Below are 286,079 nucleotides of genomic sequence, written 5' to 3' on the forward strand. Positions count from 1 at the left end.
CTTAAAGGGTCCAATATAGTCTACCTGCCACGCGTCCCATAAGCCTTTACCCTTTCTGAAATGCAGAGGGTCATCTTCCAAAGGATGTCTCTCCAGTCTCCAGTCTGCGATTGCTCACAGGCTGATACGCATGTTTTACACCTTTCCTTGGTGACAGGCCAACGCTGGGCCAGAGCTTCCTTGTACAAATCTTTCACACCTGTGTGCTGTCTTTTTACATGCAGCTATTCTAATAGTTTGTGAGAACTCAGCACATCGCTCCCGATGTCCAGAGATGCCAGGAGAACCCTTGGGGGGGGTCTCGGAAATCCTGGAATGTTGCCAAGAGTGCTTGGTGGCTTGATTTTGATCCATCCACAGAAGTGACAGCAGTTTGAGGACATGAGAATCACTTTAGAGTGAAGGGTGTAAAAGGGACACATTTATAGGGTGAAATATAAACTTTAAGGTTTTTGGTACAGGGGGGTTATGGAGACAAGATGGGGGGATCAGGGCGTGTCTCGTCCTTCTTCTTTCTTCTTCTTGTCTTCCATCTCCTGTGGTGATGTTGGCACTTGGGGATTGGTTTATGGTGAAGGTGTACTTGCTAATATGGGTGAAAAGTATTGGAAAATAAAAGTAAATATCATGTACATAGATTTTAGTATAAAAAGACATGACTGCCCCGTGGGTGGTCATGAGTGCCCTTGGCTGCCTTGCAGATCAGACCTCTGTTGGGCAGACAGAAAATTTTGTAGATAAGAAACAATAAACAATCTGAAGATCGAAAAGCTGAAGAGTCCAGGCTCATCCTTTGAAGTGTGTGCCACCCAAGAACCACCCTACCCGTGTCCGGGCAGAGACAGACAGCTGGACCCGACATTTGGCGTCCCTGGGTGGGCACCCGGTGGGCGATCCGGGGGGCTACCCGGCGGCGACCGGCGATCCAGCAGCATCCGGCGGGCACTCGCTGAGCCACGGTGAGCTCTGGTGTGCACCTCTTGCACAGGGGCAGCCTTGAAGTGCCGAGTGGGCAGCTCCCGAGCTGGACTCATTCCCAGGAGAGCACTGATAACTCCTTGGGAAAGCAGCCAGAAAGCAGCCAGGAGAGTCTGAAGACGCAGCAGCCACTGAGAACATTGCACTCCACTTCGGCCGAAGAAAGTTCGTAGCAGAACAGCCCGGATTGGAATTGGAAAGGCGCCTCCGAATCCATCTCCTGTAATCTGCGGGCAGTGACCGGGAGCCTTTGGACTGCTCTGACGACAAATTCGGTAAGAAGGTCAAGAATTAAGAACATGGGCATACACTTTCCCAGGAACAAATAGAGATTCTGTCCGACCTACAGGGCGTGGCAGACACACACACTAAGGGGATCCCAAAGAAAAAACTTAGAGAGTTATTGTTGTGGGTGCAGTGTAATTACCCGTACTCAGAGACACATTTGTTATTTGAAGTAGGTTTTTGGCAAGAAGTTAATAGACACCTATATTTTTTAGCCACCAATGATGATAAGACAGCCTTGAAATTGCGGTCTTCAGCAAGAATTATGTTAGAGGCGACCTCGACTCAATTTAGGGGGTCAGCCAGGCAACAACTTGTTGGAGGCCCACAGGGGCAGAGGGAGGAGAGCAAGGTTTGAAACGGAGATTGGCTCTGATCCCGATTGGCCCGGGGGAAAAAGTGACCGAGAAAGGGGGAAGAGGAAAAAGTCATTGCCTTCAGTCCCACCATCCCGAAGACCCAAGGGAACCCCAAAGCGTCCTGAGACCCCGGAGAGTGCAGGGGCTTCAGGCTCCGACTGAGGCACAGATGATACCATTCCACTCCCTGATGAAATGAAGTTTTCTCCTAGCGATATCAAGGAGACAGGTCGCTCTTTAGGAGCATACCGCCCCGATTTGCAGGAGTCAGAGGGAGAGGAGGTGGCAAAAGTGGCGGAGTCGGGGAGGGGGGGTTCAAAGGGAACAAGAGGGAAGGGGGGATGCGCTCTCTCGCGGCAGGCGCGGCGGCGCGGTGGCGGCGGCTGGCGGGAGGGGCACGGAAGCGATGGGGGACACGGGTTCTGGTGTGGCTTTTGCGAGCGCAGTGTCGAGGGCGGCGGCAGTCTCGACTGGCGCGGTGCCAAAAGTGCGTGCGACGAGCAAGGCTCGCGGGGGAGCTGGGGAGGGCTCTCAAACCGACGCAGCAGCGTCAGACACGGGTAGAAAGGGCGGGGCGGCTGCAGGGCTCCAGCAGGCTACTGTGGGGGGACGCAGGGGACGTGTGGTGGTGACGTCAGACCCGGAAATCTGGACGCGGAGATCGGCTCGAAACGCGGCGCGAAAGGGGATCCCGGCAGGGGGAGGGCCGCGCGCTTCGGCGGGGGGTGTGGATACAGCGTCACAGGAGGAGGAGAGAGGGACAGGAACAGACAATAGGGAGGAGACTTCGGAGGTGGAGCGGGACGGAGACAGTGACGTCAGTACAGGGGAGGCAGGGAGCGTTCCCGAAGGCGCGCGTGCGCGGGAGGTGCGTGCGGAGCGAGGACGGGGGCAGGTCCGATCCCCTGTCACCTCTCGGGCAAAGAGGAGGGGCCACGCTCGGGGTTCGACATCCCAGGGCTCCACCCCCTCTCCGGTCCCAATGCCTTTAGCCTCAATCCCTATGGTTCAAACCTCTTCCACTCAAAAGAAACATTCAAGTATTCAACCCTCAATGCCAGCTCAGTCAACAGCCATGCAAACTCGGTCTCAAACATGATTGCAAGCGTTGCAGTCTGACAAGCAGGAACCGATCGAGTTTGTGTCGTCATCACGGTCGTCCAGGCAGGCGACAGCGCCACCTCGTGGAGGGATGACCACACTGCAGGACATGTCGGACCTGCTCGACAGCGCCACCACATCACCTGCTGGCCAAACTGCGACAATGCAACAATTTTTTCCAACGATCTATAAAAAGAAAACCACATTAAAGAAAACAAAAACAACAACAACAACAAAAGGATAATATTCCATCAACTTCAGGATCATATGAAGTTGAAGACAGCTCAGATGAAGCACAGCCTCAAGGAGAAGAAATGATACACATTACAGCAAGAGAGGGAATTCCAGCATGGATGCTTTCAGCAGCGGAAGCAGCAAGAAATCTTCTGCAGTCTTTTGATGCAGCAAAAAGAACGCGTTCAAGAGAACCTCAAGTTTCTTTTTCAGATTTAGGAGCAAGACCAAAAACCTCAAGTCAAAGAACATGGAGCGAAGGATCACCAAGAGCCTCCATGATTCCATTGTGCAGGCAATGGCCAATGGAGTTTCCAGAGGAGGAAGAAGAACGACCGATAGAACCAATAGACTGGAAGGAAATTAGAAATGAATTATCAAAAGGAAAGGGTCTGATCAGAGGATCAGGAGACATAATAATGCCAGTGACATATGATGCACAAGGTCAAAATCCAAGGTGGGAAAGGTTGGGTCATGAAGTGATCAAAGACTTATCAAAGGCCATTCAGAACAACGGTCTGAATTCACAATTCTTCAAACAGCTCCTGAAGGGGACATTCAATACGTGTGATTTCATGCCATTTGACATTCGATGTTTTGTGTCTATGATTCTTAAAGGGTCCTTTCAAACTAATCACTTGGGGCAAGGGTTTCGCTTGTGTTTCCACAGGGCGAGGTCTGAAGTGGGTGTCAGTGCGACACGTGAAGCCATTTCGGACAAGAGAGCAAGAGAGCACTGATCCCAGAAGCAGAGAAACGAGCACGCAGACGGAGGAAGAAACTCAAGTTGTGAACAATGACTCAGAAGAGGGACAAAAAGAATAAAAACTTTGGGGGTTTTTCCTTTGTGGCTTTGAGTGAGAGCATGACAATGATTTTTCATAAGGATGAAGTCATGAGCTTCATGATGCTCATGCTTTCATCTGTTGCTTTAAGCAATGGAGCAAATTTACCCATCAATCAACCAAAACAAAATGTTTGGGAAACTTTAGCCCAGGCAGCGAACTTAGAAAGTATCTGCCTGACACATTCGAAACCAGGGAAACCATTCACAGCATGCATGGTTGGGTTGCCAGTGGCCAAATGGCCAATTCCAGGACACTCTCCAATGGAGATTTCGCGGGTCATCAAAGATCCTGTGAATGAATGGTGTGCTTGGACACATCTTTTACCTGTGGCTTCTACCGAACCACAGGAATTGGAAATTTTCGGGTCCACAACAATGAGACTATGCATGAAATTCGAAATTTCGGATGTGTCAAGGACTAACAAAAGCGTTGATGTCACTCCAAATCGCAAGTTTTATAGAAACGCGTCAGCTTGGTGCAATCACACCGAGACGACAGCCAAAGGATCAATCCAGGTCCCAGTGCAATTGCCACGTGGGTTGTTTTTAATTTGTGGGGACAGAATTTGGCACGGCATTCCTGCAAATGCCAAGGGAGGTCCATGCAGCATTGGGAGGATTTCAATGTTATCACCAGATTTGAAAGTATTGAGAGAGCAAAAACATAAAGAGAAAAGGTCCTTGAAACATTACAGTGCAAACTGTGATGATGAAGTATACACCTGGGACAAGGCAAGGAGAATTGCGGCAGCAATTTTCTCACCTCAGACAGCGTCGGGGGTGGCCTTGACTCAACTGGACCACATGGGTTGTTGGCTGAGCAAGCATGCTCAATCAGTCTCTCTCGCTTTGAGTGATATGTTAAAAGACATAAGTAGTGTGAGAGGGGCAACTCTTCAAAATAGAGCAGCAATCGATTATCTATTGCTTGCTCATGGACATGGATGTGAAGAGTTTGAGGGAATGTGCTGCATGAATCTCTTGGATCATTCAAGATCAATTCATGAAAGTATTCAAAGAATGAAAGACAGTATAAAGAAACTCGGCGAAATCACTGGGTCATGGATTGATGATGTGGCGGGATTTTTTGATCTTTCTCCCTTATGGAGAGGGTTTTTAAAAATGGGATTTTATATTCTAATAATACTCTTAGTCCTCATGCTCATCGTCGCATGCATCTTTTTATGTGTGCGACGTGTCATGAGTCGAGTTGCCAAAGAAATCTTCTTGGTGCAAAGAGAAGGGGGAGATGTGGGAACTCAGCACATCGCTCCCAATGTCCAGAGATGCCAGGAGAACCCTTGGGGGTCTCGGAAATCCTGGAATGTTGCCAAGAGTGCTTGGTGGCTTGATTTTGATCCATCCACAGAAGTGACAGCAGTTTGAGGACATGAGAATCACTTTAGAGTGAAGGGTGTAAAAGGGACACATTTATAGGGTGAAATATAAACTTTAAGGTTTTTGGTACAGGGGGGTTATGGAGACAAGATGGAGGGATCAGGGCGTGTCTCGTCCTTCTTCTTTCTTCTTCTTGTCTTCCATCTCCTGTGGTGATGTTGGCACTTGGGGATTGGTTTATGGTGAAGGTGTACTTGCCAATATGGGTGAAAAGTATTGGAAAATAAAAGTAAATATCATGTACGTAGATTTTAGTATAAAAAGACATGACCGCCCCGTGGGTGGTCACGAGTGCCCTTGGCTGCCTTGCAGATCAGACCTCTGTTGGGCAGACAGAAAATTTTGTAGATAAGAAACAATAAACAATCTGAAGATCGAAAAGCTGAAGAGTCCAGACTCGTCCTTTGAAGTGCGTGCCACCCAAGAACCACCCTACCCATGTCGGGGCAGAGACAGAGAGCCGGACCCGACAATAGTTGATCCCAGTCCTCTGTAATTTGTTCCTTTTCAGGGGACTTAGTCTTGCTAAATCATCAGCTTTATTGTTCCACTCTCCTGCTGGATTTCCATCTGTCTGGTGAAAGGCTGCCCACCCCAACAAAGTTCCCTTGGCTTGTGATGTTTAAAATTTCTTGCCACTTTTCCTTTTGCCATACTGGAATTCTGTTAACTTCCCAATCATTTTGCTGCCAAAAAGGAAGCCACTCAGTACATCCTTTATACACAGCATAGGAGTCCGTGTAGATGCAGACAGGAGAGGTATTCTGTACCTCATGTTGGAAAGCACTCCAAACAGCTCTCAGCTCCCCAACCTGAGCACTGCCTTCTCCCTCGGTAATGATTCGTTCACCAGAGGAAATGTGGAGGGCTGCTGCCCTGTATCTCCACACCTTCCCCTCCTGTTTAGCAGAGGCATCAGGGAACCAAGAATTTGCTGATCATTTGGTGGAGAAAGGAGGGGATGTTTTAATTACAGAGGCAGGTTTGTCATGGCTGCTGCCCAAATTCTCAGTTTCTTGTAGCGCTAAATTTTTTACAGCTCCTTCTGTTATTGAGAAAATGTTACAGTAATGTTCAATCTGAGCATACCAGTTTGCAGCTGAGGCCCTTTGGGCCACCCTGTCGGCGGGGGTGGGGTGGGGGGCCCCAGTAGTGACTGTCTTAATAACTTTGAAAGGGCCTCTCAAGACAACTGGTTGTTGTTGTGCAATTTTTCCCACTTCTATGAGAGCTAAGCTAACCACAAACAATCCTTTTTCCCAGGTAGTGTATCTTTTCTCAGCATCTTTGAAACCACAGGAATAGAAACCAACAGGCCTCCTCGGTGTTGCCACCACTTGGGGCGTGGCGTCCCGGGTCAAGGACGGCTCGGTGGCAGCACCTTTGCCACACAGACCATGTACACGCACTCACCAATGTGGTGGATGGTGAAATGGTAACTATTTCTAACTGGTTTTTAATAAACAATGCTAACTTCTTTGAAATATAAGGTCCAAGATCAATAATAGGGCCTAATAAGGTAGAACCAAGGGCAATCAGTCATAAGGGCTGACTGAACCATGACTTAGGATATCATTGCAGGACTTCCTCAGTTTTTTGGCTAATAATTGTTAACACAGTTGACGATTTGAAATCACACATTTACCACAGCACTGAACTATCCGCCCAGAGTCTGCGACAGCTGACCTTAAAAGAAGAGTGATGTTGAAAACTCATGTCCGGATTCACGTTTCTCCAAAACTCCCTTTGAACCTTTTGACGCAGAAAAACTCTGGGCTGATTGGCGATCATTCCATTCAAGTAGAGCCAGAACCTGGCCAGAGTTGGAACTCTACTTGATGGATACCACTTAAAACAAGACTTTCAAAAACATTTATGTGAACCATGACTGATAACATTTTTGTTGAGCTTTTTTCCCCCAGTCCTTCTCTGCGCCGGCCTCTCCTTTAGTTTGGTCACTGAGTTTTTCACGACCCCGGTATGGTCTGCCATTGGGCTGCTTGATGATTCGTCACAGCCTTTAGGAAGCGGGGTATACGGGCCATGGGGGCGTCTGAGGATTCAGTCCTGCAAAACAAGCTTTACAAATTTCATTAGTTTTTGCCCTGAAGGTCCAGTTTTATCGACTTAAGCGGGCACCATTTAATTTTACTGTTTTTCTTGACGGCTGTGTACCCTCGCCCTGTGAGTACCAGCCTCCAACCCGTTTCCCATTCTCCTAACTAATTTTTAATCATGACTTGTGGGCCTTCCTCTAGTGCCCGGGTGGCCCAGTGCCTCTGGGCAGGACTTTTTGTTTTGTCTCCCCTGGGGAACTGATTTAAAGCCAGCAGGGCGGTTGCTAGGATGCACGCTTGATCTTTTGGCCGGATGGAATTGGTAAAACCCTCTGTCAGGCTTTGACCTCGCCCCTTTGTCTTAGCATTGGGCCGCTCCCTCCCTCTAGGCTTGCCCCGCCTCCTGCTCGGGGAGGCCAGTGCCTTGTAATGAGATTTCCACCCCATGCTTCAAGCGGCGTCAGCTCCCCCTCCGTGTCTTTTCCTTCCTTTTTGCCTGCGCGTGTCTGCGCTGTCCTGCAGACCTTCTCCGTCTCTGCCGATCACGCCCGTGTCCGCATCCCCCCCTTCTGGCGCCCACCACCCCGTGGCGCGTAAGGCGGAGGCCCCGCCCAGGCTCCCTCGGACTCTGAGTCAATGGCAGCGCCCCGCGCCTCCGAGTTAATGGCAGCGCCCCATGTCTCTAAGTTAACAGCTGCACTTTGCGCTTCCTCTAGCAGCCCGTCCCAAATGACCACTTTTTCCCCTCAGCCAGCGTGCCTGAGCTTGGGAGCTGTGAAGAGCGTCCCCGCGGCTGTAAATCCCCACACTCGGCAGACTCACGATCACCCGCAGTCTGTGCGGCCGCCCCCACACCCTGCCGGGGCCCTGCCTGCAAACAGTCCTGTGTGGTTTTCCACATTTCCTGCTCCTGCTGAACTTTTTGCAGAGCCTGCGTGACTCTGCCCCATAATTTAAGATTTCGCCCCGAGCCTGAGGACAAAGCCTCCTCTGCTAGGGCCCCGGTACAACTATCCCACACTTCGAGGTGGAAAATATCCACCAGCTGCCCAATAACCCCAATCCGCAGGAGCCTCGACACTATGAGGATAAAATCTCCTGGCTCGCAGTCTACGCCCCACTGCCTATGAATTTTAAAAATGACCTTTGGGAGGTACTCCATTTTCTCCTTCGCCGGTCCTCGGCGCCAGACTTCCTCCTTTGCCGGTCCTAAGCGCGAGACTTTCCCCTCTCGCCGGTCCTCTGGGAGCGTCCTCTCTGCCGGGGACAGTCCTGCCGCTCCGGCTGCCGTTCACTCGCCCAGGCGGTTCCCACTTCCCAGATTGTCCCGGGTTTTGGCACCACTTGTTGCCGACACTTGGGGCGTGGGGTCCTGGGTCAAGAACGGCTCGGTGGCAGCACCTTTGCCACACGGACCAAGTACACGCACACACCAATGTGGTGGACGGTAAAATGGCCTTGATTAACAGTTGAACCAGGTCATTTATAACAGGGGTTAACGGTAAAAGGTAACAGTAAAAGGGGAGGGGTTCTGCCTGATCGTAACATCGCAATATCTTAACCTCCCACACATCGGACCCTCAGGACCCTGCTGCCAAATGTGTACTGACAGCCCTGAGGAGCCAAATCCCCATTCCAGATGAAAGGGATCTGTGGGATGGACAGGGTCCAGTGCTTGGTGAGCTGTTGCTTCAAAAAACAGCAATTGCAATGCTTCCTCCTGAGAAGGAGTCCAATCCCATTTCACCCCGTTTGCTCAGCAAGTCATGAAGGGGCCTAGCAATTATTGAAAGATCTGGAATGTGTTTTCTCCAGAACACGAATAATCCTAGAGCTTGCAGGAGATCTTTCCTGGATTCAGGCATTTTGATCTGATCTAAAGAGGTTAGGATATCAGGTGGAATACATGTCATACCTCCTTTCCAGCAAATTCCCAAAAACTTCACTTCCTGAGAAGACTTCTGAATTTTCTCTGGGGGCATCTGCAAATCAAGACTTTCTAAGTGAGAGATTATTTTCTGCTGATGTTTCCCTACTACCTCTATTTCACACACACACACACCCCCCCCCCCCAGCCCAGAATGTCATCAATGTATTGATAAACAGCTATGTTGTCAGGTTTGGGTATTTTTTCTAATTCCTGGGCTAAAGTAGGGTGGGCCAAAGTGGGGGAGTGTTTGTAGCCTTGGGGAAGCCTAGTGAAAGTGTATTGCTGTCCTTTCCGTGTGAAGGAAAAACGGTCCATATCTTCTGGCTGTATGGGTATCATAAAAAACATGTCTTTGACATCTATAGTTGCCATGATTGAGTGAGCTTTTTCTTGAATTGATGTCATTAATTCAGCCAAATTTGGGACCGCTGCTGTAAGAGGGTCTGTGTTGGCATTAAGCCTGCAGAAGTCTACTGTCAGCCTCCACTTCTCATTGGGTTTCCAAACTGGCCACACTGGCAAGTTGAAAAGAGAATGGGTATTGACTATTACTCCTTGGTCTCACAAGTCCTGTATAACCAGTTGATGCCCTCTTTGGCACCAGAAGGTAGAGGGTATTTTTTTACATGAGTAATTTTGCTAGACAGTGAGGAGGATGCAGCTTGGAGCAGTCTAATGTTAAGACATGGCACGCCAAATGACCACAGGAATCCCTCAGAATCTTCCCACTGCCTCCCAGCAATAACATCCATCCCTAATAAATTGTTTGGAATATCCCCAATTTTGACAACTAATTGATTCTCCTCTCCATGGAGCATGAGTTTTACTAAGGCCACATTCATAGATTCTGTAGTTCCTAGGGTATTTAAAGCACAACATTGTTTCTTTGTTGGAACAATTCTACACTTCTGGGCATCCTTTTTGTTAGTGCAGAGATTTGTGCCCCAGTGTCAATCAGAAAGGTTACAAGTGCCTGTTTGAGGCCTGTGATAGCTGTGATCAATATATCTCCTGATTTATGTTTAGTGAGCATTCTCAGATACATCCATGCTCCAGCCCTTTGCTCACCTATAAGGGATGGAGAGCCTAGTTTCTCTGGTTCTGTGTTTGCTTTGGCTCACATCCTAAATTCTGAGGGAGAGGCTGGGAGAGGGTTTCTTTTGGCTCACTGGCTGGATTCTGAGAAGGGAGGGGTGCACTGGGTTGAACTGATAAATTCGGTTTCTGATAGTGCCAATTAGTTATTATTTTCTGTAATTTATCAAGGGGCAAACCATCCATCACCTCTCTGGGGACCCCCCTTTTAACTTCCAACAACCACCAACGTTGGCAGTTAGAGATCTGTTTTCCCTTCCCTAAATTTTCACCGTGAGGAGCCGTGATAAACCAAACAGTGTTTGTTTTTTCTGATTTCTCCTCCAGGGTTTTTACAGGTCCATATCATCTACTGTAATTAATCAAATCTACTGCAACCTCGCTCCATGTCCAAACTTTACGGCTACTGGCAGGTGAATCAGATTGAGAAGCTGGGGGCTGTGAGGGGATGGAGTATGGAGTGAAACCAGGATCAGTAGATCCAGTTTGGTCAGTGGGGTTACCAAGGAATCTATCTAGTCTCTCTATGGGACCCAAGGCCATTATGGTTTTCTGTAAAGTAATTGCTGTAGGTTTAGGAAGCCCTCAAATTAAAGGAGTCATAATTTCAGGCTTTACAGGTAATTGCATTGGTGACAGAAAACCAGGAATCAACCTTTTTCATGAATCATTTGCAGGCAGGTGGCTTTGTGGGCGCCTTCCAAAAGCTGGTCGGGGGCACTGACTATAGCTAAAGGGTCTCCCCTTTCCAAAGGATTAATTCCCCCGGCCCAGAAAGGCACACATTGTGTCAGGGACCACATGTCATGCTTATCTCCTGTTGTTAGGAAAACTCCATGTCCCCAGTACCCACTGGCCTCCTGTTCAGTTAATTTAATTTGATCTCCACCAGTGAGGGACACTTGGAAGACATATTCTATCTCCGATTCTTGTGGAAGGCACCCAAATTCTTTCTTCAGCTTAGTCAATTTGGTAGTGCTGAATGGTATTTGTTTAGTTGTGATATGTGGTTCAAAATCTTCATTATTAATATAATTATATTCTGTTTTAACCAAGGGTCTCAAATGAGGGCAGCAGTTTTCTCCACAGTTTTTTTACTGCCTCTAGTTCCTTATGGGGATAAATCTGTTTAATGTGAGGAGTTTCTTTTCCTCTGCCTGTGTTGAGGAATCAGCATTCAGTGAATTCTTAACATGTTCCTCTCTAAGGGCAGCTTGTAACAGATGGATCTCATTCCTTTCTTCATTTAATTTTTTTTCCAAATTTCAACTAGGTTTTGAAGGGAGTCCATTATAGCTTTTTCCTCACTTCTTCACTTTAAGAGAGTTTTTATAGCTGCTGTGAGACAAGCTCCCACAACTGAGCAGAGAATAGTTTTATTTTTGCCCAGTTTAAATTTTATTTCATGTTGTAAGGAACATACTCCATCAATAACATTTTCTAAATTAAATCAGTTACTTTGTGCCCATTCTTTTCCTCCGGGAGAAGGTTTGGCATTGTGTTTGGCTAGTAGAGCATAAAATTCAGCTTCAACTTTTGCGCTGAGGTTTTCCGTCATTTTGTGAAGGGACCAAAACCATGACAGGGAGGTGTAGACTTAAGGTACACAACCACACAGCCTCTGCTGTGTTTCCCTTGCTTCCCTGGGTGGGTGAAGAGACTAAATGTGCCTGGGAGGTTCTACTCAGTTACTTCAAGTAGTCCCTTCACTTCCCAGACAGTCCAGATTCACACATACACAAAAACAGTTTCCCTTTTTGCACTAAGAGATCTTTTGTGAAATTCTGAAGGCAGAGCCCTCAATTGAGTATGGGGGTGCTTTTCACCTAGGCGTGTGCAGTTTGTCGGAAATTTGAGTCACTCCCTTTCCTTTTTAGACAACCGCTCACCCCTTTCAGGGTATCAGGCTCGGTGCGGCTGGAGAGAAACATCCTTCCCCTGTTACAGACTACACACAACCCTGCAAACCCCTCTGTCTGTCAGAATCCTGTTCATGATGGCAATTTAATGTCACGATCCGCTCGTACAAGTGGGGTTGTGATGGTTCATTAACTGATCTCAGAGTGAAAAAACAACAGAGAGGGGATTTCAGTCTTGATCAAAACAAATGCACCTTTTATTGAGTGCCCACGCAGAAGCAATAGAAGGATTAGAAAGGAGATAAAGGATAGAGGGAGAGAGAAGAAGACAGGGGTGGGAATAGCTACCAACGGAGAGACAAAATCCTCATGGTCCAGCCAATAGATCCATCTTGTCACGTGGGGGAGAATCTCAAATTCTTTGCATAACTCAGGGGTTTTTTATAGTCATCCACCAAGGGGAGAACAGATAAAAGACAATGGAGAATAAGTCTATTGAAAATGAGTAAGACAGTCCATGTTCCAAAACAGGACAAATCAATCTCAGCGGTGAGCGAGACCCATTGTTTTCAGGATTGGTGTCTATGAGAAACCAGTCTTGGTGCAGCAAACACACCTGCAGGCAACACTTGGCAAACATCCCACTTCAGTCAGGCCCGCGCCCCTGTGTTAGAATTTTAAGGGACTCAGTCTCAGTCCGTGGGAGGGGGCTTCCCTTACAGTGCTTGTGAGGCATATGAGGGATCTTCTATGGGGGGATCACCAGAGTTACCCCAGAAAGTTCATCTGGCCAAGAGGTGGGGAAATTCATGGGCCATTGTGATGAGCAGGGATCGTGAAGCAGGTGTAAGTGTACAGAACAAGCCGCTCCCTGTCAGCCCCTGCTCAAAGCAGTTGTAACGTGGGGGCACAGCAAGCACAGCTGCAAACAATCACTTGGCGAGCATCCACCCCAACCAGGCCAGAACTCCAGCCAGGGTCTTCAGGGTCTTCCTCTCTGTCCTTGTGACGGTCGTGAGGCAAATGAGGGAAACTTCAGACCATCTCTTACAGCAGTTTACTTTATCTCTTCCTCAACAATCCCCCCTCTGGGAGATATCTTCTGTTATTGGGCCCTTGAGTGTCACTGCATGACTGATGAAAAATTCATCATCCCATTGTGAGATGCTCCGGCCAGAGGGAGGAGCCAAGCATTCCTACCTGGATATAATTTGACATTTGGAAGAAGAGAGACAGCCTTTTCCCACTGGATTCCCAGAGGAGCAGCTTTCTTTTCCACTGCATTCCCAGAGGAAGTCCAGGCCCATCTACGCCACCACTGGACCTTCAGAGGAAAACTCCACCCTTCTACAGGATCACTGCTTCAACAGAACCCCACCTGTCACTGCAGGAGCACTGCAGCCACCATTTAATAGGACTGCTACCACCACTGTGACCCACAGGGTGTCAGGTCATATTCTGACTCTGCCAGTGGGGTTTTTTGTTTGTACTATTGCATTTGTATTTTTAGTTTTCCTCGTAAATAACTGTTATTCTTATTCCCATATCTTTGCTCGAGAGCTTTTTAATTTCAAAATTATAATAATTCAGAGGGAGGGGGTTTACATTTTCCATTTCACAGGAAGCTCCTGCCTTCCTTAGCAGACACCTGTCTTCAAACCAAGACAGAATGCCATCCATATAATGTAGGATAATGGCATCTGGGAGAGTCCTTTGGATGGGAGATAGGACAAGGGCCATGTACCACTGGCATATATAGGGGAGTTTTTCTCACTTTGGGGGAGGACTCACCGGTGGTACCGCTTCAGAGGTGCCTGTCTGTTCAGGGAGGGGATGGAAAAGGTGAATCTGGGAGCATCTTGAGGATGGAGGGGGATGTTGAAAAAGCAGTCTTTGATATCAACGACCACCAGTCTCGAGTCACAAGGAAGCAAGGACGGAGAAGGAAGGCTGCAAGGGACCCATGTCCTCAATGACCTTGTTAATTTTACAAAGGTCATGGAGGAGCATCCACCTGTCCTTGCCAGGTGTTTTGAGAACAAAGACAGGGGAGTTCCAAAGGCTGTTGGAAGGTACAATGTGGCCCTTGGAGAGCTGCTCCTCCACTAGAAGCTCGAGGGTATGTAATTTCTCTGTTGAGAGGGGCCACTGATCCACCCACGGTGGGGTGTCAGTCTTCCAGGTGATTGTGGGGTGGTGCACTCTGCAGTGGCCCCAAATAGAAATCCCGGGACAGAGGTGGAATATCAAGTCAAGCTCCCCACTGGGACAACAGGTCCCTGGCCCACAGGGTGGTGAGTGCCCTGACTACAAATGGCCTGATGGTGGCAGTTTGGCCCTCCAGTCCCTCTGTTGTGATAATACGCTCGCTCCTCATGGAGATGGCGGCTCCTCCAATCACTGAGGTGACTCCAGTGACAGGAGTCAGCTCCGGGTTCAGGGGCCATTGAGGTTGTGTAATGATAGTAACGTTGGCCCCTGTGTCCACCATCCCTTGTAGGTGGATGTCATTACCTTTATTCAACTGACTGCACTTTATAAGGGGCTTGTCTTGGCCCATGATTTCAACCCAGAATGCCATTGGGTGCTCTGGGATATTGTCTATGCTTAATGGCAATAAAAAGGCTTGGGCGATCACAGTCTCTCTGTGCAGGAAGTGTGGTGGTTTTGTGCAGCAGAAAGTGACTGTGATTTCGTCAGTTGGCCCAACAGTTTGTACTTCCACTATAATATGTATTTCATTTGGTCCATGAATACAATTACCTATTACCAGCACATCCCTCAGGCCCTCTAGGGGTCCATATTTTCTGGTGGGAATACGATAGAAAGCAGAGTCATCAAATTGTATAGACAAAGCACTCACCAGTTGGTGTCACGTCCTGACCTGAACTTGCTGGAAAGCCTTGGTCACTCTGGTCTGTTGTTCGGAGTATGAAGAGCTCCGCGGGAATTTCCCACGTATTGGACCTCCAGAATAGTGGGGAGGGTACAGTGAAACAGCTTTCATTTGCTGTCTTCACACGGGGCCACCTTGCAGTCTGTTGGAAGTTTTTTGGCTGATAATGCTGCTGGTGGTGGTGAGGTTACTGGTGATAACAAAACTGAGAACAGTTGTTAGAATGTCTGTTGCAATCCATACAGTGTGATGAATGGCACCTCTTTGGTGGCTGCTGGTCTTTAGGCATTTTGTATTCTGGACAGTCCTTCAAAAAAAGGCCCAGTTCCCCACAATTAAAACATTTTGCAGTGTCTTGGGATGTTAAAAAGGCCCTCTCCCTTAGAGATTGCCCTTGCCACGGTGTGTTCAGTGGAAGATAATTTGGTGCAGGACTTGTCCATCTGGTTGATTGTAGGTTCTGGGTCTTAATATTGTTTTGCACTCATTGTTTGCCTTTGCCAAGGCCATTTTATTTAGCACTTCCTTCTTGGCCTCTGGGCTTTCTATTTGTCACTCAAGTGCAACTTTAAGTCTGTCTACAAATTTCATGAAAATTTCACTTGCCCTTGTTTAATGTTAGTGAAGCTCTGTGTATGTAGGGTGTCGTCGAGAGTGAGGAGCAGGGATGTCTTTGCAGCAGTGGTGATGTCACCAAGTGCAGCTTCTTGTAAGTCCTTTGCTTGGTCTTGTGGCTTCTGGAAGTCACCTTCTCCTGCCATTTATTCAAGGGTTAAATTTGGTTTGTTGGCATCTTTTGAATATGTGTCCGCCAGTGATTTGAGATGCCTTTTTTACTGCCTCTCCCACAGCATGTACTCGACCGGGGTGTGAGACTCTGTCCAAAGTTTCTCTCATCTGCCTCACGATCGTCATTGGGGACCACTGAAGAAAAGACCCTTGTCTGAAGTTTCTGGCCCTGTTGGAGAAAGTTACGTGCCAACGGCTCCGAGACCTGAGCACAGTGCTAAGCTATTGTTCACAGGTGTTGTTTGCTGTATGCTACACTGAGCCCAATGAAAGAAGAAGTGGGCATCTTGCCTTTTTGCAGCAATAGCCTTGGAAGCTGTCCCACCTCTCAGCCTGGCTGGACTTCTTCTGAGTCTTGGGTGGTCCCCCACAGAAGACCCTCACCTGTTTTACAACCACCGTGAGAGACAGACTGAGATGTAAGGAGCCTCTCCATCAAGGAGTGAGACATGAAACCCCCATGTGAAAAGGCCCCTCTGCTCCTTCCAAGGACTGGGACTGAAACCCCCAGCCCGGGGCAGGTGTGTGGGGGAGGCAAGCTGACCAAAGCAAGATGTTTGCCTGCAGGTTGTGACTGCTGGACCAAGAACACAATGACTCTCGTTTGCTGCTGAGAACATGGACTACCTGTTACATCTATTCTTTATTGTATCTGTTTTCCCCCCTCCCTCACAATTTTCAATAGAGTTATCTTAATAAAAACCTCTGAGTTAGCGAGAGATTTCAAGATCTCCCCAGACGTGACCTGGTGAACTCCATCGGCTGGACATCAAAGGACTTGGCTGTTCTATGTTTGGTAGCTATATACCTTCCTTTCTCTTCCTCCCTCTTTTCCTTATTTTTCCTTTTTTTCCCCAATTCCTCCCCAATGCATTTGGTTATTCAATAAAGATGCATTTGTTTTGATTATCACTGCAAACCCCCCTGTGCCGTGTCGGTTTTTTGCACCCTGAGATCAAATCCACGAACAATCACAAAACCTGTTCGTAAGGAATGGATTGTGACACGGGGAGAGTAGGCAATTCATGATATTTTTATTTTCATGCACGACCAAGACACGGTCAGAGAAGGTGGCTTCCAGAAATTTTTTTAAGAAATGCAACCCCCAACCATATTCCTTAGCCACTTTGCAGAGCTCCTTCAATTCCCTATAGGGGATCGGCTCCCAGGAATTGATTGCAGTCACTCTTCTGCTGTGTTTACATATAATTGGCAAGCCCACAATCTTTTTGGTGAGCTCTGAGCCCTCCCAGTGGCTTCCCTCTGCAGCTTGGCCCAGTGATCCTCAGACTCAGGACTGGAATCCGGGTCTGCAGAATCCCTATTTTCATCCTCCGAGGAGGATGGAGGGCACTTGATGACTGCATGGGGCCTCTTGGGGCAGCCAGAATCTGCCTGTTTGTGGGCAGCTGTGGAAGCCAATATGGGCTCCTTCTGGTCGCTGTCATCACCACTTCTGGCTCCAGTGTTGTGGGAATGGGAATGGGAGGGACCATCAGGAGAGGAGTCAAGAGAGGAAGGGGTAGGGTTGGTGTGCACAATGGGGAGGGGATTCCCGATAGAGAGGGGAAGTCCCAAAATGGACACACTTCCTGACACAGAAGGGAGGGGCAGGGCGCCATTACAGGAATAGAGAAAGTGGGAGGAGGGTCAGAGGTGTCGTTTTTGGCAGAACAGGGAGGTGACAAAATGGCCATCGCCTTTGTGGGGTCAGCACCATTTTGTGGAGAAAGGGCAGAAAAACTTGGAGAGGGAGAAGACAAGATGGCGGGGCTGGCCACATTCCTGGCACCATCTGGGAGAACAGCTGGGGGTGGTAGAACTGGGTACATGGGCATTGGTAAGAGGGTTAGGAGAGAGCCCAAGGCAGCATGGCCAGTGCTGCCCTGGAGAGGGGACAGAGGACACTGGGAGATGTCAGGGTGATGGTAGCAACCCTGTGCCTGCTGGCAGGATCCATCTCCCGATCCTCCCTGAGGCAGGGAAGAGAGTTTAGGGATGTGAGGGGAGGAACAGGGAGAAGGGGTGTTAAACTGGGGTCCCGAATGTTTCCCAACGTATTCTACAGACTTATCAATAAGGCCAAAGGATAAAATTTCCCCACTGAAAGATCCCCTTTAACTCAAAGAACATAGAACCTTTATCCTATATGGTCCCAGAACTCATTAGAATGAATTCCCTCATAACATCGGGAAAATACTTGAACAATCAATGAATAAAAGATTTTAAATCTCCCTTTGAAAAATGAAAATTTTCTCCAACAAGGATTCCTCTAACTTGGGTATAAACTTCCCTGTGTGGGTGGATCAGTTTGGCTCCCATCCCCACACTTCCTCCCAACATCCAAGAGGAAAAGAAGGCAAAGGAAAGACAAAAAAGGATGACCCCCAAATATAGTACTCACATGACAGTGGGTCAACAAAACCTCTCCAGGTTGTCTGTCAGCTTCAACCAATCTTCTCGCCTCAAGAAGGTTGCCGGTCGCCTGTGCAATTCCCCCAATAAAACTTAGGAGTCTCCTCTGGGAATTGGCTGCTCCGAACATGGCTTAACTTCAGTAGCAAAAAAGCTACTGAAGACGCCCCTAGGAATGCTCCGAACAGGTCCCTGTTCAGGCTGCCAGCTGTCACAAGCCACAAACCCATTGGTGGTGGAGAGAGAGGCAGCGGAGCCGTGACCTTCCAGAAGTGTCTCCAGTAATGAAGCCGCTCGGTGGCACAGGCACACACACACACACACAAACACACAATCACTGCAGCACACACTTCTCTTGTAGAATCAACAATGACAAAGAAACGGGAAGGGTCTTTGTACGGATGCCAGAGAAGGAGGTTTATTCCAGCCACGCACAAAGGGGTTCAGGGACAAAGACAAAAAGAACAGTGGAAGGTCTGGGTTTAAATACAGGGGACATGGGGGGGCGGAACAAAGCATCAGGGCCAATGGGCTGAGGGCTCAGGGCAGTAAAGAGGGGAGATGAGGGGTGGCAACCAATAGGGTAAAGAGGGTGGGACACTGAGGCAATATGGGGCCAATGGATAAGCAGGGAAGGGAGAACATTCAAGGACATAAATATAAGGAAAAAGGGAGGGAGAGGCCAACAGTCCAACCAGGGAAGTAGAACTGGGTACATTTGCATATACAACAAAGCATCCTGGAAGAGGGTCTGCTCAATTGCCCTGAACAGGGGAGATTTCTCCAACTTGGGGTCTGTCTGTCTGTCCAAAGGTCTATAATGGCCTTTGTTCTGTAGGCCCACTGGCCTCTACAGACACTCAGTAGAAAAAGGGGTTAGAAGCTTTGCTTGTGAAATTTGTGAGACATGCAAACCAGAATATTGCAGCCCTCATGACTGACCACCTGGCCAGAGAAGGAAGCCACTCAGACCCTGTTGGGCAAACCCACATTTCTAGTGAGGCCCTTGAGGGTATTACTGAAGCTGCGCATAGCACATTTTTAAAGGTTCCTGATGCTGTGAGCCCCCCAAAAAGTATTTACTTATGTAAAGCAGGGACTGGCAGAGCCTTATATGCAATTCAATGGCTGCTTGAAACAAGCTCTTAAAAGACAAATTGAGAATGACATTGCCAGAGAGGTGTTGCTTTCAAAATTAGCTGCTGAAAATGCTAATGAGAATTGTAAAAAACTTCTGAAGTCCTTGTCTAAGGAGGAGCCCACCCTGCTGTAAATGATAGAGGCATGTAACCACCTGTGTGCCTTCAGCATAGGGCAACCGTTACTAATGAACCTTACTGTGGGGGCTGGTATAGCAAATGCCTTTGTGTGGAAGGGGCCAACAGCGGGCCTGTTAGCTAAAGGAGTGAGAAGAAAGGTAAGAAGCAAGAAGTTGATAAGGATTCTCTCCAAGGCTGTAACTAAGGAGACCAAGAGAAGTGAGGAATTGAAGAAAGATAAGAAGAGAACTTTGCAGCTGGATGAAGTATTTTTAGAAAGTCAGTTGAAGTCACTGTAACTTATTACCAATGATGTTATGTTGATTTATGGTGGCCAATAGTTAGGGTAGAAGAAGTATAAACAATTAGAAAGTGTATAAAAGGTCAGCCATGTTCGATAATAAAGAGTTGCCATCTGAGACTGCTTGTGGTCTCTGCCTTGTGTCATGACTGCCTTGAAAGCGACATCTGGTAACCCCAACGTGATTCAACACCCTTAAGAACATACTTGATCTGGACCCATACGGGCTCCTAGAGACTGGCAGCCATGACTCACTGGGACGTAGTGGGGGAGGCGGCGTTGGTGCAGCTGAGAATGGCGGGTGGAAGCCACAGGGAAGCCCAGACCTGATTTTCTCCTATCAAGACACCTGGAAGTAGGTGAGCCACCAACTAGTAATAATGGGAAATAATTTATCTAATGAAGAAGAGACTGTTTTGGCTACATGGAAAGTTTTGTTAAGAAATAAGGGAATTAATACTTCAGACTATGCCCTTCGTAGTATATTGCTGTGGGCTAAATCACAGGATTTTGGCACTGATCCTGACACAGCATTTAGTGTGAAAGCATGGGAAAAAGTCGGGGACAGACTGTGGGAAGTCATCTGAGTGGGAGATAAAACTGTTGTTGATCTAGCTGTTACCTGGGGATTGCTTTTTGAGGCATTAAAGGAATGGAAAACCGAGCGAGAACAAACTGAGCACGACATGGATGAAGAATCGGGGTTGATAACAGAAACTGATGAAGGGGATGAGGCAGAGGGGGCCTCTGATGGGGAACTTGGTGAATCTATCCTTGAAGAAGGTGCAGGTGCCATGCAAGTTACCAGGCAGGCTACCAAAGCTTCCAGGAAAGCTGCCAGAGCTTCTGGGCTGGATGCCAAAGCTTCTGGGAAAGCTGCCAAAGCTTCTGGGAAAACTGCCATAGTATCTCCTTCTCAGACTCCTAAACCTCTTTATGTCACAGCTGCGCAGCAGCTCCTGATGGTGCCTGTATACACCACACCACTGCACCAGGTAGCTGAAATGTCTTTAGCAGAGAGAGAAACCCAGTCTTCTGCCCCCCTGCTTCCCTCTGCTCTAGCCCAGCCATCTGCCCCCTCGCTCCCCTCTGAGCTGCATGAACAATCTCCAAGGTCGTATCCTCCATTACCTGACAGTGACAGCGACAGCGAATCAAGTGATGAGTCGCCCGCAGTAACATCGGAGTTGGGGCAGGGAACTGTTGACAGTTCACCTTCTAATAGCTGTAGCCCTACTGCCCCATGGACTTTGCCCCCACGTCAAGTAACTGGGCTTCCTTGAGAGCCTCAGTGTCCTGGGTTGACTATATGATGCTTTTATCCCCAATTATGTCATGTTGAATAATAAGTTTTGCACCTTATATTATGTTGAATAATAAGTTTTGCACCTTTAAGAGTGTTCCAGAGAGTGAAGCAGCGGGAGAGAAGAAGCAGCAGGTTTTTTTCAGACACCGTACTCACTCCTCCACATTTCTGCCCCTGGACTGTTGTTGTCTGCGGATGGACAGACAGTGGGACAGAGCTCTCTTTTGCTTTTAGTTAGTTTTAGCTAGCTGAGGCAAAGAAGTTCCCTACTGTGGGGACTTTTGTTTTTTTCCCTTTTCCTTGGAGCTCTTGAAACCTGCTCTGGACTGAACACCCAGGGGAGCACGGGCAGCTGCATCTGTGGCCCACCAGGCCAGGCCTGGCCTGCAACATTTCCAGCACCGGAGGGACTGATCAGAGACAGAGTGAGCTGAGCCGCAACCCGGGGAGGGACTTTCTCAGTTTGTCATTTCTTTTGGAGTGGCAAGAGATTTTATTGTTTGATATTGTTAAGGTTTTGTTGTTTAATAGACAGGTTTTTTCCACCTTTCTCCAAGGAGGTATTTTCTCCCAGACCAGTTGGGGGGAGAAGAGCAGATTGGATCTGCTTTCCTACTGGAGCTCCTTTGGGGGATTCTCTCCCAAATTTGCTCTAAACCTGGACACTCAGGAGTTTTGGGAATTTGTTAGGAAGAAAGCAGCTGAAGAAAAGAATTGGGACATGATAGAAAGATTAGGTGCTCCAAGAGTACCTCAGGAGAACAGTGCTAATGCAAATGTTGCCTGTGATAACCCTATCTATGGCTTTTCCAGGTTTTAAAGCAGCTCCTGGAACAGGGCAGGATGACAGTCATCACGTCTTTGCCTGGAAGGTTGTGCAAGATCTCCAATCGAAAGTGGCTCAGTATGGCATTAATTCCTCAGACGTAATGCAATTAATATGTGTAATTAATGCAGATATGCTTGCACCTTATGACATCATGCATATTGCTACTATTTCATTCCAGCCAGTACAATACGGTGTATTTCAAGAAACTTGGAGGCGAGTGGCTGAGCGGACAGCTGTAACAAATATGCAGTTGCCTCAACACGACCCTCATCATGCTGTGGGTGTTGATGCCCTACTGGGCACTGGGCCTTTTGCTAACCCAGATTCACAGGCAAGGTGGGATCCTTCAATTTTGGCACAAGCTCAGCAAATTGGCACGAGTGCTTTAATTAAATCAATGGAAATGGCAGCTCCAAAACAGAGATATGATACTATACAACAAGGGATGAGAAAACCATTTTTGCAATTTGTGGAAGAGCTTGCTGCAGCCATTGAAAAACAGGCAGATGATGAATCTTTGCGACACAAATTCTGTATACATTTGGCTAAAGAAAATGCAAACTCAGGCTGCAGAAAGATTATTGACACTTTACCTGGAGAACCCACATTGCCTCAAATGATTACTGCTTGCTCAAAAGTTGGTTCAGTAGACCATAAAATAGCAGCTCTTGCTGCAGTTCTAAGACCTTCATCAAAATGCTATAATTGTGGACAGCAAGGGCACGTAAGGGCACAGTGTAATACCCAGAAAATAACATCTAAATCAAATGCAAGCAGCAACGTTATGTGCAACCATTCTGCTAAATTTGGGCACTATGCTCAACAATGCAGGAGTAAATATCATGCAAATGGTCAGCTGTTGCAGGGAAACAGGAAGAAGAGCGCGAATGGGCATGTGTGAAAACAAATACCTCAAGAACCACAGCAGCAAATGCGGGCCTCCCCAGCACTGCAAAGCTAAACATTTGTGAACAATACTCAGGGGCAACAAGTGGGTCTGCAGGGATTGATATACCCACCGCTGACACAGTAACCATTCTGACAAAAGAAATGTGCAAAGTGCCCCTCGATGCCTATGGTTGAATAGGACAGGGATTGAGTGCATTTTTGATGGGAAGATCAAGTACTACACTTAGAGGTATTCATGTGCATCTAGGACCTTTTGATGCTAATTATTTAGGACAGATTCATGCTATGGTACCCATTTATGACCCTCCTGTCACTATTCAGAAAGGAACTTGCATTGCTCAAATTGTACCTTTTGTGAGTTCTGTTCTGAATACAGTGGACCAAAGTCATGGCACAGGAAGTTTTGGATCAACAAGGATACCTCAAGTGTTCTGGGCTGAGAAAGTTACGGAGAACCATCCAGAAAAGACATGTATCCTCACCACCAGCGGATGTCATCCAGGAACCATATCATTAACAGCCTTGATTGACACTGGAGCGGATGTCACAATACTCTTGTGACTTTGCTGGCCTCAATTGTGGCCTCTCACTCATGCAAGTTTTGGACTTCTGGGGTTGGGTGGTGCTACAACAGGTGGTTTGTCAGCCATTGTAATTAATGTGAAACATCCTGATGGCCAACAAGCTAACAGCAGACCCTATGTTGCCGATGCTCCTCAAAGTTTGTGGGGACGACATTGTTTATCTCAATGGGGTGTCAAAATTACTACGGATTTTTAATGGGGGCCACTGTGATGCAGGGCAATGAACGTCCAGTTGTAGCCTTGATATGCTTGACAGATAAACCTGCCTGGGTTGACCACTGGCCCCTTACTAGCGAAAAGCTTACTGCCCTGCAAGAATTAGTCACAGAACAATTTCAAGCAGGAAATATTGAAATATTCCTGGAATACCCCTGTTTTTGTAATAAAAAAGAAATCAGGAAAATGGAGACTTTTACATGATTTACGGCAGATAAATGCTGTAATGGCAACAATGGGAGCTTTACAACCAGGCCTTCCTACGCCTACAATGATTCCACAGGAATGGCAAATAGTTGTCATTGGTTTGAAAGATTGTTTCTTCACTATTCCATTGGCTGGGCAAGACAAAGAAAAATGTGCTTTTACTGTGCCTTCCATAATCATGCTGAACCCTGAACCCAATAAAAGATATCAATGGAGGGTACTTCCCCAAGACATGAAAAATTCGCCAACTATTTGTTAATGGTTTGTGGCACAGGTCTTGTCAAAAGTGCAGGAGCAATTTAATAACTGCTACTGTTATCATTACATGGATGATATCTTGTTGGCATCTGATAACAAACAACAGTTATCAGCTCTTAAACAATGTGCTGTGACAAATTTGAAAGCTTTTGGTCTGATCATTGCCCCAGAGAAAGTGCAGGAACACATGCCTTGGAAATACTGGTATGTTAGTGACTAACACTCAAGTTATGCCTCAACCTGTGAAGTTAGACATTGATGTTAAAACTGCTACTGATGTACAGAAATTGGTTGGTTTAATAGGTTGGATTAGATCATATTTAGGCATAACTAATCATCAGATGCAACTATTGCATGATTTGCTGTCAGGCACCACCTCCTCTACTGATGAGAGGCAACTGACCCCAGCAGCAAAGACCCTAGAAGAAATTGAATTAGCCTTAGCACACACATTTGTTAACAGATTAGATACCTATGTTGGTGTTCAAGTGTTTATTTTGAAGGACCATTAAATACCGTGTGGAATACCGTGTCAATGAAGTGATAACTGGGAAGATCAACTGCATATTCTGGAATGGATATTTTTATCTTTCAATAAAGATAACAAAACAGTAAAACCTCTTGCTGCTCTAAAAGAAAGACAAACTCACCAAGTCCCTCTGTGGGCTGTAGCTCAGCTCACTCAGTCCCTTATCAGTCCCTCTGGTGCTGGAAATGCCACAGCCCAGGCCCGGCCCGGTGGGCCACAGGTGTGAGCTGCCCGTGCTCTTCTGGTGTTCAAGCCAGAGCAGGTTTAAACAGGTCCAAAGAAAAGGGAAAAAAACACCACAGTTCAGGAACTTGTTTGGTTCAGCTAGCTAAAACTAACTAAAAGCAAAGGAGAGCTCTGTCCCGCTGTCTGTCCATCCACAGACAACACAGTCCCAGAGCAGGAATGTGGAGGAGCAAGTGCAGTTTCTGAAAACAAACTGCATGCTGCTTCTCTACCCCTTCACTCTCAGGACAGGTCTTGAAGGTGTAAAACTTATTATTCAGCATAAACAGAACAGACTGGGGATACAAGCACCAAATAGTCAACCCAGAATATACCTCAGGGACCATTCAGTACTCCTTGATGTCACCAGAAGATAGGATTGAATGCAAAAGATTTTATGGGATTGAAATTTGACAAATCTGCTCTTCCCAAGGAATTCCCATTGTAGGCCTGCGTCCTGATGGAGGTTCCTGCCTCTGGGTTTATCTAGGTACCCTCAGAGAACCAGGAAGATGTGGAGCCCCCCAGCCAGATGCCTTCCAACTTGGATCACCAGGACCACGGATCATCAGGGCTCTGCCCAATGGGGGTCACTGGGGATCATCCAATGCAGATCCTCTCATGGGGGATGGAGCTGGAGCAGCGCACAAAGCTCTTCCCACATTTGGGGCACTCACAGGGCTTCCCTTAGTGGCGCCTCCGTTGGTGTCGGGTGAAAGTTGAGCTCAATGAGAATCTCATCCCACACTCCCCACACTCGTAGGGCCTCTCCCCGGTGTGGATGCGCCGGTGCAGGGTGAGGGTGGAGTTTTGCTTGAAGCCCTTCCCACAGTTGGGGCAGCGGAAGGGCCTCTCCTTGGTGTGACTCCACTGATGTTTGAGAAGATCGGAGCTCCTGTGAAACCTCTTCCCACATTGGGGACACTTGTAGGGCCTCTCCCCAGTGTGGGTGCCCTGGTGTTTTCTCAGGTCAAAGTGCCACCCATAGCTCTTCCCACATTCCAAGCAGGTGTAGGGCCGTTCCCCCGTGTGGATGACCTGGTGCCGAATCAATGCTGAGCTTCCTCTGAAGCTCCTCCCACATTCCCCACACTCAAAGGGCTTTTCCCCAGTGTGGATCTTCTGATGTTCCGTCAGCTGGCACTTGATGCTGAAGCTCTTCCCACACTCCCCACACTCATGGGGTTGTTCCCCAGTGTGGATCCTCTCATGTTTCCTCAGGCCAGAGCTGTATCTAAAGCTCTTCCCACATTCCACACACTCACAGGGCTTTCCCCCAGTGTGGATCCTGTGGTGTTGCATCAGGCTCCCCTTCTGGCAGAAGCTCATCCCACATTCCCCACATTCATAAGGCTGGTCTCCAGTGTGGATCATCTTGTATTGCATCAGGTGGCCCCTCTGCCTGAAGCTCTTCCCACATTCCTCACACTCAAAGGGCCTCGCCCCAGTGTGGATCACCTGGTGCCGCCTCAGGCTGGAGCTCCAGCTGAAACGCTTCCCACATTCCTCACACTCATAGGGCTGCTCCTCAGTGTGGATCACCTGGTGCTGGATCAGATCTAAGCTCCGACTAAAACCCTTCCCACATTCCAAGCACTTGTGGGGCTTCTCCCTGCCATGAGGCTTCTCCACCAGCTCTGAGCTCTGGCTGGATCTCTGGCCGCCTTCCTGGCTCAAGGGGGCTCTTTCCTCCCTGCAGCTCCCTGGGCTGGATTTGCAGCCCCTCCTCGTGTGCTATTTCCAGGGCTTTTCCTCCTCCTCCATCCAGACACGCCCTAGGAATGAAAAATCCTGGTTTGGAGAAAAAAACAAGATGAGAGTGCCTTGGACTGGGAGTTCCTCCTTGCCCAAGTTCATCTCATTAGGTCATTGGGCATCTTGTGTCTCTAAGAACCCCCAAAACACCACAATTCAGCACAAAAGTCCTCCAAACATCAAGACACAGATCAATAACTTCCAAAACATCAACATTCAGCAAAAGCCCCCTCCAAATATAAAGATTCAGCCCCCACAAAAAAACAAAGCACCAACAATTAGCCCAAGAAAGCTCAGAAACACCAAGATTCACCCCCGGGAAAATTGTGGATCCCAATCCCCGGTCCCCTGCTGCATGTGGGGGGGGCAACGCTCCTGGGGCTGGGGTCAGAGGCTGCAGATACAGGGAGAGGTGGAACCTTGTGCTGCTTCCTCTTCCTGTTCCTCCTCTGCTGTCCCCACTCTTCCTCACACTCCTCTTCCTCCTGCTATTCCTCCTTCTCCTGCACAATCCCACCTTCTCCTCCCACGTGCATCGTTTGACCCTTTTGTTCCTCAACCCTGCTTCTCCTTCCCTTCTCCTCCTGCCCCAGGCCCAGCACCCGCTGCCGGCTCCCTCTTGCCCCCAAACCCACAGCATCCCACGGCAGGGGCAGGGATGGAGCTGGGGCAGGTCGGGCTGGGGCAGCGCTGGGCTCTCGGCCGCTCCCGCCCGCACTCGGTCCCCACTGCAGCCGCTCCCGCCAGGACAGCGCGAGGGGGCCCGGCCTTGGCGCTGCCCCACTCCCACCTCCCCAAATTCCCCTCGGTTTTGGAGAACAGGGCATGGATGGTGTTGGTGTGCTGCAAAGGGACTGGGTGAGGGGGAGTGTGCAGCAATATGCTTAAGGCAAAAAGCTGCAGAAGGAATCTTTGTGGGAAGGAAAAGGATGATGGAAAAGCAGAGGAAGAGAAAAATACTGAGGACTGGGATGTTTTTCAGCAGGGTCTTATCCTCAACATTTGCCAGCTGATCATTTGTATCCCCGGTTTCCAGGAGAGGAAAACAAGGAGGTCAGGGTTTCAGGGGGTTTCTCTGTGGGGGGCAGCGGCAGCACCGGGCGCAGAGGTGCGGGACCGGGAGCACGGGCTGGGGGCCTGGGGGGAGCTGCGGGGCCGGGCCGGGGCTGTGGGGCAGCCGGGGCTCAGCGCCGGGCGCTGCCTGACCCCACCAGCCCCGGGCAGGGCCGGCAGTGGCCCCCGGCCCCCAGGAGGCTGCGGGACGCCCCGGCCGCTGCCCGGCCCCGTGGAGCTGCCGGCCCTGCCCGCCGGGGGGCGCCTTTGGACACTGCGGCAGGACAGGGACCGGCTCTGGGATACGGGCTGGGGAGGGCACCCTGAGCACAGGGACGAGGAGCAAGGAACACCTGGGAAATACAGATTGTACCTGGAAGGATCCAGATTTTCTTCTAAGGATTGGGTTTGGGTCCTTGGAGAAATGAATGATTTTGCAGAAAACTTAGCAGCTGTCAGAAGGTTAGGGTTAGGGTTGAGTTGCTGATGAGAGCTGATTGCTGGGTGCTTGGGACCTCTGTTTTTTTGGGAGTTTTCCCAGGAGCGGGGGAGGGGGGGGACGGGGGAAGGGTGCAGAGATGCCGGAGGATTCAGGCTGGGGGTAGGGGCTGGGCGCAGTTGCTGGCCCTCTCAGTTTTCTGTCCCTCTCTCACGTTTTTGGAGGAAGGCAATTGGAGCCGCTGCTCTTAGGCTGCTCTTTCCACTGCTGCTGACAGAGCCCGTGTGAAAAATGTCTATGATTGGCTTTTCACAAACATTAAAATGAGTATTATACATGTTATGTTAGGAAGTTATGCTGTAACAATCTTTTTAAGTAGTGTGTTAAATGTAGTTTTAGGTTGTAACATAATGTTAAAATAGAAACTATGTATGTGGGATAGTTTTTTAAAAAAGGAATGAGGACTCACACCAGATAGCAGCCAGAGGACACCTAAATCTTTCAGAGAAGAATATTTTATTGCTCAATTATCAGAAGAAATGAACTTGTTCCTGCCTTGCTCAGCCCTGATGATGCCATCAGGATGAAGAGGAAGAAGCTGACACTGACCAGACAGAATCCTTTGTTGGAATGGAATTTATGTATCACGGATGAGATGTACAAATATGCAATGGGCTATGGTTTTTCACAGTTAATCCTCTATTAACGTGTGTCCTTTTTTGGGCTTACTTTGCCCAGGAAAAGGTACCCGAGCCGTTTGTAACTCTTTGTTTCCATTGTCTTGTATTGTCCTAAATCCTAATTGTCCAAATTTTTATTACTCTAATTGGATTACTATTTTTATAACCATTTTATTGCTATTAAACCTTAAAAAGTTTAAAAACAAGTGATTGGCGTTTTTCACAATTATGGTAGCAGAGGATGGTTACCAACACCTCACTTCCGGTGCTTCAGGAGAGTCAGAGTGGGGAAGGTGCCCCCTGCCCTCTTCAGCAGCCTCGCTCTGTTTGCCCTGGGGTGACCGACAGACGCAGGTTATGGTGGACAAAAGGAGACAATAAAACAAAGACAAGGGAAAAAGGCTCCCTACAACCATGGCAATTGGCCCCCTAAGTGTAGTAATGTACACGAAGAACATGGGAAGGAAAAGGGATTGGTAAGTATTTCTCAGGGGGGATGAATGTGAGTGAATGAGAGGCGGGCTGGTTGTGCCAGACCTGCCAAGTGAGTGCTGGAGTCTCCCATGCTGCGTTTCTGACTTTCCGCGGTAAGTGGCCAGTAAAGAGACAAAGTGAATGTTAAAAGGAGTGAGAGAATCCCCCGGGGTAACTGGGACTGGGTCTCAGAGAGGGGCTGGACCCCTCGGAGGAAGGGAGCAGAGGAGTTTCCTAGCCCAATCCACTAGGAAATGGGACAAAAGGGGCTCCTAAAAACCTGCTGGGTTGAGGGATAAGAGTGCCCAAGAGCATCCAGAATTAAAAACTGCTGGGTTGAGGGATTAATATTCCAAGAGCATTCAGGGTTAAGCAAAATTCTGCCGGATTGAGAATATGCTCAAGAGCATCTGGGATTGGACAACACAGGTGGATTGAGAAATAAAAAAATGCCCAAGTGTTGGGGAAGATGAAACAGGAAAGCCTTATAAATATGATTGTCTGGCAAAAGATTTTGACAATATAGAAACTATAAGCAAGATTGAAATCAAAGCAAGCTTTGAGATACCTCAGTTAGTGAACAACTGGAAAACAATGGTGTGGCCCAACTGAAGGTAATCCCCTTTTAATGAAACAATACCCTCTGCTTGCAGACAGATCCAAGGGTCAGAGCAGATCCTGCCAGCTTGGCAGAAGGGGTCCAAAGAGGAGTTTTTACGGTTTAAAATGTAACACAGTGTGGTAATGTAATGATTCTTATAGGCTGTATGTAAATGCTATAGGACGTGCATCTTGTACTAGATTGGCTAGTGAGAAATAGAATATTCGACACAAAAGAAGATTTATTGTGTTGTAATGGGAACCTCACTCTCTTACACTTTTACCCTCTTACTCTCTTACCCTCTCATCCTCTCTACCCCTCTCTTCCCTCGGGCCTGCTCCAGCTGTGCCTGGCAGCTCCAAGCAGGGCCCTGCACCCGGGCCCTTTGCAATAAACCGCAAGTTCCAGGGCCTGGCTGCAGAGATCTCTCGTCTCCGTCCGTCCCGACCGTCCTACCCCCTGACACTCAAGAGCACCCAAGAGAACCTGGGGTTGGCCAACACAGCTGGGTTGAGGGATATCCAAGAGCACCGGGACTGGCCAGAAACACCTAAACTTGTAATAGGTGATGTGAAAGTAAAAGGTACCTTATTGTTGTCTTGTTTGTGTGTGAGAGAGAGTCACACACAAAATCAGCCTCAGCTTCCCGGGCAGGTGGGAAGGAGGGGCTGTGGAAAGAGGTGTGTGTGACCCACAAATAAGCCATTGTCCCTTGGGTGGGTGGGGGCTGCGACAGAGCATGTGTGTGACTGCAAACGGGCCATTGTCCCCCCGGGCCTGTGAGGGGGCCGTAGCTGAAGAGTGTGAGTGACACAAATCAGCCTCACAGGTGAATGGGCACCGGAGGCAGCAGAGTCAGGGCCCTCCCAGGAGGCCGGGAGATACTGAGACCCAGAGGCCAACGCCAAGGGGAGGGGGCCACAGGGAGCCGCGATTCTCTGTCAACAGGGATCCACTTTGTGTCCTGAGCGTGTGAAAGAATGTGTGGAAGTGAATGAGAAATAGAAGCGAGTGAATGTGGATAAAAAGGTGATGAGAAAAACAACATTAGGAGGTCGTGAGTTAGCTCGTCAACCATTTCAAAGCATCCAAGCAGAAGTTTAGATTTGTTAGGCTCTGGATTTATTTGTAAAAAAACCCGTTTAATCTAGAAGAAAGAGAATATGCCATAAGTTAGATAGTAGATTTTAGGAGAATAAAAATCTTTAAAGTATCTGAAGGCCCCTAGACAAAACAAGAAAAGAAAAAGAGGGAATGAAAGGGAGGGGAACAAGAGGAAAAGTCAGAAAGAGAGTGGGATCCTCTGCAGCTCTTGCCCCCTCCGTTCGCGGCCGAGGCGCCTGTCCCGGGTCCCGGCTCGCTGCCCGCCTCAGCTCCGCCTGCCCCGGTTTCCATCCCAGGTGCGGGCTCACTGCCCAGGGCAGCTCCACCTGCCCCGGCGCTGGCGGTGAATTTGTGTGCCCTGCTCCCACTGCCCGGCCCGCGGCCGCTCTGCCGGCCATGCTGGGGAAGATGGGGGTTGCTCTGTCCTGCCGCGTGGGCCGAGGTCACCGCGCCAACCGCACCGAGGCCGGGTCCCAGCCATCCCATCCCCGGCTGCCCTGCCCGTGCCAGCTGCGCTGGGCACCGCCGCCGCTGCTGCCGGGGTCTCCCACCTGCCTTTTCTCTGCCGGGAGCTGCCGGATCAGCCGCCATAAGCCATGTGGGGGCTGCCCACGCTCCGGCTCAGTCTCCACGGGAAGATCCCCCTCTGGCGATTCCGGTAGCAGACCCTGCCCACACTCCCACCGAGCCTCGGCAGGATATCCTCCCCTGACCCCGGCCTGCTCTGAGTGACATCCCCTTGGTAATCACAGCTCCACCTGTTCAGGAAAACTCTCTCTCTACAGGAAGTGCCTTATCTAAACACTAGGAGCTCAGTTAAAAGGCAGCCCTCTCCAAATTCTTTCTCAAAACACGGGAGAAAGGCTATAGAAGGTAAAAAAGTGAAAGAGTTAGATGAAGGGATTGCTCTATTTCCGTTAAGAGAGGTTCCCATGGCAGGGATGCGCTGCCCTGCCCCGCGGGAGCCACCAGCGCCCCTGCCGGCCGTGCCCGGAACTGCACCCAACGGGAAAGCGCCGCAGCCGAAAGGCCGGGACTGGCTCCGGGCTCTGTTTGTTGTCACTGCCGGAGCTGGTGTTGTTTGTTTGCTTTATTTACACACTAGTAAAGAACTGGTATTCCTATTCCCATAGCTTTGCCTGAGAGACCCTTGATTTCACTATTGTAAAAATTAAGAGGGAGGGGGTTTGCATTCTCCATTCCAATAGAGGCTTTTTCTGCCTTCCCAAGCAGACACCTGTCTTGTAAAGCAAGACAAACACCCACAGGCACTGAGGGGGGCTGCAGGAGGGGAAGAAGAAGGCCCTGCAGCACTTGGGCACAAAGGCCCAGCAGGTGAATGCAAGAAGGGAGCAGCAAAAGGCCAAGCTGAAGGCAAAGGCCAGGGCAGAGTTCCTACAGCCCCTGAGGGATCAGCCCCAGGGCCCAAGGGGGCCCCAGCACCCAGGGCACGGGCTCGGCCACAAGCACCCGGCAGAGGCATTGCCCTCCTCGGCAGGGGACAGCCCACCCAAACAGCCCCTGGCAAGGAATCAGGGCTCTAGCTGCAGGGCACAAGGACACTGCAAGCACAGACAGCAGCACCCTCAGGACCAGCAAGTCCACCCCTTGATGGACATGGATTGGCAGGGCTGTCACAGCTCCCATCACACCAGGGACCCTCCACACTGGAGCCCTTGAGAACATTCAGGGTGGGTCTGCATTGAGAGGAGGCATTTTCAGATGGACACAGGGGTCTCTCAATCCACTCTGAATCTTAGACCTAAGGGAGGGAGAAATGCCAAAAATGTCTTTGATTATTCATGGCATAAGTGGGAAAGCTGTATGGTTTTATTCAACCACTATTAGTAGATCTGGGAGATGGATTTGAAATGCATGAAGTTTTATTTGCTCCTAATTGCTATCATGATTTACTGGGAAGGGATTTGATCGCTAAATTTGGAACGCAAATTAATATTATAAAAGGTGATACAGAGGCCAGTTCTGTTGTACCTCTGTGTCAAATGTCTGGCCAGGCCTATGCTGAAGTGAACCCTGAAGTGTGGGCAGCCCCAGGGAAATAGGGAAGATCAGATTTGGAGCCTCTCCAAAGTACTCTGAAGCAACCAGGACAAGTGGTGTCTAAAAGCAACAGCCTGTTCCAGGGGAGGGAAGGAAGGGGAATCAGACAAAGCGCAGGTCACCGCCCCATGCTCAGCTCAACCCAAGGAGCTGTGGGTGCTTGTAAGAGCCTGGCACTGAAATGCCCTGAGCAGGAAGGCTTCAATATCTTCTGCTGACACCATGGCACCTAACAGGGGGGCAAAAGCAATTCTGACTGCTTCAGCAAGCACTGGATCAGAGATCAAGGTATATTCTCCCCCAGGAAGCTGGGCTGGCACAGAGCCTGCCCTGGCACTTTGCTGTTGCCAACACCCAGCCAGGACATCGGCTCCTGCCTAAGGAGTGCAAAGCAGCACCACTGGTGGCCAAGGGGCCCATGCCAAGTGTCCCTGAGGCCAGAAACAGCCGCCAGCACAGCTGAACACGGGGGGACCCCTCAGCCTGGCCTCAGGGGCTCTGAAGCCCCGGAGATTTGCACTTCCCGCCTGCAGCAGGACCATGGCAGCCGCCACTGAGCCTGCCCTGAAGGCAACGCAGCAGCAGCCAGGGCTCCACAGCGGGCCAAGCCCCTGGGCCTGCCCACAGATCCTCTGCTCAAACCCTCGGAAATCCTGGCCACCCTCCTCTGGCACCTCCAGCCACTGCGGCCAAGCCTTGCTGCCACTGCTGCAGCTTCAGCGCTGGCTGGGCCTGCACTGCCACAGCTGCTGGGGAGCACCACGGCACAATTCCACTCTGGGGCTCACTCACACCCACACTCTGGGCTGCCTAGAATAAGATTACACCATGAGAATGTTTTTTCTAAATAATCCTACTTTCATATTGTCAGTTAGGTTTGGGGGTGAGAATCAGTTTTTATTCTCGGCAGAAGAAGTAGAAAATATCTTTATTGCTTTGGATTCTTTTTCAGTGTGTGTTTGCCTGGCTGGTGGAGATGGCAAAATTTTGGTCCGCGTTTTCTGGTGTTTACCTCCAGGCTGCGTTTAGAAGAGCTTTAAAGGTGACCCTTTAACTCACAAACCGTTAATAGAACACTCTTCAAAAAAACCCCCAAAAATTAAAAATACCCCAAACCCTGGCTTTTGGGGTGGGGCGCATGAGAGTCATGCTCTGGAAGAGAAGCTTCATTCCAGGCAGCCTGCAGAGGAGCTTTAGAAATGCAAATGAACACTGCTGGGCAAAGCCTGGACAATGTACCTGGGTCTCTTGCCTGGGGCAGGAATTGGGCTCATTCCCTCTGCCCCTCACCCCAAGCTCTGCCTGCTTGCACTGATGGAATTTGCACAGCTCAAGGCAGAGCCCAGGGTGAGGATATCTGACCCTGCAACAGAAACGGGTGAAGCTGCAAAGGGAAACAGCAAATGAAGACTGTTGGGAAAACTTCACTATAAATAAATGGGGGGGAATCATCCCTCTGCCCACTCCAACATGTGCTGTCACTGTCAGTGTTATATAGGGTGTATTAGAGCACTGAAATGTTCTTGCTACCACAAGTTCAGGGAAATCAGTTGGGAATCCAAGTATTTGATGATTTAAGTAGAGAAAAGCATCAATTGATGCAGTCCTTGCTGGAGAGCGCAGCCAAAAATGGAGAAAAGATGAACGGCCAGCAGAACAAATCCTATAACACCATGGACCAGCCCCTGGGAACCCAAACCAATTCATGTCAGGAGCCACAGAGCCTATTTCTCATTTCAATGGCATCATTAGATTACAAGCTGCCCTGGGAATAACCAACCAGACAGCTCCAGCTCCTGACCTTCCTGCTGAGCAATCCCTGAAATGAGGAACATTTCAGTGGATTGGTCAGCCGTCCGCGACTGACGGCACCGTCGCCCAATCGCAGCCAGGGGCGGGCTCTGCACACGGCACAGCCTCGCCCCGCGCTCTCAGGGCCCCCCGGGCTGCGTGAGGGCAGAGCCGGAGATGAGGAACAGCCCTGGAACGGGCCCGGGCCCGAGGGGGATTGAGCTGGAAACACAAACAAACTTCTACGCACCTCCCGCCACGGCTTTCCCGAAGCACTGCGGCTTCTGGGGCTCCGGTCAGCGAGAAGCCCCGGAGCCTCACTACTGCTACCTCTAATTAGGAGCATCAAGGAATCGCTTTGATTTCCCCCAAAAAGGGAAAACTGCCCCAACCCTGTGGATGAGTGGGCGAGGGGAGAGATTTCTGACAGAAAACTCCAAAAACTCAGAGCAGGATAATGAGAAGTAAGTGAAGAGCCTTAAATGCAGCCTTCCCCCACGCCTCCCTCCTTCCAGCTGCACCTCCTACCCCGGCAGTGCCGGAGACAGGGAATGGGGCCGTGCTCACTTCATGCCCCGGGGCTTCTCCCTCTGCTCGGGGATAGGAGTCGTTCCCCTGCTGCACCCTGGGCTCTCTCCCACCGGAGACTTCTCCAGGAACTTCTCCAAGCTGAGTCCATCCCACGGGGCACAGCCCCCCTCCAAGTGCTGCAGCGTGGGTCACTGTGCCCCGGGGTCAGTCCTGCCAGGACAGGCTGCTCCAGCGGGGCCCCTCTGGCCACGGGGGCACAGCCTCCTCTCAGGCATCCCCGTGCTCCAGCGTGGCTGCTCCGGGACCTGCAGGGGGATCTCTGCATCCCCATGGATCTGCAGGGGGATCTCTGCATCCCCATGGATCTCTGCATCTGGCACCGCCGTTTTTGGAGGCACCAGGAATAGGCTGAGCTCTGCCTGAAGCTCTTCTCACATTCCCCACACCCTTCCCGGCACAGGGAAGCTTTTACCTCCTCACAGCTCCCCAGGCTGGGTTGGCAGCCCCTCCTCATGTGGCATCTCTGGGGCTTTTCCTCCCCATTGGATTCCTGCGCCGTGGAGCCGTTCCAAATGGCCTCTTCCACGAGGTTCTGTGGCAGGGATTTGTTCTCCCTGGTCTCTGTCCGCAGCTCAGTGCGTGAGGGAGGAAGGACAAGGAGAGGAAGAGACAGGGAGAAGGGAAAAGGAAAAGGCAGGAGGAGAGGAAGGAACAAGAAGGAACAAGGGAGGAAGGAGATGGGAAAGGAACATAGATGGATGTAGGACAGAATGAGGAGAAGAAGGAGGGTGGACAAGGAGAAGATGGGATTTGCCTCCATGCCAGAGGGAAGGGGAAGGAGATCCCCCCAGTCCATCCCTGGCAGGATGGCGTTGGCAGTGAGGCTGTCCTGCAGCGATGCTGGGCTGGGAGATGGAGCAGCAGGGAGGGGAAAGGGGCAGTGATTCCTCCTGCCCTGCCTGGCTGTCCCAGTCTGGAGCGTCCTGGCGCTGCCGAGGCCCTTGGAGCGTCCGGCACTCAGGAGCCCGGAGCTCACGGCTGCTTTATAAAGCTGACAAAGTCGGCAGGATGAGTCTGTGTATGCTCTGCAGCAAACTGGGTTTATTGGTACAGGAGCAGGGGACAGGTAAGGTTCATCTACAACCGGCAACTGTTCATGCACTTCGACAATGACGTGGGTCAGTACAAGGACCGGGAGAGATCCCTCAGCAAATCCGGCACGGGCACAACAGACCCGGCCTGGACACAGGGAGGGAATTTATTACCAACCAAATCACAGCAGCACAAGGAGAAGGGAAAGAAATCTCTCCAGCACCTTCCCCCTACCCAACGGGGATCACCCAGAACAGGGGTCACCAGGGCTCTGCCCAACGGGGGTCACTGGGGATCATCCAGCACAGATCCTCCCATGGGGGATGGAGCTGGAGCAGCACACGAAGCTCTTCCCACTCTCGGGACACTCACAGGGCTCTCCCTGGTGTGCAAGTGCTGGTGAGTGACGATCTCTGAATCCCATTTGAAGCTCTTCTGACATTCCAAGCACTCCTAGGGCCATTCCCCAGTGTGGATCTTGTGGTGCTTGCTGAGGTCGGAGGTCCCACTGAAGCTCTTCCCACATTCCCCACACTCCCAGGGCCTCTCCCCAGGGTGGATGTTCAGGTGTTCCATCAGGGTGGAGCTGTAGCTGAAACCCTTCCCACATTCCAAGCATTTGTGGGGCTTCTCCCTGCCATGAGGCTTCTCCACCAGCTCTGAGCTCTGGCTGGATCTCAGGCCGCCTTCCTGGCTCAGGGGGGCTCTTTCCTCCCTGCAGCTCCCTGGGCTGGGTTTGCAGCCCCTCCTCGTGCGGAATGTCTGGGCCTTTTCCTCTTCCTCCCTCTGGCCACAGCTTGGGAATGACAGATCCTGGTTTGGGGAAACCAAGGTGGGAGCGCCTTGGAGTAGAGGCTCCTCCTGGCCAGGTCCATCTCTAGAACTCAGCAGGAGTCTTGTGTCCATGAAAATCCCCACAATGTCAAGATTCAGCCCCAAAAAACTCTCCCAGCAGTTCCCTATTGCTGATCTCTCCACTTTTGGGGTTCTAGAGGTTTCCTTTCCTTAGGATCATGGGGGTCCAATGGTTCCAGGGCTTCTCCATTCTCTGGCGTCCTGCTCAGGGATGATCCAGGGCCTTTTGGGGGTCCATGGGGGCCCTTCTCCCCTGATGCTCTACTCTGAGATCCCAGGGGTCCCATGGGTCTCTCCTCTCCAGGCTCCCCCCCTTTCCAGTCTGCCGGGGTCCCCCAGCTCTGGGATTGCCCCTCTCTGCTCTCCCCACTCTGGGGGTCCCAGGGGTTCCCCTCCTCTGCTCTCCCGGCGGTCCCCAGGACCAATGTCCTCCCCTGCCCATACTGGGCAATGGCCACGTGGGCCCCCAAAGATCCCCCCAAGGGGCTCAGCTTTGGGCTCCTGCAAGATCCAAACCTACACACACAGAGAGAAAACAAAACCTCCCAGAGACACCAGATGATATTTGGGGTCAATTCCACAATCTGCGAGCTCCAAACACACCCCAATAAAAAACCCTCTCAGGGACCCCCCAACAGATTTGGGACGACCACCCCCTCCCCGCTCACCTGCAAGACGAGCTGGGGGCGATGGTCCCGTGGCTGCGGCCACAGGGGGCACTGGAACCTCCTGTTCCTCCTGTTCCTGCTCCTGCTCCTCCTCTTCCTGCTCCTCCTTTTCCTCTCTCCCTCCTCCTCCTCCTCCTTCCTAATCCCACCTCCTCCCCAGTTCCTGCCTTCTGTGTATTTAGAGTGGAGGACCTTGCTTGTTTTTAGAACTAGAACAAAGATCCCAGATGGAGCAAGGCTTGCTGCTTTTAGTCAGAACTATCAGTGACTAAAGGTCACGTTTCCTTTGCTTTGGTCCTGTCCTTGTTCTCCTCAGTGTTCAGGCTGGGCTATGGGGTGTCCTTGTTTGCTGCATTTTCCGAGTTCCTCTTGCATCCTTTGGGCCATGGGCTGTGCCCTGGGAGGGTTCTTTGTGCTCCTTTGTGACACAGGAGAACCTTCCAGGCGGTTTCTGCGTGAGCTGCTGCTGGGATGTCACAGGAACAGCGCCACGTCCCCGTGGTGTTCCCGTTGCTGTGGGACACGGAGGCCTCAGTGCCCAGAGTGGCTCTGGGCTCGCTGCCGGAGGATCTTCCTGCCCGAGGCATTCTCAGCAGCCAGCCCAGCCCTGTCCTTCTGTGCTTGCAGGGCTACAGGCTGCAGGCGTGTGCAGCGCAGCCAAAATGATCCAGCACGTGGCTGCTGCAGTTTGCACTCTGTACTCTGTGGCTTATTCGGGGTATTTTTTAACCCACTTGGCACGTAAGTTGAGGTTTTCCCTCGGTGCAGCATCTGTGGCTTTGGGCTTGCTGTGTGCTTTCTGTTCTTCCTCTGGAGCTGAGTTGACTTTGGAACCAAATGGCCATGAAGACACCATTGCTTGGGGAGAGCTCCTGCCAGCAGCTGCAGCTGAAAAAGGGGGTGTCTGCAGCCAGCGGGGCGTGCACAGCATCTGCAATGAGCCCTGGGGGGTTCTGTTCCCTCAAGCAGGGAGTCTGTGCCAGCAGAGCCTGGAACTGCCTCCGTTTGCTGCTCAGGCCAAGAACTGACCCAGCCCAGTGTTTTGTGCTTGTTCTCTTGCTTGCTGTGGGAAGGGACTGTGGCTCCTGGAGGGATGCAGTGAAAGCAAAATGCTCTCTTGGGGTTGCCTTGCTCCGTGGCATTTCCCAGCATTGGCAGTTTTTCTCCTAACAGCATCTGGTTCATGTTCCCTCTCCCATTGCAGGGCACCTCATGTCTGCATTCCGAGCAGCTCCTCCTTCGGTGAGTGGGAAAGGAACCTTTGGTGTTTGGAATTGTGCAGCAAGTTGTGAGCTCGGCATGTGGCAGTCGAGGGCCAGCCTGGGAGGCTGAAGGAAAGGTCCTGTCAGTGTCTTTGCAGCAGCAGCAGCAGCAAAGGAATTCCCATCAGTTTTCTCCTTTTCTGCTGAAGAGCTTTTGAAGAGCTGCAGGTCTGGTTTTGCAGGCAGAGGATTGCTTGCTGGCTTTAGCCATGGTGGAATATCGAATTCCCAACAATAAGTGGCAATGTCAACTTTAGCCCATTGTTAGCTGGAACAGCTCCAAACCAAATTTCTGCGTAGTGCAGCTGGATGTGCAGCTGAGGATAAATAAGGTGATAACTGAGATAGAACTTCCCGTCCCTCACGCTGCCATCTGTCCACAGGGCACAGAAGCAGCACCAGCACCTCCTGGGACTCCCTCTGCTTCCAAAGAGGAGGCCCAAGAGGAGGAAGACAGCAGTGAGCTTCCCGCTGCTCTGGGGGACGATGTTGAACTTCCCTCAGTGCCGGGAGATGACAGTGAACTCCCCGCTGCTCTGGGAGACGAGGGCGAACATCCCGCGGGGTGGGAATGCAACGGCGAGGCTCCCGCGGGGTGGGACAAGGACAGGGGACATCTCCCGGCCTGGGACGAGAACGGTGGATGTCCCCTGGTGTGGGACCAGAGTGGCCAAGCTCCCACGGAGTGGGATGAGGACAATGGACATCTCCCAGTGTGGGATGAGGATGGAGGACATCCTGTGGCTTGGGAAGAGGAGAGTGAACATCTCCCAGCATGGGAAGTGGACAGCAAACATCCCCTGGCTTGGAAAGAGGATGGCGAACCTCCAGCATTTTGGGAAGAGGATGGAGAAGCTGCAGCATTTTGGGAAGAGGATGGAGAAGCTCCCTCTGCTTGGGAAGAGGACAATGATCCTCCCTCCGCTGTGGGATCCTGGGCTGAACATTCTGACAGCAGCACAGCCGGGCAGCCAGAGGGGAGAGGGGAGTGGTGCCTGATGCAGCTGAGTACGTCTGCTCTGTTCCTGGGTGCCCGAGCAGGTGCTGTGTGTGTGTCTCAGCATCAGCTGCACCCAGTGTTGCTCTGCAGCTGAATGTCACCGAGCCATTTATTGTCCTTCCCCAGCTGACACCAAGGGGCTCACGGCCCCAGGGAGTGGGGCTGCTTCTGGCTCTGCTGCAAGGCGGGGTCTCACTCTGGGAGGGAGCATCTTCCACGTAGTTTCTTTCAGGGAACACCGTGAGCGAGGCGGAGCCTGCCAAGAAATACCTGGAAGTGGAGCAGATTGGCCAAGGGTAAGTGCACGGCAGCTGCTGTTGCACAAGCAGGGCTGGGTGTTGTGCTGGTGCAGGATCAAGTGAGAAGTCAGGAGAGCTCCAAGCACCTTCAGACACTGGGCTACCATCCTGGTGTCTCTCAGTCCTGATCAGAATTGATAACTGTGGTCAGAAGGTGCCGTCAAAGGCCCCTGAGGCTGGCAGTGTCCTGCCTGCATCAAGGAGCAGGACCTGGAAGATCTTCTGTCCTTGGAACTGGATTGCCTAAAAGAGCAACTCACCATGTGGTGACTGTCAGAAAACAGTTCTCAAGAAGATTTCTTTCAAATATTTTCCTTCAAAAAATATCCACTGGTCAGGATTATCAACCTAATGGTTTAGAAACAGAAACCAGAGATGAACTAATAAGTGCTCTATTCTAGCACAGGTAGCAGACCCCATCCATTCAGTAACAGACACAGAGCTGATGCACTCTGGGGGAAAAAGCATCACCTGCCTGATGGCAGGGCCCTTGTGGAACCTGCAGATCTTAGGCAGGAAATGGAAAAGGATGAAATGCATTCTTTTCCAGTTCTTTAGACAGCCATCTCTCACCTCAGGTTTTGAACTAAAGCAATTCAGGGTGGACATTGGGATTCGCTCCAGCCCAATTCCTTCATGTTGGGTTTCAGTTTTCTCCTGCACACCTTGCATGGCAGAGGGCTGGTGGCTGCTGTGCTGTTGTTGGAAGGGTCGATGCACCCAGGTGTTTGTGAATGCTGCAGGCAGCAGAGATCTCCTGTCTGGGCTGGCTTTCACTGCCAGGCCTAAAGCGCTGCTTCTTTCTTCTCTGCTGTTTTGTCTCCAGGGCTTTTGGAACCGTTTATAAAGGACTCGACAGGGCCACTGGAGGAGAGGTCAGTGCCAACACGCCCAGCACGCCTGGCAGCTCTCCAGGGCTTTCCCCTCTGCTGGGAGCTGTGGCTGCAGCTTTGGGGGCCAGCAGAGCTTTCCTGCCCAGGCTGCTCCTCTGAAGGCAGAGCAGTGTCAGCCTGCAGAGCACAGCTGGGACAGACTTGGTCCTTCTGAAGCACCAAAGGAATGCAAGGAGGGCAGCGGTGTCTGTCAGAGCAGGACACGCTGGCTTGGCCTTCATATCTAAAAGTGTGAATGCATCAGCTGCTGGAGACTGAGGCCCAATTGATCTTCATCCCAACCTCAGACAGGAACATTATTTAGCTATTCTTAGCTAAACTATAACATTATTATTATTTCCATCCTGCCTTTCATCTTCAAAGGATACCTCAAGGCCTAATTATGGAGAGATCCTGCTTGGGCTCAGTTTGGGGTTTTAGTCCTACTTCAGCTGTTCACAGAGAGAGAGGGAGAGAAATGAGGAGATGGATATCCAGAGCAAAGCTCTCTCCTAAACCCTGAAGTTGTGTTTGGGTCTGGTGTCAGTGACAGCCTGTGACAGGGATCACCTGAGCAATGGGTGTGCGTGTCTACTTTGTTCTGCAATCCCAAACAGAGCAGCTGGATCTGAAATCATGACCAAATCCCATAGAATTGCTAAGGGGTTCCTGGCTGTTTTGCTCTGTTTTCACAGAACCAGAATTACCTCCTGCTTGCAAAATGGGTTTGAATAATAATAGTAGGAGTGTTGTTAGAGCTTTGAGACTGACAGCTGAGGGACCATTTCTGCAGAGCTTGCAAGGCCAAATGTCTCTGGCCATGTGTCCTGTAAGCAGCCCCCAGCTGGCAGAGCAATGGGCTGTGGGAATGGCCCTTGCTGAGCTCTGGTGTCCCATCCCAAGGCAGTTTGGCACAGCCCGGCTCCGTCGCTCCACAAAGACTCGCTCCGTGTTTGCTGTGGCCTCCTGCCACAGACTCCTCTAGTTCAAGGCTGCAATGTCCCTTCAGGTGGCCATCAAGAAAATGAGTCTCAGAGGGCAGAACAGGGAACGAGCTATGAATGAGATCCTGCTCCTGAAGGACAAGAAGAACCCCAACATTGTCAACTCTTTGGACAGGTGAGTGCTTCAGCTCTGATCCCGAGCCCGGGCCCTGCGTTAACCTTTCCTGGCATCCGGAGTCTGTAGCCTGTTTTGAAAATGCCTGACCCAGCCACATCTTCCCAAACCAACAGCCTGGCAGTTCACTCCCTCCATGTGCTTTGGTTGCTTTGCTTTGGTTTTTCCTTCAAGTTGACCCCGTTTGCTGTGTCTCCCAGCAAGTGCTGATAAACCACAGCAGAAATTATTTACCTTGGCTTCTTCTTCCCAGCCCTTTTCCATTGCTACAGATGCCAGGAAGATCGGGTTCTTGTTTCCAGAAATGCCTCATTTGCCCATTTTTCACTGGCCTTGCCTGTTTCTGAAGGGACTTTCTGAAAGGTTTTCTGACTGCTTTTGTCCCAAGTGCTGCACGGCCTCCTCCCCTGGATAACCCTGGCAGTTGTGTTGCCTTGTTCTGGAGGGAATGGTGGAACTGATGAGTTCAGAAGCTGAACCAGCTGGGGCCAAGGGTTGTGGTTCCACATTGATCTGGGCTGTTGCTAAACTGCATTTTTCACCTGCTTGCCATCTAAGGCCTCTCCTTTCTCACAGGTGTCTCCTTCCCCTTTAGACTGTGCAGATTCCAAGGACTGTGCAGCCTGGCAGGAATGTCTCTCCATCTGATTCTGTCCTCACTGACAAGTGACCTGGAAACAAAACTCCCCTCCAGGATTTTTCATGGGAATTGAGCTCTGCACTTTCATCTCCATGCCATTGCTTTCCTCTTCCAGCTTCCTTGTGGATGGAGATCTCTGGCTGGTGATGGAATACATGGATGGAGGAACTTTGCGGGACGTTGTCAGACAGACACGCATGGCTGAAGGAGAGATGGCAGCTGTCAGTCGGGAGGTGAGGGATCCTGCTGTTCACTCCCATGGCTGGGACATGATGGTCCTTCCAAACAGGGTGTGAGAACAGGAGTGGCTCCATGCTCAGGGCTTTGTTTCTGAGTTGTTTTCATGAGCTGGAGAAGAAAGAGCCTCTGCAGTGAACGGCCTGCCAGCATCACTGCACTTCTACTCTGTCCTTGTTCTCTCTCCTGCTGTTGTGGTACTCTCTTTCTGGTTTGGATTTGATTTGCTGTTCTCAGCTTTGCCTTGAGCCGTTTGCCTGGAGCTTGTGTGCACTGCACTCCTGGCCTGTCACAGCAAAGCTGCTGCTGGCAGAATTCTGAGCTGTCCTTTCTGGTGTGATATATTCCAGCCATTGGTTTTTGCCGTTGTGTTTCTTGTTCTCTCTCAGTGTCTGCAGGGCCTGGATTTCCTCCATTCCAACCAGGTGATCCACAGGGATCTGAAGAGCTCCAACATCCTCCTGGGCATGGACGGCTCTGTCAGGCTGGGTGGGTGTTCCTGGCCAGGCACGGCGCTCCCGGGCTGCGGGGCTGGGGCTGCTTCCCAGGGAGGGCCAGAGCCCCACAAGGGCTGCTGGGGGCACTGCCCGGCCCCTGCTGCCAGCTGAGAGCGGCTGCCCCTGCAGAGAGCTCAGGAGAGGAGCAGGGGGCCAGCAGTGCCTTTGCTCTGGCCATGGCCCTTCCAGAGGGGCAGCAGTGGGAATCTAAAGCTCCAAGGGAATCAGTAAAAGCCACTGCAGGAAAGCTGAGGGTTTCTTGAAGGGCCCAGTTCCATCTTTCCTTGGCTACAGCCCTGAGGGCTTTCCAGCTGACTTCACTACTACACTCTCAGACTGAGAGGGGGGAATCTTTGTGCTTGGTTTCCTCATTGCAGCTGCCTTTGACAGGGTTTCTTTCTGTCCTCAGCTGATTTTGGCCTCTGCGCTCAGCTCAGCCCTGAGCAGGACCAGCGCAGCTCCATGGTGGGCACTGCTCACTGGATGGCCCCAGAAGTTGTGACCAGATCTCCTTATGGCCCCAAGGTGGACATCTGGTCCTTCGGCATTGTGACCATCGAGATGGTGGAAGGAGAACCTCCTTACTTCAGGGAAACCGCGGCCATGGTAAGAGGCAAATTCTGCAGTGGCTGCAGAGGCTGCGAGCACAGGGGGACCCTGCACTGGGAGCAGCAGCTGGAGGTTTCTGCACATGGGAAGGGAATTCCCAGAGGACTTGTGCCTCCACACAGACGAATGTTCTGCAGTCTCCAGCAACAATTTGCTTTGGGCTTTTCGTTGTTGCAGCTCTTCTAGCTGAGAGGATGACCTGGAAATATGAAGCAAGTGCATCAGCTCTAATGTTATCTTGCAAGAAAACCCCACACCATCCCCAAATCCCAGCCCCAAACCCAACAAGATTTCTGCAGGAGTTTCTAAAAGAGGTTTTGCAAGATGATCTCCCCTGATTCTTCTCACTGGGAAACTTGTTGAAAACATGAAGATGATGGTTTAACATCCCCATAGTCTAACATATTTCTTTCCTAGTCCAAGCTACTTTTTCTGTGTCACCAAGCCTGAGCTTTCAGCATCACAAACCTCCTGTTTCTTGCCTGGCAGTTTCTGGGATGGGGCATCAGGAATGCATTTACTTGAGTGTCAGTGGCACTGCAGAGATGCGCTTGATGGAAGAGTCCTCTGAAATAACACAGGCAGACCACAGTGACTCTGGAAAATGGCCTGTAAAGCTGGTGTCCATATTTGGAGAAGCAAAATGGGCTATTTCTGATGGAGGTTCCTACTAACAAAGCCGGCCAATGAAACTGGCTCTCAAGGCGAGATCATTTGGATGTTGCAGTGGCTGTGGCAGCCCCAGGGTTTGGGTTTTTTGGTTTGCATAGCAAAATGAGCTCTGAGCATCATTTCTGGCAGGGAGGAAAGTGGCCCTGGCGCTGGGGCTGAGGCCCCGGGGTGGATGTGAGCCCGTGTGGGTGTGAAGGGAGCTGGCAGAGCGCTGAGTTTGCTTTCCCTGCAGGCTCGCGCTCTGATCCGGCAGAACGGGACCCCGCAGCTGCAGGAGCCCCGGCGCCTGTCGGCTCTGCTGCGGGACTTCCTCGAGTGCAGCCTGGAGCCGGACGAGGAGCGGCGCTGGGCTGCCCAGGAGCTGCTGCAGGTGAGAGCCAAGGGCTGCAGGGGAAGCAGCAGCGCCAGGGAGGGGTTTTCTTGTGGGGCCCCCTCCGATAGTCTCCAGTCTCGCTGCGTTCCACGTGCAGAGCGAGCAGAATCCTCGCCTGCTGTGGCCTGGCAGGCTCCTTCCGAGCTCATCTGGACCTGGTGCCCCACAGCGAGCAGGGACATCTTCAAGCAGCTCAGGGGCCTCAGAGCCCTGCCTGACCTGAGCTTGGATGTTTCCAGGCAGGAGGCACCTCCCACATCTCTGGGCACCTCCTGTCAGTGTTTCCCCACTCTCCCGGTTAAAAAATTCTTCCTTAGATCTAATCTGAGCCTGCTTCCCTCGATTTTCAAACCATTTCCCTTTGTCCTGTTGCAACAGAGCCTGTGAGGAACTTGACTCTGGAAAGTAACAGTTCATTTCATTATTTTTTATCCTTTGGGCAGCACCCATTTTTATCATCAGCCAAGCCTCTCTCCAGCCTGACCCCTCTGATCACTGCAGCAAAGAACCTGAGGGAGCAGCAGAGCAGATGAAGCACTTGAGGACAGCTTCTTCTTACAGTAGTTAGGACAATTAGTTAGTCATGGTAGTTAGCACTGGTAGTTAGTTAGGGTAGTTAGCATTGCTAGTTAGTTGTGGTAGTTAGAGCAGCCTGATTGTTATGAAAGTTTTATGAATAAAAACGCTCTTAAACCTCAACTCCCTCGACGTGTCCCTTCCTTCTCCCGCCGTGACTCAGCTGCCCGGAGCAATGTGAGGGGAGGGCGGGCCCAGCCTGGCCCAGAGCTGAGCCCCAGCAGAGCCCTGGCAGAGCCCAGAGCAGCCTCGGCACCTGCAGAGTCAGCCTGGAAGGAGGCGCTTGGAGCCTTCTCGGCTGCACCCGGCTCTTGGTTACAAACTGTGTGTGCTGGAAAATGCCACCGGCTCTGCAGGAGGGCAGAAGGGGCCCAGGGAAGGCCCAGGTGCTCCATGCAAGGGAAAAACCTGCCCTGGGTTTGTTATAAATAACTAGGTAGTGCTGGCTTTTGCTATTAGGTATTGACTTCTGCAAAATATTCTTAATCACAATGAGTTTGATATAGTACAGTTTGTAATCACTTTTCACTGCTTTTGCTATAGTATAATTTGTCAGCTCTTTGTGGCCAATGCATGGCCCGTGTGTAGCTCATATCCTCAGAACATCATTTATGGATGATATTTTAGTTAGTGGACAGTGTGAAAAACATACATTATAGTTTTGGCTTTTGCAAAATATTAAAGTGGATGCCATGTGTTGTGCATTAGAATGTTAACTTTTACAGAAGTAGCCGTAGTTGTGAAATAAGAACTAATGCTTTTATTTTTGTAACTAACTGACAATAACAACTCAGAGATATTTGTGAAATAGCTAATGTTCATTTAAAGTACTTGTGGAATTAGCTAAAAGCGTCTGCATGGTCAGATAACATCTAAGGAAGGGATGTGATGAGGCCCCTGCCACTGACCCTTCCACTGTCAATAACTGTCACCTGCTGAAACCACAGAACAGGGTCCCTTTTGAGGCAGTGACACACAACCCTCAAAACAGCAATCCACGATTCCTGCACGTGCTCTAAAAAGGCAAGTTGGGGGTCAAACCAACCTAAAGAATTCCTGGAACATGTAAATGAGTTCCAGGAAATGTTTGAATATGTATAATCATTATGAATATGTATTTGAACAATACAATGGAGAAACTAGACAAGAAGAGTTGCTGTGGTTAACCGGTGTGCCTCTGGCCATTGCCAACACCCAGCGCTGTTACTGATTTGTCCCTTATTATTCCTTATTAAACTTTCAAAAATTCTAAAGAGTGAGGCTCATTTCTCACAAAACCCAAGGTGCTCACCCCTTGTTCTTCCCCAAAAGCCAGGATTTGTCAACCCTAAACTTTGTCTGGATGGAGGAGAAGGAGGCTGCGAGGAAAAGGAAGATGCACTGGTGTGGAGGCCCATGGGAGTCTCAATCTCCCACCCGTGGAGGACTGGTCCCTAATAAGAAGAATAGATTTCAAGGTTATGGTGAAAAGCTTGCTTCTCCTATAGATCTTTGCCGGCACATGCTGATTTTTGGAAAGTTATGTTACCCCATTGGCCTGTTGGCCTAATTACCCTAGTTCACCCCTATTACCCATCTTTGATTAGTCCCTAGCTCTCTGTCCCTCCATTGGCCCCAGTTTACTGCATTCCTCTGCCCCTGTTTCCCTATTAGCTGGCCCGACCCTTAACCCCTCCTTTGCACATTTTCCCCCATATCCATTGGACCCTGACCCTCAGCTCCACCCTCACTACCCCATATAAAAACCCCCTGTGCCCTCAGCTTGCACCCTGTCTTTGTGCCCGGACCCTGTTCAGCTCTGTCCCCTGCTCCTGTACCAATAAACCCAGTTTGCTGAGATCATACCCAGACCCATGCTGCCGACTTTGTCAGCTTTATAAAGCAGCCGTGAGCTCCGGGCTCCTGAGTGCCGGATGCTGCAAGGGCTTCGGCAGCGCCAGGACGCTCCAGACTGGGACAGCCAGGCAGGGCAGGAGGAATCCCTGCCCCTTTCCCCTCCCTGCTGCTCCATCTCCCAGCCCAGCATCGCTGCAGGACAGCCTCACTGCCAACGCCATCCTGCCAGGGATGGACTGGGGGGATCTCCTTCCCCTTCCCTCTGGCATGGAGGCAAATCCCATCTTCTCCTTGTCCACCCTCCTTCTTCTCCTCATTCTGTCCTACATCCATCTATGTTCCTTTCCCATCTCCTTCCTCCCTTGTTCCTTCTTGTTCCTTCCTCTCCTCCTGCCTTTTCCTTTTCCCTTCTCCCTGTCTCTTCCTCTCCTTGTCCTTCCTCCCTCACGCACTGAGCTACGGACAGAGACCAGGGAGAACAAATCCCTGCCACAGAACCTCGTGGAAGAGGCCATTTGGAACAGCTCCACGGCGCAGGAATCCAATGGGGAGGAAAAGCCCCAGAGATGCCACATGAGGAGGGGCTGCCAACCCAGCCTGGGGAGCTGTGAGGAGGTAAAACCCTCCCTGTGCCGGGAAGGGTGTGGGGATTGTGAGAAGAGCTTCAGGCAGAGCTCAGCCTATTCCTGGTGCCTCCAAAAACGGCGGTGCCAGATGCAGAGATCCATGGGGATGCAGAGATCCCCCTGCAGATCCATGGGGATGCAGACATCCCCCTGCAGCCCCCAGAGCAGCCACGCTGGAGCACAGAGGATATCCCGCCGAGGCTCGGTCGGAGTGTGGGCAGGGTCTGCTGCCGGAATCGGCAGAGGAGGATCTTCCCGTGGAGACCGAGCCGGAGCGTGGGCAGCCCCCACATGGCTTATGGCGGCTGATCCGGCAGCTCCCGGCAGAGAAAAGGCAGGTGGGAGACCCCGGCAGCAGCGGCGGCGGTGCCCAGCGCAGCTGGCACGGGCAGGGCAGCCGGGGATGGGATGGCTGGGACCCGCCCTCGGTGCGGTCGGCGCGGTGACCTCGGCCCACGCGGCAGGACAGAGCAACCCCCATCTTCCCCAGCATGGCCGGCAGAGCGGCCGCGGGCCGGGCAGTGGGAGCAGGGCACACAAATTCACCGCCAGCGCCGGGGCAGGTGGAGCTGCCCTGGGCAGTGAGCCCGCACCTGGGATGGAAACCGGGGCAGGCGGAGCTGAGGCGGGCAGCGAGCCGGGACCCGGGACAGGCGCCTCGGCCGCGAACGGAGGGGGCAAGAGCTGCAGAGGATCCCACTCTCTTTCTGACTTTTCCTCTTGTTCCCCTCCCTTTCATTTCCCCTTGTTCTCTTCCTGTTTTGTCTCGGGTGTTTCTCATGCTTTAAAGATTTTTATTCTCCTAAAATCTCCTGTCTAACCTATGGCATATTCTCTTTCTTCTAGATTAAACGGGTTTTTTTACAAATAAATCCAGAGCCTAACAAATCTAAACTTCTGCTTAGATACTTTGATATGGTCGACGAGCTAACTCACGACCTCCTAATGTTGTTTTTCTCATCACCTTTTTATTTATCCTTTGGCAAATTAAGCATCTTTCAGTTTCTTGCTTTGCTACTCCAAAAATCCCAGTGCACCCATAGTTCCTTAAAAAATGATCACACAAAGCTTGAGTACCCCAGTGGGTTTTCTGATGCATGTCTTCTAATATTTTCCTAGTAAGCATATTTTACTAAGTAATTGTCTTCCATCAAGAAGTTTCCATTTCCCTGATTTATCTTGTTCACTTCCTGTCTTGTTTAATTCTTTTTTCTCGGCTTCCCTAAACTTTGGAATTTCCAGTTTTTCCTCGTTTGGAGTTAATATTAACATAACTCACTCAGCTCCACTTTCTGCTGCATCCTTGGCTTCGTCATCTGCCAAATTATTTCCTCTTATTTCTGGGGTCTTTCCCTTTTGGGGTTCCTTAATATGTACTATAGCTATGTCTTTTAGGTAATTTTAATGCCTCTAAAACCTCTGAAATAAGTTCCTCATGTACTAAACCTTTTCCTCTTGAATTAAGTAATCTTTTTCCTTTCCAAATTTTTAAAGGTATGTACTACGCTAAAGGCATACCTTCAATCAGTAGATATGGTTCCTTTATTTTGTGTTAAATATTCTAGTGCTCTTTTTAAAGTATATAATTCACGAGTTTTGTCGTAGCGGCGGGAGAGATGCGACACACCATATGCGATGAATAGCAAATCCCGAAGTTTATTGAAACTCCACACATATTTATATTAGTGTTAATGAAGCTTATACATATTGCAAAAGCCGAGCTCATTATTGGTTAAAGCACACTTAGATCAAACACACCTACTTCTATCTTCTAACAATTATTTTGCTTCTATATTTGCATTCTTCTAACTTTTCTACCTAAGATAACTACATTTTCTGGCAAGCGATTTTCTCCCCCGTCTTCCCGTTTCGGAGAAGGTCACTGTGACCTTCGTCAGTAATTGGGCACTGGTTGCTCAGTTCCCAGCTTGTTTCCCCTATCCTTATCCATTGGTATCACATCGAAATGTCCTTTCTCAGCTAACCAATTATCCAAAAAGCTCTCTACATCTCCCCTGTTTTTCTGTTGAACAAGCATGGTTTGATTAAATGCGGTAGTTATCATCTTTCGCACCATATTCTGTAAGCATATACAAAAACAAGGCAAAACTAATATTAACAGCAAAGCTACAATAGCTACTACAATGCTAATCTTGACAATAAAACGTAACCATAATCCTAAGTTTAAAGATTTGAGCCATCCATCAATACCAAGGCCTGATTCCACCTGTAAGTTTTCAGTTAACCTTCGTAACTCGGAGAGCTGTGAGTGTACAGATTGTGCATGATCAGAAAGATTCATGCAACACATGCCCTCAAATTCATCACAACCATGGCCTTGTGCAAGTAAGAGAAAATCAATTGCAGCTCTATTTTAAAGCGTCGCATGGCGAATAGAATCTACATCAAGCAAAAGACTGGAAATTGCTAAAGAAGTTGCATTTGTTTGTTTAACAAGCTAACACTCTAACCTATTTAAAATAGCATGAGCACCTGCAGCTGATAACCCTGGAGTTAAGAAAGATGCTGCAACTATGGCCGCTGGGGACCAAAACTTTACATCGTCCCGGCAATCAGCTGCAAATGCATGAGCCATTCATTTGCCTCTACGATGGCGGCGGCTCATGTTCAGTATCATGGACATGTTAGGTGTAAGTAGAGACAGCCGTCCAAGTGTACATGGTCCCCCGCGCAGCATTGATGGGATACCAGCCCAAGCACGGTCTCCACATATCAGGAAATATCCTGCTGGCAATTGAATAGGGTCATTTGATGAGACTGACACTCTCTTTGTTGTATAACTGCACCAGGCCGATGCATTACGGTAGACAGCCATGCTGGAAGTTACAACATTAGAATGGTTCTTGGTTGACAGCAGGCTTCTATGGTTAAAGTGAATGCATGCATCTGCCATCACTGACCCTAACAACTCTAACTCTTGGGGCTCCTGTGGTGCTAGAGGAAAGCGGGAAATCCATTGATCCCAATTGTCCACACTCACCCTAGCATTGCTGACCTTACAAGTTGGCACATGTAAAGGGCACGGCCAGGGATCTGCTGGCAATCCAACCAAGCAAGTTGTGAAAGGATTGCCAGGAGAAGACAACGACAGGCAAATAGTCTCCTGTTTAGTTAGGTTTGCCAGGTCTCATTTGTGCTCAGCCCTCTTGGGTTAACTCCCAGACCTAGTCCACAGCCTCCATTATGATGACTGCATATAGGACAGGCTTTGACTATTGCCCGTGCCTCCTCCATAGATATTTGAAATTCTCTATGAAGGCCTTTTGCATTCTGGTGGAACATGGAGTGTGCCTCTCTGGCTATGGTCTGTTTGGGAATCGGAGTTGCTTGTGTGACTGAGACTAACTTATCTGCTCGCATGTTACCTTCTCCCAGACCAATATCCCATTTGTGACTTCTGATATGGATAACACAAAAGGAATGCTTTCTTAGCCTAATTGCTCTCTGCAGTTGCATAAACAGCTCGTGTAACCTCCTGTTTTGAACCTCTTTTATGGAGGCATTCTCTATTCTCTCACACACTCCTGCAACATACAAAGAATCTGTTACAATGTTAAGAGGTCCAGAGAAATGCATCATGGCCCATACAACAGCCAAAAGCTCCATCGTTTGTAAAGTGTCCACCTCAGTAGCTCGGAGTATGTGATGATGCCATTGTCCCTTTTCTCGCCAGGTCACTGCAGCAGTTTTAGATTTTCTTCCTGCATCAGTGTAGGCAGTTGTAGCATCCGATAAGGGCTTCAGTGATTTTTTGGGCATTGAATCCAACCCCATTGTCCTACCCACTTCAATGGTACATTGGGAATATCATCAGTGGCAGTCACGCTACTGGCTCCCAGCAGGGCCTCTTGTAACTCCATACTGTTTGCCAGATACCAGGTCAATGTATCCTTTTTCATTGGTATCTGTATCTGATCAGGTTCCTTTCCCATAATCTGTATTGTCCGTTCACGACCCTTTTTAAGCAGATCAGCTAGACTTTCAATTTTCTGAAGAAGGGTTTTCTGTTGTTGAAGTGGAGGAGATATCCATTCCAAGGCCCATGTCTCCCCCGTTGTTCTGTTATGCTGAGTAAGTGCACCCAGTAAAAATTTTGGCCCGCACCAAACCGTCAGCTGTATAGGAAGGTCGAGATCACGTCTCCGAACACTGCCTTGTGTAACACAGTCCAATATCTGCTGCAGTGTCTCAGCCTGTTCAGGGGCTATACGAACAGGCTGTGCCGGATCAGTCCCCTTCAGTAAAGGTCGAAGCTCGTCCAAGAGGTCATTAGGGATACCAACAATGGGGCGTAGCCACTGTAGATCCCCCAGTAATTTCTGAACATCATGCAATGTATGTAATTTGATGTTTAATTGCAATTTCTGAGGGGTAACAATTTGATCAGTAAGTGTCCACCCCAAATATTTCCACAGTGCAGACAACTGAATTTTTTCAGGAGCTACAGTCAGTCCATGGAGCTTCAGAGCATCATGTATTGCCTGAATTTGTTGATGCGCAAAAGGTTCTGGTTGTGCAAATAGAATGTCATCCATATAACGATAAATAATTGTGTCAGGCCAGGCATGTCGCAAGGGCTGTAGAGCCGCAGCGACATAAAGTTGACACAAGGTGGCGCTGTTCCGCATTCCCTGGGGAAGAGAAACCCATTCGAATCTCGTGTCCGGCTCCGCTCTGTTTAAAGACGGCAAAGTGAATGCAAACCTCCGAGTATCTCGAGGATGCAGAGCAATAGTAAAAAAGCAGTCCTTCAGATCAATAATCAAAAGTGGCCAGTCCCTTGGTAGCATGGCCAGGTTAGGTAAACCAGGTTGTAGGGCTCCCATTGGCTCCATCTGTTCATTCACAGCTCGCAAATCATGTATTAAGCGATACTTTCCCGACTTCTTCTTAATTACAAAGATGGGCGTGTTCCATGGACTTGTTGACAGCTGTAAATGTCCTTGTTTATATTGTTCGTATACCAGCATGTGAACCTGCTCGAGACTTTCCCTTTTTAAAGGCCACTGCTTAACCCATACCGGAGTGTTCGTGGTCCAGGTCAATGGGATTGGGAAAGTCCATGCAATGGCCCTTAGCCTAAAGGGTGCTCATTTGTCAAAACCACACCCATCTGAGCCAGAATGTCCTGACCGATAAGGCACTGCACCGTAGGAGGCAAAGGTACAACTGACAAAACACCTCGTACCGTTTTATCCTCAACCGTCACAGATAGCATGGGTGTCTTCCTTGCAAGTGTCAGGCCTCCAACTCCGGTTACTGGCATAGTAGTTGACTGCAATGGCCAATTGTGGGGCCAAAAATCTGGACTCACAATGCTGGAGTCTGCGCCAGTGTCTAACAGTCCTTCCAAGGTTTGCCTTTTGCCCTGATAGTCCAAAATGATAGTGCGCTTTGGCCGTTCATTTAAGTTCATCGTCAAAAGGGCAAGGCCCCCCCCGTGGATCCGAATCCATGCTCTCCTCTGGACTGTGCCTGACGAGGGGGTACAGTCTTAGCCAACTGCTGCAGAGGAATCAATTGAGCTATCCTTTGTCCCTTTTCTATCCGCATCGGTGGAAAAAGAGTATGCACCATAATAGAAATCTCTCCTGTGTAATCAGCATCTATTACTCCAGCTAAAACAAATAATCCCATCATCGTAGCCGAGGAACGCCCTAAAAGCAGAGCCCCCATAGGTAAGCCGTCAATAATGAGTGGCCCTTTTACCCCAGTTGGAATCTTTTCCGGGCGAGTAGTCATCAAAGTCACGGCTGCTGCTGCTTCGAGGTCTAGTCCAAGGCTCCCGGCAGTTGCGGGCTGGGGGCAGGTTGAGTCGAAGTTGTGACAGCTGCTATTTGTGTCTGGGCGCGGCGGCTGGCGGGCGCGCTGGCTCTGCCGTTTCCCGAGCGGCGTCTGCAGATTCCGGTATTGTGGGTGTCCAGGCGGCAACGGCTACACCAAACACTGACGGTGGGACAGTCCCGTCACGCATGTCCCGTTCCTCCACATCGGTAGCACCTGCATCGGCTAGTGGATGGAGCTCGTGGAGCATTTATTGCAGCTGCTTGGAGCGGGGCGAGGGCTGCCAGTACTTGGTTTTGAGAGGACTCTGCCTGCTTCTGCAACCCGGCCCCTAGCTCTTTAATAGCATCTACTAACATTGCCTGTGATCCCAGCGGGACATTAGCTAATCGCTCTAAAGCTTTCTCTATAGACCAATTAGCCCCCAGGGTATTTATCACATTCTTGGTAAGCTGATTGCCGTTTTGAAGTGCGCATTGTTTGAGCATGGACCCTTTCATGAATTCAGGGACTCCTGCTCGTTCAATAGCACTGGCTACCCTGTCTATAAAAGCTCCGAAAGACTCTTCCGTACCTTGCTTCATTCCCATGTAAGAAGGAATTCCTCCCGGGTCCTTAATTCTGTCGATAGCTAAACGTGCTAACCGCATAGCCTCCCTGCACTTTTCGGGCCCAGTCAATGCTTGTGCCTCCGTTCTAAGAAACGGCCCGAACCCCATTAACTCCTCCAGGGTCACCCCATATAACGGGTCTCCTGGCTGCCGTACCACTGCGACACATTGCTGACAAATCGCCTGCCAATGGGCATTAAATAAAAGCTGTTGGTGTTGAGTAAAAATGAGCCGCGCTACCGTCCTGCAATCTGCCGGCAGCAAAACCTGAGTGCCCCAGATGTAATCCAGCATTTGTTTTGTTGGTTCACTAGTTACTCCAAATTGACTAACTGTGGATCGTAACTGCGATAACAGTTTCCAGTCCAGGGCAGTTATTGTGGCTTGAAACCCTCCCCCCGGCTGGGGAGAATAGATCACCGGGCAGGCCATTTCCATAGCAGCCGATCTTGCCTCCTCATCCCCCGTGTCCATAAATTCTTTAGCTACCGCCGCCCATGCCTCCCTTCGCTGCTGAGCAACGGCCCTTGCAAGGTCACCGTCCGACCCGGGGACGGTCGAACCGCTAAGCGGAGGAGGTGTAGGGCTTAACACCGGGACAGGCGGCGCGGACGGCACGGCTGGAGGACACGCGGGGGGGGGCTGCTGCCCAAAAGAGGAACTGGTAGCGGCGGGGAGCCGTTGTCTGGAGCGGGGGCTGGGGTTGGCGGGGAGCCGCCGCTTATTGCAGATGCCGGTGCCGGCAGCAGACCGCCACCCGAGGCAGGAACCGAAATCGGTGAGGGGGTGCCCGTCAAAACAGGCGCCGAAGCTGGCGGGGCCGTGCTGCTTAAAGCAGGCACCGATGGGGGTGGGGAACTGCCGTTTAAGGTAGAAGGCAATGCCGGCGGCAGATTGACTGTGGACGTAACAGGAGGCAGCGGGGAACCAAACCAGTCCCCATAACTCCTGTTCCTTTCATGAGCTGCACTGGCCTGCCGGGCAGCTCTTTCCTCTGCCTGGTATTTTAGCAATTCATCATGAACGACTCGCCATAACTTCCCCCACTTTTTCGCGGTCTTATCGTCATCTATGACTGCGTGCCACAGCTTATCCCCGAATATACGCCACTCCGACAATTCATGCACTGTATGTGGATTACGAAAAAGCCCCTGTGCACACCCATAAGCTAACAACCCAGGAAGTTCTTTCTGTAAATCTATTCCTCTAATCTGACGCCCTCGTAAAAAGTCAGTAAATAAATCATATGCTGCTTGCCTGTCTTTATCCATTTTAACGACGATAGCGCACTTCTTGCGGCTCTATTCAGGTCCGGCAGCACGTAGCAGCCGGGCACTCCTCTGAGCTCACCCGGGGCACTTGACACCTTCTTTTTTCAGCAGTGTTTTTTGCCGTCCCCAGCCGCGAAAGGACCTGCACTTGACTTTTACGCCTCTGACCGTGGCTAGTCCCGAAGGAACGCGTCCGGGGTCACCATTTGTCGTAGCGGCAGGAGAGATGCGACACACCATATGCGATGAATAGCAAATCCCGAAGTTTATTGAAACTCCACACATATTTATATTAGTGTTAATGAAGCTTATACATATTGCAAAAGCCAAGCTCATTATTGGTTAAAGCACACTTAGATCAAACACACCTACTTCTATCTTCTAACAATTATTTTGCTTCTATATTTGCATTCTTCTAACTTTTCTACCTAAGATAACTACATTTTCTGGCAAGCGATTTTCTCCCCCGTCTTCCCGTTTCGGAGAAGGTCACTGTGACCTTCGTCAGTAATTGGGCACTGGTTGCTCAGTTCCCAGCTTGTTTCCCCTATCCTTATCCATTGGTATCACATCGAAATGTCCTTTCTCAGCTAACCAATTATCCAAAAAGCTCTCTACAGAGTTTGAGCTTACTAGTTTAAGGTTAATTTCCCTTTTTCCATAGTTTGCATGTTTTTCAAATCAACTACTACATACCCTGTACTTTCTCCTTTTGCAAGGAGTTGTATCTCTGTTACCTAACATAACTCCCAAAGGGCTATTTTTTTTTTCTTTTTTTTTCCCTGTAATCCAACTTACTGGTTTTCTGTCTCATTTTTCAAGATCTTATCTATTCATCATCTGCCTCTGTTTTTCACTTTCACTAACAACCTAAATATCACTTTTCTTTCAACTACACACTTAAAAATAAAAAACCTTTTTCTCACACTACTTTCAGTGCAATCCACCTCTCTCCAAGGAGATATAGTGAAGCTTAAAATGCACAATCTACATTACATATACTTTCATTTGTCTACATTCACTCGCTTCTATTTCTCATTCACTTCTACACATTCTTTCACACGCTCAGGACACAAAGTGGATCCCTGTTGACAGAGAATCGCGGGTCCCTGTGGCCCCCTCCCCTTGGCGTTGGCCTCTGGGTCTCAGTATCTCCCGGCCTCCTGGGAGGGCCCTGACTCTGCTGCCTCCGGTGCCCGTTCACCTGTGAGGCTGATTTGTGTCACTCACACTCGTCAGCTACGGCCCCCTCACAGGCCCGGGGGGACAATGGCCCGTTTGCAGTCACACACATGCTCTGTCACAGCCCCCACCCACCCAAGGGACAATGGCTTATTTGTGGGTCACACACACACCTCTTTCCACAGCCCCCCCTTCCCACCTGCCCAGGAAGCTGAGGCTGATTTTGTGTGTGACTCACTCTCACACACACAACAACAATAAGGTACCTTTTACTTTCACATCACCTATTACAATTTTAGGTATTTCTGGCCAGTCCTGGTGCTATTGGATTTTCCTCAACCCAGCTGTGTTGGCCAACCCCAGATGCTCTTGGGTGTAGGAGCGTCGGGGGGTAGGACGGTCGGGACGGACGGAGACGAGAGATCTCTGCAGCCAGGCCCTGGAACTTGCGGTTTATTGCAAAGGGCCCAGGTGCAGGGCCCTGCTTGGAGCTGCCAGGCAAAGCTCGGAGCAGGCCCGAGAGAAGAGAGGGGTAGAGAGGATGAGAGGGTAAGAGAGTAAGAGGGTAAAAGTGTAAGAGAGTGAGGTTCCCATTGCAATTCAATAAATCTTCTGTGTTGAATATTCTATTTCTCACTAGCCAATCTAGTACAAGATGCACGTCCTATAGCATTTACATACAGCCTCTAAGAATCATTACATTACCACACTGTGTTACATTTTAAACCGTAAAAACTCCTCTTTGGACCCCTTCTGCCAAGCTGGCAGGATCTGCTCTGACCCTTGGATCTGTCTGCAAGCAGAGGGAATTGTTCCATCAAAAGGGGATTACCTTCAGCCAGCCATACCATTGTTTTCCAGTTGTTCACTAACTGAGGTATCTCAAAGCTTGCTTTGATTTCAATCTTGCTTATAGTTTCTATATTGTCAAAATCTTTTGCCAGACAATCATATTTATAAGGCTTTCCTGTTTCATCTTCCCCAACACTTGGGCATTTTTTTATTTCTCAATCCACCTGTGTTGTCCAATCCCAAATGCTCTTGAGCATATCCTCAATCCAGCAGAATTTTGCTTTACCCTGAATGCTCTTGGAATATTAATCCCTCAACCCAGCAGGTTTTTAGGAGCCTCTTTTGTCCCATTTCCTAGTGGATTGGGCTAGGAAACTCCTCTGCTCCCTTCCTCCGAGGGGTCCAGCCCCTCTCTGAGACCCAGTCCCAGTTACCCCGGGGGATTCTCTCACTCCTTTTAACATTCACTTTGTCTCTTTACTGGCCACTTACCGCGGAAAGTCAGAAACGCAGCATGGGAGAGTCCAGCACTCGGCAGGTCTGGCACAACCAGCCCGCCTCTCATTCACTCACATTCATCCCCCCTGAGAAATACTTACCAATCCCTTTTCCTTCCCATGTTCTTCGTGCACATTACTACTCTTAGGGGGCCAATTGCCATGGTTGTAGGGAGCCTTTTTCCACTGTCTTTGTTTTATTGTCTCCTTTTGTCCACCATAACCTGCGTCTGTCGGTCACCCCAGGGCAAACAGAGCGAGGCTGCTGAAGAGGGCAGGGGGCACCTTCCCCACTCTGACTCTCCTGAAGCACCGGAAGTGAGGTGTTGGTAACCATCCTCTGCTACCAAATTGTGAAAAACGCCAATCACTTGTTTTTAAAATTTTAAAAGTTTAATAGTAATAAAATAATTATCATAATAGTAATACAATTAGAGTAATAAAAATTTGGACAATTTGAATTAGGACAATATGAGACAACAAATACAAAGTGTTATGGAGTCCGGGTACCTTTTTCTGGGCAGCACAAGCCCTAAAAAGGACACCTGTTAACAAAGGATTAACCCTTAAAAACAATAGCCTGTTGCATATTCGTACACTTCATACATGATGCATAAATTCCATTCAAACATGGGATTCTGGTCAGTGCCACCTTCTTCCTCTGAATCCTAACAGCGCCTTCGAGGAGGGAAGAAGTTCATTTCTTCTGATAAGAGGGCAGTAAATTCTTTTTCTCTGAATGATTTAGGTGTCCCGGGGCTGCTATCTCGCTGCAAGTCCTTTCTTTAAAGAAAGTCTCTTACCAAGCATAGTTTCTATTTTAATATTTTGTAATAACCTAAAACTGTATTTAACCCACTTCTTAAGAGAATTAATACAGCATTAGTTTCTAACACAAGATGTATAATATTCATTTTCATATTTGCGAAAACCCAATCACAAAATATGCACTTTTCACAATTATAATCCCACTTACTTCCAGTCTCTCCCAGCATGGTCCCAGCTGCTGCCAACATGGTTCCAGTTGCTTCCTCAATCAACTCAGTGAGTCCCAGTATGATGCCATTTGCTCCCAGTGGCTCCCAGTCAGGCCCAGTATGGGGGATGCTGTGCAGGGTGTGCTCACTGTGACACTCAGTCACTCCCAGTAGTAGTCCAGTCACTCCCAGTATGATCCAGATATGAGCCCAGTGTGCTCCCAGTCTCTGCCAGAATAAACCAGTTTTGCGCTACATGGTTCCAGCTGCTCTCTTTCACCCTCACTTTCCTTCCAGTTGCTCCCAGTATATCCCAGTGTACCCCAGTTATCTCTAGCATCTTTCCAGTTCCTTCCAGTATGATCCCATTTGCTCACAAGCACTCGCAGTCAGCCTCAGTGTAGTGGCACTCACTGCCAGTATGATCCCAGTCACCTCCAGCCATGATCCCAGTTCATCCCCGTGTAAGCCCAGCAGTTTCCAATCACCCCCAGTATGCACCCAGTTCCTTTCAGTTGGTCCTAGTATGTTCCCAGTTGCTCACAGGGACTCCCAGTCACTCCCAGTATATCCCATTTGCCCCTAACATGGTCTCAGTTGCCCCCTGCAGGCTCCTACTCACTCCCAGTACAATCCCAGTATGATCCCAGTATGATCCCACTCTCCATTAGTGCAATCACAGTGTGCCCTGGCATGGCAGTATGATCCCAGTATGATGTCAGTACAAGCCCAGTACAGCCCCAGTCACTCCCAGTATGGTCCCAGTGCAGCCCAGTCCCTGGCACTGCTGACACTGCTGGGATCCCCCAGCCCTGTGTGCGTTCCCCCCTGGCGGATGTGCCGGGAGGAGCCCCAAGGGCTGGCAGTGGCCAGGCAGGGTCCCCAGCAAGGCCCAGTTTGGATGTGCAGCCCCCAGTTTGCCCAGTTTGCCTCTCCTTTGGCCCGGGCCGGGTTCCCCCCGCCCGCAGTGGCTGGGAGCAGCCGAGAGCCCCGCGCTGCCCATCCCGACCTGTCCTGGCTCCATCCCCGCTCCTGCCGTGGGCTGCGAGGGCTGCGGGAACGGGCACCGAGGGTGTGGCTGCTGCTGGGGGAGGAGGAGGAGGGAAGGGCAGGGATGAAGGGGGAAAAGGAGGTGGGGCTAGGGGGGAGGAGCAGGGGGAGGAGGGATGGAAGAGGAGGGACAAAAGCGGATCAAGGCTGAACTGAGGGAACCACGCCTTCGATCCCTGCCTGAATTCGCAGCCCCCACCTGTGGGATCATCACCTCCCCCATGGCTCCGGTGAGCGGGGAGGGGGAGCTCGGCCCAGATATCCAGAGGGTCCCTGGGTTGGGTTTTTGGGGGGATTTTGGAGAATGAAGAAGTCCAAGGCTGAGTGGAAAAGGCCCCTTGGGGGGACATCGGGGGGTGGCGGTGGCGGCTGCCGGCAGAGGCAGCCTGGAGGAGCAGAGCCCTGTGTGGCCCAGGAGCCCAAAGTGGGGAGCCCAGAGAGGGGGGAGCGCCACCATTGGCGGGAGCCTCAAGAGCCTGGAGAGGGGCAGGGGGGACTCCTTGGAGCCGCTGCAGCCCAGAGCAGAGAATGAGGGGAGAAGGGAGCCTGGGAGCCCAAAAAGCCCCGGCATCCCGAAATGGGGAGAGCGAAGCGGGGGGAGCTTTTGGGATTGCTGGGACTGCCAGCAGCCTGGGCAGGGCAGGCACCGAGGAGAAGGGGGATCCCCAATCCAAGCGTGACCCCCAGCAGCTCGGACAGGGTGGAACCCCCGAACACCAGAGGGGAGGGACCAGGGACAGGGAACTCCTGGGTGGCTTTTTCAGGGCTGAATCTTGGTGTTTGGGAGGTTTTTCTGGAGCCCAGATGGCCTCTGCCTTGTAGAGATGGACTCGGGCAGAGGAACCTTCAAACTCAACGTGCTCATCCCTTGTTTTCCCCAAACCAGGATTTCCCATTGCCAACACTTGGGAGGCTGCGAGGAAGACGAAGATGCCCTGGGTCACTGAGGCAGGTGAGGGGGAAATCAGTGTCTGTTGAATGCTTAAAATCACAGGGTTTTGGAAAAGCTTCAAAAGACAGCCCTCAGAGACAGTAGAACTGATTAGAGCTTTGCAGTAACCGTAAGATTGGTCAGCAGAAAAGTTATATAAGAAGTAGAAAGTAGGGAGAAATAGAACAATGGTCTGTGCATTAACACTTATCTAGAATAACTCCCTAACCTGCAGAAAAGTGTATCTAGAAAGATATTAGGAAGTTCCAAGCTTAATAATGGAGCTCTGTGCATTGTGTTTTAAGGCTTACAAGCAGGTATTGTATTTGAAATAAGGGAGCATTGTTTTAACCGTCAATGTGCTTATAGTGCTTGGATAGAACTTCTGTCAGTATGCCTTTGCTTTGCGTGATTGGTCAAAAACCTTTTAAAGTAAGTTTGAACATGAAGTTCTTCGTCTGCTACCTGTGATGTGAGCTAGTGGCAACTTACCATTGTCATAACCAAGTAATGAGACAAATGCTGGGAAATAAAACAGCTCAAGACACGTTCCTAGCAGTCCAGTCCTGTTTGTGATTTGTGCACAGCCCCGAGCTGGCGATGAGTGCCCCTTTCCCCTCTGTGCTGCTCCATCTCCCAGCCCAGCAGGGCCCCCGGCTGCAGCTCAGCCCTGGGGGGATCTCCTTGCCCTTGCCTGTGGCACGGAGGCAAATCCCATCCTTTCCTTGTCCTTCCTCCCCCAGAGCAGGAGCTGAGCATGGAGAGCAGGGAGGACAAATGCCCGCGGCAGAACCTGGTGGCAGAGGCCGTTTTGAGCGGCTCCACGGCGCAGGAAGCCAACGGGGAGGAAAAGCCCCGGAGCTGCCGCACGAGGAGGGGCTGCAAACGCAGATGGCGGGGATGGGAGGGGGAAAGAGCCAGCCTGGGCTGGGAAGGCGGCCGGAGATGGAACCAGAGCTCAGAGCTGGTGCTCCATGAGCAGCTCCATGATGGGGAGAAGCCTCACACATGCGTGGAGATTGGGAAGAGCTTCAGGTGGAACTGCGACCTGATTGTGCACCAGAGGATCCACAATGGGGAACGGCCCTACGAGTGTGGGGAGTGTGGGAAGAGATTCAGACCAGCTCCTGTCTCCTCCAGCACTATTGGATTCACTCAGAGGAGAGGCCCTTCCAGTGCCCTGACTGTGGGAAGGGATTCAAGCACAACTCCACCCTCATCACCCACCAGCACATCCACACAGGGGAGAGGCCCTACGAGTGTCCCCAGTGTGGGAAGAGCTTCTCCAGCAGCTCTAACTTGACCCAACACCAAGGGAGGCACCGGTAAGGGAAGCCCTGGGAGTGACCCGAGTGCGGGCAGAGCTTCGTGCGCTGCTCCAGCTCCATCCCCCACTGGAGGAGGCACTTTGGGCACAGCCCTGGTCACGCACATTCCCTGTGATCCATGTTGGGAACACACCTGGCTGCTTAGCCCTTTGGTTTGGCCTTAATTTTCCTCTGCTTCACCTTCATCCTTGAAAAACTCTCCAAACTGGGTTAGATGAAGGAAATTGATCGAATATATCTGCAGTTCCATAATTTCTCAGTTGTTTTAGAGGAAATTTAGGATTTAGGGACACGTTCTGTGTGGAATGCTGCTGTTGCTAAGAGGCAGGAATTTGATCTCATCCTTCTTGTGTTGCTAAGAACTCCTCCCCTGACCCAAACCCCAACTCCACCCTTGGGATACCCTATAAAAACCCCACCGCCCTGCCTTTGCCCTGTCTTTGGGGGGTAAGAAATGGATTCCCAGAGGATCAGCCATTTTCCCACTGGATTCCCAAAATTTCAGCTTTTCTTCTCCTTCTCCTTCTCCTTCTCCTTCTCCCTCTTCTTCTTCTTCTTCTTTTCTTCTTCTTCTTCTTTGTCTTCTAAGGGAGGAGGTTTACATTTTCCATTTCAGTGGAGGCTCCTGAAATGGGGAGACACTCCCAAAGACGGGACATGTAAAATAGGTCCTGAAATATGTAAATGAGTTTGTCGATATGCATGAGGGTCTATGAATATGCAACAGACTGATGGAATTAAAACCAGATTAATTAAGGGGTGTCCCCGGAAATAACTCGGAGGTCTCAGTGGCCATAAAAACCTTTGCTGGATGGTCCTTGTCTCCCATGACATCAGCCTGTTGCATATTCATAGACTTTTTGCATATCCATAAACTACTTTACAACTTCCAGGAGCAAAATTGGCTTCATCCTGTTTGGGGGTCCTACCCCCCTTCCAGCTCAATTTGGGGTGTCCCATCCCCTTCTCAGCTCAATTTGGGGGTCCCACCCCCCTCTTTTCCCCTCTCTCCTTCCCCTTTCCAATCGTTCCCCCAGTCCCCTCCCCTGTGTTTGGTTTTGGGGGCTCCAGGCCCCTCCTGCTCCGTTTTGGGGTCCCGACCCCGTTTTGGATTAATTTGGGGCCCCCAGCCCATCCTCAGGGTCACCTTCCCCCGGTCCCCAAATTCCGCTCCTGGCAACTGATGAGTCATCAGCGAGACACGCTCTGATTGGCTGGAAATTACCCCGCGCAGTCTCTGATTATTGAACGCAGTGAGAGGCCTTGACTGTGCCTGGCAACTGATGAGTCAGAGTCGGGCCGGGCGCGGATTGGCTGAAAATCGCTGAGCGCGGCCAGTGCTCTGGGTTTCTGCCCAGCAACTGGATCGTCATCAGTACTGCGCGTTCTGATTGGTCGGGATCTGTTATGGCGTGGGGAGGGGAGGAACTGGGCTTACTTGGGGTTTCTTTGGGTTTATTTAGGGTTTGTTTGGGGTTTATTTATGGTTATTTATGGACTATTTGGGGTTTATCTTGGGTTTTACTTGCTTTATTTCTATTTATTTGGGGTTCTTTGGAATTATTTTGGGTTATTTGGGTTAATTTGGGCTTATTTGGAATTATTTGGGTTCTTGGGGTTTATGTTGGTGTATATGTTTGGTTTTTTTTAGGTGTACTTGAAATCATTTGGGGGTTTTTATGTTTAATTTGAGGGGCTTTTTTTTGTTTTATGGGGTTATTTGGATTTGTTTGGGGTTATTTGGCAGACTTTTAGGTATTGTTTGGGTTTTTTTAGGGTTATTTGGGGTTTATTTCGAGTGTTTCGGGGTTCTTTGGGTTATTTGGGGTCATGTGGCGTCAAAAAATCAGGGAATGTTTCTCCTTCAAAAAATGGGAATTTTTCCTTAATAATCTGAGAGGTTTTCCCCAGAAAACCGGGAATGTTCTCTTAAAAATCCCGGACTTTTCCCAGCCAATAGCGGACGCCCCGCCCCAAACCATCCAATCACCTCCCCTCAGGAACACAGGCCTCCCCATGCGCCAATCCAACCAATCACCGCACACCTCCCGTCAGATACGCCCGCCTCTGATGTGCCGAACCAACCAATCACCGCAGGTCTCCCCTCAGCAATGCCCGCCTCTCTCGAGCTGAACTAACCAATCACCGCGCACCTCCCCTCAGCAAAGCCCGCCTCTCCCGCCCCTCTCCTGTCAATCACCATGCCCTCGACGAAAACAACCAATCACCGGGCGTCTTTCCATTGAAACTCCTGCCCTCCCCGCGCCGCTCCAGCCAATCAGAGCCGAGCCTGAAGCGGCGCCCCCTGACCCCGGGGCCGGGCATGGAGTGGGCGCCCCCCTTCCACCTCCTCCGCCCCCCGGGACCCCCTCGGGGACCCCCAGGAGCCGCCCCGGGCTCGGGCGAGTCCTGCGGGAGGCGCTGGAGAGAGCAGGGGAGGCGCTGGGAGAGGACGGGGGGCTCCGGGAGCTGCTGAGGAGGCGCAGGAACAGGTGAGGGGTCCTGGAGGAGTCGTAAGGGGAATTTGGGGAGGGGTCTTGAGGACGTTTGGGGGGATTTGGGGAGGGTCTGGGGGGAACTTGAGGGGGTTTTAGCGGGGTCTGGAGGTGCTGGGGGGGCTTTGGGGGGGAATTTGGGGAGGGTTCTTCGGGGGGTGTCACGATCCGTCCTAACAGACGGGTTTCGTGATGGTTCATGGATTTGATCTCAGGGTGCAAAAAGAACCAACACGGTACAAGGGGGTTTGCAATGATAATTGAAACAAATGCACCTTTATTGAATGACCACTGCAAAATGTGAGAGAGGGATTAAGGGAGAGAAAAAGATAGAGGAAGAGAGAGACAAAAGAGAGAGAGAGAGAAAGAGGGGGATAGAGCTACCAAACATAGAGACGAAGTCCTTTGGTCCAGTCCAGTCGAGGATCCGCCTGTTATGTCGGGGAGATCTTGAAATCTCTCGCTAACTCAGAGGTTTTATTATGATAACTCTCTTGGAAATTGTGAGGGAGGGGGGGAAACAGATACAATAAAGAATAGATGTAACAGGTAGTCCATGTTCTCAGCAGTAAATGAGAGCCATTGTCTTCTTGGTCCAGCGGTCACAACCTGCAGGCAAACATCTCGCTTTGGTCAGCTTGCCTCCCCCACACACCTGCCCCGGGCTGGGGGTTTCAGTCCCAGTCCTTGGAAGGAGCAGAGGGGCCTTTTCACATGGGGGTTTCATGTCTCACTCCTTGATGGAGAGGCTCCTTACATCTCAGTCTGTCTGTCACGGTGGTTGTAAAACAGGTGAGGGTCTTCTGTGGGGGGACCACCTAGAACTCAGGAGAATCCAGCCAGGCCGAGAGGTGGGACAGCTCCCAAGGCTGTTGTTGCAAAAAGGGCACGGTGCTTCCTTCTTCTTCTCATTGGGCTCAGTGTAGCATACAGCAAACAACACCTGTGAAAACAATAACCTAACATTGTGCTCTCAGGTCTCGAAGCCTTTGGCTTGTGTAACTTTCTCCTACAAAGCCCGAGATTTTCAGTGGTCCCCAATGACGACCGTGAGGCAGATGAGGGATATTTCAGACAGACTCTCACACGACCCTGTGACTCACAATTGTCTTGAAGGGATCGTCATCAGCAGGGCTCTGGAGTGTCGCTGATAGGTCTTCATGACTCGCTGTACGTTGGTAGTAGAACCCGGAAAAATAGGGACAGCATGACAGAGAGAGAGAGAGAGAGAAAGGAGGAAAAGAAAGGATAGGAAGAAGAGGGAAAAAAAAAAGAGAGACAATAAACAAACATAATTAATATTGATCACAACAGTATCAATTTTATAACTATTTTCAAATGGTGAATTAATTAAAATAGTATTATTTTTATAACCATTCTCAAATGGTCAAAACAAATCACAAATATCAAAAGCAAAAGCAATAAACAAATCATAATATAAGCACTAACTTTAAAATGATTTTCTAAACCAATTCACTAAAAATCAAAAGTAATTCCCACAAAATCATAAATGGAAATTAGGATTATTCCAAAACACATATGCTTCATTCATAATTGCCTTGTGTCAAAGTCTTGGGGATGTTCACAGTGCACAGGACATCAGCCAAGTTGTGTGCATGAACTATAGACGTCAATCTTGTCAGCTGTTTCCTGCTCCAATTCATAACGAATGGGACTGCTGATAAAATAAAACCAAACAGATTTGGTATCAAAAGGATAACAATGGGATGACACAGACTGCTCAGGACACCCGTGGCAGTAGGAGACCACCTAAAAGAGTATCCCACCACCTGTGCTGGGCATCTTTCTCCACCCTTTCCATGACACGGGGTATCTGTCTCACATTGTGATGAACAGTCACCAGGGCTTTCTGTGCGTTTTTCTCAATCTTCTCAAGGATTTCAACTAAGTCTCGATGGAGCAGCAGTTGTCTTACCAAAGTGAGATCCATCCCAATAGGAGTAGGCATCAGTTTGTGAATCAGTGTGTAGTTGGATTGCAATGGGTAGTGAGAGGTAACTGGAGCTTCATAAAAGAAATCACATCCTGTAATCTTGGTAAAGTTACAAGCACAAAAATTTGAATAATTTTTAGTATCTACTACAACATTCTCTACAAATACAAAATCACAAGCAGGTCTGAAGCATGCACATCTATTGCCTATATATATAAGGACTGTTTCAGAAGTCTCATTAGGATGAATTTCAAAATGACAGATATTTTGCTCTGTGTCTAAACAAATGTCTTGAGCTATTGTATTGATTGCATTGCTTTCACAGATGAACCCTTGTTGTTCTCGGACAAGACAAGATTCTAAATTAACATTTTGCCATTTCTCACCAATTTGACGGGCCCATTCCCAATGCTCATAAGGATAGAGAACAGCTCCATCATGATTCAGCCCTAATGCAATCATAGGAAATATCAAATGCACTGAGGCATTACGTATGGTTAACACAAAAGCCATGGCTATGTTTGTAATGGGATTGTAAGTAAAATTCACCAGGTTCCACCAGGATTGGAATTCTCTTTCAAAATCAGTGGCACTGTCCCTAATTATTTTCCCAATTTCAGTAGGAAAAGTGCCTTCTTCACCTTCTCTTATCATTGAGGCAGCAACTGACTGCATCCACAATTGTGCCTGGATACAGCTGAGAGCCAAAGAAATGTTGTTTTGTGTAGCACCGAGTGCATCATTTACCAATTTGTGGTCATTTACATTTACCTTTTCCCAATTTGTCAAAATGTTTGATAGCAGCCACTGGTGTGTTCCTAAAGCCAATGACTGCAGTAGTTGTTGTAACTTGGTCAAATCTCTAGTTGTAGCAGCCAATTCTATTCATTAATACTTCTGAATCAATACTCTTTAGAATTCCCAATCCTGTTCCCACAACACCGGTTATGTCTCTTAGCGTCCGTCTTTTAAAAGAGTTCCGCTTTTGCAACCAGGTCATCCAACCCTCAAAGGAAGTTTGCAAAAAAGGCGAACAGGCCGGCTGAATTTCTGAGACATTACTTTGCATCAGCAATTTGACTTGTTTAAGAGAACCATGCTGGATTGAACAGTATTTGTTGTTGTCCTGTTTTCCTAATTATATCTGGTCCATTTTCAAAAATTCTTGGGCTAAGCATAACCAGTGGTTGGGCTGGAGTGGTGGTGGTGTAAATTGTAACAAGTTGGGCTATAGCATTTACTATAAACTTAAAATGTAGGCCCTACAGGCCTACATTTTTTGGACCAAAGACAAACCACTTCTATGGTTTGTGCTAATGTAAAATTGTGCCAACAATCCTGTAAGCTTGGGTGCGTACAAACCTTTTCATGCTTATTTGTTTGATCTGTCAAAACACCGATTGAGGTTGCGTTTCTATGGGTAGTTCCGTTAATCATTTGGATCCCATACTAATTTTTTTCCCCACTATCCCTTGAAGCTGCCAGGCTTTTTGGTTTTCCCATCCCTGCCTAGTGTATATCTGATTTTCATGCATAATGACAGTTGATAGGTTTAAATCCCTCACGTTTCCTGTGGATCTGGAAAAATGAACAAAAGCCTGGGACCAAGGCCATTCAGTATCAAGCTGACTAAGGGTGCTCTCAGTCCTTTCTACCCACTGGGGTGTGACTACTGTACTCAGTGTGGACTTTGTTATAGCATTTATCTTAAGTTTGTAAACTAGGCCTTTTAAAATTAATGGATTTGTCAAGTTATTTTGCCAACAGCGTGTCACATAAGTTGGTTTGGCTAAAGTAAAATTATGCCAGCAGTCAGTTGAATAATTTCTACAATCCTTTGTAATTGCATTGTTGGTTCTGGGGCCTAAAGTGTAGTTACCAACATACTCCTGCCAGCAGCACAGAGTGAGGGGAATTTGTTTGGTACACTCCCACTTTGTCGTAGGACACAGTTCTGTTGTAGGGATGTGCAAATAGTTTTTTCCATCTGGTGCTAAAAAATTTCCAGCACCTGCAATGGAGGTGGCTTTCTCATAGAGAGATCCTTCCACTTTTCTGCACGCTACCACAATCGACTCACCAATTGTTCCAGTTAGGGCTCTAGTCCAGTCCTTCTGATCCCATCCCCACTCACTTGGGCGATATATCTCAGAGTCATGCAGCACTATAGGCTCTAGGTTCAGGTGGTGACCCTTGGGATATGATCCTAGAACATTAGTGTGATGGATGGTAGCTTCAGACCACGACCACTCAGCAGGATTCTGTCCACGGAATTGTGGTAGGATGCAGAAAAGTATCACCAGTGTTATATCATGGTTCAGATGATCCTCATGTCCCTCAGGGTTCTTCTGTAAAAGTAAACACAACAGAATCCTGCCACTAAGGGACAGAAAAAGTTAGAAGGATGGAATTATCCAGTGTGTATTTATCCGATGCTCTCTCCCTAGAGCATCAGAGGCTACCCATGCATGTTTATTCAGAGGGGTTTTTAGCACTAGTGGTAGTTCCCCTACAGTAGGGAGGTCCACCAGAACAGGTTGTCCAGGGTAATATGCTGGAATCTTGAAATCATCTGGTCTCCCTAGAGAGGATATTATGCTTGGAGCTATGGGGCAAAAAACAGTGATTTTGGGACACCCATTTACCCCCCCATCTGTCATTCACACTTTTCACAGCTTCCCATAACTGAACATCCCAATTTCCCTCCTCTGGTTTCAAAAGTCATTCCAAAAGACCATTGGTCCTTTCCACGATCCCGTTAGCCTGAGGGTAGTAAGGGGTGTGAAAAGTCCATTTAATTCCTTCATTTTTTGCCTAATCCTGTACAATTCTAGCAGTGAATTGGGACCCATTATCAGATTGAATTTCCTGTGGTTTTGGGAAAATTCCAAACCATCCCTGCAATGCTTTAACAGTATTATCACCTGTAGGTCTTTTAAAAGCATTGGCCTGGACCATCCCAGATACAATTTCTACTCCTACTAGCACAAAGTGTTTAACTCCTGACTTCTTAAAGGGTCCAATATAGTCTACCTGCCACGCGTCCCATAAGCCTTTACCCTTTCTGAAATGCAGAGGGTCATCTTCCAAAGGATGTCTCTCCAGTCTCCAGTCTGCGATTGCTCACAGGCTGATACGCATGTTTTACACCTTTCCTTGGTGACAGGCCAACGCTGGGCAAGAGCTTCCTTGTACAAATCTTTCACACCTGTGTGCTGTCTTTTTTCATGCAGCTATTCTAATAGTTTGTGGGAACTCAGCACATCGCTCCCGATGTCCAGAGATGCCAGGAGAACCCTTGGGGGTCTCGGAAATCCTGGAATGTTGCCAAGAGTGTTTGGTGGCTTGATTTTGATCCATCCACAGAAGTGACAGCAGTTTGAGGACATGAGAATCACTTTAGAGTGAAGGGTGTAAAAGGGACACATTTATAGGGTGAAATATAAACTTTAAGGTTTTTGGTACAGGGGGGTTATGGAGACAAGATGGAGGGATCAGGGCGTGTCTCGTCCTTCTTCTTTCTTCTTCTTGTCTTCCATCTCCTGTGGTGATGTTGGCACTTGGGGATTGGTTTATGGTGAAGGTGTACTTGCTAATATGGGTGAAAAGTATTGGAAAATAAAAGTAAATATCATGTACGTAGATTTTAGTATAAAAAGACATGACCGCCCCGTGGGTGGTCACGAGTGCCCTTGGCTGCCTTGCAGATCAGACCTCTGTTGGGCAGACAGAAAATTTTGTAGATAAGAAACAATAAACAATCGGAAGATCGAAAAGCTGAAGAGTCCAGACTCGTCCTTTGAAGTGCGTGCCACCCAAGAACCACCCTACCCGTGTCCGGGCAGAGACAGACAGCCGGACCCGACATTTGGCATCCCTGGGTGGGCACCCGGTGGGCAATCCGGGGGGCTACCCGGCGGCGACCCAGCAGCATCCGGCAAGCACTCGCTGAGCCACGGTGAGCTCTGGTGTGCACCTCTTGCACAGGGGCAGCCTTGAAGTGCTGAGTGGGCAGCTCCCGAGCTGGACTCATTCCCAGGAGAGCACTGATAACTCCTTGGGAAAACAGCCAGAAAGCAGCCAGGAGAGTCTGAAGACACAGCAGCCACTGAGAACATTGCACTCCACTTCGGCTGAAGAAAGTTCGTAGCAGAACAGCTCGGATTGGAATCGGAAAGGCGCCTCCGAATCCATCTCCCTGTAATCTGCGGGCAGTGACCAGGAGCCTTCGGACTGCTCTGATGACAAATTCGGTAAGAAGGTCAAGAATTAAGAACATGGGGATACACTTTCCCAGGAACAAATAGAGATTCTGTCCGACCTACAGGGCGTGGCAGACACACACACTAAGGGGATCCCAAAGAAAAAACTTAGAGAGTTATTGTTGTGGGTGCAGTGTAATTACCTGTACTCAGAGACACGTTTGTTATTTGAAGTAGGTTTTTGGCAAGAAGTTAATAGACACCTATATTTTTTAGCCACCAATGATGATAAGACAGCCTTGAAATTGCGGTCTTCAGCAAGAATTCTGTTAGAGGCGACCTCGACTCAATTTAGAGGGTCAGCCAGGCAACAACTTGTTGCGAGTCCCACAGGGGCAGAGGGAGGAGAGCAAGGTTTGAAACGGAGATTGGCTCTGATCCCGATTGGCCCAGGGGAAAAAGTGCCCGAGAAAGGGGGACAAGGAAAAAGTCATTGCCTTCAGTCCCACCATCCCGAAGACCCAAGGGAACCCCAAAGCGTCCTGAGACCCCGGAGAGTGCAGGGGCTTCAGGCTCCGACTGAGGCACAGATGATACCATTCCACTCCCTGATGAAATGAGGTTTTCTCCCAGCGATATCAAGGAGACAGGTTGCTCTTTAGGAGCATACCGCCCCGATTTGCAGGAGTCAGAGGGAGAGGAGGTGGCAAAAGTGGCGGAGTTGGGGAGGGGGGTTCAAAGGGAACAAGAGGGAAGGGGGGATGTGCTCTCTCGCGGCAGGCGCGGCGGCGCGGTGGCGGCAGCTGGCGGGAGGGGCATGGAAGCGATGGGGGACACAGGTTCTGGTGTGGCTTTTGCGAGCACAGCGTCAAGGGCGGCGGCAGCCTCAGCTGGCGCGGTGCCAAAAGTGCGCGTGATGAGCAAGGCTCGCGGGAGAGCTGGGGAGGGCTATCAAACCGACGCGGCAGCGTCAGACACGGGTAGAAAGGGCGGGGCGGCTGCAGGGCTCCAGCAGGCTACTGTGGGGGGACGCAGGGGACGTGTGGTGGTGACGTCAGACCCGGAAATCTGGACGCGGAGATCGGCTCAAAACGCGGCGCGAAAGGGGATACCGGCAGGGGGAGGGCCGCGCGCTTTGGCGGGGGGTGTGGCTACAGCGTCAGAGGAGGAGGAGAGAGGGACAGGGACAGACAATAGGGAGGAGACTTCGGAGGTGGAGCGGGACGGAGACAGTGACGTCAGTACAGGGGAGGCAGGGAGCGTTCCCGAAGGCACGCGTGCGAGGGAGGTGCGTGCGGAGCGAGGACGGGGGCAGGTCCGATCCCCTGTGACGTCTCGGGCAAAGAGGAGGGGCCACGCTTGGGGTTCGACATCCCAGGGCTCCACCCCCTCTCCGGTCCCAATGCCTTTAGCCTCAATCCCTATGGTTCAAACCTCTTCCACTCAAAAGAAACATTCAAGTATTCAACCCTCAATGCCAGCTCAGTCAACAGCCATGCAAACTCGGTCTCAAACATGATTGCAAGCGTTGCAGTCTGACAAGCAGGAACCGATCGAGTTCGTGTCGTCATCACGGTCGTCCAGGCAGGCGACAGCGCCACCTCGTGGAGGGATGACCACACTGCAGGGCATGTCAGACCTGCTCGACATCGCCACCACATCACCTGCTGGCCAAACTGCGACAATGCAACAATTTTTTCCAACGATATATAAAAGGAAAACCACATTAAAGAAAACAAAAACAACAACAGCAACACAACAAAAGGATAATTTTCCATCAACTTCAGGATCATATGAAGTTGAAGACAGCTCAGATGAAGCACAGCCTCAAGGAGAAGAAATGATACACATTACAGCAAGAGAGGGAATTCCAGCATGGATGCTTTCAGCAGCGGAAGCAGCAAGAAATCTTCTGCAGTCTTTTGATGCAGCAAAAAGAACACGTTCAAGAGAACCTCAAGTTTCTTTTTCAGATTTAGGAGCAAGACCGAAAACCTCAAGTCAAAGAACATGGAGCGAAGGATCACCAAGAGCCTCCACGATTCCATTGTGCAGGCAATGGCCAATGGAGTTTCCAAAGGAGGAAGAAGAACGACCGATAGAAGCAATAGACTGGAAGGAAATTAGAAATGAATTATCAAAAGGAAAGGGTCTGATCAGAGGATCAGGAGACATAATAATGCCAGTGACATATGATGCACAAGGTCAAAATCCAAGGTGGGAAAGGTTGGGTCATGAAGTGATCAAAGACTTATCAAAGGCCATTCAGAACAACGGTCTGAATTCACAATTCTTCAAACAGCTCCTGAAGGGGACATTCAATACATGTGATTTCATGCCATTTGACATTCAATGTTTTGTGTCAATGATTCTTAAAGGGTCCTTTCAAACTAATCACTTGGGGCAAGGGTTTCGCTTGTGTTTCCACAGGGCGAGGTCTGAAGTGGGTGTCAGCGCGACACGTGAAGCCATTTCGGACAAGAGAGCAAGAGAGCACTGATCCCAGAAGCAGAGAAACGAGCACGCAGACGGAGGAAGAAACTCAAGTTGTGAACAATGACTCAGAAGAGGGACAAAAAGAATAAAAACTTTGGGGGTTTTTCCTTTGTGGCTTTGAGTGAGAGCATGACAATGATTTTTCATAAGGATGAAGTCATGAGCTTCATGATGCTCATGCTTTCATCTGTTGCTTTAAGCAATGGAGCAAATTTACCCATCAATCAACCAAAACAAAATGTTTGGGAAACTTTAGCCCAGGCAGCGAACTTAGAAAGTATCTGCCTGACACATTCGAAACCAGGGAAACCATTCACAGCATGCATGGTTGGGTTGCCAGTGGCCAAATGGCCAATTCCAGGACACTCTCCAATGGAGATTTCGCAGGTCATCAAAGATCCTGTGAATGAATGGTGTGCTTGGACACATCTTTTACCTGTGGCTTCTACCGAACCACAGGAATTGGAAATTTTCGGGTCCACAACAATGAGACTATGCATGAAATTCGAAATTTCGGATGTGTCAAGGACTAACAAAAGCGTTGATGTCACTCCAAATCGCAAGTTTTATAGAAACGCGTCAGCTTGGTGCAATCACACCGAGATGACAGCCAAAGGATCAATCCAGGTCCCAGTGCAATTGCCACGTGGGTTGTTTTTAATTTGTGGGGACAGAATTTGGCACGGCATTCCTGCAAATGCCAAGGGAGGTCCATGCAGCATTGGGAGGATTTCAATGTTATCACCAGATTTGAAAGTACTGAAAAAGCAAAAACATAAAGAGAAAAGGTCCTTGAAACATTACAGTGCAAACTGTGATGATGAAGTATACACCAGGGACAAGGCAAGGAGAATTGCGGCAGCAATTTTCTCACCTCAGACAGCGTCGGGGGTGGCCTTGACTCAACTGGACCACATGAGTTGTTGGTTGAGCAAGCATGCTCAATCAGTCTCTCTCGCTTTGAGTGATATGTTAAAAGACATAAGTAGTGTGAGAGAGGCAACTCTTCAAAATAGGGCAGCAATCGATTATCTATTGCTTGCTCATGGACATGGATGTGAAGAGTTTGAGGGAATGTGCTGCATGAATCTCTTGGATCATTCAAGATCAATTCATGAAAGTATTCAAAAAATGAAAGACAGTATAAAGAAACTCAGCGAAATCACTGGGTCATGGATTGATGATGTGGCGGGATTTTTTGATCTTTCTCCCTTATGGAGAGGGTTTTTAAAAATGGGATTTTATATTCTAATAATACTCTTAGTCCTCATGCTCATCGTCGCATGCATCTTTTTATGTGTGCGACGTGTCATGAGTCAAGTTGCCAAAGAAGTATTCTTGGTGCAAAGAGAAGGGGGAGATGTGGGAACTCAGCACATCGCTCCCAATGTCCAGAGATGCCAGGAGAACCCTTGGGGGTCTCGGAAATCCTGGAATGTTGCCAAGAGTGTTTGGTGGCTTGATTTTGATCCATCCACAGAAGTGACAGCAGTTTGAGGACATGAGAATCACTTTAGAGTGAAGGGTGTAAAAGGGACACATTTATAGGGTGAAATATAAACTTTAAGGTTTTTGGTACAGGGGGGTTATGGAGACAAGATGGAGGGATCAGGGCGTGTCTCGTCCTTCTTCTTTCTTCTTCTTGTCTTCCATCTCCTGTGGTGATGTTGGCACTTGGGGATTGGTTTATGGTGAAGGTGTACTTGCTAATATGGGTGAAAAGTATTGGAAAATAAAAGTAAATATCATGTACGTAGATTTTAGTATAAAAAGACATGACCGCCCCGTGGGTGGTCACGAGTGCCCTTGGCTGCCTTGCAGATCAGACCTCTGTTGGGCAGACAGAAAATTTTGTAGATAAGAAACAATAAACAATCTGAAGATCGAAAAGCTGAAGAGTCCAGACTCGTCCTTTGAAGTGCGTGCCACCCAAGAACCACCCTACCCATGTCGGGGCAGAGACAGAGAGCCGGACCCGACAATAGTTGATCCCAGTCCTCTGTAATTTGTTCTTTTTCAGGGGACTTAGTCTTGCTAAATCATCAGCTTTATTGTTCCACTCTCCTGCTGGATTTCCATCTGTCTGGTGAAAGGCTGCCCACCCCAACAAAGTTCCCTTGGCTTGTGATGTTGAAAATTTCTTGCCACTTTTCCTTTTGCCATACTGGAATTCTGTTAACTTCCCAATCATTTTGCTGCCAAAAAGGAAGCCACTCAGTACATCCTTTATACACAGCATAGGAGTCCGTGTAGATGCAGACAGGAGAGGTATTCTGTACCTCATGTTGGAAAGCACTCCAAACAGCTCTCAGCTCCCCAACCTGGGCACTGCCTTCTCCCTCGGTAATGATTCGTTCACCAGAGGAAATGTGGAGGGCTGCTGCCCTGTATCTCCACACCTTCCCCTCCTGTTTAGCAGAGGCATCAGGGAACCAAGAATTTGCTGATCGTTTGGTGGAGAAAGGAGGGGATGTTTTAATTACAGAGGAAGGTTTGTCATGGCTGCTGCCCAAGTTCTCAGTTTCTTGTAGCGCTAAATTTTTTACAGCTCCTTCTGTTATTGAGAAAATGTTACAGTAATGTTCAATCTGAGCATACCAGTTTGCAACTGAGGCCCTTTGGGCCACCCTGTCGGTGGGGGTGGGGTGGGGGGTCCCAGTAGTGACTGTCTTAATAACTTTGAAAGGGCCTCTCAAGACAACTGGTTGTTGTTGTGCAATTTTTCCCACTTCTATGAGAGCTAAGCTAACCACAAACAATCCTTTTTCCCAGGTAGTGTATCTTTTCTCAGCATCTTTGAAACCACAGGAATAGAAACCAACAGGCCTCCTCGGTGTTGCCACCACTTGGGGCGTGGTGTCCCGGGTCAAGGACGGCTCGGTGGCAGCACCTTTGCCACACAGACCAAGTACACGCACTCACCAATGTGGTGGATGGTGAAATGGTAACTATTTCTAACTGGTTTTTAATAAACAATGCTAACTTCTTTGAAATATAAGGTCCAAGATCAATAATAGGGCCTAATAAGGTAGAACCAAGGGCAATCAGTCATGGAGGCTGACTGAACCATGACTTAGGATATCTTTGCAGGACTTCCTCAGTTTTTTGGCTGATAGTTGTTAACACAGTTGACGATTTGAAATCATACATTTACCACAGCACCGAACTATCCTCCCAGAGTCTGCGACAGCTGACCTTAAAAGAAGAGTGATGTTGAGAACTCATGTCTGGATTCACGTTTACTCATGTCCGGATTCACGTTTCTCCAAAACTCCCTTTGAACCTTTTGACGCAGAAAATCTCTGGGCTGACTGGCGATCATTCCATTCAAGTAGAGCCAGAACCTGGCCAGAGTTGGAACTCTACTTGATGGATACCACTTAAAACAAGACTTTCAAAAACATTTATGTGAACCATGACTGATAACATTTTTGTTGAGCTTTTTTCCCCCAGTCCTTCTCTGCGCCGGCTTCTCCTTTGGTTTGGTCACTGAGTTTTTCACGACCCCGGTATGGTCTGCCATCGGGCTGCTTGATGATTCGTCACTTCCTTTAGGAAGCGGAGTATACGGGCCATGGGGGCGTCTGAGGATTCAGTCCTGCAAAACAAGCTTTACAAATTTCATTAGTTTTTGCCCTGAAGGTCCAGTTTTATCGACTTAAGCGGGCACCATTTAATTTTACTATTTTTCTTGACGGCTGTGTACCCTCGCCCTGTGAGTACCAGCCTCCAACCCGTTTCCCATTCTCCTAACTAATTTTTAATCATGACTTGTGGGCCTTCCTCTAGTGCCCGGGTGGCCCAGTGCCTCTGGGCAGGACTTTTTGTTTCGTCTCCCCTGGGGAACTGATTTAAAGCCAGCAGGGCGGTTGCTAGGATGCGCACTTGATCTTTTGGCCGGATGGAATTGGTAAAACCCTCTGTCAGGCTTCGACCTCGCCCCTTTGTCTTAGCATTGGGCCGCTCCCTCCCTCTAGGCTTGCCCCGCCTCCTGCTGGGGGAGGCCAGTGCCTTGTAATGAGATTTCCAACCCATGCTTCAAGCGGCGTCAGCTCCCCCTCCGTGTCTTTTCCTTCCTTTTTGCCTGCGCGTGTCTGCGCTGTCCTGCAGACCTTCTCTGTCTCTGCCGATCACGCCCGTGTCCGCATCCCCCCCTTCTGGCGCCCACCACCCCGTGGCGCGTAAGGCGGAGGCCCCGCCCAGGCTCCCTCGGACTCTGAGTCAATGGCAGCGCCCCGCGCCTCCGAGTTAATGGCGGTGCCCCGCGCCTCCAAGTCAATGGCGGTGCCCCACGCCTCCAAGTCAATGGCAGCGCCCCGCGCCTCCAAGTTAATGGCAGCACCCCATGTCTCTAAGTTAACGGCTGCACCTCGCGCTTGCTCTAGCAGCCCGCCCCAAATGACCACTTTTTCCCCTCAGCCAGCGTGCCTGAGCTTGGGAACTGCGAAGAGCGTCCCCGCGGCTGTAAATCCCCACACTCGGCAGACTCACGATCACCTGCAGTCTGCGCGGCCGCCCCCACACCCTGCCGGGGCCCTGCCGGCAAACAGTCCTGTGTGGTTTTCCACATTTCCTGCTCCTGCTGAACTTTTCGCAGAGCCTGCGTGACTCTGCCCCATAATTTAAGATTTCGCCCCGAGCCTGAGGACAAAGCCTCCTCTGCTAGGGCCCCGGTACAACTATCCCACACTTCAAGGTGGAAAATATCCACCAGCTGCCCAATAACCCCAATCCGCAGGAGCCTCGACACTACGAGGATAAAATCTCCTGGCTCGCAGTCTATGCCCCACTGCCTATGAATTTTAAAAATGACCTTTGGGAGGTACTCCATTTTCTCCTTCGCCGGTCCTCGGCGCCAGACTTCCTCCTTTGCCGGTCCTAAGCGCGAGACTTTCCCCTCTCGCCAGTCCTCTGGGAGCGTCCTCCCTGCCGGGGACAGTCCTGCTGCTCCGGCTGCCGTTCACTCGCCCAGGCGGTTCCTGCTTCCCGGATTGTCCCGGGTTTCGGCACCACTTGTTGCCGACACTTGGGGCGTGGGGTCCTGGGTCAAGAACGGCTTGGTGGCAGCACCTTTGCCACACAGACCAAGTACACGCACACACCAATGTGGTGGACGGTAAAATGGCCTTGATTAACAGTTGAACCCGGTCATTTATAACAGGGCTTAACGGTAAAAGGTAACAGTAAAAGGGGAGGGGTTCTGCCTGACCGTAACATCGCAATATCTTAACCTCCCACACATCGGACCCTCAGGACCCTGCTGCCGGAGCTGTACTGACAGCCCTGAGGAGCCAAATCCCCATTCCACCTGAAAGGGATCTGTGGGATGGACAGGGTCCAGTGCTTGGTGAGCTGTTGCTTCAAAAAACAGCAATTGCAATGCTTCCTCCTGAGAAGGAGTCCAATCCCAGTTCACCCCGTTTGCTTAGCAAGTCATGAAGGGGCCTAGCAATTATTGAAAGATCTGGAATGTGTTTTCTCCAGAACACTAATAATCCTAGAGCTTGCTGGAGATCTTTCCTGGATTCAGGCATTTTGATCTGATCTAAAGAGGTTAGGATATCAGGTGGAATACATGTCATACCTCCTTTCCAGCAAATTCCCAAAAACTTCTCTTCCTGAGAAGATTTCTCAATTTTCTCTGGGGGCATCTGCAAATCAAGACTTTCTAAGTGAGAGATTATTTTCTGCTGATGTTTCCCTACTACCTCTATTTCACACACACACACACCCCTCCCCAGCCCAGAATGTCATCAATGTATTGATAAACAGCTACGTTGTCAGGTTTGGGTATTTTTTCTAATTCCTGGGCTAAAGTAGGGTGGGCCAAAGTGGGGGAGTGTTTGTAGCCTTGGGGAAGCCTAGTGAAAGTGTATTGCTGTCCTTTCCATGTGAAGGAAAAACAGTCCATATCTTCTGGTTGTATGGGTATCATAAAAAACATGTCTTTGACATCTATAGTTGCCATGATTGAGTGAGCTTTTTCTTGAATTGATGTCATTAATTCAGCCAAATTTGGGACTGCTGCTGTAAGAGGGTCTGTGTTGGCATTAAGCCTGCAGAAGTCTACTGTCAGCCTCCACTTCACATTGGGTTTCCAAACTGGCCACACTGGCAAGTTGAAAAGAGAATGGGTATTGACTATTATTCCTTGGTCTCACAAGTCCTGTATAACCAGTTGATGCCCTCTTTGGCACCAGAATGTAGAGGGTATTGTTTTACATGAGTAATTTTGCTAGACAGTGAGGAGGATGCAGCTTGGAGTCTAATGTTAAGACGTGGCACGCCAAATGACCACAGGAATCCCTCAGAATCTTCCCACTGCCTCCCAGCAATAACATCCATCCCTAATAAATTGTTTGGAATATCCCCAATTTTGACAACTAATTGATTCTCCTCTCCATGGAGCATGAGTTTTACTAAGGCCACATTCATAGATTCTGTAGTTCCTAGGGCATTTAAAGCACAACATGGTTTCTTTGTTGGAACAATTCTACACTTCTGGGCATCCTTTTTGTTAGTGCAGAGATTTCTGCCCCAGTGTCAATCAGAAAGGTTACAAGTGCCTGTTTGAGGCCTGTGATAGCTGTGATCAATATATCTCCTGATTTATGTTTAGTGAGCATTCTCAGATACATCCATGCTCCAGCCCTTCGCTCACCTATAAGGGATGGAGAGCCTAGTTTCTCTGGTTCTGTGTTTGCTTTGGCTCACATCCTAAATTCTGAGGGAGAGGCTGGGAGAGGGTTTCTTTTGGCTCACTGGCTGGATTCTGAGAAGGGAGGGGTGCACTGGGTTGAACTGAAAAATTCGGTTTTCGATAGTGCCAATTAGTTATTATTTTCTGTAATTTATCAAGGGGCAAACCATCCATCACCTCTCTGGGGACCCCCCTTTTAACTTCCAACAACCACCAACGGTGGCGGTTAGAGATCTGTTTTCCCTTCCCTAAATTTTCACCGTGAGGAGCCCTGATAAACCAAACACCGTTTGTTTTTTCTGATTTCTCCTCCAGGGTTTTTACAGGTCCATATCATCTACTGTAATTAATCAAATCTACTGCAACCTCGCTCCATGTCCAAACTTTACGGCTACTGGCAGGTGAATCAGACTGAGAAGCTGGGGGCTGTGAGGGGATGGAGTATGGAGTGAAACCAGGATCAGTAGATCCAGTTTGGTCAGTGGGGTTACCAAGGAATCTATCTAGTCTCTCTACGGGACCCAAGGCCATTATGGTTTTCTGTAAAGTAATTGCTGTAGGTTTAGGCAGCCATCAAATTAAAGGAGTCATAATTTCAGGCTTTACAGGTAATTGCACTGGTGACTGAAAACCAGGAATCAACCTTTTTCATGAATCATTTGCAGGCAGGTGGCTTTGTGGGCGCCTTCCAAAAGCTGGTCGGGGGCACTGACTATAGCTAAAGGGTCTCCCCTTTCCAAAGGATTAATTCCCCCAGCCCAGAAAGGCACACATTGTGTCAGGGACCACGTGTCACGCTTATCTCCTGTTGTTAAGAAAACTCCATGTCCCCAGTACCCACTGGCCTCCTGTTCAGTTAATTTAATTTGATCTTCACCAGTGAGGGACACTTGGAAGACATATTCTATCTCCAATTCTTGTGGGAGGCACCCAAATTCTTTCTTCACCTCAGCCAATTTGGTAGTGCTGAATGGTATTTGTTTAGTTGTGATATGTGGTTCAAAATCTTCATCATTAATATAATTATATTCTGTTTTAACCAGGGGTCTCAAATGAGGGCAGCAGTTTTCTCCACAGTTTTTTTACTGCCTCTAGTTCCTTATGGGGATAAATCTGTTTAATGTGAGGAGTTTCTTTTCCTCTGCCTGTGTTGAGGAATCAGCATTCAGTGAATTCTTAACATGTTCCTCTCTAAGGGCAGCTTGTAACAGATGGATCTCATTTCTTTCTTCATTTAATTGTTTTTTCCAAATTTCAACTAGGTTTTGAAGGGAGTCCATTATAGCTTTTTCCTCACTTCTTCACTTTAAGAGAGTTTTTATAGCTGCTGTGAGACAAGCTCCCAAAACTGAGCAGAGAATAGTTTTATTTTTGCCCAGTTTAAATTTTGTTTCATGTTGTAAAGAACATACTCTATCAATAACATTTTCCAAATTAAATCAGTTACTTTGTGCCCGTTCTTCTCCTCCGGGAGAAGGTTTGGCATTGTGTTTGGCTAGTAGAGCATAAAATTCAGCTTTAACTTTTGCGCTGAGGTTTTCCGTCATTTTGTGAAGGGACCAAAACCATGACAGGGAGGTGTAGACTTAAGGCACACAACCACACAGCCTCTGCTGTGTTTCCCTTGCTTTCCTGGGTGGGTGAAGAGACTAAGTGTGCCTGGGAGGTTCTACTCAGTTACTTCAAATAGTCCCTTCACTTCCCAGACAGTCCAGATTCACACAAACACAAAAACAGTTTCCCTTTTTGCACTAAGAGATCTTTTGTGAAATTCTGAAGACAGAACCCTCAATTGAGTATGGGGGTGCTTTTCACCTAGGCATGTGCAGTTTGTGGGAAATTTGAGTCACTCCCTTTCCTTTTTAGACAACCGCTCACCCCTTTCAGGGTATCGGGCTCGGTGCGGCTGGAGAGAAACATCCTTCCCCTGTTACAGACTACACACAACCCTGCAAACCCCTCTGTCTGTCAGAATCCTGTCCATGACGCCAATTTAATGTCACGATCCACTCGTACAAGTGGGGTTGTGATGGTTCATTAACTGATCTCAGAGTGAAAAAACAACATGGAGGGGATTTCAGTCTTAATCAAAACAAATGCACCTTTTATTGAGTGCCCACAGCAGAAGCAATAGAAGGATTAGAAAGGAGATAAAGGATAGAGGTAGAGAGAAGAAGACAGGGGTGGGAATAGCTACCAACGGAGAGACAAAATCCTCGTGGTCCAGCCAATAGATCCATCTTGTCACGTTGGGGAGAATCTCAAATTCTTTGCATAACTCAGGGGTTTTGTATAGTCATCCACCAAGGGGAGAACAGATAAAAGACAATGGAGAATAAGTCTATTGAAAATGAGTAAGACAGTCCACGTTCCAAAACAGGACAAATCAATCTCAGCGGTGAGCGAGACCCATTGTTTTCAGGATTGGTGTCTATGAGAAACCAGTCTTGGTGCAGCAAACACACCTGCAGGCAACACTTGGCAAACATCCCACTTCAGTCAGGCCCACGCCCCTGTGTTAGAATTTTAAGGGTCTCAGTCTCAGTCCTTGGGAGGAGGCTTCTCTTACAGTGCTTGTGAGGCAGATGAGGGATCTTCTATGGGGGGATCACCAGAGGTACCCCAGAAAGTTCATCTGGCCAAGAGGTGGGGAAATTCATGGGCCATTGTGATGAGCAGGGATCGTGAAGCAGGTGTAAGTGTACAGAGCAAGCCGCTCCCTGTCAGCCCCTGCTCAAAGCAGTTGTAACATGGGGGCACAGCAAGCACAGCTGCAAACAATCACTTGGCGAGCATCCACCCCAACCAGGCCAGAACTCCAGCCAGGGTCCTCAGGGTCTTCCTCTCTGTCCTTGTGACGGTCGTGAGGCAAATGAGGGGAACTTCAGACCATCTCTTACAGCAGTTTACTTTATCTCTTCCTCAACAATCCCCCCCTCTGGGAGATATCTTCTGTTATTGGGCCATTGAGTGTCACTGCATGACTGATGAAAAATTCATCATCCCATTGTGAGATGCTCCGGCCAGAGGGAGGAGCCAAGCATTCCTACCTGGATATAATTTGAGATTTGGAAGAAGAGAGACAGCCTTTTCCCACTGGATTCCCAGAGAAGCAGCTTTCTTTTCCATTGCATTCCCAGAGGAAGTCCAGGCCCATCTACGCCACCACTGGACCTTGAGAGGAAAACTCCACCCTTCTACAGGATCACTGCTTCAACAGAACCCCACCTGTCACTGCAGGAGCACTGCAGCCTCCATTTAATAGGACTGCTACCACCACTGTGACCCACAGGGTGTCAGGTCATATTCTGACTCTGCCAGTGGGGTTTTTTTGTTTGTACTATTGCATTTGTATTTTTAGTTTTCCTCGTAAATAACTGTTATTCTTATTCCCATATCTTTGCTCGAGAGCTTTTTAATTTCAAAATTATAATAATTCAGAGGGAGGGGGTTTACATTTTCCATTTCACAGGAAGCTCCTGCCTTCCTTAGCAGACACCTGTCTTCAAACCAAGACAGAATGCCATCCATATAATGTAGGATAATGGCATCTGGGAGAGTCCTTTGGATGGGAGATAGGACAAGGGCCATGTACCACTGGCATATATAGGGGAGTTTTTCTCACTTTGGGGGAGGACTCACCGGTGGTACCGCTTCAGAGGTGCCTGTCTGTTCAGGGAGGGGATGGAAAAGGTGAATCTGGGAGCATCTTGAGGATGGAGGGGGATGTTGAAAAAGCAGTCTTTGATATCAACGACCACCAGTCTCGAGTCACAAGGAAGCAAGGACGGAGAAGGAAGGCTGCAAGGGACCCATGTCCTCAATGACCTTGTTAATTTTACAAAGGTCATGGAGGAGTGTCCACCTGTCCTTGCCAGGTGTTTTGAGAACAAAGACAGGGGAGTTCCAAGGGCTGTTGGTAGGTACAATGTGGCCCTTGGAGAGCTGCTCCTCCACTAGAAGCTCGAGGGTATGTAATTTCTCTGTTGAGAGGGGCCACTGATCCACCCACGGTGGGGTGTCAGTCTTCCAGGTGATGGTGGGGTGGTGCACTCTGCAGTGGCCCCAAATAGAAATCCCGGGACAGAGGTGGAATATCAAGTCAAGCTCCCCACTGGGACAACAGGTCCCTGGCCCACAGGGTGGTGGGTGCCCTGACTACAAATGGCCTGATGGTGGCAGTTTGGCCCTCCAGTCCCTCTGTTGTGATAATACGCTCGCTCCTCATGGAGATGGCAGCTCCTCCAATCACTGAGGTGACTCCAGTGACAGGAGTCAGCTCTGGGTTCAGGGGCCATTGAGGTTGTGTAATGATAGTAACGTTGGCCCCTGTGTCCACCATCCCTTGTAGGTGGATGTTATTACCTTTATTCAACTGACTGCACTTTATAAGGGGCTTGTCTTGGCCCATGATTTCAACCCAGAATGCCATTGGGTGCTCTGGGATATTGTCTATGCTTAATGGCAATAAAAAGGCTTGGGCGATCACAGTCTCTCTGTGCAGGAAGTGTGGTGGTTTTGTGCAGCAGAAAGTGACTGTGATTTCGTCACTTGGCCCAACAGTTTGTACTTCCACTATAATATGTATTTCATTTGGTCCATGAATACATTACCTATTACCAGCACATCCCTCAGGCCCTCTAGGGGTCCATATTTTCTGGTGGGAATACGATAGAAAGCAGAGTCATCAAATTGTATAGACAAAGCACTCACCAGTTGGTGTCATGTCCTGACCTGAACTTGCTGGAAAGCCTTGGTCACTCTGGTCTGTTGTTCGGAGTATGAAGAGCTCCGCGGGAATTTCCCACGTATTGGACCTCCAGAATAGTGGGGAGGGTACAGTGAAACAGCTTTCCATTTGCTGTCTTCACACGGGGCCACCCTGCAGTCTGTTGGAAGTTTTTTGGCTGATAATGCTGCTGGTGGTGGTGAGGTTACTGGTGATAACAAAACTGAGAACAGTTGTTAGAATGTCTGTTGCAATCCATACAGTGTGATGAATGGCACCTCTTTGGTGGCTGCTGGTCTTTAGGCATTTTGTATTCTGGACAGTCCTTCAAAAAAAGGCCCAGTTCCCCACAATTAAAACATTTTGCAGTGTCTTGGGATGTTAAAAAGGCCCTCTCCCTTAGAGATTGCCCTTGCCACGGTGTGTTCAGTGGAAGATAATTTGTTGCAGGACTCGTCCATCTGGTTGATTGTAGGTTCTGGGTCTTAATATTGTTTTGCACTCATTGTTTGCCTTTGCCAAGGCCATTTTATTTAGCACTTCCTTCTTGGCCTCTGGGCCTTCTATTTGTCACTCAAGTGCAACTTTAAGTCTGTCTACAAATTTCATGAAAATTTCACTTGCCCTTGTTTAATGTTATTGAAGCTCTGTGTATGTAGGGTGTCGTCGAGAGTGAGGAGCAGGGATGTCTTTGCAGCAGTGGTGATGCCACTGAGTGCAGCTTCTTGTAAGTCCTTTGCTTGGTCTTGTGGCTTCTGGAAGTCACCTTCTCCTGCCATTTATTCAAGGGTTAAATTTGGTTTGTTGGCATCTTTTGAATATGTGTCCGCCAGTGATTTGAGATGCCTTTTTTACTGCCTCTCCCACAGCATGTACTCGACCGGGGTGTGAGACTCTGTCCAAAGTTTCTCTCATCTGCCTCACAATCGTCATTGGGGACCACTGAAGAAAAGACCCTTGTCTGAAGTTTCTGGCCCTGTTGGAGAAAGTTACGTGCCAACGGCTCCGAGACCTGAGCACAGTGCTAAGCTATTGTTCACAGGTGTTGTTTGCTGTATGCTGCACTGAGCCCAATGAAAGAAGAAGGGGGCATCTTGCCTTTTTGCAGCAATAGCCTTGGAAGCTGTCCCACCTCTCAGCCTGGCTGGACTTCTCCTGAGTCTTGAGTGGTCCCCCACAGAAGACCCTCACCTGTTTTACAACCACCGTGACAGACAGACTGAGATGTAAGGAGCCTCTCCATCAAGGACTGAGACATGAAACCCCCATGTGAAAAGGCCCCTCTGCTCCTTCCAAGGACTGGCACTGAAACCCCCAGCCCGGGGCAGGTGTGTGGGGGAGGCAAGCTGACCAAAGCGAGATGTTTGCCTGCAGGTTGTGACCGCTGGACCAAGAAGACAATGGCTCTCGTTTACTGCTGAGAACATGGACTACCTGTTACATCTATTCTTTATTGTATCTGTTTCCCCCCCTCCCTCACAATTTTCAATAGAGTTATCATAATAAAAGCTCTGAGTTAGCGAGAGATTTCAAGATCTCCCCAGACGTGACCTGGTGAACTCCATTGGCTGGCCATCAAAGGACTTGGCTGTTCTATGTTTGGTAGCTATATACCTTCCTTTCTCTTCCTCCCTCTTTTCCTTATTTTTCCCTTTTTTCCCCAATTCCTCCCCAATGCATTTGGTTATTCAATAAAGGTGCATTTGTTTTGATTATCACTGCAAACCCCCCTGTGCCGTGTTGGTTTTTTGCACCCTGAGATCAAATCCACGAACAATCACAAAACCCGTTCGTAAGGATGGATTGTGACATGGGGAGAGTAGGCAATTCATGATATTTTTATTTTCATGCACGACCAAGACACGGTCAGAGAAGGTGGCTTCCAGAAATTTTTTTAAGAAATGCAACCCCCAACCATATTCCTTAGCCACTTTGCAGAGCTCCTTCAATTCCCCATAGGGGATCGGCTCCCAGGAATTGATTGCAGTCACCCTTCTGCTGTGTTTACATATAATCTGCAAGCCCACAATCTTTTTGGTGAGCTCTGAGCCCTCCCAGTGGCTTCCCTCTGCAGCTTGGCCCAGTGATCCTCAGACTCAGGACCGGAATCCAAGTCTGGGAATCCCTATTTTCATCCTCCGAGGAGGATGGAGGGCACTTGATGACTGCATGGAGCCTCTTGGGGCAGCCAGAATCTGCCTGTTTGTGGGCAGCTGTGGAAGCCAATATGGGCTCCTTCTGGTCGCTGTCATCACCACTTCTGGCTCCAATGTTGTGGGAATGGGAATGGGAGGGACCATCAGGAGGAGTCAAGAGAGGAAGGGGTAGGGTTGGTGTGCACAATGGGGAGGGATTCCCAATAGAGAGGGGAAGTCCCAACATGGACACACTTCCTGACACAGAAGGGAGGGGCAGGGTGTGATTACAGGAATAGAGAAAGTGGGAGGAGGGTCAGAGGCGTCGTTTTTGGCAGGACAGGGAGGTGACAAAATGGCCATTGCCTTTGTGGGGTCAGCACCATTTTGTGGAGAAAGGGCAGAAAAACTTGGAGAGGGAGAAAACAAGATGGCGGGGCTGGCCACATTCCTGGCACCATCTGGGAGAACAACTGGGGGTGGTAGAACTGGGTACATGGGCATTGGTAAGAGGGTTAGGAGAGAGCCCAAGGCAGCATGGCCAGTGCTGCCCTGGAGACGGGACAGAGGACACTGGGAGATGTCAGGGTGATGGCAGCAACCCTGCGCCTGCTGGCAGGATCCATCTCCCAATCCTCCCTGAGGCAGGGAAGAGGGTTTAGGGATGCGAGGGGAGGAACGGGGAGAAGGGGTGTTAAACTGGGGTCCCGAATGTTTCCCAATGTTTTCTACAGACTTAGCAATAAGGCCAAAGGATAAAATTTCCCCACTGAAAGATCCCCTTTAATTCAAAGAATGTAGAACCTTTTCCCTATATGGTCCCGGAACTCGTTAGAACGGATTCCCTCATAACATCAGGAAAATACTTGAACAACCAATGAATAAAACATTTTAAATCTCCCTTTGAAAAATGAAAATTTTCCCCAACAAGGATTCCTTTAACTTGGGTATAAACTTCCCTGTGTGGGTGGGTCAGTTTGGCTCCGATCCCCACACTTTCTCCCAACATCCAAGAGGAAAAGAAGGCAAAGGAAAGACAAAAAAGGGTGACCCCCAAATATAGTACTCACATGACAGTGGGTCAACAAAACCTCTCCAGGTTGTCTGTCAGCTTCAACCAATCTTCTCGCCTCAAGAAGGTTGCCGGTCGCCTGTGCGATTCCCCCAATAAAACTTAGGAGTCTCCTCTGGGAATTGGCTGCTCCGAACACGGCTTAACTTCAGTAGTCAAAAAGCTACTGAAGACACCTCCAGGAATGCTCCGGACAGGTCCCTGTTCAGGCTGCCAGCTGTCACAAGCCGCAAGCCCGTTGGTGGTGGAGAGAGAGGCAGCGGAGCCGTGACCTTCCAGAAGTGTCTCCAGTAATGAAGCCGCTCGGTGGCACAGGCACACACACACACACACACACACACAATCACTGCAGCACACACTTCTCTTGTAGAATCACCAACGACAAAGAAACGGGAAGGGTCTTTGTATGGATGCCAGAGAAGGAGGTTTATTCCAGCCACGCACAAAGGGGTTCAGGGACAAAGACAAAAAGAACAGTGGAAGGTCTGGGTTTAAATACAGGGGACATGGCGGGGGCGGAACAGAGCATCAGGGCCAATGGGCTGAGGGCTCAGGGCAGTACAGAGGGGAGATGAGGTGTGGCAACCAATAGGGTAAAGAGGGTGGGACACTGAGGCAATATGGGGCCAATGGATAAGCAGGGAAGGGAGAACATTCAAGGACATAAATATAAGGAAAAAGGGAGGGAGAGGCCAACAGTCCAACCAGGGAAGTAGAACTGGGTACATTTGCATATACAACAAAGCATCCTGGAAGAGGGTCTGCTCAATTGCCCTGAACAGGGGAGATTTCTCCAACATGGGGTCTGTTTGTCTGTCCAAAGGTCTATAATGGCCTTTGTTCTGTAGGCCCACCAGCCTCCACAGACACTCAGTGGAAAAAGGGGTTAGAAGCTTTGCTTGTGAAATTTGTGAGACATGCAAACCAGAATATTGCAGCCCTCATGACTGACCACCTGGCCAGAGAAGGAAGCCACTCAGACCCTGTTGGGCAAACCCACATTCCTAGTGAGGCCCTTGAGGGTATTACTGAAGCTGTGCATAGCACATTTTTAAAGGTTCCTGATGCTGTGAGACCCCAAAAAGTATTTACTTATGTAAAGCAAGGACTGGTGGAGCCTTATATGCAATTCAATGGCTGCTTGAAACAAGCTCTTAAAAGACAAATTGAGAATGACATTGCCAGACAGGTGTTGCTTTCAAAATTAGCTGCTGAAAATGCTAATGAGAATTGTAAAAAACTTCTGAAGTCCTTGTCTAAGGAGGAGCCCACCCTGCTGTAAATGATAGAGGCATGTAACCACCTGTGTGCCTTCAGCATAGGGCAACCGTTACTAATGAACCTTACTGTGGGGGCTGGTATAGCAAATGCCTTTGTGTGGAAGGGGCCAACAGCGGGCCTGTTAGCTAAAGGAGTGAGAAGAAAGGTAAGAAGCAAGAAGTTGATAAGGATTCTCTCCAAGGCTGTAACTAAGGAGACCAAGAAAAGTAAGGAATTGAAGAAAGATAAGAAGAGAACTTTGCAGCTGGATGAAGTATTTTTAGAAAGTCAGTTGAAGTCACTGTAACTTATTACCAATGATGTTATGTTGATTTATGGTGGCCAATCGTTAGGGTAGAAGAAGTATAAACAATTAGAAAGTGTATAAAAGGTCAGCCATGTTCGATAATAAAGAGTTGCCATCTGAGACTGCTTGTGGTCTCTGCCTTGTGTCATGACTGGCCTGACAGTGACATCTGGTGACCCTGATGTGATTCAACACCCTTAAGAACATACTTGATCTGGACCCATACGGGCTCCTAGAGACTGGCAGCCATGACTCACTGGGACGTAGTGGGGGAGGCGGCGTTGGTGCAGCTGAGAATGGCGGGTGGAAGCCACAGGGAAGCCCAGACCTGATTTTCTCCTATCAAGACAACTGGAAGTAGGTGAGCCACCAACTAGTAATAATGGGAAATAATTTATCTAATGAAGAAGAGACTGTTTTGGCTACATGGAAAGTTTTGTTAAGAAATAAGGGAATTAATACTTCAGACTATGCCCTTCGTAGTATATTGCTGTGGGCTAAATCACAGGATTTTGGCACTGATCCCGACACAGCATTTAGTGTTAAAGCATGGGAAAAAGTCGGGGACAGACTGTAGGAAGTCATCTGAGTGGGAGATAAAACTGTTGTTGACCTAGCTGTTACCTGGGAATTGCTTTTTGAGGCATTAAATGAATGGAAAACCGAGCGAGAACAAACAGAGCAGGATGTGGATGAAGAATCGGGGTTGATAACAGAAACTGATGAAGGGGATGAGGCAGAGGGGGCCTCTGATGGGGAACTTGGTGAATCTATCCTTGAAGAAGGTGCAGGTGCCATGCAAGTTACCAGGTAGGCTACCAAAGCTTCCAGGAAAGCTGCCAGAGCTTCTGGGCTGGATGCCAAAGCTTCTGGGAAAGCTGCCAAAGCTTCTGGGAAAACTGCCATAGTATCTCCTTCTCAGACTCCTAAACCTCTTTATGTCACAGCTGCACAGCAGCTCCTGATGGTGCCTGTATACACCACACCACTGCACCAGGTAGCTGAAATGTCTTTAGCAGAGAGAGAAACCCAGTCTTCTGCCCCCCTGCTTCCCTCTGCTCTAGCCCAGCCATCTGCCCCTTCGCTCCCCTCTGAGCTGCCTGAACAATCTCCAAGGTCGTGTCCTCCGTTACCTGACAGTGACAGTGACAGCGAATCAAGTGATGAGTCTCCCGCAGTAACATCGGAGTTGGGGCAGGGAACTATTGACAGTTCACCTTCTAATAGCTGTAGCCCTACTGCTCCATGGACTTTGCCCCCACGTCAAGTAACTGGGCTTCCTTGAGAGCCTCAGTGTCCTGGGTTGACTATATGATGCTTTTATCCCCAATTATGTTATGTTGAATAATAAGTTTTGCACCTTATATTATGTTGAATAATAAGTTTTGCACCTTTAAGAGTGTTCCAGAGAGTGAAGCAGCGGGAGAGAAGAAGCAGCAGGTTTTTTTCAGACACCGTACTCACTCCTCCACATTTCTGCCCCTGGACTGTTGTTGTCTGCGGATGGACTGACAGTGGGACAGAGCTCTCTTTTGCTTTTAGTTAGTTTTAGCTAGCTGAGGCAAAGAAGTTCCCTACTGTGGGGACTTTTGTTTTTTTCCCTTTTCCTTGGAGCTCTTGAAACCCGCTCTGGACTGAACACCCAGGGGAGCACGGGCAGCTGCATCTGTGGCCCACCAGGCCGGGCCTGGCCTGCAACATTTCCAGCACCGGAGGGACTGATCAGAGACAGAGTGAGCTGAGCCGCAACCCGGGGAGGGACTTTCTCAGTTTGTCATTTCTTTTGGAGTGGCAAGAGATTTTATTGTTTGATATTGTTAAGGTTTTGTTGTTTAATAGACAGGTTTTTTCCACCTTTCTCCAAGGAGGTATTTTCTCCCAGACCAGTTGGGGGGAGAAGAGCAGATTGGATCTGCTTTCCTACTGGAGCTCCTTTGGGGGATTCTCTCCCAAATTTGCTCTAAACCTGGACGCTAAGGAGTTTTGGGAATTTGTTAGGAAGAAAGCAGCTGAAGAAAAGAATTGGGACCTGATAGAAAGATTAGGTGCTCCAAGAGTACCTCAGGAGAACAGTGCTAATGCAAATGTTGCCTGTGATAACCCTATGGCTTTTCCAGGTTTTAAAGCAGCTCCTGGAACAGGGCAGGATGACAGTCATCACGTCTTTGCCTGGAAGGTTGTGCAAGATCTCCAATCGAAAGTGGCTCAGTATGGCATTAATTCCTCAGAGGTAATGCAATTAATATGTGTAATTAATGCAGATATGCTTGCACCTTATGACATCATGCATCTTGCTACTATTTCATTCCAGCCAGTACAATACAGTGTATTTCAAGAAACTTGGAGGCAAGTGGCTGAGCATACAGCTGTAAAAAATATGCAGTTGCCTCAACACGACCCTCATCATGCTGTGGGTGTTGATGCCCTACTGGGCACTGGGCCTTTTGCTAACCCAGATTCACAGGCAAGGTGGGATCCTTCAATTTTGGCACAAGCTCAGCAAATTGGCACGAGTGCTTTAATTAAATCAATGGAAATGGCAGCTCCAAAACAGAGATATGATACTATACAACAAGAGATGAGAGAACCATTTTTGCAATTTGTGGAAGAGCTTGCTGCAGCCATTGAAAAACAGGTAGATGATGAATCTTTGCGACACAAATTCTGTACACATTTGGCTAAAGAAAATGCAAACTCAGGCTGCAGAAAGATTATTGACACTTTACCTGGAGAACCCACATTGCCTCAAATGATTACTGCTTGCTCAAAAGTTGGTTCAGTAGACCATAAAATAGCAGCTCTTGCTGCAGTTCTAAGACCTTGATTGAAATGCTATAATTGTGGACAGCAAGGGCAAGTAATGGCACAGTGTAATACCCAGAAAATAACATCTAAATCAAATGCAAGCAGCAACGTTATGTGCAACCATTGTGCTAAATTTGGGCACTATGCTAAACAATGCAGGAGTAAATATCATGCAAATGGTCAGCTGTTGCAGGGAAACAGGAAGAAGAGCGCAAAGGGGCATGTGGGAAAACAAATACCCCAAGAACCACAGCAGCAAATGCGGGCCTCCCCAGCACTGCAAAGCTAAACATTTGTGAACAATACTCAGGGGCAACAAGTGGGTCTGCAGGGATTGATATACCCACCGCTGACACAGTAACCATTCTGACAAAAGAAATGTGCAAAGTGCCCCTCGATGCCTATGGTCCAATAGGATGGGGATTGAGTGCGTTTTTGATGGGAAGATCAAGAACTACACTTAGAGGTATTCATGTGCATCTAGGACTTATTGATGCTAATTATTTAGGACAGATTCATGCTATGGTATCCATTGATGACCCTCCTGTCACTATTCAGAAAGGAACTTGCATTGCTCAACTCGTACCTATTGTGAGTTCTGTTCCAAATACAGTGGACCGAAGTCGTGGCACAGGAAGTTTTGGATCAACAGGGATACCTCAAGTGTTCTGGGCTGAGAAAGTTACGGAGAACCATTCAGAAAAGACATGCATCCTCACTGCCAGTGGATGTCATCCAGGAACCATATCAGTAACAGCCTTGATTGATACTGGAGCAGATGTCACAATACTCTCATGACTTTGCTGGCCTCAATCGTGGCCTCTCACTCATGCAAGTTTTGGACTTCTGGGGTTGGGTGGTGCTACAACAGGTGGCCTGTCAGCCATTGTAATTAATGTGAAACATCCTGATGGCCAACAAGCTAACATCAGACCCTATGTTGCCGATGCTCCTCAAAGTTTGTGGGGACGACATTGTTTATCTCAATGGGGTGTCAAAATTACTACGGATTTTTAATGGGGGCCACTGTGATGCAGGGCAATGAACGTCCAGTTGTAGCCTTGATATGCTTGACAGATAAACCTGTCTGGGTTGACCAGTGGCCCCTTTCTAGCGAAAAGCTTACTGCCCTGCAAGAATTTGTCACAGAACAATTTCAAGCAGGAAATATTGAAATATTCCTGGAATCACTCCTGTTTTTGTAATAAAAAAGAAATCGGGAAAATGGAGACTTTTACATGATTTACGGCAGATAAATGCTGTAATGGCAACAATGGGAGCTTTACAACCAGGCCTTCCTACACCTACAATGATTCCACAGGAATGGCAAATAGTTGTCATTGATCTGAAAGATTGTTTCTTCAGTATTCCATTGGCTGAGCAAGACAAAGAAAAATGTGCTTTTACTGTGCCTTCCATAATCATGCTGAACCCTGAACCCAATAAAAGATATCAATGGAGGGTACTTCCCCAAGACATGAAAAATTCGCCAACTATTTGTTAATGGTTTGTGGCACAGGTCTTGTCAAAAGTGCAGGAGCAATTTAATAACTGCTACTGTTATCATTACATGGATGATATCTTGTTGGCATCTGATAACAAACAACAGTTATCAGCTCTTAAACAATGTGCTGTAACAAATTTGAAAGCTTTTGGTCTGATCATTGCCCCAGAGAAAGTGCAGGAACACATGCCTTGGAAATACTGGTATGTTAGTGACTAACACTCAAGTTATGCCTCAACCTGTGAAGTTAGACATTGATGTTAAAACTGCTACTGATGTACAGAAATTGGTTGGTTTAATAGGTTGGATTAGATCATATTTAGGCATAACTAATCATCAGATGCAACTATTGCATGATTTGCTGTCAGGCACCACCTCCTCTACTGATGAGAGGCAACTGACCCCAGCGGCAAAGACCCTAGAAGAAATTGAATTAGCCTTACCACACACATTTGTTAACAGATTAGATACCTATGTTGGTGTTCAAGTGTTTATTTTGAAGGATCATTAAATACCGTGTGGAATACCGTGTCAATGAAGTGATAACTGGGAAGATCAACTGCATATTCTGGAATGGATATTTTTATCTTTCAATAAAGATAACAAAACAGTAAAACCTCTTGCTGCTCTAAAAGAGAGACAAACTCACCAAGTCCCTCTGTGGGCTGTAGCTCAGCTCACTCAGTCCCTTATCAGTCCCTCTGGTGCTGGAAATACCGCGGCCCAGGCCCGGCCCGGTGGGCCACAGGTGTGAGCTGCCCGTGCTCTTCTGGTGTTCAGGCCAGAGCAGGTTTAAACAGGTCCAAAGAAAAGGGAAAAAAACACCACAGTTCAGGAACTTGTTTGGCTCAGCTAGCTAAAACTAACTAAAAGCAAAGGAGAGCTCTGTCCCGCTGTCTGTCCATCCGCAGACAACACAGTCCCAGAGCAGGAATGTGGAGGAGCAAGTGCAGTTTCTGAAAACAAACTGCATGCTGCTTCTCTACCCCTTCACTCTCAGGACAGGTCTTGAAGGTGTAAAACTTATTATTCAGCATAAACAGAACAGACTGGGGATACAAGCACCAAATAGTCAACCCAGAATATACCTCAGGGACCATTCAGTACTCCTTGATGTCACCAGAAGATAGGATTGAATGCAAAAGATTTTATGGGGTTGAAATTCGACAAATCTGCTCTTCCCTGTAGAGAGCTTTTTGGAGAATTGGTTAGCTGAGAAAGGACATTCCGATGTGATACCAATGGATAAGGGTAAGAGAAACAAGCTGGGAACTGAGCAACCGATGCCCAATTACTGATGAAGGTCACAGTGACCTTCTCTAAAACGGGAAGACGGGGGAGAAAATTGCTTGCCAGAAAATGTAGTTATCCCAAGGTAGAGAAATTAGAAGAATGTACACATAGAAGCAAAATAATTGTTAAGAGATAGAAGTAGGTGTGTTTGATTATAGTGTGCTTTAACCAATAATGAGCTCAGATTTTGCAATATGCATAAGCTTCATTAACACTAATATAAAAGTGTGTAAGCTTTCAATAAACTTCGAGATTTGCTATTCATCGCATATGGTGTGTCGCATCTCTCCCGCCGTTACGACAAATGGTGACCCCGGACGTGTACCTTCGGGACTAGCCACGGTCGGAGGCGTAAAAGTCAAGTGCAGGTCCTTTCGCGGCTGGGGACGGCAAAAAACACCGCTGAAAAAGGAAGGTGTTCTTGCCCCGGGTGAGCTCAGAGGAGTGCCCGGCTGCTACGTGCTGCCGGACCTGAACAGAGCCGCAAGAAGCGCGCAATCGTCGTTGAAATGGATAAAGACAGGCAAGCAGCATATGATTTATTTACTGACTTTTTACGAGGGCGTCAGATTAGAGGGATAGATTTACAGAAAGAACTTCCTGGGTTGTTAGCTTATGGGTGTGCACAGGGGCTTTTTCGTAATCCGCATACAGTGCATGAGTTGTCGGAATGGCGTATATTCGGAGATAAGCTGTGGTGTGCAGTCATAGATGAGGATAAGACCGCGAGAGAGTTGGGAAATTTATGGCAAGTCGTGCATGCTGAATTCTTGAAATACCAGGCAGAGGAAAGAGCTGCCCAGCAGACTAGTGCAGCCCGTGAAAGCAACAGGCCTTGCAGAGACTGGTTTGGGTCCCCGCCGATACAAACTCCTGCTCTAAAAAGCAGCTCCCTGCAGCTATCGGCTGCTGCCGCGGGCAGTAGCCCCCCTGCGCGTATTCCAGCCGTGCCGTCCGCGCCGCCTGCCCCGGTGTTAAACCCTGCACCGCCTCCGCCTCCTCCTGCTCCGGACCCGCACCCTCCGCCGCCCTGCCGCAGCGCACAGCCCGCAGCCGCCCCGCCGGAGACGCTCGTGCCGGCCCCGGCCCTGGGCGACTCAGCAGCTGCAGCGCGGCCGCCTCCCGCTCCGCAGCCGCCAGCACCGCTCCGCAGCCGCCCCGTCCCCGAGCCGAAGGGGGGGACGGCAGGACGGGCCTTCCACCCCCCGTGGAGCAGCGGGCTCCGGTGAGTCCGCCCGCCCCGCGGCTGCCCGCAGCTATCACCACTTCGGCTAAACCTGCCTTCAGCCCGCAACCGCCGAGAGCCTCGGAGTAGACCTAGCAACAGCAGCAGACAGTGAATTTGGTGACTATTCATCCACAAAAGTCCCAACGAGAGTAAAGAGACCACTCATTATTGATAGATTATCTGTGAGAGTTTTGCTTTTAGGACATTTCTCGGCTACAGTGTTAAGATTGTTTGTTTTATCTAGAATAATGGACGCTGGCTATGTAGGGGAGAGTTCTATTATGCTGTATATTCTTTTTCCACCTATGCGAATCGAACACTGAACTGTTAGATGCACTTTGACCTTTGTTAAAGGGAACTAATCCAGCACAGCCTGTTCGTATAACCCCTGAACGGGCTGGAACACTGCAGCAGATATTAGACCGTGTTACACAAGGCAGTGTTCACAGACGTGATTTTGATCTCCCTGTACAGCTGACAGTTTGGTGTGGACAAAAATTTTTACTGAGTGCACTTACTCAGCATAACAGAAAAACGGGGGAGATATGGGCCTTGGAATGGATATCTCCTCCACTTCAACAACATAAAACTCTTTTTCAGAAAATTGACATTTTAACCGATTTGCTCAAAAAGGGTCGTGATAGGACAGTGGAGTTAGATTCAATACCCAAAAAGATCACTAAAGCCCTTATCGGATCCTATAACTGCTTACACAGATGCAGGAAGAAAATCCAAACAACTGTTACTCATTGTATACATTTATATGTTTAGAAAACTGGACTGGATGTCATGTAACATTTAAAATTATAATTTAACCTGAATGTTAGTTTGCACAAAAAAACAACTCCCTCCAAACAACAAAAACAACAAAACTTCCACTCAAAACAGATACTAAAATATATAATAGACTTCCAACCATAATATTAATATTATTATTATTATTATTATTGTGGACAATTTTGATAAATAATTACCAAAAAGAATATATTCATCCTTACTGTTTAAGCATCAATTGACTTTTAAAACATAAAGCATAAACACTGATGTTTGAGGCCTAGAAAACATTCATTCTATTGTTTGAATAATGATTTCAGTCTACAGGAAAACTGTTGCTTAGCTTTTCCTGTAACATCGAACAAAGAGTATTTTGTACTTAGTTGTTATCCTTTTTCTTTGTCCAAGTGAGAACACAATATGTCATTTAAAATATTCTCTTATTTAATTTACATTTTAGTCTGAAAGAGAATATGAGTTTAAAAAATCATACCACAGCATTAACGTCCCTTTGTACTTAGAAACATATTTCTTGTACCTGTTCAATTTAAAACAAACCTGCAATACTCTAAGCACCTGACTCAACTTGTAACTTCTCCATCACTTCTTATATTTTTTTCCTTTGAAAATAACCAGTGTGAGCTGTAGCTTGTCTCACATGTGTTAAGTTCTTCACTGGCTTTGCATAAGGAGATTCACAAGCACATGAGTTATTCTACACTGCTTATTTGTCTTAAATATCCGATCTAAAACACATCATCTGATTTGTATTTCTTAATATTTTATAGGTGAGTTAGTTCTGAGTTATTTTTCTCTGTTTCCTGTGTTTAACCAAGAGGCTGAAAGACTTTGTTGATACGTCAGACTTCACTGAAACAAAGGCTTCACACAGATCAGGCATCTAAACTATTTGTTCATTTCAAAAGTGGTATTTTGGCTACAGTATATTTTTTCCACTTGTGTGGTATGCATTTGCAGCTGACTGCCAAGACGATGTAAAGTTTTGGTCCCCAGCAGCCATAGTTGTAGCATCTTTCTTAACTCCAAGGGGATCAGCAGCAGGTGCTCATGCTACTTTAAATAAGTTAAGATGTTAGCTTGCTAAGCAAACAAATGCAACTTCCTTAGCAGTTTCCAGTCTTTTGCTTGATGTAGATTCTATTTGCCATGCAACGCTTCAAAATAGAGCTGCGATTGATTTTCTCTTACTTGCACAAGGCCATGGTTGTGATGAATTTGAGGGCATGTGTTGCATGAATCTCTCTGATCATGCACGATCTGTACACTCACAGCTCTCTGAGTTATGGAGGTTAACTGGGAACTTACAGGTGGAATCAGGCCTTGGTATTGATGGATAGCTCAAATCTTTAAACTTAAGATCATGGTTACGTTCAATTATTAAGGTTAGCATTGTAGTAGCTATTGTAGTTTTGTTGTTAGTATTAGTTTTGCCTTGTTTTTGTATATGCTTACAGAATATGGTGCGAAAGATGATAACTACTGCATTTAATCAAACTATGCTTGTTCAACAGAAAAACAGGGGAGATGTAGAGAGCTTTTTGGAGAATTGGTTAGCTGAGAAAGGACATTCCGATGTGATACCAATGGATAAGGGTAAGAGAAACAAGCTGGGAACTGAGCAACCGATGCCCAATTACTGATGAAGGTCACAGTGACCTTCTCTAAAACGGGAAGACGGGGGAGAAAATTGCTTGCCAGAAAATGTAGTTATCCCAAGGTAGAGAAATTAGAAGAATGTACACATAGAAGCAAAATAATTGTTAAGAGATAGAAGTAGGTGTGTTTGATTATAGTGTGCTTTAACCAATAATGAGCTCAGATTTTGCAATATGCATAAGCTTCATTAACACTAATATAAAAGTGTGTAAGCTTTCAATAAACTTCGAGATTTGCTATTCATCGCATATGGTGTGTCGCATCTCTCCCGCCGTTACGACACTTCCCAAGGAATTCCCATTGTAGGCCTGCATCCTGATGGAGGTTCCTGCCTCTGGGTTTATCTAGGTATCCTCAGAGAACCAGGAAGATGTGGAGCCCCCCAGCCAGATGCCTTCCAACTTGGATCACCAGGACCACGGATCATCAGGGCTCTGCCCAATGGGGGTCACTGGGGATCATCCGATGCGGATCCTCTCATGGGGGATGGAGCTGGAGCAGTGCACAAAGCTCTTCCCACATTTGGGGCACTCACAGGGCTTCCCTTAGTGGCGCCTCCGTTGGTGTCGGGTGAAAGTTGAGCTCAATGAGAATCTCATCCCACACTCCCCACACTCGTAGGGCCTCTCCCCGGTGTGGATGCACCGGTGCAGGGTGAGGGTGGAGTTTTGCTTGAAGCCCTTCCCACAGTTGGGGCAGCGGAAGGGCCTCTCCTCATTGTGACTCCGCTGATGTTTGAGGAGATCGGAGCTCCTGTGAAACCTCTTCCCACATTGGGGACACTTGTAGGGCCTCTCCCCAGTGTGGGTGCCCTGGTGTTTTCTCAGGTCAAAGTGCCACCCATAGCTCTTCCCACATTCCAAGCAGGTGTAGGGCCGTTCCCCCGTGTGGATGACCTGGTGCCGAATCAATGCTGAGCTTCCTCTGAAGCTCCTCCCACATTCCCCACACTTGTAGGGCTTTTCCCCAGTGTGGATCTTCTGCTGTTCCGTCAGCTGGCACTTGATGCTGAAGCTCTTCCCACACTCCCCACACTCCCCACACTCATAGGGTTTTTCCCCAGTGTGGATCCTCTCATGTTTCCTCAGGCCAGAGCTGTATCTAAAGCTCTTCCCACATTCCACACACTCATAGGCCTTTCCCCCAGTGTGGATCCTGTGGTGTTGCATCAGGCTCCCCTTCTGGCAGAAGCTCATCCCACATTCCCCACATTCATAAGGCCGGTCTCCAGTGTGGATCATCTTGTGTTGCATCAGCTGGCCCCTCTGCCTGAAGCTCTTCCCACATTCCCCACACTCAAAGGGCTTTTCCCCAGTGTGGATGACCTGGTGCTGCCTCAAGCTGGAGCTCCAGCTGAAACGCTTCCCACATTCCTCACACTCATAGGGCTGCTCCCCAGTGTGGATCACCTGGTGCTGGATCAGATCTAAGCTCCGACTAAAACCCTTCCCACATTCCAAGCACTTGTGGGGCTTCTCCCTGCCATGAGGCTTCTCCACCAGCTCTGAGCTCTGGCTGGATCTCTGGCCGCCTTCCTGGCTCAGGGGGGCTCTTTCCTCCCTGCAGCTCCCTGGGCTGGGTTTGCAGCCCCTCCTCGTGCGGAATCTCCAGGGCTTTTCCTCCTCCTCCATCCAGACACGCCCTAGGAATGAAAAATCCTGGTTTGGAGAAAAAAACAAGATGAGAGTGCCTTGGACTGGGAGTTCCTCCTTGCCCAAGTTCATCTCATTAGGTCATTGGGCATCTTGTGTCTCTAAGAACCTCCAAAACACCACAATTCAGCACAAAAGTCCTCCAAACATCAAGACACAGATCAATAACTTCCAAAACATCAAGATTCAGCAAAAGCCCCCTCCAAATATAAGGATTCAGCCCCCACAAAAAAACAAAGCACCAACAATTAGCCCAAGAAAGCTCAGAAACACCAAGATTCACCCCCGGGAAAATTGTGGATCCCAATCCCCTGTCACCTGCTGCATGTGGGGGGGGCAACGCTCCTGGGGCTGGGGTCAGAGGCTGCAGATACAGGGAGAGGTGGAACCTTGTGCTGCTTCCTCTTCCTGTTCCTCCTCCGGTGTCCCCACTCTTCCTCACACTCCTCTTCCTCCTGCTATTCCTCCTTCTCCTGCACAATCCCACCTTCTCCTCCCACGGGCATCGTTTGACCCTTTTGTTCCTCAACCCTGCTTCTCCTTCCCTTCTCCTCCTGCCCCAGGCCCAGCACCCGCTGCCGGCTCCCTCTTGCCCCCAAACCCACAGCATCCCACGGCAGGGGCAGGGATGGAGCTGGGGCAGGTCGGGCTGGGGCAGCGCTGGGCTCTCGGCCGCTCCCGCCCGCACTCGGTCCCCACTGCAGCCGCTCCCGCCAGGACAGCGCGGGGGGGCCCGGCCTTGGCGCTGCCCCACTCCCACCTCCCCAAATTCCCCTCGCATTTGGAGAACAGGGCATGGATGGTGTTGGTGTGCTGCAAAGGGACTGGGTGAGGGGGAGTGTGCAGCAATATGCTTAAGGCAAAAAGCTGCAGAAGGAATCTTTGTGGGAAGGAAGAGGATGATGGAAAGAGAAGGAAGAGAAAAATACTGAGGACTGGGATGTTTTTCAGCAGAGTCTTATCCTCAACATTTGCCAGCTGATCATTTGTATCCCCGGTTTCCAGGAGAGGAAAACAAGGAGGTCAGGGTTTCAGGGGGTTTCTCTGTGGGGGGCAGCGGCAGCAGCGGGCGCAGAGGTGCGGGACCGGGAGCACGGGCTGGGGGCCTGGGGGGAGCTGCGGGGCCGGGCCGGGGCTGTGGGGCAGCCGGGGCTCAGCGCCGGGCGCTGCCTGACCCCACCAGCCCCGGGCAGGGCCGGCAGTGGCCCCCGGCCCCCAGGAGGCTGCGGGACGCCCCGGCCGCTGCCCGGCCCCGTGGAGCTGCCGGCCCTGCCCGCCGGGGGGCGCCTTTGGACACTGCGGCAGGACAGGGACCGGCTCTGGGATACGGGCTGGGGAGGGCACCCTGAGCACAGGGACGAGGAGCAAGGAACACCTGGGAAATACAGATTGTACATGGAAGGATCCAGATTTTCTTCTGAGGATTTGGTTTGGGTCCTTGGAGAAATGAATGATTTTGCAGAAAACTTAGCAGCTGTCAGAAGGTTAGGGTTAGGGTTGAGTTGCTGATGAGAGCTGATTGCTGGGTGCTTGGGACCTCTGTTTTTTTGGGAGTTTTCCCGGGAGCGGGGGAGGGGGGGGACGGGGGAAGGGTGCAGAGATGCCGGAGGATTCGGGCTGGGGGTAGGGGCTGGGCGCAGTTGCTGGCCCTCTCTCAGTTTTTTGTCCCTCTCTCAGGTTTTTGGAGGAAGGCAATTGGAGCTGCTGCTCTTAGGCTGCTCTTTCCACTGCTGCTGACAGAGCCCGTGTGAAAAATGTCTATGATTGGCTTTTCACAAACATTAAAATGAGTATTATACATGTTATGTTAGGAAGTTATGCTGTAACAATTTTTTTAAGTAGTGTGTTAAATGTAGTTTTAGGTTATAACATAATGTTAAAATAGAAACTTATGTATGTGGGATAGTTTTTTAAAAAAGGAATGAGGACTCACACCAGATAGCAGCCACAGGACACCTAAATCTTTCAGAGAAGAATATTTTATTGCTCAATTATCAGAAGAAATGAACTTGTTCCTGCCTTGCTCAGCCCTGAAGATGCCATCAGGATGAAGAGGAAGAAGCTGACACTGACCAGACAGAATCCTTTGTTGGAATGGAATTTATGAATCACGTATGAGATGTACAAATATGCAATGGGCTATGGTTTTTCACAGTTAATCCTCTATTAACGTGTGTCCTTTTTTGGGCTTACTTTGCCCAGGAAAAGGTACCCGAGCCGTTTGTAACTCTTTGTTTCCATTGTCTTGTATTGTCCTAAATCCTAATTGTCCAAATTTTTATTACTCTAATTGTATTACTATTTTTATAACCATTTTATTACTATTAAACCTTAAAAAGTTTAAAAACAAGTGATTGGCGTTTTTCACAATTATGGTAGCAGAGGATGGTTACCAACACCTCACTGCCGGTGCTTTAGGAGAGTCAGAGTGGGGAAGGTGCCCCCTGCCCTCTTCAGCAGCCTCGCTCTGTTTGCCCTGGGGTGACCGACAGACGCAGGTTATGGTGGACAAAAGGAGACAATAAAACAAAGACAAGGGAAAAAGGCTCCCTACAACCATGGCAATTGGCCCCCTAAGAGTAGTAATGTACACGAAGAACATGGGAAGGAAAAGGGATTGGTAAGTATTTCTCAGGGGGGATGAATGTGAGTGAATGAGAGGCGGGCTGGTTGTGCCAGACCTGCCAAGTGAGTGCTGGAGTCTCCCATGCTGCGTTTCTGACTTTCCGCGGTAAGTGGCCAGTAAAGAGACAAAGTGAATGTTAAAAGGAGTGAGAGAATCCCCCGGGGTAACTGGGACTGGGTCTCAGAGAGGGGCTGGACCCCTCGGAGGAAGGGAGCAGAGGAGTTTCCTAGCCCAATCCACTAGCAAATGGGACAAAAGGGGCTCCTAAAAACCTGCTGGGTTGAGGGATAAGAGTGCCCAAGATCATCCAGAATTGAAACCTGCTGGGCTGAGGGATTAATATTCCAAGAGCATTCAGGGTTAAGCAAAATTCTGCTGGATTGAGAATATGCTCAAGAGCATCTGGGAATGGACAACACAGGTGGATTGAGAAATAAAAAAATGCCCAAGTGTTGGGGAAGATGAAACAGGAAAGCCTTATAAATATGATTGTCTGGCAAAAGATTTTGACAATATAGAAACTATAAGCAAGATTGAAATCAAAGCAAGCTTTGAGATACCTCAGTTAGTGAACAACTGGAAAACAATGGTGTGGCCCAACTGAAGGTAATCCCCTTTTAATGAAACAATACCCTCTGCTTGCAGACAGATCCAAGGGTCAGAGCAGATCCTGCCAGCTTGGCAGAAGGGGTCCAAAGAGGAGTTTTTACGGTTTAAAATGTAACACAGTGTGGTAATGTAATGATTCTTACAGGATGTATGTAAATGCTATAGGACGTGCATCTTGTACTAGATTGGCTGTTGAGAAATAGAACATTCGACACAAAAGAAGATTTATTGTGTTGTAATGGGAACCTTACTCTCTTACGCTTTTGCTCTCTTACGTTTTACTCTCTCACCCTCTCATCCTCTCTACCCCTCTCTTCTCTCGGGCCTGCTCCGAGCTGTGCCTGGCAGCTCCAAGCAGGGCCCTGCACCCGGGCCCTTTGCAATAAACCGCAAGTTCCAGGGCCTGGCTGCAGAGATCTCTCGTCTCCGTCCATCCTGACCGTCCTACCCCCCGACGCTCCTACACCCAAGAGCATCTGGGGTTGGACAACACAGCTGGGTTGAGGGATATCCAAGAGCACCGGGACTGACCAGAAACACCTAAACTTGTAATAGGTGATGTGAAAGTAAAAGGTACCTTATTGTTGTTTTGTTTGTGTGTGAGAGAGAGTCACACACAAAATCAGTCTCAGCTTCCCGGGCAGGTGGGAAGGGGGGGCTGTGGAAAGAGGTGTGTGTGACCCACAAATAAGCCATTGTCCCTTGGGTGGGTGGGGGCTGCGACAGAGCATGTGTGTGACTGCAAACGGGCCATTGTCCCCCCGGGCCTGTGAGGGGGCCGTAGCTGAAGAGTGTGAGTGACACAAATCAGCCTCACAGGTGAACGGGCACCGGAGGCAGCAGAGTCAGGGCCCTCCCAGGAGGCCGGGAGATACTGAGACCCAGAGGCCAACGCCAAGGGGAGGGGGCCACAGGGAGCCGCGATTCTCTGTCAACAGGGATCCACTTTGTGTCCTGAGCGTGTGAAAGAATGTGTGGAAGTGAATGAGAAATAGAAGCGAGTGAATGTAGACAAATGAAAGTATATGTAATGTAGATTGTGCATTTTAAGCTTCACTATATCTCCTTGGAGGGAGGTGGATTGCACTGAAAGTAGTGTGAGAAAAAGGTTTTTTATTTTTAAGTGTGTAGTTGAAAGAAAAGTGGTATTTAGGTTGTTAGTGAAAGTGAAAAACAGAGGCAGATGATGAATAGATAAGATCTTGAAAAATGAGACAGAAAACCAGTAAGTTGGATTACAGGGGGAAAAAAAGAAAAAAAAATAGCCCTTTGGGAGTTATGTTAGGTAACAGAGATACAACTCCTTGCAAAAGGAGAAAGTACAGGGTATGTAGTAGTTGATGGGAACAACATGCAAACTATGGAAAAAGGGAAATTAACCTTAAACTAGTAAGCTCAAACTCGTGAATTATATACTTTAAAAAGAGCACTAGAATATTTAACACAAAATAAAGGAACCATATATACTGATTGAAGGTATGTCTTTAGCGTAGTACATACCTTTAAAAATTTGGAAAGGAAAAAGATTACTTAATTCAAGAGGAAAAGGTTTAGTACATGAGGAACTTATTTCAGAGGTTTTAGAGGCATTAAAATTACCTAAAAGACATAGCTATAGTACATATTAAGGAACCCCAAAAGGGAAAGACCCCAGAAATAAGAGGAAATAATTTGGCAGATGACGAAGCCAAGGATACAGCAGAAAGTGGAGCTGAGTGAGTTATGTTAATATTAACTCCAAACGAGGAAAAACTGGAAATTCCTAAGTTTAGGGAAGCCGAGAAAAAAGAATTAAACAAGACAGGAAGTGAACAAGATAAATCAGGGAAATGGAAACTTCTTGATGGAAGACAATTACTTAATAAAATATGCTTACTAGGAAAATATTAGAAGACATGCATCAGAAAACCCACTGGGGTACTCAAGCTTTGTGTGATCATTTTTTAAGGAACTATGGGTGCACTGGGATTTTTGGAGTAGCAAAGCAAGAAACTGAAAGATGCTTAATTTGCCAAAGGATAAATAAAAAGGTGATGAGAAAAACAACATTAGGAGGTCGTGAGTTAGCTCGTCGACCATTTCAAAGTATCTAAGCAGAAGTTTAGATTTGTTAGGCTCTGGATTTATTTGTAAAAAAACCCATTTAATCTAGAAGAAAGAGAATATGCCATAGGTTAGACAGGAGATTTTAGGAGAATAAAAATCTTTAAAGCATGAGAAACACCCGAGACAAAACAGGAAGAGAACAAGGGGAAATGAAAGGGAGGGGAACAAGAGGAAAAGTCAGAAAGAGAGTGGGATCCTCTGCAGCTCTTGCCCCCTCCGTTCGCGGCCGAGGCGCCTGTCCCGGGTCCCGGCTCGCTGCCCGCCTCAGCTCCGCCTGCCCCGGTTTCCATCCCAGGTGCGGGCTCACTGCCCAGGGCAGCTCCACCTGCCCCGGCGCTGGCGGTGAATTTGTGTGCCCTGCTCCCACTGCCCGGCCCGCGGCCGCTCTGCCGGCCATGCTGGGGAAGATGGGGGTTGCTCTGTCCTGCCGCGTGGGCCGAGGTCACCGCGCCGACCGCACCGAGGGCGGGTCCCAGCCATCCCATCCCCGGCTGCCCTGCCCGTGCCAGCTGCGCTGGGCACCGCCGCTGCTGCTGCCGGGGTCTCCCACCTGCCTTTTCTCTGCCGGGAGCTGCCGGATCAGCCGCCATAAGCCATGTGGGGGCTGCCCACGCTCCGGCTCGGTCTCCACGGGAAGATCCCCCTCTGCCGATTCCGGCAGCAGACCCTGCCCACACTCCCACCGAGCCTCGCCGGGATATCCTCCCCTGACCCCGGCCTGCTCCGAGTTACATCCCCTTGGTAACCACAGCTCCAGCTGTTCAGGGAAACTCTCTCTCTACAGGAAGCACCTTATCTAAACACTAGGAGCTCACTTAAAAGGCAGCCCTCTCCAAATTCTTTCTCAAAACACAGGAGAAAGGCTATAGAAGGTAAAAAAGTGAAAGAGTTAGATGAAGGGATTGCTCTATTTCCATTAAGAGAGGTTCCCATGGCAGGGATGCGCTGCCCTGCCCCGCGGGAGCCACCAGCGCCCCTGCCGGCCGTGCCCGGAACTGCACCCAACGGGAAAGCGCCGCAGCCGAAAGGCCGGGACTGGCTCCGGGCTCTGTTTGTTGGCACTGCCGGAGCTGTGGTTGTTTGTTTGCTTTATTATGCACACTAGTAAAGAACTGGTATTCCTATTCCCATAGCTTTGCCTGAGAGACCCTTGATTTCACTATTGTAAAAATTAAGAGGGAGGGGGTTTGCATTCTCCATTCCTAGAGAGGCTTTTTCTGCCTTCCCAAGCAGACACCTGTCTTGTAAAGCAAGACAAGCACCCACAGGCACTGAGGGGGGCTGCAGGAGGGGCAGAAGAAGGCCCTGCAGCACTTGGGCACAAAGGCCCAGCAGGTGAGTGCAAGAAGGGAGCAGCAAAAGGCCAAGCTGAAGGCAAAGGCCAGGGCAGAGTTCCTACAGCCCCTGAGGGATCAACCCCAGGGCCCAAGGGGGCCCCAGCACCCAGGGCACGGGCTCGGCCACAAGCACCCGGCAGAGGCATTGCCCTCCTCACCAGGGGACAGCCCACCCAAACAGCCCCTGGCAAGGAATCAGGGCTCCAGCTGCAGGGCACAAGGACACTGCAAGCACAGACAGCAGCACCCGCAGGACGAGCAAGTCCACCCCGTGATGGACATGGATTGGCAGGGCTGTCACAGCTCCCATCACACCAGGGACCCTCCACACTGGAGCCCTTGAGAACATTCAGGTGGGTCTGCATTGAGAGGAGGCATTTTCAGATGGACACAGGGGCCTCTCAATCCACTCTGAATCTTAGACCTAAGGGAGGGAAAAAAGGCCAAAATGTCTTTGATTATTCATGGCATAAGTGGGAAAGCTGTATGGTTTTATTCAACCACTATTAGTAGATCTGGGAGATGGATTTGAAATGCATGAAGTTTTATTTGCTCCTAATTGCTATCATGATTTACTGGGAAGGGATTTGATCGCTAAATTTGGAACACAAATTAATATTATAAAAGGTGATACAGAGGCCAGTTCTGTTGTACCTCTGTGTCAAATGTCTGGCCAGGCCTATGCTGAAGTGAACCCTGAAGTGTGGGCAGCCCCAGGGAAATAGGGAAAATTAGATATGGAGCCTCTCCAAAGTACTCTGAAGCAACCAGGACAAGTGGTGTCTAAAAGCAACAGCCTATTCCAGGGGAGGGAAGGAAGGGGAATCAGACAAAGCGCAGGTCACCGCCCCATGCTCAGCTCAACCCTCGGAGCTGTGGGTGCTTGTAAGAGCCTGGCACTGAAATGCCCTGAGCAGGAAGGCTTCAATATCTTCTGCTGACGCCATGGCACCTAACAGGGGGGCAAAAGCAATTCTGACTGCTTCAGCAAGCACTGGATCAGAGATCAAGGTATATTCTCCCCCAGGAAGCTGGGCTGGCACAGAGCCTGCCCTGGCACTTTGCTGTTGCCAACACCCAGCCAGGACATCGGCTCCTGCCTAAGGAGTGCAAAGCAGCACCACTGGTGGCCAAGGGGCCCATGCCAAGTGTCCCTGAGGCCAGAAACAGCCGCCAGCACAGCTGAACACGGGGGGACCCCTCAGCCTGGCCTCAGGGGCTCTGAAGCCCCGGAGATTTGCACTTCCCGCCTGCAGCAGGACCATGGCAGCCGCCCCTGAGCCTGCCCTGAAGGCAATGCAGCAGCAGCCAGGGCTCCACAGCGGGCCAAGCCCCTGGGCCTGCCCACAGATCCTCTGCTCAAACCCTCGGAAATCCTGGCCACCCTCCTCTGGCACCTCCAGCCACTGCGGCCAAGCCTTGCTGCCACTGCTGCAGCTTCAGCGCTGGCTGGGCCTGCACTGCCACAGCTGCTGGGGAGCACCACGGCACAATTCCACTCTGGGGCTCACTCACACCCACACTCTGGGCTGCCTAGAATAAGATTACACCATGAGAATGTTTTTTCTAAATAATCCTACTTTCATATTGTCAGTTAGGTTTGGGGGTGAGAATCAGTTTTTATTCTCGGCAGAAGAAGTAGAAAATATCTTTATTGCTTTGGATTCTTTTTCAGTGTGTGTTTGCCTGGCTGGTGGAGATGGCAAAATTTTGGTCCACGTTTTCTGGTGTTTACCTCCAGGCTGCGTTTAGAAGAGCTTTAAAGGTGACCCTTTAACTCACAAACCGTTAATAGAACACTCTTCAAAAAAACCCCCAAACATTAAAAATACCCCAAACCCTGGCTTTTGGGGTGGGGCGCATGAGAGTCATGCTCTGGAAGAGAAGCTTCATTCCAGGCAGCCTGCAGAGGAGCTTTAGAAATGCAAATGAACACTGCTGGGCAAAGCCTGGACGATGTACCTGGGTCTCTTGCCTGGGGCAGGAATTGGGCTCATTCCCTCTGCCCCTCAGCCCAAGCTCTGCCTGCTTGCACTGATGGAATTTGCACAGCTCAAGGCAGAGCCCAGGGTGAGGATATCTGACCCTGCAACAGAAACGGGTGAAGCTGCAAAGGGAAACAGCAAATGAAGAATGTTGGGAAAACTTCACTATAAATAAATGGGGGGGAATCATCCCTCTGCCCACTCCAACATGTGCTGTCGCTGTCAGTGTTATATAGGGTGTATTAGAGCACTGAAATGTTCTTGCTACCACAAGTTCAGGGAAATCAGTTGGGAATCCAAGTATTTGATGATTTAAGTAGAGAAAAGCATCAATTGATGCAGTCCTTGCTGGAGAGCGCAGCCAAAAATGGAGAAAAGATGAACGGCCAGCAGAACAAATCCTATAACACCATGGACCAGCCCCTGCGAACCCAAACCAATTCATGTCAGGAGCCACAGAACCTATTTCTCATTTCAATGGCATCATTAGATTACAAACTGCCCTGGGAATAACCAACCAGACAGCTCCAGCTCCTGACCTTCCTGCTGAGCAATCCCTGAAATGAGGAACATTTCAGTGGATTGGTCAGCCGTCCGCGACTGACGGCACCGTCGCCCAATCGCAGCCGGGGGCGGGCTCTGCACACGGCACAGCCTCGCCCCGCGCTCTCAGGGCCCCCCGGGCTGCGTGAGGGCAGAGCCGGAGATGAGGAACAGCCCTGGAACGGGCCCGAGCCCGAGGGGGATTGAGCTGAAAACACAAACAAACTTCTACGCACCTCCCGCCACGGCTTTCCCGAAGCACTGCGGCTTCTGTGGCTCCGGTCAGCGAGAAGCCCCGGAGCCTCACTACTGCTACCTCTAATTAGGAGCATCAAGGAATCGCTTTGATTTCCCCCAAAAAGGGAAAATTGCCCCAACCCTGTGGATGAGTGGGCGAGGGGAGAGATTTCTGACAGAAAACTCCAAAAACTCAGAGCAGGATAATGAGAAGTGAGTGAAGACCCTTAAATCCAGCCTTCCCCCACGCCTCCCTCCTTCCAGCTGCACCTCCTACCCCGGCAGTGCCGGAGACAGGGAATGGGGCCGTGCTCACTTCATGCCCCGGGGCTTCTCCCTCTGCTCAGGGACAGGAGTCGTTCCCCTGCTGCACCCTGGGCTCTCTCCCACCGGAGACTTCTCCAGGAACTTCTCCAAGCTGAGTCCATCCTATGGGGCACAGCCCCCCTCCAAGTGCTGCAGCGTGGGTCACTGTGCCCCGGGGTCAGTCCTGCCAGGACAGGCTGCTCCAGCGGGGCCCCTCTGGCCACGGGGTCACAGCCTCCTCTCAGGCATCCCCGTGCTCCAGCGTGGCTGCTCCGGGACCTGCAGGGGGATCTCTGCATCCCCATGGATCTGCAGGGGGATCTCTGCATCCCCATGGATCTGCAGGGGGATCTCTGCATCCCCATGGATCTCTGCATGGAGCACCACCGTCTTTGGAGGCACCAGGAATAGGCTGAGCTCTGCCTGAAGCTCTTCTCACATTCCCCACACCCTTCCCGGCACAGGGAGGCTTTTACCTCCTCACAGCTCCCCAGGCTGGGTTGGCAGCCCCTCCTCATGTGGGATCTCTGGGGCTTTTCCTCCCCATTGGATTCCTGCACCGTGGAGCTGTTCCAAATGGCCTCTTCCACGAGGTTCTGTGGCAGGGATTTGTTCTCCCTGGTCTCTGTCCGCAGCTCAGTGCGTGAGGGAGGAAGGACAAGGAGAGGAAGAGGCAGGGAGAAGGGAAAAGGAAAAGGCAGGAGGAGAGGAAGGAGATGGGAAAGGAACATAGATGGATGTAGGACAGAATGAGGAGAAGAAGGAGCGTGGACAAGGAGAAGATGGGATTTGCCTCCATGCCAGAGGGAAGGGGAAGGAGATCCCCCCAGTCCATCCCTGGCAGGATGGCGTTGGCAGTGAGGCTGTCCTGCAGCAATGCTGGGCTGGGAGATGGAGCAGCAGGGAGGGGAAAGGGGCAGTGATTCCTCCTGCCCTGCCTGGCTGTCCCAGTCTGGAGCATCCTGGCGCTGCCGAGGCCCTTGGAGCGTCCGGCACTCAGGAGCCCGGAGCTCACGGCTGCTTTATAAAGCTGACAAAGTCGGCAGGATGAGTCTGTGTATGCTCTGCAGCAAACTGGGTTTATTGGTACAGGAACAGGGGACAGGTAAGGTTCATCTACAACCGGCAACTGTTCATGCACTTTAACAATGACGTGGGTCAGTACAAGGACCGGGAGAGATCCCTCAGCAAATCCGGCACGGGCACAACAGACCCAGCCTGGGCACAGGGAGGGAATTTATTACCAACCAAATCACAGCAGCACAAGGAGAAGGGAAAGAAATCTCTCCAGCACCTTCCCCCTACCCAACGGGGATCACCCAGAACAGGGGTCACCAGGGCTCTGCCCAACGGGGGTCACTGGGGATCATCCAGCACAGATCCTCCCATGGGGAATGGAGCTGGAGCAGCACACGAAGCTCTTCCCACACTCGGGACACTCACAGGGCCTCTCCCTGGTGTGCAAGTGCTGGTGAGTGACGATCTCTGAATCCCATTTGAAGCTCTTCTGACATTCCAAGCACTCCTAGGGCCATTCCCCAGTGTGGATCTTGTGGTGCTTGCTCAGGTCGGAGGTCCCACTGAAGCTCTTCCCACATTCCCCACACTCCCAGGGCCTCTCCCCAGGGTGGATGTTCAGGTGTTCCATCAGGGTGGAGCTGTAGCTGAAACCCTTCCCACATTCCAAGCATTTGTGGGGCTTCTCCCTGCCATGAGGCTTCTCCACCAGCTCTGAGCTCTGGCTGGATCTCAGGCTGCCTTCCTGGCTCAGGGGGGCTCTTTCCTCCCTGCAGCTCCCTGGGCTGGGTTTGCAGCCCCTCCTTGTGCGGAATGTCTGGGCCTTTTCCTCTTCCTCCATCTGGCCACAGCTTGGGAATGACAGACCCTGGTTTGGGGAAACCAAGGTGGGAACGCCTTGGAGTAGAGGCTCCTCCTGGCCAGGTCCATCTGTAGAAGTCAGCAGGAGTCTTGTGTCCATGAAAATCCCCACAATGTCAAGATTCAGCCCCAAAAAACTCTCCCAGCAGTTCCCTATTGCTGATCTCTCCACTCTTGGGGTTCTAGAGGTTTCCTTTCCTTAGGATCATGGGGGTCCAATGGTTCCAGGGCTTCTCCATTCTCCGCCGTCCTGCTCAGGGATGATCCAGGGCCTTTTGGGGGTCCATGGGGGCCCTTCTCCCCTGATGCTCTGCTCTGAGATCCCAGGGGTCCCAGGGGTCTCTCCTCTCCTCTCCAGGCTCCCCCCCTTTCCAGTCTGCCGGGGTCCCCCAGCTCTAGGATTGCCCCTCTCTGCTCTCCCCACTCTGGGGGTCCCAGGGGTTCCCCTCCTCTGCTCTCCCGGGGGTCCCCAGGACCAATGTCCTCCCCTGCCCATACTGGGCAATGGCCACGTGGGCCCCCAAAGATCCCCCCCAAGGGGCTCAGCTTTGGGCTCCTGCAAGATCCAAACCTACACACACAGAGAAAAAAAAACCTCCCAGAGACACCAGATGATATTTGGGGTCAATTCCACAATCTGCGAGCTCCAAACACACCCCAATAAAAAACCCTCTCAGGGACTCCCCGACAGATTTGGGACGACCTCCCCCTCCCCGCTCACCTGCAGGACGAGCTGGGGGCGATGGTCCCGTGGCTGCGGCCACAGGGGGCACTGGAACCTCCTGTTCCTCCTGTTCCTGCTCCTGCTCCTCCTCTTCCTGCTCCTCCTTTTCCTCTCTCCCTCCTCCTCCTCCTCCTTCCTAATCCCACCTCCTCCCCAGTTCCTGCCTTCTGTGTATTTAGACTGGAGGACCTTGCTTGTTTTTAGAACTAGAACAAAGATCCCAGATAGAGTAAGGCTTGCTGCTTTTAGTCAGAACTATCAGTGACTAAAGGTCACGTTTCCTTTGCTTTGGTCCTGTCCTTGTTCTCCTCAGTGTTCAGGCTGGGCTATGGGGTGTCCTTGTTTGCTGCATTTTGAGTTCCTCTTGCATCCTTTGGGCCATAGGCTGTGCCCTGGGAGGGTTCTTTGTGCTCCTTTGTGACACAGGAGAACCTTCCAGGCGGCTTCTGCGTGAGCTGCTGCTGGGATGTCACAGGAACAGCGCCACGTCCCCGTGGTGTTCCCGTTGCTGTGGGACACGGAGGCCTCAGTGCCCAGAGTGGCTCTGGGCTCGCTGCCGGAGGATCTTCCTGCCCAAGGCATTCTCAGCAGCCAGCCCAGCCCTGTCCTTCTGTGCTTGCAGGGCTACAGGCTGCAGGCGTGTGCAGCGCAGCCAAAATGATCCAGCACGTGGCTGCTGCAGTTTGCACTCTGTACTCTGTGGCTTATTCGGGGTATTTTTTAACCCACTTGGCACGTAAGTTGAGGTTTTCCCTCGGTGCAGCATCTGTGCCTTTGGGCTTGCTGTGTGCTTTCTGTTCTTCCTCTGGAGCTGAGTTGATTTTGGAACCAAATGGCCATGAAGACACCATTGCTTTGGGAGAGCTCCTGCCAGCAGCTGCAGCTGAAAAAGGGGGTGTCTGCAGCCAGCGGGGCGTGCACAGCATCTGCAATGAGCCCTGGGGGGTTCTGTTCCCTCAAGCAGGGAGTCTGTGCCAGTTCCATCTGAGCCTGGAATTGCCTCCGTTTGCTGCTCCAGCCAAGAACTGACCCAGCCCAGTATTTTGTGCTGTTCTCTTGCTTGCTGTGGGAAGGGACTGTGGCTCCTGGAGGGATGCAGTGAAAGCAAAATGCTCTCTTGGGGTTGCCTTGCTCCGTGGCATTTCCCACCACTGGCAGTTTTTCTCCTAACAGCATCTGGTTCATGTTCCCTCTCCCACTGCAGGGCACCTCATGTCTGGATTCCGAGCAGCTCCTCCTTCGGTGAGTGGGAAAGGAACCTTTGGTGTTTGGAATTGTGCAGCAAGTTGTGAGCTTGGCATGTGGCAGTCGAGGGCCAGCCTGGGAGGCTGAAGGAAAGTTCCTGTCAGTGTCTTTGCAGCAGCAGCAGCAGCAGCAGCAGCAAAGGAATTCCCATCAGTTTTCTCCTTTTCTGCTGAAGAGTTTTTGAAGAGCTGCAGGTCTGGTTTTACAGGCAGAGGATTGCTTGCTGGCTTTAGCCGTGGTGGAATATCGAATTCCCAACAATAAGTGGCAATGTTGACTGTAGCCCATTGTTAGTTGGAACAGCTCCAAACCCCATTTCTGCGTAGTGCAGCTGGATGTGTAGCTGAGGATAAATAAGGTGATAACTGAGATAGAAATTCCTGTCCCTCACACTACTGTCTGTCCACAGGGCACAGAAGCAGCACCAGCACCTCCTGGGGCTCCCTCTGCTTCCAAAGAGGAGGCCCAAGAGGAGGAAGAGAGCAGTGAGCTTCCCGCTGCTCTGGGGGACGATGGTGAACTTCCCTCAGTGCCGGGAGATGACAGTGAACTTCCCGCTGCTCTGGGAGACGAGGGCGAACATCCCACGGGGTGGGAATGCAACGGCGAGGCTCCCGCGGGGTGGGACAAGGACAGGGGACATCTCCCGGCCTGGGACGAGGACGGTGGATGTCCCCTGGTGTGGGACCAGAGTGGCCAAGCTCCCACGGAGTGGGATGAGGACAATGGACATCTCCCAGTGTGGGATGAGGATGGAGGACATCCTGTGGCTTGGGAAGAGGAGAGTGAACATCTCCCAGCATGGGAAGTGGACAGCGAACATCCCCTGGCTTGGAAAGAGGATGGCGAACCTCCAGCATTTTGGGAAGAGGATGGAGAAGCTGCAGCATTTTGGGAAGAGGATGGAGAAGCTGCAGCATTTTGGGAAGAGGATGGAGAAGCTCCCTCTGCTTGGGACGAGGACAATGAACCTCCCTCCGCTGTGGGATCCTGGGCTGAACATTCTGACAGCAGCACAGCCGGGCAGCCAGAGGGGAGAGGGGAGTGGTGCCTGATGCAGCTGAGTACGTCTGCTCTGTTCCTGGGTGCCCGAGCAGGTGTTGTGTGTGTGTCTCGGCATCAGCTGCACCCAGTGTTGCTCTGCAGCTGAATGTCACCGAGCCATTTATTGTCCTTCCCCGGCTGACACCAAGGGGCTCACGGCCCCAGGGAGTGGGGCTGGTTGTGGCTCTGCTGCAAGGCGGGGTCTCACTCTGGGAGGGAGCGTCTTCCACGTGGTTTCTTTCAGGGAACACCGTGAGCGAGGCGGAGCCTGCCGAGAAATACCTGGAAGTGGAGCAGATTGGCCATGGGTAAGTGCACGGCAGCTACTGCTGCACAAGCAGGGCCGGGTGTTGTGCTGGTGCAGGATCAAGTGAGAAGTCAGGAGAGCTCCAAGCACCTTCAGGCACTGGGCTACCATCCTGCTGTCTCTCAGTCCTGATCAGAATTGATAACTGTGGTCAGAAGGCGCCGTCAAAGGCCCCTGAGGCTGGCAGTGTCCTGCCTGCAGCAAGGAGCAGGACCTGGAAGATCTTCTGTCCCTGGAACTGGATTGCCTAAAAGAGCAACTCACCATCTGGTGACTGTCAGAAAACAGTTCTCAAGAAGATTTCTTTCAAATATTTTCCTTCAAAAAAGATCCACTGGTCAGGGTTATCAACCTAATGGTTTAGAAACAGAAACCAGAGATGAACTAATAAGTGCTCTATTCTAGCACAGGTAGCAGACCCCATCCATTCAGTAACAGACACAGAGCTGATGCACTCTGGGGGAAAAAGCATCACCTGCCTGATGGCAGGGCCCTTGTAGAACCTGCAGATCTTAGGCAGGAAATGGAAAAGGATGAAATGCATTCTTTTCCAGTTCTTTAGACAGCCATCTCTCACCTCAGGTTTTGAACTAAAGCAATTCAGGGTGGACATTGGGATTCGCTCCAGCCCAATTCCTTCATGTTGGGTCTCAGTTTTCTCCTGCACACCTTGCATGGCAGAGGGCTGGTGGCTGCTGTGCTGTTGTTGGAAGGGTCGATGCACCCAGGTGTTTGTGAACGCTGCAGGCAGCAGAGATCTCCTGTCTGGGCTGGCTTTCCCTGCCAGGGCCTAAAGCGCTGCTTCTTTCTTCTCTGCTGTTTTGTCTCCAGGGCTTTTGGAACCGTTTATAAAGGACTCGACAGGGCCACTGGAGGAGAGGTCAGTGCCAACACGCCCAGCACGCCTGGCAGCTCTCCAGGGCTTTCCCCTCTGCTGGGAGCTGTGGCTGCAGCTTTGGGGGCCAGCAGAGCTTTCCTGCCCAGGCTGCTCCTCTGAAGGCAGAGCAGTGTCAGCCTGCAGAGCACAGCTGGGACAGACTTGGTCCTTCTGAAGCGCCAAAGGAATGCAAGGAGGGCAGCGGTGTCTGTCAGAGCAGGACATGCTGGCTTGGCCTTCATATCTAAAAGTGTGAATGCATCAGCTGCTGGAGACTGAGGCCCAATTTATCTTCATCCCAACCTCAGACAGGAACATTATTTAGCTATTCTTAGCTAAAGTATAACATTATTATTATTTCCATCCTGCCTTTCATCTTCAAAGGATACCTCAAGGCCTAATTATGGAGAGATCCTGCTTGGGCTCAGTTTGGGGTTTTAGTCCTACTTCAGCTGTTCACAGAGAGAGAGGGAGAGAAATGAGGAGATGGATATCCAGAGCAAAGCTCTCTCCTAAACCCTGAAGTTGTGTTTGGTCTGGTGTCAGTGACAGCCTGTGACAGGGATCACCTGAGCAATGGGTGTGCGTGTCTGCTTTGTTGTGCAATCCCAAACAGAGCAGCTGGATCTGAAATCATGACCAAATCCCATAGAATTGCTAAGGGGTTCCTGGCTGTTTTGCTCTGTTTTCACAGAACCAGAATTACCTCCTGCTTGCAAAATGGGTTTGAATAATAATAGTAGGAGTGTTGAGGCCATTTGAGAAGACTGTAGGTGCAGAGAATGTTGTTAGAGCTTTGAGGCTGACAGCTGAGGGACCATTTCTGCAGAGCTTGCAAGGCCAAATGTCTCTGGCCATGTGTCCTGTAAGCAGCCCCCAGCTGGCAGAGCAATGGGCTGTGGGAATGGCCCTTGCTGAGCTCTGGTGTCCCATCCCAAGGTAGTTTGGCACAGCCCGGCTCCGTCGCTCCACAAAGACTCGCTCCGTGTTTGCTGTGGCCTCCTGCCACAGACTCCTCCAGTTAAAGGCTGCAATGTCCCTTCAGGTGGCCATCAAGAAAATGAGTCTCAGAGGGCAGAACAGGGAACGAGCTGTGAATGAGATCCTGCTCCTGAAGGACAAGAAGAACCCCAACATTGTCAACTCTTTGGACAGGTGAGTGCTTCAGCTCTGATCCCGAGCCCGGGCCCTGCGTTAACCTTTCCTGGCATCAGGAGTCTGTAGCCTGTTTTGAAAATGCCTGACCCAGCCACATCTTCCCAAAATAACAGCCTGGCAGTTCACTCCCTCCACGTGCTTTTGTTGCTTTGCTTTGGTTTTTCCTTCAAGTTGATCCCGTTTGCTGTGTCTCCCAGCAAGTGCTGATAAACCACAGCAGAAATTATTTCCCTTGGCTTCTTCTTCCCAGCCCTTTTCCATTGCTAAAGATGCCAGTAAGACCAAGTTCTTGTTTCCAGAAATGCCTCATTTGCCCATTTTTCACTGGCCTTGCCTGTTTCTGAAGGGACTTTCTGAAAGGTTTTCTGACTGCTTTTGTCCCAAGTGCTGCACGGCCTCCTCCCCTGGATAACCCTGGCAGTTGTGTTGCCTTGTTCTGGAGGGAATGGTGGAACTGATGAGTTCAGAAGCTGAACCAGCTGGGGCCAAGGGTTGTGGTTCCACATTGATCTGGGCTGTTGCTAAACTGCATTTTTCACCTGCTTGCCATCAAAGGCCTCTCCTTTCTCGCAGGTGTCTCCTTCCCCTTTAGACTGTGCAGATTCCAAGGGCTGTGCAGCCTGGCAGGAATGTCTCTCCATCTGATTCTGTCCTCACTGACAAGTGACCTGGAAACAAAACTCCCCTCCAGGATTTTTCATGGGAATTGAGCTCTGCACTTTCATCTCCATGCCATTGCTTTCCTCTTCCAGCTTCCTTGTGGATGGAGATCTCTGGCTGGTGATGGAATACATGGATGGAGGAACTTTGCGGGACGTTGTCAGACAGACGCGCATGGCTGAAGGAGAGATGGCAGCTGTCAGTCGGGAGGTGAGGGATCCTGCTTGTCACTCCCATGGCTGGGACACGATGGTCCTTCCAAACAGGGTGTGAGAACAGGAGTGGCTCCATGCTCAGGGCTTTGTTTCTGAGTTGTTTTTATGAGCTGGAGAAGAAAGAGCCTCTGCAGTGAACGGCCTGCCAGCATCACTGCACTTCTACTCTGTTCTTGTTCTCTCTCCTGCTGTTGTGGTACTCTCTGTCTGCTTTGGATTTGATTTGCTGTTCTCAGCTTTGCCTTGAACCGTTTGCCTGGAGCTTGTGTGCACTGCACTCCTGGCCTGTCACAGCAAAGCTGCTGCTGGCAGAATTCTGAGCTGTCCTTTCTGGTGTGATATATTCCAGCCATTGGTTTTTGCCGTTGTGTTTCTTGTTCTCTCTCAGTGTCTGCAGGGCCTGGATTTCCTCCATTCCAACCGGGTGATCCACAGGGATCTGAAGAGCTCCAACATCCTCCTGGGCATGGACGGCTCTGTCAGGCTGGGTGGGTGTTCCTGGCCAGGCACGGCGCTCCCGGGCTGCGGGGCTGGGGCTGCTTCCCTGGGAGGGCCAGAGCCCCACAAGGGCTGCTGGGGGCACTGCCCGGCCCCTGCTGCCAGCTGAGAGCGGCTGCCCCTGCAGAGAGCTCAGGAGAGGAGCAGGGGGCCAGCAGTGCCTTTGCTCTGGCCATGGCCCTTCCAGAGGGGCAGCAGTGGGAATCTAAAGCTCCGAGGGAATCAGTAAAAGCCACTGCAGGAAAGCTGAGGGTTTCTTGAAGGGCCCAGTTCCATCTTTCCTTGGCTACAGCCCTGAGGGCTTTTCCAGCTGACTTCACTACTACACTCTCAGACTGAGCCTGGGGAATCTTTGTGCTTGATTTCCTCATTGCAGCTGCCTTTGACAGGGTTTCTTTCTGTCCTCAGCTGATTTTGGCCTCTGCGCTCAGCTCAGCCCTGAGCAGGACCAGCGCAGCTCCATGGTGGGCACTGCTCACTGGATGGCCCCAGAAGTTGTGACCAGATCTCCTTATGGCCCCAAGGTGGACATCTGGTCCTTCGGCATTGTGACCATCGAGATGGTGGAAGGAGAACCTCCTTACTTCAGGGAAACGGCGGCCATGGTAAGAGGCAAATTCTCCAGTGGCTGCAGAGGCTGCGAGCACAGGGGGACCCTGCACTGGGAGCAGCAGCTGGAGGTTTCTGCACATGGGAAGGGAATTCCCAGAGGACTTGTGCCTCCACACAGACGAATGTTCTGCAGCCTCCAGCAACAATTTGCTTTGGGCTTTTCGTTGTTGCAGCTCTTCTAGCTGAGAGGATGACCTGGAAATATGAAGCAAGTGCATCAGCTCTAATGTTATCTTGCAAGAAAACCCCACACCATCCCCAAATCCCAGCCCCAAACCCAACAAGATTTCTGCAGGAGTTTCTAAAAGAGGTTTTGCAAGATGATCTCCCCTGATTCTTCTCACTGGGAAACTTGTTGAAAACATGAAGATGATGGTTTAGCATCCCCATAGTCTAACATATTTCTTTCCTAGTCCAAGCTACTTTTTCTGTGTCACCAAGCCTGAGCTTTCAGCATCACAAACCTCCTGTTTCTTGCCTGGCAGTTTCTGGGATGGGGCATCAGGAATGCATTTACTTGAGTGTCAGTGGCACTGCAGAGATGCACTTGATGGAAGAATCCTCTGAAATAACACAGGCAGACCACAGTGACTCTGGAAAATGGCCTGTAAAGCTGGTGTCCATATTTGGAGAAGCAAAATGGGCTATTTCTGATGGAGGTTCCTACTAACAAAGCCGGCCAATGAAACTGGCTCTCAAGGCGAGATCATTTGGATGTTGCAGTGGCTGTGGCAGCCCCAGGGTTTGGGTTTTTTGCTTGGCATAGCAAAATGAGCTCTGAGCAGCATCTCTGGCAGGGAGGAAAGTGGCCCTGGAGCTGGGGCTGAGGCCCCGGGGTGGATGTGAGCCCGTGTGGGTGTGAAGGAAGCTGGCAGAGCGCTGAGTTTGCTTTCCCTGCAGGCTCGCGCTCTGATCCGGCAGAACGGGACCCCGCAGCTGCAGGAGCCCCGGCGCCTGTCGGCTCTGCTGCGGGACTTCCTCGAGTGCAGCCTGGAGCCGGACGAGGAGCGGCGCTGGGCTGCCCAGGAGCTGCTGCAGGTGAGAGCCAAGGGCTGCAGGGGAAGCAGCAGCGCCAGGGAGGGGTTTTCTTGTGGGGCCCCCTCCGATAGTCTCCAGTCTCGCTGCGTTCCACGCGCAGAGCGAGCAGAATCCTCGCCTGCTGTGGCCTGGCAGGCTCCTTTCGAGCTCATCTGGACCTGGTGCCCCACAGCGAGCAGGGACATCTTCAAGCAGCTCAGGGGCCTCAGAGCCCTGCCTCACCTGAGCTTGGATGTTTCCAGGCAGGAGGCACCTCCCACATCTCTGGGCACCTCCTGTCAGTGTTTCCCCACTCTCCCGGTTAAAAAATTCTTCCTTAGATCTAATCTGAGCCTGCTTCCCTCGATTTTCAAACCATTTCCCTTTGTCCTGTTGCAACAGAGCCTGTGAGGAACTTGACTCTGGAAAGTAACAGTTCATTTCTTTCCTTTTTATCCTTTGGGCAGCACCCATTTTTATCATCAGCCAAGCCTCTCTCCAGCCTGACCCCTCTGATCACTGCAGCAAAGAACCTGAGGGAGCAGCAGAGCAGATGAAGCACTTGAGGACAGCTTCTTCTTACAGTAGTTAGGACAATTAGTTAGTCATGGTAGTTAGCACTGGTAGTTAGTTAGGGTAGTTAGCATTGCTAGTTAGTTATGGTAGTTAGAGCAGCCTGTTTGTTATGAAAGTTTTATGAATAAAAACTCTCTTAAACCTCAACTCCCCTGACGTGTCCCTTCCTTCTCCCGCTGTGACTCAGCTGCACGGAGCAATGTGAGGGGAGGGCGGGCCCAGCCTGGCCCAGAGCTGAGCCCCAGCAGAGCCCTGGCAGAGCCCAGAGCAGCCTCGGCACCTGCAGAGTCAGCCTGGAAGGAGGCGCTTGGAGCCTTCTCGGCTGCACCCGGCTCTTGGTTACAAACTGTGTGTGCTGGAAAATGCCACCGGCTCTGCAGGAGGGCAGAAGGGGCCCGGGGAAGGCCCAGGTGCTCCATGCAAGGGAAAAACCTGCCCTGGGTTTGTTATAAATAACTAGGTAGTGCTGGCTTTTGCTATTATGTATTGACTTCTGCAAAACATTCTTAATCACAATGAGTTTGATATAGTACAGTTTGTAATCACTTTTCACTGCTTTTGCTATAGTATAATTTGTCAGCTCTTTGTGGCCAATGCCCTGGCCCCTGTGTAGCTCATATCCTCAGAACATCATTTATGGATGATATTTTAGTTAGTGGACAGTGTGAAAAACATACATTATAGTTTTGGCTTTTGCAAAATATTAAAGTGGATGCCATGTGTTGTGCATTAGAATGTTAACTTTTACAGAAGTAGCCGTAGTTGTGAAATAATAACTAATGCTTTTATTTTTGTAACTAACTGACAATAACAACTCAGAGATATTTGTGAAATAGCTAATGTTCATTTAAAGTACTTGTGGAAATAGCTAAAAGCGTCTGCATGGTCAGATAACATCTAAGGAAGGGATGTGATGAGGCCCCTGCCACTGACCCTTCCACTGTCAATAACTGTCACCTGCTGAAACCACAGAACAGGGGCCCTTGTGAGGCAGTGACGCACAATCCTCAAAACAGCAATCCACGATTCCTGCACGTGCTCTAAAAAGGCGAGTTGGGGGTCAAACCAACCTAAAGAATTCCTGGAACATGTAAATGAGTTCCAGGAAATGTTTGAATATGTATAATCATTATGAATATGTATTTGAACAATACAATGGAGAAACTAGACAAGAAGAGTTGCTGTGGTTAACCGGTGTGCCTCTGGCCATTGCCAACACCCAGCGCTGTTACTGATTTGTCCCTTATTATTCCTTATTAAACTTTCAAAAATTCTAAAGAGTGAGGCTCATTTCTCACAAAACCCAAGGTGCTCACCCCTTGTTCTTCCCCCAAAGCCAGGATTTGTCAATCCTAAATTTTGTCTGGACGGAGGAGAAGGAGGCTGCGAGGAAAAGGAAGATGCACTGGTGTGGAGGCCCATGGGAGTCTCAATCTCCCACCCGTGTAGGACTGGTCCCTAATAAGAAGAATAGATTTCAAGGTTATGGTGACAAGCTTGCTTCTCCTATAGATCTTTGCCGGCACATGCTGATTTTTGGAAAGTTATGTTACCCCATTGGCCTGTTGGCCTAATTACCCTAGTTCACCCCTATTACCCATCTTTGATTAGTCCCTAGCTCTCTGTCCCTCCATTGGCCCCAGTTTACTGCATTCCTCTGCCCCTGTTTCCCTATTAGCTGTCCCGACCCTTAACCCCTCCTTTGCACATTTTCCCCCATATCCATTGGACCCTGACCCTCAGCTCCACCCTCACTACCCCATATAAAAACCCCCTGTGCCCTCAGCTTGCACCCTGTCTTTGTGCCTGGACCCTGTTCAGCTCTGTCCCCTGTTCCTGTACCAATAAACCCAGTTTGCTGAGATCATACCCAGACCCATCCTGCCGACTTTGTCAGCTTTATAAAGCAGCCGTGAGCTCCGGGCTCCTGAGTGCCGGACGCTCCAAGGGCCTCGGCAGCGCCAGGACGCTCCAGACTGGGACAGCCAGGCAGGGCAGGAGGAATCACTGCCCCTTTCCCCTCCCTGCTGCTCTATCTCCCAGCCCAGCATTGCTGCAGGACAGCCTCACTGCCAAAGCCATCCTGCCAGGGATGGACTGGGGGGATCTCCTTCCCCTTCCCTCTGGCATGGAGGCAAATCCCATCTTCTCCTTGTCCACCCTCCTTCTTCTCCTCATTCTGTCCTACATCCATCTATGTTCCTTTCCCATCTCCTTCCTCCCTTGTTCCTTCTTGTTCCTTCCTCTCCTCCTGCCTTTTCCTTTTCCCTTCTCCCTGTCTCTTCCTCTCTTTGTCCTTCCTCCCTCATGCACTGAGCTGCAGACAGAGAACAGGGAGAACAAATCCCTGCCACAGAACCTCGTGGAAGAGGCCATTTGGAACAGCTCCACGGCGCAGGAATCCAATGGGGAGGAAAAGCCCCAGAGATCCCACATGAGGAGGGGCTGCCAACCCAGCCTGGGGAGCTGTGAGGAGGTAAAAGCCTCCCTGTGCCGGGAAGGGTGTGGGGAATGTGAGAAGAGCTTCAGGCAGAGCTCAGCCTATTCCTGGTGCCTCCAAAAACGGCGGTGCCAGATGCAGAGATCCATGGGGATGCAGAGATCCCCCTGCAGATCCATGGGGATGCAGAGATCCCCCTGCAGCCCCCAGAGCAGCCACGCTGGAGCACGGAGGATATCCCGCCGAGGCTCGGTGGGAGTGTGGGCAGGGTCTGCTGCCGGAATCGCCAGAGGGGGATCTTCCCGTGGAGACCGAGCCGGAGCGTGGACAGCCCCCACATGGCTTATGGCGGCTGATCCGGCAGCTCCCGGCAGAGAAAAGGCAGGTGGGAGACCCCGGCAGCAGCAGCGGCGGTGCCCAGCGCAGCTGGCACGGGCAGGGCAGCCGGGGATGGGATGGCTGGGACCCGCCCTCGGTGCGGTCGGCGCGGTGACCTCGGCCCACGCGGCAGGACAGAGCAACCCCCATCTTCCCCAGCATGGCCGGCAGAGCGGCCGCGGGCCGGGCAGTGGGAGCAGGGCACACAAATTCACCGCCAGCGCCGGGGCAGGTGGAGCTGCCCTGGGCAGTGAGCCCGCACCTGGGATGGAAACCGGGGCAGGCGGAGCTGAGGCGGGCAGCGAGCCGGGACCCGGGACAGGCGCCTCGGCCGCCAACGGAGGGGGCAAGAGCTGCAGAGGATCCCACTCTCTTTCTGACTTTTCCTCTTGTTCCCCTCCCTTTCATTTCCCCTTGTTCTCTTCCTGTTTTGTCTAGGGGGTTTCTCATACTTTAAAGATTTTTATTCTCCTAAAATCTCCTGTCTAACCTATGCCATATTCTCTTTCTTCTAGATTAAATGGGTTTTTTTACAAATAAATCCAGAGCCTAACAAATCTAAACTTCTGCTTGGATGCTTTGGAATGGTCGACGAGCTAACTCACGACCTCCTAATGTTGTTTTTCTCATCACCTTTTTATTTATCCTTTGGCAAATTAAGCATCTTTCAGTTTCTTGCTTTGCTACTCCAAAAATCCCAGTGCACCCATAGTTCCTTAAAAAATGATCACACAAAGCTTGAGTACCCCAGTGGGTTTTCTGATGCATGTCTTCTAATATTTTCCTAGTAAGCACATTTTATTAAGTAATTGTCTTCCATCAAGAAGTTTCCATTTCCCTGATTTATCTTGTTCACTTCCTGTCTTGTTTCATTCTTTTTTCTCGCCTTCCCTAAACTTTGGAATTTCCAGTTTTTCCTCGTTTGGAGTTAATATTAACATAACTCACTCAGCTCCACTTTCTGCTGCATCCTTGGCTTCGTCATCTGCCAAATTATTTCCTCTTATTTCTGGGGTCTTTCCCTTTTGGGGTTCCTTAATATGTACTATAGCTATCTCTTTTAGGTAATTTTAATGCCTCTAAAACCTCTGAAATAAGTTCCTCATGTACTAAACCTTTTCCTCTTGAATTAAGTAATCTTTTTCCTTTCCAAATTTTTAAAGGTATGTACTACTCTAAAGGCATACCTTCAATCAGTATATATGGTTCCTTTATTTTGTGTTAAATATTCTAGTGCTCTTTTTAAAGTATATAATTCACGAGTTTGAGCTTACTAGTTTAAGGTTAATTTCCCTTTTTCCATAGTTTGCATGTTGTTCCCATCAACTACTACATACCCTGTACTTTCTCCTTTTGCAAGGAGTTGTATCTCTGTTACCTAACATAACTCCCAAAGGGCTATTTTTTTTTCTTTTTTTTTCCCTGTAATCCAACTTACTGGTTTTCTGTCTCATTTTTCAAGATCTTATCTATTCATCATCTGCCTCTGTTTTTCACTTTCACTAACAACCTAAATACCACTTTTCTTTCAACTACACACTTAAAAATAAAAAACCTTTTTCTCACACTACATTCAGTGCAATCCACCTCCCTCCAAGGAGATATAGTGAAGCTTAAAATGCACAATCTACATTACACATACTTTCATTTGTCTACATTCACTCACTTCTATTTCTCATTCACTTCCACACATTCTTTCACACGCTCAGGACACAAAGTGGATCCCTGTTGACAGAGAATCGCGGCTCCCTGTGGCCCCCTCCCCTTGGCGTTGGCCTCTGGGTCTCAGTATCTCCCGGCCTCCTGGGAGGGCCCTGACTCTGCTGCCTCCGGTGCCCGTTCACCTGTGAGGCTGATTTGTGTCACTCACACTCTTCAGCTACGGCCCCCTCACAGGCCCGGGGGGACAATGGCCCGTTTGCAGTCACACACATGCTCTGCCACAGCCCCCACCCACCCAAGGGACAATGGCTTATTTGTGGGTCACACACACCTCTTTCCACAGCCCCTCCTTCCCACCTGCCCGGGAAGCTGAGACTGATTTTGTGTGTGACTCTCTCTCACACACAAACAAAACAACAATAAGGTACCTTTTACTTTCACATCACCTATTACAATTTTAGGTGTTTCTGGTCAGTCCCGGTGCTATTGGATTTTCCTCAACCCAGCTGTGTTGGCCAACCCCAGATGCTCTTGGGTGTAGGAGCGTCGGGGGGTAGGACGGTCGGGACGGACGGAGACGAGAGATCTCTGCAGCCAGGCCCTGGAACTTGCGGTTTATTGCAAAGGGCCCGGGTGCAGGGCCCTGCTTGGAGCTGCCAGGCACAGCTCGGAGCAGGCCCGAGAGAAGAGAGGGGTAGAGAGGATGAGAGGTTGAGTGAGTAAAACGTAAGAGAGCAAAAGCGTAAGAGAGTAAGGTTCCCATTACAACACAATAAATCTTCTTTTGTGTCGAATGTTCTATTTCTCAACAGCCAATCTAGTACAAGATGCACGTCCTATAGCATTTACATACAGCCTATAAGAATCATTACATTACCACACTGTGTTACATTTTAAACCGTAAAAACTCCTCTTTGGACCCCTTCTGCCAAGCTGGCAGGATCTGCTCTGACCCTTGGATCTGTCTGCAAGCAGTGGGAATTGTTCCATCAAAAGGGGATTACCTTTAGTTGGGCCACACCACTGTTTTCCAGTTGTTCAGTAACTGAGGTATCTCAAAGCTTGCTTTGATTTCAATCTTGCTTATACTTTCTATATTGTCAAAATCTTTTGCCAGACAATCATATTTATAAGGCTTTCCTGTTTCATCTTCCCCAACACTTGGGCATTTTTTTATTTCTCAATCCACCTGTGTTGTCCAATCCCAGATGCTCTTGAGCATATCCTCAATCCGGCAGAATTTTGCTTAACCCTGAATGCTCTTGGAATATTAATCCCTCAACCCAGCAGTTTTTAATTCTGGATGCTCTTGGGCACTCTTATCCCTCAACCCAGCAGGTTTTTAGGAGCCCCTTTTGTCCCATTTCCTAGTGGATTGGGCTAGGAAACTCCTCTGCTCCCTTCCTCCGAGGGGTCCAGCCCCTCTCTGAGACCCAGTCCCAGTTACCCCGGGGGATTCTCTCACTCCTTTTAACATTCACTTTGTCTCTTTACTGGCCACTTACCGCGGAAAGTCAGAAACGCAGCATGGGAGACTCCAGCACTCACTTGGCAGGTCTGGCACAACCAGCCCGCCTCTCATTCACTCACATTCATCCCCCCTGAGAAATACTTACCAATCCCTTTTCCTTCCCATGTTCTTCGTGTACATTACTACTCTTAGGGGGCCAATTGCCATGGTTGTAGGGAGCCTTTTTCCCTTGTCTTTGTTTTATTGTCTCCTTTTGTCCACCATAACCTGCGTCTGTCGGTCACCCCAGGGCAAACAGAGCGAGGCTGCTGAAGAGGGCAGGGGGCACCTTCCCCACTCTGACTCTCCTAAAGCACCTGCAGTGAGGTGTTGGTAACCATCCTCTGCTACCATAATTGTGAAAAACGCCAATCACTTGTTTTTAAAATTTTTAAGGTTTAATAGTAATAAAATGGTTATAAAAATAGTAATACAATTAGAGTAATAAAAATTTGGACAATTAGGATTTAAGACAATACAAGACAATGGAAACAAAGAGTTACAAACGGCTCGGGTACCTTTTCCTGGGCAAAGTAAGCCCAAAAAAGGACACACGTTAATAGAGGATTAACTGTGAAAAACCATAGCCCATTGCATATTTGTACATCTCATACGTGATACATAAATTCCATTCCAACACAGGATTCGGTCTGGTCAGTGTCAGCTTCTTCCTCTTCATCCTGATGGCATCTTCAGGGCTGAGCAAGGCAGGAACAAGTTCATTTCTTCTGATAATTGAGCAATAAAATATTCTTCTCTGAAAGATTTAGGTGTCCTGTGGCTGCTATCTGGTGTGAGTCCTCATTCCTTTTTTAAAAAACTATCCCACATACATAGTTTCTATTTTAACATTATGTTATAACCTAAAACTACATTTAACACACTACTTAAAATAATTGTTACAGCATAACTTCCTAACATAACATGTATAATACTCATTTTAATGTTTGTGAAAAGCCAATCATAGACATTTTTCACACGGGCTCTGTCAGCAGCAGTGGAAAGAGCAGCCTAAGAGCAGCGGCTCCAATTGCCTTCCTCCAAAAACCTGAGAGAGGGACAGAAAACTGAGAGAGGGCCAGCAACTGCGCCCAGCCCCTACCCCCAGCCTGAATCCTCCGGCATCTCTGCACCCTTCCCCCGTCCCCCCCCTCCCCCGCTCCTGGGAAAACTCCCAAAAAACAGAGGTCCCAAGCACCCAGCAATCAGCTCTCATCAGCAACTCAACCCTAACCCTAACCTTCTGACAGCTGCTAAGTTTTCTGCAAAATCATTCATTTCTCCAAGGACCCAAACCCAATCCTTAGAAGAAAATCTGGATCCTTCCATGTACAATCCGTATTTCCCAGGTGTTCCTTGCTCCTCGTCCCTGTGCTCAGGGTGCCCTCCCCAGCCCGTATCCCAGAGCCGGTCCCTGTCCTGCCGCAGTGTCCAAAGGCGCCCCCCGGCGGGCAGGGCCGGCAGCTCCACGGGGCCGGGCAGCGGCCGGGGCGTCCCGCAGCCTCCTGGGGGCCGGGGGCCACTGCCGGCCCTGCCCGGGGCTGGTGGGGTCAGGCAGCGCCCGGCGCTGAGCCCCGGCTGCCCCACAGCCCCGGCCCGGCCCCGCAGCTCCCCCCAGGCCCCCAGCCCGTGCTCCCGGTCCCGCACCTCTGCGCCCGGTGCTGCCGCTGCCCCCCACAGAGAAACCCCCTGAAACCCTGACCTCCTTGTTTTCCTCTCCTGGAAACCGGGGATACAAATGATCAGCCGGCAAATGTTGAGGATAAGACCCTGCTGAAAAACATCCCAGTCCTCAGTATTTTTCTCTTCCTTCTCTTTTCCATCATCCTTTTCCTTCCCACAAAGATTCCTCCTGCGGCTTTTTGCCTTAAGCATATTGCTGCACACTCCCCCTCACCCAGTCCCTTTGCAGCACACCAACACCATCCATGCCCTGTTCTCCAAATGCGAGGGGAATTTGGGGAGGTGGGAGTGGGGCAGCGCCAAGGCCGGGCCCCCCCGCGCTGTCCTGGCGGGAGCGGCTGCAGTGGGGACCGAGTGCGGGCGGGAGCGGCCGAGAGCCCAGCGCTGCCCCAGCCCGACCTGCCCCAGCTCCATCCCTGCCCCTGCCGTGGGATGCTGTGGGTTTGGGGGCAAGAGGGAGCCGGCAGCCGGTGCTGGGCCTGGGGCAGGAGGAGAAGGGAAGGAGAAGCAGGGTTGAGGAACAAAGTGGTGAAACCCTGGACGTGGGAGGAGAAGGTGGGATTGTGCAGGAGAAGGAGGAATAGCAGGAGGAAGAGGAGTGTGAGGAAGAGTGGGGACACCGGAGGAGGAACAGGAAGAGGAAGCAGCACAAGGTTCCACCTCTCCCTGTATCTGCAGCCTCTGACCCCAGCCCCAGGAGCGTTGCCCCCCCCACATGCAGCAGGTGACAGGGGATTGGGATCCACAATTTTCCCGGGGGTGAATCTTGGTGTTTCTGAGCTTTCTTGGGCTAATTGTTGGTGCTTTGATTTTTTTGTGGGGGCTGAATCCTTATATTTGGAGGGGGCTTTTGCTGAATGTTGATGTTTTGGAAGTTATTGATCTGTGTCTTGATGTTTGGAGGACTTTTGTGCTGAATTGTGGTGTTTTGGAGGTTCTTAGAGACACAAGATGCCCAATGACCTAATGAGATGAACTTGGGCAAGGAGGAACTCCCAGTCCAAGGCACTCTCATCTTGTTTTTTTCTCCAAACCAGGATTTTTCATTCCTAGGGCGTGTCTGGATGGAGAAGGAGGAAAAGCCCTGGAGATTCCGCACGAGGAGGGGCTGCAAACCCAGCCCAGGGAGCTGCAGGGAAGAAAGAGCCCCCCTGAGCCAGGAAGGCGGCCAGAGATCCAGCCAGAGCTCAGAGCTGGTGGAGAAGCCTCATGGCAGGGAGAAGCCCCACAAGTGCTTGGAATGTGGGAAGGGTTTTAGTCAGAGCTTAGATCTGACCCAGCACCAGGTGATCCACACTGGGGAGAGGCCCTTTGAGTGTGAGGAGTGTGGGAAGAGCTTCAGCCACAACTCTGTCCTGATCCAACACCAGAGGATCCACACTGGGGAAAAGCCCTTTGAGTGTGGGGAATGTGGGAAGAGCTTCAGGCAGAGGGGCCAGCTGATGCAACACAAGATGATCCACACTGGAGACCGGCCTTATGAATGTGGGGAATGTGGGATGAGCTTCTGCCAGAAGGGGAGCCTGATGCAACACCACAGGATCCACACTGGGGGAAAGGCCTATGAGTGTGTGGAATGTGGGAAGAGCTTTAGATACAGCTCTGGCCTGAGGAAACATGAGAGGATCCACACTGGGGAAAAACCCTATGAGTGTGGGGAGTGTGGGAAGAGCTTCAGCATCAAGTGCCAGCTGACGGAACACCAGAAGATCCACACTGGGGAAAAGCCCTTTGAGTGTGGGGAATGTGGGAGGAGCTTCAGAGGAAGCTCAGCATTGATTCGGCACCAGGTCATCCACACGGGGGAACGGCCTTACACCTGCTTGGAATGTGGGAAGAGCTATGGGTGGAGCTCAGACCTGAGAAAACACCAGGGCACCCACACTGGGGAGAGGCCCTACAAGTGTCCCCAATGTGGGAAGAGGTTTCACAGGAGCTCCGATCTTCTCAAACATCAGCGGAGTCACACCGAGGAGAGGCCCTTCTGCTGCCCCGACTGTGGGAAGGGCTTCAAGCAAAACTCCACCCTCACCCTGCACCGGCGCATCCACACCGGGGAGAGGCCCTACGAGTGTGGGGAGTGTGGGATGAGATTCTCATTGAGCTCAACTTTCACCCAACACCAACGGAGGCGCCACTAAGGGAAGCCCTGTGAGTGCCCCAAATGTGGGAAGAGCTTTGTGCGCTGCTCCAGCTCCATCCCCCATGAGAGGATCCGCATCGGATGATCCCCAGTGACCCCCATTGGGCAGAGCCCTGATGATCCGTGGTCCTGGTGATCCAAGTTGGAAGGCATCTGGCTGGGGGGCTCCACATCTTCCTGGTTCTCTGAGGGTACCTAGATAAACCCAGAGGCAGGAACCTCCATCAGGACGCAGGCCTACAATGGGAATTCCTTGGGAAGAGCAGATTTGTCAAATTTCAATCCCATAAAATCTTTTGCATTCAATCCTATCTTCTGGTGACATCAAGGAGTACTGAATGGTCCCTGAGGTATATTCTGGGTTGACTATTTGGTGCTTGTATCCCCAGTCTGTTCTGTTTATGCTGAATAATAAGTTTTACACCTTCAAGACCTGTCCTGAGAGTGAAGGGGTAGAGAAGCAGCATGCAGTTTGTTTTCAGAAACTGCACTTGCTCCTCCACATTCCTGCTCTGGGACTGTGTTGTCTGCGGATGGACAGACAGCGGGACAGAGCTCTCCTTTGCTTTTAGTTAGTTTTAGCTAGCTGAGCCAAACAAGTTCCTGAACTGTGGTGTTTTTTTCCCTTTTCTTTGGACCTGTTTAAACCTGCTCTGGCCTGAACACCAGAAGAGCACAGGCAGCTCACACCTGTGGCCCACCGGGCCGGGCCTGGGCCACGGCATTTCCAGCACCAGAGGGACTGATAAGGGACTGAGTGAGCTGAGCTACAGCCCACAGAGGGACTTGGTGAGTTTGTCTCTCTTTTAGAGCAGCAAGAGGCTTTACTGTTTTGTTATCTTTATTGAAAGATAAAAATATCCGTTCCAGAATATGCAGTTGATCTTCCCAGTTATCACTTCATTGACACGGTATTCCACATGGTATTTAATGGTCCTTCAAAATAAACACTTGAACACCAACATAGGTATCTAATCTGTTAACAAATGTGTGTGGTAAGGCTAATTCAATTTCTTCTAGGGTCTTTGCTGCTGGGGTCAGTTGCCTCTCATCAGTAGAGGAGGTGGTGCCTGACAGCAAATCATGCAATAGTTGCATCTGATGATTAGTTATGCCTAAATATGATCTAATCCAACCTATTAAACCAACCAATTTCTGTACATCAGTAGCAGTTTTAACATCAATGTCTAACTTCACAGGTTGAGGCATAACTTGAGTGTTAGTCACTAACATACCAGTATTTCCAAGGCATGTGTTCCTGCACTTTCTCTGGGGCAATGATCAGACCAAAAGCTTTCAAATTTGTTACAGCACATTGTTTAAGAGCTGATAACTGTTGTTTGTTATCAGATGCCAACAAGATATCATCCATGTAATGATAACAGTAGCAGTTATTAAATTGCTCCTGCACTTTTGACAAGTCCTGTGCCACAAACCATTAACAAATAGTTGGCAAATTTTTCATGTCTTGGGGAAGTACCCTCCATTGATATTTTTTATTGGGTTCAGGGTTCAGCATGATTATGGAAGGCAGAGTAAAAGCAAATTTTTCTTTGTCTTGCTCAGCCAATGGAATAGTGAAGAAACAATCTTTCAAACCAATGACAACTATTTGCCATTCCTGTGGAATCATTGTAGGCGTAGGAAGGCCTGGTTGTAAAGCTCCCATTGTTGCCATTACAGCATTTATCTGCCATAAATCATGTAAAAGTCTCCATTTTCCCGATTTCTTTTTTATTGCAAAAACAGGTATGCCAGGAATGATTGTTCAATATTTCCTGCATGAAATTGTTCTGTGACGAATTCTTGCAGGGCAGTAAGCTTTTCAGTAGTAAGGGGCCAGTGGCCAGCCCAGGCAGGTTCATCTGTCAACCATATCAAGGCTATAACTGGACATTCATTGCCCTGCATCACAGTGGCCCCTATTAAAAATAAGTATTTTGACACCCCATTGAGATAAACAATGTCATCCCCACAAACTTTGAGGAGCATCGGCAACATAGGGTCTGATGTTAGCTTGTTGGCCATCAGGATGTTTCACATTAATTACAATGGCTGACAGGCCACCTGTTGTAGCACCACCCAACCCCAGAAGTCCAAAACTTGCATGAGTGAGAGGCCACGATTGAGGCCAGCAAAGTCATGAGAGTATTGTGACATCTGATCCAATGTCAATCAAGGCTGTTACTGATATGGTTCCTGGATGACATCCGCTGGCGGTGAGGATACATGTCTTTTCTGAATGGTTCTCCGTAACTTTCTCAGCCCAGAACACTTGAGGTACTCCTGTTGATCCACAACTTCCTGTGCCATGACTTTGGTCCACTGTATTCAGAACAAAACTCACAAAAGGTACAATTTGAGCAATGCAAGTTCCTTTCTGAATAGTGACAGGAGGGTCATATATGGGTACCATAGCATGAATCTGTCCTAAATAATTAGCATCAAAAGGTCCTAGATGCACATGAATACCTCTAAGTGTAGTTCTTGATCTTCCCATCAAAAACGCACTCAATCCCCATCCTATTGGACCATAGGCATCGAGGGGCACTTTGCACATTTCTTTTGTCAGAATGGTTACTGTGTCAGCGGTGGGTATATCAATCCCTGCAGACCCACTTGTTGCCCCTGAGTATTGTTCACAAATGTTTAGCTTTGCAGTGCTGGGGAGGCCCGCATTTGCTGCTGTGGTTCTTGGGGTATTTGTTTTCCCACATGCCCCTTTGCGCTCTTCTTCCTGTTTCCCTGCAACAGCTGACCATTTGCATGATATTTACTCCTGCATTGTTTAGCATAGTGCCCAAATTTAGCACAATGGTTGCACATAACGTTGCTGCTTGCATTTGATTTAGATGTTATTTTCTGGGTATTACACTGTGCCCTTACGTGCCCTTGCTGTCCACAATTATAGCATTTCAATCAAGGTCTTAGAACTGCAGCAAGAGCTGCTATTTTATGGTCTACTGAATCCACTTTTGAGCAAGCAGTAATCATTTGAGGCAATGTGGGTTCTCCAGGTAAAGTGTCAATAATCTTTCTGCAGCCTGAGTTTGCATTTTCTTTAGCCAAATGTATACAGAATTTGTGTCGCAAAGATTCATCATCTACCTGTTTTTCAATAGCTGCAGCAACCTCTTCCACAAATTGCAAAAATGGTTCTCTCATCCCTTGTTGTATAGTATCATATCTCTGTTTTGGAGCTGCCATTTCCATTGATTTAATTAAAGCACTCGTGCCAATTTGCTGAGCTTGTGCCAAAATTGAAGAATCCCACCTTGCCTGTGAATCTGGGTTAGCAAAAGGCCCAGTGCCCAGTAGGGCATCAACACCCACAGCATGATGAGGGTCGTGTTGAGGCAACTGCATATTTGTTAGAGCTGTGCGCTCAGCCACTCGCCTCCAAGTTTCTTAAACTACACTGTATTGTACTGGCTGGAATGAAATAGTAGCAATATGCATGATGTCATAAGGTGCAAGCATATCTGCATTAATTACACATATTAATTGCATTACCTCTGAGGAATTAATGCCATACTGAGCCACTTTCGATTGGAGATTTTGCACAACTTTCCAGGCAAAGACGTGATGACTGTCATCCTGCCCTGTTCCAGGAGCTGCTTTAAAAACTGGAAAAGCCATAGATAGGGTTATCACAGGCAACATTTGCATTAGCACTGTTCTCCTGAGGTACTCTTGGAGCACCTAATCTTTCTATCATGTTCCAATTCTTTTCTTCAGCTGCTTTCTTCCTAACAAATTCCCAAAATTCCTGAGGCTGTTGAGGAAGCCCAGTTACTTGACATGGGGGCAAAGTCCATGGGGTAGTAGAGCTACAGCTATTAGAAGGTGAACTGTCAATAGTTCCCTGCCCCAACTCAGATGTTACTGCGGGCGACTCATCACTTGATTCGCTGTCACTGTCACTGTCAGGTAACGGAGGATACGACCTTGCAGATTGTTCATGCAGCTCAGAGGGGAGCGAGGGGGCAGATGGCTGGGCTAGAGCAGAGGGAAGCAGGGGGGCAGAAGACTGGGTTTCTCTCTCTGCTAAAGACATTTCAGCTACCTGGTGCAGTGGTGTGGTGTATACAGGCACCATCAGGAGCTGCTGCGCAGCTGTGACATAAAGAGGTTTAGGAGTCTGAGAAGGAGATACTATGGCAGTTTTCCCAGAAGCTTTGGCAGCTTTCCCAGAAGCTTTGGCATCCAGCCCAGAAGCTCTGGCAGCTTTCCTGGAAGCTTTGGTAGCCTGCCTGGTAACTTGCATGGCACCTGCACCTTCTTCAAGGATAGATTCACCAAGTTCCCCATCAGAGGCCCCCTCTGCCTCATCCCCTTCATCAGTTTCTGTTATCAACACTGATTCTTCATCTGCATCCTGCTCTGTTTGTTCTCGCTCGGTTTTCCATTCATTTAATGCCTCAAAAAGCAATCCCCAGGTAACAGCTAGATCAACAACAGTTTTATCTCCCACTCAGATGACTTCCTACAGTCTGTCCCCGACTTTTTCCCATGCTTTAACACTAAATGCTGTGTCAGGATCAGTGCCAAAATCCTGTGATTTAGCTCACAGCAATATACTATGAAGGGCATAGTCTGAAGTATTAATTCCCTTATTTCTTAACAAAACTTTCCATGTAGCCAAAACAGTCTCTTCTTCATTAGATAAATTATTTCCCATTATTACTAGTTGGTGGCTCACCTACTTCCAGGTGTCTTGATAGGAGAAAATCAGGTCTGGACTTCCCTGTGGCTTCCACCCGCCATTCTCAGCTGCACCAACGCTGCCTCCCCCACTACGTCCCAGTGAGTCATGGCTGCCAGTCTCTAGGAGCCCGTATGGGTCCAGATCAAGTATGTTCTTAAGGGTGTTGAATCACGTTGGGGTTACCAGATGTCGCTTTCAAGGCAGTCATGACACAAGGCAGAGACCACAAGCAGTCTCAGATGGCAACTCTTTATTATCGAACATGGCTGACCTTTTATACACTTTCTAATTGTTTATACTTCTTCTACCCTAACTATTGGCCACAATAAGTCAACATAATATCATTGGGGATAAGTTACAGTGACTTCAACTAACTTTCTAAAAATACTTCATCCAGCTGCAAAGTTCTCTTCTTATCTTTCTTCAATTCCTTACTTCTCTTGGTCTCCTTAGTTACAGCCTTGGAGAGAATCCTTATCAACTTCTTGCTTCTTACCTTTCTTCTCACTCCTTTAGCTAACAGGCCCGCTGTTGGCCCCTTCCACACAAAGGCATTTGCTATAGCAGCCCCCACAGTAAGGTTCATTAGTAACGGTTGCCCTATGCTGAAGGCACACAGGTGGTTACATGCCTCTATCATTTACAGCAGGATGGGCTCCTCCTTAGACAAGGAATTCAGAAGTTTTTTACAATTCTCATTAGCATTTTCAGCAGCTAATTTTGAAAGCAACACCTGTCTGGCAATGTCATTCTCAATTTGTCTTTTAAGAGCTTGTTTCAAGCAGCCATTGAATTGCATATAAGGCTCCACCAGTCCTTGCTTTACATAAGTAAATACTTTTTGGGGGGCTCACAGCATCAGGAACCTTTAAAAATGTGCTATGCACAGCTTCAGTAATACCCTCAAGGGCCTCACTAGGAATGTGGGTTTGCCCAACAGGGTCTGAGTGGCTTCCTTCTCCGGCCAGGTGGTCAATCATGAGGGCTGCAATATTCTGGTTTGCATGTCCCACAAATTTCACAAGCAAAGCTTCTAACCCCTTTTTCCACTGAGCGTCTGTGGAGGCCAGTGGGCCTACAGAACAAAGGCCATTATAGGCCTTTGGACAGACCCCAAGTTGGAGAAATCTCCCCTGTTCAGGGCAATTGAGCAGACCCTCTTCCAGGATGCTTTGTTGTATATGCAAATGTACCCAGTTCTACCTCCCTGGTTGTACTGTTGGCCTCTCCCTCCCTTTTTCCTTATATTTATGTCCTTGAATGTTCTCCCTTCCCTGCTTATCCATTGGCCCCATATTGCCTCAGTGTCCCACCCTCTTTACCCTATTGGTTGCCACCCCTCATTTCCCCTCTGTACTGCCCTGAGCCCTCAGCCCATTGGCCCCAATGCTCTGCTCAGCCCCCGTCTTTTCCCCTGTATTTAAACCCAGACCCTCCACTGTTCTTTTTGTCTTTGTCTCTGGACCCCTTTGTGCATGGCTGGAATAAACCTCCTTCTCTGACCTCCATACAAAGACCCTTCCCATTTCTTTGTCGTTGGTGATTCTACAATTGTGTGCTGCAGTGATTGTGTGTGTGTGTGTGTGTGTGTGTGCCACCGAGCGGCTTCATTACTGGAGACACTTCTGGAAGGTCACGGCTCCGCTGCCTCTCTCTCCACCACCAACGGGTTTGTGGCTTGTGACAGCTGGCAGCCTGAACAGGGACCTGTTCGGAGCATTCCTGGAGGCGTCTTCAGTAGCTTTTTGGCTACTGAAGTTAAGCCATGTTCGGAGCAGCCAATTCCCAGAGGAGACTCCTAAGTTTTATTGGGGGAATCGCACAGGCGACCGGCAACGTTCTTGAGGCGAGAAGATTGGTTGAAGCTGACGGACAACCTGGAGAGGTTTTGTTGACCCACTGTCATGTGAGTACTATATTTGGGGGTCACCCTTTTTTGTCTTTCCTTTGCCTTCTTTTCCTCTTGGATGTTGGGAGGAAGTGTGGGGATGGGAGCCAAACTGATCCACCCACAGAGGGAAGTTTATACCCAAGTTAGAGGAATCCTTGTTGGAGAAAATTTTCATTTTTTAAAGGGAGATTTAAAATGTTTTCTTCATTGGTTGTTCAAGTATTTTCCTGATGTTATGAGGGAATCCATTCTAATGAGTTCTGGGACCATATAGGAAAAAGGTTCTACATTCTTTGAATTAAAGGGGATCTTTCAGTGGGGAAATTTTATCCTTTGGCCTTATTGCTAACTCTGTAGAAAATGTTGGGAAACATTCGGGACCCCAGTTTAACACCCCTTCTCCCCGTTCCTCCCCTCACATCCCTAAACTCTCTTCCCTGCCTCAGGCAGGATCGGGAGATGGATCCTGCAGCAGGCACAGGGTTGCTACCATCACCCTGACATCTCCCAGTGTCCTCTGTCCCCTCTCCAGGGCAGCACTGGCCATGCTGCCTTGGGCTCTCTCCTAACCCTCTTACCAATGCCCACATACCCAGTTCTACTACCCCCAGTTGTTCTCCTAGATGGTACCAGGAATGTGGCCAGCCCCGCCATCTTGTCTTCTCCCTCTCCAAGTTTTTCTGCCCTTTCTCCACAAAATGGTGCTGACCCCACAAAGGCAATGGCCATTTTGTCACCTCCCTGTTCTGCCAAAAACGACACCTCTGCCCCTCCTCCCACTTTCTCTATTCCTGTAATCGCGCCCTGCCCCTCCCTTCTGTGTCAGGAAGTGTGTCCATGTTGGGACTTCCCCTCTCTATCGGGAATCCCCTCCCCATTGTGCACACCAACCCTACCCCTTCCTCTCTTGACTCCTCCTGATGGTCCCTCCCATTACCATTCCCACAACACTGGAGCCAGAAGTGGTGATGACAGCGACCAGAAGGAGCCCATATTGGCTTCCACAGCTGCCCACAAACAGGCAGATTCTGGCTGCCCCAAGAGGCTCCATGCAGTCATCAAGTGCCCTCCATCCTCCTCGGAGGATGAAAATAGGGATTCCCAGACTTGGATTCCGGTCCTGAGTCTGAGGATCACTGGGCCAAGCTGCAGAGGGAAGCCACTGGGAGGGCTCAGAGCTCACCAAAAAGATTGTGGGCTTGCAGATTATATGTAAACACAGCAGAAGGGTGACTGCAATCAATTCCTGGGAGCCGATCCCCTATGGGGAATTGAAGGAGCTCTGCAAAGTGGCTAAGGAATATGGTTGGGGGTTGCATTTCTTAAAAAAATTTCTGGAAGCCACCTTCTCTGACCGTGTCTTGGTCGTGCATGAAAATAAAAATATCATGAATTGCCTACTCTCCCTGTGTCACAATCCATCCTTACGAACGGGTTTCGTGATTGTTCATGGATTTGATCTCAGGGTGCAAAAAACCGACACGGTACAGGGGGGTTTGCAGTGATAATCAAAACAAATGCACCTTTATTGAATAACCAAATGCATTGGGGAGGATTTGGGGAAAAAAGGGAAAAATAAGGAAAAGAAGGAGGAAGAGAAAGGAAGGTATATAGCTACCAAACATAGAACAGCCAAGTCCTTTGATGGCCAGCCAATGGAGTTCACCAGGTCACGTCTGGGGAGATCTTGAAATCTCTCACTAACTCAGAGGTTTTTATTATGATAACTCTATTGAAAATTGTGAGGGAGGGGGGGAAACAGATACAATAAAGAATAGATGTAACAGGTAGTCCATGTTCTCAGCAGTAAACGAGAGCCATTGTCTTCTTGGTCCAGCGGTCACAACCTGCAGGCAAACATCTCGCTTTGGTCAGCTTGCCTCCCCCACACACCTGCCCCGGGCTGGGGGTTTCAGTGCCAGTCCTTGGAAGGAGCAGAGGGGCCTTTTCACATGGGGGTTTCATGTCTCACTCCTTGATGGAGAGGCTCCTTACATCTCAGTCTGTCTGTCATGGTGGTTGTAAAACAGGTGAGGGTCTTCTGTGGGGGACCACTCAAGACTCAGAAGAAGTCAAGCCAGGCTGAGAGGTGGGACAGCTTCCAAGGCTATTGCTGCAAAAAGGCAAGATGCCCCCTTCTTCTTTCATTGGGCTCAGTGCAGCATACAGCAAACAACACCTGTGAACAATAGCTTAGCACTGTGCTCAGGTCTCGGAGCCATTGGCACGTAACTTTCTCCAACAGGGCCAGAAACTTCAGACAAGGGTCTTTTCTTCAGTGGTCCCCAATGACGATTGTGAGGCAGATGGGAGAAACTTTGGACAGAGTCTCACACCCCGGTCGAGTACATGCTGTGGGAGAGGCAGTAAAAAAGGCATCTCAAATCACTGGCGGACACATATTCAAAAGATGCCACCAAACCAAATTTAACCCTTGAACAAATGGCAAGAGAAGGTGACTTCCAGAAGCCACAAGACCAAGCAAAGGATTTACAAGAAGCTGCACTCAGTGGCATCACCACTGCTGCAAAGACATCCCTGCTCCTCACTCTCGACGACACCCTACATACACAGAGCTTCACTACCATTAAACAAGGGCAAGTGAAATTTTCATGAAATTTGTAGACAGACTTAAAGTTGCACTTGAGTGACAAATAGAAAGCCCAGAGGCCAAGAAGGAAGTGCTAAATAAAATGGCCTTGGCAAAGGCAAACAATGAGTGCAAAACAATATTAAGACCCAGAACCTACAATCAACCAGATGGACGAGTCCTGCACCAAATTATCTTCCACTGAACACACCGTGGCAAGGGCAATCTCTAAGGGAGAGGGCCTTTTTAACATCCCAAGACACTGCAAAATGTTTTAATTGTGAGGAACTGGGCCTTTTTTTGAAGGACTGTGCAGAATACAAAATGCCTAAAGACCAGCAGCCACCAAAGAGGTGCCATTCATCACACTGTATGGATTGCAACAGACATTCTAACAACTGTTCTCAGTTTTGTTATCACCAGTAACCTCACCACCACCAGCAGCATTATCAGCCAAAAAGCTTCCAACAGACTGCAGGGTGGCCCCGTGTGAAGACAGCAAATGGAAAGCTGTTTCACTGTACCCTCCCCACTATTCTGGAGGTCCAATACATGGGAAATTCCCGCGGAGCTCTTCATACTCCGAACAACAGACCAGAGTGACCAAGGCTTTCCAGCAAGTTCAGGTCAGGACATGACACCAACTGGTGAGTGCTTTGTCTATACAATTTGATGACTCTGCTTTCTATCGTATTCCCACCAGAAAATATGGACCCCTAGAGGGCCTGAGGGATGTGCTGGTAATAGGTAATGTATTCATGGACCAAATGAAATACATATTATAGTGGAAGTACAAACTGTTGGGCCAAGTGACGAAATCACAGTCACTTTCTGCTGCACAAAACCACCACACTTCCTGCACAGAGAGACTGTGATCGCCCAAGCCTTTTTATTGCCATTAAGCATAGACAATATCCCAGAGCACCCAATGGCATTCTGGGTTGAAATCATGGGCCAAGACAAGCCCCTTATAAAGTGCAGTCAGTTGAATAAAGGTAATGACATCCACCTACAAGGGATGGTGGACACAGGGGCCAACGTTACTATCATTACACAACCTCAATGGCCCCTGAACCAGGAGCTGACTCCTGTCACTGGAGTCACCTCAGTGATTGGAGGAGCTGCCATGTCCATGAGGAGCGAGCATATTATCACAACAGAGGGACTGGAGGGCCAAACTGCCACCATCAGGCCATTTGTAGTCAGGGCACCCACCACCCTGTGGGCCAGGGACCTGTTGTCCCAGTGGGGAGCTTGACTTGATATTCCACCTCTGTCCCGGGATTTCTATTTGGGGCCACTGCAGAGTGCACCACCCCACCATCACCTGGAAGACTGACACCCCACCGTGGGTGGATCAGTGGCCCCTCTCAACAGAGAAATTACATACCCTCGAGCTTCTTGTGGAGGAGCAGCTCTCCAAGGGCCACATTGTACCTTCCAACAGCCCTTGGAACTCCCCTGTCTTTGTTCTCAAAAAACCTGGCAAGGACAGGTGGACACTCCTCCATGATCTTTGTAAAATTAACGAAGTCATTGCAGTCTGGCCTTCTCTCTCCCTTCATGCTTCCCCATTATTGGAGACTGGTGGTCATAGATATCAAAGGCCACTTTTTAAATATTCCTCTCTATCCTCGAGATGCTCCCAGATTCGCTTTTTCCATCCCCTCCCTGAACAGGCACATCTGAAGCGGTACCACTGGCAAGTCCCCCCACAAAGTGAGAAAAATTCACCCTCTATGCCAGTGGTACATGGCCAATGTCCTATCTCCCACCCAAAGGACCTTCCCAGATGCCATCATACTACATTAGATGGATGACATTCCATCGTGGTTTGAAAAGACAGATGTCTGCTAAGGAAGGCAGGAGCTTCCTGTGAAATGGAAAATGTAATCTCCCTCCCTCTGAATTATTATAATTTTGAAATTAAAAAGCTCTCAAGAAAAGATATGGGAATAAGAATACCAGTTCTTTGCTAGGAAAACTAAAAATACAAATGCAATAGTACAAACAAAAAACCCCACTGGCAGAGTCAGAATATGACCTGACACCCTGTGGGTCAGTGTCATTATAGGGTATGACACAGTATAAAAGTACATGACTCCATCAAATGGGTGCAAGAGAGAAATTTATTAAACCAACGTAGCTTTTATAGTTCTTCCAGATATTTACACCCATCTAACACATATACAATGCCCATTGGCCATAAAAGAGAAACAAAGTGCCTCGTAGGCGACCAGGGAGCCACGACACTCTGGGAGCCAGCCAGAGTCCATATCTCCCAACTTTCTCTCCTTCCTCTGGTCTCCATGGTAATGACCTTGGTTTTCCTTCAGGAGAGATATGGGGCTTCTCCTTATCTTCAGGAGGCCTTGCTAGCTCACAAGGACAGCACAGAATGTCTTTCCCAAAGGTCAGGATGGTGGTAGCAGTCCAATTAAATGGAGGCTGCAGTGCTCCTGGAGTGACAGGTGGGGTTCTGTTGAAGCAGTGATCCTGTAGAAGGGTGGAGTTTTCCTCTCAAGGTCCAGTGGTGGCGTAGATGGGCCTGGACTTCTCCTGGGAATGCAGTGGAAAAGAAAGCTGCTCCTCTGGGAATCCAGTGGGAAAAGGCTGTCTCTCTTCTTCCAAATGTCAAATTATATCCAGGTAGGAGTGCTGGGCTCCTCCCTCTGGCCGGAGCATCTCACAATGGGATGATGAATTTTTCATCAGTCATGCAGTGACACTCAAGGGCCCAATAACAGAAGATATCTCCCAGAGGGGGGGATTGTTGAGGAAGAGATAAAGTAAACTGCTGTAAGAGATGGTCTGAAGTTTCCCTCATTTGCCTCACGACCATCACAAGGACAGAGAGGAAGACCCTGAAGACCCTGGCTGGAGTTCTGGCCTGGTTGGGGTGGATGCTCGCCAAGTGATTGTTTGCAGCTGTGCTTGCTGTGCCCCCACGTTGCAACTGCTTCGAGCAGGGGCTGACAGGGAGCGGCTTGCTCTGTACACTTACACCTGCTTCACCATCCCTGTTCATCACAATGGCCCATGAATTTCCCCACCTCTTGGCCAGATGAACTTTCTGGGGTAACTCTGGTGATCCCCCCATAGAAGATCCCTCATCTGCCTCACAAGCACTGTAAGAGAAGCCTCCTCCCAAGGACTGAGACTGAGACCCTTAAAATTCTAACACAGGGGCGTGGGCCTGACTGAAGTGGGATGTTTGCCAAGTGTTGCCTGCAGGTGTGTTTGCTGCACCAAGACTGGTTTCTCATAGACACCAATCCTGAAAACAATGGGTCTTGCTCACCGCTGAGATTGATTTGTCCTGTTTTGGATCATGGACTTTCTGTACTCATTTTCAATAGACTTATTCTCCATTGTCTTTTATCTGTTCTCCCCTTGGTGGATGACTATAAAAGACCCCTGAGTTATGCAAAGAATTTGAGATTCGCCCCAACGTGACAAGATGGATCTATTGGCTGGACCACGAGGATTTTGTCTCTCCGTTGGTAGCTATTCCCACCCCTGTCTTTTTCTCTCTCCCTCTATCCTTTATCTCCTTTCTAATCCTTCTATTGCTTCTGCTGTGGGCACTCAATAAAAGGTGCATTTGTTTTGATCAAGACTGAAATCCCCTCTCTGTTGTTTTTGCACTCTGAGATCAGTTAATGAACCATCACAACCCCACTTGTATGAGTGGATCGTGACATTAAATTGGCGTCATGGACAGGATTCTGACAGACAGAGGGGTTTGCAGGGTTGTGTGTAGTCTGTAACAGGGGAAGGATGTTTCTCTCCAGCCGCACCGAGCCCGATACCCTGAAAGGGGTGAGCGGTTGTCTAAAAAGGAAAGGGAGTGACTCAAATTTCCCACAAACTGCACATGCCTAGGTGAAAAGCACCCCCATACTCAATTGAGGGCTCTGCCTTCAGAATTTCACAAAAGATCTCTTAGTGCAAAAAGGGAAACTGTTTTTGTGTATGTGTGAATCTGGACTGTCTGGGAAGTGAAGGGACTACTTGAAGTAACTGAGTAGAATCTCCCAGGCACACTTAGTCTCTTCACCCACCCAGGGAAGGAAGGGAAACACAGCAGAGGCTGTGTGGTTGTGTACCTTAAGTCTACACCTCCCTGTCATGGTTTTAGTCCCTTCACAAAATGACGGAAAACCTCAGCGCAAAAGTTGAAGCTGAATTTTATGCTCTACGAGCCAAACACAATGCCAAACCTTCTCCCGGAGGAAAAGAATGGGCACAAAGTAACTGATTTAATTTGGAAAATGTTATTGATGGAGTACGTTCCTTACAACATGAAATAAAATTTAAACTGGGCAAAAATAAAACTATTCTCTGCTCAGTTTTGGGAGCTTGTCTCACAGCAGCTATAAAAACTCTCTTAAAGTGAAGAAGTGAAGAAAAAACTAAAATGGACTCCCTTCAAAGCCTAGTTGAAATTTGGAAAAAAAATTAAATGAAGAAAAGAATGAGATCCATCTGTTACAAGCTGCCCTTAGAGAGGAACATGTTAAGAATTCACTGAATGCTGATTCCTCAACACAGGCAGAGGAAAAGAAACTCCTCACATTAAACAGATTTATCCCCATAAGGAACTAGAGGCAGCAAAAAAACTGTGGAGAAAACTGCTGCCCTCATTTGAGATCCTTGGTTAAAACAGAATATAATTATATTAATGATGAAGATTTTGAACCACATATCACAACTAAACAAATACCATTCAGCACTACCAAATTGGCTGAGCTGAAGAAAGAATTTGGGTGCCTCCCACAAGAATCGGAGATAGAATACGTCTTCCAAGTGTCCCTCACTGGTGAAGATCAAATTAAATTAACTGAACAGGTGGCCAGTGGGTACTGGGGACATGGAGTTTTCCTAACAACAGGAGATAAGTGTGACACGTGGTCCCTAACACAATGTGTGCCTTTCTGGGCCAGGGGAATTAATCCTTTGGAAAGGGGAGACCCTTTAGCTATAGTCAGTACCCCCGACCAGCTTTTGGAAGGCGCCCACAAAGCCACCTGCCTGCAAATGATTCATGAAAAAGGTTGATTCCTGGTTTTCAGTCACCAATGCAATTACCTGTAAAGCCTGAAATTATGACTCCTTTAATTTGAGGGCTTCCTAAACCTACAGCAATTATTTTACAGAAAACCATAATGGCCTTGGGTCCCGTAGAGAGACTAGATAGATTCCTTGGTAACCCCACTGACCAAACTGGATCTACTGATCCTGGTTTCACTCCATACTCCATCCCCTCACAGCCCCCAGCTTCTCAATCTGATTCACCTGCCAGTAGCCATAAAGTTTGGACATGGAGTGAGGTTGCAGTAGATTTGATTAATTACAGTAGATGATATGGACCTGTAAAAACCCTGGAGGAGAAATCAGAAAAAACAAACGGTGTTTGGTTTATCGGGGCTCCTCACGGTGAAAATTTAGGGAAGGGAAAACAGATCTCTAACCACCACCATTGGTGGTTGTTGGAAGTTAAAAGGGGGGTCCCCAGAGAGGTGATGGATGGTTTGCCCCTTGATAAATTACAGAAAATAATAACTAATTGGCACTATCAGAAACCGAATTTATCAGTTCAACCCAGTGCACCCCTCCCTTCTCAGAATCCAGCCAGTGAGCCAAAAGAAACCCTCTCCCAGCCTCTCCCTCAGAATTTAGGATGTGAGCCAAAGCAAACACAGAACCAGAGAAACTAGGCTCTCCATCCCTTATAGGTGAGCAAAGGGCTGGAGCATGGATGTGTCTGAGAATGCTCACTAAACATAAATCAGGAGATATATTGATCACAGCTATCACAGGCCTCAAACAGGCACTTGTAACCTTTCTGATTGACACTGGGGCACAAATCTCTGCACTAACAAAAAAGACGCCCAGAAGTGTAGAATTGTTCCAACAAAGAAACCATGTTGTGCTTTAAATGCCCTAGGAACTACAGAATCTATGAATGTGGCCTTAGTAAAACTCACACTCCATGGAGAGGAGAATCAATTAGTTGTCAAAATGGGGGATATTCCAAACAATTTATTAGGGATGGATGTTATTGCTGGGAGGCAGTGGGAAGATTCTGAGGGATTCCTGTGGTCATTTGGCATGCCACGTCTTAACATTAGACTGCTCCAAGCTGCATCCTCCTCACTGTCTAGCAAAATTACTCATGTAAAACAATACCCTCTACATTCTGGTGCCAAAGAGGGCATCAAACCAGTTATACAGGACTTGTGAGACCAAGGAGTGATAGTCAATACCCATTCTCTTTTCAACTTGCCAGTGTGGCCAGTTTGGAAACCCAATGAGAAGTGGAGGCTGACAGTAGACTTCTGCAGGCTTAATGCCAACACAGACCCTCTTACAGCAGCGCTCCGAAATTTGGCTGAATTAATGACATCAATTCAAGAAAAAGCTCACTCAGTCATGGGACCTATAGATGTCAAAGACATGTTTTTTATGATACCCATACAGCCAGAAGATATGGACCGTTTTTCCTTCACATGGGAAGGACAGCAATACACTTTCACTAGGCTTCCCCAAGGCTACAAACACTCCCCCACTTTGGCCCACCCTACTTTAGCCCAGGAATTAGAAAAAACACCCAAACCTGATCCTGTAGCTGTTTATCAATACATTGATGACATTCTGGGGGGGGGGGGGTGTGAAATAGAGGTAGTAGGGAAACATCAGCAGAAAATAATCTCTCACTTAGAAAGTCTTGATTTGCAGATGCTCCCAGAGAAAATTCAGAAGTCTTCTCAGGAAGTGAAGTTTTTGGGAATTTGCTGGAAAGGAGGTATGACATGTATTCCACCTGATATCCTAACCTCTTTAGATCAGATCAAAATGCCTGAATCCAGGAAAGATCTCCAGCAAGCTCTAGGATTATTCGTGTTCTGGAGAAAACACATTCCAGATCTTTCAATAATTGCCAGGCCCCTTCATGACTTGCTGAGCAAATGGGGTGAAATGGGATGGGACTCCTTCTCAGGAGGAAGCATTGCAATTGCTGTTTTTTGAAGCAACAGCTCACCAAGCACTGGACCCTGTCCATCCCACAGATCCCTTTCAGGTGGAATGGGGATTTGGCTCCCCAGGGCTGTCAGTACACATTTGGCAGCAGGGTCCTGAGGGTCCGATGTGTGGGAGGTTAAGATATTGCGATGTTACGGTCAGGCAGAACCCCTCCCCTTTTACTGTTACCTTTTACCGTTAACCCCTGTTATAAATGACCTGGTTCAACTGTTAATCAAGGCCATTTTACCGTCCACCACATTGGTGTGTGCGTGTACTTGGTCCGTGTGGCAAAGGTGCTGCCACCAAGCCGTTCTTGACCCAGGACCCCACGCCCCAAGTGTCGGCAACAAGTGGTGCCAAAACCCGGGACAATCCGGGAAGCAGGAACCGCCTGGGCGAGTGAACGGCAGCCGGAGCAGCAGGACTGTCCCCGGCAGGGAGGACGCTCCCAGAGGACCGGCGAGAGGGGAAAGTCTCGCGCTTAGGACCGGCAAAGGAGGAAGTCTGGCGCCGAGGACCTGCGAAGGAGAAAATGGAGTACCTCCCAAAGGTCATTTTTAAAATTCATAGGCAGTGGGGCATAGACTGCGAGCCAGGAGATTTTATCCTTGTAGTGTTGAGGCTCCTGCGGATTGGGGTTATTGGGCAGCTGGTGGATATTTTCCACCTCAAAGTGTGGGATAGTTGTACCGGGGCCCTAGCAGAGGAGGCTTTGTCCTCAGGCTCGGGGTGAAATCTTAAATTATGGGGCAGAGTCACACAGGCTCTGCGAAAAGTTCAGCAGGAGCAGGAAATGTGGAAAACCACACAGGACTGTTTGCAGGCGGGGCCCCGGCAGGGTGTGGGGGCGGCCGCACAGACTGCGGGTGATCGTGAGTCTGCCGAGTGTGGGGATTTACAGCCGCGGGGACGCTCTTCGCAGCTCCCAAGCTCAGGCACGCTGGCTGCGGGGAAAAAGTGGTCATTTGGGACGGGCTGCTAGAGGAAGCGCGAGGTGCAGGTGTTAACTTAGAGGCGCGGGGCGCTGCCATTGACTCGGAGGCGCGGGGCGCTGCCATTGACTCAGAGTCCGAGGGAGCCTGGGCGGGGCCTCTGCCTTATGCGCCACGGGGTGGTGGGCGCCAGAAGGGGGGGATGCGGACACGGGCGTGATCGGCAGAGACGGAGAAGGTCTGCAGGACAGCGCAGACACGCGCAGGCAAAAAGGAAGGAAAAGACACGGAGGGGGAGCTGACGCTGCTTGAAGCATGGGTTGGAAGTCTCATTACAAGGCACTGGCCTCCCCCAGCAGGAGGCAGGGCAAGCCTAGAGGGAGGGAGCGGCCCAATGCTAAGACAAAGGGGCGAGGTTGAAGCCTGACAGAGGGTTTTACCAATTCCATCTGGCCAAAAGATCAAGCGCGCATCCTAGCAACTGCCCTGCTGGCTTTAAATCAGTTCCCTAGGGGAGACAAAACAAAAAGTCCTGCCCAGAGGCACTGGGCCACCCGGGCACTAGAGGAAGGCCCACAAGTCATGATTAAAAATTAGTTAGGAGAATGGGAAACGGGTTGGAGGCTGGTACTCACAGGGCGAGGGTACACAGCCGTCAAGAAAAACAGTAAAATTAAATGGTGCCCGCTTAAGTCGATAAAACTGGACCTTCAGGGCAAAAACTAATGAAATTTGTAAAGCTTGTTTTGCAGGACTGAATCCTCAGACGCCCCCATGGCCCGTATACCCCGCTTCCTAAAGGCTGTGACGAATCATCAAGCAGCCCAATGGCAGACCATACCGGGGTCGTGAAAAACTCAGTGACCAAACTAAAGGAGAGGCCGGCGCAGAGATGGACTGGGGGAAAAAAGCTCAACAAAAATGTTATCAGTCATGGTTCACATAAATGTTTTTGAAAGTCTTGTTTTAAGTGGTATCCATCAAGTAGAGTTCGAACTCTGGCCAGGTTCTGGCTCTACTTGAATGGAATGATCGCCAATCAGCCCAGAGTTTTTCTGCGTCAAAAGGTTCAAAGGGAGTTTTGGAGAAACGTGAATCCAGACATGAGTTCTCAACATCACTCTTCTTTTAAGGTCAGCTGTCGCAGACTCTGGGAGGATAGTTCGGTGCTGTGGTAAATGTGTGATTTCAAATCGTCAACTGTGTTAACAACTATCAGCCAAAAAACTGAGGAAGTCCTGCAAAGATATCCTAAGTCATGGTTCAGTCAGCCCCCATGACTGATTGTCCTTGGTTCTACCTTATTAGGCCCTATTATTGATCTTGGACCTTATATTTCAAAGAAGTTAGCATTGTTTATTAAAAACCAGTTAGAAATAGTTACCATTTCACCATCCACCACACTGGTGAGTGCGTGTACTTGGTCTGTGTGGCAAAGGTGCTGCCACCGAGCCATCCTTGACCCGGGACGCCACGCCCCAAGTGGTGGCAACACCGAGGAGGCCTGTTGGTTTCTATTCCTGTGGTTTCAAAGATGCTGAGAAAAGATACACTACCTGGGAAAAAGGATTGTTTGTGGTTAGCTTAGCTCTCATAGAAGTGGGAAAAATTGCACAACAACAACCAGTTGTCTTGAGAGGCCCTTTCAAAGTTATTAAGACAGTCACTACTGGGACCCCCCACCCCACCCCCACCGACAGGGTGGCCCAAAGGGCCTCAGTTGCAAACTGGTATGCTCAGATTGAACATTACTGTAACATTTTCTCAATAACAGAAGGAGCTGTAAAAAATTTAGCGCTACAAGAAACTGAGAACTTGGGCAGCAGCCATGACAAACCTGCCTCTGTAATTAAAACATCCCCTCCTTTCTCCACCAAACAATCAGCAAATTCTTGGTTCCCTGATGCCTCTGCTAAACAGGAGGGGAAGGTGTGGAGATACAGGGCAGCAGCCCTCCACATTTCCTCTGGTGAACGAATCATTACCGAGGGAGAAGGCAGTGCCCAGGTTGGGGAGCTGAGAGCTGTTTGGAGTGCTTTCCAACATGAGGTACAGAATACCTCTCCTGTCTGCATCTACATGGACTCCTATGCTGTGTATAAAGGATGTATTGAGTGGCTTCCTTTTTGGCAGCAAAATGATTGGGAAGTTAACAGAATTCCAGTATGGCAAAAGGAAAAGTGGCAAGAAATTTTCAACATCACAAGCCAAGGGAACTTTGTTGGGGTGGGCAGCCTTTCACCAGACAGATGGAAATCCAGCAGGAGAGTGGAACAATAAAGCTGATGATTTAGCAAGACTAAGTCCCCTGAAAAAGAACAAATTACAGAGGACTGGGATCAACTATTGTCGGGTCCGGCTCTCTGTCTCTGCCCCGACACGGGTAGGGTGGTTCTTGGGTGGCACGCACTTCAAAGGACGAGTCTGGACTCTTCAGCTTTTCGATCTTCAGATTGTTTATTGTTTCTTATCTACAAAATTTTCTGTCTGCCCAACAGAGGTCTGATCTGCAAGGCAGCCAAGGGCACTCTGACCACCCATGGGGCGGTCATGTTTTTTTATACTAAAATCTACGTACATGATATTTACTTTTATTTTCCAATACTTTTCACCCATATTGGCAAGTACACCTTCACCATAAACCAATCCCCAAGTGCCAACATCACCACAGGAGATGGAAGACAAGAAGAAGAAAGAAGAAGGACGAGACACGCCCTGATCCCCCCATCTTGTCTCCATAACCTCCCTGTACCAAAAACCTTAAAGTTTATATTTCACCCTATAAATGTGTCCCTTTTACACCCTTCACTCTAAAGTGATTCTCATGTCCTCAAACTGCTGTCACTTCTGTGGATGGATCAAAATCAAGCCACCAAGCACTCTTGGCAACATTCCAGGATTTCCGAGACCCCCCAAGGGTTCTCCTGGCATCTCTGGACATCGGGAGCGATGTGCTGAGTTCCCACAAACTATTAGAATAGCTGCATGTAAAAAGACAGCACACAGGTGTGAAAGATTTGTACAAGGAAGCTCTGGCCCAGCGTTGGCCTGTCACCAAGGAAAGGTGTAAAACATGCGTATCAACCTGTGAGCAATCGCAGACTGGAGACTGGAGAGACATCCTTTGGAAGATGACCCTCTGCATTTCAGAAAGGGTAAAGGCTTATGGGACGCATGGCAGACTTTAAGAAGTCAGGAGTTAAACACTTTGTGCTAGTAGGAGTAGAAATTGTATCTGGGATGGTCCAGGCCAATGCTTTTAAAAGAGCTACAGGAGATAATACTGTAAAAGCATTGCAGGGATGGTTTGGAATTTTCCCAAAACCACAGGAAATTCAATCTGATTATGGGTCCCACTTCACTGCTAGAATTGTACAGGATTAGGCAAAAAATGAAGGAATTAAATGGACTTTTCATACCCCTTACTACCCTCAGGCTAACGGGATCGTGGAAAGGACCAATGGTCTTTTGGAATGACTTTTGAAACCAGAGGAGGGAAATTGGGATGTTCGGTTATGGGAAGCTGTGAAAAGTGTGAATGACAAATGGGGGGGTAAATGGGTGTCCCAAAATCACTGGTTTTTGCCCCAGAGCTCCAACCATAATTGCCTCTCTAGGGAGACCAGATGATTTCAAGATTCCAGCACATTACCCTGGACAACCTGTTCTGGTGGACCTCCCTACTGTAGGGGAACTACCACTAGTGCTAAAAACCCCTCTGAATAAACATGCATGGGTAGCCTCTGATGCTCTAGGGAGAGAGCATCAGATAAATACACACTGGATAATTCCATCCTTCTAACTTTTTCTGTCCCTTAGTGGCAGGATTCTGTTGTGTTTACTTTTACAGAAGAACCCTGAGGGACATGAGGATCATCTGAACCATGATAACACTGGTGATACTTTTCTGCATCCTACCACAATTCCGTGGACAGAATCCTGCTGAGTGGTCGTGGTCTGAAGCTACCATCCATCACACTAATGTTCTAGGATCATGTCCTCAGTGTCACCACCTGAACCTAGAGCCTATAGTGCTGCATGACTCTGAGATATATCGCCCAAGTGAGTGGGGATGGGATCAGAAGGACTGGACTAGAGCCCTAACTGGAACAATTGGTGAGTCGATTGTGGTAGCGTGCAGAAAAGTGGAAGGATCTCTCTATGAGAAAGCCACCTCCATTGCAGGTGCTGGAAATTTTTTAGCACCAGATGGAAAAAACTATTTGCACATCCCTACAACAGAACTGTGTCCTACGACAAAGTGGGAGTGTACCAAACAAATTCCCCTCACTCTGTGCTGCTGGCAGGAGTACATTGGTAACTACACTTTAGGCCCCAGAACCAACAATGCAATTACAAAGGATTGTAGAAATGAATCTACTGACTGCTGGCATAATTTTACTTTAGCCAAACCAACTTATGTGACACGCTGTTGGCAAAATAACTTGACAAATCCATAAAGTTTAAAAGGCCTAGTTTACAAACTTAAGATAAATGCTATAACAAAGTCCACACTGAGTACAGTAGTCACACCCCAGTGGGTAGAAAGGACTGAGAGCACCCTTAGTCAACTTGATACTGAATGGCCTTGGTCCCAGGCTTTTGTTCATTTTTCCAGATCCACAGGAAACGTGAGGGATTTAAACCTATCAACTTTCATTATGCATGAAAATCAGATATACACTAGGCAGGAATGGGAAAACCAAAAAACCTGGCAGCTTCAAGGGATAGTGGGGAAAAAAATTAGTATAGGATCCGAATGATTAACAGAACTACCCATAGAAACGCAACCTCAATCGGTGTTTTGACAGATCAAACAAATAAGCATGAAAAGGTTTGTACGCACCCAAGCTTACAGGATTGTTGGCGCAATTTTACATTAGCACAAACCATAGAAGTGGTTTGTCTTTGGTCCAAAAAGTGTAGCCCTGTAGGGCCTACATTTTAAGTTTATAGTAAATGCTATAGCCGAACTTGTTACAATTTACACCACCACCACTCCAGCCCAACCACTGGTTATGCTTAGCCCAAGAATTTTTGAAAATGGACCAGATATAATTAGGAAAACAGGACAACAACAAATGCTGTTCAATCCAGCATGGTTTCTTAAACAAGTCAAATTGCTGATGCAAAGTAATGTCTCAGAAATTCAGCCGGCCTGTTCACCTTTTTTGCAAACTTCCTTTGAGGGTTGGATGACCTGGTTGCAAAAGCGGAACTCTTTTAAAAGACGGACGCTAAGAGACATAACCGGTGTTGTGGGAACAGGATTGGGAATTCTAAAGAGTATTGATTCAGAAGTATTAATGAATAAAATTGGCTGCTACAACTAGAGATTTGACCAAGTTACAACAACTACTGCAGTCATTGGCTTTAGGAACACACCAGTGGCTGCTATCAAACATTTTGACAAATTGGGAAAAGGTAAATGTAAACGACCACAAATTGGTAATTGATGCACTCGGTGCTACACAAAACAACATTTCTTTGGCTCTCAGCTGTATCCAGGCACAATTGTGGATGCAGTCAGTTGCTGCCTCAATGATAAGAGAAGGTGAAGAAGGCACTTTTCCTACTGAAATTTGGAAAATAATTAGGGACAGTGCCACTGATTTTGAAAGAGAATTCCAATCCTGGTGGAACCTGGTGAATTTTACTTACAATCCCATTACAAACACAGCCATGGCTGTTGTGTTAACCATACGTAATGCCTCAGTGCATTTGATATTTCCTATGATTGCATTAGGGCTGAATCATGATGGAGCTGTTCTCTATCCTTATGAGCATTGGGAATGGGCCCATCAAATTGGTGAGAAATGGCAAAATGTTAATTTAGAATCTTGTATTGTCCGAGAACAAGGGTTCATCTGTGAAAGCAATGCAATCATGGCTCAAGACATTTTTTCAGACACAGAGAAAAATATCTGTCATTTTGAAATTCATCCTAATGAGACTTCTGAAACAGTCCTTATATATATAGGCAATAGATGTGCATGCTTCAGAACTGCTTGTGATTTTGTATTTGTAGAGAATGTTGTAGTAGATACTAAAAATTATTCAAATGTTTGTGCTTGTAACTTTACCAAGATTACAGGATGTGATTTCTCTTATGAAGCTCCAGTTCACCTCTCACTACCCATTGCAATCCAACTACACTGATTCACAAACTGATGCCTACTCCTGTTGGGATGGATCTCACTTTGGTAAGACAACTGCTGCTCCATCGAGACTTAGTTGAAATCCTTGAGAAGATTGAGAAAAACGCACAGAAAGCCCTGGTGACTGTTCATCACAATGTGAGACAGATACCCCGTGTCATGGAAAGGGTGGAGAAAGATGCCGAGCATAGGGGGTGGGATACTCTGTTAGGTGGTCTCCTACTGCCATGGGTGTCCTGAGCAGTCTGTGTCATCCCATTGTTATCCTTTTGATACCAAATCTGTTTGGTTTTATTTTATCAGCAGTCCCATTCGTTATGAATTGGAGCATGAAACAGCTGACAAGATTGACGTCTATAGTTCATGCACACAACTTGGCTGATGTCCTGTGCACTGTGAACATCCCCAAGACTTTGACACAAGGCAATTATGAATGAAGCATATGTGTTTTGGAATAATCCTAATTTCCATTTATGATTTTGTGGGAATTACTTTTGATTTTTAGTGAATTGGTTTAGAAAATCATTTTAAAGTTAGTGCTTATATTATGATTTGTTTATTGCTTTTGCTTTTGATATTTGTGATTTGTTTTGACCATTTGAGAATGGTTATAAAAATAATACTATTTTAATTAATTCACCATTTGAAAATAGTTATAAAATTGATACTGTTGTGATCAATATTAATTATGTTTGTTTATTGTCTCTCTTTTTTTTTCCCTCTTCTTCCTATCCTTTCTTTTCCTCCTTTCTCTCTCTCTCTCTGTCATGCTGTCCCTATTTTTCCGGGTTCTATTACCAACATACAGCGAGTCATGAAGACCTATCAGCGACACTCCAGAGCCCTGCTGATGACGATCCCTTCAAGACAATTGTGAGTCACGGGGTCATGTGAGAGTCTGTCTGAAATATCCCTCATCTGCCTCACGATCGTCATTGGGGACCACTGAAAATCTCGGGCTTTGTAGGAGAAAGTTACACAAGCCAAAGGCTTCGAGACCTGAGAGCACAATGCTAGATTACTGTTTTCACAGGTGTTGTTTGCTGTATGCTACACTGAGCCCAATGAGAAGAAGAAGGAAGCACCGTGCCCTTTTTGCAACAACAGCCTTGGGAGCTGTCCCACCTCTCGGCCTGGCTGGATTCTCCTGAGTTCTGGGTGGTCCCCCCACAGAAGACCCTCACCTGTTTTACAACCACCGTGACAGACAGACTGAGATGTAAGGAGCCTCTCCATCAAGGAGTGAGACATGAAACCCCCATGTGAAAAGGCCCCTCTGCTCCTTCCAAGGACTGGCACTGAAAGCCCCAGCCCGGGGCAGGTGTGTGGGGGAGGCAAGCTGACCAAAGCGAGATGTTTGCCTGCAGGTTGTGACCGCTGGACCAAGAAGACAATGGCTCTCGTTTACTGCTGAGAACATGGACTACCTGTTACATCTATTCCTTATTGTATCTGTTTCCCCCCTCCCCGGCAATTTCCAATAGAGTTATCATAATAAAAACCTCTGAGTTAGCCAGAGACTTCGAGATCTCCCCGACGTAACAGGCGGATCCTCAACTGGACTGGACCAAAGGACTTCATCTCTACGTTTGGTAGCTCTATCCCCCTCTTTCTCTCTCTCTCTCTTTTGTCTCTCTCTTCCTCTATCTTTTTCTCTCCCTTAATCCCTCTCTCACATTTTGCAGTGGTCATTCAATAAAGGTGCATTTGTTTCGATTATCATTGCAAACCCCCTTGTACCGTGTTGGTTCTTTTTGCACCCTGAGATCAAATCCATGAACCATCACGAAACCCGTCTGTTAGGACGGATCGTGACACCCCCCGAAGAACCCTCCCCAAATTCCCCCCCAAAGCCCCCCCAGCACCTCCAGACCCCGCTAAAACCCCCTCAAGCTCCCCCCAGACCCTCCCCAAATCCCCCCAAACGTCCTCAAGACCCCTCCCCAAATTCCCCTTACGACCACTCCAGGACCCCTCACCTGTTCCTGCGCCTCCTCAGCAGCTCCCGGAGCCCCCCGTCCTCTCCCAGCGCCTCCCCTGCTCTCTCCAGCGCCTCCCGCAGGACCCGCCCGAGCCCGGGGCGGCTCCTGGGGGTCCCCGAGGGGGTCCCGGGGGGCGGAGGAGGTGGAAGGGGGGCGCCCGCTCCATGCCCGGCCCCGGGGTCAGGGGGCGCCGCTTCAGGCTCGGCTCTGATTGGCTGGAGCGGCGCGGGGAGGGCAGGAGTTGCAATGGAAAGACGCCCGGTGATTGGTTGTTTTCGTAGAGGGCGTGGTGATTGACAGGAGAGGGGCGGGAGAGGCGGGCTTTGCTGAGGAGAGGTGCGCGGTGATTGGTTAGTTCAGCTCGAGAGAGGCGGGCATTGCTGAGGGGAGACCTGCGGTGATTGGTTGGTTCGGCACATCAGAGGCGGGCGTATCTGACGGGAGGTGTGCGGTGATTGGTTGGATTGGGCACGGGGAGGCCGCTGTTCCTGAGGGGAGGTGATTGGATGGTTTGGGGCGGGGCGTCCGCTATTGGCTGGGAAAAGTCCGGGATTTTTAAGAGAACATTCCCGGTTTTCTGGGGAAAACCTCTCAGATTATTAAGGAAAAATTCCCGTTTTTTGAAGGAGAAACATTCCCTGATTTTTTGAAGCCACAAGACCCCCAATAACCCAAATAACCCCGAAACACTCGAAATAAACCCCAAATAACCCTAAAAATACCCAAACAATACCTAAAAGTCTGCCAAATAACCCCAAACAAATCCAAATAACCCCAAAAAACAAAAAAGCCCCTCAAATTAAACATAAAAACCCCCAAATGATTTCAAGTACACCTAAAAAAAAAAAACCTATACACCAACATAAACCCCAAGAACCCCAAATAATTCCAAATAAGCCCAAATTAACCCAAATAAGCCCAAATGATTCCAAAGAACCCCAAATAAATAGAAATAAACCGAGTAAAACCCAAGATAAACCCCAAATAGTCCATAAATAACCATAAATAAACCCCAAACAAACCCTAAATAAACCCAAATAAACCCCAAGTAAGCCCAGTTCCTCCCGTCCCCACGCCATAACAGATCCCGACCAATCAGAACGCGCAGCACTGATGACAATCCAGTTGCTGGGCAGAAACTCAGAGCACCGGCCCCGCTCAGCGATTTTCAGCGAATCCGCGCCCGGCCCGACTCTGACTCATCAGTTGCCAGGCACAGTCAAGGCCTCTCACTGCGTTCAATAATCAGAGACTGCGCGGGGTAATTTCCAGCCAATCAGAGCGTGTCTCGCTGATGACTCATCAGTTGCCAGGAGCGGAATTTGGGGACCGGGGGAAGGTGACCCTGAGGATGGGCTGGGGGCCCCAAATTAATCCAAAACGGGGTCGGGACCCCAAAACGGAGCAGGAGGGGCCTGGACCCCCAAACTGAGCTGAGAAGGGGATGGGACACCCTAAATTGATCTGGAAGGGGGGTGGGACCCCCAAACAGGATGAAGCCAATTTTGCTCCTGGAAGTTGTAAAGTAGTTTATGGATATGCAAAAAGTCTATGAATATGCAACAGGCTGATGTCATGGGAGACAAGGACCATCCAGCAAAGGTTGTTATGGCCACTGAGACCTCCGAGTTATTTCCGGGGACACCCTTAATTAATCTGGTTTTAATTCCATCAGTCTGTTGCATATTCATAGACCCTCATGCATATCGATAAACTCATTTACATATTTCAGGAACTATTTTACATGTTCCGTCTTTGGGAGTGTCTCCCCATTTCAGGAGCCTCCACTGAAATGGAAAATGTAAACCTCCTCCCTTAGAAGACGAAGAAGAAGAAGAAGAAAAGAAGAAGAAGAAGGAGAAGGGGAAGGAGAAGGAGAAGGAGAAGGAGAAGGAGAAGGAGAAGGAGAAGGAGAAGGAGAAGGAGAAGGAGAAGGAGAAGGAGAAGGAGAAGGAGAAGGAAAGCTGAAATTTTGGGAATCCAGTGGGAAAATGGCTGATCCTCTGGGAATCCATTTCTTACCCCCCAAAGACAGGGCAAAGGCAGGGCAGTGGGGTTTTTATAGGGTATCCCAAGGGTGGAGTTGGGGTTTGGGTCAGGGGAGGAATTCTTAGCAACACAAGAAGGATGAGATCAAATTCCTGCCTCTTAGCAACAGCAGCATTCCACACAGAACGTGTCCCTAAATCCTAAATTTCCTCTAAAACAACTGAGAAATTATGGAACTGCAGATATATTCGATCAATTTCCTTCATCTAACCCAGTTTGGGGTGTTTTTCAAGGATGAAGGTGAAGCAGAGGAAAATTAAGGCCAAACCAAAGGGCTAAGCAGCCAGGTGTGTTCCCAACATGGATCACAGGGAATGTGAGTGACCAGGGCTGTGCCCAAAGTGCCTCCTCCAGTGGGGGATGGAGCTGGAGCAGCACACGAAGCTCTGCCCGCACTCAGGGCACTCCCAGGGCTTCCCTTACCGGTGCCTCCGTTGGTGTTGGGTCAAGTTAGAGCTGCTGGAGAAGCTCTTCCCACACTGGGGACACTCGTAGGGCCTCTCCCCTGTGTGGATGCACTGGTGGGTGATGAGGGTGGAGTTGTGCTTGAATCCCTTCCCACAGTCAAAGCACTGGAAGGGCCTCTCCTCTGTGTGAATCCGATAGTGCAGGAGGAGATGGGAGCTGGTCTGAATCTCTTCCCACACTCCCCACACTCATAGGGCCGTTCCCCAGGGTGGATCCTCTGGTGCACAATCAGGTCGCAGTTCCACCTGAAGCTCTTCCCAATCTCCACGCACGTGTGAGGCTTCTTCCCATCATGGAGCTGCTCATGGAGCACCAGCTCTGAGCTCTGGCTCCATCTCCGGCCGCCTTCCCGGCCCAGGCTGGCTCTTTCCCCCTCACATCCCCGCCATCTGCGTTTGCAGCCCCTCCTCATGTGGCATCTCTGGGGCTTTTCCTCCCCGTTGGCTTCCTGCGCCGTGGAGCCGCTCAAAACGGCCTCTGCCACCAGGTTCTGCCGCGGGCATTTGTCCTCCCTGCTCTCCATGCTCAGCTCCTGCTCTGGGGGAGGAAGGACAAGGACAGGATGGGATTTGCCTCCGTGCCACAGGCAAGGGCAAGGAGATCCCCCCAGGGCTGAGCTGCAGCCGGGGGCCCTGCTGGGCTGGGAGATGGAGCAGCACAGAGGGGAAAGGGGCACTCATTGCCAGCTCGGGGCTGTGCACAAATCACAAACAGGATAGGGCTGCTAGGAACGTGTCCTGAGCTGTTTTATTTCCCAGCATCTGTCTCATTACTTGGTTATGACAATGGTAAGTTGCCAGTTGCTCACATCACAGGTAGCAGAAAAAGAACTTCATGTTAAAATTTATTTTAAAAGGTTTTTGACCAATCATGGAAAGCAAAGCCATACTGACAGTAGTTCTATCCAAGCACTATAAGCACATTGACGGTTAAAACAATGCTCCCTTATTTCAAATACAATACCTGCTTGTAAGCCTTAAAACACAATGCACAGAGCTCCACTATTAAGCTTGGAACTTCCTAATATCTTTCTAGATACACTTTTCTGCAGGTTAGGGAGTTATTCTAGATAAGTGTTAATGCACAGACCATTGTTCTATTTCTTCCTACTTTCTACTTCTTATATAACTTTTCTGCTGACCAATCTTATGGTTACTGCAAAGCTCTAATTAGTTCTACTGTCTCTGAGGCTTGTCTTTTGAAGCTTTTCCAAAACCCTGTGATTTTAAGCATTCAACAGACACTGATTTCCTCCTCACCTGCCTCAGTGACCCAGGGCATCTTCCTCTTCCTTGCAGCCTCCCAAGTGTTGGCAATGGGAAATCCTGGTTTGGGGAAAACAAGGGATGAGCACGTTGAGTTTGATGGTTCCTCTGCCCAAGTCCATCTCTACAAGTCAGAGGCCATCTGGGCTCCAGAAAAACCTCCCAAACACCAAGATTCAGCCCTGAAAAAGCCACCCAGGAGTTCCCTGTCCCTGGTCCCTCCCCTCTGGTGTTCGGGGGTTCCCCCTTGTTCCAGCTGCTGGGGTCACGCTTGGATTGGGGATCCCCTTTCTCCTCGGTGCCCGCCCTGCCCAGGCTGCTGGCAGTCCCAGCAATGCCAAAAGCTGCCCCCGCTTCGCTCTCCCCATTTCGGGATGCCGGGGCTGTTTGGGCTCCCAGGCTCCCTTCTCCCCTCATTCTCTGCTCTGCGCTGCAGCGGCTCCAAGGAGTCCCCCCTGCCCCTCTCCAGGCTCTTGAGGCTCCCGCCAATGGCGGCGCTCCCCCCTCTCTGGGCTCCCCACTTTGGGCTCCTGGGGCACACAGGGCTCTGCTCCTCCAGGCTGCCTCTGCCGGCAGCCGCCACCGCCACCCCCCGATGTCCCCCCAAGGGGCCTTTTCCGCTCAGCCTTGGACTTCTTCATTCTCCAAAATCCCCCCAAAAACCCAACCCAGGGACCCTCTGGATATCTGGGCCGAGCTCCCCCTCCCCGCTCACCGGCACGATGCGGGGGGGCGATGATCCCACAGGTGGGGGCTGCGAATTCAGGCAGGGATCGAAGGCGTGGTTCCCTCAGTTCAGCCTTGATCCGCTTTTGTCCCTCCTCTTCCATCCCTCCTCCGCCTGCTCCTCCCCCCTAGCCCCACCTCCTTTTCCCCCTTCATCCCCGCCCTTCCCTGCCTCCTCCTCCTCCCCCAGCAGCAGCCACACCCTCGGTGCCCGTTCCCGCAGCCCTCGCAGCCCGGGGCAGGAGCGGGGATGGAGCCGGGACAGGTCGGGATGGGCAGCGCGGGGCTCTCGGCTGCTCCCAGCCGCTGCGGGCGGGGGGAACCCGTCCCGGGCCAAAGGCGAGGCAAACTGGGCAAACTGGGGGCTGCACATCCAAACTGGGCCTTGCTGGGGACCCTGCCTGGCCACTGCCAGCCCTTGGGGCTCCTCCCGGCACATCCGCCAGGGGGGAACGCACACAGGGCTGGGGGATCCCAGCAGTGGCAGCACTGCCAGGGACTGGGCTGCACTGGGACCGTACTGGGAGTGACTGGGGCTGTACTGGGCTTGTACTGACATCATACTGGGATCATACTGGGAGTGACTGGGACTGCACTGGGCTTGTACTGACATCATACTGGGATCATACTGGGAGTGACTGGGACTGTACTGGGCTTGTACTGACATCATACTGGGATCATACTGCCATGCCAAGGCACACTGTGATTGCACTAATGGAGAGTGGGATCATACTGGGATCATACTGGGATTGTACTGGGAGTGAGTAGGAGCCTGCAGGGGCAACTGAGACCATGTTAGGGGCAAATGGGATATACTGGGAGTGACTGGGAGTCACTGTGAGCAACTGGGAACATACTAGGACCAACTGAAAGGAACTGGGTGCATACTGGGGGTGATTGGAAACTGCTGGGCTTACACGGGGATGAACTGGGATCATGGCTGGAGGTGACTGGGATCATACTGGCAGTGAGTGCCACTACACTGAGGCTGACTGCGAGTGCTTGTGAGCAAATGGGATCATACTGGAAGGAACTGGAAAGATGCTGGAGATAACTGGGGTACACTGGGATATACTGGGAGCGACTGGAAGGAAAGTGAGGGTGAAAGAGAGCAACTGGAACCATGTGGAGCAAAACTGGTTTATTCTGGCAGAGACTGGGAGCACACTGGGCTCATCTCTGGATCACACTGGGAGTGACTGGACTAATACTGGGAGTGACTGTGTGTCACAGTGAGCACACCCTGCACAGCATCCCCCATACTGGGCCTGACTGGGAGCAACTGGGAGCAAATGGCATCATACTGGGACTCACTGAGTTGATTGAGGAAGCAACTGGAACCATGCTGGCGGCAGCTGGGACCATGCTGGGAGAGACTGGAAGTAAGTGGGATTATAATTGTGAAAAGTGCATATTTTGTGATTGGGTTTTCGCAAATATGAAAATGAATATTATACATCTTGTGTTAGAAACTAATGCTGTATTAATTCTCTTAAGAAGTGGGTTAAATACAGTTTTAGGTTATAACATAATGTTAAAATAGAAACTATGCTTGGTAAGAGACTTTCTTTAAAGAAAGGACTTGCAGCGAGATAGCAGCCCCAGGACACCTAAATCATTCAGAGAAAAAGAATTTATTGCCCTCTTATCAGAAGAAATGAACTTCTTCCCTCCTCAAAGGCACTGTTAGGATTCAGAGGAAGAAGGTGGCACTGACCAGAATCCCATGTTTGAATGGAATTTATGCATCATGTATGAAGTGTAGGAATATGCAACAGGCTATTGTTTTTAAGGGTTAATCCTTTGTTAACAGGTGTCCTTTTTAGGGCTTGTGCTGCCCAGAAAAAGGTACCCGGACTCCATAACACTTTGTATTTGTTGTCTCATATTGTCCTAATTCAAATTGTCCAAATTTTTATTACTCTAATTGTATTACTATTATGATAATTATTTTATTACTATTAAACTTTTAAAATTTTAAAAACAAGTGATTGGCGTTTTTCACAATTTGGTAGCAGAGGATGGTTACCAACACCTCACTGCCGGTGCTTTAGGAGAGTCAGAGTGGGGAAGGTGCCCCCTGCCCTCTTCAGCAGCCTCGCTCTGTTTGCCCTGGGGTGACCGACAGACGCAGGTTATGGTGGACAAAAGGAGACAATAAAACAAAGACAAGGGAAAAAGGCTCCCTACAACCACGGCAATTGGCCCCCTAAGAGTAGTAATGTGCACGAAGAACATGGGAAGGAAAAGGGATTGGTAAGTATTTCTCAGGGGGGATGAATGTGAGTGAATGAGAGGCGGGCTGGTTGTGCCAGACCTGCCAAGTGAGTGCTGGAGTCTCCCATGCTGCGTTTCTGACTTTCCACGGTAAGTGGCTGTCGCAGACATCTTTCATAAAAAATCCTTTCTTAGGATTTTTCCTTGTGAGAAGCTGCAGTTTCAGTAACCAAAGTAAACAATGGTTATCTGCTGCTGTGGAATGCAACAGGTGGACCCGTGATTGGTCTCCTGTGGGTGTTTGGATTTCTTCACCACTCATGGCAGAGCTGGCTCTTGCTCTCTGTCTGAGACACAGATCTTTGTTATTCATTCTTTTCTATTCTTAGCTTAGCTAGCTTCTCAAGAAACCTTTTCCTTTCTATTGCTTTTTAGTATAGTCTAATGTAACATATATCATAAAATAATAAATCAAGCCTTCTGATCATGGAGTCAACATTCTCGTCTCTTCTTCATCCTGAAAACCCTTGTGACCACAGTCACAAGTGGCCAGTAAAGAGACAAAGTGAATGTTAAAAGGAGTGAGAGAATCCCCCGGGGTAACTGGGACTGGGTCTCAGAGAGGGGCTGGACCCCTCGGAGGAAGGGAGCAGAGGAGTTTCCTAGCCCAATCCACTAGGGAATGGGACAAAAGGGGCTCCTAAAAACCTGCTGGGTTGAGGGATAAGAGTGCCCAAGATCATCCAGAATTAAAACCTGCTGGGTTGAGGGATTAATATTCCAAGAGCATTCAGGGTAAAGCAAAATTCTGCCGGATTGAGAATATGCTCAAGAGCATTTGGGATTGGACAACACAGGTGGATTGAGAAATAAAAAAAGTGTTGGGGAAGATGAAACAGGAAAGCCTTATAAATATGATTGTCTGGCAAAAGATTTTGACAATATAGAAACTATAAGCAAGATTGAAATCAAAGCAAGCTTTGAGATACCTCAGTTACTGAACAACTGGAAAACGATGGTATGGCTGGCTGAAGGTAATCCCCTTTTGATGGAACAATTCCCACTGCTTGCAGACAGATCCAAGGGTCAGAGCAGATCCTGCCAGCTTGGCAGAAGGGGTCCAAAGAGGAGTTTTTACGGTTTAAAATGTAACACAGTGTGGTAATGTAATGATTCTTATAGGCTGTATGTAAATGCTATAGGACGTGCATCTTCTACTAGATTGGCTAGTGAGAAATAGAATATTCAACACAGAAGATTTATTGAATTGTAATGGGAACCTCACTCTCTTACACTTTTACCCTCTTACTCTCTTACCCTCTCATCCTCTCTACCCCTCTCTTCTCTCGGGCCTGCTCCAGCTGTGCCTGGCAGCTCCAAGCAGGGCCCTGCACCCGGGCCCTTTGCAATAAACCGCAAGTTCCAGGGCCTGGCTGCAGAGATCTCTCGTCTCCGTCCGTCCCGACCGTCCTACCCCCCAATGCTCCTACACCCAAGAGCATCTGGGGTTGGCCAACACAGCTGGGTTGAGGAAAATCCAATAGCACCAGGACTGACCAGAAACACCTAAACTTGTAATAGGTGATGTGAATGTAAAAGGTACCTTATTGTTGTTTTGTTTGTGTGTGAGAGAGAGTCACACACAAAATCAGCCTCAGCTTCCCGGGCAGGTGGGAAGGGGGGGCTGTGGAAAGAGGTGTGTGTGACCCACAAATAAGCCATTGTCCCTTGGGTGGGTGGGGGCTGCGACAGAGCATGTGTGTGACTGCAAACGGGCCATTGTCCCCCCGGGCCTGTGAGGGGGCCGTAGCTGAAGAGTGTGAGTGACACAAATCAGCCTCACAGGTGAACGGGCACCGGAGGCAGCAGAGTCAGGGCCCTCCCAGGAGGCCGGGAGATACTGAGACCCAGAGGCCAACGCCAAGGGGAGGGGGCCACAGGGAGCCGCGATTCTCTGTCAACAGGGATCCACTTTGTGTCCTGAGCGTGTGAAAGAATGTGTGGAAGTGAATGAGAAATAGAAGCGAGTGAATGTAGACAAATCAAAGTATATGTAATGTAGATTGTGCATTTTAAGCTTCACTATATCTCCTTGGAGAGAGGTGGATTGCACTGAAAGTAGTGTGAGAAAAAGGTTTTTTATTTTTAAGTGTGTAGTTGAAAGAAAAGTGGTATTTAGGTTGTTAGTGAAAGTGAAAAACAGAGGCAGATGATGAATAGATAAGATCTTGAAAAATGAGACAGAAAACCAGTAAGTTGGATTACAGGGAAAAAAAAAGAAAAAAAAAGAGGGAATACAAGCATACTAGCAGAGATACCCCAAAATAGCCCTTTGGGAGTTATGTTAGGTAACAGAGATACAACTCCTTGCAAAAGGAGAAAGTACAGGGTATGTAGTAGTTGATGGGAACAACATGCAAACTATGGAAAAAGGGAAATTAACCTTAAACTAGTAAGCTCAAACTCATGAATTATATACTTTAAAAAGAGCACTAGAATATTTAACACAAAATAAAGGAACCATATATACTGATTGAAGGTATGCCTTTAGAGTAGTACATACCTTTAAAAATTTGGAAAGGAAAAAGATTACTTAATTCAAGAGGAAAAGGTTTAGTACATGAGGAACTTATTTCAGAGGTTTTAGAGGCATTAAAATTACCTAAAAGAGATAGCTATAGTACATATTAAGGAACCCCAAAAGGGAAAGACCCCAGAAATAAGAGGAAATAATTTGGCAGATGACAAAGCCAAGGATACAGCAGAAAGTGGAGCTGAGTGAGTTATGTTAATATTAACTCCAAACGAGGAAAAACTGGAAATTCCAAAGTTTAGGGAAGCCGAGAAAAAAGAATGAAACAAGACAGGAAGTGAACAAGATAAATCAGGGAAATGGAAACTTCTTGATGGAAGACAATTACTTAATAAAATGTGCTTACTAGGAAAATATTAGAAGACATGCATCAGAAAACCCACTGGGGTACTCAAGCTTTGTGTGATCATTTTCTAAGGAACTATGGGTGCACTGGGATTTTTGGAGTAGCAAAGCAAGAAACTGAAAGATGCTTAATTTGCCAAAGGATAAATAAAAAGGTGATGAGAAAAACAACATTAGGAGGTTGTGAGTTAGCTCGTCGACCATTTCAAAGTATCTAAGCAGAAGTTTAGATTTGTTAGGCTCTGGATTTATTTGTAAAAAAACCCATTTAATCTAGAAGAAAGAGAATATGCCATAGGTTAGACAGGAGATTTTAGGAGAATAAAAATCTTTAAAGTATCGGAAAGCCCCTAGACAAAACAAGAAAAGAAAAAGAGGAAATGAAAGGGAGGGGAACAAGAGGAAAAGTCAGAAAGAGAGTGGGATCCTCTGCAGCTCTTGCCCCCTCCGTTCGCGGCCGAGGCGCCTGTCCCGGGTCCCGGCTCGCTGCCCGCCTCAGCTCCGCCTGCCCCGGTTTCCATCCCAGGTGCGGGCTCACTGCCCAGGGCAGCTCCACCTGCCCCGGCGCTGGCGGTGAATTTGTGTGCCCTGCTCCCACTGCCCGGCCCGCGGCCGCTCTGCCGGCCATGCTGGGGAAGATGGGGGTTGCTCTGTCCTGCCGCGTGGGCCGAGGTCACCGCGCCGACCGCACCGAGGGCGGGTCCCAGCCATCCCATCCCCGGCTGCCCTGCCCGTGCCAGCTGCGCTGGGCACCGCCGCTGCTGCTGCCGGGGTCTCCCACCTGCCTTTTCTCTGCCGGGAGCTGCCGGATCAGCCGCCATAAGCCATGTGGGGGCTGTCCACGCTCCGGCTCGGTCTCCACGGGAAGATCCCCCTCTGGCGATTCCGGCAGCAGACCCTGCCCACACTCCCACCGAGCCTCGGCGGGATATCCTCCGTGCTCCAGCGTGGCTGCTCTGGGGGCTGCAGGGGGATCTCTGCATCCCCATGGATCTGCAGGGGGATCTCTGCATCCCCATGGATCTCTGCATCTGGCACCGCCGTTTTTGGAGGCACCAGGAATAGGCTGAGCTCTGCCTGAAGCTCTTCTCACATTCCCCACACCCTTCCCGGCACAGGGAGGCTTTTACCTCCTCACAGCTCCCCAGGCTGGGTTGGCAGCCCCTCCTCATGTGGGATCTCTGGGGCTTTTCCTCCCCATTGGATTCCTGCGCCGTGGAGCTGTTCCAAATGGCCTCTTCCACGAAGTTCTGTGGCAGGGATTTGTTCTCCCTGTTCTCTGTCTGCAGCTCAGTGCATGAGGGAGGAAGGACAAAGAGAGGAAGAGACAGGGAGAAGGGAAAAGGAAAAGGCAGGAGGAGAGGAAGGAACAAGAAGGAACAAGGGAGGAAGGAGATGGGAAAGGAACATAGATGGATGTAGGACAGAATGAGGAGAAGAAGGAGGGTGGACAAGGAGAAGATGGGATTTGCCTCCATGCCAGAGGGAAGGGGAAGGAGATCCCCCCAGTCCATCCCTGGCAGGATGGCGTTGGCAGTGAGGCTGTCCTGCAGCAATGCTGGGCTGGGAGATGGAGCAGCAGGGAGGGGAAAGGGGCAGTGATTCCTCCTGCCCTGCCTGGCTGTCCCAGTCTGGAGCGTCCTGGCGCTGCCGAGGCCCTTGGAGCGTCCGGCACTCAGGAGCCCGGAGCTCACGGCTGCTTTATAAAGCTGACAAAGTCGGCAGGATGGGTCTGGGTATGATCTCAGCAAACTGGGTTTATTGGTACAGGAGCAGGGGACAGAGCTGAACAGGGTCCAGGCACAAAGACAGGGTGCAAGCTGAGGGCACAGGGGGTTTTTATATGGGGTAGTGAGGGTGGAGCTGAGGGTCAGGGTCCAATGGATATGGGGGAAAATGTGCAAAGGAGGGGTTAAGGGTCGGGACAGCTAATAGGGAAACAGGGGCAGAGGAATGCAGTAAACTGGGGCCAATGGAGGGACAGAGAGCTAGGGACTAATCAAAGATGGGTAATAGGGGTGAACTAGGGTAATTAGGCCAACAGGCCAATGGGGTAACATAACTTTCCAAAAATCAGCATGTGCCGGCAAAGATCTATAGGAGAAGCAAGCTTGTCACCATAACCTTGAAATCTATTCTTCTTATTAGGGACCAGTCCTCCACGGGTGGGAGATTGAGACTCCCATGGGCCTCCACACCAGTGCATCTTCCTTTTCCTCGCAGCCTCCTTCTCCTCCGTCCAGACAAAGTTTAGGGTTGACAAATCCTGGCTTTGGGGGAAGAACAAGGGGTGAGCACCTTGGGTTTTGTGAGAAATGAGCCTCACTCTTTAGAATTTTTGAAAGTTTAATAAGGAATAATAAGGGACAAATCAGTAACAGCGCTGGGTGTTGGCAATGGCCAGAGGCACACCGGTTAACCACAGCAACTCTTCTTGTCTAGTTTCTCCATTGTATTGTTCAAATACATATTCATAATGATTATACATATTCAAACATTTCCTGGAACTCATTTACATGTTCCAGGAATTCTTTAGGTTGGTTTGACCCCCAACTCGCCTTTTTAGAGCACGTGCAGGAATCGTGGATTGCTGTTTTGAGGATTGTGCGTCACTGCCTCACAAGGGCCCCTGTTCTGTGGTTTCAGCAGGTGACAGTTATTGACAGTGGAAGGGTCAGTGGCAGGGGCCTCATCACATCCCTTCCTTAGATGTTATCTGACCATGCAGACGCTTTTAGCTATTTCCACAAGTACTTTAAATGAACATTAGCTATTTCACAAATATCTCTGAGTTGTTATTGTCAGTTAGTTACAAAAATAAAAGCATTAGTTATTATTTCACAACTACGGCTACTTCTGTAAAAGTTAACATTCTAATGCACAACACATGGCATCCACTTTAATATTTTGCAAAAGCCAAAACTATAATGTATGTTTTTCACACTGTCCACTAACTAAAATATCATCCATAAATGATGTTCTGAGGATATGAGCTACACAGGGGCCAGGGCATTGGCCACAAAGAGCTGACAAATTATACTATAGCAAAAGCAGTGAAAAGTGATTACAAACTGTACTATATCAAACTCATTGTGATTAAGAATGTTTTGCAGAAGTCAATACATAATAGCAAAAGCCAGCACTACCTAGTTATTTATAACAAACCCAGGGCAGGTTTTTCCCTTGCATGGAGCACCTGGGCCTTCCCCGGGCCCCTTCTGCCCTCCTGCAGAGCCGGTGGCATTTTCCAGCACACACAGTTTGTAACCAAGAGCCGGGTGCAGCCGAGAAGGCTCCAAGCGCCTCCTTCCAGGCTGACTCTGCAGGTGCCGAGGCTGCTCTGGGCTCTGCCAGGGCTCTGCTGGGGCTCAGCTCTGGGCCAGGCTGGGCCCGCCCTCCCCTCACATTGCTCCGTGCAGCTGAGTCACAGCGGGAGAAGGAAGGGACACGTCAGGGGAGTTGAGGTTTAAGAGAGTTTTTATTCATAAAACTTTCATAACAAACAGGCTGCTCTAACTACCATAACTAACTAGCAATGCTAACTACCCTAACTAACTACCAGTGCTAACTACCATGACTAACTAATTGTCCTAACTACTGTAAGAAGAAGCTGTCCTCAAGTGCTTCATCTGCTCTGCTGCTCCCTCAGGTTCTTTGCTGCAGTGATCAGAGGGGTCAGGCTGGAGAGAGGCTTGGCTGATGATAAAAATGGGTGCTGCCCAAAGGATAAAAAGGAAAGAAATGAACTGTTACTTTCCAGAGTCAAGTTCCTCACAGGCTCTGTTGCAACAGGACAAAGGGAAATGGTTTGAAAATCGAGGGAAGCAGGCTCAGATTAGATCTAAGGAAGAATTTTTTAACCGGGAGAGTGGGGAAACACTGACAGGAGGTGCCCAGAGATGTGGGAGGTGCCTCCTGCCTGGAAACATCCAAGCTCAGGTGAGGCAGGGCTCTGAGGCCCCTGAGCTGCTTGAAGATGTCCCTGCTCGCTGTGGGGCACCAGGTCCAGATGAGCTCGAAAGGAGCCTGCCAGGCCACAGCAGGCGAGGATTCTGCTCGCTCTGCGCGTGGAACGCAGCGAGACTGGAGACTATCGGAGGGGGCCCCACAAGAAAACCCCTCCCTGGCGCTGCTGCTTCCCCTGCAGCCCTTGGCTCTCACCTGCAGCAGCTCCTGGGCAGCCCAGCGCCGCTCCTCGTCCGGCTCCAGGCTGCACTCGAGGAAGTCCCGCAGCAGAGCCGACAGGCGCCGGGGCTCCTGCAGCTGCGGGGTCCCGTTCTGCCGGATCAGAGCGCGAGCCTGCAGGGAAAGCAAACTCAGCGCTCTGCCAGCTTCCTTCACACCCACACGGGCTCACATCCACCCCGGGGCCTCAGCCCCAGCTCCAGGGCCACTTTCCTCCCTGCCAGAGATGCTGCTCAGAGCTCATTTTGCTATGCCAAGCAAAAAACCCAAACCCTGGGGCTGCCACAGCCACTGCAACATCCAAATGATCTCGCCTTGAGAGCCAGTTTCATTGGCCGGCTTTGTTAGTAGGAACCTCCATCAGAAATAGCCCATTTTGCTTCTCCAAATATGGACACCAGCTTTACAGGCCATTTTCCAGAGTCACTGTGGTCTGCCTGTGTTATTTCAGAGGATTCTTCCATCAAGTGCATCTCTGCAGTGCCACTGACACTCAAGTAAATGCATTCCTGATGCCCCATCCCAGAAACTGCCAGGCAAGAAACAGGAGGTTTGTGATGCTGAAAGCTCAGGCTTGGTGACACAGAAAAAGTAGCTTGGACTAGGAAAGAAATATGTTAGACTATGGGGATGCTAAACCATCATCTTCATGTTTTCAACAAGTTTCCCAGTGAGAAGAATCAGGGGAGATCATCTTGCAAAACCTCTTTTAGAAACTCCTGCAGAAATCTTGTTGGGTTTGGGGCTGGGATTTGGGGATGGTGTGGGGTTTTCTTGCAAGATAACATTAGAGCTGATGCACTTGCTTCATATTTCCAGGTCATCCTCTCAGCTAGAAGAGCTGCAACAACGAAAAGCCCAAAGCAAATTGTTGCTGGAGGCTGCAGAACATTCGTCTGTGTGGAGGCACAAGTCCTCTGGGAATTCCCTTCCCATGTGCAGAAACCTCCAGCTGCTGCTCCCAGTGCAGGGTCCCCCTGTGCTCGCAGCCTCTGCAGCCACTGGAGAATTTGCCTCTTACCATGGCCGCCGTTTCCCTGAAGTAAGGAGGTTCTCCTTCCACCATCTCGATGGTCACAATGCCGAAGGACCAGATGTCCACCTTGGGGCCATAAGGAGATCTGGTCACAACTTCTGGGGCCATCCAGTGAGCAGTGCCCACCATGGAGCTGCGCTGGTCCTGCTCAGGGCTGAGCTGAGCGCAGAGGCCAAAATCAGCTGAGGACAGAAAGAAACCCTGTCAAAGGCAGCTGCAATGAGGAAATCAAGCACAAAGATTCCCCAGGCTCAGTCTGAGAGTGTAGTAGTGAAGTCAGCTGGAAAAGCCCTCAGGGCTGTAGCCAAGGAAAGATGGAACTGGGCCCTTCAAGAAACCCTCAGCTTTCCTGCAGTGGCTTTTACTGATTCCCTCGGAGCTTTAGATTCCCACTGCTGCCCCTCTGGAAGGGCCATGGCCAGAGCAAAGGCACTGCTGGCCCCCTGCTCCTCTCCTGAGCTCTCTGCAGGGGCAGCCGCTCTCAGCTGGCAGCAGGGGCCGGGCAGTGCCCCCAGCAGCCCTTGTGGGGCTCTGGCCCTCCCAGGGAAGCAGCCCCAGCCCCGCAGCCCGGGAGCGCCGTGCCTGGCCAGGAACACCCACCCAGCCTGACAGAGCCGTCCATGCCCAGGAGGATGTTGGAGCTCTTCAGATCCCTGTGGATCACCCGGTTGGAATGGAGGAAATCCAGGCCCTGCAGACACTGAGAGAGAACAAGAAACACGAGGGCAAAAACCAATGGCAGGAATATATCACACCAGAAAGGACAGCTCAGAATTCTGCCAGCAGCAGCTTTGCTGTGACAGGCCAGGAGTGCAGTGCACACAAGCTCCAGGCAAACGGTTCAAGGCAAAGCTGAGAACAGCAAATCAAATCCAAAGCAGACAGAGAGTACCACAACAGCAGGAGAGAGAACAAGAACAGAGTAGAAGTGCAGTGATGCTGGCAGGCCGTTCACTGCAGAGGCTCTTTCTTCTCCAGCTCATAAAAACAACTCAGAAACAAAGCCCTGAGCATGGAGCCACTCCTGTTCTCACACCCTGTTTGGAAGGACCATCGTGTCCCAGCCATGGGAGTGACAAGCAGGATCCCTCACCTCCCGACTGACAGCTGCCATCTCTCCTTCAGCCATGCGTGTCTGTCTGACAACGTCCCGCAAAGTTCCTCCATCCATGTATTCCATCACCAGCCAGAGATCTCCATCCACAAGGAAGCTGGAAGAGGAAAGCAATGGCATGGAGATGAAAGTGCAGAGCTCAATTCCCCCATGGAAAAGCCTGGAGGGGAGTTTTGTTTCCAGGTCACTTGTCAGTGAGGACAGAATCAGATGGAGAGACATTCCTGCCAGGCTGCACAGCCCTTGGAATCTGCACAGTCTAAAGGGGAAGGAGACACCTGCGAGAAAGGAGAGGCCTTTGATGGCAAGCAGGTGAAAAATGCAGTTTAGCAACAGCCCAGATCAATGTGGAACCACAACCCTTGGCCCCAGCTGGTTCAGCTTCTGAACTCATCAGTTCCACCATTCCCTCCAGAACAAGGCAACACAACTGCCAGGGTTATCCAGGGGAGGAGGCCGTGCAGCACTTGGGACAAAAGCAGTCAGAAAACCTTTCAGAAAGTCCCTTCAGAAACAGGCAAGGCCAGTGAAAAATGGGCAAATGAGGCATTTCTGGAAACAAGAACTTGGTCTTACTGGCATCTTTAGCAATGGAAAAGGGCTGGGAAGAAGAAGCCAAGGGAAATAATTTCTGCTGTGGTTTATCAGCACTTGCTGGGAGACACAGCAAACGGGATCAACTTGAAGGAAAAACCAAAGCAAAGCAACAAAAGCACGTGGAGGGAGTGAACTGCCAGGCTGTTATTTTGGGAAGATGTGGCTGGGTCAGGCATTTTCAAAACAGGCTACAGACTCCTGATGCCAGGAAAGGTTAACGCAGGGCCCGGGCTCGGGATCAGAGCTGAAGCACTCACCTGTCCAAAGAGTTGACAATGTTGGGGTTCTTCTTGTCCTTCAGGAGCAGGATCTCATTCACAGCTCGTTCCCTGTTCTGCCCTCTGAGACTCATTTTCTTGATGGCCACCTGAAGGGACATTGCAGCTTTGAACTGGAGGAGTCTGTGGCAGGAGGCCACAGCAAACACGGAGCGAGTCTTTGTGGAGCGACGGAGCCGGGCTGTGCCAAACTGCCTTGGGATGGGACACCAGAGCTCAGCAAGGGCCATTCCCACAGCCCATTGCTCTGCCAGCTGGGGGCTGCTTACAGGACACATGGCCAGAGACATTTGGCCTTGCAAGCTCTGCAGAAATGGTCCCTCAGCTGTCAGCCTCAAAGCTCTAACAACATTCTCTGCACCTACAGTCTTCTCAAATGGCCTCAACACTCCTACTATTATTATTCAAACCCATTTTGCAAGCAGGAGGTAATTCTGGTTCTGTGAAAACAGAGCAAAACAGCCAGGAACCCCTTAGCAATTCTATGGGATTTGGTCATGATTTCAGATCCAGCTGCTCTGTTTGGGATTGCACAACAAAGCAGACACGCACACCCATTGCTCAGGTGATCCCTGTCACAGGCTGTCACTGACACCAGACCAAACACAACTTCAGGGTTTAGGAGAGAGCTTTGCTCTGGATATCCATCTCCTCATTTCTCTCCCTCTCTCTCTGTGAACAGCTGAAGTAGGACTAAAACCCCAAACTGAGCCCAAGCAGGATCTCTCCATAATTAGGCCTTGAGGTATCCTTTGAAGATGAAAGGCAGGATGGAAATAATAATAATGTTATACTTTAGCTAAGAATAGCTAAATAATGTTCCTGTCTGAGGTTGGGATGAAGATAAATTGGGCCTCAGTCTCCAGCAGCTGATGCATTCACACTTTTAGATATGAAGGCCAAGCCAGCGTGTCCTGCTCTGACAGACACCGCTGCCCTCCTTGCATTCCTTTGGCGCTTCAGAAGGACCAAGTCTGTCCCAGCTGTGCTCTGCAGGCTGACACTGCTCTGCCTTCAGAGGAGCAGCCTGGGCAGGAAAGCTCTTTGGGCTGGCCCCCAAAGCTGCAGCCACAGCTCCCAGCAGAGGGGAAAGCCCTGGAGAGCTGCCAGGCGTGCTGGGCGTGTTGGCACTGACCTCTCCTCCAGTGGCCCTGTTGAGTCCTTTATAAACGGTTCCAAAAGCCCTGGAGACAAAACAGCAGAGAAGAAAGAAGCAGCGCTTTAGGCCCTGGCAGGGAAAGCCAGCCCAGACAGGAGATCTCTGCTGCCTGCAGCGTTCACAAACACCTGGGTGCATCGACCCTTCCAACAACAGCACAGCAGCCACCAGCCCTCTGCCATGCAAGGTGTGCAGGAGAAAACTGAGACCCAACATGAAGGAATTGGGCTGGAGCGAATCCCAATGTCCACCCTGAATTGCTTTAGTTCAAAACCTGAGGTGAGAGATGGCTGTCTAAAGAACTGGAAAAGAATGCATTTCATCCTTTTCCATTTCCTGCCTAAGATCTGCAGGTTCTACAAGGGCCCTGCCATCAGGCAGGTGATGCTTTTTCCCCCAGAGTGCATCAGCTCTGTGTCTGTTACTGAATGGATGGGGTCTGCTACCTGTGCTAGAATAGAGCACTTATTAGTTCATCTCTGGTTTCTGTTTCTAAACCATTAGGTTGATAACCCTGACCAGTGGATCTTTTTTGAAGGAAAATATTTGAAAGAAATCTTCTTGAGAACTGTTTTCTGACAGTCACCAGATGGTGAGTTGCTCTTTTAGGCAATCCAGTTCCAGGGACAGAAGATCTTCCAGGTCCTGCTCCTTGCTGCAGGCAGGACACTGCCAGCCTCAGGGGCCTTTGACGGCGCCTTCTGACCACAGTTATCAATTCTGATCAGGACTGAGAGACAGCAGGATGGTAGCCCAGTGCCTGAAGGTGCTTGGAGCTCTCCTGACTTCTCACTTGATCCTGCACCAGCACAACACCCGGCCCTGCTTGTGCAGCAGTAGCTGCCGTGCACTTACCCATGGCCAATCTGCTCCACTTCCAGGTATTTCTCGGCAGGCTCCGCCTCGCTCACGGTGTTCCCTGAAAGAAACCACGTGGAAGACGCTCCCTCCCAGAGTGAGACCCCGCCTTGCAGCAGAGCCACAACCAGCCCCACTCCCTGGGGCCGTGAGCCCCTTGGTGTCAGCCGGGGAAGGACAATAAATGGCTCGGTGACATTCAGCTGCAGAGCAACACTGGGTGCAGCTGATGCCGAGACACACACACAACACCTGCTCGGGCACCCAGGAACAGAGCAGACGTACTCAGCTGCATCAGGCACCACTCCCCTCTCCCCTCTGGCTGCCCGGCTGTGCTGCTGTCAGAATGTTCAGCCCAGGATCCCACAGCGGAGAGAGGTTCATTGTCCTCGTCCCAAGCAGAGGGAGCTTCTCCATCCTCTTCCCAAAATGCTGCAGCTTCTCCATCCTCTTCCCAAAATGCTGCAGCTTCTCCATCCTCTTCCCAAAATGCTGGAGGTTCGCCATCCTCTTTCCAAGCCAGGGGATGTTCGCTGTCCACTTCCCATGCTGGGAGATGTTCACTCTCCTCTTCCCAAGCCACAGGATGTCCTCCATCCTCATCCCACACTGGGAGATGTCCATTGTCCTCATCCCACTCTGTGGGAGCTTGGCCACTCTGGTCCCACACCAGGGGACATCCACCGTCCTCGTCCCAGGCCGGGAGATGTCCCCTGTCCTTGTCCCACCCCGCGGGAGCCTCGCCGTTGCATTCCCACCCCGTGGGATGTTCGCCCTCGTCTCCCAGAGCAGCGGGAAGTTCACTGTCATCTCCCGGCACTGAGGGAAGTTCACCATCGTCCCCCAGAGCAGCGGGAAGCTCACTGCTCTCTTCCTCCTCTTGGGCCTCCTCTTTGGAAGCAGAGGGAGCCCCAGGAGGTGCTGGTGCTGCTTCTGTGCCCTGTGGACAGACAGTAGTGTGAGGGACAGGAAGTTCTATCTCAGTTATCACCTTATTTATCCTCAGCTACACATCCAGCTGCACTACGCAGAAATGGGGTTTGGAGCTGTTCCAACTAACAATGGGCTACAGTCAACATTGCCACTTATTGTTGGGAATTCGATATTCCACCACGGCTAAAGCCAGCAAGCAATCCTCTGCCTGTAAAACCAGACCTGCAGCTCTTCAAAAACTCTTCAGCAGAAAAGGAGAAAACTGATGGGAATTCCTTTGCTGCTGCTGCTGCTGCTGCTGCAAAGACACTGACAGGAACTTTCCTTCAGCCTCCCAGGCTGGCCCTCGACTGCCACATGCCAAGCTCACAACTTGCTGCACAATTCCAAACACCAAAGGTTCCTTTCCCACTCACCGAAGGAGGAGCTGCTCGGAATCCAGACATGAGGTGCCCTGCAGTGGGAGAGGGAACATGAACCAGATGCTGTTAGGAGAAAAACTGCCAGTGCTGGGAAATGCCACGGAGCAAGGCAACCCCAAGAGAGCATTTTGCTTTCATTGCATCCCTCCAGGAGCCACAGTCCCTTCCCACAGCAAGCAAGAGAACAGCACAAAATACTGGGCTGGGTCAGTTCTTGGCTGGAGCAGCAAACGGAGGCAGTTCCAGGCTCAGATGGAACTGGCACAGACTCCCTGCTTGAGGGAACAGAACCCCCCAGGGCTCATTGCAGATGCTGTGCACGCCCCGCTGGCTGCAGACACCCCCTTTTTCAGCTGCAGCTGCTGGCAGGAGCTCTCCCAAAGCAATGGTGTCTTCATGGCCATTTGGTTCCAAAATCAACTCAGCTCCAGAGGAAGAACAGAAAGCACACAGCAAGCCCAAAGGCACAGATGCTGCACCGAGGGAAAACCTCAACTTACGTGCCAAGTGGGTTAAAAAATACCCCGAATAAGCCACAGAGTACAGAGTGCAAACTGCAGCAGCCACGTGCTGGATCATTTTGGCTGCGCTGCACACGCCTGCAGCCTGTAGCCCTGCAAGCACAGAAGGACAGGGCTGGGCTGGCTGCTGAGAATGCCTCGGGCAGGAAGATCCTCCGGCAGCGAGCCCAGAGCCACTCTGGGCACTGAGGCCTCCGTGTCCCACAGCAACGGGAACACCACGGGGACGTGGCGCTGTTCCTGTGACATCCCAGCAGCAGCTCACGCAGAAGCCGCCTGGAAGGTTCTCCTGTGTCACAAAGGAGCACAAAGAACCCTCCCAGGGCACAGCCTATGGCCCAAAGGATGCAAGAGGAACTCAAAATGCAGCAAACAAGGACACCCCATAGCCCAGCCTGAACACTGAGGAGAACAAGGACAGGACCAAAGCAAAGGAAACGTGACCTTTAGTCACTGATAGTTCTGACTAAAAGCAGCAAGCCTTACTCTATCTGGGATCTTTGTTCTAGTTCTAAAAACAAGCAAGGTCCTCCAGTCTAAATACACAGAAGGCAGGAACTGGGGAGGAGGTGGGATTAGGAAGGAGGAGGAGGAGGAGGGAGAGAGGAAAAGGAGGAGCAGGAAGAGGAGGAGCAGGAGCAGGAACAGGAGGAACAGGAGGTTCCAGTGCCCCCTGTGGCCGCAGCCACGGGACCATCGCCCCCAGCTCGTCCTGCAGGTGAGCGGGGAGGGGGAGGTCGTCCCAAATCTGTCGGGGAGTCCCTGAGAGGGTTTTTTATTGGGGTGTGTTTGGAGCTCGCAGATTGTGGAATTGACCCCAAATATCATCTGGTGTCTCTGGGAGGTTTTTTTTTCTCTGTGTGTGTAGGTTTGGATCTTGCAGGAGCCCAAAGCTGAGCCCCTTGGGGGGGATCTTTGGGGGCCCACGTGGCCATTGCCCAGTATGGGCAGGGGAGGACATTGGTCCTGGGGACCCCCGGGAGAGCAGAGGAGGGGAACCCCTGGGACCCCCAGAGTGGGGAGAGCAGAGAGGGGCAATCCTAGAGCTGGGGGACCCCGGCAGACTGGAAAGGGGGGGAGCCTGGAGAGGAGAGGAGAGACCCCTGGGACCCCTGGGATCTCAGAGCAGAGCATCAGGGGAGAAGGGCCCCCATGGACCCCCAAAAGGCCCTGGATCATCCCTGAGCAGGACGGTGGAGAATGGAGAAGCCCTGGAACCATTGGACCCCCATGATCCTAAGGAAAGGAAACCTCTAGAACCCCAAGAGTGGAGAGATCAGCAATAGGGAACTGCTGGGAGAGTTTTTTGGGGCTGAATCTTGACATTGTGGGGATTTTCATGGACACAAGACTCCTGCTGACTTCTACAGATGGACCTGGCCAGGAGGAGCCTCTACTCCAAGGCGTTCCCACCTTGGTTTCCCCAAACCAGGGTCTGTCATTCCCAAGCTGTGGCCAGATGGAGGAAGAGGAAAAGGCCCAGACATTCTGCACAAGGAGGGGCTGCAAACCCAGCCCAGGGAGCTGCAGGGAGGAAAGAGCCCCCCTGAGCCAGGAAGGCAGCCTGAGATCCAGCCAGAGCTCAGAGCTGGTGGAGAAGCCTCATGGCAGGGAGAAGCCCCACAAATGCTTGGAATGTGGGAAGGGTTTCAGCTACAGCTCCACCCTGATGGAACACCTGAACATCCACCCTGGGGAGAGGCCCTGGGAGTGTGGGGAATGTGGGAAGAGCTTCAGTGGGACCTCCGACCTGAGCAAGCACCACAAGATCCACACTGGGGAATGGCCCTAGGAGTGCTTGGAATGTCAGAAGAGCTTCAAATGGGATTCAGAGATCGTCACTCACCAGCACTTGCACACCAGGGAGAGGCCCTGTGAGTGTCCCGAGTGTGGGAAGAGCTTCGTGTGCTGCTCCAGCTCCATTCCCCATGGGAGGATCTGTGCTGGATGATCCCCAGTGACCCCCGTTGGGCAGAGCCCTGGTGACCCCTGTTCTGGGTGATCCCCGTTGGGTAGGGGGAAGGTGCTGGAGAGATTTCTTTCCCTTCTCCTTGTGCTGCTGTGATTTGGTTGGTAATAAATTCCCTCCCTGTGCCCAGGCCGGGTCTGTTGTGCCCGTGCCGGATTTGCTGAGGGATCTCTCCCGGTCCTTGTACTGACCCACGTCATTGTTAAAGTGCATGAACAGTTGCCGGTTGTAGATGAACCTTACCTGTCCCCTGTTCCTGTACCAATAAACCCAGTTTGCTGCAGAGCATACACAGACTCATCCTGCCGACTTTGTCAGCTTTATAAAGCAGCCGTGAGCTCCGGGCTCCTGAGTGCCGGACGCTCCAAGGGCCTCGGCAGCGCCAGGACGCTCCAGACTGGGACAGCCAGGCAGGGCAGGAGGAATCACTGCCCCTTTCCCCTCCCTGCTGCTCCATCTCCCAGCCCAGCATTGCTGCAGGACAGCCTCACTGCCAACGCCATCCTGCCAGGGATGGACTGGGGGGATCTCCTTCCCCTTCCCTCTGGCATGGAGGCAAATCCCATCTTCTCCTTGTCCACGCTCCTTCTTCTCCTCATTCTGTCCTACATCCATCTATGTTCCTTTCCCATCTCCTTCCTCTCCTCCTGCCTTTTCCTTTTCCCTTCTCCCTGCCTCTTCCTCTCCTTGTCCTTCCTCCCTCACGCACTGAGCTGCGGACAGAGACCAGGGAGAACAAATCCCTGCCACAGAACCTCGTGGAAGAGGCAATTTGGAACAGCTCCACGGTGCAGGAATCCAATGGGGAGGAAAAGCCCCAGAGATCCCACATGAGGAGGGGCTGCCAACCCAGCCTGGGGAGCTGTGAGGAGGTAAAAGCTTCCCTGTGCCGGGAAGGGTGTGGGGAATGTGAGAAGAGCTTCAGGCAGAGCTCAGCCTATTCCTGGTGCCTCCAAAGACGGTAGTGCTCCATGCAGAGATCCATGGGGATGCAGAGATCCCCCTGCAGATCCATGGGGATGCAGAGATCCCCCTGCAGGTCCCGGAGCAGCCACGCTGGAGCACGGGGATGCCTGAGAGGAGGCTGTGACCCCGTGGCCAGAGGGGCCCCGCTGGAGCAGCCTGTCCTGGCAGGACTGACCCCGGGGCACAGTGACCCACGCTGCAGCACTTGGAGGGGGGCTGTGCCCCATAGGATGGACTCAGCTTGGAGAAGTTCCTGGAGAAGTCTCCGGTGGGAGAGAGCCCAGGGTGCAGCAGGGGAACGACTCCTGTCCCTGAGCAGAGGGAGAAGCCCCGGGGCATGAAGTGAGCACGGCCCCATTCCCTGTCTCCGGCACTGCCGGGGTAGGAGGTGCAGCTGGAAGGAGGGAGGCGTGGGGGAAGGCTGGATTTAAGGGTCTTCACTCACTTCTCATTATCCTGCTCTGAGTTTTTGGAGTTTTCTGTCAGAAATCTCTCCCCTCGCCCACTCATCCACAGGGTTGGGGCAATTTTCCCTTTTTGGGGGAAATCAAAGCGATTCCTTGATGCTCCTAATTAGAGGTAGCAGTAGTGAGGCTCCGGGGCTTCTCGCTGACCGGAGCCACAGAAGCCGCAGTGCTTCGGGAAAGCCGTGGCGGGAGGTGCGTAGAAGTTTGTTTGTGTTTTCAGCTCAATCCCCCTCGGGCTCGGGCCCGTTCCAGGGCTGTTCCTCATCTCCGGCTCTGCCCTCACGCAGCCCGGGGGGCCCTGAGAGCGCGGGGCGAGGCTGTGCCGTGTGCAGAGCCCGCCCCCGGCTGCGATTGGGCGACGGTGCCGTCAGTCGCGGACGGCTGACCAATCCACTGAAATGTTCCTCATTTCAGGGATTGCTCAGCAGGAAGGTCAGGAGCTGGAGCTGTCTGGTTGGTTATTCCCAGGGCAGTTTGTAATCTAATGATGCCATTGAAATGAGAAATAGGTTCTGTGGCTCCTGACATGAATTGGTTTGGGTTCGCAGGGGCTGGTCCATGGTGTTATAGGATTTGTTCTGCTGGCCGTTCATCTTTTCTCCATTTTTGGCTGCGCTCTCCAGCAAGGACTGCATCAATTGATGCTTTTCTCTACTTAAATCATCAAATACTTGGATTCCCAACTGATTTCCCTGAACTTGTGGTAGCAAGAACATTTCAGTGCTCTAATACACCCTATATAACACTGACAGCGACAGCACATGTTGGAGTGGGCAGAGGGATGATTCCCCCCCATTTATTTATAGTGAAGTTTTCCCAACATTCTTCATTTGCTGTTTCCCTTTGCAGCTTCACCCGTTTCTGTTGCAGGGTCAGATATCCTCACCCTGGGCTCTGCCTTGAGCTGTGCAAATTCCATCAGTGCAAGCAGGCAGAGCTTGGGCTGAGGGGCAGAGGGAATGAGCCCAATTCCTGCCCCAGGCAAGAGACCCAGGTACATCGTCCAGGCTTTGCCCAGCAGTGTTCATTTGCATTTCTAAAGCTCCTCTGCAGGCTGCCTGGAATGAAGCTTCTCTTCCAGAGCATGACTCTCATGCGCCCCACCCCAAAAGCCAGGGTTTGGGGTATTTTTAATGATTGGGGGTTTTTTTGAAGAGTGTTCTATTAACGGTTTGTGAGTTAAAGGGTCACCTTTAAAGCTCTTCTAAACGCAGCCTGGAGGTAAACACCAGAAAACGTGGACCAAAATTTTGCCATCTCCACCAGCCAGGCAAACACACACTGAAAAAGAATCCAAAGCAATAAAGATATTTTCTACTTCTTCTGCCGAGAATAAAAACTGATTCTCACCCCCAAACCTAACTGACAATATGAAAGTAGGATTATTTAGAAAAAACATTCTCATGGTGTAATCTTATTCTAGGCAGCCCAGAGTGTGGGTGTGAGTGAGCCCCAGAGTGGAATTGTGCCGTGGTGCTCCCCAGCAGCTGTGGCAGTGCAGGCCCGGCCAGCGCTGAAGCTGCAGCAGTGGCAGCAAGGCTTGGCCGCAGTGGCTGGAGGTGCCAGAGGAGGGTGGCCAGGATTTCCGAGGGTTTGAGCAGAGGATCTGTGGGCAGGCCCAGGGGCTTGGCCCGCTGTGGAGCCCTGGCTGCTGCTGCATTGCCTTCAGGGCAGGCTCAGGGGCGGCTGCCATGGTCCTGCTGCAGGCGGGAAGTGCAAATCTCCGGGGCTTCAGAGCCCCTGAGGCCAGGCTGAGAGGTCCCCCCGTGTTCAGCTGTGCTGGCGGCTGTTTCTGGCCTCAGGGACACTTGGCATGGGCCCCTTGGCCACCAGTGGTGCTGCTTTGCACTCCTTAGGCAGGAGCCGATGTCCTGGCTGGGTGTTGGCAACAGCAAAGTGCCAGGGCAGGCTCTGTGCCAGCCCAGCTTCCTGGGGGAGAATATACCTTGATCTCTGATCCAGTGCTTGCTGAAGCAGTCAGAATTGCTTTTGCCGCCCTGTTAGGTGCCATGGTGTCAGCAGAAGATATTGAAGCCTTCCTGCTCAGGGCATTTCAGTGCCAGGCTCTTACAAGCACCCACAGCTCCTTGGGTTGAGCTGAGCATGGGGCGGTGACCTGCGCTTTGTCTGATTCCCCTTCCTTCCCTCCCCTGGAATAGGCTGTTGCTTTTAGACACCACTTGTCCTGGTTGCTTCAGAGTACTTTGGAGAGGCTCCATATCTAATTTTCCCTATTTCCCTGGGGCTGCCCACACTTCAGGGTTCACTTCAGCATAGGCCTGGCCAGACATTTGACACAGAGGTACAACAGAACTGGCCTCTGTATCACCTTTTATAATATTAATTTGTGTTCCAAATTTAGCGATCAAATCCCTTCCCAGTAAATCATGATAGCAATTAGGAGCAAATAAAACTTCATGCATTTCAAATCCATCTCCCAGATCTACTAATAGTGGTTGAATAAAACCATACAGCTTTCCCACTTATGCCATGAATAATCAAAGACATTTTGGCCTTTTTTCCCTCCCTTAGGTCTAAGATTCAGAGTGGATTGAGAGGCCCCTGTGTCCATCTGAAAATGCCTCCTCTCAATGCAGACCCACCTGAATGTTCTCAAGGGCTCCAGTGTGGAGGGTCCCTGGTGTGATGGGAGCTGTGACAGCCCTGCCAATCCATGTCCATCACGGGGTGGACTTGCTCGTCCTGCGGGTGCTGCTGTCTGTGCTTGCAGTGTCCTTGTGCCCTGCAGCTGGAGCCCTGATTCCTTGCCAGGGGCTGTTTGGGTGGGCTGTCCCCTGGTGAGGAGGGCAATGCCTCTGCCGGGTGCTTGTGGCCGAGCCCGTGCCCTGGGTGCTGGGGCCCCCTTGGGCCCTGGGGTTGATCCCTCAGGGGCTGTAGGAACTCTGCCCTGGCCTTTGCCTTCAGCTTGGCCTTTTGCTGCTCCCTTCTTGCACTCACCTGCTGGGCCTTTGTGCCCAAGTGCTGCAGGGCCTTCTTCTGCCCCTCCTGCAGCCCCCCTCAGTGCCTGTGGGTGCTTGTCTTGCTTTACAAGACAGGTGTCTGCTTGGGAAGGCAGAAAAAGCCTCTCTAGGAATGGAGAATGCAAACCCCCTCCCTCTTAATTTTTACAATAGTGAAATCAAGGGTCTCTCAGGCAAAGCTATGGGAATAGGAATACCAGTTCTTTACTAGTGTGCATAATAAAGCAAACAAACAACCACAGCTCCGGCAGTGCCAACAAACAGAGCCCGGAGCCAGTCCCGGCCTTTCGGCTGCGGCGCTTTCCCCTTGGGTGCAGTTCCGGGCACGGCCGGCAGGGGCGCTGGTGGCTCCCGCGGAGCAGGGCCGCGCATCCCTGCCATGGGAACCTCTCTTAACGGAAATAGAGCAATCCCTTCATCTAACTCTTTCACTTTTTTACCTTCTATAGCCTTTCTCCTGTGTTTTGAGAAAGAATTTGGAGAGGGCTGCCTTTTAAGTGAGCTCCTAGTGTTTAGATAAGGTGCTTCCTGTAGAGAGAGAGTTTCCCTGAACAGCTGGAGCTGTGGTTACCAAGGGGATGTAACTCGGAGCAGGCCGGGGTCAGGGGAGGATATCCCGGCGAGGCTCGGTGGGAGTGTGGGCAGGGTCTGCTGCCGGAATCGGCAGAGGGGGATCTTCCCGTGGAGACCGAGCCGGAGCGTGGGCAGCCCCCACATGGCTTATGGCGGCTGATCCGGCAGCTCCCGGCAGAGAAAAGGCAGGTGGGAGACCCCGGCAGCAGCAGCGGCGGTGCCCAGCGCAGCTGGCACGGGCAGGGCAGCCGGGGATGGGATGGCTGGGACCCGCCCTCGGTGCGGTCGGCGCGGTGACCTCGGCCCACGCGGCAGGACAGAGCAACCCCCATCTTCCCCAGCATGGCCGGCAGAGCGGCCGCGGGCCGGGCAGTGGGAGCAGGGCACACAAATTCACCGCCAGCGCCGGGGCAGGTGGAGCTGCCCTGGGCAGTGAGCCCGCACCTGGGATGGAAACCGGGGCAGGCGGAGCTGAGGCGGGCAGCGAGCCGGGACCCGGGACAGGCGCCTCGGCCGCGAACGGAGGGGGCAAGAGCTGCAGAGGATCCCACTCTCTTTCTGACTTTTCCTCTTGTTCCCCTCCCTTTCATTTCCCCTTGTTCTCTTCCTGTTTTGTCTCGGGTGTTTCTCATGCTTTAAAGATTTTTATTCTCCTAAAATCTCCTGTCTAACCTATGGCATATTCTCTTTCTTCTAGATTAAATGGGTTTTTTTACAAATAAATCCAGAGCCTAACAAATCTAAACTTCTGCTTAGATACTTTGAAATGGTCGACGAGCTAACTCACGACCTCCTAATGTTGTTTTTCTCATCACCTTTTTATTTATCCTTTGGCAAATTAAGCATCTTTCAGTTTCTTGCTTTGCTACTCCAAAAATCCCAGTGCACCCATAGTTCCTTAAAAAATGATCACACAAAGCTTGAGTACCCCAGTGGGTTTTCTGATGCATGTCTTCTAATATTTTCCTAGTAAGCATATTTTATTAAGTAATTGTCTTCCATCAAGAAGTTTCCATTTCCCTGATTTATCTTGTTCACTTCCTGTCTTGTTTAATTCTTTTTTCTCGGCTTCCCTAAACTTAGGAATTTCCAGTTTTTCCTCGTTTGGAGTTAATATTAACATAACTCACTCAGCTCCACTTTCTGCTGCATCCTTGGCTTCGTCATCTGCCAAATTATTTCCTCTTATTTCTGGGGTCTTTCCCTTTTGGGGTTCCTTAATATGTACTATAGCTATCTCTTTTAGGTAATTTTAATGCCTCTAAAACCTCTGAAATAAGTTCCTCATGTACTAAACCTTTTCCTCTTGAATTAAGTAATCTTTTTCCTTTCCAAATTTTTAAAGGTATGTACTACGCTAAAGGCATACCTTCAATCAGTATATATGGTTCCTTTATTTTGTGTTAAATATTCTAGTGCTCTTTTTAAAGTATATAATTCACGAGTTTGAGCTTACTAGTTTAAGGTTAATTTCCCTTTTTCCATAGTTTGCATGTTGTTCCCATCAACTACTACATACCCTGTACTTTCTCCTTTTGCAAGGAGTTGTATCTCTGTTACCTAACATAACTCCCAAAGGGCTATTTTTTTTTCTTTTTTTCCCCCTGTAATCCAACTTACTGGTTTTCTGTCTCATTTTTCAAGATCTTATCTATTCATCATCTGCCTCTGTTTTTCACTTTCACTAACAACCTAAATACCACTTTTCTTTCAACTACACACTTAAAAATAAAAAACCTTTTTCTCACACTACTTTCAGTGCAATCCACCTCTCTCCAAGGAGATATAGTGAAGCTTAAAATGCACAATCTACATTACATATACTTTCATTTGTCTACATTCACTCGCTTCTATTTCTCATTCACTTCCACACATTCTTTCACACGCTCAGGACACAAAGTGGATCCCTGTTGACAGAGAATCGTGGTTCCCTGTGGCCCCCTCCCCTTGGCGTTGGCCTCTGGGTCTCAGTATCTCCCGGCCTCCTGGGAGGGCCCTGACTCTGCTGCCTCCGGTGCCCATTCACCTGTGAGGCTGATTTGTGTCACTCACACTCTTCAGCTACGGCCCCCTCACAGGCCCGGGGGCACAATGGCCCGTTTGCAGTCACACACATGCTCTGTCGCAGCCCCCACCCACCCAAGGGACAATGGCTTATTTGTGGGTCACACACACCTCTTTCCACAGCCCCCCCTTCCCACCTGCCCGGGAAGCTGAGGCTGATTTTGTGTGTGACTCACTCTCACACACACAACAACAATAAGGTACCTTTTACATTCACATCACCTATTACAAGTTTAGGTGTTTCTGGTCAGTCCTGGTGCTATTGGATTTTCCTCAACCCAGCTGTGTTGGCCAACCCCAGATGCTCTTGGGTGTAGGAGCATTGGGGGGTAGGACGGTCGGGACGGACGGAGACGAGAGATCTCTGCAGCCAGGCCCTGGAACTTGCGGTTTATTGCAAAGGGCCCGGGTGCAGGGCCCTGCTTGGAGCTGCCAGGCACAGCTGGAGCAGGCCCGAGAGAAGAGAGGGGTAGAGAGGATGAGAGGGTAAGAGAGTAAGAGGGTAAAAGTGTAAGAGAGTGAGGTTCCCATTACAATTCAATAAATCTTCTGTGTTGAATATTCTATTTCTCACTAGCCAATCTAGTAGAAGATGCACGTCCTATAGCATTTACATACAGCCTATAAGAATCATTACATTACCACACTGTGTTACATTTTAAACCGTAAAAACTCCTCTTTGGACCCCTTCTGCCAAGCTGGCAGGATCTGCTCTGACCCTTGGATCTGTCTGCAAGCAGTGGGAATTGTTCCATCAAAAGGGGATTACCTTCAGCCAGCCATACCATCGTTTTCCAGTTGTTCAGTAACTGAGGTATCTCAAAGCTTGCTTTGATTTCAATCTTGCTTATAGTTTCTATATTGTCAAAATCTTTTGCCAGACAATCATATTTATAAGGCTTTCCTGTTTCATCTTCCCCAACACTTTTTTTATTTCTCAATCCACCTGTGTTGTCCAATCCCAAATGCTCTTGAGCATATTCTCAATCCGGCAGAATTTTGCTTTACCCTGAATGCTCTTGGAATATTAATCCCTCAACCCAGCAGGTTTTAATTCTGGATGATCTTGGGCACTCTTATCCCTCAACCCAGCAGGTTTTTAGGAGCCCCTTTTGTCCCATTTCCTAGTGGATTGGGCTAGGAAACTCCTCTGCTCCCTTCCTCCGAGGGGTCCAGCCCCTCTCTGAGACCCAGTCCCAGTTACCCCGGGGGATTCTCTCACTCCTTTTAACATTCACTTTGTCTCTTTACTGGCCACTTGTGACTGTGGTCACAAGGGTTTTCAGGATGAAGAAGAGACGAGAATGTTGACTCCATGATCAGAAGGCTTGATTTATTATTTTATGATATATGTTACATTAGACTATACTAAAAAGCAATAGAAAGGAAAAGGTTTCTTGAGAAGCTAGCTAAGCTAAGAATAGAAAAGAATGAATAACAAAGATCTGTGTCTCAGACAGAGAGCAAGAGCCAGCTCTGCCATGAGTGGTGAAGAAATCCAAACACCCACAGGAGACCAATCACGGGTCCACCTGTTGCATTCCACAGCAGCAGATAACCATTGTTTACTTTGGTTACTGAAACTGCAGCTTCTCACAAGGAAAAATCCTAAGAAAGGATTTTTTATGAAAGATGTCTGCGACAGCCACTTACCGTGGAAAGTCAGAAACGCAGCCTGGGAGACTCCAGCACTCACTTGGCAGGTCTGGCACAACCAGCCCGCCTCTCATTCGCTCACATTCATCCCCCCTGAGAAATACTTACCAATCCCTTTTCCTTCCCATGTTCTTCGTGCACATTACTACTCTTAGGGGGCCAATTGCCGTGGTTGTAGGGAGCCTTTTTCCCTTGTCTTTGTTTTATTGTCTCCTTTTGTCCACCATAACCTGCGTCTGTCGGTCACCCCAGGGCAAACAGAGCGAGGCTGCTGAAGAGGGCAGGGGGCACCTTCCCCACTCTGACTCTCCTAAAGCACCGGCAGTGAGGTGTTGGTAACCATCCTCTGCTACCAAATTGTGAAAAACGCCAATCACTTGTTTTTAAAATTTTAAAAGTTTAATAGTAATAAAATAATTATCATAATAGTAATACAATTAGAGTAATAAAAATTTGGACAATTTGAATTAGGACAATATGAGACAACAAATACAAAGTGTTATGGAGTCCGGGTACCTTTTTCTGGGCAGCACAAGCCCTAAAAAGGACACCTGTTAACAAAGGATTAACCCTTAAAAACAATAGCCTGTTGCATATTCCTACACTTCATACATGATGCATAAATTCCATTCAAACATGGGATTCTGGTCAGTGCCACCTTCTTCCTCTGAATCCTAACAGTGCCTTTGAGGAGGGAAGAAGTTCATTTCTTCTGATAAGAGGGCAATAAATTCTTTTTCTCTGAATGATTTAGGTGTCCTGGGGCTGCTATCTCGCTGCAAGTCCTTTCTTTAAAGAAAGTCTCTTACCAAGCATAGTTTCTATTTTAACATTATGTTATAACCTAAAACTGTATTTAACCCACTTCTTAAGAGAATTAATACAGCATTAGTTTCTAACACAAGATGTATAATATTCATTTTCATATTTGCGAAAACCCAATCACAAAATATGCACTTTTCACAATTATAATCCCACTTACTTCCAGTCTCTCCCAGCATGGTCCCAGCTGCCGCCAGCATGGTTCCAGTTGCTTCCTCAATCAACTCAGTGAGTCCCAGTATGATGCCATTTGCTCCCAGTTGCTCCCAGTCAGGCCCAGTATGGGGGATGCTGTGCAGGGTGTGCTCACTGTGACACACAGTCACTCCCAGTATTAGTCCAGTCACTCCCAGTGTGATCCAGAGATGAGCCCAGTGTGCTCCCAGTCTCTGCCAGAATAAACCAGTTTTGCTCCACATGGTTCCAGTTGCTCTCTTTCACCCTCACTTTCCTTCCAGTCGCTCCCAGTATATCCCAGTGTACCCCAGTTATCTCCAGCATCTTTCCAGTTCCTTCCAGTATGATCCCATTTGCTCACAAGCACTCGCAGTCAGCCTCAGTGTAGTGGCACTCACTGCCAGTATGATCCCAGTCACCTCCAGCCATGATCCCAGTTCATCCCCGTGTAAGCCCAGCAGTTTCCAATCACCCCCAGTATGCACCCAGTTCCTTTCAGTTGGTCCTAGTATGTTCCCAGTTGCTCACAGTGACTCCCAGTCACTCCCAGTATATCCCATTTGCCCCTAACATGGTCTCAGTTGCCCCTGCAGGCTCCTACTCACTCCCAGTACAATCCCAGTATGATCCCAGTATGATCCCACTCTCCATTAGTGCAATCACAGTGTGCCCTGGCATGGCAGTATGATCCCAGTATGATGTCAGTACAAGCCCAGTACAGTCCCAGTCACTCCCAGTATGATCCCAGTATGATGTCAGTACAAGCCCAGTGCAGTCCCAGTCACTCCCAGTATGATCCCAGTATGATGTCAGTACAAGCCCAGTACAGCCCCAGTCACTCCCAGTACGGTCCCAGTGCAGCCCAGTCCCTGGCAGTGCTGCCACTGCTGGGATCCCCCAGCCCTGTGTGCGTTCCCCCCTGGCGGATGTGCCGGGAGGAGCCCCAAGGGCTGGCAGTGGCCAGGCAGGGTCCCCAGCAAGGCCCAGTTTGGATGTGCAGCCCCCAGTTTGCCCAGTTTGCCTCGCCTTTGGCCCGGGACGGGTTCCCCCCGCCCGCAGCGGCTGGGAGCAGCCGAGAGCCCCGCGCTGCCCATCCCGACCTGTCCCGGCTCCATCCCCGCTCCTGCCCCGGGCTGCGAGGGCTGCGGGAACGGGCACCGAGGGTGTGGCTGCTGCTGGGGGAGGAGGAGGAGGCAGGGAAGGGCGGGGATGAAGGGGGAAAAGGAGGTGGGGCTAGGGGGGAGGAGCAGGCGGAGGAGGGATGGAAGAGGAGGGACAAAAGCGGATCAAGGCTGAACTGAGGGAACCACGCCTTCGATCCCTGCCTGAATTCGCAGCCCCCACCTGTGGGATCATCGCCCCCCCGCATCGTGCCGGTGAGCGGGGAGGGGGAGCTCGGCCCAGATATCCAGAGGGTCCCTGGGTTGGGTTTTTGGGGGGATTTTGGAGAATGAAGAAGTCCAAGGCTGAGCGGAAAAGGCCCCTTGGGGGGACATCGGGGGGTGGCGGTGGCGGCTGCCGGCAGAGGCAGCCTGGAGGAGCAGAGCCCTGTGTGCCCCAGGAGCCCAAAGTGGGGAGCCCAGAGAGGGGGGAGCGCCGCCATTGGCGGGAGCCTCAAGAGCCTGGAGAGGGGCAGGGGGGACTCCTTGGAGCCGCTGCAGCGCAGAGCAGAGAATGAGGGGAGAAGGGAGCCTGGGAGCCCAAACAGCCCCGGCATCCCGAAATGGGGAGAGCGAAGCGGGGGCAGCTTTTGGCATTGCTGGGACTGCCAGCAGCCTGGGCAGGGCGGGCACCGAGGAGAAAGGGGATCCCCAATCCAAGCGTGACCCCAGCAGCTGGAACAAGGGGGAACCCCCGAACACCAGAGGGGAGGGACCAGGGACAGGGAACTCCTGGGTGGCTTTTTCAGGGCTGAATCTTGGTGTTTGGGAGGTTTTTCTGGAGCCCAGATGGCCTCTGACTTGTAGAGATGGACTTGGGCAGAGGAACCATCAAACTCAACGTGCTCATCCCTTGTTTTCCCCAAACCAGGATTTCCCATTGCCAACACTTGGGAGGCTGCAAGGAAGAGGAAGATGCCCTGGGTCACTGAGGCAGGTGAGGAGGAAATCAGTGTCTGTTGAATGCTTAAAATCACAGGGTTTTGGAAAAGCTTCAAAAGACAAGCCTCAGAGACAGTAGAACTAATTAGAGCTTTGCAGTAACCATAAGATTGGTCAGCAGAAAAGTTATATAAGAAGTAGAAAGTAGGAAGAAATAGAACAATGGTCTGTGCATTAACACTTATCTAGAATAACTCCCTAACCTGCAGAAAAGTGTATCTAGATAGATATTAGGAAGTTCCAAGCTTAATAGTGGAGCTCTGTGCATTGTGTTTTAAGGCTTACAAGCAGGTATTGTATTTGAAATAAGGGAGCATTGTTTTAACCGTCAATGTGCTTATAGTGCTTGGATAGAACTACTGTCAGTATGGCTTTGCTTTCCATGATTGGTCAAAAACCTTTTAAAATAAATTTTAACATGAAGTTCTTTTTCTGCTACCTGTGATGTGAGCAACTGGCAACTTACCATTGTCATAACCAAGTAATGAGACAGATGCTGGGAAATAAAACAGCTCAGGACACGTTCCTAGCAGCCCTATCCTGTTTGTGATTTGTGCACAGCCCCGAGCTGGCAATGAGTGCCCCTTTCCCCTCTGTGCTGCTCCATCTCCCAGCCCAGCAGGGCCCCCGGCTGCAGCTCAGCCCTGGGGGGATCTCCTTGCCCTTGCCTGTGGCACGGAGGCAAATCCCATCCTGTCCTTGTCCTTCCTCCCCCAGAGCAGGAGCTGAGCATGGAGAGCAGGGAGGACAAATGCCCGCGGCAGAACCTGGTGGCAGAGGCCGTTTTGAGCGGCTCCACGGCGCAGGAAGCCAACGGGGAGGAAAAGCCCCAGAGATGCCACATGAGGAGGGGCTGCAAACGCAGATGGCGGGGATGTGAGGGGGAAAGAGCCAGCCTGGGCTGGGAAGGCGGCCGGAGATGGAGCCAGAGCTCAGAGCTGGTGCTCCATGAGCAGCTCCATGATGGGAAGAAGCCTCACACGTGCGTGGAGATTGGGAAGAGCTTCAGGTGGAACTGCGACCTGATTGTGCACCAGAGGATCCACCCTGGGGAACGGCCCTATGAGTGTGGGGAGTGTGGGAAGAGATTCAGACCAGCTCCCATCTCCTCCTGCACTATCGGATTCACACAGAGGAGAGGCCCTTCCAGTGCTTTGACTGTGGGAAGGGATTCAAGCACAACTCCACCCTCATCACCCACCAGCGCATCCACACAGGGGAGAGGCCCTACGAGTGTCCCCAGTGTGGGAAGAGCTTCTCCAGCAGCTCTAACTTGACCCAACACCAACGGAGGCACCGGTAAGGGAAGCCCTGGGAGTGCCCTGAGTGCGGGCAGAGCTTTGTGTGCTGCTCCAGCTCCATCCCCCACTGGAGGAGGCACTTTGGGCACAGCCCTGGTCACTCACATTCCCTGTGATCCATGTTGGGAACACACCTGGCTGCTTAGCCCTTTGGTTTGGCCTTAATTTTCCTCTGCTTCACCTTCATCCTTGAAAAACACCCCAAACTGGGTTAGATGAAGGAAATTGATCGAATATATCTGCAGTTCCATAATTTCTCAGTTGTTTTAGAGGAAATTTAGGATTTAGGGACACGTTCTGTGTGGAATGCTGCTGTTGCTAAGAGGCAGGAATTTGATCTCATCCTTCTTGTGTTGCTAAGAATTCCTCCCCTGACCCAAACCCCAACTCCACCCTTGGGATACCCTATAAAAACCCCACTGCCCTGCCTTTGCCCTGTCTTTGGGGGGTAAGAAATGGATTCCCAGAGGATCAGCCATTTTCCCACTGGATTCCCAAAATTTCAGCTTTTCTTCTCCTTCTCCTTCTCCTTCTCCTTCTCCTTCTCCTTCTCCTTCTCCTTCTCCTTCTCCTTCTCCTTCTCCTTCTCCTTCTCCTTCTCCTTCCCCTTCTCCTTCTTCTTCTTCTTTTCTTCTTCTTCTTCTTCGTCTTCTAAGGGAGGAGGTTTACATTTTCCATTTCAGTGGAGGCTCCTGAAATGGGGAGACACTCCCAAAGACGGAACATGTAAAATAGTTCCTGAAATATGTAAATGAGTTTATCGATATGCATGAGGGTCTATGAATATGCAACAGACTGATGGAATTAAAACCAGATTAATTAAGGGTGTCCCCGGAAATAACTCGGAGGTCTCAGTGGCCATAACAACCTTTGCTGGATGGTCCTTGTCTCCCATGACATCAGCCTGTTGCATATTCATAGACTTTTTGCATATCCATAAACTACTTTACAACTTCCAGGAGCAAAATTGGCTTCATCCTGTTTGGGGGTCCCACCCCCCTTCCAGATCAATTTAGGGTGTCCCATCCCCTTCTCAGCTCAGTTTGGGGGTCCAGGCCCCTCCTGCTCCGTTTTGGGGTCCCGACCCCGTTTTGGATTAATTTGGGGCCCCCAGCCCATCCTCAGGGTCACCTTCCCCCGGTCCCCAAATTCCGCTCCTGGCAACTGATGAGTCATCAGCGAGACACGCTCTGATTGGCTGGAAATTACCCCGCGCAGTCTCTGATTATTGAACGCAGTGAGAGGCCTTGACTGTGCCTGGCAACTGATGAGTCAGAGTCGGGCCGGGCGCGGATTCGCTGAAAATCGCTGAGCGGGGCCGGTGCTCTGAGTTTCTGCCCAGCAACTGGATTGTCATCAGTGCTGCGCGTTCTGATTGGTCGGGATCTGTTATGGCGTGGGGACGGGAGGAACTGGGCTTACTTGGGGTTTATTTGGGTTTATTTAGGGTTTGTTTGGGGTTTATTTATGGTTATTTATGGACTATTTGGGGTTTATCTTGGGTTTTACTCGGTTTATTTCTATTTATTTGGGGTTCTTTGGAATCATTTGGGCTTATTTGGGTTAATTTGGGCTTATTTGGAATTATTTGGGGTTCTTGGGGTTTATGTTGGTGTATAGGTTTTTTTTTTTTAGGTGTACTTGAAATCATTTGGGGGTTTTTATGTTTAATTTGAGGGGCTTTTTTGTTTTTTGGGGTTATTTGGATTTGTTTGGGGTTATTTGGCAGACTTTTAGGTATTGTTTGGGTATTTTTAGGGTTATTTGGGGTTTATTTCGAGTGTTTCGGGGTTATTTGGGTTATTGGGGGTCTTGTGGCTTCAAAAAATCAGGGAATGTTTCTCCTTCAAAAAACGGGAATTTTTCCTTAATAATCTGAGAGGTTTTCCCCAGAAAACCGGGAATGTTCTCTTAAAAATCCCGGACTTTTCCCAGCCAATAGCGGACGCCCCGCCCCAAACCAACCAATCACCTCCCCTCAGGAACACCGGCCTCCCCGTGCGCCAATCCAACCAATCACCGCACACCTCCCGTCAGATACGCCCGCCTCTGATGTGCCGAACCAACCAATCACCGCAGGTCTCCCCTCAGCAATGCCCGCCTCTCTCGAGCTGAACTAACCAATCACCGCGCACCTCTCCTCAGCAAAGCCCGCCTCTCCCGCCCCTCTCCTGTCAATCACCACGCCCTCTACGAAAACAACCAATCACCGGGCGTCTTTCCATTGCAACTCCTGCCCTCCCCGCGCCGCTCCAGCCAATCAGAGCCGAGCCTGAAGCGGCGCCCCCTGACCCCGGGGCCGGGCATGGAGCGGGCGCCCCCCTTCCACCTCCTCCGCCCCCCGGGACCCCCTCGGGGACCCCCAGGAGCCGCCCCGGGCTCGGGCGGGTCCTGCGGGAGGCGCTGGAGAGAGCAGGGGAGGCGCTGGGAGAGGACGGGGGGCTCCGGGAGCTGCTGAGGAGGCGCAGGAACAGGTGAGGGGTCCTGGAGTGGTCGTAAGGGGAATTTGGGGAGGGGTCTTGAGGACGTTTGGGGGGATTTGGGGAGGGTCTGGGGGGAGCTTGAGGGGGTTTTAGCGGGGTCTGGGGGTGCTGGGGGGGCTTTGGGGGGGAATTTGGGGAGGGTTGTTCGGGGGGTGTCACGATCCGTCCTAACAGACGGGTTTCGTGATGGTTCATGGATTTGATCTCAGGGTGCAAAAAGAACCAACACGGTACAAGGGGGTTTGCAATGATAATCGAAACAAATGCACCTTTATTGAATGACCACTGCAAAATGTGAGAGAGGGATTAAGGGAGAGAAAAAGATAGAGGAAGAGAGAGACAAAAGAGAGAGAGAGAGAAAGAGGGGGATAGAGCTACCAAACGTAGAGATGAAGTCCTTTGGTCCAGTCCAGTTGAGGATCCGCCTGTTACGTCGGGGAGATCTCGAAGTCTCTGGCTAACTCAGAGGTTTTTATTATGATAACTCTATTGGAAATTGCCGGGGAGGGGGGAAACAGATACAATAAGGAATAGATGTAACAGGTAGTCCATGTTCTCAGCAGTAAACGAGAGCCATTGTCTTCTTGGTCCAGCGGTCACAACCTGCAGGCAAACATCTCGCTTTAGTCAGCTTGCCTCCCCCACACACCTGCCCCGGGCTGGGGCTTTCAGTGCCAGTCCTTGGAAGGAGCAGAGGGGCCTTTTCACATGGGGGTTTCATGTCTCACTCCTTGATGGAGAGGCTCCTTACATCTCAGTCTGTCTGTCACGGTGGTTGTAAAACAGGTGAGGGTCTTCTGTGGGGGGACCACCCAGAACTCAGGAGAATCCAGCCAGGCCGAGAGGTGGGACAGCTCCCAAGGCTGTTGTTGCAAAAAGGGCACGGTGCTTCCTTCTTCTTCTCATTGGGCTCAGTGTAGCATACAGCAAACAACACCTGTGAAAACAATAATCTAGCATTGTGCTCTCAGGTCTCGAAGCCTTTGGCTTGTGTAACTTTCTCCTACAAAGCCCGAGATTTTCAGTGGTCCCCAATGACGATCGTGAGGCAGATGAGGGATATTTCAGACAGACTCTCACATGACCCCGTGACTCACAATTGTCTTGAAGGGATCGTCATCAGCAGGGCTCTGGAGTGTCGCTGATAGGTCTTCATGACTCGCTGTATGTTGGTAATAGAACCCGGAAAAATAGGGACAGCATGACAGAGAGAGAGAGAGAAAGGAGGAAAAGAAAGGATAGGAAGAAGAGGGAAAAAAAAAGAGAGACAATAAACAAACATAATTAATATTGATCACAACAGTATCAATTTTATAACTATTTTCAAATGGTGAATTAATTAAAATAGTATTATTTTTATAACCATTCTCAAATGGTCAAAACAAATCACAAATATCAAAAGCAAAAGCAATAAACAAATCATAATATAAGCACTAGCTTTAAAATGATTTTCTAAACCAATTCACTAAAAATCAAAAGTAATTCCCACAAAATCATAAATGGAAATTAGGATTATTCCAAAACACATATGCTTCATTCATAATTGCCTTGTGTCAAAGTCTTGGGGATGTTCACAGTGCACAGGACATCAGCCAAGTTGTGTGCATGAACTATAGACGTCAATCTTGTCAGCTGTTTCCTGCTCCAATTCATAACGAATGGGACTGCTGATAAAATAAAACCAAACAGATTTGGTATCAAAAGGATAACAATGGGATGACACAGACTGCTCAGGACACCCATGGCAGTAGGAGACCACCTAAAAGAGTATCCCACCCCCTATGCTCGGCATCTTTCTCCACCCTTTCCATGACACGGGGTATCTGTCTCACATTGTGATGAACAGTCACCAGGGCTTTCTGTGCGTTTTTCTCAATCTTCTCAAGGATTTCAACTAAGTCTCGATGGAGCAGCAGTTGTCTTACCAAAGTGAGATCCATCCCAACAGGAGTAGGCATCAGTTTGTGAATCAGTGTAGTTGGATTGCAATGGGTAGTGAGAGGTGAACTGGAGCTTCATAAGAGAAATCACATCCTGTAATCTTGGTAAAGTTACAAGCACAAAAATTTGAATAATTTTTAGTATCTACTACAACATTCTCTACAAATACAAAATCACAAGCAGTTCTGAAGCATGCACATCTATTGCCTATATATATAAGGACTGTTTCAGAAGTCTCATTAGGATGAATTTCAAAATGACAGATATTTTTCTCTGTGTCTGAAAAAATGTCTTGAGCCATGATTGCATTGCTTTCACAGATGAACCCTTGTTCTCGGACAATACAAGATTCTAAATTAACATTTTGCCATTTCTCACCAATTTGATGGGCCCATTCCCAATGCTCATAAGGATAGAGAACAGCTCCATCATGATTCAGCCCTAATGCAATCATAGGAAATATCAAATGCACTGAGGCATTACGTATGGTTAACACAACAGCCATGGCTGTGTTTGTAATGGGATTGTAAGTAAAATTCACCAGGTTCCACCAGGATTGGAATTCTCTTTCAAAATCAGTGGCACTGTCCCTAATTATTTTCCAAATTTCAGTAGGAAAAGTGCCTTCTTCACCTTCTCTTATCATTGAGGCAGCAACTGACTGCATCCACAATTGTGCCTGGATACAGCTGAGAGCCAAAGAAATGTTGTTTTGTGTAGCACCGAGTGCATCAATTACCAATTTGTGGTCGTTTACATTTACCTTTTCCCAATTTGTCAAAATGTTTGATAGCAGCCACTGGTGTGTTCCTAAAGCCAATGACTGCAGTAGTTGTTGTAACTTGGTCAAATCTCTAGTTGTAGCAGCCAATTTTATTCATTAATACTTCTGAATCAATACTCTTTAGAATTCCCAATCCTGTTCCCACAACACCGGTTATGTCTCTTAGCGTCCGTCTTTTAAAAGAGTTCCGCTTTTGCAACCAGGTCATCCAACCCTCAAAGGAAGTTTGCAAAAAAGGTGAACAGGCCGGCTGAATTTCTGAGACATTACTTTGCATCAGCAATTTGACTTGTTTAAGAAACCATGCTGGATTGAACAGCATTTGTTGTTGTCCTGTTTTCCTAATTATATCTGGTCCATTTTCAAAAATTCTTGGGCTAAGCATAACCAGTGGTTGGGCTGGAGTGGTGGTGGTGTAAATTGTAACAAGTTCGGCTATAGCATTTACTATAAACTTAAAATGTAGGCCCTACAGGGCTACACTTTTTGGACCAAAGACAAACCACTTCTATGGTTTGTGCTAATGTAAAATTGCGCCAACAATCCTGTAAGCTTGGGTGCGTACAAACCTTTTCATGCTTATTTGTTTGATCTGTCAAAACACCGATTGAGGTTGCGTTTCTATGGGTAGTTCTGTTAATCATTCGGATCCTATACTAATTTTTTTCCCCACTATCCCTTGAAGCTGCCAGGTTTTTTGGTTTTCCCATTCCTGCCTAGTGTATATCTGATTTTCATGCATAATGAAAGTTGATAGGTTTAAATCCCTCACGTTTCCTGTGGATCTGGAAAAATGAACAAAAGCCTGGGACCAAGGCCATTCAGTATCAAGTTGACTAAGGGTGCTCTCAGTCCTTTCTACCCACTGGGGTGTGACTACTGTACTCAGTGTGGACTTTGTTATAGCATTTATCTTAAGTTTGTAAACTAGGCCTTTTAAACTTTATGGATTTGTCAAGTTATTTTGCCAACAGCGTGTCACATAAGTTGGTTTGGCTAAAGTAAAATTATGCCAGCAGTCAGTAGATTCATTTCTACAATCCTTTGTAATTGCATTGTTGGTTCTGGGGCCTAAAGTGTAGTTACCAATGTACTCCTGCCAGCAGCACAGAGTGAGGGGAATTTGTTTGGTACACTCCCACTTTGTCGTAGGACACAGTTCTGTTGTAGGGATGTGCAAATAGTTTTTTCCATCTGGTTCTAAAAAATTTCCAGCACCTGCAATGGAGGTGGCTTTCTCATAGAGAGATCCTTCCACTTTTCTGCACGCTACCACAATCGACTCACCAATTGTTCCAGTTAGGGCTCTAGTCCAGTCCTTCTGATCCCATCCCCACTCACTTGGGCGATATATCTCAGAGTCATGCAGCACTATAGGCTCTAGGTTCAGGTGGTGACACTGAGGACATGATCCTAGAACATTAGTGTGATGGATGGTAGCTTCAGACCACGACCACTCAGCAGGATTCTGTCCACGGAATTGTGGTAGGATGCAGAAAAGTATCACCAGTGTTATCATGGTTCAGATGATCCTCATGTCCCTCAGGGTTCTTCTGTAAAAGTAAACACAACAGAATCCTGCCACTAAGGGACAGAAAAAGTTAGAAGGATGGAATTATCCAGTGTGTATTTATCTGATGCTCTCTCCCTAGAGCATCAGAGGCTACCCATGCATGTTTATTCAGAGGGGTTTTTAGCACTAGTGGTAGTTCCCCTACAGTAGGGAGGTCCACCAGAACAGGTTGTCCAGGGTAATGTGCTGGAATCTTGAAATCATCTGGTCTCCCTAGAGAGGCAATTATGGTTGGAGCTCTGGGGCAAAAACCAGTGATTTTGGGACACCCATTTACCCCCCCATTTGTCATTCACACTTTTCACAGCTTCCCATAACCGAACATCCCAATTTCCCTCCTCTGGTTTCAAAAGTCATTCCAAAAGACCATTGGTCCTTTCCACGATCCCGTTAGCCTGAGGGTAGTAAGGGGTATGAAAAGTCCATTTAATTCCTTCATTTTTTGCCTAATCCTGTACAATTCTAGCAGTGAAGTGGGACCCATAATCAGATTGAATTTCCTGTGGTTTTGGGAAAATTCCAAACCATCCCTGCAATGCTTTTACAGTATTATCTCCTGTAGCTCTTTTAAAAGCATTGGCCTGGACCATCCCAGATACAATTTCTACTCCTACTAGCACAAAGTGTTTAACTCCTGACTTCTTAAAGGGTCCAATATAGTCTACCTGCCACGCGTCCCATAAGCCTTTACCCTTTCTGAAATGCAGAGGGTCATCTTCCAAAGGATGTCTCTCCAGTCTCCAGTCTGCGATTGCTCACAGGTTGATACGCATGTTTTACACCTTTCCTTGGTGACAGGCCAACGCTGGGCCAGAGCTTCCTTGTACAAATCTTTCACACCTGTGTGCTGTCTTTTTACATGCAGCTATTCTAATAGTTTGTGGGAACTCAGCACATCGCTCCCGATGTCCAGAGATGCCAGGAGAACCCTTGGGGGGTCTCGGAAATCCTGGAATGTTGCCAAGAGTGCTTGGTGGCTTGATTTTGATCCATCCACAGAAGTGACAGCAGTTTGAGGACATGAGAATCACTTTAGAGTGAAGGGTGTAAAAGGGACACATTTATAGGGTGAAATATAAACTTTAAGGTTTTTGGTACAGGGAGGTTATGGAGACAAGATGGGGGGATCAGGGCGTGTCTCGTCCTTCTTCTTTCTTCTTCTTGTCTTCCATCTCCTGTGGTGATGTTGGCACTTGGGGATTGGTTTATGGTGAAGGTGTACTTGCCAATATGGGTGAAAAGTATTGGAAAATAAAAGTAAATATCATGTTTGTAGATTTTAGTATAAAAAAACATGACCGCCCCATGGGTGGTCAGAGTGCCCTTGGCTGCCTTGCAGATCAGACCTCTGTTGGGCAGACAGAAAATTTTGTAGATAAGAAACAATAAACAATCTGAAGATCGAAAAGCTGAAGAGTCCAGACTCGTCCTTTGAAGTGCGTGCCACCCAAGAACCACCCTACCCGTGTCGGGGCAGAGACAGAGAGCCGAACCCGACAATAGTTGATCCCAGTCCTCTGTAATTTGTTCTTTTTCAGGGGACTTAGTCTTGCTAAATCATCAGCTTTATTGTTCCACTCTCCTGCTGGATTTCCATCTGTCTGGTGAAAGGCTGCCCACCCCAACAAAGTTCCCTTGGCTTGTGATGTTGAAAATTTCTTGCCACTTTTCCTTTTGCCATACTGGAATTCTGTTAACTTCCCAATCATTTTGCTGCCAAAAAGGAAGCCACTCAATACATCCTTTATACACAGCATAGGAGTCCATGTAGATGCAGACAGGAGAGGTATTCTGTACCTCATGTTGGAAAGCACTCCAAACAGCTCTCAGCTCCCCAACCTGGGCACTGCCTTCTCCCTTGGTAATGATTCGTTCACCAGAGGAAATGTGGAGGGCTGCTGCCCTGTATCTCCACACCTTCCCCTCCTGTTTAGCAGAGGCATCAGGGAACCAAGAATTTGCTGATTGTTTGGTGGAGAAAGGAGGGGATGTTTTAATTACAGAGGCAGGTTTGTCATGGCTGCTGCCCAAGTTCTCAGTTTCTTGTAGCGCTAAATTTTTTACAGCTCCTTCTGTTATTGAGAAAATGTTACAGTAATGTTCAATCTGAGCATACCAGTTTGCAACTGAGGCCCTTTGGGCCACCCTGTCGGTGGGGGTGGGGTGGGGGGTCCCAGTAGTGACTGTCTTAATAACTTTGAAAGGGCCTCTCAAGACAACTGGTTGTTGTTGTGCAATTTTTCCCACTTCTATGAGAGCTAAGCTAACCACAAACAATCCTTTTTCCCAGGTAGTGTATCTTTTCTCAGCATCTTTGAAACCACAGGAATAGAAACCAACAGGCCTCCTCGGTGTTGCCACCACTTGGGGCGTGGCGTCCCGGGTCAAGGACGGCTCGGTGGCAGCACCTTTGCCACACAGACCAAGTACACGCACTCACCAGTGTGGTGGATGGTGAAATGGTAACTATTTCTAACTGGTTTTTAATAAACAATGCTAACTTCTTTGAAATATAAGGTCCAAGATCAATAATAGGGCCTAATAAGGTAGAACCAAGGACAATCAGTCATGGGGGCTGACTGAACCATGACTTAGGATATCTTTGCAGGACTTCCTCAGTTTTTTGGCTGATAGTTGTTAACACAGTTGACGATTTGAAATCACACATTTACCACAGCACCGAACTATCCTCCCAGAGTCTGCGACAGCTGACCTTAAAAGAAGAGTGATGTTGAGAACTCATGTCTGGATTCACGTTTCTCCAAAACTCCCTTTGAACCTTTTGACGCAGAAAAACTCTGGGCTGATTGGCGATCATTCCATTCAAGTAGAGCCAGAACCTGGCCAGAGTTCGAACTCTACTTGATGGATACCACTTAAAACAAGACTTTCAAAAACATTTATGTGAACCATGACTGATAACATTTTTGTTGAGCTTTTTTCCCCCAGTCCATCTCTGCGCCGGCCTCTCCTTTAGTTTGGTCACTGAGTTTTTCACGACCCCGGTATGGTCTGCCATTGGGCTGCTTGATGATTCGTCACAGCCTTTAGGAAGCGGGGTATACGGGCCATGGGGGCGTCTGAGGATTCAGTCCTGCAAAACAAGCTTTACAAATTTCATTAGTTTTTGCCCTGAAGATCCAGTTTTATCGACTTAAGCGGGCACCATTTAATTTTACTGTTTTTCTTGACAGCTGTGTACCCTCGCCCTGTGAGTACCAGCCTCCAACCCGTTTCCCATTCTCCTAACTAATTTTTAATCATGACTTGTGGGCCTTCCTCTAGTGCCCGGGTGGCCCAGTGCCTCTGGGCAGGACTTTTTGTTTTGTCTCCCCTAGGGAACTGATTTAAAGCCAGCAGGGCAGTTGCTAGGATGCGCACTTGATCTTTTGGCCAGATGGAATTGGTAAAACCCTCTGTCAGGCTTCAACCTCGCCCCTTTGTCTTAGCATTGGGCCGCTCCCTCCCTCTAGGCTTGCCCTGCCTCCTGCTGGGGGAGGCCAGTGCCTTGTAATGAGACTTCCAACCCATGCTTCAAGCAGCGTCAGCTCCCCCTCCGTGTCTTTTCCTTCCTTTTTGCCTGCGCGTGTCTGCGCTGTCCTGCAGACCTTCTCCGTCTCTGCCGATCACGCCCGTGTCCGCATCCCCCCCTTCTGGCGCCCACCACCCCGTGGCGCATAAGGCAGAGGCCCCGCCCAGGCTCCCTCGGACTCTGAGTCAATGGCAGCGCCCCGCGCCTCCGAGTCAATGGCAGCGCCCCGCGCCTCCAAGTCAATGGCAGCGGCCCGCGCCTCTGAGTCAATGGCAGCACCCCATGTCTCTAAGTTAACACCTGCACCTCGCGCTTCCTCTAGCAGCCCGTCCCAAATGACCACTTTTTCCCCGCAGCCAGCGTGCCTGAGCTTGGGAGCTGCGAAGAGCGTCCCCGCGGCTGTAAATCCCCACACTCGGCAGACTCACGATCACCCGCAGTCTGTGCGGCCGCCCCCACACCCTGCCGGGGCCCCGCCTGCAAACAGTCCTGTGTGGTTTTCCACATTTCCTGCTCCTGCTGAACTTTTCGCAGAGCCTGTGTGACTCTGCCCCATAATTTAAGATTTCACCCCGAGCCTGAGGACAAAGCCTCCTCTGCTAGGGCCCCGGTACAACTATCCCACACTTTGAGGTGGAAAATATCCACCAGCTGCCCAATAACCCCAATCCGCAGGAGCCTCAACACTACGAGGATAAAATCTCCTGGCTCGCAGTCTATGCCCCACTGCCTATGAATTTTAAAAATGACCTTTGGGAGGTACTCCATTTTCTCCTTCGCAGGTCCTCGGCGCCAGACTTCCTCCTTTGCCGGTCCTAAGCGCGAGACTTTCCCCTCTCGCCGGTCCTCTGGGAGCGTCCTCCCTGCCGGGGACAGTCCTGCTGCTCCGGCTGCCGTTCACTCGCCCAGGCGGTTCCTGCTTCCCGGATTGTCCCGGGTTTTGGCACCACTTGTTGCCGACACTTGGGGCGTGGGGTCCTGGGTCAAGAACGGCTTGGTGGCAGCACCTTTGCCACACGGACCAAGTACACGCACACACCAATGTGGTGGACGGTAAAATGGCCTTGATTAACAGTTGAACCAGGTCATTTATAACAGGGGTTAACGGTAAAAGGTAACAGTAAAAGGGGAGGGGTTCTGCCTGACCGTAACATCGCAATATCTTAACCTCCCACACATCGGACCCTCAGGACCCTGCTGCCAAATGTGTACTGACAGCCCTGAGGAGCCAAATCCCCATTCCACCTGAAAGGGATCTGTGGGATGGACAGGGTCCAGTGCTTGGTGAGCTGTTGCTTCAAAAAACAGCAATTGCAATGCTTCCTCCTGAGAAGGAGTCCCATCCCATTTCACCCCATTTGCTCAGCAAGTCATGAAGGGGCCTGGCAATTATTGAAAGATCTGGAATGTGTTTTCTCCAGAACACGAATAATCCTAGAGCTTGCTGGAGATCTTTCCTGGATTCAGGCATTTTGATCTGATCTAAAGAGGTTAGGATATCAGGTGGAATACATGTCATACCTCCTTTCCAGCAAATTCCCAAAAACTTCACTTCCTGAGAAGACTTCTGAATTTTCTCTGGGAGCATCTGCAAATCAAGACTTTCTAAGTGAGAGATTATTTTCTGCTGATGTTTCCCTACTACCTCTATTTCACACCCCCCCCCCCCCAGAATGTCATCAATGTATTGATAAACAGCTACAGGATCAGGTTTGGGTGTTTTTTCTAATTCCTGGGCTAAAGTAGGGTGGGCCAAAGTGGGGGAGTGTTTGTAGCCTTGGGGAAGCCTAGTGAAAGTGTATTGCTGTCCTTCCCATGTGAAGGAAAAACGGTCCATATCTTCTGGCTGTATGGGTATCATAAAAAACATGTCTTTGACATCTATAGGTCCCATGACTGAGTGAGCTTTTTCTTGAATTGATGTCATTAATTCAGCCAAATTTCGGAGCGCTGCTGTAAGAGGGTCTGTGTTGGCATTAAGCCTGCAGAAGTCTACTGTCAGCCTCCACTTCTCATTGGGTTTCCAAACTGGCCACACTGGCAAGTTGAAAAGAGAATGGGTATTGACTATCACTCCTTGGTCTCACAAGTCCTGTATAACTGGTTTGATGCCCTCTTTGGCACCAGAATGTAGAGGGTATTGTTTTACATGAGTAATTTTGCTAGGCAGTGAGGAGGATGCAGCTTGGAGCAGTCTAATGTTAAGACGTGGCATGCCAAATGACCACAGGAATCCCTCAGAATCTTCCCACTGCCTCCCAGCAATAACATCCATCCCTAATAAATTGTTTGGAATATCCCCCATTTTGACAACTAATTGATTCTGCTCTCCATGGAGTGTGAGTTTTACTAAGGCCACATTCATAGATTCTGTAGTTCCTAGGGCATTTAAAGCACAACATGGTTTCTTTGTTGGAACAATTCTACACTTCTGGGCGTCTTTTTTGTTAGTGCAGAGATTTGTGCCCCAGTGTCAATCAGAAAGGTTACAAGTGCCTGTTTGAGGCCTGTGATAGCTGTGATCAATATATCTCCTGATTTATGTTTAGTGAGCATTCTCAGATACATCCATGCTCCAGCCCTTTGCTCACCTATAAGGGATGGAGAGCCTAGTTTCTCTGGTTCTGTGTTTGCTTTGGCTCACATCCTAAATTCTGAGGGAGAGGCTGGGAGAGGATTTCTTTTGGCTCACTGGCTGGATTCTGAGAAGGGAGGGGTGCACTGGGTTGAACTGATAAATTCGGTTTCTGATAGTGCCAATTAGTTATTATTTTCTGTAATTTATCAAGGGGCAAACCATCCATCACCTCTCTGGGGACCCCCCTTTTAACTTCCAACAACCACCAATGGTGGTGGTTAGAGATCTGTTTTCCCTTCCCTAAATTTTCACCGTGAGGAGCCCCGATAAACCAAACACCGTTTGTTTTTTCTGATTTCTCCTCCAGGGTTTTTACAGGTCCATATCATCTACTGTAATTAATCAAATCTACTGCAACCTCACTCCATGTCCAAACTTTATGGCTACTGGCAGGTGAATCAGATTGAGAAGCTGGGGGCTGTGAGGGGATGGAGTATGGAGTGAAACCAGGATCAGTAGATCCAGTTTGGTCAGTGGGGTTACCAAGGAATCTATCTAGTCTCTCTACGGGACCCAAGGCCATTATGGTTTTCTGTAAAATAATTGCTGTAGGTTTAGGAAGCCCTCAAATTAAAGGAGTCATAATTTCAGGCTTTACAGGTAATTGCACTGGTGACTGAAAACCAGGAATCAACCTTTTTCATGAATCATTTGCAGGCAGGTGGCTTTGTGGGCGCCTTCCAAAAGCTGGTCGGGGGTACTGACTATAGCTAAAGGGTCTCCCCTTTCCAAAGGATTAATTCCCCTGGCCCAGAAAGGCACACATTGTGTTAGGGACCACGTGTCACACTTATCTCCTGTTGTTAGGAAAACTCCATGTCCCCAGTACCCACTGGCCACCTGTTCAGTTAATTTAATTTGATCTTCACCAGTGAGGGACACTTGGAAGACGTATTCTATCTCCGATTCTTGTGGGAGGCACCCAAATTCTTTCTTCAGCTCAGCCAATTTGGTAGTGCTGAATGGTATTTGTTTAGTTGTGATATGTGGTTCAAAATCTTCATCATTAATATAATTATATTCTGTTTTAACCAAGGATCTCAAATGAGGGCAGCAGTTTTCTCCACAGTTTTTTTGCTGCCTCTAGTTCCTTATGGGGATAAATCTGTTTAATGTGAGGAGTTTCTTTTCCTCTGCCTGTGTTGAGGAATCAGCATTCAGTGAATTCTTAACATGTTCCTCTCTAAGGGCAGCTTGTAACAGATGGATCTCATTCTTTTCTTCATTTAATTTTTTTTCCAAATTTCAACTAGGCTTTGAAGGGAGTCCATTTTAGTTTTTTCTTCACTTCTTCACTTTAAGAGAGTTTTTATAGCTGCTGTGAGACAAGCTCCCAAAACTGAGCAGAGAATAGTTTTATTTTTGCCCAGTTTAAATTTTATTTCATGTTGTAAGGAACGTACTCCATCAATAACATTTTCCAAATTAAATCAGTTACTTTGTGCCCATTCTTTTCCTCCGGGAGAAGGTTTGGCATTGTGTTTGGCTCGTAGAGCATAAAATTCAGCTTCAACTTTTGCGCTGAGGTTTTCCGTCATTTTGTGAAGGGACTAAAACCATGACAGGGAGGTGTAGACTTAAGGTACACAACCACACAGCCTCTGCTGTGTTTCCCTTCCTTCCCTGGGTGGGTGAAGAGACTAAGTGTGCCTGGGAGATTCTACTCAGTTACTTCAAGTAGTCCCTTCACTTCCCAGACAGTCCAGATTCACACATACACAAAAACAGTTTCCCTTTTTGCACTAAGAGATCTTTTGTGAAATTCTGAAGGCAGAGCCCTCAATTGAGTATGGGGGTGCTTTTCACCTAGGCATGTGCAGTTTGTGGGAAATTTGAGTCACTCCCTTTCCTTTTTAGACAACCGCTCACCCCTTTCAGGGTATCGGGCTCGGTGCGGCTGGAGAGAAACATCCTTCCCCTGTTACAGACTACACACAACCCTGCAAACCCCTCTGTCTGTCAGAATCCTGTCCATGACGCCAATTTAATGTCACGATCCACTCATACAAGTGGGGTTGTGATGGTTCATTAACTGATCTCAGAGTGCAAAAACAACAGAGAGGGGATTTCAGTCTTGATCAAAACAAATGCACCTTTTATTGAGTGCCCACAGCAGAAGCAATAGAAGGATTAGAAAGGAGATAAAGGATAGAGGGAGAGAGAAAAAGACAGGGGTGGGAATAGCTACCAACGGAGAGACAAAATCCTCGTGGTCCAGCCAATAGATCCATCTTGTCACGTTGGGGCGAATCTCAAATTCTTTGCATAACTCAGGGGTCTTTTATAGTCATCCACCAAGGGGAGAACAGATAAAAGACAATGGAGAATAAGTCTATTGAAAATGAGTACAGAAAGTCCATGATCCAAAACAGGACAAATCAATCTCAGCGGTGAGCAAGACCCATTGTTTTCAGGATTGGTGTCTATGAGAAACCAGTCTTGGTGCAGCAAACACACCTGCAGGCAACACTTGGCAAACATCCCACTTCAGTCAGGCCCACGCCCCTGTGTTAGAATTTTAAGGGTCTCAGTCTCAGTCCTTGGGAGGAGGCTTCTCTTACAGTGCTTGTGAGGCAGATGAGGGATCTTCTATGGGGGGATCACCAGAGTTACCCCAGAAAGTTCATCTGGCCAAGAGGTGGGGAAATTCATGGGCCATTGTGATGAGCAGGGATGGTGAAGCAGGTGTAAGTGTACAGAGCAAGCCGCTCCCTGTCAGCCCCTGCTCGAAGCAGTTGCAACGTGGGGGCACAGCAAGCACAGCTGCAAACAATCACTTGGCGAGCATCCACCCCAACCAGGCCAGAACTCCAGCCAGGGTCTTCAGGGTCTTCCTCTCTGTCCTTGTGATGGTCGTGAGGCAAATGAGGGAAACTTCAGACCATCTCTTACAGCAGTTTACTTTATCTCTTCCTCAACAATCCCCCCCTCTGGGAGATATCTTCTGTTATTGGGCCCTTGAGTGTCACTGCATGACTGATGAAAAATTCATCATCCCATTGTGAGATGCTCCGGCCAGAGGGAGGAGCCCAGCACTCCTACCTGGATATAATTTGACATTTGGAAGAAGAGAGACAGCCTTTTCCCACTGGATTCCCAGAGGAGCAGCTTTCTTTTCCACTGCATTCCCAGGAGAAGTCCAGGCCCATCTACGCCACCACTGGACCTTGAGAGGAAAACTCCACCCTTCTACAGGATCACTGCTTCAACAGAACCCCACCTGTCACTCCAGGAGCACTGCAGCCTCCATTTAATTGGACTGCTACCACCATCCTGACCTTTGGGAAAGACATTCTGTGCTGTCCTTGTGAGCTAGCAAGGCCTCCTGAAGATAAGGAGAAGCCCCATATCTCTCCTGAAGGAAAACCAAGGTCATTACCATGGAGACCAGAGGAAGGAGAGAAAGTTGGGAGATATGGACTCTGGCTGGCTCCCAGAGTGTCGTGGCTCCCTGGTCGCCTACGAGGCACTTTGTTTCTCTTTTATGGCCAATGGGCATTGTATATGTGTTAGATGGGTGTAAATATCTGGAAGAACTATAAAAGCTACGTTGGTTTAATAAATTTCTCTCTTGCACCCATTTGATGGAGTCATGTACTTTTATACTGTGTCATACCCTATAATGACACTGACCCACAGGGTGTCAGGTCATATTCTGACTCTGCCAGTGGGGTTTTTTGTTTGTACTATTGCATTTGTATTTTTAGTTTTCCTAGCAAAGAACTGGTATTCTTATTCCCATATCTTTTCTTGAGAGCTTTTTAATTTCAAAATTATAATAATTCAGAGGGAGGGAGATTACATTTTCCATTTCACAGGAAGCTCCTGCCTTCCTTAGCAGACATCTGTCTTTTCAAACCACGATGGAATGTCATCCATCTAATGTAGTATGATGGCATCTGGGAAGGTCCTTTGGGTGGGAGATAGGACATTGGCCATGTACCACTGGCATAGAGGGTGAATTTTTCTCACTTTGTGGGGGGACTTGCCAGTGGTACCGCTTCAGATGTGCCTGTTCAGGGAGGGGATGGAAAAAGCGAGTCTGGGAGCATCTCGAGGATAGAGAGGAATATTTAAAAAGTGGCCTTTGATATCTATGACCACCAGTCTCCAATAATGGGGAAGCATGAAGGGAGAGAGAAGGCCAGACTGCAATGACTTCGTTAATTTTACAAAGATCATGGAGGAGTGTCCACCTGTCCTTGCCAGGTTTTTTGAGAACAAAGACAGGGGAGTTCCAAGGGCTGTTGGAAGGTACAATGTGGCCCTTGGAGAGCTGCTCCTCCACAAGAAGCTCGAGGGTATGTAATTTCTCTGTTGAGAGGGGCCACTGATCCACCCACGGTGGGGTGTCAGTCTTCCAGGTGATGGTGGGGTGGTGCACTCTGCAGTGGCCCCAAATAGAAATCCCGGGACAGAGGTGGAATATCAAGTCAAGCTCCCCACTGGGACAACAGGTCCCTGGCCCACAGGGTGGTGGGTGCCCTGACTACAAATGGCCTGATGGTGGCAGTTTGGCCCTCCAGTCCCTCTGTTGTGATAATACGCTCGCTCCTCATGGAGATGGCAGCTCCTCCAATCACTGAGGTGACTCCAGTGACAGGAGTCAGCTCCTGGTTCAGGGGCCATTGAGGTTGTGTAATGATAGTAACGTTGGCCCCTGTGTCCACCATCCCTTGTAGGTGGATGTCATTACCTTTATTCAACTGACTGCACTTTATAAGGGGCTTGTCTTGGCCCATGATTTCAACCCAGAATGCCATTGGGTGCTCTGGGATATTGTCTATGCTTAATGGCAATAAAAAGGCTTGGGCGATCACAGTCTCTCTGTGCAGGAAGTGTGGTGGTTTTGTGCAGCAGAAAGTGACTGTGATTTCGTCACTTGGCCCAACAGTTTGTACTTCCACTATAATATGTATTTCATTTGGTCCATGAATACATTACCTATTACCAGCACATCCCTCAGGCCCTCTAGGGGTCCATATTTTCTGGTGGGAATACGATAGAAAGCAGAGTCATCAAATTGTATAGACAAAGCACTCACCAGTTGGTGTCATGTCCTGACCTGAACTTGCTGGAAAGCCTTGGTCACTCTGGTCTGTTGTTCGGAGTATGAAGAGCTCCGCGGGAATTTCCCATGTATTGGACCTCCAGAATAGTGGGGAGGGTACAGTGAAACAGCTTTCCATTTGCTGTCTTCACACGGGGCCACCCTGCAGTCTGTTGGAAGTTTTTTGGCTGATAATGGTGCTGGTGGTGGTGAGGTTACTGGTGATAACACAACTGAGAACAGTTGTTAGAATGTCTGTTGCAATCCATACAGTGTGATGAATGGCACCTCTTTGGTGGCTGCTGGTCTTTAGGCATTTTGTATTCTGCACAGTCCTTCAAAAAAAGGCCCAGTTCCTCACAATTAAAACATTTTGCAGTGTCTTGGGATGTTAAAAAGGCCCTCTCCCTTAGAGATTGCCCTTGCCACGGTGTGTTCAGTAGAAGATAATTTGGTGCAGGACTCGTCCATCTGGTTGATTGTAGGTTCTGGGTCTTAATATTGTTTTGCACTCATTGTTTGCCTTTGCCAAGGCCATTTTATTTAGCACTTCCTTCTTGGCCTCTGGGCTTTCTATTTGTCACTCAAGTGCAACTTTAAGTCTGTCTACAAATTTCATGAAAATTTCACTTGCCCTTGTTTAATGGTAGTGAAGCTCTGTGTATGTAGGGTGTCGTCGAGAGTGAGGAGCAGGGATGTCTTTGCAGCAGTGGTGATGCCACTGAGTGCAGCTTCTTGTAAATCCTTTGCTTGGTCTTGTGGCTTCTGGAAGTCACCTTCTCTTGCCATTTGTTCAAGGGTTAAATTTGGTTTGGTGGCATCTTTTGAATATGTGTCCGCCAGTGATTTGAGATGCCTTTTTTACTGCCTCTCCCACAGCATGTACTCGACCGGGGTGTGAGACTCTGTCCAAAGTTTCTCCCATCTGCCTCACAATCGTCATTGGGGACCACTGAAGAAAAGACCCTTGTCTGAAGTTTCTGGCCCTGTTGGAGAAAGTTACGTGCCAATGGCTCCGAGACCTGAGCACAGTGCTAAGCTATTGTTCACAGGTGTTGTTTGCTGTATGCTGCACTGAGCCCAATGAAAGAAGAAGGGGGCATCTTGCCTTTTTGCAGCAATAGCCTTGGAAGCTGTCCCACCTCTCAGCCTGGCTTGACTTCTTCTGAGTCTTGGGTGGTCCCTCACCTGTTTTACAACCACCATGACAGACAGACTGAGATGTAAGGAGCCTCTCCATCAAGGAGTGAGACATGAAACCCCCATGTGAAAAGGCCCCTCTGCTCCTTCCAAGGACTGGCACTGAAACCCCCAGCCCGGGGCAGGTGTGTGGGGGAGGCAAGCTGACCAAAGCGAGATGTTTGCCTGCAGGTTGTGACCGCTGGACCAAGAAGACAATGGCTCTCGTTTACTGCTGAGAACATGGACTACCTGTTACATCTATTCTTTATTGTATCTGTTTCCCCCCCTCCCTCACAATTTTCAATAGAGTTATCATAATAAAAACCTCTGAGTTAGTGAGAGATTTCAAGATCTCCCCAGACGTGACCTGGTGAACTCCATTGGCTGGCCATCAAAGGACTTGGCTGTTCTATGTTTGGTAGCTATATACCTTCCTTTCTCTTCCTCCTTCTTTTCCTTATTTTTCCCTTTTTTCCCCAAATCCTCCCCAATGCATTTGGTTATTCAATAAAGGTGCATTTGTTTTGATTATCACTGCAAACCCCCCTGTACCGTGTCGGTTTTTTGCACCCTGAGATCAAATCCATGAACAATCACGAAACCCGTTCGTAAGGATGGATTGTGACACAGGGAGAGTAGGCAATTCATGATATTTTTATTTTCATGCACGACCAAGACACAATCAGAGAAGGTGGCTTCCAGAAATTTTTTTAAGAAATGCAACCCCCAACCATATTCCTTAGCCACTTTGCAGAGCTCCTTCAATTCCCCATAGGGGATCGGCTCCCAGGAATTGATTGCAGTCACCCTTCTGCTGTGTTTACATATAATTGGCAAGCCCACAATCTTTTTGGTGAGCTCTGAGCCCTCCCAGTGGCTTCCCTCTGCAGCTTGGCCCAGTGATCCTCAGACTCAGGACCAGAATCCAAGTCTGGGAATCCCTACTCTCATCCTCCGAGGAGGATGGAGGGCACTTGATGACTGCATGGAGCCTCTTGGGGCAGCCAGAATCTGCCTGTTTGTGGGCAGCTGTGGAAGCCAATATGGGCTCCTTCTGGTCGCTGTCATCACCACTTCTGGCTCCAGTGTTGTGGGAATGGTAATGGGAGGGACCATCAGGAGGAGTCAAGAGAGGAAGGGGTAGGGTTGGTGTGCACAATGGGGAGGGGATTCCCGATAGAGAGGGGAAGTCCCAACATGGACACACTTCCTGACACAGAAGGGAGGGGCAGGGCGCGATTACAGGAATAGAGAAAGTGGGAGGAGGGGCAGAGGTGTCGTTTTTGGCAGAACAGGGAGGTGACAAAATGGCCATTGCCTTTGTGGGGTCAGCACCATTTTGTGGAGAAAGGGCAGAAAAACTTGGAGAGGGAGAAGACAAGATGGCGGGGCTGGCCACATTCCTGGTACCATCTAGGAGAACAACTGGGGGTAGTAGAACTGGGTATGTGGGCATTGGTAAGAGGGTTAGGAGAGAGCCCAAGGCAGCATGGCCAGTGCTGCCCTGGAGAGGGGACAGAGGACACTGGGAGATGTCAGGGTGATGGTAGCAACCCTGTGCCTGCTGCAGGATCCATCTCCCGATCCTGCCTGAGGCAGGGAAGAGAGTTTAGGGATGTGAGGGGAGGAACGGGGAGAAGGGGTGTTAAACTGGGGTCCCGAATGTTTCCCAACATTTTCTATAGAGTTAGCAATAAGGCCAAAGGATAAAATTTCCCCACTGAAAGATCCCCTTTAATTCAAAGAATGTAGAACCTTTTTCCTATATGGTCCCAGAACTCATTAGAATGGATTCCCTCATAACATCAGGAAAATACTTGAACAACCAATGAAGAAAACATTTTAAATCTCCCTTTAAAAAATGAAAATTTTCTCCAACAAGGATTCCTCTAACTTGGGTATAAACTTCCCTCTGTGGGTGGATCAGTTTGGCTCCCATCCCCACACTTCCTCCCAACATCCAAGAGGAAAAGAAGGCAAAGGAAAGACAAAAAAGGGTGACCCCCAAATATAGTACTCACATGACAGTGGGTCAACAAAACCTCTCCAGGTCGTCCGTCAGCTTCAACCAATCTTCTCGCCTCAAGAACGTTGCCGGTCGCCTGTGCGATTCCCCCAATAAAACTTAGGAGTCTCCTCTGGGAATTGGCTGCTCCGAACATGGCTTAACTTCAGTAGCCAAAAAGCTACTGAAGACGCCTCCAGGAATGCTCCGAACAGGTCCCTGTTCAGGCTGCCAGCTGTCACAAGCCACAAACCCGTTGGTGGTGGAGAGAGAGGCAGCGGAGCCGTGACCTTCCAGAAGTGTCTCCAGTAATGAAGCCGCTCGGTGGCACAGGCACACACACACACACACACACACACAATCACTGCAGCACACAATTGTAGAATCACCAACGACAAAGAAATGGGAAGGGTCTTTGTATGGAGGTCAGAGAAGGAGGTTTATTCCAGCCATGCACAAAGGGGTCCAGAGACAAAGACAAAAAGAACAGTGGAGGGTGCGGGTTTAAATACAGGGGACATGGGGGGGCAGAGCAGAGCATTGGGGCCAATGGGCTGAGGGCTCAGGGCAGTACAGAGGGGAAATGAGGGGTGGCAACCAATAGGGTAAAGAGGGTGGGACACTGAGGCAATATGGGGCCAATGGATAAGCAGGGAAGGGAGAACATTCAAGGACATAAATATAAGGAAAAAGGGAGGGAGAGGCCAACAGTACAACCAGGGAGGTAGAACTGGGTACATTTGCATATACAACAAAGCATCCTGGAAGAGGGTCTGCTCAATTGCCCTGAACAGGGGAGATTTCTCCAACTTGGGGTCTGTCCAAAGGCCTATAATGGCCTTTGTTCTGTAGGCCCACTGGCCTCCACAGACGCTCAGTGGAAAAAGGGGTTAGAAGCTTTGCTTGTGAAATTTGTGGGACATGCAAACCAGAATATTGCAGCCCTCATGATTGACCACCTGGCCGGAGAAGGAAGCCACTCAGACCCTGTTGGGCAAACCCACATTCCTAGTGAGGCCCTTGAGGGTATTACTGAAGCTGTGCATAGCACATTTTTAAAGGTTCCTGATGCTGTGAGCCCCCCAAAAAGTATTTACTTATGTAAAGCAAGGACTGGTGGAGCCTTATATGCAATTCAATGGCTGCTTGAAACAAGCTCTTAAAAGACAAATTGAGAATGACATTGCCAGACAGGTGTTGCTTTCAAAATTAGCTGCTGAAAATGCTAATGAGAATTGTAAAAAACTTCTGAATTCCTTGTCTAAGGAGGAGCCCATCCTGCTGTAAATGATAGAGGCATGTAACCACCTGTGTGCCTTCAGCATAGGGCAACCGTTACTAATGAACCTTACTGTGGGGGCTGCTATAGCAAATGCCTTTGTGTGGAAGGGGCCAACAGCGGGCCTGTTAGCTAAAGGAGTGAGAAGAAAGGTAAGAAGCAAGAAGTTGATAAGGATTCTCTCCAAGGCTGTAACTAAGGAGACCAAGAGAAGTAAGGAATTGAAGAAAGATAAGAAGAGAACTTTGCAGCTGGATGAAGTATTTTTAGAAAGTTAGTTGAAGTCACTGTAACTTATCCCCAATGATATTATGTTGACTTATTGTGGCCAATAGTTAGGGTAGAAGAAGTATAAACAATTAGAAAGTGTATAAAAGGTCAGCCATGTTCGATAATAAAGAGTTGCCATCTGAGACTGCTTGTGGTCTCTGCCTTGTGTCATGACTGCCTTGAAAGCGACATCTGGTAACCCCAACGTGATTCAACACCCTTAAGAACATACTTGATCTGGACCCATACGGGCTCCTAGAGACTGGCAGCCATGACTCACTGGGACGTAGTGGGGGAGGCAGCGTTGGTGCAGCTGAGAATGGCGGGTGGAAGCCACAGGGAAGTCCAGACCTGATTTTCTCCTATCAAGACACCTGGAAGTAGGTGAGCCACCAACTAGTAATAATGGGAAATAATTTATCTAATGAAGAAGAGACTGTTTTGGCTACATGGAAAGTTTTGTTAAGAAATAAGGGAATTAATACTTCAGACTATGCCCTTCATAGTATATTGCTGTGAGCTAAATCACAGGATTTTGGCACTGATCCTGACACAGCATTTAGTGTTAAAGCATGGGAAAAAGTCGGGGACAGACTGTAGGAAGTCATCTGAGTGGGAGATAAAACTGTTGTTGATCTAGCTGTTACCTGGGGATTGCTTTTTGAGGCATTAAATGAATGGAAAACCGAGCGAGAACAAACAGAGCAGGATGCAGATGAAGAATCAGTGTTGATAACAGAAACTGATGAAGGGGATGAGGCAGAGGGGGCCTCTGATGGGGAACTTGGTGAATCTATCCTTGAAGAAGGTGCAGGTGCCATGCAAGTTACCAGGCAGGCTACCAAAGCTTCCAGGAAAGCTGCCAGAGCTTCTGGGCTGGATGCCAAAGCTTCTGGGAAAGCTGCCAAAGCTTCTGGGAAAACTGCCATAGTATCTCCTTCTCAGACTCCTAAACCTCTTTATGTCACAGCTGCGCAGCAGCTCCTGATGGTGCCACACCACTGCACCAGGTAGCTGAAATGTCTTTAGCAGAGAGAGAAACCCAGTCTTCTGCCCCCCTGCTTCCCTCTGCTCTAGCCCAGCCATCTGCCCCCTCGCTCCCCTCTGAGCTGCATGAACAATCTGCAAGGTCGTATCCTCCGTTACCTGACAGTGACAGTGACAGCGAATCAAGTGATGAGTCGCCCGCAGTAACATCTGAGTTGGGGCAGGGAACTTTTGACAGTTCACCTTCTAATAGCTGTAGCTCTACTACCCCATGGACTTTGCCCCCATGTCAAGTAACTGGGCTTCCTCAACAGCCTCAGGAATTTTGGGAATTTGTTAGGAAGAAAGCAGCTGAAGAAAAGAATTGGAACATGATAGAAAGATTAGGTGCTCCAAGAGTACCTCAGGAGAACAGTGCTAATGCAAATGTTGCCTGTGATAACCCTATCTATGGCTTTTCCAGTTTTTAAAGCAGCTCCTGGAACAGGGCAGGATGACAGTCATCACGTCTTTGCCTGGAAAGTTGTGCAAAATCTCCAATCGAAAGTGGCTCAGTATGGCATTAATTCCTCAGAGGTAATGCAATTAATATGTGTAATTAATGCAGATATGCTTGCACCTTATGACATCATGCATATTGCTACTATTTCATTCCAGCCAGTACAATACAGTGTAGTTTAAGAAACTTGGAGGCGAGTGGCTGAGCGCACAGCTCTAACAAATATGCAGTTGCCTCAACACGACCCTCATCATGCTGTGGGTGTTGATGCCCTACTGGGCACTGGGCCTTTTGCTAACCCAGATTCACAGGCAAGGTGGGATTCTTCAATTTTGGCACAAGCTCAGCAAATTGGCACGAGTGCTTTAATTAAATCAATGGAAATGGCAGCTCCAAAACAGAGATATGATACTATACAACAAGGGATGAGAGAACCATTTTTGCAATTTGTGGAAGAGGTTGCTGCAGCTATTGAAAAACAGGTAGATGATGAATCTTTGCGACACAAATTCTGTATACATTTGGCTAAAGAAAATGCAAACTCAGGCTGCAGAAAGATTATTGACACTTTACCTGGAGAACCCACATTGCCTCAAATGATTACTGCTTGCTCAAAAGTTGATTCAGTAGACCATAAAATAGCAGCTCTTGCTGCAGTTCTAAGACCTTGATTGAAATGCTATAATTGTGGACAGCAAGGGCACGTAAGGGCACAGTGTAATACCCAGAAAATAACATCTAAATCAAATGCAAGCAGCAACGTTATGTGCAACCATTGTGCTAAATTTGGGCACTATGCTAAACAATGCAGGAGTAAATATCATGCAAATGGTCAGCTGTTGCAGGGAAACAGGAAGAAGAGCGCAAAGGGGCATGTGGGAAAACAAATACCCCAAGAACCACAGCAGCAAATATGGGCCTCCCCAGCACTGCAAAGCTAAACATTTGTGAACAATACTCAGGGGCAACAAGTGGGTCTGCAGGGATTGATATACCCACCGCTGACACAGTAACCATTCTGACAAAAGAAATGTGCAAAGTGCCCCTCGATGCCTATGGTCCAATAGGATGGGGATTGAGTGCGTTTTTGATGGGAAGATCAAGAACTACACTTAGAGGTATTCATGTGCATCTAGGACCTTTTGATGCTAATTATTTAGGACAGATTCATGCTATGGTACCCATATATGACCCTCCTGTCACTATTCAGAAAGGAACTTGCATTGCTCAAATTGTACCTTTTGTGAGTTTTGTTCTGAATACAGTGGACCAAAGTCATGGCACAGGAAGTTGTGGATCAACAGGAGTACCTCAAGTGTTCTGGGCTGAGAAAGTTACGGAGAACCATTCAGAAAAGACATGTATCCTCACCGCCAGCGGATGTCATCCAGGAACCATATCAGTAACAGCCTTGATTGACATTGGATCAGATGTCACAATACTCTCATGACTTTGCTGGCCTCAATCGTGGCCTCTCACTCATGCAAGTTTTGGACTTCTGGGGTTGGGTGGTGCTACAACAGGTGGCCTGTCAGCCATTGTAATTAATGTGAAACATCCTGATGGCCAACAAGCTAACATCAGACCCTATGTTGCCGATGCTCCTCAAAGTTTGTGGGGATGACATTGTTTATCTCAATGGGGTGTCAAAATACTTATTTTTAATAGGGGCCACTGTGATGCAGGGCAATGAATGTCCAGTTATAGCCTTGATATGGTTGACAGATGAACCTGCCTGGGCTGGCCACTGGCCCCTTACTACTGAAAAGCTTACTGCCCTGCAAGAATTCGTCACAGAACAATTTCATGCAGGAAATATTGAACAATCATTCCTGGCATACCTGTTTTTGCAATAAAAAAGAAATCGGGAAAATGGAGACTTTTACATGATTTATGGCAGATAAATGCTGTAATGGCAACAATGGGAGCTTTACAACCAGGCCTTCCTACGCCTACAATGATTCCACAGGAATGGCAAATAGTTGTCATTGGTTTGAAAGATTGTTTCTTCACTATTCCATTGGCTGAGCAAGACAAAGAAAAATTTGCTTTTACTCTGCCTTCCATAATCATGCTGAACCCTGAACCCAATAAAAAATATCAATGGAGGGTACTTCCCCAAGACATGAAAAATTTGCCAACTATTTGTTAATGGTTTGTGGCACAGGACTTGTCAAAAGTGCAGGAGCAATTTAATAACTGCTACTGTTATCATTACATGGATGATATCTTGTTGGCATCTGATAACAAACAACAGTTATCAGCTCTTAAACAATGCGCTGTAACAAATTTGAAAGCTTTTGGTCTGATCATTGCCCCAGAGAAAGTGCAGGAACACATGCCTTGGAAATACTGGTATGTTAGTGACTAACACTCAAGTTATGCCTCAACCTGTGAAGTTAGACATTGATGTTAAAACTGCTACTGATGTACAGAAATTGGTTGGTTTAATAGGTTGGATTAGATCATATTTAGGCATAACTAATCATCAGATGCAACTATTGCATGATTTGCTGTCAGGCACCACCTCCTCTACTGATGAGAGGCAACTGACCCCAGCAGCAAAGACCCTAGAAGAAATTGAATTAGCCTTACCACACACATTTGTTAACAGATTAGATACCTATGTTGGTGTTCAAGTGTTTATTTTGAAGGACCATTAAATACCATGTGGAATACCGTGTCAATGAAGTGATAACTGGGAAGATCAACTGCATATTCTGGAACGGATATTTTTATCTTTCAATAAAGATAACAAAACAGTAAAGCCTCTTGCTGCTCTAAAAGAGAGACAAACTCACCAAGTCCCTCTGTGGGCTGTAGCTCAGCTCACTCAGTCCCTTATCAGTCCCTCTGGTGCTGGAAATGCCGTGGCCCAGGCCCGGCCCGGTGGGCCACAGGTGTGAGCTGCCCGTGCTCTTCTGGTGTTCAGGCCAGAGCAGGTTTAAACAGGTCCAAAGAAAAGGGAAAAAAACACCACAGTTCAGGAACTTGTTTGGCTCAGCTAGCTAAAACTAACTAAAAGCAAAGGAGAGCTCTGTCCCGCTGTCTGTCCATCCGCAGACAACACAGTCCCAGAGCAGGAATGTGGAGGAGCAAGTGCAGTTTCTGAAAACAAACTGCATGCTGCTTCTCTACCCCTTCACTCTCAGGACAGGTCTTGAAGGTGTAAAACTTATTATTCAGCATAAACAGAACAGACTGGGGATACAAGCACCAAATAGTCAACCCAGAATATACCTCAGGGACCATTCAGTACTCCTTGATGTCACCAGAAGATAGGATTGAATGCAAAAGATTTTATGGGATTGAAATTTGACAAATCTGCTCTTCCCAAGGAATTCCCATTGTAGGCCTGCGTCCTGATGGAGGTTCCTGCCTCTGGGTTTATCTAGGTACCCTCAGAGAACCAGGAAGATGTGGAGCCCCCCAGCCAGATGCCTTCCAACTTGGATCACCAGGACCACGGATCATCAGGGCTCTGCCCAATGGGGGTCACTGGGGATCATCCGATGCGGATCCTCTCATGGGGGATGGAGCTGGAGCAGCGCACAAAGCTCTTCCCACATTTGGGGCACTCACAGGGCTTCCCTTAGTGGCGCCTCCGTTGGTGTCGGGTGAAAGTTGAGCTCAATGAGAATCTCATCCCACACTCCCCACACTCGTAGGGCCTCTCCCCGGTGTGGATGCGCTGGTGCAGGGTGAGGGTGGAGTTTTGCTTGAAGCCCTTCCCACAGTCGGGGCAGCGGAAGGGCCTCTCCTCGGTGTGACTCCGCTGATGTTTGAGAAGATCGGAGCTCCTGTGAAACCTCTTCCCACATTGGGGACACTTGTAGGGCCTCTCCCCAGTGTGGGTGCCCTGGTGTTTTCTCAGGTCTGAGCTCCACCCATAGCTCTTCCCACATTCCAAGCAGGTGTAGGGCCGTTCCCCCGTGTGGATGACCTGGTGCCGAATCAATGCTGAGCTTCCTCTGAAGCTCCTCCCACATTCCCCACACTCAAAGGGCTTTTCCCCAGTGTGGATCTTCTGGTGTTCCGTCAGCTGGCACTTGATGCTGAAGCTCTTCCCACACTCCCCACACTCAAAGGGCTTTTCCCCAGTGTGGATCCTCTGGTGTTGGATCAGGACAGAGTTGTGGCTGAAGCTCTTCCCACACTCCTCACACTCAAAGGGCCTCTCCCCAGTGTGGATCACCTGGTGCTGGGTCAGATCTAAGCTCTGACTAAAACCCTTCCCACATTCCAAGCACTTGTGGGGCTTCTCCCTGCCATGAGGCTTCTCCACCAGCTCTGAGCTCTGGCTGGATCTCTGGCCGCCTTCCTGGCTCAGGGGGGACTCTTTCCTCCCTGCAGCTCCCTGGGCTGGGTTTGCAGCCCCTCCTCGTGCGGAATCTCCAGGGCTTTTCCTCCTTCTCCATCCAGACACGCCCTAGGAATGAAAAATCCTGGTTTGGAGAAAAAAACAAGATGAGAGTGCCTTGGACTGGGAGTTCCTCCTTGCCCAAGTTCATCTCATTAGGTCATTGGGCATCTTGTGTCTCTAAGAACCTCCAAAACACCACAATTCAGCACAAAAGTCCTCCAAACATCAAGACACAGATCAATAACTTCCAAAACATCAACATTCAGCAAAAGCCCCCTCCAAATATAAAGATTCAGCCCCCACAAAAAAATCAAAGCACCAACAATTAGCCCAAGAAAGCTCAGAAACACCAAGATTCACCCCCGGGAAAATTGTGGATCCCAATCCCCTGTCACCTGCTGCATGTGGGGGGGGCAACGCTCCTGGGGCTGGGGTCAGAGGCTGCAGATACAGGGAGAGGTGGAACCTTGTGCTGCTTCCTCTTCCTGTTCCTCCTCCTGTGTCCCCACTCTTCCTCACACTCCTCTTCCTCCTGCTATTCCTCCTTCTCCTGCACAATCCCACCTTCTCCTCCCACGTCCAGGGTTTCACCACTTTGTTCCTCAACCCTGCTTCTCCTTCCCTTCTCCTCCTGCCCCAGGCCCAGCACCGGCTGCCGGCTCCCTCTTGCCCCCAAACCCACAGCATCCCACGGCAGGGGCAGGGATGGAGCTGGGGCAGGTCGGGCTGGGGCAGCGCTGGGCTCTCGGCCGCTCCCGCCCGCACTCGGTCCCCACTGCAGCCGCTCCCGCCAGGACAGCGCGGGGGGGCCCGGCCTTGGCGCTGCCCCACTCCCACCTCCCCAAATTCCCCTCGCATTTGGAGAACAGGGCATGGATGGTGTTGGTGTGCTGAAAAGGGACTGGGTGAGGGGGAGTGTGCAGCAATATGCTTAAGGCAAAAAGCCGCAGGAGGAATCTTTGTGGGAAGGAAAAGGATGATGGAAAAGAGAAGGAAGAGAAAAATACTGAGGACTGGGATGTTTTTCAGCAGGGTCTTATCCTCAACATTTGCCGGCTGATCATTTGTATCCCCGGTTTCCAGGAGAGGAAAACAAGGAGGTCAGGGTTTCAGGGGGTTTCTCTGTGGGGGGCAGCGGCAGCACCGGGCGCAGAGGTGCGGGACCGGGAGCACGGGCTGGGGGCCTGGGGGGAGCTGCGGGGCCGGGCCGGGGCTGTGGGGCAGCCGGGGCTCAGCGCCGGGCGCTGCCTGACCCCACCAGCCCCGGGCAGGGCCGGCAGTGGCCCCCGGCCCCCAGGAGGCTGCGGGACGCCCCGGCCGCTGCCCGGCCCCGTGGAGCTGCCGGCCCTGCCCGCCGGGGGGCGCCTTTGGACACTGCGGCAGGACAGGGACCGGCTCTGGGATACGGGCTGGGGAGGGCACCCTGAGCACAGGGACGAGGAGCAAGGAACACCTGGGAAATACGGATTGTACATGGAAGGATCCAGATTTTCTTCTAAGGATTGGGTTTGGGTCCTTGGAGAAATGAATGATTTTGCAGAAAACTTAGCAGCTGTCAGAAGGTTAGGGTTAGGGTTGAGTTGCTGATGAGAGCTGATTGCTGGGTGCTTGGGACCTCTGTTTTTTGGGAGTTTTCCCAGGAGCGGGGGAGGGGGGGGACGGGGGAAGGGTGCAGAGATGCCGGAGGATTCAGGCTGGGGGTAGGGGCTGGGCGCAGTTGCTGGCCCTCTCTCAGTTTTCTGTCCCTCTCTCAGGTTTTTGGAGGAAGGCAATTGGAGCCGCTGCTCTTAGGCTGCTCTTTCCACTGCTGCTGACAGAGCCCGTGTGAAAAATGTCTATGATTGGCTTTTCACAAACATTAAAATGAGTATTATACATGTTATGTTAGGAAGTTATGCTGTAACAATTATTTTAAGTAGTGTGTTAAATGTAGTTTTAGGTTATAACATAATGTTAAAATAGAAACTATGTATGTGGGATAGTTTTTTAAAAAAGGAATGAGGACTCACACCAGATAGCAGCCACAGGACACCTAAATCTTTCAGAGAAGAATATTTTATTGCTCAATTATCAGAAGAAATGAACTTGTTCCTGCCTTGCTCAGCCCTAAAGATGCCATCAGGATGAAGAGGAAGAAGCTGACACTGACCAGACCGAATCCTGTGTTGGAATGGAATTTATGTATCACGTATGAGATGTACAAATATGCAATGGGCTATGGTTTTTCACAGTTAATCCTCTATTAACGTGTGTCCTTTTTTGGGCTTACTTTGCCCAGGAAAAGGTACCCGAGCCGTTTGTAACTCTTTGTTTCCATTGTCTTGTATTGTCTTAAATCCTAATTGTCCAAATTTTTATTACTCTAATTGTATTACTATTTTTATAACCATTTTATTACTATTAAACCTTAAAAATTTTAAAAACAAGTGATTGGCGTTTTTCACAATTATGGTAGCAGAGGATGGTTACCAACACCTCACTGCAGGTGCTTTAGGAGAGTCAGAGTGGGGAAGGTGCCCCCTGCCCTCTTCAGCAGCCTCGCTCTGTTTGCCCTGGGGTGACCGACAGACGCAGGTTATGGTGGACAAAAGGAGACAATAAAACAAAGACAAGGGAAAAAGGCTCCCTACAACCATGGCAATTGGCCCCCTAAGAGTAGTAATGTACACGAAGAACATGGGAAGGAAAAGGGATTGGTAAGTATTTCTCAGGGGGGATGAATGTGAGTGAATGAGAGGCGGGCTGGTTGTGCCAGACCTGCCAAGTGAGTGCTGGAGTCTCCCATGCTGCGTTTCTGACTTTCCGCGGTAAGTGGCCAGTAAAGAGACAAAGTGAATGTTAAAAGGAGTGAGAGAATCCCCCGGGGTAACTGGGACTGGGTCTCAGAGAGGGGCTGGACCCCTCGGAGGAAGGGAGCAGAGGAGTTTCCTAGCCCAATCCACTAGGAAATGGGACAAAAGGGGCTCCTAAAAACCTGCTGGGTTGAGGGATAAGAGTGCCCAAGATCATCCAGAATTGAAACCTGCTGGGTTGAGGGATTAATATTCCAAGAGCATTCAGGGTTAAGCAAAATTCTGCTGGATTGAGGATATGCTCAAGAGCATCTGGGATTGGACAACACAGGTGGATTGAGAAATAAAAAAATGCCCAAGTGTTGGGGAAGATGAAACAGGAAAGCCTTATAAATATGATTGTCTGGCAAAAGATTTTGACAATATAGAAAGTATAAGCAAGATTGAAATCAAAGCAAGCTTTGAGATACCTCAGTTACTGAACAACTGGAAAACAGTGGTGTGGCCCAACTAAAGGTAATCCCCTTTTGATGGAACAATTCCCACTGCTTGCAGACAGATCCAAGGGTCAGAGCAGATCCTGCCAGCTTGGCAGAAGGGGTCCAAAGAGGAGTTTTTACGGTTTAAAATGTAACACAGTGTGGTAATGTAATGATTCTTATAGGCTGTATGTAAATGCTATAGGACGTGCATCTTGTACTAGATTGGCTGTTGAGAAATAGAACATTCGACACAAAAGAAGATTTATTGTGTTGTAATGGGAACCTTACTCTCTTACGCTTTTGCTCTCTTACGTTTTACTCACTCAACCTCTCATCCTCTCTACCCCTCTCTTCTCTCGGGCCTGCTCCGAGCTGTGCCTGGCAGCTCCAAGCAGGGCCCTGCACCCGGGCCCTTTGCAATAAACCGCAAGTTCCAGGGCCTGGCTGCAGAGATCTCTCGTCTCCGTCCGTCCCGACCGTCCTACCCCCCGACGCTCCTACACCCAAGAGCATCTGGGGTTGGCCAACACAGCTGGGTTGAGGAAAATCCAATAGCACCGGGACTGGCCAGAAATACCTAAAATTGTAATAGGTGATGTGAAAGTAAAAGGTACCTTATTGTTGTTTTGTTTGTGTGTGAGAGAGAGTCACACACAAAATCAGTCTCAGCTTCCCGGGCAGGTGGGAAGGAGGGGCTGTGGAAAGAGGAGTGTGTGACCCACAAATAAGCCATTGTCCCTTGGGTGGGTGGGGGCTGTGGCAGAGCATGTGTGTGACTGCAAACGGGCCATTGTCCCCCCGGGCCTGTGAGGGGGCCGTAGCTGAAGAGTGTGAGTGACACAAATCAGCCTCACAGGTGAACGGGCACCGGAGGCAGCAGAGTCAGGGCCCTCCCAGGAGGCCGGGAGATACTGAGACCCAGAGGCCAACGCCAAGGGGAGGGGGCCACAGGGACTCGCGATTCTCTGTCAACAGGGATCCACTTTGTGTCCTGAGCGTGTGAAAGAATGTGTGGAAGTGAATGAGAAATAGAAGTGAGTGAATGTAGACAAATGAAAGTATGTGTAATGTAGATTGTGCATTTTAAGCTTCACTATATCTCCTTGGAGGGAGGTGGATTGCACTGAATGTAGTGTGAGAAAAAGGTTTTTTATTTTTAAGTGTGTAGTTGAAAGAAAAGTGGTATTTCGGTTGTTAGTGAAAGTGAAAAACAGAGGCAGATGATGAATAGATAAGATCTTGAAAAATGAGACAGAAAACCAGTAAGTTGGATTACAGGGGGAAAAAAAGAAAAAAAATAGCCCTTTGGGAGTTATGTTAGGTAACAGAGATACAACTCCTTGCAAAAGGAGAAAGTACAGGGTATGTAGTAGTTGATGGGAACAACATGCAAACTATGGAAAAAGGGAAATTAACCTTAAACTAGTAAGCTCAAACTCGTGAATTATATACTTTAAAAAGAGCACTAGAATATTTAACACAAAATAAAGGAACCATATATACTGATTGAAGGTATGCCTTTAGAGTAGTACATACCTTTAAAAATTTGGAAAGGAAAAAGATTACTTAATTCAAGAGGAAAAGGTTTAGTACATGAGGAACTTATTTCAGAGGTTTTAGAGGCATTAAAATTACCTAAAAGAGATAGCTATAGTACATATTAAGGAACCCCAAAAGGGAAAGACCCCAGAAATAAGAGGAAATAATTTGGCAGATGACGAAGCCAAGGATGCAGCAGAAAGTGGAGCTGAGTGAGTTATGTTAATATTAACTCCAAACAAGGAAAAACTGGAAATTCCAAAGTTTAGGGAAGGCGAGAAAAAAGAATGAAACAAGACAGGAAGTGAACAAGATAAATCAGGGAAATGGAAACTTCTTGATGGAAGACAATTACTTAATAAAATGTGCTTACTAGGAAAATATTAGAAGACATGCATCAGAAAACCCACTGGGGTACTCAAGCTTTGTGTGATCATTTTTTAAGGAACTATGGGTGCACTGGGATTTTTGGAGTAGCAAAGCAAGAAACTGAAAGATGCTTAATTTGCCAAAGGATAAATAAAAAGGTGATGAGAAAAACAACATTAGGAGGTCGTGAGTTAGCTCGTCGACCATTTCAAAGCATCCAAGCAGAAGTTTAGATTTGTTAGGCTCTGGATTTATTTGTAAAAAAACCCATTTAATCTAGAAGAAAGAGAATATGCCATAGGTTAGACAGGAGAGTTTAGGAGAATAAAAATCTTTAAAGCATGAGAAACACCCGAGACAAAACAGGAAGAGAACAAGGGGAAATGAAAGGGAGGGGAACAAGAGGAAAAGTCAGAAAGAGAGTGGGATCCTCTGCAGCTCTTGCCCCCTCCGTTGGCGGCCGAGGCGCCTGTCCCGGGTCCCGGCTCGCTGCCCGCCTCAGCTCCGCCTGCCCCGGTTTCCATCCCAGGTGCGGGCTCACTGCCCAGGGCAGCTCCACCTGCCCCGGCGCTGGCGGTGAATTTGTGTGCCCTGCTCCCACTGCCCGGCCCGCGGCCGCTCTGCCGGCCATGCTGGGGAAGATGGGGGTTGCTCTGTCCTGCCGCGTGGGCCGAGGTCACCGCGCCGACCGCACCGAGGGCGGGTCCCAGCCATCCCATCCCCGGCTGCCCTGCCCGTGCCAGCTGCGCTGGGCACCGCCGCCGCTGCTGCCGGTGTCTCCCGCCTTTTCTCTGCCGGGAGCTGCCGGATCAGCCGCCATAAGCCATGTGGGGGCTGCCCACGCTCCGGCTCGGGCTCCACGGGAAGATCCCCCTCTGGCGATTCCGGCAGCAGACCCTGCCCACACTCCGACCGAGCCTCGCCGGGATATCCTCCCCTGACCCCAGCCTGCTCTGAGTTACATCCCCTTGGGAACCACAGCTCCAGCTGTTCAGGAAAACTCTCTCTCTACAGGAAGCGCCTTATCTAAACACTAGGAGCTCACTTAAAAGGCAGCCCTCTCCTAATTCTTTCTCAAAACACAGGAGAAAGGCTATGTTATAAAATTGACTCAAAACGAGCAATTTCCAATCAAAGAATTTATTAATTATTGAAGCAGTTATACTAAGTAAGCAAAGGCTCAGCGCTGGGCGACAGGGGAGTCTCAGCTCCACCTACTGCCGCACCAACAAGTTTCTGGTTCAGTCCTTTTATCCTCTCCATCCTTCAGGAGTCCATGTTATCTTGGAGTTCTCTGCGCCTGTGCTGGTTGTTGCTAGAGGGTCATCCTTCTGTCTCCTGGTGGTCGGTGATAAAAGGCTGCGGAGTCTTCCTCAGCTGCGTCTTCTTCACCCTATGTCTTTATTTGGTGACTTCTCCGTGGAAAATTACCAAAATCTTATGATTAACGCAATATGTGCCCTATCAAGCTTAAGCAAGCAAATGTCCTGCCTTGCAAACTGTGTCCTATCAAGCTTAAGCAAGCAAATATCCTACCTTGCAGACTGTTTATCTGCCCTTGCCCCTTCCCCAGCTTTTCCTTGGTCGTTATCTCTGTGAGTTATCTGCTTGTACCATTTGTCAGCGGGAAAGGTTTCCCTGCTGGGTGTTAATCTGCCCCTGCCCTTTCCCCAGCCTTTCCCTGGTCGTTATTTCTGTTAGTTATCTGTTTGTACCATTTGCTGGGTGGGACTATGTGTGGGCTCCTGCAACTCCTTCCCTGGTATCCTTGTAACTCCTATCTCATGAAGTAGTACAGAAATAGTCAGCAGACAACTCTTGTAACACACTGGTCTCTTTTTCGTGATGAACAAAATGTAGTCCTTCATCTCAATCCCCCCTTTGTTTTGATACTCAATTTTGTTCATCAAAACGCTCTAATTCTCTTTTGCTGAGCTCTAGAGATTCTTCTGGATCATCCATCTTCAAGGTTTCGTATTTTGCTCGTATGAGCATAAGGTGAGCAGCTTCTAATCTGCCTTTTACAATGCTAATCAATTTATTAAAAATACAAGGGCCAAACGTGAGTCCCAATAGTAAGAGAAGTAGTGGACCCGCTATCGTTGATAATAAAGTTGTAAGCCAAGGAGAATAGTTAAACCAAGATTCATACCAGCTTTGGTGTTCTTCCCTTTCTCTTTGTCTTCTTTCTAGCCCCTCCCTTAGTTTTGCCATTGAGTCCCGTATAATTCCGCTCTTGTTTACATATGTGCAGCATTCTTCTCTTAAAGCAGCACATAGTCCTCCTTGTTGCAGGAATAATAGATTTAACCCCCTTCGATTTTGTAAGGCTACCTCTGCTAGGGAATCTAATGATTCTGTGAGGTCTTTGATGGAGGTTTCGATTCTCCTGAGGTCTTCATCTACAGAGGCTCTTAGTTCTTGGAATCCTCGGTGTTGCTGTATGAGTGAGGCTATTCCTGTTCCTGTCCCGGCTGCACCTATTCCTAGTAACATTGCTACAGTGAAGGTTGTGAATATTTCCCGTTTCACTATGTGGGGTCCTATATTTTGATATTGTTCATAAACGTACTCTACGGGGTGGTAAAGGACTCTGGGTACTATCAATACTTGAATACAAAAGTCACTGGATTCATCAAATCGGTCTATATTTATACATGGGGTGACTCCGAGAGTGTTACAGACCCATTTAGTATTTGCTGCTGGCAGTATCCAGCTGGCAGGTTTCTTAGGGTCACTCAAATTCCCCATAACCTGACATAGATGTCGTTTTTCCACTGGTACTCGTCCTATACATCTTCCTCTCCCCGTTACCCTTGCCAAGGTTATCCCTCTCAATTCTTCTCCTTCTTTTTTCCATAGGCACCTAGCTGGGTTGGTCCCATTTACTCGTCTGCTTTTTGCCGTTACCCCTATGGCTTCATAGAACGGGGGGTTTACGGTGTAACACAGCCAACATTCCTCAGTTAGATTTGGATGGGTCTCATTCAGGACTAGGAAAGTGGCCTGTAATATTTTCCACAAGTCCCCTTCTCCCGGGTTCTCAGGTCCTCGGGTCGAATTAGTAAAGTTTTGCTTATACATTTCTGGAAGACTAGTGATTGGGGCTGTTTCTGATTCATTTTCATTATTTTCTCCTAGCGTTTGTTCTCCAGCTATCGCCTGGTTTGGTCCAATTGGTTCGGGGTCGTGTGGCACGGTTGTCTTTTGGATTATAAAGTGCCCCCCTCTGTCTGTCCCTGGTTCCCATAATCGGGCTCCCCACATTTTCCCTAATAACCAGACTTGGTCATGTGGTTTTGTCACATTAATGTAAATCATATTGCATGTTCCATCTAACCCTCCTTCTTTCTGGGTATATGTGGAAGTGGGCTGTGTACACCCGTATGGACCCCATCCAGTTCTGATAAACCCGTCCTCGTTCCCCCCAAAGGAGCTTACTGATACACAGTCCCAATAAGCACAGTAAAAGTGTCCTGGATAGTTACAATACCCTTTTCCCGGGTTTGAGCTTGGACAAAAATAATATCCAAACTGATTTAAACATGGATTTACAGGTATTAAATCACACAAAGTACATAAAAAGCTGGGTGCGCCAGATGTGATTTTGGTCTGGATAACATACTGGTCTTCCCATCTAATCAGTGACCATTTGAAGGGTTGATGTGAATACCCTTCTGCCCCTGAACTTGTTACAATGCACCAGAAAAGAATTAAGGCTTGTAATTTGGGGCTGTCATTGTCGGAGCTCAGGTTAAATTTTACCTTTGGTTTCCCCAGTGGTGGGTTACCAATCCTGGGGCAGGACGGCCAACATTTCCTGGACATCCCATATGGGGGTCGAGGCTTCCGACGGACTCCACTGGTTATTACCTCTCTGCCTCGCCCGACGACTCGGTTGCTGCGAGCCTCAGGGTTTATCATCTTCTCGGCAGCAGAGGTATTCTTCAGGAGCCGGATAAACCTCCCGTTTCCACTTTTTAGCACTGGCGGCCCAGTTATCAGCTTTTATTAATGAGAGGTCACGCCGCAAATTGGGGGCTTTCTTCTGACACACCACTTCCAGGATGTCCAGGAGAAAGGGGATCGGTTCGTTAGGGTGGTAGCAGAACCGATCAGGATTTACCCCTTTGGAAAAGGTTTCCCACCACTTGTCAGATCCAAGCTTTACCTCCCCCGTAGCAACTCTGCTACTAAGAATGATAGAAGTTAGTCTCCTCTCTTTCTCATAGCACGGCGTACAAATTCCCCTAGGTGTTCTACCACTCCGACAATGAGACCACCAAGGTTCGTGACACAATTTACAGGAAAAGCATACAAGGGGGTGACAGTCACAATCTAACCAGTTACACTTTAACCTTATATCTTTGTTTTGTGCTTTTTCCCCCTTCCACCATGGGTGCCCTTTATGTTCTAATCTCGGGGACTTAAAGTAGGGCTTTCTTAACTCGTCCTCTAAGAGTTTGCAATATCCAAGAGCCTCCCGATTCCCTATTAGCTGGGTTTGGAGATAATGGTTATCTCCAACCCAGATTACTATCCAAATCATTTATCAGTTCGTTTCAGCTTTAATTTGGTTTCTCCCGGGAGACTGCAAACCTCCCAGCTGTGAGGGGGTTTTACCGGTCCTTTTATGCGACTAGCATGAGTCCATCCTTTTTCAGCGGTTCGTATGGCTGCTTCTGTGGTGAGGAGTACTTGGAACGGTCCTTCCCACCTTGGAGTCAAGGGGTTTTCTTTCCAGCTTTTCACGAGCACCCAATCTCCTGGCTGTACCTGGTGTAAGATAAAATCTAAAGGAGGCCGTTGTGCTAACATACCTTTTTCCCATAATGCCTTTCTGTACTTTGTCAATTCCACCAAATATTTTTGTGTACATGTGTCCTTAATGACAGGATGTTCGTTAGGTTTTTCTAGGTTATACGGCATCCCATACATCATTTCAAAGGGTGATACCCCTAAATCAGCTCTAGGTCTTGTTCTTATATTTAGCAACGCTAGAGGAATACATTTAACCCAGGTCAAATTGGTTTCTGCTACCAGTTTGGTCAATTGCTTTTTTATTTCCCCATTCATTCGTTCAACTCGTCCAGAGCTCTGGGGATGCCAGGGGGCATGTTGTTCCCACCGTATGCCCAGAGCTGTTGCTAAGTTTTGGGTAACTTGGGAAATAAAATGCGGCCCTCTATCTGAGTCAATGACTTCTGGGACCCCATATCTCGGGATTATCTCTTCCATCAATATTTTCGTAACTACTTTGGCTGTTTCTCTTACGGTTGGGAAGGCTTCCACAAAATGTGTTAGGTGGTCCACCAAGACCAATAAATATTTGGTTCTCCCTACTTTGGGGAGCTCGGTGAAATCTATCTGGATGTGGGAGAAAGGCCTTTTCGCTAGCGGTCGGCCTCCCTCCGGTAATTTTCTCAAATTTTTTCTATTTACTTGTAAGCAAATTAGGCATCCTCTGGTTACTTGTTTGGCAATGTCCCAGATTCCCACACTCACATATTTTGCAGCAAAATAATCTACCAGTCCCTGTGATCCCCAATGTGTTTTTTGATGTATCTTAGTCAGTAATCTATGTGCCAATGCTCTGGGTATTATTTCTCTGCCATCTGCTAATTTCCATGCTCCTTGTGCATCCCTTTTAGCTCCTAGTTTTTGTATTTTATTCTCTTCCTCTTTATTAAACTTGATGTCGGGGTCAGGTTCTGGCATTTGGGAGTGTTTTATGTTTTCCTGCAAAGTGAGGAGTCTCAGGGCAGCCCATTTAGCCTCCTGGTCAGCTGCATTATTTCCCCTACTTCTCAAATCCAGTCCTTTTTGGTGACCTTTCAGGTGAACTATAGCTATTTTTCGGGGTTTTCGTAGGGCACTGAGCACATCTAATATTAATTTACGGTGAACTAAATCTTTCCCTTGTGAATTTATTAGTCCTCTTTCCTCCCATATTTTGCCAAATGTATGGACTACCCCATAGCTATATTTCGAGTCCGTAAAAATAGTCCCATCTTTTCCTGTTAACCATTCCAGGGCTCGTAGTACAGCATATAGTTCACATGCTTGGGCGGACCAGGATCCACTAAGGGGTCCCGATTCTATCACTTCCAGGTTGGGTCCCCTTATGATAGCATATCCTGATTTTCTCCTTCCCTCAACTACTCTGGAGGATCCATCCACAAACAGTCTTTCTCCTTTTTCCAATTCCTCTTCTTCCAAATCTGGTCTGATTTTTGTTTGTTCTTCTATAGTCACTATACAATCATGTGTTAGTGCTTCTTCTGGTCCTCCATATAAGAAGGAAGCTGGATTTTGGATATTAGTAGTTTCTAGAGTTAAATTTGGAGCCTCAATTAATATTCCTTCATATTTTAGAAGCCTTGCATCTGAGATCCATTTTTCAGCCTTTTGCTGTAAGACTCCCCGTATGTTATGGGGGGACAGCACTTTCAGGCTGCTATTAAATGTAATTTTCCGGGCTTCTTCTACCAAAAGAGCACATCCTACAATTGCTTGTAAGCACGTAGGCCATCCTCTGCTTACTGGGTCCAAGATCTTTGATAGATAAGCCACCGGTTTCCTTTTCTCTGCCCATTCTTGAGTAAGGACCCCATATGCGACCCCCTTGTCTACGTTTATGAACAAAAAGAAGGGTCTATTAGTATTAGTAAACTTAATACCGGGGCATGGATTAGGCTTTCTTTAAGCTCTTGCAGCCTTTCGGTGTCCTCCTGATCCCATTTTAGGAGTCCCTCTTGAGTAAGTTTCTGATACAAGAAAGTCGCCTTACTACTGTAATTTTCAATCCATTGACGACAATAACCAGTTAGTCCAAGTATTTGCCTGATTTGTCTCTTATTTCTTGGAATTGGTAATGCTAAAATCACCTGTATTCGTTCGGGGTCTATTCTCTTCTCTCCTTTCTTTAGATAATGGCCTAGGTATTTTACTTCTTCTTCGACAAATTGTAGTTTTGCCTTGGAGACTTTCAATCCCTTTAATCCTAAAAAGTTCAATAACTTAATACTTTCTTTCCGTACATTCTCTTCCTGCTGCCCCGCCAGGAGTAGATCATCTACGTATTGGATTAATGTAACCCCTGGCCCCGCTTGGTAATCCTGTAAAATTTGCTCTAAAGCCTGCCCGAAGAGATTAGGGGACTCAGTGAATCCTTGAGGGAGTACCGTCCATCTTAATTGTTGTCTCCTTCCCGTATCGGGGTCTTCCCATTCAAATGCAAAATAATCCCGGCTTTCTTTAGCCAAAGGGCATGCCCAAAAGGCATCTTTGAGATCTATAACACTGTACCATAAATTCTCAGGCCCCAGTTTAGTCAAGAGGGTATAAGGATTTGCCACCACCGGGAACCGGGCTACAGTTCGCTTGTTTATTTCCCTTAAATCATGCACCAATCGATAGGTGCCGTTTGGCTTTTTAACTGGTAGGATGGGAGTATTGAAGGGAGACATACAGGGTTCTAACAATCCATTATTCAACAACCTTTCTATTTCTGGTTTTAATCCTCGTCTCCCTTCTGGGGATAATGGGTATTGCTTAATTCGGACGGGGACATCCGGATTTTTGATAGTTACCGAAAATGGAGTGATTTTTAGCTGTCCCACGCTCTCAGGCGTGTACCAGACTTCGGGGTTAATTTGCTTTTCATCTTCTACCCTTAAAGGGCATAATTTAATTTTTAATTCCTTATTATCTACACCTATACTAATTCCTAATTCTATAATCATGTCTCGCCCGAGCAGATTATAATCTGACTCGGGTACCAATAATAGATTTCCCATCCTTATTTTGGATCCTGATTCTATAGTCACATTTTTTATGATTCGTACTTCAAAAGGTTCCCCTTTCGCCCCTATGACAGTGGCAGTTTCTTTAGAGATGGTACATCCTTTTGGTAGGTTCTGTACCGTGGATCTTTCTGCCCCCGTATCTACCAAAAATTCCATTTCTTGGTTGTGGGGACCCACTTTAAGTTTTATCAAGGGCTCTTTATGATTTTTCCGGGTCCCCACCAAATAGAGCCCCTGACCCCCCTAGTCCATTTGGAACTGCTTCTCGTCTCTGATTCTGACTCTACATTCTCGCTTAAAATGCCCTTTTTTTTCCGCAATAAAAACATACCTTCACCCCTTCTGACTCCCCTATACTTTTCTCTTTTTGTTCATTCGAACCTCCCTTTCGCCCTTCTCTTTGGTACCTCCCCCCACCTGTTGCTGCGACCATCAACTTTACTTGTCTGCGGTCCCTTTCGTCGTCCCTACGGACATATACTTTCTGTGCCTCCCTAAGCAGTTCATCCAGCCCCCTGTCCTGCCAGTCCTCTAACTTCTGGATTTTCTTCTTTATGTCGTCCCACAATTTTAAAACGAAATGAACTTTCAGCATTGACTGTAAAGTTTGGCTATCGGGGTCCATTCCGGAGTACAATCGTAAGTTCCTCCGTAATCTCTCGAGCCATTCCGTAGGCGACTCGTCCTTCTTTTGCCTATCGTTGAATGCCCGATCTATATTTTGCCCCCTCGGGACTGAGTCCCTAATCCCCTGAATAATTATGGTCCTTAAATCCTGCATATGTGTTCTATGTGCCGCATTTTGGTGGTCCCAATGGGGGTTCTGTAGGGGCCATTTAGTGTCCGCAGCCGGGCCTTGGACATGCTGCGTGTCCCAAATACGCATTCCTTCCCTTCTTATCATATTCCGTTCTTCAGTAGAGAACAGAATGCCCAAAATGGACTGCATTTCTTCCCAGGTATAGATGTTTGGTCCTAAGAACTGGTCGACCCTCTCGGCTACCCCAAAAGGGTCCTCTAATAAATGTCCCATGTCCTTCTTAAAGTCTCGTACATCTGCCGAACTCAAGGGGACAGTAATAAATCCTATACCCGCCTGTGGTCCACCCATGGGCATCTCCCGTAGAGGGAATAGCCCCGTCTCCATCCTACTGCGGCTCCTTGTAATCGGGCCTTGGTAACCGGTTTGGTTAACCTCCCCTTGGTTACCCTCTTCATCATTGTTTGGTGCAGGTGGTTGTGGAGGTGGTGGGGCATTGGGTGCTAGCGGTGGGACATATGGGGGCGGTGCTATAATTAAGTCGCCCAAATGATTGTCCCTCTTCCCCTTTTTGTCCGGATCCCCTTTCCCTTCTCTTAATTGGAAAACATACACTTCGGGTCTTGCTACCCATATTTTGGCATAATCACTCTCCTCTTGCGAGAAGGGCTCTTTAGAATTTACCCATAGGTTCAAGTCCTGTTGAACCCAGTCTTCAGATGATCCAAACACGGGCCAAAAAACTTTTTTGGAAATCTCTTTCCCACCCCATACTTCCATGCAATAATGTATCATTCTGGCCCTATCCTTAGTCTCGGTCCCCGGGTAATGCTTCCAATTACTAAGCATAAATCCTAGGGGACTGTCCCTTGGAATGGGGGGGAGTTTGACTTGGGTTGGGGTTTTGCTTTTCCCCTGCCCCATTCGTCCGGAGTGCCTTCTTTCACTCTCAAATTCCTTTCACTTCCCCTTTTTCGTGGCCCGAGCCCTCGCGGGTCTGCGGGAACCGCACTACTCAAGGGTCCACACTCACTTGGAGAGTCCGGCTGCCGGCCCTCCTCTCATTCACACTTGTCCACCGCCACACTCCGGGATCCCAACCCCGCCCGAACGGATTCCCTTTTATACTTACGCGTCCTGCGTCTTCGTCCGGACTCCGTGCACAGATTATTAAGGGGTTCACCGGTATAATTTGTCCCGTTTGCTTACTAGTATATATTTTAGGGTCGTCGGTGAGAGTGGCGGAGGTCTTCCCAGAGGGGCCACCCGGAAAGCACTGGATGAGGCGCCCCCCACTCTGGGTAGATCTTACCCGATCCAAACTCTCATCCGAGTCACGGCACCAAATTGTTATAAAATTGACTCAAAACGAGCAATTTCCAATCAAAGAATTTATTAATTATTGAAGCAGTTATACTAAGTAAGCAAAGGCTCAGCGCTGGGCGACAGGGGAGTCTCAGCTCCACCTACTGCCGCACCAACAAGTTTCTGGTTCAGTCCTTTTATCCTCTCCATCCTTCAGGAGTCCATGTTATCTTGGAGTTCTCTGCGCCTGTGCTGGTTGTTGCTAGAGGGTCATCCTTCTGTCTCCTGGTGGTCGGTGATAAAAGGCTGCGGAGTCTTCCTCAGCTGCGTCTTCTTCACCCTATGTCTTTATTTGGTGACTTCTCCGTGGAAAATTACCAAAATCTTATGATTAACGCAATATGTGCCCTATCAAGCTTAAGCAAGCAAATGTCCTGCCTTGCAAACTGTGTCCTATCAAGCTTAAGCAAGCAAATATCCTACCTTGCAGACTGTTTATCTGCCCTTGCCCCTTCCCCAGCTTTTCCTTGGTCGTTATCTCTGTGAGTTATCTGCTTGTACCATTTGTCAGCGGGAAAGGTTTCCCTGCTGGGTGTTAATCTGCCCCTGCCCTTTCCCCAGCCTTTCCCTGGTCGTTATTTCTGTTAGTTATCTGTTTGTACCATTTGCTGGGTGGGACTATGTGTGGGCTCCTGCAACTCCTTCCCTGGTATCCTTGTAACTCCTATCTCATGAAGTAGTACAGAAATAGTCAGCAGACAATTCTTGTAACACACTGGTCTCTTTTTCGTGATGAACAAAATGTAGTCCTTCATCTCAGGCTATAGAAGGTAAAAAAGTGAAAGAGTTAGATGAAGGGATTGCTCTATTTCCATTAAGAGAGGTTCCCATGGCAGGGATGCGCTGCCCTGCCCCGCGGGAGCCACCAGCGCCCCTGCCGGCCGTGCCCGGAACTGCACCCAACGGGAAAGCGCCGCAGCCGAAAGGCCGGGACTGGGTCCGGGCTCTGTTTGTTGGCACTGCCGGAGCTGTGGTTGTTTGTTTGCTTTATTATGCACACTAGTAAAGAACTGGTATTCCTATTCCCATAGCTTTGCCTGAGAGACCCTTGATTTCACTAGTCTAAAACTTAAGAGGGAGGGGCTTTGCATTCTCCATTCCAAGAGAGGCTTTTTCTGCCTTCCCAAGCAGACACCTGTCTTGTAAAGCAAGACAAACACCCACAGGCACTGAGGGGGGCTGCAGGAGGGGCAGAAGAAGGCCCTGCAGCACTTGGGCACAAAGGCCCAGCAGGTGAATGCAAGAAGGAAGCAGAAAAAGGCCAAGCTGAAGGCAAAGGCCAGGGCAGAGTTCCTACAGCCCCTGAGGGATCAACCCCAGGGCCCAAGGGGGCCCCAGCACCCAGGGCACGGGCTCGGCCACAAGCACCCGGCAGAGGCATTGCCCTCCTCGGCAGGGGACAGCCCACCCAAACAGCCCCTGGCAAGGAATCAGGGCTCCAGCTGCAGGGCACAAGGACACTGCAAGCACAGACAGCAGCACCCGCAGGACCAGCAAGTCCACCCCTTGATGGACATGGATTGGCAGGGCTGTCACAGCTCCCATCACACCAGGGACCCTCCACACTGGAGCCCTTGAGAACATTCAGGTGGGTCTGCATTGAGAGGAGGCATTTTCAGATGGACACAGGGGCCTCTCAATCCACTCTGAATCTTAGACCTAAGGGAGGGAAAAAAGGCCAAAAATGTCTTTGATTATTCATGGCATAAGTGGGAAAGCTGTATGGTTTTATTCAACCACTATTAGTAGATCTGGGAGATGGATTTGAAATGCATGAAGTTTTATTTGCTCCTAATTGCTATCATGATTTACTGGGAAGGGATTTGATCGCTAAATTTGGAACACAAATTAATATTATAAAAGGTGATACAGAGGCCAGTTCTGTTGTACCTCTGTGTCAAATGTCTGGCCAGGCCTATGCTGAAGTGAACCCTGAAGTGTGGGCAGCCCCAGGGAAATAGGGAAGATCAGATATGGAGCCTCTCCAAAGTACTCTGAAGCAACCAGGACAAGTGGTGTCTAAAAGCAACAGCCTGTTCCAGGGGAGGGAAGGAAGGGGAATCAGACAAAGCGCAGGTCACCGCCCCATGCTCAGCTCAACCCAAGGAGCTGTGGGTGCTTGTAAGAGCCTGGCACTGAAATGCCCTGAGCAGGAAGGCTTCAATATCTTCTGCTGACACCATGGCACCTAACAGGGCGGCAAAAGCAATTCTGACTGCTTCAGCAAGCACTGGATCAGAGATCAAGGTATATTCTCCCCCAGGAAGCTGGGCTGGCACAGAGCCTGCCCTGGCACTTTGCTGTTGCCAACACCCAGCCAGGACATCGGCTCCTGCCTAAGGAGTGCAAAGCAGCACCACTGGTGGCCAAGGGGCCCATGCCAAGTGTCCCTGAGGCCAGAAACAGCCGCCAGCACAGCTGAACACGGGGGGGACCCCTCAGCCTGGCCTCAGGGGCTCTGAAGCCCCGGAGATTTGCACTTCCCGCCTGCAGCAGGACCATGGCAGCCGCCCCTGAGCCTGCCCTGAAGGCAACGCAGCAGCAGCCAGGGCTCCACAGCGGGCCAAGCCCCTGGGCCTGCCCACAGATCCTCTGCTCAAACCCTCGGAAATCCTGGCCACCCTCCTCTGGCACCTCCAGCCACTGCGGCCAAGCCTTGCTGCCACTGCTGCAGCTCCAGCGCTGGCTGGGCCTGCACTGCCACAGCTGCTGGGGAGCACCACGGCACAATTCCACTCTGGGGCTCACTCACACCCACACTCTGGGCTGCCTAGAATAAGATTACACCATGAGAATGTTTTTTCTAAATAATCCTACTTTCATATTGTCAGTTAGGTTTGGGGGTGAGAATCAGTTTTTATTCTCGGCAGAAGAAGTAGAAAATATCTTTATTGCTTTGGATTCTTTTTCAGTGTGTGTTTGCCTGGCTGGTGGAGATGGCAAAATTTTGGTCCGCGTTTTCTGGTGTTTACCTCCAGGCTGCGTTTAGAAGGGCTTTAAAGGTGACCCTTTAACTCACAAACCGTTAATAGAACACTCTTCAAAAAAACCCCCAAAAATTAAAAATACCCCAAACCCTGGCTTTTGGGGTGGGGCGCATATGAGTCATGCTCTGGAAGAGAAGCTTCATTCCAGGCAGCCTGCAGAGGAGCTTTAGAAATGCAAATGAACACTGCTGGGCAAAGCCTGGACAATGTACCTGGGTCTCTTGCCTGGGGCAGGAATTGGGCTGATTCCCTCTGCCCCTCACCCCAAGCTCTGCCTGCTTGCACTGATGGAATTTGCACAGCTCAAGGCAGAGCCCAGGGTGAGGATATCTGACCCTGCAACAGAAACGGGCGAAGCTGCAAAGGGAAACAGCAAATGAAGAATGTTGGGAAAACTTCACTATAAATAAATGGGGGGGAATCATCCCTCTGCCCACTCCAACATGTGCTGTCACTGTCAGTGTTATATAGGGTGTATTAGAGCACTGAAATGTTCTTGCTACCACAAGTTCAGGGAAATCAGTTGGGAATCCAAGTATTTGATGATTTAAGTAGAGAAAAGCATCAATTGATGCAGTCCTTGCTGGAGAGCGCGGCCAAAAATGGAGAAAAGATGAACGGCCAGCAGAACAAATCCTATAACACCATGGACCAGCCCCTGCGAACCCAAACCAATTCATGTCAGGAGCCACAGAACCGATTTCTCATTTCAATGGCATCATTAGATTACAAGATGCCCTGGGAATAACCAACCAGACAGCTCCAGCTCCTGACCTTCCTGCTGAGCAATCCCTGAAATGAGGAACATTTCAGTGGATTGGTCAGCCGTCCGCGACTGACGGCACCGTCGCCCAATCGCAGCCAGGGGCGGGCTCTGCACACGGCACAGCCTCGCCCCGCGCTCTCAGGGCCCCCCGGGCTGCGTGAGGGCAGAGCCGGAGATGAGGAACAGCCCTGGAACGGGCCCGGGCCCGAGGGGGATTGAGCTGAAAACACAAACAAACTTCTCCGCACCTCCCGCCACGGCTTTCCCGAAGCACTGCGGCTTCTGTGGCTCCGGTCAGCGAGAAGCCCCGGAGCCTCACTACTGCTACCTCTAATTAGGAGCATCAAGGAATCGCTTTGATTTCCACTAAAAAGGGAAAACTGCCCCAACCCTGTGGATGAGTGGGCGAGGGGAGAGATTTCTGACAGAAAACTCCAAAAACTCAGAGCAGGATAATGAAAAGTGAGTGAAGAGCCTTAAATCCAGCCTTCCCCCACGCCTCCCTCCTTCCAGCTGCACCTCCTACCCCGGCAGTGCCGGAGACAGGGAATGGGGCCGTGCTCACTTCATGCCCCGGGGCTTCTCCCTCTGCTCAGGGACAGGAGTCGTTCCCCTGCTGCACCCTGGGCTCTCTCCCACCGGAGACTTCTCCAGGAACTTCTCCAAGCTGAGTCCATCCCACGGGGCACAGCCCCCCTCCAAGTGCTGCAGCGTGGGTCACTGTGCCCCGGGGTCAGTCCTGCCAGGACAGGCTGCTCCAGCGGGGCCCCTCTGGCCACGGGGGCACAGCCTCCTCTGAGGCATCCCCGTGCTCCAGCGTGGCTGCTCCGGGGGCTGCAGGGGGACCTCTGCATTCCCATGGATCTGCGGGGGGATCTCTGCATCCCCATGGATCTGCAGGGGGATCTCTGCATCCCCATGGATCTCTGCATCTGGCACCGCCGTTTTTGGAGGCACCAGGAATAGGCTGAGCTCTGCCTGAAGCTCTTCTCACATTCCCCACACCCTTCCCGGCACAGGGAAGCTTTTACCTCCTCACAGCTCCCCAGGCTGGGTTGGCAGCCCCTCCTCATGTGGGATCTCTGGGGCTTTTCCTCCCCATTGGATTCCTGCGCCGTGGAGCCGTTCCAAATTGCCTCTTCCACGAGGTTCTGTGGCAGAGGTTTGTTCTCCCTGGTCTCTGTCCGCAGCTCAGTGTGTGAGGGAGGAAGGACAAGGAGAGGAAGAGACAGGGAGAAGGGAAAAGGAAAAGGCAGGAGGAGAGGAAGGAGATGGGAAAGGAACATAGATGGATGTAGGACAGAATGAGGAGAAGAAGGAGGGTGGACAAGGAAAAGATGGGATTTGCCTCCATGCCAGAGGGAAGGGGAAGGAGATCCCCCCCAGTCCATCCCTGGCAGGATGGCGTTGGCAGTGAGGCTGTCCTGCAGCAATGCTGGGCTGGGAGATGGAGCAGCAGGGAAGGGAAAGGGGCAGTGATTCCTCCTGCCCTGCCTGGCTGTCCCAGTCTGGAGTGTCCTGGCGCTGCCGAGGCCCTTGGAGCGTCCGGCACTCAGGAGCCCGGAGCTCACGGCTGCTTTATAAAGCTGACAAAGTGGGCAGGATGAGTCTGTGTATGCTCTGCAGCAAACTGGGTTTATTGGTACAGGAACAGGGGACAGGTAAGGTTCATCTACAACCAGCAAATGTTCATGCACTTCGACAATGACGTGGGTCAGTACAAGGACCGGGAGAGATCCCTCAGCAAATCCGGCACGGGCACAACAGACCCAGCCTGGACACAGGGAGGGAATTTATTACCAACCAAATCACAGCAGCACAAGGAGAAGGGAAAGAAATCTCTCCAGCACCTTCCCCCTACCCAACGGGGATCACCCAGAACAGGGGTCACCAGGGCTCTGCCCAACGGGGGTCACTGGGGATCATCCAGCACAGATCCTCCCATGGGGGATGGAGCTGGAGCAGCGCACGAAGCTCTTCCCACACTCGGGACACTCACAGGGCCTCTCCCTGGTGTGCAAGTGCTGGTGAGTGATGATCTCTGAATCCCATTTGAAGCTCTTCTGACATTCCAAGCACTCCTAGGGCCATTCCCCAGTGTGGATCTTGTGGTGCTTGCTGAGGTCAGAGGTCCCCCTGAAGCTCTTCCCACATTCCCCACACTCCCAGGGCCTCTCCCCAGGGTGGATGTTCAGGTGTTCCATCAGGGTGGAGCTGTAGCTGAAACCCTGCCCACATTCCAAGCATTTGTGGGGCTTCTCCCTGCCATGAGGCTTCTCCACCAGCTCTGAGCTCTGGCTGGATCTCCGGCCGCCTTCCTGGCTCAGGGGGGCTCTTTCCTCCCTGCAGCTCCCTGGGCTGGGTTTGCAGCCCCTCCTTGTGCGGAATGTCTGGGCCTTTTCCTCCTCCTCCATCTGGCCACAGCTTGGGAATGACAGACCCTGGTTTGGGGAAACCAAGGTGGGAGCGCCTTGGAGTAGAGGCTCCTCCTGGCCAGGTCCATCTGTAGAAGTCAGCAGGAGTGTTCTGTCCATGAAAATCCCCACAATGTCAAGATTCAGCCCCAAAAAGCTCTCCCAGCAGTTCCCTATTGCTGATCTCTCCACTTTTGGGGTTCCAGAGGTTTCCTTTCCTTAGGATCATGGGGGTCCAATGGTTCCAGGGGTTCTCCATTCTCCGCCGTCCTGCTCAGGGATGATCCAGGGCCTTTTGGGGGTCCATGGGGGCCCTTCTCCCCTGATGCTCTGCTTTGAGATCCCAGGGGTCCCAGGGGTCCCTCCTCTCCAGGCTCCCCCCCTTTCCAGTCTGCCGGGGTCCCCCAGCTCTGGGATCGCCCCTCTCTGCTCTCCCCACTCTGGGGGTCCCAGGGGTTCCCCTCCTCTGCTCTCCCGGGGGTCCCCAGGACCAATGTCCTCCCCTGCCCATACTGGGCAATGGCCACGTGGACCCCCAAAGATCCCCCCAAGGGGCTCAGCTTTGGGCTCCTGCAAGATCCAAACCTACACACACAGAGAAAACAAAACCTGCCAGAGACACCAGATGATATTTGGGGTCAATTCCACAATCTGCGAGCTCCAAACACACCCCAATAAAAAACCCTCTCAGGGACCCCCCAACAGATTTGGGACGACCACCCCCTTCCCGCTCACCTGCAAGACGAGGTGGGGGCGATGGTCCCGTGGCTGCGGCCACAGGGGGCACTGGAACCTCCTGTTCCTCCTGTTCCTGCTCCTGCTCCTCCTCTTCCTGCTCCTCCTTTTCCTCTCTCCCTCCTCCTCCTCCTCCTTCCTAATCCCACCTCCTCCCCAGTTCCTGCCTTCTGTGTATTTAGAGTGGAGACCCTTGCTTGTTTTTAGAACTAGAACAAAGATCCCAGATGGAGCAAGTCTTGCTGCTTTTAGTCAGAACTATCAGTGACTAAAGGTCACGTTTCCTTTGCTTTGGTCCTGTCCTTGTTCTCCTCAGTGTTCAGGCTGGGCTATGGGGTGTCCTTGTTTGCTGCATTTTCCGAGTTCCTCTTGCATCCTTTGGGCCATGGGCTGTGCCCTGGGAGGGTTCTTTGTGCTCCTTTGTGACACAGGAGAACCTTCCAGGCGGTTTCTGCGTGAGCTGCTGCTGGGATGTCACAGGAACAGTGCCACGTCCCCGTGGTGTTCCCGTTGCTGTGGGACACGGAGGCCTCAGTGCCCAGAGTGGCTCTGGGCTCGCTGCCGGAGGATCCTCCTGCCCAAGGCATTCTCAGCAGCCAGCCCAGCCCTGTCCTTCTGTGCTTGCAGGGCTACAGGCTGCAGGCGTGTGCAGCGCAGCCAAAATGATCCAGCACGTGGCTGCTGCAGTTTGCACTCTGTACTCTGTGGCTTATTCGGGGTATTTTTTAACCCACTTGGCACGTAAGTTGAGGTTTTCCCTCGGTGCAGCAGCTGTGGCTTTGGGCTTGCTGTGTGCTTTCTGTTCTTCCTCTGGAGCTGAGTTGATTTTGGAACCAAATGGCCATGAAGACACCATTGCTTTGGGAGAGCTCCTGCCCGCAGCTGCAGCTGAAAAAGGGGGTGTCTGCAGCCAGCGGGGCATGCACAGCACCTGCAATGAGCCCTGGGGGGTTCTGTTCCCTCAAGCAGGGAGTCTGTGCCAGTTCCATCTGAGCCTGGAACTCCCTCCGTTTGCTGCTCAAGCCAAGAACTGACCCAGCCCAGTGTTTTGTGCTTGTTCTCTTGCTTGCTGTGGGAAGGGACTGTGGCTCCTGGAGGGATGCAGTGAAAGTAAAATGCTCTCTTGGGGTTGCCTTGCTCTGTGGCATTTCCCAGCACTGGCAGTTTTTCTCCTAACAGCATCTGGTTCATGTTCCCTCTCCCATTGCAGGGCACCTCATGTCTGGATTCCGAGCAGCTCCTCCTTCGGTGAGTGGGAAAGGAACCTTTGGTGTTTGGAATTGTGCAGCAAGTTGTGAGCTCGGCATGTGGCAGTCGAGGGCCAGCCTGGGAGGCTGAAGGAAAGTTCCTGTCAGTGTCTTTGCAGCAGCAGCAGCAGCAAAGGGATCCCTGGCAGTTTTCTCCTTTTCTGCTGAAGAGCTTTTGAAGAGCTGCAGGTCTGGTTTTGCAGGCAGAGGATTGCTTGCTGGCTTTAGCCATGGTGGAATATGGAATTCCCAACAATAAGTGGCAATGTTGACTGTAGCCCATTGTTAGTTGGAACAGCTCCAAACCAAATTTCTGCGTAGTGCAGCTGGATGTGCAGCTGAGGATAAATAAGGTGATAACTGAGATAGAACTTCCCGTCCCTCACGCTGCCGTCTGTCCACAGGGCACAGAAGCAGCACCAGCACCTCCTGGGGCTCCCTCTGCTTCCAAAGAGGAGGCCCAAGAGGAGGAAGACAGCAGTGAGCTTCCCGCTGCTCTGGGGGACGATGGTGAACTTCCCTCAGTGCCGGGAGATGACAGTGAACTTCCCGCTGCTCTGGGAGACGAGGGCGAACATCCCGCGGGGTGGGAATGCAACGGCGAGGCTCCCGCGGGGTGGGACAAGGACAGGGGACATCTCCCGGCCTGGGACGAGGACGGTGGATGTCCCCTGGTGTGGGACCAGAGTGGCCAAGCTCCCACAGAGTGGGATGAGGACAATGGACATCTCCCAGTGTGGGATGAGGATGGAGGACATCCTGTGGCATGGGAAGAGGAGAGTGAACATCTCCCAGCATGGGAAGTGGACAGCAAACATCCCCTGGCTTGGAAAGAGGATGGCGAACCTCCAGCATTTTGGGAAGAGGATGGAGAAGCTGCAGCATTTTGGGAAGAGGATGGAGAAGCTCCCTCTGCTTGGGAAGAGGACAATGAACCTCCCTCCGCTGTGGGATCCTGGGCTGAACATTCTGACAGCAGCACAGCCGGGCAGCCAGAGGGGAGAGGGGAGTGGTGCCTGATGCAGCTGAGTACGTCTGCTCTGTTCCTGGGTGCCCGAGCAGGTGCTGTGTGTGTGTCTGGGCATCAGCTGCACCCAGTGTTGGTCTGCAGCTGAATGTCACCGAGTCATTTATTGTCCTTCCCCGGCTGACACCAAGGGGCTCACGGCCCCAGGGAGTGGGGCTGGTTGTGGCTCTGCTGCAAGGCAGGGTCTCACTCTGGGAGGGAGTGTCTTCCACGTGGTTTCTTTCAGGGAACACCGTGAGCGAGGAGGAGCCTGCCGAGAAATACCTGGAAGTGGAGCAGATTGGCCAAGGGTAAGTGCACGGCAGCTGCTGCTGCACAAGCAGGGCCGGGTGTTGTGCTGGTGCAGGATCGAGTGAGAAGTCAGGAGAGCTCCAAGCACCTTCAGGCACTGGGCTACCATCCTGCTGTCTCTCAGTCCTGATCAGAATTGCTAACTGTGGTCAGAAGGCGCCGTCAAAGGCCCCTGAGGCTGGCAGTGTCCTGCCTGCAGCAAGGAGCAGGACCTGGAAGATCTTCTGTCCCTGGAACTGGATTGCCTAAAAGAGCAACTCACCATCTGGTGACTGTCAGAAAACAGTTCTCAAGAAGATTTCTTTCAAATATTTTCCTTCAAAAAATATCCACTGGTCAGGGTTATCAACCTAATGGTTTAGAAACAGAAATCAGAGATGAACTAATAAGTGCTCTATTCTAGCACAGGTAGCAGACCCCATCCATTCAGTAACAGACACAGAGCTGATGCACTCTGGGGGAAAAAGCATCACCTGCCTGATGGCAGGGCCCTTGTGGAACCTGCAGGTCTTAGGCAGGAAATGGAAAAGGAAGAAATGCATTCTTTTCCAGTTCTTTAGACACCCATTTCTCACCTCAGGTTTTGAACTAAAGCAATTCAGGGTGGACATTGGGATTCGCTCCAGCCCAATTCCTTCATGTTGGGTCTCAGTTTTCTCCTGCACACCTTGCATGGCAGAGGGCTGGTGGCTGCTGTGCTGTTGTTGGAAGGGTCAATGCACCCAGGTGTTTGTGAACGCTGCAGGCAGCAGAGATCTCCTGTCTGGGCTGGCTTTCCCTGCCAGGGCCTAAAGCGCTGCTTCTTTCTTCTCTGCTGTTTTGTCTCCAGGGCTTTTGGAACCGTTTATAAAGGACTCGACAGGGCCACTGGAGGAGAGGTCAGTGCCAACACGCCCAGCACGCCTGGCAGCTCTCCAGGGCTTTCCCCTCTGCTGGGAGCTGTGGCTGCAGCTTTGGGGGCCAGCAGAGCTTTCCTGCCCAGGCTGCTCCTCTGAAGGCAGAGCAGTGTCAGCCTGCAGAGCACAGCTGGGACAGACTTGGTCCTTCTGAAGCGCCAAAGGAATGCAAGGAGGGCAGCGGTGTCTGTCAGAGCAGGACACGCTGGCTTGGCCTTCATATCTAAAAGTGTGAATGCATCAGCTGCTGGAGACTGAGGCCCAATTTATCTTCATCCCAACCTTAGACAGGAACATTATTTAGCTATTCTTAGCTAAACTATAACACTATTATGTCCATCCTGCCTTTCATTTTCAAAGGATACCTCAAGGCCTAATTAGGGAGAGATCCTGCTTGGGCTCAGTTTGGGGTTTTAGTCCTACTTCAGCTGTTCACAGAGAGAGAGGGAGAGAAATGAGAAGACGAATGTCCAGAGCAAAGCTCTCTCCTAAAGCCTGCAGTTGTGTTTGGGTCTGGTGTCAGTGACAGCCTGTGACAGGGATCACCTGAGCAATGGGTGTGCTTGTCTGCTTTGTTGTGCAATCCCAAACAGAGCAGCTGGATCTGAAATCATGACCAAATCCCATAGAATTGCTAAGGGGTTCCTGGCTGTTTTGCTCTGTTTTCAGAGAACCAGAATTACCTCCTGCTTGCAAAATGGGTTTGAATAATAATAGTAGGAGTGTTGAGGCCATTTGAGAAGACTGTAGGTGCAGAGAATGTTGTTAGAGCTTTGAGGCTGACAGCTGAGGGACCATTTCTGCAGAGCTTGCAAGGCCAAATGTCTCTGGCCATGTGTCCTGTAAGCAGCCCCCAGCTGGCAGAGCAATGGGCTGTGGGAATGGCCCTTGCTGAGCTCTGGTGTCCCATCCCAAGGCAGTTTGGCACAGCTCGGCTCCGTCGCTCCACAAAGACTCGCTCCGTGTTTGCTGTGGCCTCCTGCCACAGACTCCTCCAGTTCAAGGCTGCAATGTCCCTTCAGGTGGCCATCAAGAAAATGAGTCTCAGAGGGCAGAACAGGGAACGAGCTGTGAATGAGATCCTGCTCCTGAAAGACAAGAAGAACCCCAACATTGTCAACTCTTTGGACAGGTGAGTGATTCAGCTCTGATCCCGAGCCTGGGCCCTGCGTTAACCTTTCCTGGCATCCGGAGTCTGTAGCCTGTTTTGAAATTGCCTGACCCAGCCACATCTTCCCAAACCAACAGCCTGGCAGTTCACTCCCTCCACGTGCTTTTGTTGCTTTGCTTTGGTTTTTCCTTCAAGTTGACCCCGTTTGCTGTTTCTCCCAGCAAGTGCTGATAAACCACAGCAGAAATTATTTCCCTTGGCTTCTTCTTCCCAGCCCTTTTCCATTGCTACAGATGCCAGGAAGATCGGGTTCTTGTTTCCAGAAATGCCTCATTTGCCCATTTTTCACTGGCCTTGCCTGTTTCTGAAGGGACTTTCTGAAAGGTTTTCTGACTGCTTTTGTCCCAAGTGCTGCACGGCCTCCTCCCCTGGATAACCCTGGCAGTTGTGTTGCCTTGTTCTGGAGGGAATGGTGGAACTGATGAGTTCAGAAGCTGAACCAGCTGGGGCCAAGGGTTGTGGTTCCACATTGATCTGGGCTGTTGCTAAACTGCATTTTTCACCTGCTTGCCATCTAAGGCCTCTCCTTTCTCACAGGTGTCTCCTTCCCCTTTAGACTGTGCAGATTCCAAGGACTGTGCAGCCTGGCAGGAATGTCTCTCCATCTGATTCTGTCCTCACTGACAAGTGACCTGGAAACAAAACTCCCCTCCAGGCTTTTCCATGGGGGAATTGAGCTCTGCACTTTCATCTCCATGCCATTGTTTTCCTCTTCCAGCTTCCTTGTGGATGGAGATCTCTGGCTGGTGATGGAATACATGGATGGAGGAACTTTGCGGGATGTTGTCAGACAGACACGCATGGCTGAAGGAGAGATGGCAGCTGTCAGTCGGGAGGTGAGGGATCCTGCTTGTCACTCCCATGGCTGGGACACGATGGTCCTTCCAAAGAGGGTGTGAGAACAGGAGTGGCTCCATGCTCAGGGCTTTGTTTCTGAGTTGTTTTCATGAGCTGGAGAAGAAAGAGCCTCTGCAGTGAACGGCCTGCCAGCATCACTGCACTTCTACTCTGTTCTTGTTCTCTCTCCTGCTGTTGTGGTACTCTCTTTCTGGTTTGGATTTGATTTGCTGTTCTCAGCTTTGCCTTGAACCGTTTGCCTGGAGCTTGTGTGCACTGCACTCCTGGCCTGTCACAGCAAAGCTGCTGCTGGCAGAATTCTGAGCTGTCCTTTCTGGTGTGATATATTCCTGCCATTGGTTTTTGCCCTCGTGTTTCTTGTTCTCTCTCAGTGTCTGCAGGGCCTGGATTTCCTCCATTCCAACCGGGTGATCCACAGGGATCTGAAGAGCTCCAACATCCTCCTGGGCATGGACGGCTCTGTCAGGCTGGGTGGGTGTTCCTGGCCAGGCACGGCGCTCCCGGGCTGCGGGGCTGGGGCTGCTTCCCAGGGAGGGCCAGAGCCCCACAAGGGCTGCTGGGGGCACTGCCCGGCCCCTGCTGCCAGCTGAGAGTGGCTGCCCCTGCAGAGAGCTCAGGAGAGGAGCAGGGGGCCAGCAGTGCCTTTGCTCTGGCCATGGCCCTTCCAGAGGGGCAGCAGTGGGAATCTAAAGCTCCAAGGGAATCAGTAAAAGCCACTGCAGGAAAGCTGAGGGTTTCTTGAAGGGCCCAGTTCCATCTTTCCTTGGCTACAGCCCTGAGGGCTTTTCCAGCTGACTTCACTACTACACTCTCAGACTGAGCCTGGGGAATCTTTGTGCTTGATTTCCTCATTGCAGCTGCCTTTGACAGGGTTTCTTTCTGTCCTCAGCTGATTTTGGCCTCTGCGCTCAGCTCAGCCCTGAGCAGGACCAGCGCAGCTCCATGGTGGGCACTGCTCACTGGATGGCCCCAGAAGTTGTGACCAGATCTCCTTATGGCCCCAAGGTGGACATCTGGTCCTTCGGCATTGTGACCATCGAGATGGTGGAAGGAGAACCTCCTTACTTCAGGGAAACGGCGGCCATGGTAAGAGGCAAATTCTCCAGTGCCTGCAGAGGCTGCGAGCACAGGGGGACCCTGCACTGGGAGCAGCAGCTGGAGGTTTCTGCACATGGGAAGGGAATTCCCAGAGGACTTGTGCCTCCACACAGACGAATGTTCTGCAGCCTCCAGCAACAATTTGCTTTGGGCTTTTCGTTGTTGCAGCTCTTCTAGCTGAGAGGATGACCTGGAAATATGAAGCAAGTGCATCAGCTCTAATGTTATCTTGCAAGAAAACCCCACACCATCCCCAAATCCCAGCCCCAAACCCAACAAGATTTCTGCAGGAGTTTCTAAAAGAGGTTTTGCAAGATGATCTCCCCTGATTCTTCTCACTGGGAAACTTGTTGAAAACATGAAGATGATGGTTTTGCATCCCCATAGTCTAACATATTTCTTTCCTAGTCCAAGCTACTTTTTCTGTGTCACCAAGCCTGAGCTTTCAGCATCACAAACCTCCTGTTTCTTGCCTGGCAGTTTCTGGGATGGGGCATCAGGAATGCATTTACTTGAGTGTCAGTGGCACTGCAGAGATGCACTTGATGGAAGAATCCTCTGAAATAACACAGGCAGACCACAGTGACTCTGGAAAATGGCCTGTAAAGCTGGTGTCCATATTTGGAGAAGCAAAATGGGCTATTTCTGATGGAGGTTCCTACTAACAAAGCCGGCCAATGAAACTGGCTCTCAAGGCGAGATCATTTGGATGTTGCAGTGGCTGTGGCAGCCCCAGGGTTTGGGTTTTTTGCTTGGCATAGCAAAATGAGCTCTGAGCAGCATCTCTGGCAGGGAGGAAAGTGGCCCTGGAGCTGGGGCTGAGGCCCCGGGGTGGATGTGAGCCCATGTGGGTGTGAAGGGAGCTGGCAGAGCGCTGAGTTTGCTTTCCCTGCAGGCTCGCGCTCTGATCCGGCAGAACGGGACCCCGCAGCTGCAGGAGCCCCGGCGCCTGTCGGCTCTGCTGCGGGACTTCCTCGAGTGCAGCCTGGAGCCGGACGAGGAGCGGCGCTGGGCTGCCCAGGAGCTGCTGCAGGTGAGAGCCAAGGGCTGCAGGGGAAGCAGCAGCGCCAGGGAGGGGTTTTCTTGTGGGGCCCCCTCCGATAGTCTCCAGTCTCGCTGCGTTCCACGCGCAGAGCGAGCAGAATCCTCGCCTGCTGTGGCCTGGCAGGCTCCTTTCGAGCTCATCTGGACCTGGTGCCCCACAGCGAGCAGGGACATCTTCAAGCAGCTCAGGGGCCTCAGAGCCCTGCCTCACCTGAGCTTGGATGTTTCCAGGCAGGAGGCACCTCCCACATCTCTGGGCACCTCCTGTCAGTGTTTCCCCACTCTCCCAGTTAAAAAATTCTTCCTTAGATCTAATCTGAGCCTGCTTCCCTCGATTTTCAAACCATTTCCCTTTGTCCTGTTGCAACAGAGCCTGTGAGGAACTTGACTCTGGAAAGTAACAGTTCATTTCTTTATTTTTTATCCTTTGGGCAGCACCCATTTTTATCATCAGCCAAGCCTCTCTCCAGCCTGACACCTCTGATCACTGCAGCAAAGCAACTGAGGGAGCAGCAGAGGAGATGAAGCACTTGAGGACAGCTTCTTGTTACAGTAGTTAGGACAACTAGTTAGTTATGGTAGTTAGCATTGCTAGTTCGTCATGATAGTTAGCACTGGTAGTTAGTTAGGGTAGTTAGCATTGCTAGTTAGTTATGGTAGTTAGATATGAAAGTTTTCTGAATAAAAACGCTCTTAAACCTCAACTCCCTCGACGTGTCCCTTCCCTCTCCCGCTGTGACTCAGCTGCCCGGAGCAATGTGAGGGGAGGGCGGGCCCAGCCTGGCCCAGAGCTGAGCCCCAGCAGAGCCCTGGCAGAGCCCAGAGCAGCCTCGGCACCTGCAGAGTCAGCCTGGAAGGAGGCGCTTGGAGCCTTCTCGGCTGCACCCGGCTCTTGGTTACAAACTGTGTGTGCTGGAAAATGCCACCGGCTCTGCAGGAGGGCAGAAGGGGCCCGGGGAAGGCCCAGGTGCTCCATGCAAGGGAAAAACCTGCCCTGGGTTTGTTATAAATAACTAGGTAGTGCTGGCTTTTGCTATTATGTATTGACTTCTGCAAAATATTCTTAATCACAACGAGTTTGATATAGTACAGTTTGTAATCACTTTTCACTGCTTTTGCTATAGTATAATTTGTCAGCTCTTTGTGGCCAATGCCTGGCCCATGTGTAGCTCATATCCTCAGAACATCATTTATGGATGATATTTTAGTTAGTGGACAGTGTGAAAAACATACATTATAGTTTTGGCTTTTGCAAAATATTAAAGTGGATGCCATGTGTTGTGCATTAGAATGTTAACTTTTACAGAAGTAGCCGTAGTTGTGAAATAAGAACTAATGCTTTTATTTTTGTAACTAACTGACAATAACAACTCAGGGATATTTGTGAAATAGCTAATGTTCATTTAAAGTACTTGTGGAAATAGCTAAAAGCCTCTGCATGGTCAGATAACATCTAAGGAAGGGATGTGATGAGGACCCCTGCCACTGACCCTTCCACTGTCAATAACTGTCACCTGCTGAAACCACAGAACAGGGGCCCTTGTGAGGCAGTGACACACAACCCTCAAAACAGCAATCCACGATTCCTGCACGTGCTCTAAAAAGGCAAGTTGGGGGTCAAACCAACCTAAAGAATTCCTGGAACATGTAAATGAGTTCCAGGAAATGTTTGAATATGTATAATCATTATGAATATGTATTTGAACAATACAATGGAGAAACTAGACAAGAAGAGTTGCTGTGGTTAACCGGTGTGCCTCTGGCCATTGCCAACACCCAGCGCTGTTACTGATTTGTCCCTTATTAGTCCTTATTAAACTTCCAAAAATTCTAAAGAGTGAGGCTCATTTCTCACAAAACCCAAGGTGCTCACCCCTTGTTCTTCCCCCAAAGCCAGGATTTGTCAACCCTAAACTTTGTCTGGATGGAGGAGAAGGAGGCTGCGAGGGAAAGGAAGATGCACTGGTGTGGAGGCCCATGGGAGTCTCAATCTCCCACCTGTGTAGGACTGGTCCCCAATAAGAAGAATAGATTTCAAGGTTATGGTGACAAGCTTGCTTCTCCTATAGATCTTTGCCGGCACATGCTGATTTTTGGAAAGTTATGTTACCCCATTGGCCTGTTGGCCTAATTACCCTAGTTCACCCCTATTACCCATCTTTGATTAGTCCCTAGCTCTCTGTCCCTCCATTGGCCCCAGTTTACTGCATTCCTCTGCCCCTGTTTCCCTATTAGCTGTCCCGACCCTTAACCCCTCCTTTGCACATTTTCCCCCATATCCATTGGACCCTGACCCTCAGCTCCACCCTCACTACCCCATATAAAAACCCCCTGTGCCCTCAGCTTGCACCCTGTCTTTGTGCCTGGACCCTGTTCAGCTCTGTCCCCTGCTCCTGTACCAATAAACCCAGTTTGCTGAGATCATACCCAGACCCATCCTGCCGACTTTGTCAGCTTTATAAAGCAGCCGTGAGCTCCGGGCTCCTGAGTGCCGGACGCTCCAAGGGCCTCGGCAGCGCCAGGACGCTCCAGACTGGGACAGCCAGGCAGGGCAGGAGGAATCACTGCCCCTTTCCCCTCCCTGCTGCTCCATCTCCCAGCCCAGCATCGCTGCAGGACAGCCTCACTGCCAACGCCATCCTGCCAGGGATGGACTGGGGGGATCTCCTTCCCCTTCCCTCTGGCATGGAGGCAAATCCCATCTTTTCCTTGTCCACCCTCCTTCTTCTCCTCATTCTGTCCTACATCCATCTATGTTCCTTTCCCATCTCCTTCCTCCCTTGTTCCTTCTTGTTCCTTCCTCTCCTCCTGCCTTTTCCTTTTCCCTTCTCCCTGTCTCTTCCTCTCCTTGTCCTTCCTCACGCACTGAGCTGCGGACAGAGACCAGGGAGAACAAATCCCTGCCACAGAACCTCGTGGAAGAGGCCATTTGGAACGGCTCCACGGCGCAGGAATCCAACGGGGAGGAAAAGCCCCAGAGATCCCACACGAGGAGGGGCTGCCAACCCAGCCTGGGGAGCTGTGAGGAGGTAAAAGCCTCCCTGTGCCGGGAAGGGTGTGGGGATTGTGAGAAGAGCTTCAGGCAGAGCTCAGCCTATTCCTGGTGCCTCCAAAAACGGCGGTGCCAGATGCAGAGATCCATGGGGATGCAGAGATCCCCCCGCAGATCCATGGGGATGCAGAGATCCCCCTGCAGCCCCCAGAGCAGCCACGCTGGAGCACGGAGGATATCCCGCCGAGGCTCGGTCGGAGTGTGGGCAGGGTCTGCTGCCGGAATCGGCAGAGGGGGATCTTCCCGTGGAGCCCGAGCCGGAGCGTGGGCAGCCCCCACATGGCTTATGGCGGCTGATCCGGCAGCTCCCGGCAGAGAAAAGGCAGGTGGGAGACCCCGGCAGCAGCGGCGGCGGTGCCCAGCGCAGCTGGCACGGGCAGGGCAGCCGGGGATGGGATGGCTGGGACCCGCCCTCGGTGCGGTCGGCGCGGTGACCTCGGCCCACGCGGCAGGACAGAGCAACCCCCATCTTCCCCAGCATGGCCGGCAGAGCGGCCGCGGGCCGGGCAGTGGGAGCAGGGCACACAAATTCACCGCCAGCGCCGGGGCAGGTGGAGCTGCCCTGGGCAGTGAGCCCGCACCTGGGATGGAAACCGGGGCAGGCGGAGCTGAGGCGGGCAGCGAGCCGGGACCCGGGACAGGCGCCTCGGCCGCCAACGGAGGGGGCAAGAGCTGCAGAGGATCCCACTCTCTTTCTGACTTTTCCTCTTGTTCCCCTCCCTTTCATTTCCCCTTGTTCTCTTCCTGTTTTGTCTAGGGGGTTTCTCATGCTTTAAAGATTTTTATTCTCCTAAAATCTCCTGTCTAACCTATGGCATATTCTCTTTCTTCTAGATTAAATGGGTTTTTTTACAAATAAATCCAGAGCCTAACAAATCTAAACTTCTGCTTAGATACTTTGAAATGGTCGACGAGCTAACTCACGACCTCCTAATGTTGTTTTTCTCATCACCTTTTTATTTATCCTTTGGCAAATTAAGCATCTTTCAGTTTCTTGCTTTGCTACTCCAAAAATCCCAGTGCACCCATAGTTCCTTAAAAAATGATCACACAAAGCTTGAGTACCCCAGTGGGTTTTCTGATGCATGTCTTCTAATATTTTCCTAGTAAGCACATTTTATTAAGTAATTGTCTTCCATCAAGAAGTTTCCATTTCCCTGATTTATCTTGTTCACTTCCTGTCTTGTTTAATTCTTTTTTCTCGGCTTCCCTAAACTTTGGAATTTCCAGTTTTTCCTCATTTGGAGTTAATATTAACATAACTCACTCAGCTCCACTTTCTGCTGCATCCTTGGCTTCGTCATCTGCCAAATTATTTCCTCTTATTTCTGGGGTCTTTCCCTTTTGGGGTTCCTTAATATGTACTAAAGCTATCTCTTTTAGGTAATTTTAATGCCTCTAAAACCTCTGAAATAAGTTCCTCATGTACTAAACCTTTTCCTCTTGAATTAAGTAATCTTTTTCCTTTCCAAATTTTTAAAGGTATGTACTACGCTAAAGGCATACCTTCAATCAGTATATATGGTTCCTTTATTTTGTGTTAAATATTCTAGTGCTCTTTTTAAAGTATATAATTCACGAGTTTGAGCTTACTAGTTTAAGGTTAATTTCCCTTTTTCCACAGTTTGCATGTTGTTCCCATCAACTACTACATACCCTGTACTTTCTCCTTTTGCAAGGAGTTGTATCTCTGTTACCTAACATAACTCCCAAAGGGCTATTTTTTTTTCTTTTTTTTCCCCTGTAATCCAACTTACTGGTTTTCTGTCTCATTTTTCAAGATCTTATCTATTCATCATCTGCCTCTGTTTTTCACTTTCACTAACAACCGAAATACCACTTTTCTTTCAACTACACACTTAAAAATAAAAAACCTTTTTCTCATACTACTTTCAGTGCAATCCACCTCTCTCCAAGGAGATATAGTGAAGCTTAAAATGCACAATCTACATTACATATACTTTGATTTGTCTACATTCACTCGCTTCTATTTCTCATTCACTTCCACACATTCTTTCACACGCTCAGGACACAAAGTGGATCCCTGTTGACAGAGAATCGCGGCTCCCTGTGGCCCCCTCCCCTTGGCGCTGGCCTCTGGGTCTCAGTATCTCCCGGCCTCCTGGGAGGGCCCTGACTCTGCTGCCTCCGGTGCCCGTTCACCTGTGAGGCTGATTTGTGTCACTCACACTCTTCAGCTACGGCCCCCTCACAGGCCCGGGGGGACAATGGCCCGTTTGCAGTCACACACATGCTCTGTCACAGCCCCCACCCACCCAAGGGACAATGGCTTATTTGTGGGTCACACACACCTCTTTCCACAGCCCCCCCTTCCCACCTGCCCGGGAAGCTGAGGCTGATTTTGTGTGTGACTCACTCTCACACACAAACAAGACAACAATAAGGTACCTTTTACATTCACATCACCTATTACAATTTTAGGTATTTCTGGCCAGTCCTGGTGCTATTGGATTTTCCTCAACCCAGCTGTGTTTTCCAACCCCAGGTGCTCTTGGGTGTAGGAGTGTCAGGGGGTAGGACGGTCAGGACGGACGGAGACGAGAGATCTCTGCAGCCAGGCCCTGGAACTTGCGGTTTATTGCAAAGGGCCCGGGTGCAGGGCCCTGCTTGGAGCTGCCAGGCACAGCTCGGAGCAGGCCCGAGAGAAGAGAGGGGTAGAGAGGATGAGAGGGTGAGAGAGTAAAAGGGTAAAAGTGTAAGAGAGTGAGGTTCCCATTACAATTCAATAAATCTTCTGTGTTGAATATTCTGATTCTCACTAGCCAATCTAGTACAAGATGCACGTCCTATAGCATTTACATCCAGCCTATAAGAATCATTACATTACCACACTGTGTTACATTTTAAACCGTAAAAACTCCTCTTTGGACCCCTTCTGCCAAGCTGGCAGGATCTGCTCTGACCCTTGGATCTGTCTGCAAGCAGAGGGTATTGTTTCATTAAAAGGGGATTACCTTCAACCAGCCACACCATTGTTTTCCAGTTGTTCAGTAACTGAGGTATCTCAAAGCTTGCTTTGATTTCAATCTTGCTTATAGTTTCTATATTGTCAGAATCTTTTGCCAGACAATCATATTTATAAGGCTTTCCTGTTTCATCTTCCCCAACACTTGGGCATTTTTTTATTTCTCAATCCACCTGTGTTGTCCAATCCCAAATGCTCTTGAGCATATCCTCAATCCGGCAGAATTTTGCTTAACCCTGAATGCTCTTGGAATATTAATCCCTCAACCCAGAAGGTTTTTAGGAGCCCCTTTTGTCCCATTTCCTAGTGGATTGGGCTAGGAAACTCCTCTGCTCCCTTCCTCCGAGGGGTCCAGCCCCTCTCTGAGACCCAGTCCCAGTTACCCCGGGGGATTCTCTCACTCCTTTTAACATTCACTTTGTCTCTTTACTGGCCACTTGTGACTGTGGTCACAAGGGTTTTCAGGATGAAGAAGAGACGAGAATGTTGACTCCATGATCAGAAGGCTTGATTTATTATTTTATGATATATGTTACATTAGACTATACTAAAAAGCAATAGAAAGGAAAAGGTTTCTTGAGACGCTAGCTAAGCTAAGAATAGAAAAGAATGAATAACAAAGATCTGTGTCTCAGACAGAGAGCAAGAGCCAGCTCTGCCATGAGTGGTCAAGAAATCCAAACACCCACAGGAGACCAATCACGGGTCCACCTGTTGCATTCCACAGCAGCAGATAAACATTGTTTACTTTGGTTACTGAAACTGCAGCTTCTCACAAGGAAAAATCCTAAGAAAGGATTTTTCATGAAAGATGTCTGCGACAGCCACTTACCGTGGAAAGTCAGAAACGCAGCATGGGAGACTCCAGCACTCACTTGGCAGGTCTGGCACAACCAGCCCGCCTCTCATTCACTCACATTCATCCCCCCTGAGAAATACTTACCAATCCCTTTTCCTTCCCATGTTCTTCGTGTACATTACTACTCTTAGGGGGCCAATTGCTGTGGTTGTAGGGAGCCTTTTTCCCTTGTCTTTGTTTTATTGTCTCCTTTTGTCCACCATAACCTGCGTCTGTCGGTCACCCCAGGGCAAACAGAGCGAGGCTGCTGAAGAGGGCAGGGGGCACCTTCCCCACTCTGACTCTCCTGAAGCACCGGCAGCGAGGTGTTGGTAACCATCCTCTGCTACCAAATTGTGAAAAACACCAATCACTTGTTTTTAAAATTTTAAAAGTTTAATAGTAATAAAATAATTATCATAATAGTAATACTTTTAGACTAATAAAAATTTGGACAATTTGAATTAGGACAATATGAGACAACAAATACAAAGTGTTATGGAGTCCGGGTACCTTTTTCTGGGCAGCACAAGCCCTAAAAAGGACACCTGTTAACAAAGGATTAACCCTTAAAAACAATAGCCTGTTGCATATTCATACACTTCATACATGATGCATAAATTCCATTCAAACATGGGATTCTGGTCAGTGCCACCTTCTTCCTCTGAATCCTAACAGCGCCTTCGAGGCGGGAAGAAGTTAATTTCTTCTGATAAGAGGGCAGTAAATTCTTTTTCTCTGAATGATTTAGGTGTCCTGGGGCTGCTATCTCGCTGCAAGTCCTTTCTTTAAAGAAAGTCTCTTACCAAGCATAGTTTCTATTTTAATATTTTGTAATAACCTAAAACTGTATTTAACCCACTTCTTAAGAGAATTAATACAGCATTAGTTTCTAACACAAGATGTATAATATTCATTTTCATATTTGCGAAAACCCAATCACAAAATATGCACTTTTCACAATTATAATCCCACTTACTTCCAGTCTCTCCCAGCATGGTCCCAGCTGCCGCCAGCATGGTTCCAGTTGCTTCCTCAATCAACTCAGTGAGTCCCAGTATGATGCCATTTGCTCCCAGTGGCTCCCAGTCAGGCCCAGTATGGGGGATGCTGTGCAGGGTGTGCTCACTGTGACACACAGTCACTCCCAGTATTAGTCCAGTCACTCCCAGTATGATCCAGATATGAGCCCAGTGTGCTCCCAGTCTCTGCCAGAATAAACCAGTTTTGCTCTACATGGTTCCAGTTGCTCTCTTTCACCCTCACTTTCCTTCCAGTCGCTCCCAGTATATCCCAGTGTACCCCAGTTATCTCTAGCATCTTTCCAGTTCCTTCCAGTATGATCCCATTTGCTCACAAGCACTCCCAGTCAGCCTCAGTGTAGTGGCACTCACTGCCAGTATGATCCCAGTCACCTCCAGCCATGATCCCAGTTCATCCCCGTGTAAGCCCAGCAGTTTCCAATCACCCCCAGTATGCACCCAGTTCCTTTCAGTTGGTCCTAGTATGTTCCCAGTTGCTCACAGTGACTCCCAGTCACTCCCAGTATATCCCATTTGCCCCTAACATGGTCTCAGTTGCCCCCTGCAGGCTCCTACTCACTCCCAGTACAATCCCAGTATGATCCCAGTATGATCCCACTCTCCATTAGTGCAATCACAGTGTGCCCTGGCATGGCAGTATGATCCCAGTATGATGTCAGTACAAGCCCAGTACAGTCCCAGTCACTCCCAGTACGATCCCAGTGCAGCCCAGTCCCTGGCAGTGCTGCCACTGCTGGGATCCCCCAGCCCTGTGTGCGTTCCCCCCTGGCGGATGTGCCGGGAGGAGCCCCAAGGGCTGGCAGTGGCCAGGCAGGGTCCCCAGCAAGGCCCAGTTTGGATGTGCAGCCCCCAGTTTGCCCAGTTTGCCTCTCCTTTGGCCCGGGCCGGGTTCCCCCCGCCCGCAGCGGCTGGGAGCAGCCGAGAGCCCCGCGCTGCCCATCCCGACCCGTCCCAGCTCCATCCCCGCTCCTGCCGTGGGCTGCGAGGGCTGCGGGAACGGGCACCGAGGGTGTGGCTGCTGCTGGGGGAGGAGGAGGAGGCAGGGAAGGGCAGGGATGAAGGGGGAAAAGGAGGTGGGGCTAGGGGGGAGGAGCAGGGGGAGGAGGGATGGAAGAGGAGGGACAAAAGCGGATCAAGGCTGAACTGAGGGAACCACGCCTTCGATCCCTGCCTGAATTCGCAGCCCCCCACCTGTGGGATCATCGCCCCCCCCATGGCTCCGGTGAGTGGGGAGGGGGAGCTCGGCCCAGATATCCAGAGGGTCCCTGGGTTGGGTTTTTGGGGGATGTTTGGAGAATGAAGAAGTCCAAGGCTGAGTGGAAAAGGCCCCTTGGGGGGACATCGGGGGGTGGCGGTGGCGGCTGCCGGCAGAGGCAGCCTGGAGGAGCAGAGCCCTGTGTGCCCCAGGAGCCCAAAGTGGGGAGCCCAGAGAGGGGGGAGCGCCGCCATTGGTGGGAGCCTCAAGAGCCTGGAGAGGGGCAGGGGGGACTCCTTGGAGCCGCTGCAGCCCAGAGCAGAGAATGAGGGGAGAAGGGAGCCTGGGAGCCCAAAAAGCCCCAGCATCCCGAAATGGGGAGAGCGAAGTGGGGGGAGCTTTTGGCATTGCTGGGACTGCCAGCAGCCTGGGCAGGGCGGGCACCGAGGAGAAGGGGGATCCCCAATCCAAGCGTGACCCCCAGTAGCTGGGACAGGGGGGGACCCCCGAACACCAGAGGGGAGGGACCAGGGACAGGGAACTCCTGGGTGGCTTTTTCAGGGCTGAATCTTGGTGTTTGGGAGGTTTTTCTGGAGCCCAGATGGCCTCTGACTTGTAGAGATGGACTCGGGCAGAGGAACCATCAAACTCAACGTGCTCATCCCTTGTTTTCCCCAAACCAGGATTTCCCATTGCCAACACTTGGGAGGCTGCGAGGAAGAGGAAGATGCCCTGGGTCCCTGAGGCAGGTGAGGGGGAAATCAGTGTCTGTTGAATGCTTAAAATCACAGGGTTTTGGGAAAGCTTCAAAAGACAAGCCTCAGAGACAGTAGAACTGATTAGAGCTTTGCAGTAACCATAAGATTGGTCAGCAGAAAAGTTATATAAGAAGTAGAAAGTAGGGAGAAATAGAACAATGATCTGTGCATTAACACTTATCTAGAATAACTCCCTAACCTGCAGAAAAGTGTATCTAGAAAGATATTAGGAAGTTCCAAGCTTAATAATGGAGCTCTGTGCATTGTGTTTTAAGGCTTACAAGCAGGTATTGTATTTGAAATAAGGGAGCATTGTTTTAACCGTCAATGTGCTTATAGTGCTTGGATAGAACTACTGTCAGTATGCCTTTGCTTTGCGTGATTGGTCAAAAACCTTTTAAAGTAAGTTTGAACATGAAGTTCTTTGTCTGCTACCTGCGATGTGAGCTACTGGCAACTTACCATTGTCATAACCAAGTAATGAGACAGATGCTGGGAAATAAAACAGCTCAGGACACGTTCCTAGCAGCCCTATCCTGTTTGTGATTTGTGCACAGCCCCGAGCTGGCGATGAGTGCCCCTTTCCCCTCTGTGCTGCTCCATCTCCCAGCCCAGCAGGGCCCCCGGCTGCAGCTCAGCCCTGGGGGGATCTCCTTGCCCTTGCCTGTGGCACGGAGGCAAATCCCATGCTGTCCTTGTCCTTCCTCCCCCAGAGCAGGAGCTGAGCATGGAGAGCAGGGAGGACAAATGCCCGCGGCAGAACCTGGTGGCAGAGGCCGTTTTGAGCGGCTCCACGGCGCAGGAAGCCAACGGGGAGGAAAAGCCCCGGAGCTGCCGCACGAGGAGGGGCTGCAAACGCAGATGGTGGGGATGTGAGGGGGAAAGAGCCAGCCTGGGCTGGGAAGGCGGCCGGAGATGGAGCCAGAGCTCGGAGCTGGTGCTCCATGAGCAGCTCCATGATGGGGAGAAGCCCCACACATGCGTGGAGATTGGGAAGAGCTTCAGGTGGAACTGCGACTTGATTGTGCACCAGAGGATCCACACTGGGGAACGGCCCTACGAGTGTGGGGAGTGTGGGAAGAGATTCAGACCAGCTCCCATCTCCTCCTGCACTATCGGATTCACACAGAGGAGAGGCCCTTCCAGTGCCCTGACTGTGGGAAGGGATTCAAGCACAACTCCACCCTCATCACCCACCAGCGCATCCACACAGGGGAGAGGCCCTACGAGTGTCCCCAGTGTGGGAAGAGCTTCTCCAGCAGCTCTAACTTGACCCAACACCAACGGAGGCACCGGTAAGGGAAGCCCTGCGAGTGACCCGAGTGCGGGCAGAGCTTCGTGTGCTGCTCCAGCTCCATCCCCCACTGGAGGAGGCACTTTGGGCACAGCCCTGGTCACGCACATTCCCTGTGATCCATGTTGGGAACACACCTGGCTGCTTAGCCCTTTGGTTTGGCCTTAATTTTCCTCTGCTTTACCTTCATCCTTGAAAAACTCTCCAAACTGGGTTAGATGAAGGAAATTGATCGAATATATCTGCAGTTCCATAATTTCTCAGTTGTTTTAGAGGAAATTTAGGATTTAGGGACACGTTCTGTGTGGAATGCTGCTGTTGCTAAGAGGCAGGAATTTGATCTCATCCTTCTTGTGTTGCTAAGAACTCCTCCCCTGACCCAAACCCCAACTCCACCCTTGGGATACCCTATAAAAACCCCACCGCCCTGCCTTTGCCCTGTCTTTGGGGGGTAAGAAATGGATTCCCAGAGGATCAGCCATTTTCCCACTGGATTCCCAAAATTTCAGCTTTTCTTCTCCTTCTCCTTCTCCTTCTTCTTCTTCTTTTCTTCTTCTTCTTCTTCGTCTTCTAAGGGAGGAGGTTTACATTTTCCATTTCAGTGGAGGCTCCTGAAATGGGGAGACACTCCCAAAGACGGGACATGTAAAATAGTTCCTGAAAGATGTAAATGAGTTTGTCGATATGCATGAGGGTCTATGAATATGCAACAGACTGATGGAATTAAAACCAGATTAATTAAGGGGTGTCCCCGGAAATAACTCGGAGGTCTCAGTGGCCATAACAACCTTTGCTGGATGGTCCTTGTCTCCCATGACATCAGCCTGTTGCATATTCATAGACTTTTTGCATATCCATAAACTATTTTACATATTCCAGGAGCAAAATTGGCTTCATCCTGTTTGGGGGTCCCACCCCCCTTCCAGATCAATTTAGGGTGTCCCATCCCCTTCTCAGCTCAATTTGGGGGTCCCACCCCCCTCTTTTCCCCTCTCTCCTTCCCCTTTCCAATCGTTCCCCCAGTCCCCTCCCCTGTGTTTGGTTTTGGGGGCTCCAGGCCCCTCCTGCTCCGTTTTGGGGTCCCGACCCCGTTTTGGATTAATTTGGGGCCCCCAGCCCATCCTCAGGGTCACCTTCCCCCGGTCCCCAAATTCCGCTCCTGGCAACTGATGAGTCATCAGCGAGACACGCTCTGATTGGCTGGAAATTACCCCGCGCAGTCTCTGATTATTGAACGCAGTGAGAGGCCTTGACTGTGCCTGGCAACTGATGAGTCAGAGTCGGGCCGGGCGCGGATTCGCTGAAAATCGCTGAGCGGGGCCAGTGCTCTGAGTTTCTGCCCAGCAACTGGATTGTCATCAGTGCCGCGCGTTCTGATTGGTCGGGATCTGTTATGGCGTGGGGACGGGAGGAACTGGGCTTACTTGGGGTTTGTTTGGGTTTATTTAGGGTTTGTTTGGGGTTTATTTATAGTATTTATGGACTATTTGGGGTTTATCTTGGGTTTTACTTGGTTTATTTCTATTTATTTGGGGTTCTTTGGAATCATTTGGGCTTATTTGGGTTAATTTGGGCTTATTTGGAATTATTTGGGGTTCTTGGGGTTTATGTTGGTGTATATGTTTTTTTTTTTTGGTGTAATTGAAATCATTTGGGGGTTTTTATGTTTAATTTGAGGGGGGTTTTTTTGTTTGTTTTTTGGGGTTATTTGGATTTGTTTAGGGTTATTTGGCAGACTTTTAGGTATTGTTTGGGGTTTTTAGGGTTATTTGGGGTTTATTTCGAGTGTTTCGGGGTTATTTGGGTTATTTGGGGTCATGTGGCGTCAAAAAATTAGGGAATGTTTCTCCTTCAAAAAACGGGAATTTTTCCTTAATAATCTGAGAGGTTTTCCCCAGAAAACCGGGAATGTTCTCTTAAAAATCCCGGACTTTTCCCAGCCAATAGCGGACGCCCCGCCCCAAACCATCCAATCACCTCCCCTCAGGAACAGCGGCCTCCCCGTGCGCCAATCCAACCAATCACCGCACACCTCCCCTCAGATACGCCCGCCTCTGATGTGCCGAACCAACCAATCACCGCAGGTCTCCCCTCAGCAATGCCCGCCTCTCTCGAGCTGAACTAACCAATCACCGCGCACCTCTCCTCAGCAAAGCCCACCTCTCCCGCCCCTCTCCTGTCAATCACCACGCCCTCTATGAAAACAACCAATCACCGGGCGTCTTTCCATTGCAACTCCTGCCCTCCCCGCGCCGCTCCAGCCAATCAGAGCCGAGCCTGAAGCGGCGCCCCCTGACCCCGGGGCTGGGCATGGAGCGGGCGCCCCCCTTCCACCTCCTCCGCCCCCCCGGGACCCCCTCAGGGACCCCCGGGAGCCGCCCCGGGCTCGGGCGGGTCCTGCGGGAGGCGCTGGAGAGAGCAGGGGAGGCGCTGGGAGAGGACGGGGGGCTCCGGGAGCTGCTGAGGAGGCGCAGGAACAGGTGAGGGGTCCTGGAGGGGTCGTAAGGGGAATTTGGGGAGGGGTCTTGAGGACGTTTGGGGGGATTTGGGGAGGGTCTGGGGGGAACTTGAGGGGGTTTTAGCGGGGTGCTGGGGGGGCTTTGGGGGGGCTTTGGGGGGGAATTTGGGGAGGGTTCTTCGGGGGGTGTCACGATCCGTCCTAACAGACGGGTTTCGTGATGGTTCGTGGATTTGATCTCAGGGTGCAAAAAGAACCAACACGGTACAAGGGGGTTTGCAATGATAATTGAAACAAATGCACCTTTATTGAATGACCACTGCAAAATGTGAGAGAGGGATTAAGGGAGAGAAAAAGATAGAGGAAGAGAGAGACAAAAGAGAGAGAGAGAGAAAGAGGGGGATAGAGCTACCAAACATAGAGATGAAGTCCTTTGGTCCAGTCCAGTCGAGGATCCGCCTGTTATGTCGGGGAGATCTTGAAATCTCTCGCTAACTCAGAGGTTTTATTATGATAACTCTATTGGAAATTGTGAGGGAGGGGGGGAAACAGATACAATAAAGAATAGATGTAACAGGTAGTCCATGTTCTCAGCAGTAAATGAGAGCCATTGTCTTCTTGGTCCAGCGGTCACAACCTGCAGGCAAACATCTCGCTTTGGTCAGCTTGCCTCCCCCACACACCTGCCCCGGGCTGGGGGTTTCAGTGCCAGTCCTTGGAAGGAGCAGAGGGGCCTTTTCACATGGGGGTTTCATGTCTCACTCCTTGATGGAGAGGCTCCTTACATCTCAGTCTGTCTGTCACGGTGGTTGTAAAACAGGTGAGGGTCTTCTGTGGGGGGACCACCCAGAACTCAGGAGAATCCAGCCAGGCCGAGAGGTGGGACAGCTCCCAAGGCTGTTGTTGCAAAAAGGGCACGGTGCTTCCTTCTTCTTCTCATTGGGCTCAGTGTAGCATACAGCAAACAACACCTGTGAAAACAATAACCTAACATTGTGCTCTCAGGTCTCGAAGCCTTTGGCTTGTGTAACTTTCTCCTACAAAGCCCGAGATTTTCAGTGGTCCCCAATGACGATCGTGAGGCAGATGAGGGATATTTCAGACAGACTCTCACACGACCCTGTGACTCAGAATTGTCTTGAAGGGATCGTCATCAGCAGGGCTCTGGAGTGTCGCTGATAGGTCTTCATGACTCGCTGTACGTTGGTAGTAGAACCCGGAAAAATAGGGACAGCATGACAGAGAGAGAGAGAGAGAGAAAGGAGGAAAAGAAAGGATAGGAAGAAGAGGGGAAAAAAAAGAGAGACAATAAACAAACATAATTAATATTGATCACAACAGTATCAATTTTATAACTATTTTCAAATGGTGAATTAATTAAAATAGTATTATTTTTATAACCATTCTCAAATGGTCAAAACAAATCACAAATATCAAAAGCAAAAGCAATAAACAAATCATAATATAAGCACTAACTTTAAAATGATTTTCTAAACCAATTCACTAAAAATCAAAAGTAATTCCCACAAAATCATAAATGGAAATTAGGATTATTCCAAAACACATATGCTTCATTCATAATTGCCTTGTGTCAAAGTCTTGGGGATGTTCACAGTGCATAGGACATCAGCCAAGTTGTGTGCATGAACTATAGACGTCAATCTTGTCAGCTGTTTCATGCTCCAATTCATAACGAATGGGACTGCTGATAAAATAAAACCAAACAGATATGGTATCAAAAGGATAACAATGGGATGACACAGACTGCTCAGGACACCCGTGGCAGTAGGAGACCACCTAAAAGAGTATCCCACCACCTGTGCTCGGCATCTTTCTCCACCCTTTCCATGACACGGGGTATCTGTCTCACATTGTGATGAACAGTCACCAGGGCTTTCTGTGCATTTTTCTCAATCTTCTCAAGAATTTCAACTAAGTCTCGATGGAGCAGCAGTTGTCTTACCAAAGTGAGATCCATCCCAATAGGAGTAGGCATCAGTTTGTGAATCAGTGTGTAGTTGGATTGCAATGGGTAGTGAGAGGTAACTGGAGCTTCATAAAAGAAATCACATCCTGTAATCTTGGTAAAGTTACAAGCACAAACATTTGAATAATTTTTAGTATCTACTACAACATTCTCTACAAATACAAAATCACAAGCAGGTCTGAAGCATGCACATCTATTGCCTATATATATAAGGACTGTTTCAGAAGTCTCATTAGGATGAATTTCAAAATGACAGATATTTTGCTCTGTGTCTGAAAAAATGTCTTGAGCTATTGTATTGATTGCATTGCTTTCACAGATGAACCCTTGTTGTTCTCGGACAAGACAAGATTCTAAATGAACATTTTGCCATTTCTCACCAATTTGACGGGCCCATTCCCAATGCTCATAAGGATAGAGAACAGCTCCATCATGATTCAGCCCTAATGCAATCATAGGAAATATCAAATGCACTGAGGCATTACGTATGGTTAACACAAAAGCCATGGCTATGTTTGTAATGGGATTGTAAGTAAAATTCACCAGGTTCCACCAGGATTGGAATTCTCTTTCAAAATCAGTGGCACTGTCCCTAATTATTTTCCCAATTTCAGTAGGAAAAGTGCCTTCTTCACCTTCTCTTATCATTGAGGCAGCAACTGACTGCATCCACAATTGTGCCTGGATACAGCTGAGAGCCAAAGAAATGTTGTTTTGTGTAGCACCGAGTGCATCATTTACCAATTTGTGGTCATTTACATTTACCTTTTCCCAATTTGGCAAAATGTTTGATAGCAGCCACTGGTGTGTTCCTAAAGGCAATAAGGACGACTGCAGTAGTTGTTGTAACTTGGTCAAATCTCTAGTTGTCGCAGCCCATTTTATTCATTAATACTTCTGAATCAATACTCTTTAGAATTCCCAATCCTGTTCCCACAACACCGGTTATGTCTCTTAGCGTCCGTCTTTTAAAAGAGTTCCGCTTTTGCAACCAGGTCATCCAACCCTCAAAGGAAGTTTGCAAAAAAGGTGAACAGGCCGGCTGAATTTCTGAGATATTACTTTGCATCAGCAATTTGACTTGTTTAAGAGAACCATGCTGGATTGAACAGTATTTGTTGTTGTCCTGTTTTCCTAATTATATCTGGTCCATTTTCAAAAATTCTTGGGCTAAGCATAAGCGGTAGTTGGGCTGGAGTGGTGGTGGTGTAAATTGTAACCAGTTGGGCTATAGCATTTACTATAAACTTAAAATGTAGGCCCTACAGGCCTACACTTTTTGGACCAAAGACAAACCACTTCTATGGTTTGTGCCAATGTAAAATTGTGCCAACAATCCTGTAAGCTTGGGTGCGTACAAACCTTTTCATGCTTATTTGTTTGATCTGTCAAAACACCGATTGAGGTTGCGTTTCTATGGGTAGTTCCATTAATCATTCGGATCCTATACTAATTTTTTTCCCCAGTATCCCTTGAAGCTGCCAGGTTTTTTGGTTTTCCCATTCCTGCCTAGTGTATATCTGATTTTCATGCATAATGACAGTTGATAGGTTTAAATCCCTCACGTTTCCCATGGATCTGGAAAAATGAACAAAAGCCTGGGACCAAGGCCATTCAGTATCAAGTTGACTAAGGGTGCTCTCAGTCCTTTCTACCCACTGGGGTGTGACTACTGTACTCAGTGTGGACTTTGTTATAGTGTTTATCTTAAATTTGTAAACCAGGCCTTTTAAACTTTATGGATTTGTCAAGTTATTTTGCCAACGGCGTGTCACATAAGTTGGTTTGGCTAAAGTAAAATTATGCCAGCAGTCAGTAGATTCATTTCTACAATCCTTTGTAATTGCATTGTTGGTTCTGGGGCCTAAAGTGTAGTTACCAACGTACTCCTGCCAGCAGCACAGAGTGAGGGGAATTTGTTTGGTACACTCCCACTTTGTTGTAGGACACAGTTCTGTTGTAGGGATGTGCAAATAGTTTTTTCCATCTGGTTCTAAAAAATTTCCAGCACCTGCAATGGAGGTGGCTTTCTCATAGAGAGATCCTTCCACTTTTCTGCACGCTACCACAATCGACTCACCAATTGTTCCAGTTAGGGCTCTAGTCCAGTCCTTCTGATCCCATCCCCACTCACTTGGGCGATGTATCTCAGAGTCATGCAGCACTATAGGCTCTAGGTTCAGGTGGTGACCCTTGGGATATGATCCTAGAACATTAGTGTGATGGATGGTAGCTTCAGACCATGACCACTCAGCAGGATTCTGTCCACGGAATTGTGGTAGGATGCAGAAAAGTATCACCAGTGTTATCATGGTTCAGATGATCCTCATGTCCCTCAGGGTTCTTCTGTAAAAGTAAACACGACAGAATCCTGCCACTAAGGGACAGAAAAAGTTAGAATGATGGAATTATCCAGTGTGTATTTATCCGATGCTCTCTCCCTAGAGCATCAGAGGCTACCCATGCATGTTTATTCAGAGGGGTTTTTAGCACTAGTGGTAGTTCCCCTACAGTAGGGAGGTCCACCAGAACAGGTTGTCCAGGGTAATATGCTGGAATCTTGAAATCATCTGGTCTCCCTAGAGAGGATATTATGCTTGGAGCTATGTGGCAAAAGGCAGTGATTTTGGGACACCCATTTACCCCCCCATCTGTCATTCACACTTTTCACAGCTTCCCATAACCGAACATCCCAATTTCCCTCCTCTGGTTTCAAAAGTCATTCCAAAAGACCATTGGTCCTTTCCACGATCCCGTTAGCCTGAGGGTAGTAAGGGGTATGAAAAGTCCATTTAATTCCTTCATTTTTTGCCAAATCCTGTAAAATTCTAGCAGTGAAGTGGGACCCATAATCAGATTGAATTTCCTGTGGTTTTGGGAAAATTCCAAACCATCCCTGCAATGCTTTTACAGTTTTATCTCCTGTAGGTCTTTTAAAAGCATTGGCCTGGACCATCCCAGATACAATTTCTACTCCTACTAGCACAAAGTGTTTAACTCCTGACTTCTTAAAGGGTCCAATATAGTCTACCTGCCACGCGTCCCATAAGCCTTTACCCTTTCTGAAATGCAGAGGGTCATCTTCCAAAGGATGTCTCTCCAGTCTCCAGTCTGCGATTGCTCACAGGCTGATACGCATGTTTTACACCTTTCCTTGGTGACAGGCCAACGCTGGGCCAGAGCTTCCTTGTACAAATCTTTCACACCTGTGTGCTGTCTTTTTACATGCAGCTATTCTAATAGTTTGTGGGAACTCAGCACATCGCTCCCGATGTCCAGAGATGCCAGGAGAACCCTTGGGGGTCTCGGAAATCCTGGAATGTTGCCAAGAGTGCTTGGTGGCTTGATTTTGATCCATCCACAGAAGTGACAGCAGTTTGAGGACATGAGAATCACTTTAGAGTGAAGGGTGTAAAAGGGACACATTTTTAGGGTGAAATATAAACTTTAAGGTTTTTGGTACAGGGGGGTTATGGAGACAAGATGGGGGGATCAGGGCATGTCTCGTCCTCCTTCTTTCTTCTTCTTGTCTTCCATCTCCTGTGGTGATGTTGGCACTTGGGGATTGGTTTATGGTGAAGGTGTACTTGCTAATATGGGTGAAAAGTATTGGAAAATAAAAGTAAATATCATGTACGTAGATTTTAGTATAAAAAGACATGACCGCCCCGTGGGTGGTCACGAGTGCCCTTGGCTGCCTTGCAGATCAGACCTCTGTTGGGCAGACAGAAAATTTTGTAGATAAGAAACAATAAACAATCTGAAGATCGAAAAGCTGAAGAGTCCAGACTCGTCCTTTGAAGTGCGTGCCACCCAAGAACCACCCTACCCATGTCGGGGCAGAGACAGAGAGCCGGACCCGACAATAGTTGATCCCAGTCCTCTGTAATTTGTTCTTTTTCAGGGGACTTAGTCTTGCTAAATCATCAGCTTTATTGTTCCACTCTCCTGCTGGATTTCCATCTGTCTGGTGAAAGGCTGCCCACCCCAACAAAGTTCTCTTGGCTTGTGATGTTTAAAATTTCTTGCCACTTTTCCTTTTGCCATACTGGAATTCTGTTAACTTCCCAATCATTTTGCTGCCAAAAAGGAAGCCACTCAATACATCCTTTATACACAGCATAGGAGTCCATGTAGATGCAGACAGGAGAGGTATTCTGTACCTCATGTTGGAAAGCACTCCAAACAGCTCTCAGCTCCCCAACCTGGGCACTGCCTTCTCCCTCGGTAATGATTCGTTCACCAGAGGAAATGTGGAGGGCTGCTGCCCTGTATCTCCACACCTTCCCCTCCTGTTTAGCAGAGGCATCAGGGAACCAAGAATTTGCTGATTGTTTGGTGGAGAAAGGAGGGGATGTTTTAATTACAGAGGCAGGTTTGTCATGGCTGCTGCCCAAGTTCTCAGTTTCTTGTAGCGCTAAATTTTTTACAGCTCCTTCTGTTATTGAGAAAATGTTACAGTAATGTTCAATCTGAGCATACCAGTTTGCAGCTGAGGCCCTTTGGGCCACCCTGTCGGTGGGGGTGGGGTGGGGGGTCCCAGTAGTGACTGTCTTAATAACTTTGAAAGGGCCTCTCAAGACAACTGGTTGTTGTTGTGCAAATTTTTCCACTTCTATGAGAGCTAAGCTAACCACAAACGATCCTTTTTCCCAGGTAGTGTATCTTTTCTCAGCATCTTTGAAACCACAGGAATAGAAACCAACAGGCCTCCTCGGTGTTGCCACCACTTGGGGCGTGGCGTCCCGGGTCAAGGACGGCTCGGTGGCAGCACCTTTGCCACACAGACCAAGTACACGCACTCACCAATGTGGTGGATGGTGAAATGGTAACTATTTCTAACTGGTTTTTAATAAACAATGCTAACTTCTTTGAAATATAAGGTCCAAGATCAATAATAGGGCCTAATAAGGTAGAACCAAGGGCAATCAGTCATGGGGGCTGACTGAACCATGACTTAGGATATCTTTGCAGGACTTCCTCAGTTTTTTGGCTGATAGTTGTTAACACAGTTGACGATTTGAAATCATACATTTACCACAGCACCGAACTATCCTCCCAGAGTCTGCGACAGCTGACCTTAAAAGAAGAGTGATGTTGAGAACTCATGTCTGGATTCACGTTTCTCCAAAACTCCCTTTGAACCTTTTGACGCAGAAAAACTCTGGGCTGATTGGCGGTCATTCCATTCAAGTAGAGCCAGAACCTGGCCAGAGTTCGAACTCTACTTGATGGATACCACTTAAAACAAGACTTTCAAAAACATTTATGTGAACCATGACTGATAACATTTTTGTTGAGCTTTTTTCCCCCAGTCCTTCTCTGCGCCGGCCTCTCCTTTAGTTTGGTCACTGAGTTTTTCACGACCCCGGTATGGTCTGCCATCGGGCTGCTTGATGATTCGTCACAGCCTTTAGGAAGCAGGGTATACGGGCCATGGGGGCGTCTGAGGATTCAGTCCTGCAAAACAAGCTTTACAAATTTCATTAGTTTTTGCCCTGAAGGTCCAGTTTTATCGACTTAAGCAGGCACCATTTAATTTTACTATTTTTCTTGACGGCTGTGTACCCTCGCCCTGTGAGTACCAGCCTCCAACCCATTTCCCATTCTCCTAACTAATTTTTAATCATGACTTGTGGGCCTTCCTCTAGTGCCCGGGTGGCCCAGTGCCTCTGGGCAGGACTTTTTGTTCTGTCTCCCCTAGGGAACTGATTTAAAGCCAGCAGGGCGGTTGCTAGGATGCACGCTTGATCTTTTGGCCGGATGGAATTGGTAAAACCCTCTGTCAGGCTTCGACCTCGCCCCTTTGTCTTAGCATTGGGCCGCTCCCTCCCTCTAGGCTTGCCCCGCCTCCTGCTGGGGGAGGCCAGTGCCTTGTAATGAGATTTCCAACCCATGCTTCAAGCGGCGTCAGCTCCCCCTCCGTGTCTTTTCCTTCCTTTTTGCCTGCGCGTGTCTGCGCTGTCCTGCAGACCTTCTCTGTCTCTGCCGATCACGCCCGTGTCCGCATCCCTCCCTTCTGGCGCCCACCACCCCGTGGCGCGTAAGGCGGAGGCCCCGCCCAGGCTCCCTCGGACTCTGAGTCAATGGCAGCGCCCCGCGCCTCCGAGTTAATGGCGGTGCCCTGCGCCTCCAAGTCAATGGCAGCACCCCGCGCCCCCGAGTCAATGGCAGCACCCCATGCCTCTAAGTTAACGCCTGCACCTCGCGCTTCCTCTAGCAGCCCGTCCCAAATGACCACTTTTTCCCCTCAGCCAGCATGCCTGAGCATGGGAGCTGCGAAGAGCGTCCCCGCGGCTGTAAATCCCCACACTCGGCAGACTCACGATCACCTGCAGTCTGTGCGGCCGCCTCCACACCCTGCCGGGGCCCTGCCTGCAAACAGTCCTGTGTGGTTTTCCACATTTCCTGCTCCTGCTGAACTTTTTGCAGAGCCTGCGTGACTCTGCCCCATAATTTAAGATTTCGCCCCGAGCCTGAGGACAAAGCCTCCTCTGCTAGGGCCCCGGTACAACTATCCCACACTTCGAGGTGGAAAATATCCACCAGCTGCCCAATAACCCCAATCCGCAGGAGCCTCGACACTACAAGGATAAAATCTCCTGGCTCGCAGTCTATGCCACACTGCCTATGAATTTTAAAAATGACCTTTGGGAGGTACTCCATTTTCTCCTTCGCCGGTCCTCGGCGCCAGACTTCCTCCTTTGCCGGTCCTAAGCGCGAGACTTTCCCCTCTCGCCGGTCCTCTGGGAGCGTCCTCCCTGCCGGGGACAGTCCTGCTGCTCCGGCTGCCGTTCACTCGCCCAGGCGGTTCCTGCTTCCCGGATTGTCCCGGGTTTTGGCACCACTTGTTGCCGACGCTCGGGGCGTGGGGTCCCGGGTCGAGAACGGCTTGGTGGCAGCACCTTTGCCACACGGACCAAGTACACGCACACACCAATGTGGTGGACGGTAAAATGGCCTTGATTAACAGTTGAACCAGGTCATTTATAACAGGGGTTAACGGTAAAAGGTAACAGTAAAAGGGGAGGGGTTCTGCCTGACCGTAACATCGCAATATCTTAACCTCCCACACATCGGACCCTCAGGACCCTGCTGCCGTAGCTGTACTGACAGCCCTGAGGAGCCAAATCCCCATTCCACCTGAAAGGGATCTGTGGGATGGATAGGGTCCAGTGCTTGGTGAGCTGTTGCTTCAAAAAACAGCAATTGCAATGCTTCCTCCTGAGAAGGAGTCCAATCCCATTTCACCCCGTTTGCTCAGCAAGTCATGAAGGGGCCTGGCAATTATTGAAAGATCTGGAATGTGTTTTCTCCAGAGCACTAATAATCCTAGAGCTTGCTGGAGATCTTTCCTGGATTCAGGCATTTTGATCTGATCTAAAGAGGTTAGGATATCAGGTGGAATACATGTCATACCTCCTTTCCAGCAAATTCCCAAAAACTTCACTTCCTGAGAAGACTTCTGAATTTTCTCTGGGGGCATCTGCAAATCAAGACTTTCTAAGTGAGAGATTATTTTCTGCTGATGTTTCCCTACTACCTCTATTTCACACCACCCCCCCCCCCCCAGAATGTCATCAATGTATTGATAAACAGCTACAGGATCAGGTTTGGGTATTTTTTCTAATTCCTGGGCTAAAGTAGGGTGGGCCAAAGTGGGGGAGTGTTTGTAGCCTTGGGGAAGCCTAGTGAAAGTGTATTGCTGTCCTTCCCATGTGAAGGCAAATAGGTCCATATCTTCTGGCTGTATGGGTATCATAAAAAACATGTCTTTGACATCTATAGTTGCCATGATTGAGTGAGCTTTCTCTTGAATTGATGTCATTAATTCAGCCAAATTTGGGACTGCTGCTGTAAGAGGGTCTGTGTTGGCATTAAGCCTGCAGAAGTCTACTGTCAGCCTCCACTTCTCATTGGGTTTCCAAACTGGCCACAGTGGCAAGTTGAAAAGAGAATGGGTATTGACTATTACTCCTTGGTCTCACAAGTCCTGTATAACTGGTTTGATGCCCTCTTTGGCACCAGAATGTAGAGGGTATTGTTTTACATGAGTAATTTTGCTAGACAGTGAGGAGGATGCAGCTTGGAGCAGTCTAATGTTAAGACGTGGCACGCCAAATGACCACAGGAATCCCTCAGAATCTTCCCACTGCCTCCCAGCAATAACATCCATCCCTAATAAATTGTTTGGAATATCCCCAATTTTGACAACTAATTGATTCTGCTCTCCATGGAGTGTGAGTTTTACTAAGGCCACATTCATAGATTCTGTAGTTCCTAGGGCATTTAAAGCACATCATTGTTTCTTTGTAGGAACAATTCTACACTTCTGGGCATCCTTTTTGTTAGTGCAGAGATTTGTGCCCCAGTGTCAATCAGAAAGGTTACAAGTGCCTGTTTGAAGCCTGTGATAGCTGTGATCAATATATCTCCTGATTTATGTTTAGTGAGCATTCTCAGATACATCCATGCTCCAGCCCTTCGCTCACCTATAAGGGATGGAGAGCCTAGTTTCTCTGGTTCTGTGTTTGCTTTGGCTCACATCCTAAATTCTGAGGGAGAGGCTGGGAGAGGGTTTCTTTTGGCTCACTGGCTGGATTCTGAGAAGTGAGGGGTGAACTGGGTTGAACTGATAAATTCGGTTTCTGATAGTGCCAATTCGTTATTATTTTCTGTAATTTATCAAGGGGCAAACCATCCATCACCTCTCTGGGGACCCCCCTTTTAACTTCCAACAACCACCAATGGTGGTGGTTAGAGATCTGTTTTCCCTTCCCTAAATTTTCACCGTGAGGAGCCGTGATAAACCAAACACCGTTTGTTTTTTCTGATTTCTCCTCCAGGGTTTTTACAGGTCCATATCATCTACTGTAATTAATCAAATCTACTGCAACCTCGCTCCATGCCCAACCTTTATGGCGACTGGCAGGTGAATCAGATTGAGAAGCTGGGGGCTGTGAGGGGATGGAGTATGGAGTGAAACCAGGATCAGTAGATCCAGTTTGGTCAGTGGGGTTACCAAGGAATCTATCTAGTCTCTCTATGGGACCCAAGGCCATTATGGTTTTCTGTAAAATAATTGCTGTAGGTTTAGGAAGCCCTCAAATTAAAGGAGTCATAATTTCAGGCTTTACAGGTAATTGCACTGGTGACAGAAAACCAGGAATCAACCTTTTTCATGAATCATTTGCAGGCAGGTGGCTTTGTGGGCGCCTTCCAAAAGCTGGTCGGGGGCACTGACTATAGCTAAAGGGTCTCCCCTTTCCAAAGGATTAATTCCCCCGGCCCAGAAAGGCACACATTGTGTCAGGGACCACGTGTCACGCTTATCTCCTGTTGTTAGGAAAACTCCATGTCCCCAGTACCCACTGGCCTCCTGTTCAGTTAATTTAATTTGATCTCCACCAGTGAGGGACACTTGGAAGACATATTCTATCTCCGATTCTTGTGGAAGGCACCCAAATTCTTTCTTCAGCTTAGTCAATTTGGTAGTGCTGAATGGTATTTGTTTAGTTGTGATATGTGGTTCAAAATCTTCATCATTAATATAATTATATTCTGTTTTAACCAAGGGTCTCAAATGAGGGCAGCAGTTTTCTCCACAGTTTTTTTACTGCTTCTAGTTCCTTATAGGGATAAATCTGTTTAATGTGAGGAGTTTCTTTTCCTCTGCCTGTGTTGAGGAATCAGCATTCAGTGAATTCTTAACATGTTCCTCTCTAAGGGCAGCTCGTAACAGATGGATCTCATTTCTTTCTTCATTTAATTGTTTTTGCCAAATTTCAACTAGGTTTTGAAGGGAGTCCATTATAGCTTTTTCCTCACTTCTTCACTTTAAGAGAGTTTTTATAGCTGCTGTGAGACAAGCTCCCACAACTGAGCAGAGAATAGTTTTATTTTTACCCAGTTTAAATTTTGTTTCATGTTGTAAAGAACATACTCTATCAATAACATTTTTCAAATTAAATCAGTTACTTTGTGCCCGTTCTTCTCCTCCGGGAGAAGGTTTGGCATTGTGTTTGGCTAGTAGAGCATAAAATTCAGCTTTAACTTTTGCGCTGAGGTTTTCCGTCATTTTGTGAAGGGACCAAAACCATGACAGGGAGGTGTAGACTTAAGGTACACAACCACACAGCGTCTGCTATGTTGCCTTCTTGGGAAGGCAGCGGCGACCTGGTTTCGGAGTTCAGCACGGTGATCCCCTCCCGGGACCTCTCGGGCCAGTAACGAATACTAACACCAATGTGGTGGACGGTTAAAGGCGATTTATTCTTCTGTCTCAAGGGGTTTTATGGACTAAGGGGTTTCTCTACGTCAGAAAGGGGTTTGGCTATACTTTCTAGGGTTAGTATGGAGTGGAAAGTTACTGGCATCTATAGGTTAGGGGGGCTACATGTTTGGCTACATTCCAAGGGTGATCCTTATCTCTGGGGAGAGGGGCAGAAGGAGTCCTGTAATTTTCCATCACAGCCCGAAATCTTCCGAATGCCTGTCCCTTACCTACCACACTTCCCCCCCCCTTTCACAAATGAATGAGGTAGTCCTATACATAGGCACTGTAATGAGGTAGGAGGTTGAGCTCTGACTAGGGAAAAGGGTCTTGGGAAACCTGAGTAAGTTTCTGCCAGGCAAGTCTCTCGTGACTGGCATCAGTGCTCTGTCCATGGTGACCTGGCAGATAACAGGACTGTCCACTAGGTCCTGTGGAAGCACCCTCCATTGGAAACGGAGGTTAGGCCGATTACCGTTTGGAAACGCGACGGAAAAGGCAAAGTGTTCTCTGTCGTCCGGATGCAGGGGTATCGAGAAGAAACAGTCTTTGATGTCCAGCACTGCGCACGGCTGTCCTTCAGGGATAGCTGAATTCATGGGTAGCAGTGTCTGGACTGGACCCATGGGTCGAATCATCTTGTTCACTTCTCTCAGGTCGTGGACGAGACGATAACCCTCTCCGGACCTTTTGGGGATTACAAACACAGGGGTGTTCCATGGGCTGGTGGAGGGTTCTGTGTGACCCTTTTGCACTTCGCGGTCGACCAGTTCCAGCAAAGCTGCCACTCGAGGCTCTGACAAAGGCCACTGCTCCCTCCAAATAGGATCTGATGATTTCCAAGTCAATTTGATCGGCAGCTGAGGGTGTAAAGCAGTGGCCTTTATGATAAATTTGTAATCCTGACTCCTAGCATAGCAAGGACGTCCCTTCCTATTAGTGGTGGAGAGTTTTGCAAAATGTGGGGGTAAATCGCTACTGTCTTCTGGTCCCTTGTTCGTGTGAAGTGTTATAGCCACCAGCTGGGTGCTTTTCCACGCCCAGGTTTGTCCCCCCACCCCGTTCACTGGAGGGACTTCCTAAAACTGCCAATGCCTGGGCCAATTCGACTGGGGGAGAATCGTGCAGTCTGATCCCGTGTCTGCCCAAAACTGAAGCCCTACGATGTGGGGGTCCTGACTGCCATAGAGGCGGCATGTCCCCCATATCATCAGGGGTTCCTTCCCTATTTTCATGGCCAGGGCCACCCAGGGGTCCCGGTCTGGGGCATCCCCTGCTGGCCCTGTAGCGCTTGCGCGGCTTGTGGTGGTGGGGGGTGCGAGGGTACGGTTGGTGGTGCTGCATAGCCCTGCCATTGTATCGCTGGCGGGGGTGCGATACTGACTGCCTCCTGTGGGAGCATAGGGTATGAGGATCCCCTGCCCCACTGTGCGTTGACATAGATGGGCCGTCTCGCATCCAGAGCGGGAGGGGGCTGAATATGGCCCGCACGCCCCCTCCCTCTCCCGTTTCCCCGGGGCCGGGATCTACAGTCCCTAACGAGGTGACCTCTCTTCCCACAGTTCCAGCAGGCCCCTCTGGGACGCTGCTGGGGCGAGGGTGTTGCCTGGGGACGCTGTGCCAGCTGGGGGCAGTTAGCCGCAACATGACCTGACTGACCACATTTGAAGCAGGCCATCACACTGGTTAGGGTGTGTACGGTTGCCTGAAGTGGGGCCAACTGCTCTTCCCTCACAATATGCTTAATCATGTCAGCCAGGCTGGCCCCGGCTGGCAGGGAACGCAATATATCTTTGGTTACGGTGTTACATTGTTGCCGAAGGCAGTCAGTTACCACCGGGCCTTTTGCGACAGCGGGTAAATTAGAAGAGTCCACCGCAGCCTGAAGGCGGTCGACAAATTGTGTAAAGCCTTCACTCTCCCCCTGTTTGATGGTCGACCGTGGTGTCGGTTTGGCCACCACCCTGGATGCAGCGCGTATAGCTTCTCTGGCCGCCTGGGAAGTCGCCCTGACTTCCTCGATCCAAAGCTGCGCAGCTTGTTGCTGGGGTGTGGCTACTTCGTCATGCTTCCCCAACAACCTAGATAAACTCGACCCGTGGAGTGGCTGCCCTTCCCCCGCTGTCTGAGCGAGCATGGTTGCACATTGGTCCGTCCATTCCTGTTTAAATATTATCAAACCCGCCCCATCAAAAAGCATACGGCTTATTTGCACTATATTGAAAGGGAGTAAATCATCATTGCTAAAAAGACCATCCACGAGAGTGGAAACCACCCCTGAGTTAATTCCTTTTTCTGAGATAGCTTTTACTATTGTCTGAACGTCTTTGGAATTAACGGGAGTATACGTTCTTTGCTGGTTCCCTTGGGGTCCCGTAATTCTCACCGGGAAGGCATGCACCGATGCTGCGGGTGCCCATTCTGCGCATTCGATTTTGATTTTACCCCAGTCGGTGAGTTCGTATTGGGGCTGGTTCCCGGTTGTGTTAAAAGTTTTAATTGGTTTCGTCCGAAACTGCATTGATTCTGTTTTCTCTGCTTCCGAGTCGCTGCTGGACTCGGTTGGCTCCGCAGGGCGGTCTGGGGAGCTGTGGCTCCCTTCAGAGTCGGAAGTCGACTGCCAATATACTTCCGGTCTCTGCTGCCGTTTTGTCCGGCTACGGCCCCACTCCTCCCCTTGGGGGCGATGCTGATGCCGCTGCCGGTGCCGCCCCCTGGGCTCGCCCTGCCTCCCGCAGGGAGGGATTTCTCCCATATATGGTGGCATCAGTTGGCGCGGCTCCCGAGTGAGTGCCCGCCCTCTGTCGCACCCCCACGCATGCGCATCTGCTGGGACCCTCGGCTCTCGGCCGGGCATGGGCTCAGCGCTGGTTTCCCGCGCATGCGTGTTCGCAGCTGGCCGCGGTTCTGGGTTCTTCCCGCCGCGAGCCGGTGGGCTCCACCCCTCTTCCCGGCCACCCGCGCCATATTCAAACGGGTAGGGCGGCGGATCCCCTCCGCCGCCCGCCCACGCGCCAGCCCTCTCGATATTTCGGGCTTCTGCCGCCAGCCCCTCCCAAAAGGACCGTGCGAGTCCCTCTGCTTCTTGCGCTAAGTTCGCTATCGGCGGGGAAGGGTTGGGCGAGGGGTCCGCGGGCACCCTGGGGGGCTCCGGAGGTGGTCTGGGCCCCAGCGGGTCCCCCGAAGGGGTCAGGGGGTCCCCTGGGGGCTCCGAGGGCTCCGGGGGCTTTGGGCTGGAGGAGGGATGGGGTGTGCCCGGTCCCCCCGTCTCCCCGCTTTCAATCGAGTCGCCACCAGGGGGGTTTCGCGTTATCGCCCCCTCCCCCAGCTGTGGCGTGATTAACAAACAGGAGCGTGCAGCATTCCACGTCTCCTGTTCTTCTAATGCTTTGCGTAGGGCAGCTTCTGCCTTCCCCCACGCTTTCAGGCTTTTGCTGCTGCCTGTGGCTTTTGTGTCCTCTGCTAGCGCGACAGTGCATTTCTGCCACACCTCAGAGTGTAATATATCTATGGGTCGAGAAATGACCCCAATCTCTAGGAGCCTCGTCAATGCGAGATTAAAATTCCTGAGTTCACATTTGATTCCCCATTGCATATGTACCAAACTTACGACCTTCGCTATCGCTTCCATACGAATCACGGGTCCTGGGGCGTCCCCCTTCTTCGCTATGGCCGTTCCGGCGTTGAGTGCTCTCCCCTGGCCAGGAGTACCCCCGTCGCCCGGACTCGTCGCTTCCCGGGTTTCGGCACCACTATGTTGCCTTCTTGTGAAGGCCGCGATGACCTGGTTTCAGAGTCCAGCACTTCGATCTCCTTCGTGGGATCCCTTGTGGCCAATAACGGACGCTGACACCAATGTGGTGGACGGTTAAAGGCGTTTATTGAGGGGTCTTAAGGGTATTTATGGACTAAGGGGTCTCTCTACGTCAGACAGGGGTTTGGCTATACTTTCTAGGGTTAGTGTGGAGTGGAAAGTTACTGGCATGCATAGGTTAGGGGGGCTACACGTCTGGCTACATTCCAAGGGTGATCCTTATCTATGGGGAGGGGGGTAGAAGGATTCCTGTAATTTTCCGTTACAGCCCGAAATCTTCCGAACGCCTGTCCCTGGCCTACCACAATCCATCCAGTCCGCTGTTTCTTGCTTGATGTCTTGGACCATTTGTTGCATCTTTCCGATGATTTTGTGGACATTTTCAGCTTTGGATGACAGATTCAGGCAACAGAGACCTTCAAACTCCTCACAACGATGATTATGTAGCAAGAGAAGAAAATCAATTGCAGCCCGATTTTGTAGGGTGGCTTGCCTTGTTGTTTCATCGTCTGCCAGGAGGTCTGAAAGTGCAGCTGATGTAATATTGGCCTGTTTAGCAACCCAACACTCTAGATGTGATAATTCACCTAGAGCTTTAGCTGCAGACACCCATGGCAAAAACACGGTGATCGCAACTCCTTTTGGTTTGGACCAATGTACAATTTCAGAATTGCAATTTGGGTCCAGATTCCTTAAATCTCTCTTTTTGCGGGCCGAATTGCGGGTGCTGGTTTTGGTTCGCCAATCCATGATTTGGGTTTTGTTGGGTGTAAACAGGCTCAGCTTTCCAATGGTGCATGGACCTCCGATTAGACGAGAGGGGATGCCTGCCCATGCCCTGTCACCACAAATGAGGCAAAACCCCTTAGGAAGGGCACGGGGCTTATTATCAGGGGTAGAAGGTATTCCTACTTGGGAAATTTTCTTACACCAAATTTTTGCTGTATAATTCACTTTAAACTGTTTGACTTCATGGTACAAATCTACTTGATCTTTTGGTGTAAACGTAAACTGAACACAATAGAATGCCTTGGCAGAACCAAGGAGTTCAAATTCTTGGGGTTCTTTTTCTGCTACTGCTTGTCTATCAATTAATTTTGACCAAGGGGATAACGGATTATATACTGGGGGAAGGGGAGCAGCTAATGTTGGCGGAAATTCATCATATTTAGATGGGATCCCCACAAGGCAAGTGGACATTGGGTCAGACACAGAAGAGGCTGACAAACAAATGTGGTCTTGGTTGAGGACTCTGGCGAGGGTGGTCCACACATTTGCCTGAGGCTGTGGAACGATCCACATCTGACCTGGATGGACGGCTGTCAACAGAAGCAACGGAAGGATGGGGCTCATTCTGATGACACCAGGGCTGAGTTCAGATCAAAGGAAAACACTAAAACTGAAAATAAAAAATGTTAGGGATAAGGTCCAGGTAACAACAATCTAACTTTAAAGAGTCTGACGGCGCTTCCTCCTCCAGCAGGCACTGGCTACCTGTGTTGTAGCTTTGTCCTTTGACACCTTAGGAATGTACGGTCTCACCCACCTGGAGGGGATCCATCTCAAGCCTGAGGGAGTGGATACGCACGCATATCCCCTACCCCAGACTACGAGCTCATGGGGCCCCTCTATTTTCCAAGTTTCAGGGTCCTTTATGAGGACTGGTGGACGGACTTTTAGTTTGTCCTGACTGTTCTCGTTAAAATGTCTTACAATAGGTGGGTTAAGGTTTTCATAGGTACAGTTCAAAAAATTCAGTGTCAACAGCGCTTTGGACAGCTGGATTTGAGGGGTCTCCGTTTTCATCACTTCACGTTGTCGGTGAAGAACCTTTTTTAGGTTCTGATGGGCTCTCTCCACCACAGCTTGGCCTGTCGGGGAATAGGGGATGCCTGTTTTGTGTTCTATTCCCCATTGCTGCAGGAAGCTCCGAAGGTCTTTGGACTTGTACGCTGGGCCATTGTCTGTTTTGATGACCTTAGGGATTCCTAATGTGGAAAAGGCTTGCATGAAATGCTTCTTTACCTCACTGGCTTTCTCCCTTGTGTGGGCAGAAGCATAGATGGCACCAGAAAAGGTATCCACGGAGACGTGGACATATTTAAATCTGCCAAATGATGGGATGTGGGTTACATCTGTCTGCCACACTTCGCAGCTCTGCAAGCCCCTAGGGTTTGCTCCTGCACTTAAGGTAGGTAGTGACTGATTTTGACAAGAAGGGCACGTGGCTACGATGGCTTGGGCTTGTTTGTGCTTCAGGTGGAATTGCCGAACTAAGGCAGGTGCATTCTGATGAAAAAATTGATGACTGATCTTTGCTTGTTGGAATACCTCTGGGAGCGGGGCCATCTTGGCTGTAGCCGCAAGGGCATCAGCTTTCCGGTTACCTTCTGCAATGAACCCCGGCAGGTCTGTGTGTGACCTAACATGCATCACATAAAAGGGGTGTTCTCGGCAAGAGATAATTCTTACTAACTTAGAAAGTAATTCATATAAAGGAATGTTGGAAACTTCTTGCAACACAGCATTCTCTGCCCTAGACACTACACCTGCAACATAAGCTGAATCAGTAACTACATTTAAAGGCTCGGGAAACTTCTCAAAAGCTCTGACTACAGCGGCCAACTCAGCAATTTGGGGTGATCCTTCCACCTTGGCAATATCTGCTTCCCACTGTTGAGTTTGGGGATCTTTCCAAGTTACCACTGACTTGTGAGACGCACCAGACGCGTCAGTAAAAACTGTCAGTGCTTTTAGAGGTGTCCTGCTCTGAATGCTTGTCAGTGATAATGAAAACTGAACATCTGAGTTGAAAATTTTGTGGGCCGGTCTGTGAATCGAGATTTGGCCTGTGTAGCTATCTAGGGCTAATTGCAAGGCTTCATTCTCTTGATAAAATTGCTCTAGCATTGCTTGAGACAGATGGCCTGATTTCAGGTTTAAGGAAATGTAAATGCAGTCAAAGTCACACCCTGCCAATTCTCTGATCCGAATCCTTGCTTTCCGGATCAATTCTGCCATCAGCTCCTGTGGCATTGTCATCCTTTTTGACCTGTTGTGACTGAGAAAGACCCACTCTATAATTAAGAGGGGATCTTTCTTGACCTGGTCACCTTTCCTTGCCTGGACAGTTTCCCACTGAAAAATCATCCCATGGAGGTGTGGCAACTTGCCTAAGATGATAAAATTGAAGGGGAGACCCTTCTGGCACCTGTGGGCCTGTCTAGTAGACATGATTTCCTGAACTTTCTCCAGTGCGGTTCTCGCTTCCTGGGTGAGGGTCCTAGGAGCACTAAGGTCATCTCCCCCTTTTAACAAATTGAAAAGGGGGGCTAGGTCTTCGGTGGAAATGCCTAGCCAAGGTCTCACCCAATTTAAGGATCCACAAAGTTGATGGAGATCCGCTAAGGTTTTGATATCATGTTTGATAGTCAATTTTTGCGGCACAATGGTCCGCTTTCCAATTTCAAGGCCCAGGTACTTCCAAGGTGGCATCTTTTGAATCTTTTCTTCTTGGAGCTCGAACCCTGCAGCAACCAATGCATTGATTGTCAGGTCAAGTGTGTGAGTAAGCATGTCATCACTTGGGGCACACACCAGGATGTCATCCATGTAGTGCAGGATGATGGAATCTCCTGCAGCTTCACGGACTGGAGACAACAAGGAAGAAACGTACCGCTGGCAAATCACAGGACTGACTTTTAGACCCTGAGGGAGGACCGTCCAGTGGTATCTCTTCATTGGGGCCTCCAGGTTAATGGTGGGAACCAAAAAGGCAAAACGCGGAGCATCGTCAGGATGTAGGGGAATGTGAAAAAAACAATCTTTGATGTCAATGACAGCTAAAGACCAATTTTGTGGAAGCATGCTTGGTGAGGGCATCCCTGGTTGTAGGGAGCCCATGTCCTCAATAACGTTGTTGATTTGACGGAGATCATGGAGAAGCCGCCACTTGTCTTTGTTGGGTTTTTTAATGACAAAGACAGGGGAATTCCACGGCGACGTGGTCTCCACAATGTGACCTTTTTCTAACTGCTCTTGTACAAGCTCTTCAAGCGCCTTTAATTTGGTTTTATTGAGCGGCCACTGAACTACCCGTATTGGAGTATCAGTTTTCCAAATCAATTTTTGGGCATGGCGCACTTCAGCGACCGCTCCCCGAAAAACCTGCGGGTTTTCTGGGATGTCAATTGTGGTTCCCCATTGAACCATTAAATCTCTGGCCCAGAGGGGCTCTGTGTAATCTAAAACAAACGGGCGAATGGAAGCTATTTTGCCATTGGGTCCTTCAATTTGAACAACGTTTTTTGACTGTCTTGCCAATTGAATTCCCCCTACACCTTGCACGTGTCGTGCTACGTTTTGCAATTCCCAGTGTGATGGCCACTCTTTAGATGGAATGATCGTGACATCTGCTCCGGTATCTAAAAGTCCTTGTATAGATTTGTACTCACCACCACGGTGCAACCCACATGATAGCTTGGGTTTTTCTTTTCCCAATACCTGAGTCCAGCAGACATTGGGATGGAGTTTATCTCTGAGGGTGTCTGCTTGCTCCTGGTCCCATGGAGGCTCAGGCACTGGGATGGCTTGGGCTATGATTTGGCCTTTGGGCAAGTACACGGGTGGGTGAGTACAATGGAGCCATATGACAAATTGTTTCGGGTCTGATGATATGAGACCCGGAGGAATATTAATTTCTTGGGGTGTGTGTTTTGTGTCCCCAAGGACGACATACTTACTGTGACGTTTCTGGCAAAGCTGTGTCCAAGTACCTGGCTGTTCAGGGTTAACAGATATGAAATGCCAGTTAGTGTCTTTGAGATGGAGAGCCTCTGTCAACGCCAACCTGTAAGGGTTATGGGGAGAGTCGGTAGTTAGAATTGGTCTGGGATTGTTCCAATGAAATGAATGTTCTGTTTTGTTCAAAGCCAGTGCCTCGCTTGGCACAAATACATCTTTTACACTAGATTTCTTTTCCCTCCCCTGTACTTGAATTGAGCCCACCCTATTTTTGTCATAGCGCTGGGGAAAGGAGCGCTCTTTACTCAGTTTTTTGAGAGGTGGTCCTTTGGGGAATTCTGGTTTTTAAGCTTATTGTATTTAAAATCCAAAAACTGCTTTTTCAGAGGGCAGTCAGGCATCCAATGCCCTAACTTCCCACAAAGGTGGCAAGGTCTATTAGAGTTGGAGATTCTCTCTTGTGGCATCGTGGCGTGCTGGAGCTGGCTGGTAAATGGTGGCTCAGGGGCTTCCACTGCAGCAATCCTTCTCTGTGGTTTTGGTCTCTCGTCGTGGTCAGCGAGGGTGATGGTAACTTT

The 286,079-nt window shown here is 49.5% G+C and overlaps 3 protein-coding genes and 4 pseudogenes across 3 annotated transcripts; 4 read left to right on the forward strand and 3 right to left on the reverse strand.

Annotated features, from left to right (window-relative positions):
• Positions 1–8,550: 8,550 nt before the first annotated feature.
• Positions 8,551–11,842, reverse strand: LOC143695871 (uncharacterized; annotated as a pseudogene).
• A 13,618-nt stretch (positions 11,843–25,460) lies between these two features.
• LOC143695872 (uncharacterized) lies at positions 25,461–223,728 on the reverse strand (annotated as a pseudogene).
• LOC143695817 (serine/threonine-protein kinase PAK 3-like) lies at positions 38,633–46,083 on the forward strand. Its single transcript, XM_077191037.1, has 11 exons — positions 38,633–38,711; positions 39,175–39,212; positions 39,616–39,991; positions 40,465–40,528; positions 41,358–41,406; positions 42,413–42,522; positions 43,278–43,395; positions 43,789–43,888; positions 44,306–44,502; positions 45,410–45,547; positions 45,994–46,083. Exons 1-11 carry the CDS (start codon positions 38,633–38,635, stop codon positions 46,081–46,083), a joined length of 1,359 nt encoding a protein of 452 aa, XP_077047152.1.
• Positions 130,613–132,121, forward strand: LOC143695819 (uncharacterized; annotated as a pseudogene).
• On the forward strand, positions 145,164–148,312 carry LOC143695820 (uncharacterized; annotated as a pseudogene).
• On the reverse strand, positions 170,270–176,708 carry LOC143695821 (serine/threonine-protein kinase PAK 3-like). Its single transcript, XM_077191038.1, has 9 exons — positions 176,630–176,708; positions 175,869–175,932; positions 174,990–175,038; positions 173,834–173,943; positions 172,959–173,076; positions 172,466–172,565; positions 171,851–172,047; positions 170,806–170,943; positions 170,270–170,359 (listed from the first exon to the last, which is right to left on the reverse strand). Exons 1-9 carry the CDS (start codon positions 176,706–176,708, stop codon positions 170,270–170,272), a joined length of 945 nt encoding a protein of 314 aa, XP_077047153.1.
• An 18,255-nt stretch (positions 223,729–241,983) lies between the features above and the next one.
• LOC129131988 (serine/threonine-protein kinase PAK 3-like) lies at positions 241,984–251,585 on the forward strand. Its single transcript, XM_077191083.1, has 11 exons — positions 241,984–241,992; positions 244,639–244,676; positions 245,080–245,261; positions 245,929–245,992; positions 246,823–246,871; positions 247,912–248,021; positions 248,779–248,896; positions 249,290–249,389; positions 249,808–250,004; positions 250,912–251,049; positions 251,496–251,585. The coding sequence occupies exons 1-11, from the start codon at positions 241,984–241,986 to the stop codon at positions 251,583–251,585; spliced, it is 1,095 nt and encodes a 364-aa protein (XP_077047198.1).
• The last annotated feature ends 34,494 nt before the right edge of the window (positions 251,586–286,079 follow it).

Source organism: Agelaius phoeniceus, chromosome 27 (genome assembly GCF_051311805.1).
Source record: "Agelaius phoeniceus isolate bAgePho1 chromosome 27, bAgePho1.hap1, whole genome shotgun sequence".
Taxonomy (NCBI): domain Eukaryota; kingdom Metazoa; phylum Chordata; class Aves; order Passeriformes; family Icteridae; genus Agelaius; species Agelaius phoeniceus.

Bases quoted from the DNA above. Each gene is read 5' to 3' on its own strand.
- LOC143695817 (XM_077191037.1), top strand. From the start codon at position 38,633: ATGATCCAGCACGTGGCTGCTGCAGTTTGCACTCTGTACTCTGTGGCT. The intron at 39,213-39,615 runs GTGAGTGGGAAA...ATCTGTCCACAG, and splicing joins TCCGAGCAGCTCCTCCTTCG to GGCACAGAAGCAGCACCAGC. The intron at 40,529-41,357 runs GTAAGTGCACGG...TTTTGTCTCCAG, and splicing joins GTGGAGCAGATTGGCCAAGG to GGCTTTTGGAACCGTTTATA.
- LOC143695821 (XM_077191038.1), bottom strand. From the start codon at position 176,708: ATGGTGAACTTCCCTCAGTGCCGGGAGATGACAGTGAACTTCCCGCTG. The intron at 175,039-175,868 runs GTAAGTGCACGG...TTTTGTCTCCAG, and splicing joins GTGGAGCAGATTGGCCATGG to GGCTTTTGGAACCGTTTATA. The intron at 170,360-170,805 runs GTGAGAGCCAAG...TCCTTTGGGCAG, and splicing joins CTGCCCAGGAGCTGCTGCAG to CACCCATTTTTATCATCAGC.
- LOC129131988 (XM_077191083.1), top strand. The intron at 244,677-245,079 runs GTGAGTGGGAAA...GTCTGTCCACAG, and splicing joins TCCGAGCAGCTCCTCCTTCG to GGCACAGAAGCAGCACCAGC. The intron at 246,872-247,911 runs GTCAGTGCCAAC...ATGTCCCTTCAG, and splicing joins ACAGGGCCACTGGAGGAGAG to GTGGCCATCAAGAAAATGAG.